Consider the following 288358-nt stretch of genomic DNA (forward strand, 5'->3'; position numbering starts at 1 on the left):
GATAAAGTAAGCAGATTTTTTGTAAATATCTGTATGATTAATAACAATATTTAAGGTTTTAATTTTGTAATATAATAATCTATATTTAGTAAGGATTACCAAATTGTCATATAATTTATGTTGTGTATTAGCTTGATTATTGATGTATATGTCAATATTTGTGGGAAATAAATTTATTTGAAAAAAAAAGTTGCACTATAAGTGGTCTCGCTTGCCGCAGATATAATGAAAAGTGAAAGTGGGGGTCCAAAAAATATGCCCGTACAAAAAAATCTTGCTGTGATGGTCATCTGCTCCCATTGTGCAGCAGATACCTTGTCCTTAATCAACTAGTATTCTATTAACATTTTTTAATATCATACTAATTTCAATGCTTGATAATACCCTAAGAGAATGGGCAAACTTTGGCCGCTTTCGCTTGCAGACGGATGATATGAGTGGCCTGGGGACGGCAAAATGTTTAGCCTTGATCCCCAGGCTGCCATTTGCACAGGGGGCGCAGCTGCATCGCAACCGCGCCGCCCTCGCGCCGCCCGCCCGTCCCCACGCCGGCATTTTCCCAGAGCGCTTGGAAACGCTCTTGTTGGGGAAATGCCGGCTGGAAGCCGCTGCCATGCGAACGGCAGCAGCTTCCCGGCACTTCCCCCCTACCCCCTCGCTTCCCTTACCTGCTCTCCGGCCCTCCGGCGCGTCGCCAGGGCCTGGGACATCGCCCCCCTGCTCTGGCGACCGGAAGCGAAGCGGCGCGCAAGAGGAGCAGGGGAGGCGTGGTCCCAAACAGAGCCCCGGCGACGCTGGCCGGAGGGCCAGTCGGAGAGCAGAGTAAAGAGCTGATCGGGCGACAGTAGCGCCCAGCGGCGCCATCTTCCCGGTTCGCGTCGTCGGGTCGGCGTCGAGTACTTCCGCATTCATGCTGTACAAACGGCCTTTGATTAAAATTTAATAGAGACATTTTAAAATTACATTTCAGCAAAACATAAGAAGAGATCTTGAATGCCAAACTTGTTCTCAGGAGTAAACTCTTGTTATTACGGCTGCCTCTCTATGGGGATGCCAAATAGTACTCTCATTGTGGGAGCAGCAGTGAACAAGGATGGACAGTATTTGCATGCTTCATTTGGGTACCCAATGCTCCTGTACCCAGGGCCAGAGTGAGGGGGAACTGCTCCTGGGGCACACTTGCATCCTACGCCCCTGCCATGCCCCTGCCCACCCCCGCCATGCCCCTGTAGATGCATGCCAGTGCATCTACCCCCTCCCCTTGGCACTACGCGTCTGACTGTACCCATCTGTACTCCCCCCCATCCTGACAATTGCACCAACCCCTTTAAATGGCTAAGTGGGAAGAGAGTATATGGAGCTTAACTCTGCCACTTTGAAGCTCCGCCCCTTCCTAGATTGAGAAGCAAGCCCCCATTAAGTGGGCCCTACTGCCTGAAAAGTTATAAATTAGCAGCCTTACTCATTGTAGCTAAAAACCTGTTTCATCAAATGGAAGAGAAAATCACAATCAACGGATGGATAAAATGTTGAAATTTCTTTTGAAGGGTTCTCAGTTTTCCTGCTTCTAATTGTTAACAAGCAATGTTTTACAATGAGAATTCTGTGACATTTGACTCTGTGGATATTTGCCAGGTGTCCATTAGTAACTAGCAATAATGGGGAAAGTTGCAGCCATCAGTAAAATATAGATGTGACTGTTGCAAGCAGGCAACAATTCGGATGCAGCAGAGCTAGCCACCAGTGTATCTTGAAGATATTCTAACTTAGATCTTAGTTGCCATCCTAACTCTTTACTTCTTATCTACTCCTACCTATTTTCACAAGCCCCTCTGCTCTTTATATTTTTCCCATGCTTGTAGAAATATTTGGAGAATCTTAGAAACATCATTTTGCTGTACCAAAAAAAAGATCCAGCCTGGCTCTTGTATTCCTTTACTTCTTTCATTTTAGATGTGTTTTGTTTCCTATTACAATTCACTGTAGGTTTAGCCTTGAAAGCTACAGGAAATTATCACTGCTTTTTCCTCATGAAAGGAAGCTGTTGCCTTATTTCGGGGGGGGGGGATAGGAAGGAGGGATAGGAAATTACAAACAATGCCTTTACAGGTTTAGGTTTCTAGAAGTAATTGGATGCTAACAAAACATCTATGCTGTACAATTTTGTGTTCCTTGTTCATAAGAAGCATTCATGTTGTAATAGCATGCAAATTTGATCCCCCGCCTAGTAGCGTGGTTTATGATAGGCAGCTGCAAAATTATGCTTTCAAATTGCTTTGATGAATGAATTAAGTGACGGTAACGGCCAGATGCTTTTTTGCTCAAGCTGATCTGGGTTGCGACAGCTGCTGTCTGACAGCGACCTGCCAGGATCAGTCATCACGTCTGATAGCAGCTGCTTGATGGAGAGAGGTCTCCACAGACCCAGGCCTGATGACCTGACAGTTCATTGTTCATCTCTAATAGTGTTAACTTCTCAACACTGATAAGAAGTGAGCATTATTAGGTTTCTGCTAGTAAGACCACTGCATGGACAGACTGTTTTTTTACCCACGTACAGCCAAGCTCCCTGTAGCTTATTGCTCCCCTAACCTACTGCCTGTGCCTTTGGCAGCAGCACAAGTCAAGATGAACATCACTTTTATATGCTTGTAGTTGTGTGTGGCATTGTTTAGCGATTGGTTTTATGGTGCCACCTTGGGACTATGTCTGTTTTGGGAATTCAAATCCCCTAAATCAAACTAAAATCAGTCAGATCTTTTCTTATAAACATGACAAATGTACAATTAGGGTTGCCAACTTCATCTTGAGGAATTCCTGGATTAACAGTGGTGCCGAGGGAGGATAGGATCGGGGAGGTGAAAGAGCTCAACAGTAGTCTACACTGTGAGCTGCCATTTCCTTAAGGGGAACCATTTTTGTAGATCAGTTGTAATTTCTAGGAGAATTCGAGGCCTCCCCTGAAGGCTGGGAACGCTAGAATATTTGTCATGATGAATGTGGCCAGGGATTCATTTTGCAAATAGCTTTGGGAAAACTTAGTAGGAAAGAAAATTCAATTGAGACAAAGTACAGCAAATGAGGCTGGTATAACTAGCCCAGCAGAAATGAAACAAGGATGCAGAAGTACAAGAAGATGAGTTGTATGTGGTTTGAAAAGAAAAACAAGAATCCTGCATTGCACACAGACTCTGACAAATTAACAGATGAGGGAGGCCGAATGTCAAGAAAGGAAAATAGTCTTGGTAATGAGTTTTCATGCCAAGAGGCAAGGAAGATGCAAGTTAGTCACTGAGGAAACTGCTCCGTTGAGTGAGAAGGGGTAAGTGTCCCAAATCAGATTTCACTCAGATCACTGGTCTCCAACATGGCACCCAGTGATTATTTTTTTGCTCATTCTCCAAAGTGTGCCCTTGCCAAAACAAACAGCCAAGCCTGGCTTTTCTCTACTTCACTGTAATGGCAGGTGCTTTGAAAGAGTTCAGGAGGCCTCCCCTTATACCTGCAGGAGACACCAATCAAAGAGAGCTGTCGTCTTCCTAGGAGGCTGCTCAGCATAAAGGTTCTCAACAGTTTCTTTCAAATATTTTGTAATTGGACTCAGTGGGTCATGTGGCTTTTATGCAAAACATGAAACGAATTCCCAAAGAATTGTGTAGTAATTTGAAGACTGAATGAGGTATAGCCAGGAGACATTCTCTAATAGCTCGATCCAAAGCTGTCATGTAGGTGGGGATGGTGCTGCTCTGAGGCCTCCTCACTCACCCAAAAAGTTTTAAAAATCTTACCTTTAACTCTCTCATAGGAGGAAGCGGAGATACACTGCGAAAATCAGGGCATATGTCCAAACCCCACTTTGCTGGAGCAAAAACTGTCAGTGGAAGCCAACCAGGGGGGAAGAATTAGGACTAATAAAAGGAAACGCTTCTTCACACAACGTGTGATTGGTGTTTGGAATATGCTTCCACAGGAGGTAATGATGGCCACTAACCTGGATAGCTTTAAAAGGGGCTTGGACAGATTTATGGAGGATAAGTCGATTTATGGCTACCAATCTTGATCCTCTTTGATCTGAGATTGCAAATGCCTTAACAGACCAGGTGCTCGGGAGCAACAGCCGCAGAAGGCCATTGCGTTCACATCCTGCATGTGAGCTCCCAAAGGCACCTGGTGGGCCACTGTGAGTAGCAGAGAGCTGGACTAGATGGACTCTGGTCTGATCCAGCTGGCTTGTTCTTATGTTCTTATGTTCTTATGTCAGTTCCACCTCCAGAAATGCCATTCCAACACAGCTCAGGGCAGTGGGGAAGTACTGGTGGAGAGCTAGGTGCAACGGCTGGGTATCACAGGGCTCCATGTCCACCAGCGAAGCCCACACTACATCCAGAGGGGGATTCGGTCTCCTCTCTGGACAAGGGTGCCCTATCATCTCCCCTCTGCCTGCACTCTTTTCAAATTATACTTTCTCAACAATCATACTCAAAGAGTAAACAAGTTAGTTTGCAGCAACAAAAATAAACACGAGTCTTGTGGTATCTTAAAGACAAACACATTTTTATTCCATTCAAAAATTATGACAGTATTTATTCCATGGAAATGTATGCTAGATTCTTGCTTATTTTATCAAGGAAAACTTTAATCAACCTAGGACTGTGTTGGCCTGTGGTGGGTCGAAGTATGCTATAATTTCAAAGGGATGAAAATCCATATTGGTAAAAAAGAAAAGGAGACATTTCTCTGCAGGCAACTGTTTGAAACAGTTGAAGAACAGCGCCTGGAATGCACGAACAAGTCCTGGGGAGAAAGCAGATGTTGCAAACATAAGAAAACACATCATTTGTTTTCTGTGTGAAATATGGCCTGATCATACTGAGTGTGACTCTCTTTATTGCCTAATGCTAAAATGAAAAACAGGACAGCCTGTAGTGTCAGACTTCTTAAGGACACAATCGCTTGAAGTTTGAAGGTGTCTTCTGTGCAAAGACAGGAACTGTAATTGTTGGAGTTCTCAGATTATAACTAACCCTTGAGACTCAATGGGATATAATTCTAAAATTGAAAAAAAGAATAGAATAGTTTGCCACTTCAAATCCATCAGCCAAGTCAGAAAAGAATAACAAGCCTTCATATCCATCACTTCATATCAATCACCTAAGTCAATAAAGGATGAACAAAGATACACATCTAAAATCCATAACATTTCTACAGCGGGGAAGCAGGGGTTCTGGCCCCAGGCACCACTTCTGCGAGATGCATTTTGTGGCCACACCCTGCCCCCTACTGTGCCCCGTCAGGATCTCCCTATTCAGGAGCGCAGTTGAAGGCCCCGTTCGCAATATCCTGGGGCCAGCTGGGCTCACCTACCTCCATCCCCATGTGGGGAGGGGATGGGATGGGATGGGAGGGACCTCAAGAGGGTATAATGTCATAGAGTCCACTTTCCAAAACAGCCATTTTCTCCAGAAGAACTGGTATCTGTAGTCGAGAGATCAATCATTATTCCAAGAGATCTTCAGCTACCACCTAGAAGTTTGCATCCTAATTTGGATTACCTGGAAGGGTTCTAAGCAAAGAAGTGTTAGCAATATACTGTACACAACGTTGAGCTATTTATAGAAGGTACTCTCTTACTGTAGCTCCATCCCACGAGGCTTTTAATCACACAGGTCCCATGGTTCCCAGCGCAGTCTTTTTGGTGATCAAAGGGGGATCCCCTCCTTCCTTTTGTATCACTAGAACAGTTCACTGGATCCAACCCATCTATTTTTGTGTAACTTCACTGTTTCTTTACTGCCTGCATGTAGACACAGCTCAGTCGTGGGACAGCATTTGGAATTTCCTTAAAATATGGTATTAAATGAAGAGTACCAATGTGGGTGTCCAGAAGGGGCCAATAATCTTATTAGAAAGTTTAGGCATGTTTGTGCTGCAAATTTGATAGGGTTTATTTAATCCGGCTCTCTTTCTTGGACTCTAATAACTTCATCAGTATATAGACCATCACAGCTTATTCTTCCTATTGGAAATGAATGAATGAATGAATGAATGAATGAATGAATGAATGAATGAATGAATGAATGAATGAATGAGCAAGTGCGTGCGTGCGTGCGTGCGTGCGTGCGTGCGTGCGTGCGTGCGTGCAAGCAACACACATGCAGATGAGCCAAAGTCTTGCAGTGCTTTAAATACTTAAAAAATTCTAGCATTAATTTCCATTCCCACCCACTTTTTCAGATTCACTGAATAAATCCTATTTCTGCGTTTATTTTAAGGAAAACACACCAGCACAATCAAGGGGTGAAAAATGCAGTAAGTACAAGGAGAAATGTATCTGCAAAATACAGAACTAATCAAGAAAAATAGAGAGTCTATTAATGACTAAAGATAAGCTGTCCTTAAAAAAATATTTTTAGAAATTAAATCTTTAATGGGTGAGAAGTTCTAAGTCTTTGTTCAAGCAAGGGTAGAAGTAGTTTGAAACCACTGCATACAATACTTAAATATAAAAAACAAGCAACCAGCCTGGAGCATGTAGAGACTGGTAAGCTCGAAGACTGAATCACCACAAGAGCTACAGGGATGTATAAAGGTCATTTACACTGCAAATGCAAAAGGAAGCCAATCACAGAGACCTCTGTTTTAATGTTATATTTGTATGCAGCCTCGGTCTGTGATGACGAATGCTGAAACCTTGACAAGGCAGGTGTCAGGCTCTTCCTGGGAAAACTATGGCCCATTTGTGAGATCTGGCTGTGTAACTTACAACTCCCTCCCATTAAATGTTGTTTCTGTGGATTAATTTCTTTTTTCAAATTCTGACATTTCTCTTAAAACACCTCCAGAGATCCCAAGTATGTTCCTTGTAGCTTTCCTGTAACATAAATGCCACATACATACGAACAAATACAATTGCACAACATTTGCATGTGTTGCATATTATTTTAACAGAGTAGCGAAGGAGTTTTACAGTGCATTCCTAAAGATGTTTACACAGAGGTAAGTCATGTTGACCTCACTTACTTCCTATAAACAGGTTTAGGATTGCAGCATTGATGCTGAAGAGATAAAGTGCTATAGTGCCTGTGCCAAAAATTACATTGGGGTGGGGGAGAAGGATAAAGATCCACCAATTTACAGGGTACTGCCTGTGCCGTTATTTTTTAAAAAATCTTATTGTTCATTTTTTTCTTTTTGCTGGGCTGTATGCTAGCTGACAAGTTGTCACAGCTGATAGAAGATCATCAGTAAGACAGCTGTGGCCAAAAGAAATTGGCAGCACTGTGTTTTGACCGAACTATGATAGAGCCAGACTTGTTCTTCCTCTCTTAATTATGTTACATGATAGTTACAAGTCAACAAGAAGAGGTTTCTGCGGTCCCTATTATCAACTGACGCTTTTCCAGAGCAAACGTTTTTCACAGAGAATGGTGCTTCTTCTGTGCAAGAATGAAACAGAAATAGCTGCATTAGGAACTAAGAATATGACTGTATGAATTGATTATGTACACCTATGCACATTATTGGACGTTGCTCTATTCGTAGCTGTTTCTTCAGTTGCTTAGATGTTATGAGAGGTTCTTACTTTAAGATGGTATAGTTAGATGTTACTGGCTAGTGGATTCATGATGACTGGGTTCTAACAGGCTGGTACCCTTTCACACAGTGCACATACAGCCTTGACACTGTTGTTGTTGTTGTTGTTGTTGTTGTTGTTGTTGTTGTTGTTGTTGTTGTTGTTGTTGTTGTTGTTGTTATACTTCATTAACCGTTCAACCCCCAGAGGGCTCTGAGCAGTGTGCAGGGCCCATAAACAAGGCTGATAAAACAATAAATACAAATATAAACTTTAACATTAAAACCCTTAAATTTCCATAGCAGCATCTATATAAAATTCAATTGAAAATACATTGTTTATTTATATTTATGGCGTCCGGTCCCAAGGTTGGGAGGGGGCCAGCAGTGCCGAAGATGATGGACTGCAGTACCGGCAATGCTGTAGATGGTACAAATACAAAGCAGGGGTGTCAAGAGGCAGCAGGCAATCCACGGCCGGCCTCTCCAAAGGCCCGGTGGAACAACTCTGTTTTGCAGGCCCTGCAGAACTCACCAAGGTCCCAAACAGCTGATGGAAGAGTGTTTCACCAGGTAGGGACCAGTGCCGTAAATGCCCTGGCCCGGGTAGAGGCCAGCCGCATCATTGAGGGGCAAGGGACCACCAGCAAATTGGCCTCTGCTGAGCACAGAGGCCTACTTGGGAGACATATGGGGTAAGACGGTCACGAAGATATGAGCTACCCACTTCATATAAATCTCCCTCCTGAGGTAACTATAGAAAAACACTAATTATGCCAGACTGGGAATCCACCTGTGTGTATAATTCCCAATTTTCTCTACCTTTTTAACCTCATGCATAATTTTACAAACCTCTGTCAAATCCGCTCTCCCTTGTTATCTTTCTGAACTGAAAAGTCCCAGACTCTTTAACCTTTGCTCATAGAAAAGATGCTCTAGCCCCTTAATCATATCGGATGTCCTCTTCTGTATTTTTTCAGTATTCTGCACACCATATTCCAAATGAGGTCACACCATAGACCTTTACAAGGGGCCCTGCAGTATTGGCTGTTTTATGTATCTATTCATGCCGGGTTTGCTTTTTCATCAGTGCCACAAACTGAGCTAACATTTCCATTGAGCTATTTGCTCCAACCCCCAAAGTTTTTTTTTTGGTTATTTCCTACAACCCCCAAAGTCTGGCCAATGCAATGCTCACCTTAAATTCCAGCTCATTTATGCAGAAATTAAATAGCGCTGGTTCCTTAATTATTCTTGTGGAACCTCACTGCTCACTTCCCTCCATTTACTCCTTCTCTTTGTTTCCTGTTGTTTAACCAATTTTTAATTCACAAAAAGTTATCCCCTTGACTATTATACTTAGGCAGAAATCTTTGATGAAGTACCTTGTCGAAAGCCTTTTGGAAGTCCATATATACATATATAAAATAGCTACAGGATCACCTTTATCCACAAGATTGAAAACCTCAAAGAACTTAAAAGTTCTTTCAGAAGCCATGTTGATTTTCCCTAAGCAGACTGTGTTTTTCCTGTGTGTGTGTGTAAAGTGTCTATGTGTGTGTGTGTAAAGTGCCGTCAAGTTGCTCCCGACTCATGGCAACCATGTGAATTAATTATCTCAAAAATGCTCTATCATTAACAGCCTTGCTCAGGTCTTGCAAACTAATAACCTCTATACATTTACCTGGGACAGGTGTTAAGCTAATTGGCCTATAATTTCCTGGATCCCTTCACACCCCCTTTTAAAAATCTTTCCAACATTTGCTATGCTAATTGGTGGAACCAGTCTGCTACACCAGCCTTTGCTACACGTCAAGAGCAGGCAGGCAGAACAGAGCTGCAGAAAAAAGATATCTGCGAGAAGGAAGAGGGAGAGTTGCAAGGTTACTCCAGCACAGAGCGGGCAACTGAGCCACAGAAGGAAAGCCTGGCTTCTTTTTAATAAGGGCAGTGGGGAAAACACAGAGGCAGTCTTGACAAAGAATCCAGCAGTGTGTGATGGAGGGACTTGAAGTGCCATTCATCCAAAACAGAGTTACAGCCTTCTAATCCAATTTGTTTCCATCAGATTAGAAGGCTGCAACTCTGTTTAGGATTGCTCTGTTAGCTGTGTTATTTTAGCTGTGTTATTTTATCTGCAGCCAAACCCAGCCCCCCCCACCACCACCTCCAAGACTCCACAGATCTCAGGAAGGCCAGGTTTTCTTCAATTATCACAGCCTCAAGAGACCTGCAAAAGCACAGTGTCAACCAATCAAACAGCAGAAGATAGATAGTAGGCTGTGTCAATGTGCGTTTTCCAGTAGTATAACCCCTGGAGGAGAACTGGTTAAACACGAATTCAATAGAATATTGTAACATTTTCTCATTTGCCTTCCTGGGTTTGTCAAATACTGGTCTGCTAATGGGAGTGGCTAATGAACTCAGGTTGTCAACAGCCTGGAGGGAAAAATGTCCTGTAAATAGTGACTTAATGCGCTGTTTACCAGGTGGTGTTATATTCCTGCCTGCCATGAAAAGCTTCAGCTGCCCATTTCCACACATTATTAAAAGGACAGTATGCTTTCCTCCTGGCCTCTTAGCAGCCCTATTGATGGACATAGACAAATACTGGCTGAAATTTTCTCTTTGAGTCCAAAATGAGGACAATCAGATCTTCAAAGGCAAACCGCAAAGAGTGTGGCTCTGTTTCATGGGAAGGAGACGGGGATGCATGTTAATCGAAACTTGCCACCACCATCAATGCTTCTGTTATTAAGGGGGGGAGGACTTGTCCATTTAAAACTCTGTCTTGTTCTGCTTTTAATTTGCTAATATAACCTTCCTTTCACACAGATTCAACTGGAATCCAGACCATTCAATCTGTCTTTTACAGACAGACATCTGTAATCTTTGTCATGTATGTTTCGGTCCTTAGAAATATTATTTTGAGAGGTGCCCCTTTGGAATCATTCCCCTTCACTCCAGAACATGACTTTCCCCAGTCACCCCAAAATAATTGACTTAATTCATTTTGGGCAGTAGTATTTATGACTCAGGAGTCTGAATGCTGAGTTGCTTGTTGTTTATCCAAGGATGCCATTAAATCCTAAGGACTGGACTAAGACACTGGAAAGTCTTGCTGCTGTACCTTACTTCTTCAGTGTGGCTGCTTAACCTACTGCATCTGTGCATGGTTCTCCAGTTGCACAGTGGCAGATAGGAAGGCGCTCCAAAGGGTGATCACTACTGCACAGAGGATTATCGGCTGCCCTCTCCCCTCCTTGGAAGAACTCTATAATTCCCGAAGCCTAAAAAAAGCCCAAAATATTCTGAGAGACCCGTCTCATCCAGCACACTCTCTTTTTGAACTGTTACCATCCGGCAGACAATACAGGTCTATCAAAACTAGGACAAAGAGGCTTAGAGACAGCTTCTACTCTAGAGCTGTGGCTATGCTAAACTCCGCGGCTTCGTGTTGATGTGTTTGGGGCTGTGTAGGGATGAGTGGAGGAAGGGGAAAGTGAGAATGGGGTATGAGTCTGAAATCGTGTGCATCGAGGAATGCTGCTGTAAATTTCGTTGTGCGTGCACAATGACAATAAAATGCTTATGCTTATGCTCAGACTTTTTGTTAATATATACATCTGATTTCCCACATGGCATGTAATTAAAATCAATCACTTTCATTTGAATTTGGGTGACACTCAGGAGACACAGCTAAAAGGATAAGACTAAAAATTCAGAAAAAAGGGCCAAATTCAATGGTACTCAAAATCCAAGTTTTGCTACCTTTAAACATGGAGAATATCTGAGCCCAAAGAAAAGTATGGATTTCAGACCTGCCTGGAAGCTATTCTGTGCCAGAAAAACCCTCTTCTCTGTCCTATGTGTATGTGTAAAGATTAAATGTGGTTGCTAGGTAGCTTTGCCAATGCTCTGAAGCTGTCTGCTGCCAGCACCCTGGGAGTCTGAAGGAGAGATAATCCTAGCCAATGAACGGCAGCAAAAAAAATATAATACCTGCTACTGAAAATAGGCTCTGAGAATTAAATTTTGGGCATTGTGTAGCTTAAGTATTATGTTATTTCAAAACTGTAGCTTTCATCTTCAAGCTGCAAGCTCAGGACTGGTTGAAGATATTTGGTTGCCTCTTAGTAAAGCGTGTCCATCACCTCCTAGGTCCGTGATGACAAACCTATGGCACGGGTACCCAAGGCGGCACTCAGAGCCCTCTCTGTGGGCACGCATGCCGTCATCTCCCCCTCCCCCTCCCCCCCTCGCCCAGCCAGAGGTGGCTGCCAGCAAAAGGGTTGGGGCTGGGACTGAGCTTCAGGGAGGTCCTCTTGAGTCAACCTGATTTGCTGTAAGTACCATCTACTGGCCCACAAGTACCCCTCTCCCCTACAAAGCTTGGGAGACTGGGGGCTGGCATGCTTTCCTTGGTGTGTAACTTTTGGGACCAAACTAAAACTTTAAGGGTAGGATTAAAAAGCAGCAGTCCGGGTGAAGGGCTTCCATTGGGAGGAGTATATGTACCATGAACAGGGCAGGCGCAGTGGTGGGATTCAGGCCCTCGCCCTGATTGTAGTGAATTGTTTGTTAAGGGCCGCCCTCCCCTGGGAGAGAGAATGATGGGGCTTTTAGTACCTGGGAGCCCAGGGCGGGGAGATCTTGCAAGGTCCCTAGGCTCACAATGCCAATCCAGTTCCCACAGGATCAAAGCAAAAGTACAAAAGACAAAAGGCATTTCACACCGATAAAGAATTGAGCTAAACCAGTCCCTGACCAACTGGCAGGAAAGGGAGAGGAGCATCCCTTCCCCACCCCCCTTGTCAGAATTAGGGCCATTCTGACACAGGCAAATGTGGGACAGAGAGGTCCATTTCAAAATATTCTCCATGCTTTTATTTTTCTGTTCCTGTTGCATTTTTATGGGAAGTCAAGTGCTGTGATGACATGTGAAGGAAAAACCGCAGTTCAGATGGCTGCTCTACAAATTTAGCTTTTCTGAAGTTATCCCACCCCTCGCACAGCATTCATGCTTAGGATTGCCTTCCTTGACTGCCTTTTTACTTCTATTTTGTGAAGGTGGAGTTATTGGGTTTCAGAAAGCGAAAGTTTTACTTCCCTCCCCCCCCACACACTCCTCCCCCGTCCCCCGCCTGGCCCCCAGTGTGATAATAGTGTAATTATTTCAGAGAGGTTATTAGCATTAAACCTCAGACCTAGTTTTGGGGAAGCAGTGTAGGTAACCCTGTTAAGCACTGTTAAACCCCACTGATTTTCATGGGAAGAACTAAAGCGCGATCTTCTACCTGGGAGTAAGCTCGGTTGCTGGCAATGGGACTTGCTTCTGAGTAAACACTCCTAGGGTCATGATTCACCCATTCAAAGCGTTGCATGGTTGCTTCAAAGCAAAGCCACCAACTACCACCAAGTTTACTACTGAGTAACGCGCTCTTTGGAGCCAACCGTTTTTTCTAAACTAAAACCTCAGTATTCGGGTTAAATTGCTGTGTTGGTACTTTGTGATAAATATGTGAGTTTTGGGTTGCAGTTTGGGCACTCAGTCTCGAAAAGGTGCCATCACACCAACACTGTCTGGGTCCAAGACAGGGACTTTCCTTGGACTCATTCAGGAGTGGCACAAACCATGGAGGGGATTCCAGTTGCATCCTGCATCATTACTGATGGCTGAAAGCAAGCCCAGACCCTGCAGAGCATCTGTGCCCTCCTCATTGTGAATAAAAGGCACAAGCAAAACAAAGGAAAAAAACCAGTGGTGCTTGAGGGAAAATATTTATTGTCTGTACACCCCTACACGTTTCACTTGAGCTTCATTAGGGGGATTTAACTCGGCATTGTGCTTTCAGAAAGGAAAGAGAGCATTACATACAGTCTTTGAAGAAGAAGAGTTTGGATTTATATCCCGCCTTTTTTCTCCTGTAAAGAGACTCAAGGTGGCTTATATATTTCTTCCTCTCCTCTCAACAGACACCTTGTGAGGTAGGTGGGGCTGAAAGAGTTCTGAGAGAGAACTGTGACTAGCTCAAGGTCACCCAACAGGCGCCGGGTGTAGGAATGGGGAAACAAATCCAGTTCACCCGATAAGAGTTTTCTATTCATGTGGAGGAGTGGGAAATCAAACCCGGTTCTCCAGATTACAGTCCGTCTGCTGTTAACTACTACACTATTTATCTATTTAGGATATTTCTGGGCCACCTCTATAGAGTCCTACTCAAGATAGCTTAAAATTAAAACATATAAACCATACAATATAAAGACAGCAAGCTATTCAAAAGCTTAAAGCTCAGAGATGAAAAGAGGACAAAACTGGCCATAAAACAGATACCCCACCCCCCACAACCAGAAGCAAATAATAAAACCCCAAATTAACAACCTGGGTAGAAGGATGTGCTTTGCCCTGGTGCTTAAAAGAAAGTAAAGTAGGTGGCCTGCAAGCCTCAAGGGGAAGGTAATTTCACAGGTGTGGTGCCACTATAGAAAAGGTCCTGTCTGCAGGTACAACCTGCTTTACCTCTGAAGGCACAGAGAGCTAGACTTTCAAGACAATCCTAACTGCATTTTGACATAAAGATCCTGATATGTTATATTTTCAGAATAACACAGAATAGCATATTTCCAGAATACCACAGAAATCATAGCTGCCATATGAGGGTTCTCCAGGCAGCCTAGCGCAGTGATGGCGAACCTTTTTTAAGACCGAGTGCCCAAATTGCAACCCAAACCCCAGTTATTTATTGCAAAGTGCCAACCCGGCAATTTAACCTGAATGCTGAGGTTTTAGTTTAGAAAAAAATGGTTGGCTCTCTCTTCCTCTGCCCCACCCGCTCGAGCAGGGGCCAGCATGCTCTTGCCTCCAGCAAGTCCCGTGCATACTGCGCTGTGCCTCTCTAGCATCTCTGCCTCCTCTGCGCCCCCCACCTCGGGCAGCAGCCACCCGGAGTACAGGCACCAGGCCTGCCAGCCGAGTCATCTCTGCTCACTGCGGTGCACGCATGTCGTGCTCAGTGGCCCAGGTCAGCCTAGATGTGTGTGTGTGTGTGTGGGGGGGGTGATTTTCCACCCCCCACATGATGAACTCTGTGTGTGTGCCCACAGAAAGGGCTCCGAGTGCCACCTCTGGCACCCATGCCATAGTTTCGCCATCACTGGCCTAGCGGGAATGTAGGATTGGTCTTTACCAATCAAAACTGAATCATTTTTAAAAGTGTAAAATTTAAGGGTTTTTAATCATCAAATCTACAGGAAGTCTTCCTGCTATGGTAACCAAATATATTTATGTCAGTAACGTTTGTCAAAGTCATACAAAATAAGAATTTGGAAGAGGAATGCATAGCTCGTGCAATAAGATTTTAATTGTTTAATTTGACCTGTGAGTTTGCTCCACATTGAGCAATTAGTTATATAGAGGAAGTATATGGTGCATGCTAAACTCGGATAGAGATTAGCACATGTGTCTTGCATTCAGCTGACTGTAAAGGTCACCGACTCTCTTATTCTGCAGTATTTTAGTATTTTGACTTAGAGATTACTTCCCTGAAAGGTTGCTCTGAATAGTGGTCCATGGCCGGAGGGTGATTCATATTGCAGCTGTAATCCCCTGCTCTTTGCTTGAATGATATTGCAGGCACTGATACTGAAATCCTTTTCAAAATCGACTCGTATATGGAGCTGTTTCAGGAAAGAGGTTCTTCTAGCTAAACCTTTTAAAAAGATAAGATCATTTGAAAATGTTTTTGTATCTGTTCTGTTTTAAAAGACAGAGACAGCTTGCTGCTATCCTGTTAGCAGATTTTGGACTGATCTTCTAGAAAGTCAAGTTTTGTGGTGTAGGACAGGAACGATAGTAGTCATCAGGTAGAACACAGCCAAAAGGTGGCTAAATTTAATCTTCAGCCCAGTCTGACTAAGGATTTTTGTTACACTAGAACAGGGGTAGGGAACCTGCGGCTCTCCAGATGTTCAGGAACTACAATTCCCATCAGCCTCTGTCAGCATGGCCAATTGGCCATGCTGGTAGAGCACTGATAGAATTGTAGTTCCTAATTTTATGGAAAACGATTCCCTACACTAGAAGAATGATAGTTTTGTTCTGCCCCCTGGGTCTTATCACATTCCAACAGTCCAATACATTACCCAAGTCCTCCAGGATACTGGGTGGTTGTTGTTGTTTACTTTCACATTGAATGTCTGACACTTCTTTTTACAGCTTACTTTTCACAATCTTTTTCATATATCACAATTGTGCATATTAGAAGCCTACCAACTGGGCATGTTGGGAGCATGAGCTACCTGCTCCTCACAATAAGTGCAGGATACAAGGCTATAGTTTTGGTGGCAACCCTATAACCTCCCCACTTCATTCAAAGAGAGGTGGAGCAACCTTGTATAACTTGATCACCAGGCAACAAGTTTGCAGTCACTCTATAAACTGAGTGTACAGTCAGAAGAGCAACCAGATGTGTTGGTGTATCTAGGGGGGGACAGAGGGGGCAGACTACCCAGGCATCATTTGCCTGGGTCATGTAGGGGGACATTTTGGCTGCCTGCTCCCACCCAAACTTCCCCACCTGGCTCATCTGGCCCACCCAGTGCTCACTGTGCTCACATGCACTTCATGCTTGTCCAGCCTGCTCTGTGTTGCTTCCCCGACACCCACATGACCTGCCTTGTGCTCACTCACCACATCGGCCTGCCCCACACTCACCCAGCATAGCCTGTGCTCACCCAACCCAGCCTGGGCCACCTGCCCACTGTTCACCCAGCCCACCCTGCGCTCACCTGGCCTGGCCTGCACCACTTCAGGCCAGAGGGAATCTGCCTGGACCTGTGAAAACTCCCCCAGAGGTGGGAGGTTGCCCAGGAAGGTTTACAGGGCAACAGGGATGGGCCTTAACCACAACAAAGAAACAGATTTTAAACCAGATCCCACATAATGGAATTGCATTTGCTGCACAAATAAGACCCCTCAAAAGAGCCCCTAAAAAGCAGGCCTTCATGCATATTAATTCCACAGATGCACTATGAAGAATCAGAAACCTGTTTTTGAGCAGAGATTGTGAGAACCTTGGTTTAATTTTTTTAAAGCAAGTTTCCAGCCCACATAATTGTGATGATGCAGTTCACAGTGTTCCATGAGTGTTGTTTTAAAGCAGTTTGCTAATCTCTGTGGTGCTTAATTACTTCCTATTTGTGCAGAGGGTCACGGCATACCTGAGCGTATTTTTAATCTGCTTCTTTTCCCTGAGGCATGGGTGGGGTGGCCTTCATTACTGCATTTCTTTTTGGCTGCAGAGTGCTCACCAATATTTTTTACAAGCTCATAATTTTGTAATGGCACAAATGTGAACATGGCAAATAAAATATATATAAATGAGGAATCCTTCTTGCTACAAAGGAAAGAGGAGTAATTAAAACCTCTTCCTCCCCACCTTAAGGAAAAGGTCTGATTAAGAATCCATACAGGAATGCCAAGATAGTGCTGCAGAATGATTAATTCATTAACATACAGTGAAGTCCTAAGCAGAATTCTTCCTTTCCAAGCCACAGGCTTCAAAGCACATAGAAGGTACAACTTTGTTTAGGATTATTCCCCTAATAAATGTAAAGGAACAACTGGATGAAGAGGATCTAATTCCAAATAAATATAATAGGATCTTGCTCCTGGAGGCAGGCATTTCCTGTCAGTGTGTATCCCATCCTTTTTGACCAACCTCTGCTTTGCACAAAACAATAACATTCATTTTTTTTGGCAGCAGCAACATCACTAAATCAAGCAATTTGAAGGCAGTGGAAAAGGGTAAGTCAAACCTTATCCTCCAAAGGTCTGACAAACTTGACTGTTTTCCTAAAGGGCCAGTGTAGGAAACCTGGATGGTTTCTCTCAGGAGGAAATTTCACAAGGAGGGATCTGTAGATCTGCATGGCTGCACAACTGTTTCCAGGCATGATTTAAAGTGATAGTTCTTACCTTTATGTCTTTGGGCTAGGCCAGGGGTAGGGAACCTGCGGCTCTCCAGATGTTCAGGAACTACAATTCCCATCAGCCTCTGTCAGCATGGCCAATTGGCCATGCTGGTAGGGGCTGAAATGGGAGAATTGAACCCTGAAGCTATCTTCGCAGGTTCTCTAACTAGCCTGTCAGTTAAGATCTGCCTCTCAAGCCCTGCTCTCTATGCCCCCACCTTCAGAAGCAAGGCAGTAGTGACTAGAGAAGGGCATTTTTAGTGGTAGCACCTCACCTTTAGAATGCCTTCCTTCTTGAAGCTTGCCTGTCGCCTGCGTTACTTTCTTTTAGATGCCAAGCTAAAACACTTCTTTCCCCCCAGGCATTTAATTAAGGGCTTATCTTATAAGCTTTTTAATGGTCTGTGCTATGATTAGTTTTTAGTCTGTTTATGTCTAACAGCTTGTGTTTTTAATGGCCTGTGTTTTATACTCTGGTTTTTAATTGCAAGTTAAAGTGGAACTCTAAATAGATGACATAAAAATATTCTAAAAAATAACAGGTGCTACAGAGGCATGGGATCCATCAAGGGTTCAAGCTGCGTACTTCGTCTTCCAGATCAGAAGTGATTTTTTTTATGGAGCAGTTATCCATATGATTCAAACTGAATTAACCATCTCAATGACAAAACTTTCCACTATTCAGATGGGTTTGCTACAGTGGGCAGCAGGTACCTTGGGGGGGCACCCAAATCAGCAGGGAATAAACCTGACAGCAGAATTACAGCAACAAGAAACATGCTAAGATGTCCTTAGCACTGGCGGAAGAACTTAATTTACAGCAGGAATGTTTCCCAGCTGCACTCTTCTTTTTCTGATGCATAATTTAACAGCCTCTTTGAATTACGGTGGCCCCTTCCGCGCATGCAGAATAATGCACTTTCAATCCACTTTCAATCCACTTTGCAGCTGGATTTTACTGTGTGGAATAGCAAAATCCACTTGCAAACAATTGCGAAAGTGGATTGAAAGTGCATTATTCTGCATGTGCGGAAGGGGCTTAAGAAAGAAGAGAGGGAGGGAAGAGGCACTTTGAAGTTCTGGATAAGCACATTATTTCTCTCTTGATAATGCTTGCAGTTTTATTATCAATTACTTTCCTAATTATCCCCAGCATAGAATTTGCCTTTTTCACAGCTGCCATGCATTGAGTTGGCATTCCCATGGAACAATCATGGAACTATCAACTAAGACACCTGATCTGTGACTGATAGCACTGACCCTATAGTGTGTATGTGAAGTTTGGATTTTTTTTGCCCCTATGTGCATCGCAGTACATTTTGCTACATTGAACTGCATTTGCCATTTCTTAGTCCACTCAATTTTGAATAGGTTAAAGAGCACTGATCCCCAAACGGATCCCTGGGGGACACCACTCCCTACATCTCTCCATTGTGAGAACTTCCCTTTGCTTCCTGTTTCTCAACCAGTTTTTAATCCATAGGAGGACTTCCCCTCTAATTCCTTGATTGCTGAGTTTTCTCAACAGTCTCTGGTGAGGAACTTTGTCAAAAGCCTTTTGGATAGTTCATGCCTGTTTACACCCTCAAAGAACTGTAGTAAGTTTGTAAGGCAGGACTTGCCTCTGCAAAAGCCATGCTGACTCTTCCTCAGCAGGTCTTGCTTTTCTACGTGTTTTATAATGATAGATTCTTCTAATTTATCAGGAACAGATGTCAAACTGACTGGCCTGTAATTTCCTGGATCCCCCCTAGATCCTTTCTTAAAAATTGGTGTGACATTGGCCATTCTCCAGTCTTCAGATGATCAGCAATTTCATGCTTGAGCTCTTTAAGAACTTTTGGGTGAATGGAAAGAGCTCTTGGAAAGAATGTACTGTGTGGCATTATATCCCATCAAGGCAGAGGTGGGATCCAGCAGGTTCTCACAGGTTCCCGAGAGTAGGTTACTAATTATTTGTGTGTGCCGAGAAGGGGTTACTAATTGGTGATTTTGCCACGTGATTTTTGCCTTAGTTACGCCCCTCCTCTCAGCAGTAGCGCGTAGAACTTGAAGCAGTCTAGCAGGAGGTGCACCGACGTGCGTGGCAGCCTGCGCCTGGATGCATTCGTTTCCCGCCCAAGGACAGGCGCAGCGGCTACGTCCTTGCCACAACGCAACCCAGGAATGCCCCACCCCTGGAATGCCCAGCCACGCCCCCATCGTGCCCCGCCCAGCCCCATTGGCACTACGCCACAGTTTGAATCCCACCACCATGGGAACCTGTTACTAAAATTTTTGGATCCCACCACTGCGTCAAGGTCCCTCTTCCCCCAAACCTCTCCCCCGCCCTAAGACTCTACCCCTCCAAATCTCTAGGAATGTCCCACCCCAGAGTTGGCAACCCTATAACCCTTCAGCAAATAGGTTTCAAAGACTCCAACCTGAAGCTGAAATTCACATGCAGATATAATGCTATTGGACTCTGGGTCAAGAAGTACTAGGAGTAAAACGTATAGAAAGTAATTGTTCCTCTTCAGGTGTTTATGTACATGCCAGTCACCTTGTTCTGCTAGTTTCTTGCCAGCTGGGAGTGGTCCACACCCACTCTGAGAAGATCCTTTACATTTCTGACTAGACCTGTTTAAAATCTGGGATCTGGGTAAAATGTAATCTCTCTTTCTCCCTTTCAATCTGTGTGTGTGGGTGAGAGAGTGAGATGCTGAGTCTTCTGGCCCCACTCCTTTGTAATAACAACCCCCCACTCTTTGTATGTGTGTTTGTAGGTATAGACAGGTACACACCCATGATACAAAATGAGCCCAGCTGTACCCATCACCACTTAAAAAATGACTATGGAAATAGGTTTAGTTATGTCGTGCATTTATATATTGCCCAAGAACAAAAGCAAAAAGACAGAAAAGGATTCCTAATGGCTTTAGAAAGGAAAGGTATCTGCAGTACCTGTCTTCTACAACCTTTGTCACTATGCAAGCTTCTATATCCTTGGCAAAGGCTGTTTACTGACTGATACTTGATTCATTCTGACGTGTGTTCTCAAAGCTTTCAATTGAGGGTGGAGACAAGAGTTAGGAATGTGTTGCATGGAAACAAAACATACAGTAGAATTCTTGGTCAAAGTTTACCCTGTGACTGAGCTGCTCACAGCGTGCAATAACAGTTAAAAATAAAGCATCGGTAAAAGCATGACAACATTCAGTGCTCGGGTATAATCTGATTTTACAAAAGGCATTTCCCTTTGATTTTGCAGCACTTGACCAGTGGCGAAGGTGGCCAGTAAAATTTCTTTTCCCTGTGTCTAAAAATGGAGCTGTTTGTCTTAATCACAAAGCTTCACAGCGCTGCCACTTCCAAGAAGTCCCCACAATCTGGCAAGTCCACTGAATGCATAGGTAGCAATGTAGCATTAATAGATGCACGATGGATAACAACTCCGGATTAGGTTTAGAATGCCACCAGGCCTCATGATTTCTTGCTGAAAACAAGCCAGCAAGACAACTGGTCTCTAGAATTTAAACAATGTAAATGGACCTCCACATCATTAGCTCTTGGTTTTGTTTCTGTCCCTGTTGGTGAAGCAAGTTTGGTTGCTAAATTGACAGGGAAAACATGTCCTGCCCCTTTAGTAGAGGTTTAATGAGCAGAAATACACAAGGGTAGCTCTTCAAGGCATGGCATTAAATAACATCACTTGGTAATGTCTTGCCAAACACAGTGATATTAAAAGGTCAGCTAGAGGGACCAATTTAAAAGCTGGCATCCCTATTTGTTTGTTTGTTTGTTTGTTTGTTTGTTTATTTCTCGCCCTTCCACAGCTGGCCCTAGGATTGCCAACTGGCCTGAATAAAATGTCCTGCCCCTTTAATACAAGAAACAGGCCAGTGGGGTAATTAACTTCACCCTGTAAAAAGCAGCCCACAAAGTCACTATTAAAGAGATAGCACATTTTTTTTCTCCAGGCAGCAGGCAACCCTAGCTGGTCCCAGATAGATTTCTTTTCAACTGTTTTGCCGTCCTATTTCGATACAAATTCATTGAAATAATAATGTATTCAAAATCTTGACATTTGTATCGTTCTTTGAAATTTGGGAGTCAAGAATAGGTCCTCAAAGGTCGTTTCTGAATGGTCAAAATATCCCAAGTTGAGCAATGGAAATATCCCGGTCTGGCCAAGAAGTTTGCAGAGTTCCCAGTCCTAAAGCGGGTTTGTCCTCATCCCAGGATTTTCAAAGGCCGTTTCCGCACGGCACAATTATACTGGGTTACAATCGGTATCTTATAATCCGGGTGTATTTTATCCTGGTTTCTCCCTTCACATGGCTGCTGGATTCTGGGAAGGAATCAAGTGAAGATCAGGAAGAAATACTCCCGTTTGTTTTGCGTGAGCCCAAGTCTTTTCTATTTACACTGCAAGTGTATCCGCACATGCATGAACAACCACACTGTCCCGGGTTCTGATGGGCTGTTATTTTGGGGCAGGAGCTAGAATGAACATCTCCGCTCTGCCTTTTGAATTGCTGGCACCCACCTTTAAACCTGCTGTGAGTTTTTTGGGAAGGAGCACGTTTTGTGAGCCAGGAGATTCTCTGTTGAACCTATTGAACATGGATCCAGATCCAGAGGTGGCACAGCTTCTGGGTGTGTTTGTGGTGCACCTCCTCAGCCTCATGCATGGTGCCCTCACTACATGTGCCCACTACCAGGAAGAGATGGCCTGGGCATCTCTTCAGTCTGCTACGCTGAGGAGGCGTCGCAGGCAGGCATGGTTTGCTCTGGTGACTGCCCCCCAGCAGTCTCGTTACTGGGTTTATTCACACAGGAGCAGGGACTGATGGTACAACTGTATTATGACTTGTTGGGACAATGAGGAATGGCTGAGAAATTTCCACATGACCAGGAAGACCTTCATGAGGATCGTGGACAGCCTTGGACCCCAACTGCAGCACAAGGAAACGAACATGCGGGCTGCATTCCTCGTGGAGATGATAGTCAGCATGGCTATCTGATATCTGGCCAGCCCAAACAGTTTCTGTGAGGTGAAACAGCTATTTGGTGTTGGCCTGGCAACTGTAGCAGAAGCCTTGCATGAATTCTACCTGGCCACAAGAGTCGTGCTCTTCAGGAGGGTGGTCCATTTCATCTCCAATCAATTAATAACATCTTTGTAACAGTTGGTGCAGGTTACATGTGAAACAGTTTACACAGATAGATATAGATAAAAGTAACATCAGGCGAGAACCAGTCCTGGAGCTCCCATCAATCACATAAATAAGAGTCAACCAGATACATGCACACACGCTGGAAGCTGTGCAGCCAGTAGCAGCAGGGTTGCAGCACATTTATTTATGTGATTGATGGGAACTTCAAGACAAGTTCAGGCCTGATTTTACTTTTATTTATATCTGGAGCCCCAGTGACGAACTGATACAAAGATCATGTAGATGTGTGTGTACACTGTATTTGGTCTTGGTAATTTTTATTGAGTGACCTAGCTATTTCATTTGTGTGTGTGTGTGTGTGTGTTTGCCTTTGGAGGTTGTGTGTGTGTGTGTGTGTTGTGTTTTTAACTCTTTTAAGGTGTAATTGCACATATATATTTGTAATAATAATTTTAATTACTGGGGCTCAACCTTTGAAGCTTTGAGCAGTAATCCATTTTTTGTCATTGAAAGCCAAGAACAAGGGGGGTTATAGGACAAAATGAGGGAGAATCATCTACACCCCTTTTTGTAGATGATTCTTTTTGCCATTCTTTTTGTTGGTGCCAATGTGGACCACAACTGCTAATCCCCCCCCCCTCCAACACTGCCTAACAGCCTATCTAGACAAAGCGTGACATCCACAACCTTCACACCAGGCAAGCAAGTCACCATGCAGTCATCACGCCTCTCACAAACCCAACTCTCTACATTCCTAATGATCGAATCACCTACTATGAAAAGCCCCCCATCTCCCCGAGGTGTATCCTCGGTGCAAGAGGATAGCTGATCACCAGCTAAGGAAGGGGTCCCATCCAGTGGTAGGATTCAAATAATTTAACAACCAGTTCCGAAAGGACTCAGTGGTGGGATTACAACCAGTTCTCTGAACTAGACAAAAAATTAGCTACCGGTTCTACCGAATAGGTGCGAATAGGCTGACTCCCACTACTGGTCCCATCTAAGGGAGCATCTTCCACCACCTCAGACTGGCACCCTCCGTCCCCCAGACCCTCATTCTCCATGACATCTGAACAGATGTCACCTTGGGAGTGGGACCCAGCTGTTAGGTCCCTGAAAGCCTTGTCTGTCATCCTCTCTGCCTCCCTCAGCTTCTCCAGGCCTGTCACCTTGGCTTCAAGAGAACCCACAAGTTCCCTGAGTGCCAGGAGCTCATTGCAGCGAGGGCACAGCAGTCTGGAAAATTCCACAAGCTCCAGGACCTACCTGGAGACTGGCAACCCTAATGTCCTGAGCAAGCAGGCCCCCACATCCCAGTCTTTATATGTGATATAGAGCAAGAAAGAGGAGAGGGAGAGAAAGCCTCTGGAAAATGCATTATTTCACCCTCAGCAGGTTTTGTCTTTTCAAGTAATACCAACATCCCTGCAGGATCCCTTATTTTCTGGCCCAGATAAATTGCCACAGCATGACACATTCCCTGAGTCGATTGCCTTGTGGGGAGAAAAATATGACACTTTAAAACTAAAACATAAAATGATAAGAGACAAATAGACTCATTCGTTCTCACAGATGGCTTAGATCTCTATTTGCAGCCAAAGAAATTCAGTAATAGTACAGATCATAATTTTTGGCAATATTGGCTTGAATGAGTGAGCTACTTTTTCACACAGACAGCCACTACACCATTTGCACCACTTAAGAAGCAGGATACACATAACATTGGTAAGCTTATAGACGCTAACAGGCCTGGCGAAAAAATTCCCTGTCTCTTTAATAAAGTTTTAATGTGTGGAAATGAGAAATCGAAGCTTTTCATGACACTGGAATCTGGAATTTTTGATGGAGGGGTGCAGGGGTCTGGGAAACTCCTAGAGCTGTGGTGGCGAACCTTTGGCACTCCAGATGTTATGGACTACAATTCCCATCAGCCCCTGCCAGCATGGCCAATTGACCATGCTGGCAGGGACTGATGGGGATTGTAGTCCATAACATTTGGAGTGCCAAAGGTTCGCCACCACGGTCCTAGAGTGTCATTACGACACTGTGACACCACATATGGGTACATAACTGGAAGTGACATCACAGAATTAGAATACCTCTTTCCCCTTATTTTTCCTTCTTGTGTTTCATGAACCACCACATAAAGCAAATTGAAACAGAATATTAGAAATGATACAGTGTGCAAGTGATAAATTGTTTGATTTGAAATAGATGCATGAACCTAGAATGGATTAGAATTCAACAATGAGATAGCAGGAAGTAATTATTTGGTGTTATAGTGTGTACTTTAGTTGCTTATAATAGGTTGAGTCTAGTTATTGAATGAGTTATGCTTTAATTTGTGTGTGTGTGTTTTCTTCTGTATTTCATATTTTTGCTTTGTATTAATGCAATAGTAGTATGAAAGTGTATTTTTATATTAAAATTAAAAATTACATCAAAAAATCCAAATGAGTTTGTTGTCAACAATATCAATAGGTGGCACACATTCTCCACTAGCTCCAAATCAGGAAATACCTGGAGATTTTGAGGTTGGAGACTGAAGGGGGGGGTGCGGTTTGGGGGGGGCAAACCTTCAGTGGCATATCACTCCTTAGAGTCCACCTTCCAAAGCGACCATTTTCTCCAGATGAACTGATCTCTGTTGCCTGAGGATCAGTTGTAATCCCAGGAGATCTCCAGCTACCATCTGGAAACTGACAACCCGACTCTCCAAATTCAGGATGGGTAAACCAGTTTCAGCACCAGCCCTCTTTGCTGAAGGGATGAGTGATTCAAACCATAGTCCTTCCCTCAACGGTACGTGCAAAGAACAAGCCAGTTGCCCATTCGTTTCCTTGGTCATCTCTCACCAAGAGAAAAAACTGTTTGCATAAGAAAAAAAAAGCATGATTGCATTGCAGTAAATGTGTGCATTTAAGCCAATACTGTATCAAGTTTGCACCATAAATCTAGCCTAAAGAAATCATTTTATGGCGAATGAATCATATTTTACATTCTAGCTATGTCAACTGGAACACCTAGTTTCACTCATGTTCTGCACACCAGTTGCAAACAGGGAGCTCATTTTCCAACAGACCTTTTATGCATTTGTCAGCGCATTCCTGGGTGTTCACAGGTTGCTTCTTTCTGTTCCTTTCTAACCATGTAATGCAATCCAGAGTCAGACAATCCAATCATCTTTTTGTGCTGGCCTGGTGTAGAAAATTGTCCTCCACCCTAGAAATCCCCCCAGTCATTCAAACACTGGGACTGCACCCTGTCTATGAGAAGGAACTCAGCTGCAAGATCTTAGTGAGCAAAAGGAAAACTACAAGAAATGAGTCATCTCCTTTTCCCAAGCATAGAGCTCTCCAGTTAATGTCTCCAGTGGAAGAACAAAAGGTTTAACATCTCACACCTGGCTGGAATCAGGGCCGGGTTAAGTCCTATAGATGCCATAAGCACAGGTCAACCTTGGTCCTTCCATTTGCAAGATTCATAATTTGGTTTAGTGGCAGGCCTGTCTGACCAGATTTAAAAATTTATATTGACAATATAGCCTGTTTTTTATTTCATTTATTTAACACTTTATAGCAAAAGCAATTTATTTGCTTATAACTAGGGCTGGGCAGTAGAAAAATGCCATTTTTCAATAAGTTATTTTTAAAATTGCCATAAGGAAACAATTCAAATAAAAATGTTAACACTTATCATTTCAAATGTGTCAAATTAGAACAGTTTTCCAGACCTTACAAAAGAAAAACTGCGCTACAATGTACTGTTTTTGCTGACAAGGCAATAGATAGTTGCAGGCACACAAACATACAGATATCGACCATCGTCACCGCCCGGAGCCCCTCGGGGATAGGGCGGTATAAAAATCTAATAAATAAATAAATAAATAAATAAATAAATAAATAAATAAATAATAATAACAATAACAACAACAACAACAACAACAACAACAACATAAACAAACCATTCTTTTTTCCATTGTTTTCTAAAACCTTAAAAATTCATAGCATTTTAACATTCATGGATGAAAAGATAATTGTCTGTTTATTTGTACTTTAAAAGTTTTTTTTCCTACTTTTTAAATTGCAAAATCTCTTGTCAAGTCCTCAAAATTAATCTGGCATAACAAATCTGCTTCTGTGCTAAGCAGAGAGAAGGCATTGAGCCTGTGTATATAGCCTACAGCCTACTGATAGTCTACTAGATCTAGCCGCCCTAGGTGCAGGCTTACCTATATAACTGCACTGTGATAATATGAATATACAAGTAAACTGACTTCTCCCAATGGTAGCTAGGGTATCAATACGCATGCTTATAGTCAGTAACTTTAGCTGCCAGAATTTGCATTCCCTTGGTGACAACTCTAAGATGGGATAGAAACATGTCAATCTCAGTCAATCACTGAGAGGAGATTTGGAATGGGCAGAGGGGTGTTGTTGTTGTTTTGAACTTCCAGAACCACAAGGGAATAGATTGTGGTGCATTTTAGTTAGGGATATTGGTTGTGTTTCTATCTTGACCACGTATCCTTTGGGACAGCAGGAGAAGTCCCAATTTATTTATTTTATTTATTTATTTATTTATTATTTGGGTTTATAAACCGCCCTCCCCCAAAGGGCTCAGGGCGGTGTACAACATGGATAGAGCACAATAACATTTTAAATACGATAAATATAAGTTAAAACAGCTCTAATAAGAATAAAAATAAACCCTTCCCCATTTAAAATGCAGCATTAATTAACTCAGGATGGCGGCCTCTACTAATTCCCATAACCCCAAACAAAAGGGGGGGTGCTTAGGATCTCCATGATAATAGTAATGGAGAAAAAAAAAAAGAGGGAGGAAGGAAAAAGGAGGGAAAAAAAAAAGGAGGAAGGGGGCCCCTATCAGCTTAGCTGGTCTCCCCAAAGGCCCGGTGGGAACAGCTCCAGTCTTACAGGCCCTACGGAACTCAGCAAGATCCCGCAGGGCCCGGACAGCTTGATGGAAGAAGCGTTCCACCAGGCAGGGGCCAGAGCATGTAAAGGCTCTGGCCCGGGTGGGCTCCAGCAGTATCATCGAGGGGCTGGGAATCACCAGCAGGGTGGCCTCTGCTGAGCGCAGAGGCCTATGTCCGAGCATATGGGGTAGGACGGTCCCGCTTGAGTACGAGGAGGTCCCAGACGTATAAAGGCCTTAAAGGTTAACACCAACACCTTGAAAATGATTCGGAATTCAATTGGTAACCAGTGCAAAGAGCACAGGGGTAATATGTTCTCCCCTAGCGCCCCCTGTTGAGCATCTGGCGCCGCTGCATTCTGGACCATTTTTAATTTCCGAATCAGGCGCATGAAAGGCCAGCGTAGAGCGAGGTTGCAATAGTCTAACCTGGAGGTGACCGTTGCATGGACCACAGTGAAGCCAGGAACCAGCAGGAAAGGAAGGGGAGCAACCGTCGGGCCTGGCGGTAGATGGTAGAGAGCGGAGCCGGGTTATATGGGCCACCTGGGTCTCCATAGAAAGAGACAAAATCCAGGTGGACCCCCAGATTAGCGGACAGAGGGGGCTAGTGCCAATATAGCCCCCCCCCACACCGGCGGCTGAAAAGCCCGACCTCCCCCCCCCGTCCCAGCCAGCGGATCTCCGTCTTTGCTGGATTCGGTTTCAGCCTGCTCTGTTTCAACCAACCAGCCGCGACCGCCAAACAATGTAGGCGAGCCGGGGGGGCGGCGGCGGCTCCCCCCTCCATCAACAGAATGAGCTGAGTGTCATCAGCGTATTGGTGACCGCGTCAGCCCAAAGCTCCGCACCAACTGAGCAAGGGGTGGCATATAGATGTTAAATAATGGCGGGGTGCGCTCCCTGAGGGGCACCCCACAATGAAGTGAGCACCTCCGGAGACGCTTGATCCCCACACCACACTTGCTGTGTCCGGTCCCGGAGAAGCGAGGCAATCCATTTAAGGACAGTGCCTCGCGCTTTTGAGGCGACCAGGCGGTGGGTCAAAAGGTCATGATCGACCACATCAAAGCGCTCGCGTTTGAGTCCCAGCAAAACCAGCAGCGCCGATCACTTTCTCGGTGGTCTAGTTGTAAGCGGAGCAGATCCGTGACAGCGAGGAGAGCGGTCTCCGTCCCATGCCCAGCACGGAAACCGGACTGGAAGGGATCAAAAGCCACTGTGTCCTCCAGGAAACCCCGAAGCTGCTCCAGCACCACTCTCTCAATTACCTTCCCCAGAAACGAAAGATTCGAAACAGGGCGGTAATTGGCCAGATCACCAGGATCTAACGATGGTCTTTTCAAGAGTGGGCGGACCACTGCCTCCTTCAACCCACCAGGAAAAACTCCTTGCTCAAGGGAGTTATTGATGATTCTCAATAGGTGGAATTAAGTAACTCATGCCCGGCACACTTTAACAAGCCAGGAGAATTGCACGGATCCAGAAGGACAGGTGAAGGTAAGGTCTAACAGCAGCCAGGGCCCTGTCAACAGCGGCTTCCGAGAGCAGGGAGAACTGGGTAAGGGCCAAGAAGGCGACAAGGGAGCCTCGGTTAAAACTACATTGTTGTCTCTAAGGTGGCAGGTAAATCTTGGCGGAGCGACATGACTTTGTCCGCGAAAAAGCTCATGAATGCCTCACAGCTAATAGCCAATTGACAATTTGTAGACCCCTCAGACAATGAGGTCAGGACCGAATAATGCGGGTTTTAATTGTGCCGGTGAGCTAGCAGATGCGAGGGAGGAGGAGAAGAAAACTCTCTTCGCCTCCTTAAATTAAGCCATCTCCTCGACCTTCATAAGCGTCCTATAAGATGTTCGTGTGCGCCTCATCGCGAACTTTCCTCCACACTACGCTCCTGGTCGTCTAAGTTCCCGCTTCATATGGGCGTAGCTCCTCGGTATACAAAGGGGGGCTGGCATAGCCGCAAGAGGGGGCGTAGAGCGACGCCGAAGTGCAATGTCCTCGATGGCATCGGGAGAGGCGGGAATTCCAGTCTCCCACTGGCTCATCAAGAGGTGCCGGTGGGTTCAGAGTCCCTTAAGAGCATTCAGGAAACCAGCGGGATCCATGAGTCTCCGGCGGTGACGGACAAAAAAAAATAAGCCCGTCGCCTAGACGGGGAAGTGGTTAGCGACACGTCCCATCCGAACCTTCAGGGCATAATGGTCAGACCATGGCACTCTATCTGCAAGGGACATGACCATATTAACCCCCGACCCGAAGACCAAGTCCAATGTGTGTCCGGCCTCATGAGTGGGGCCAGAATTTACCAAGGAGAGGCCCAGTGCCGCCATGGATGACACCAGGTCCGCAGCCACTGCACGTGGCCCGGTAATAGAACATGGACGTTGAAGTCCCCCAAGACAATAAGCCTGGGGAACATAGCGCCCAGTCCGCCACCACCTCCAGCAGCAGCGACAGACTATCTCCCGATTAAGCTAGTGACCGGTACACCAGGAGAACAGCCAACCTCTCCTGGGCCAACCACTCCAGGCCGACACACTCTAGACCATCGATCTCCGGGACAGGGGCTGCCCTAAAAGGGATGGCATCACGGATGAACATTGCCACGCCACCCCCCCGGCCCCGTGTTCGTGACTGGTGCAGACACGCGAAACCTGGGGGCGAGACCTCGCCAAGGGCGACGGTCTCCCCTTCACGCACCCAGGTCTCGGTGATACAAGCCAGGTCCACCTGCAGGTCCCCGAGAAAGTCCCGGAGAACTGTGGTCTTATTATTTATGGACCTGGCATTGATTAACACCAATTCTGGGAACTAAGGTAATGATTAACCTTTTAATTGCTGTAATTTCAAGATTTACTAGCCTGTTCTAATTAAACATCTTTTAAGAGAGAGAGTTTAAGGTTTAGAGGACTGTAGGTTAAGAGACCTTTATCATGGGACCCTAATTCATCTGAAGTTGAACTAACTTTTTTCGTGATGGTGGTGCCCCTTTTTCACACTCCTTTTTTTTAGCCACTGTAAAAATTTTGGTGGTGGTGCTGGTGCCCTTTGTTCACTTTCTGTGGTGCCCCCTTTCCCCTTGATACTCTAAGCATGTGATTATTATGCTTAATGGTTAATCCAGGGCTAGCTGGAAATGGAATGTTACGTCTAATGCAGGGGTAGGGAACCTGTGGCTCTCCAGATGTTCAGGAACTACAATTCCCATCAGCCTCTGTCAGCATGGCCAATTGGCCCTGCTGGCAGGGGCTGATGGGAATTGTAGTCCATGGACACCTGGAGAGCCGCAGGTTGCAGACCCATGGTCTAATGGGACCAGAGAATGGGATAGCCAAAAGGCAAGACACTAATTTTTCCCTCTCAGTTCAGGAAGACTAGAATGAACAAGGGTGGGGGGGAATCTCAAAGGGATATATTTTCAGGGCACAAGCATGAAGTTATTTTATCTTATGGGTTGACATCAGGCAGCCACAAGCCCTGGAAGTGTTCACCCAGGGACTCCACCTTGACCATGTATCCATTGGGACAGCAGGAGAAATCCCAGTTCTGAGATCTAAGGTAATGATTAACATTTCAATTGCTGCAACTTCAAGATTTACTAGCCTGTTCTAATTAAACATCATTTAAGAGAGAGAGTTTAAGGTTTAGAGGGTTGCGGATTTTTGCCTTCTCTTTATATCCTTGTTCAGCCTGGTGCTTAAATAGGTCACGTGTGCTCTTTTTATTTTTTGTTATTTTATTAATGTTTCTTATATTATGAATGCTCTAAGCTTGGTCTCTGTAAACACACTGCATCTATTTAGCCTTGCTAGTCAGTAGAGGGGAGAGGCGACAGGTGAGTTCACCATTCTCTGAAATGAGATAGCTCAGAATAGCAAAAGTGCAATCAATTGTCCCCACGCTAGCCTATGCAAGCAAAGTGGGAGATGCAGCAGTTAAGCAGCTCTTTTAAGCGGTAGCACAAATGCAGAGTGTGCCAGGTGCACAAATCTGTTTAGCAGAAGAAATTCTCAGATGCGATGGTGGCAGCAGTTACTATGCAATGAGAAGTTATGATGCTCCCTGGAAGTAATGCAAAGGGGTAGGATCACTGAGAGGAGATTTGGGATGGGCAGAGCCGGGGGGGGGGGAGGGGGGGGCTTTGAGCTTCCAGAACCACAAGGAAATAGAGCTTACAAGTCTGTTCCTTGATGCATGTTTTCGCACAGCCGTATTGAATTCCACTTCTGCCAACCTTGATGAGATGCTCAGCACAAAAAAGTTAAATCAGACATAAATCACTAAACCTTAGAGATTTAAAATAGTTAAATCTGACTCAAATCCCACAACCCTCTAAACCTTAAACCAGTTATAAATAAATGCCGGGTTTAACCAACCCCTACAATTCAGTGCTCATCAGTCCTCAGCATTGTTAATGGCTGCTAATCAATCAATCAATATTTTATTTCAGTCAAAGACCAGAAAATATAAAATATAAAATCCAGATAGTACATTTCCAAAATAAAATTGAGGTCTGGACTGGCAAACCTTGCACATGCACAGTTTTGCAAAAACCAAATGCTAGCCTGTTCAATGGGCATTCAAGTCATTCAGTCCCAAACGAAACAGACCTGGTGATTGGCTAATGCCCGGTTGTTCAAACTAAATACTATAAGTTCAACTTCAAACATGGTCAGTATGAAATTCTCCATATCCCTGTCTTGGTACTTGAAAGTTTTTGTTTCAGTGGAGTCTCATCATGACCAAGGCATGAGTTTCCCTTGGTAAGGTGGAGAAAAAGACACCTGGTTACATTCCAGTCATGTGTATACTCAGGAGAATGTCTCTTTTTAATTCGTTGGGCTCATTCTCATGTAACTGTGCAAAGGAACATGACTTTTTTCTGCATGGGGGGGGGAAGGAGCAGAAGACAGAACTGAGGCCATTTATGCACTAACAACTTCCCGCAAGTTTGTAGTGTTTCATTCTGAAGCTTTTTCCCCCGGGGTCATCAGGAAATCAATTACATACTCCTCTTTCCCCCCCTTTCCCCTTGCCTTTCCCCCAACATCTGCTGCAAGCGGCAATTACTCTCTGCAGAGGATTCAGCTTTTGATGGCCCAGGTTTTCACCTAGTCCCCATGACACCAATCATGGGGGCGTGTTTTGTTTTGTTTTTTATTTGCTTGCAGTTGAACCAACACACCTGTGTGGTTCTGAAGCTACACTTTCATGTTGATTGCTGGTGCATGCACATGAGGAGAGCTGAGTAATGCTCTCTCCTTTCTTAGTGGGGGTGCAAGTATAGCTGGCTGCTTGTGGTGGTGCCATTGTCCAGGTTTGCTGCATTTGGGCCAATGCTTCAGTGCAACAGAGACTCCCTCTCATCAATTTGCCTGGTGCTCAGCAGTTGTCTGATGATTTGCGTAATTAAGCCATTTGATTGTGTTGCTGGCCGGTGCCAGCCAGAAAGACCAGAGTCAAGGGATTCAACAAGCGAGGCATAGTCAAAAAGTCCAGAGTCAGGGCAGGCAGCAGGCAAAGGCATGGTCAAGACAGTTCAAGGTCAGGCGTCAAGCAAAGGCTTGGTCAAGCAATCCAAAGTCAAGGGACAGGCAGGAGATCAGGCAGGCTGGGAGCTGAAGGTCAGAAGGAGATCAGGCACATGGAAGTATACTAGGAAGTATACTCATTGCACTCAGGCAGGGTCAACCCCGAGGCAGAGTTTATATAGGAAGTCCTGGCAAATGAGGTTGGGATCCTGGGATAGTTCAATCCTTCTCAGATGCAGATGCCTCCATCTTGTAGAGCCTTCTGTTATGCCTTGAAGCAATGGGAGCACTTCTTTGACTCTGAAGCTGTAGCCTCTGTCTTTGCCTCCTTTGAGCAGCTGGTTTGTTACTCAGCTCTTTGGAGCTTCTTGATGGCTCTCCCAGCTGCATGGCATTAGGCTCTGCCTTGGCTTGCAAGGAAGGGCTTGGAGCTGACTCTGCTGCCTGTATCTCCTTGTGAGGAATCAGTTCTGGTTCCACAGTGTCTTCAGGCAATATGGAAAAATCCTCAGTGTCCAGAGACTGACTCATGACATTGATTCTCTCTAAGTGGTTGCTGTTGCAGTGCATGCCAATCTCTTTGCACTGAACAGGGGACAGCAGCCTCTTTTCCCATTTCTTTCTGCTTAGGAAAGGGAAACAGCACACCACTTGATTCTACTTCTCGTAAATTGAAAAGGAGGCCCCGGTGAAGTGAATGGGACTTATTTCCATAGAAGTATTCGTTTGTTATTTGTTTCTTGAGTTCATCCCCTCCATTGTTTCCCTAGGGGGACCCAAAATAGCTTACAACACTTTCCTTCACCACCACCCCCCAGTCAACCTGTAGAACAGCTCTCTGTGGGGTAGATTAAGCCTAGAGAGAGAGAAAGGGCCTTTCCCCACTTACCTTAAGCCCCACGCTGCTCTCCTCAAGTAGCGCAGGGTCCCCCTGCACTCCCCACGACAGGGGCGGCGACAGTGAAGCCACCCTGCCGTTGCCGCTGTCGCACCCCCTCAGCACATGGCATCCCTGGCGCTGGAGAAAATTGCACCTTTTGATGACCCCACACAGAGCGCGGGGTCGTGGGGACGCCCAGGCGCGCGTCAGGGATGCCACGCGCTGAGAGCAGCTCGCGGCATAGGGGGGATCCTTGTGAGTGGGGAAACGCCCAAAGACTTGCCCAAGGACATCCAGCAGGTTCTGTGGCAGAATGGGATTTGAACTTGGGTCACTCAGATCCTAGTCTGACACTTTAACCACTGTGCCACTCTGGCTTATTATGCATCCAACTGCAGTCTTTGGGCTGAACTAGATGTGATGGTATCCCCAGGTTAGATCCAGGGACTCTGCCACCATTTTAAAACCATTTAAATGCTGACCAATTTAAAATACCACAATGGCCCACAGGGATAAGACCAGGGAGATCATGTTCAAATCTCCACTCTGCCGTTAGGCAATTCATTGGTCCATTCTACACAACACAAATAAAACATTTTGAGGCTGGAATATAAAACATTTTGGGCAGGAATTCGGCAGAGCTTTTAGCCCAAAATGTTTTGAAAACCCAGTCAAAATGTTTTCTATCGAAAATGCTAACTAGCATTTCTTTTTCTCTAAGGCACCGTCAAAGCGCTTCCTGCTCTGTGGTGCAGAAAGCAGGAAACGTTTTATTTTTCCCAGCCAAGTTGAAACAGCATTTACTTTCTTTTTTGCCATTAGTGCTTGTTGTTTTCTGGATTGTGGCAGAGATCTTCCGTCCTGCTGGCCATAAAGGTTTCCCACAAGATTTCCTCTTTTTGCAGATCATCCGTGTGATTTCACCCTGTAAAGTACATGAATAAAATTAGTTTTGCCTGGTGATCTTGAGCACGTGTCGTTTTCCCTTTTTCTAATTTTGAGGGAGCTGGTTTTGATGCTATGATGGCATGATATGAGAATCTGCAATATGCACATATTTCAAGTCTCTGTAGCATCGAAGACAGATCCCTCAAAACAAAACAAAAAAGGAAAAACCACACGTGCACAGGATCGCCAGGCACAACCAACTTTATTCATGCACTTTACAGAGTGAAATCTCACACAGATGAGCTGCAAGAAGAGGAAACCTCAGAGGGAAACCTTCATCCAATGGCGGCAGCTGGCAGAATCTCTGCAGCAGCACAAAATGGCGAGCCCAACAAATGAAACGGACAAGCTTGCGAAGTTGTGGGGAGGGGTGGGGCTGTTTTGGCCTGAAAAGCTTTCTTCTGTGCTGTGTGGAAGCAAAAACCAAAACGGTTATTTTTCACACATTTCCAAGACGTTTCAAATCCTTTGTGTGCAATAGACCACTGTCTCCCATGTGCCTCCTAAAAATGTTATGAGGTTGAGGGGATGGGGCCAAGTGCTTCTTGGAAGAAGGGTAGGATTAACACATATAAGTAAACAGTTGCTTTATACATCTCAACTGAATTCTCCTATAGCGACGTGGAGATGAAATATCTTCCTCTATTCCTCTTTCAAGACAGGCTCTTCAGTTTCCTTTTCCATACATTATGAATGAACTGTGTCAAGTGCTAGAATAAGAATGAGCTCATCCATTATTCTCACCCTCCCCCAATCTGTAGCCTTCGGAATACATTCACATTCATTTCAGAGGTGTTTTCATTTCCTAAACAACCTAAAAGCTCAAGTCAGAAAAATAATGTGTCAGGGGGGGAAAAAGACTCCTTCTGGCCAGAAGTTCCTTTAGATGCCAGCTCTGCCAGATCTTCCTCATAAAATTCAAAGTGAGACTTTAAGGTACACACATGTAGCTTCAAGAAATAAGAAAACAGGAAAAGTGATCTTTTCAGGCATACGAGGTTAAAATTTTTCTTCCAGTTTTTTTATGCAGTGGCAAGGATGAAAATAACTGAACTTTCTTACTTGTACTTGGGGGGCTGGAAGCAGAAGTTACCTAGCTTAACAGTATGAATATTTTTCTTAAAGTTTCAATGTGGAAATAACTCAGCTTGGCAGAGTTCGAGGCAGGCTAGGTGGGATATTTTAGACAACTATACCAGAATTGGCTTTTGAAACATTCTACAGAGAATACAAAAGAGACCAAATTGTAGTTTTAAATATTTTTATATACATTTTGGTTACAAACAGTCATACAGTGAGACATTAAGGCACATACACACAGTTCCTAAGTATATAAACAGGGAAGAAAAGATAGGTTTTGGATGATAGAGTAGGAGGGGAAGTGGGGACCTATGTTACCTAAATTCAGCTGAAGAGGATCTAGAAGAAGGCAAGGATTTCTATGCCAGCACAGAAACCCAATGCGAAGGATGATATCGTGTCTCACACCAACGTGACCAAAAGAGGTTCAGCCTAGTATTGAGCACTGAGGCTCTGGTGTGCAGTATTTTTATACCCCTTTGAGCAGGTAAGGCGGGAAATTCAAACTTAGGTTTCATTTCTTTGCAACTGCTTGGGGCTTCCTTGCTGGACTTGCGGGATTGAGCTAATTAACAGCTCTATCTATTGTCTCTACTTCCCGGGACAATGGGGTCAATTGGTCCTAGATTACATCAGTGAAACCTTGAATAGTTTATGCAGAGATGCTTCCTAAAGTCTCTGCCTAGAGTATTCAAATTTGGCTGAGGCTTGAGTGAATCAGGAAGGGATCTTGTTGTTAGGGAGATCGTATCTAGAGGTTGAGGAAATGCATGGAAGAAGCAATTGTTTGAGGAAATGGTTTCTCAAAGGCACATCAGATATAACGTCTAGTACTCTGGGATCCATTGTATCACAACATCTTTAGTGGGGTGTGGTAATCAAGATATGCCCATGGTCAATGAGGCTTCCAGATTCTATTGCCTGGAGTAACTCATGCATTTATTTAGTTTTGCAAACAGACCTTTTGCCTTTGGCCTGTTTGTAGATGGACATTCTGCTACCTACACATACAAAGATAGAAACTGGCATTTTGTAGCACACAGTGTAAGGAATAATATTAAAATCCAATTTTTCATAGAACAGGGGGTAAAGGCCATGCTAACACAGAAGACAGGAAGGTACCACTTTGGTCTTGTTCTTTCCATTACTCTGTTCTCCATTCTCTAGAACTAGCTTATTTTTTTACCCCTCAGTTGTATAGGAGAGCCCTGATGAATAAGACCAATAGCCAGGAGGTCTGAATCAGCATCTTGCTTCACACAGTGACCAATTAGTTGACCTTGAGGGCCAACAAACAGGGCATATAGGCAAAGACCTTCCATTGATGCTGCCTCCTAGCACTGGGTTTCAGAGGTTGTGCCTCTGGGTGGACAGATTCCCTTTCGTTATTATAGCCAGTAGCCACTGATGGATCTATCCTCCATAAATCCAGCTAATTCTCCCACTCTACATGTGCCATCAAGTCACAACAGACTTATGGTGACCCCAAGCAAAGGTCTTTCAAGGCAACTGAAAAGCAGAGGTGGTTTGCCATTGCCTTCCTCTACAGAACTTCTTGGTGGTCTCCCATCTAAGTACTGCTCCTGCTTATCTTCCAAGATCTGACAGGATCGGGCTTTACCTTGCTGCTCACCCACTATACATATTATTCTGCAATAATATGATGGTGTCATAATAATTTCTCAGTGCTTCTCTGAGCCTAAGTTTGACTTCAGTTTCTCCAAAGGTTCATATATGTCAATATAAATTAATCCAATTCCTTGGGCTCTATCACACTCTTGTCTGGCCAAGGGGAGGAGGTGCAAGAAGAATTGAGCTCAAGAGACTGGTAACATGTCTGTAAGCCAGGCCAAAGTAGTTGCTTGGGCCATGGCAACATAATGACTCTGAAAGGGGATGGGTACCATTTTAATAATGCAGGTACAGCTCGGTCAAAAGTTCATGGCATTGGCCATGGTTGAAGTGCCACTTGGAAGAGGTAACGTTTCTGGGTTCCAGAAGAGCATGTAGTTCAAACAGTTCCAATCACAACAGGTTCATGCCAGCACTCTCAACTGCCTACTTGAACATGTGACCCTAGGGAAGGTCTTCAAATTAACATACTAAACTAAAATAAGGGAGTATCTTGTGAAGTCATTACAGCGATGCAATGAAGAGACGAGACGCAGCGATATCAGGAAGCCGGTGGAGAGAAGCCAGCAGCAAATCTAGCTGATCTGGCTAGTCTGCCGAGCTGGGGTCCCTGGCACCTTTATTAAGGGTTTGGGAAGGCGGGAGAGTGGGAGAAAGTTGCGCAATTCATGACTCAGCGGAGGGCTGCGTACGTGCAGGGAGAAACGTTCCTGTCTGGGTCGAATCCACATTCGGGCATCTTGTGACCCGGGTGCCTGGGGGATCTTGTGATGTGCGTACGTGTGAGCCCAGGAGGGGACAGATGGCACAGGCATTCTTGTTCACTTTCTGAAGCTCTACTAGGTTCGCTAACGCACCCCTACAATCTTGAAAGTATAAGAAGGGCAGCATAGCCTGAATCTGCCAGCAGTCTTCTGGTTCTAGAGGAGACAATCGGGGCTGCTCTGGCTGCTCATTTCTAATGGAGCCACCCATTTGGTTCCCATCTCTGAAGTGGCAAAGCCTGCTTACACTTTTCAACCAGGGAGGAAATAGGAGGACAGGGAGCCAGTGTGATGGGGTGGTATGCTGCATGCTGGCTCAGTTCTCCTTCATGCTGCCGCCAAGAATAGGACAAATCAACTAGCCACTGCTCCTATTGTGAATGCCTGTCTGGCCTCACCCCCAACATGACCTGACCAGGACAGCTAAAAATGTGAGTCACTGTGTGACTCTTTTACAGAGGAAGGAAGGGAAGGGCATACCCTTCCAAACCACTTTGCTGCAATGTCACACATATGCATTAGAATTACATGTGCTTGTCCATCCCTCCTTTGAGTCCATCCCCCTCCTTCCTCAATATCCACACGCACCAGCTTCAGGAAATTTCAGCCCTTCTCCTTGTTGCTTCATAACCTGACCATTAAAGCCCTTCGAAAGCCCTCCTGAATTTGCAGGAATCCCTGTAATTGTATTTTCTCCCATTGCAAATATAACCAGCATCCCCAGAGTGGGTGTAATTTAAAATACAGCTGCATTATTCAAAGCACAGCAGAAACTTGCCCAAGGATTTTTTTTTAAGGAATTGTTCTTTTTCCTCTCAGTTTCCTCACTGCAGAGTTCAGGCAGGCAGAGCTGATCTGGAGTGACAGCACGCTTGGTTCCCGTTGCCTTGGAAATTTGCCATGGAAGTGTACAGACTCAAAACATTCTCTCCACTAACATTTTTCCCTAGTTTTTATTTATTCTACCATTATGCCTGTATGTGCATGTGTCTAATTAAGGCTAAGACAAAGCGAGGGCTTGTACTCTTTTTTCTTTTTGCCCAGTGCGGAAAAGAGCTCCACTGAAGCCATTTTTTGAAAGGCAATGAAATGCTTTGTCTAATCAGGAAGCAGGGGTTTCACTGTGAATAGCCTTTATTTGTCCTCAGTGACTACCCAGCATGGGACATCATCATATTCATGATGTGGTCCCTGATTGGTTGGAAATGAAAGCCATGACGGGAACAATGCAGCTGCCAACGCAGGCTGCAACCGAAATAGGAAACAGATGAAGGTACACAGTAGCCAAACAAGGTGTTGTGCTCTTAAGGAAATATTTTTGATGTTTGTCCAAAAGAAGCACTATTGACCTGAAAAATCAAAACAAAATCTTCAGTGCAATATGTGTGTGTATGTGTGTGTGCGCGTGTGTGTATAATTTGATATCACTCACACTAGATTTCATGTACAGTACAGTACACATTCCTCTCTTGTAAGAAACATGTGCACATCACAAGTTCATGCCCGCTTCCTCCTTGTATCTATTCCTGGAGCTTGTCATACAGTTCTCACACTGGAACCAATGAAGCACTGAAGGTGGAGGGGGATGACACAAGGGGGAAATGGGAAGGTGTCATGCTTTGGGAGTTGGCTTTAATTCCCCTAAAGACCTCAGTAGCTTCCACTGACTTATCCTCAGGAATCTGAAGGTGATCTGCATTGCTTGATCTTGCTCTTTGGCTTTGGTACTCTGAAGCCACAGCTTTTGAGGTAGCCTCAGTATTACAATATCAAGATTTCATCCACCGTGGACCTACAGAACGGGGAGACCAGCTTCTTTCTTGATTTGACAGTGAGTACCTCACTACTGCAAGGAAACTATCGTTCCCTTTGAAAGCAAACTTGGCTGCTTTCTGCCAGCCGCCACTGAAACTGGGCCACCCACAAACAAGGCTTGGAGGACTCATATCTATGCAGAAGGAAAATAGGAAACAAACAAAAAGCTCTTTCAGTGAGGGCTGTTCAGAGCTGTAGACCAGTTAAAAGCAATAATGTAAGCCCCCCTTCAGCAAAGGGGAAAGTACATTCAACCTGGGCTGGATGTGGGAAGAAGAAAGGGGAATTCCTAGTAGAGCCTAGTGATCTCCGGGGATTACAATTGATCTCCAGGCTATAGAGATCAGTTTCCCTGAATGAAATGGCAGATTTGGAGCATGGAGTTTATGATATACTATGGGTAGGAGAAGCGGAAGTCCTAAAGTGACATCACATCCTTCTTGAGCTTCCTTCTCTCATCAAATTCCAGTCTCCCTAGGCTCCACCCCCAAATTGCCAGGAATTTCCCAACCCAGAGTTGGCAACCCTATCTCTTCCCCACTGCTCAAGTTGGGAGTTGGCTGTCCTTACAGAACTACAGCATTTGATTTCTGCCCCTGAACTCAGCATGGGATCCAGGTGAACCTCCCGGGCTTGTTCCACTTTGGTCAGGCTACCCCTGAAAATCCCCCTTTTGAATTGCTACGTTCAGGGCCAACAATTCAGGGATGAATCTACATACCTCCACCCTGCTCTTGAAATCTCCACCCCGCCCCTTGATCCCCCAGACCTGCCCCTCTTGAAGGAGTGGGCTCGTTCCTCCCCAGCTTCAGCTACCCTTCTGCCACAGCTCCCAGGATTCCCTGCTAGAGGCAGCACAGCATTGCAGGAGCCCAGAGACCAATGCTGGGCATTGACTCCTGGACACAAACGTGATTCTGTCACTCAAACCAACATGTGGCATGCATACTCACCACAGGGGCAACCAATGGAAAACATAAATATTTTCCCTTGAAGTCTGTCAGTCCTGCCTACAGTGGAGCCAGCCTGCCTGCCAGATCACTCTGCCTTGTGCCCAGACATGTACCTGCCAGAGGAATACGTGGTGTCACATGTCCCTGGGTGCACGCCATCTAGTCACGTGTTGGGGGGGGGGCACCGGCTGGGTCCTTGCGCCCGGCCTCTCTTGTGGAATTTTCAGGGTGGAGTTTGGGGAGGAGAGGTTCCTCAGTAGGGTATAAAGCCACAGACTCTACCTTCCAAAGTGGCCATTTTCTCAGGTGACCTAATCACTATTGCATGGAGATCAGTTGTAATAGTTGGCCTTTCCCCACTTACCTTAAGCCCCGCGCTACTTGAGGAGAGTAGCACGGGGTCCCCCAGCACTCCCCACGAGAGGGGCGGCGACAGTGCAGCCGCCCCGACGTTGTCGCTGTCGCGCCCCCTCAGCACGCGGCATCCCTGGCGCTCTTGCAAAGGGCACCTTTTGATGACCCCGGGTCGTGGGGATGTCCAGGCAGTGGCAGGGATGCCGTGCACTGAGAGCAGCGCGTGGCATAGGGGGGATCATGTGCAGTGGGGAAACACCCAGTGAGATATCTCCAGGTATCACATGGAGGCTGGCAATCTAACCCACATTGCCAGTTGCACACTACCAAACTGAGCCAGATGCACAGGAAGTCAAATGTTGGTTATTCTTTGGGATGCAAGTGCCAAAGTGCTGAGACAGAGATCTTGGGGTGTCAGAACAATGTCATCGCCCCCCCACACACACACACACTGCCTGTGTATTAGTCTCTGTCATTAGACACCTATTTTGTCAGTGCTGCCATTTTCTGCTCTGTTGACTGTTGCTCCTATTATTAGATGTCTTTTTCACTCAGTGTCCTCTCAGATAGAAATATTGATGAGGTATTAATCTCCCCAAGGTGTATTGTATATATTGGTATGCCCCATGGACACTTGACTAAGTTCACAGATTCAGCAGTATAGTGTCATTACAATGAGTGTAAGTCATCTGTCCTTTTCTAGGGCGGAGAATCCTTGTTAACCTGGCATGAGAAGTAAGTAATTGCCTGACTTCTTTTGCCTCTGCATAAACTGCAGTTATTCCATAAAGTGTCAATCTAGCGTTTCCAGGTTTTCCTGTAGTTAGTTGGCCTGCTGTTTGAACTCAGCCGGTTTGGTGCACTTTGCTATCCCAAGGGGCAGACATTACTTCAAAGAAGCAACAAGGGATTCGTAGTGATAGAATGGCAGAGAAGGCATCAAAAACCTTGGCAGTTGCCTTGACAACTTGCAACCTCAAGTTTCCCTTCTGAGCTCCAGTTCTGAGAAGGGATGTAACCATTTCATGACTATTTGGGTTCAGTTTGAAAGTCTAGCTTCCTTTTGTAGTTTCTACAGGCAAATGAATAAAATACAGACATTTTTTTCCTAATAATATTAATCAAAATTCAGTATAAAAATCAATAGATTCATGGTTTGGGGGTTAAAAGTAACTTCATACCACCTCCACCACCACCACCATGTTTCATCTGATAATTGCATTTCATTCACTGATGGCACGGAATGGTTGGCTAGTATTTCCCAGTGGGTGATAACTGTCTGCTTTGCTAAGTACCAATTTAGAGAAATTGACCCTTTCCTGCTCAGGTTTAATCTGGAAGCTATAGTAGAAGAGACACAGTGATTAGTGTGCATTTATATTCTATTGAATATTTGTAAATAAAACAAATCTCACAAAAACACAATAATGCCCCAGTGCTCTCTGTCTTCCTCCTCCAACAGGAATCAAAAGTAATGCCCTCAGAGACAAAACATATTTTAAAGAGTAGGAACTGATCTTGGAGCAAAGCAACAGATGAGATGATTCAGAGCTCAGATCAATAAGAGTAATCAGATAAGAACAACAGCAAATTATACATCATCTGTCACTGAGAAGTTTAACAATGGTAAAATAGATATCAAAACAGCATAAAACAGAAATTAACTGGTTGTCAAACAGCCATAAAAGAAATAATGGAATTTGGAATTTTTAAAAAAGAACATAAATGGGGAAAATGTATGGTCCGCTAATATAAAAGAACATTTTGTATAAAAACTAAAATTACATGTTTGTGCATCTCTAGATCTTAGAGGATGGCTGAACCTTCCTCTTTAACCTACTGACTTTTGCTTTATATGCAGGAGGTTCCAGGTCAGTCAACAGCATGTCAGGTTAAAAGGTAGCAGCTGATGTGAAAGATCTCTATCAGGGATCCTAGAGAGGCACTACCTGTCCAAGCTGAAGGTATTGGTCTGGACCCCGTATAAACGCCTGACTCAGTATAATAGCCAGACTCAGTGCAAAGCAGATTCATGGATTCACACATATAACCTACTCAAGAAATAACTTACTCAATAAATGGTGTGAACCTATCTAGAACCTATCAAGATCCCACTTAGAGATAAAACCATGACCTAGATGACCTAGGCTAGCCTGATACGATCAGATCTCTGAAATTAAGCAAGGATAGCCCTGGTTAATAGAAACCTTGGTTATTTATTTATTTATTTATTATTAGTATTATTAGTATTAGTATTAGTATTTATTCAATTTAATAGACCGCCCTACCCCCGAAGGTCTCAGGGCGGTTTACAAGCCATCCAAACACAATACAATTCAGCTAGAAAACAATCGAATAATCTCAGTTAAAACAATAAATACAATAAAAACAGTAGCAGCAGATTGGTACTTGGATGGAAGATCACTCATTGTCCAAGCTAGGTTGGTGATTCAGTAAAGCCAAATCACACCAAAACCCAAGGGAAAAAAGCTATGTTGGCTTTTTCCAGGTTTTTTCAGCCCAATAGCAAAACTGCAGGGAAAAGCTGTGCCAAATACTGGGAAACCCGAAAAAATAAACATTTGAATTTATTGGATTTCAGCTGTCTGAAGGCCTAATTCCCACAGTAGGCCCAAGAACCCTGCAATGAAACCAGGAACAACCGGGGGGGGGGGGGCGAACCCAAACATATCTTGGCTGCGTCTCTGGTGGGCTTCCTGGTTGGCTCTGGACTCTCTGGAGGGCTGTAAAAAAAACCCCACCCCTCCTGCACTGCTGAATGCTGCAGAAGGTCATAGCTGGATTGTCCCTGTCCTCTTCCTACCCTGTATGTGGTTTCCAGGGAAATAGCGAGGCATTCTGATTGGAAAATGGGAGACCTCGCTGAAGATTCTCTGTTAGCCAATGGTTGCCATGCATTTTTGCAGGGAGCTGCACTCCTTGCAGAGTTGGAACCTTTGGAGAGGGGAGGGGGAAGGGGGAAGAAAGCTGCCAGTGGCCATTGGGATTTCAGCATAGAGGCAACACTGCTCTTTGGCCAATCAAAGAAAAATTTTATTCCCCTGGGATAGTTTCAAAAATGTTAGGTGCCTGGTCAGAGAGTATAAATTGCTACCACTGAGCATCTCTCGTCTTGAAAACCACATGAGGGGTAACTATAAATCACCTGCAATTTGATGGCACTTTACATACCCACACAAACACCCAAAGTGGCAATAAAAGATGGATCATTGTTTGGGCCGTAGTTCAATCTATGGCGTTCGTCTGTCCAGCACCAGGGCCTAAGGTACTTTCAAATGCTTTCTGAAAGCTTGATCAAAGTTTTAGGTATAAATACTCTGTCCAAAATGGTATAGGCGGGCACTAATAGAGATGAAAATTGCCTAAAAGGGAGCAATGTTTGTGAGATGAGGTCTTAAAAAGAGATAGAACAATAGCAATTTAGACAACAGCCAACACATGTAGATCAAAACTTTATATATATTTTTTCTCAACATAAAAAAACACAAGAAGAAATGACAATAAACATAAGCACTTTCACAGCTCACCACGCCAGTACAAAGCATAATCATAAAATACCGAAAGAAGAAAAACAAAGGAAAGGAAGAAAATATTCAAATAACGACTTCCTGCTGTCTCAGAATTGAATTCTAATCCATTCTAGGTTCATGCATCTAACTAAAATCAAACATCTTATTAGTTATACTCTATATAATCTCTAATAAACTATTTCAGTCTGCTCTTCTCTTTTAAGTCTCAAATCCCGCGATTATTTCTCTTCTACCATATTTTCTCAATAGGTAGTCTGTAAAAGGTTTCTAGTTTTCTACAAATTTCTCTATGTTACTATCTTTTGTTAAAATTGTTAGTTTTGCTATTTCTGAATACTCTGTGACCTTATGTATCCAATCTTCCTTGGTTAGCACGTTTTCTTCTCTCCATTTATGGACAAACAATGTCCTTGCAGCAGCACACATGAGGAGCAATTTGGGATAGTCATGCCCCCACAGAGCCTTTGGTTATTTCCCCTTTAAGATTTAGTTTCCCCATAGTCAGTATGGTTTTGCCTTATTGTTAAGTCTTCCTTGGGAGAGTATTTTAGTTAGTCCCTGTCCCTTTAACACTTTTCCCAGTAGGCAATTTCCTCTCCTTACCCAGCATCCCCTGTTTTTAGTTAGTCAGTCAGTCTCAAAGAGGTTCTAAGGGAAGCTGGGGTCCCTTAATATTCGTGACGTTCATGTGTTCATATGGTGGTCTACAGAGGAGTCCATATGTTCATATGGTGGTCTAAAGAGAGCAAGCCACATTTATCAACAGCTAGAGCAAAGACCAAGATGAACAGAGCCTTGAGGAAGCAAGAGACGGTGATCCATCTGAAAGTAGCCAGAAAAGGACACAGTCTGCAGCTCCTATCATCCTGAAGATAAGCAAGTACTTCAGTGGTGGGATCCAAAAATTTTAGTGACAAGTTCCCGTGGTGGTGGGATTCAAACTGTGGTGTAGCACCAATGGGGCTTGGCAGGGCACGACAGGGGCGTGGCCGGGCATTCCAGGGGTGGGGCATTCCTGGGCAGGGCTGTGGCAAGGATGCAGCTGCTGCTGCAGGTCCTTGAAGTGCGGGAAAGCGAAGTGCATTGCAGGCAGGCTGCCACTTGGTACGCCCAGTGCACCTCCTTCAGGTTCTGCATGCTACTGCTGAGAGGAGGGGTGTAACTAAGGCAAAAATCACATGGCAAAATCACCAATTAGTAACCCCCTCTCACATGCACGTAGGTAAGGGGGGGTTCTTGGGTTTGAACCCCCCATTCATGTCTGAAGCTCCGCCCCTCCGTTTGTGGGTTTTTAAAACATTTTAGTGCTTTTTCCGGTTTTGGCCTGCAGGGGGCGCATTGTTTAGGCTAGCACCAGAGGTAGGGAACCTCTGGCTCTCCAGATGTTACAGGAACTACCAAGATTCCCATCCAGCCCCTACCAGCATGGCCAATTGGCCATGCTTGACAGAGAGGGGCTTTGATAGGAATTGTAGTTCCCTATTGTCAGGCTGCAGGCCCTGGGCTCTTTAACTCAAGCTGAACATCTGAGAGCCGCAGGTTCTCTACCCCTGAGCTAGCAGCACCAAACATTCAGGAATTGTTTGGGGGACTCTCCTGATGATACCTTCGCCAGGTTTGGTGAGGAGGAGTTTTTGGGCCCAGGGGGGTCCTGGGAAAGTTATGGACTCCCAAAGGGAGGGTGCCCCATCCTCCATTGTTTCCAATTGGGAGCTAATAATAGAAGATGAGGGAGCTACACTTGGAGGGTCCATAACCTTCCATACCCCCTAGAACTTCAAACTCTCACTCAAACCTGGGATGTATTATCAGGAGAGTCTCTTATTGATACCACCCAGAAGTTTTTGTAGAAGCTCTTGGTCCAGGGGTCCAAAGCTATGGACTTCCAAAGGGTGCGCCCCATCCCTTTATTGTTTTCTAATGTGGGAGCAAATAGAGAGATTGAAGGCTAAGCATCTTTGAGGGTCCATTAACTTTGAGGACATCATGAACCAAACTTCACCAAACTCTGGGATTTACTATATTAGGAGAAGTCTCTTTATTGAGCTACCACCCAGGTTTTGTGAAGTTTGGTCCTGGGAGTCCAAAGCTATGGGACTCCCAAAGAGAGTGGTGCCCCCATCCCCATTGTTTCCAATGGGAGCTAATAGAGGAGATGGGGGCTACACCTTTGAGGAGTCCATAACTTTTAGACCCCCTGAACCAAACTTCACCAAAGTCCTGGGTGAGTATCCTTAGGGAGAAAGACTCCTAAAAGATACCCCTGAAAGAAGTTTGGTGCTTCTAGCTTCTAACCATTGCACCTCCTTGACAGCAGGCACCCCCCAAATTTCCCCAGATTGCACCTCCTTTTAAATCCCACCCCCTACGGCATGGATTTCTAAAGGGGAGAATCCTTGAGATCCTCAATTTAGAAGAAGAAGAGTTTGGATTTATATGCCCCCTTTCTCTCCTGCAGGAGACTCAAAGGAAGGTTTACAATCTCCTTGCCCTTCCCCACACCAACAAACACCCTGTGAGAGGTGCTGGGTGTGGGCTGAGAGAACTCAGAAAAACTGTGTGACTAGCCTGGCAAGGTCACCCCAGCTGGCATGTCATGGGAGTGCACTGAGGCTAATTTTGAATTCCCCCCCCAGATAAGTCTCCACATTAAAGCTCAAGGCAGAGCAGGGGAGATCCAAACCCAGTTCCCTCCTAGATTTTTCTGAATGCACCTGCTCAACCCCACCTAGCTGATGCCACATTGAAAGTGATGCTGTTTCAGGGTGGGGGATTATCCACCCCAAAACAGCATCACTTTCAATGTTGTTTAACTTCCAGGGGACCCCAGATTCTCCCTTTAAGGTGGATTTAAAAGGAGAATTTGGGCTCTCTAGTTTAAACACCATTGAAAGTGATGCTGCTTGGGGGTGGATTCCAGCATCACAGCAGCTGCCCGGGGGGGGGGGGGCTCAGATTTTGCACCAGGCTCCATTTTCCCTCTATGCCTCTGCCCAGAGGGGGGGGGCAGGGCAGGGCAGGGCAGGGGAGTCTGCCATCCCTGACCTCGGAAAGCTGCTTTTATAAGTGCTAGGCCAGGGGGCTTGGCCATGCCCTAGGAGGTGAAAGATGGGGGTGTGTGCCCCACCCCGAACCCCCCCCCCATAAAAAAAAAAAAAAAAAAACAAAAAAATCTATACCTACGTCCCTGTCCTCCTGGCACACACAAATAATTAGTAACCTACTCTCGGGAACCTGTGAGAACCTGCTGGATCCCACCTCTGAAGTACTCTCTCTATTAATAAAGCCATTATTAGAACTGTTAAGACTGGCTTGTGTCTCGACCTTTCTGTCGCAGCCAAGAACAGGGCACCTCCAACAGAGTTACTTTGGGGGAGGGCAGAACAGGGATATTGTCTCCAATTAATCCCAGTAGAAAAACTTCAGGCTTTTTCTTCATTGTTACTTTCATAACTTTCTGCATTTCTTTGAGTACCATGTCCCAAAAGGATTTAGCCTCTGTAAATAGCCACAACGTATGAAAAAAAAAAAGATCCCTCATGTTTTTGGCATTTCCAACATCTATTAGATACACCTTTATACATTTTTGCCAACTTTTTGGCATCAGATGCCATCTATACTTGTAGCTCAAAACGAATCCAGGTCAGAAGCACATTGGATACAGATCACTCTAATACCCAACCAATATCTTAGATTAGGACCCTGTGGGCATAGAATCATCTTTTTAATAATTTATTGTATAGTTCCTAGTAATTTTTGACTCTGTATGAATAAAACATGATGGGGATAAATAACCATTCACTCACTGTGTTAGGACTGCTATAGAACATGGCCAATGTTATTTTGTCCTGTGACTGGGAGGCAAAGGAAGAAAGAAAACACAATTTCCCATGTGTGCAACTCCAGAGGATTTTTAAAGTAGAGAGAAAAACAAACTGTTTTCGCAACAGGGAGTGCCAGATAATTGCTTCCCAACAGGAGACCCCATTTGCATGGTGCCCTACCCTATTGCTTACGCTGCACAATTCAATCCTATCCTTTTGGATCGGCACTTGTAAAAACACACAGTGAGGGAGCCAGGTGAGATCTATAACCATGACTGCAAAGACAAAAATACTAACAGTAGGGTATTATGGTATTTAAATGGCAGAAGGAAGGAACAATCGGGAGATGTGATACAGATGGGGGCTGGGAATGAAGTAAACAATAGCAGCATTCTGAAATGTTCCAAGCAATTGGCTGGAATAATATGGCAAGTGTGGGGGGACCGGGGGAGAAAGGGTACACAACCAGAACACCAGATCTGCTGTAAGCAGTAATTGGACTTGCAGTGAGAAGGCCTGCAACATTTTAACAAGTATTGTATGTGTGCATTCGCAATAAATTGCAAAGAGAAACCTTAAAAATGATACTTCCATGTTGTTGCTGGGGAAAGAGGGTCCTTGTTGGTTAACAGTAACAGTCCTCATAGGATTTGTTGACAACTGTAAATGGAAGGATATGAAGGAGAATTGTAAAGGAGGCCAAATGCAGCAGCTCTTTCCAACTGTACCTGAAGCCCGCCCCCCTGAAAAAGTTGAAAGATGTGGACACCTGTTTTAATGGGAAACTGAGACTCAAATTAAGTTCCAGCAAGAAGTATCTGAAAAACTAATGCTTGTGTAACAACAGCCCTTTCTGCACGTAGCCTTTAAAACATTTTCAGGCAGGAAATGAAATGTTTCCTCTGTGGAGTTCCATACTGTTTTCCCCCTTTGTTTTATTTCCAGTCTGAAAAAGTTTTTTCCCCAAAACCCCTTTTATAACGATTCTTTTCAAGCCATCTTCTCCCATTGTTTGATCTATCTTTTCAATTTCCATTTTCCATATCTCTGTGCCCCAGCTCAGCTTCCTCCTCGACACCATTTTTGCCTTTGCCTCTTTATTTTCTGTCATTTTGGGCTGTTCTCTCACTGCTCTCTCCCCCTCCCATTTTCTCTTACACTTGGATAAATTTATTCACGAGTAAACCAGCGATTGCATGAAACAGTAATTTCCTTCCTGCTGTTTTTAATGTATGGGTAAATTTTCTTGTGAGTAAACCCACGGTTACTACAGAGAATCCAAGACTCTGTGAAGCGTCGTTTCTACAATTAACCCTCAAAAAGAGAAAAAACCCTCATGGCAGACAGGAAACGTTTGGAAGGATGTGTGCAAACAAGCATCATGATAAAGGTGGGAGATCAAAATGCTCTGAAAACATTTTAGAGCGTTTGTGAGGAAAGGATCAAAAGTTACAGAGGTGTAACTCTAGCTATGCAGAAACAGATTCCCTCATAGTCCTTTTCTGCTTCTTTCTGTCTTATACTACAGCTCAAAGAATATAATATCACACTTCTAGCCACATGTGTAGGCCCAACATTGGCAAGGGTTCTGATTGGCTGCTGGAGATTTGATTCACTGTGCAGTGATCTGTACCTGTGGTATGGACATCATGGTGTCTTCTATTGGGCCTCCCTGCACTCATTTCCTCTTCTTTCTTCCTTAAACCAAGGGGATAGTCTGGGTCCCTCCGCAAACCCAATCTGAGCAGGAAGCATCTTCTTTGTGCCTGAAAGAAGTATTCATTCAGAAACAGCTGCCTCCATCATAGGAGGATGATTGTCTTGTAACCTCCCAAATCAGGTCGCCAACTTTTAAACTGGCCTCTCTAGCTGTCCCTTTCATATTAGTTTAATCTGCAGCAATTATCAGGCAATGTTATTTAGCTGCATGCCACAAAAAGTTTCAACTTTCCATTTCCGTACACTCCATTAAAGGGAAAGGAATTTTTATTTCCTGGCCAGTTGGCAACAATTTGTAGGATTGCCAACTGTCTGGAAGGAAAACAAAATATTGTTCGTTTAATGGAGGCTTGATGCTATGTTATTTACCAGGTGATATTATTCATATGAAAAATTTCAGCTTTTTTTGGTGTAGTGGATAAGAGCAGGTAGACTCTTATCTGGTGAACTGGATTTGTTTCCCCACTCCGACATATGAAGCCTGCTGGGTGACCTTGGGCTAGTCACAGTTCTTCAGAACTCTCTCAGTCCCACCTACCTCACAAGGTGTCCTGTAGTGTTCATAGACATCTTTGTCTAGTAAACCTTACCCTTCCGATTAGTGTATTGAATAGTGGGTTTTAGTAACAGGGGGCAAAGACATGAGGCAGGATTGGATTTTTTGCTGTTGTTACAAACTAGTGTTGTCAATCACCAGGTCAGGGCTCGAGATTTCCCAGAACTGCAACTGATCTCCAGACTACATGAATCATGTTTTCATTATGTATGTATTTAAAACATATTTGTCGCAGAGAAACCGACATCTTTGAGTGGTTGACTGCCTGACCAGAGGCGTAGCAAGGGGGGAAAGCACCCAGTGCACCGGTGTGTCCTCCGCCCCCTGCCCCGGAACGCCCCTGTCCCATCCCGGAACGCCCCCACCCTTGGAGCTATGCCTCTGTGCATGATATTATTCCCTGCCAAGGTCCCTCCCCTCACTAACCATCTCCCCAACTCAGGCTCCATCCTCAAATCTCCAAGTATTTCCAAACTCACCCTACACAACTGCAAAAGATGCATTAGGCTGGACCTGTGCTTACATGTTTTCTAGTCTAATTCCAAAGGACAAACCAGAACTAGCTGTCTGTGCGTACCACTGGAGCTTGCTCTGCTCCTATTGATCAGGGCGCCCTCCGCTCCACCACCACTCCAAATGCGTACTTGGCTGCCGACGTCTCTGTACCAGGGAAAATGCAAGGTAAATGCAGAGCTCAGGACCAGAACATGGTGGCATCTGAGAAAACATGAGAATATTAGCTTGATAATGTTGGGGGGGGGGGAGTTTTTTGTCTCTGCTAACCCTACCCGTCTTTCTGTTTCCATTTGTGTCATAGAAACAAAGATCAGATGGCTTTGAGCAAAATAAAAAATGAAAGGTCAAGTGGCGCCATTATTTTGCAAACCGACTTCTTGAAGCCATCAAAGGAGCGCTCTCAGAAGCAGCCGTGTTTGATGTCAGCTTAACAACCACTTTCCCTTTTTTCATGGGCTTTTAATGCTTTGTGCCCGAGACCATCAATTCCATCTGCAAAATGTTTGCAGAATGTGATGGACCTCCTCTTTCTTTTTACCTCTTCTGAATCACCTCTTAGCTATTACTCTGCTCTTTTATTATGTTTCAGTAAGTTTTTGCTTTTTAGAGCCCTTGCAAAAAATAGAAAAAATAAAGAAAGCAGACAAGAAGACCCCCTCCCCTTTGAGATTCTTGTTCTGGGCAAAGTGCACCATTTCAAAAGCAATGGGTGACTCCCCTCAACATTGAGATCACAGTGAGTTTCCCTCTGCCTGCTCAGTATTGTTCTGACACTGAAACCCACATATCAGATTTATCATTAAACCTATATCTGTGCTGAAACAGAGAAATACTACTTATAACCCATCAGAGAATGAGTCTAGATTTTTCAACATTTGTCAAGCATGGATACTTCGGATATTGCAAGACACTGCAGATTAAAAGAGGGGTTATGTTAATTTTTTTTAAAGGCAGAAAATTTTAATCAAACAGGTTTTCAAACGAAAATGATTTGTTTTCAATCAAGGAAGCACAACAGCTATTTTATTAATAGTAATTACAGGTGATTGTAATATTGAAATGTATTACAATGCGAGATGTGTTATGAATGCATTATAGGGATAGAGCCAAATGGTTTGATGCATTCCAATTAAAAACTGTTTTCTGTAAAGCTTGCCAGAATTTCTCCTGGGAGCAAGATGGGATGGAAGCTGACATAGCTTTCCCCCTGCATACAGCTTCAGGGTAGAAGACTCTTTAGCAGCCGAAGCTTGTAATGGCTTTGCATCTCCTTTGAAAGATTAACACTAGGTGGACTGTTCCAGTTCCCATACTCCCCTCATTAATGGAACTTATTTATTTATTAACAATTATATCCGCAAAGGCACAATGGTGTATCTAACGTTGGCGGTATCAACAGCAAGAGGAGTCTTTCATATGTGGTGGATGTGTAAAGAGGCGAAGACTTTTTGGGATATAATAATCAGGGCAATACAAAAGATTCTGCAGATAACCATTTTGGAAAAACCTGAGGCCGTTTTGTTGGGAATCTTGGGAGAGGACTTTCCTAAGCAATATAGAACTCTGTTTATGGATACGATGACTGCAGCAAGGACTTTATAGGCACAAAAATGGAGAGATAAGAAGATATAAACAAAAATATATTTTTAAGTGTAGCATCATATCTAAAGAACATCAAGTCCATTGGATATTCTCGCTGGAAGAGAGGGGTGGAATGAATTCTTAGCACCTTGGGTGTCATGGCCAGCCTTCCGTCCTTGTTACAGCCTGCCTCCCTGGCTTCCTTGGCAGGCAGCCCATGACACTGGTAGTGGTGAAGAAAGCATCATCAAGTTGCAGCTGTCCTATAGGGTTTTCAGGCCAAGAGATGTTCAGAGGTGGGTTGCCGTTGCCTGCTTCAGGACAGCCCGGGAAATCTTTGGTGGTCTCCTGTCCAAATACTAACCAGGGCTGACCCTGCTTGGCTTCCAAGATCTGATGAAATTGGACTAGCCTGGGGCATCTAGGTCAGTGATGGTGAACCTTTTCGAGACCGAGTGCCCAAATTGCAACCCAAAACCCACTTATTTATTCCAAAGTGCCAACGCAGCAATTTAACCCTCAAGCAGGGGTCAGCCTGCTGTAGCCTCCAGCAAGTCCCACATGCACCACTCTGCACCTCTCTAGCATCTCTGCCGCCTCTGCCCCCCCTTCCCGGGCAGCAGCCACCTGGAGCACAGGCACCAGGCCTGCCAGCCGAGTCCTCCCTGCTCGCTGAGGTGCACGCACATCAAGTCCAGTGGCTCAGGCAATTCCCCCCACACACACATGACGAACTCTGTGTGCGCGTGCCCACAGAGAGGGCTCTGAGTGCCACCTCCGGCACCCATGCCATAGGTTCGCCACCACTGATCTAGGTCAAGGCAACTCCCTGCCTGGTCCCTAGCCAATGGGAGTGTTTGAGAAGGGAATTGTGTGGGTTTGGCAGCATGGTGCAGTGGCTGAAGTATGAGACTAGGATTTGGAAAACTGAGGTTAAAAACTCCACTTTGCAATGGAAACTTGCAAGGTGGCCTTGGGTCAGTCACGTATTCAGCCTCAACCCTGGCAAATGCTTGTATGGGAGACCTCCAAAGGATACCAGGGTCGTAACATGGAGACAGGCCATGGAAAATCCTATAGGGTTGCAATAAGTCAACTGTGACTTTACAGCAAAAACAAATTGCTTTGAGCATATTTAATACTACTGTGGCCTTCCATGAGATGTATCTGTGCTGAACTTCTAGGCTTCCACAGAGAAAATCTTCACAGAGGGTAGCTTGTTGTTTGCTCATTTTGGTAGCTGATAAAAACATACAGTCAGGGGAGGGATTCTTTAGAACCTGGGGCTAAAATTGTTTTGAAGACTTCTCACTGCTATCTGGCATTTGTACGGTCTAGAAATTACCATCCAAATTAACCCTGCCAGAGCAATGTAATTCTAAGCTTCTGGAAATGATAACATTCTACAGAATTCAAAGGCATTGCCTTTTCTTTTAAAAAGCACTAAGAATCTTCCTTTTGAGGCAAGATAACAAGAAAGGACAGGAGTCAAAATCTGCCTTTTTCTTCAAGGAACGAACCCCCTGCTATTCCCATTTCCTTTCTGACTAGATTAGGTAAGATTAAAGGGATATAACTGCTTGAAGGCCAACAGCAGGATTTACATGGTGAAAATTTTGGATTGAAATGTTAATTTATTGCCAATAGATTTTTTTGTTTTAAAAAATCTCCATCACAATATTGTAATATTAATGGTGAACAGTTTTTAACTGTTTGTTTGTATCTGTGACTTGAAGTCCACATGTACGCCAGGGGTGAGAAAGATAGTTTCAGAATATTTAAAAAGTTGGTTATGGTCATTTCCACACAGCAGAAATAAAACGTCTTGAGGACATTTTAAAACTGTTTTGGGGAAGAAGTTTGCACAGCTCTCTCTCCCCAACCGTTTTCAGAATGTTTTCATTCTCTCAACCCGGGTTTTCAAAAATTGCTGAACTAGTGATCCCCCCCCCCCCCCCCGAACTTAGCTTAAAGACGTTTCCTGCCTAAGTAAACAAAAGCAGACAGGAAACTTTTTATTTCTCCTGCCCAAACCCAGAGGCATAGCAAGGGAGAAAAGTGTCCAGTGCACTGGTGCATCCTCTACCCCAGTCCCACCCCTGTCCCACCCCGGAACACCCCTACCACACTCGCAGAACGCCCTCACCACACCCCCACAGGGGCGCACTCCCGGTGTGTCGCATACACACACACACACACACACACACAAACACCGCCCCCTTGGAGTTACACCTCTGCCCAAACCTCTTACTTTCATTTTCACCGTTCACACTTGCCATTTTGTGTACTACAGCAGATTCTCTATGAAGGTTCCCGACGGAGGTTTCCTTTGCTTGCAGCTCATCTGTGCATGATTTCCATGTAAAAAGTTTGCTTTGCCTGGCGATCCCACCCACGTGTTGTTTTTCCTTTTTTTGTTTTGAGGGGTATGTCTGTGAAGCTACGACATAACAATTAGAGATGCTGCAATATGCACATATGTGTGTCATAGCTTCATAGACATACCCCTCAAAACAAAAAAAGGAAAAACAACACATTCACTGGGATCACTAAGCAAAACAAACGTTATATCTACTTTTTACACAGATATCGCTTGCAGATGAGCTGCAAGTGGAGGAAACCTCTGTGGAAAACCTTCACAAAATGGCAAAGGCAGGAAAATCTCTGCAACAGCACAAAAAAGGGCAGGCAAAAATCTGAAAAAATCTGAAGAGCTCCATTGGTCAGCAGATAGGGAAAAAGTGTTGGCTGGCAACACTTGTGTTTGCCATGCTGAGGAAGACAAAAAGTCAAAATAGATTTTTTAAAAAAATGTCTGCAGGACATTTTAAGAACATAAGAACATAAGAACAAGCCAGCTGGATCAGACCAAAGTCCATCTAGTCCAGCTCTCTGCTACTCGCAGTGGCCCACCAGGTGCCTTTGGGAGCTCACATGTAGGATGTGAAAGCAATGGCCTTCTGCGGCTGTTGCTCCCGATCACCTGGTCTGTTATTCTGCTGTACAGAAAGGACCTATATTAAAGAAAAGGGGAAGGAGAGAAAACACATTAACTGCATATACATTGTGAGACTGTCTAGGATTATTAATACCACTCTTATTCCGTGCTGTTTTCCAAGTATTTGGAAATGTCCACTACACATAATAGATTTTATGAGATATATTCTTAGGGTTCTTATTTTGTTTTCCTTCTGTTTCGAGATTCTTCCCAACCCGTTTTCTAGATTAATGAAGACTGTGTCAGGATTCTGCAGTTACAAGGTTCCAGAAATTCTAGTTGATCTGCATTTTGAAGTCCTAAGAAATATAAAATTAAAACAAGAGTCTCATGCTGATCAGTGTGTGGGAGAAATCTAGTGAAGTCTCTGAAATGAAAAGAGGACTAACAGTTGGACAGGATTTCCAGTGTGCAGAGAACTGCCTTCTTCTATTTTAACCTCACAACAAGTTAGGTTAATAGGCAGTGACTGGCTAAAGCAGGGGTAGGGAACCTGCGGCTCTCCAGATGTTCAGGAACTACAATTCCCATCAGCCTCTGTCAGCATGGCCAATTGGCCATGGTGGTAGGGGCTGATGGGAATTGTAGTTCCTGAACATCTGGAGAGCCGCAGGTTCCCTACCCCTGGGCTAAAGTCATCCATCAGGTTTAATGGGTGAGAGGGTCCTAGGATAACATTGGCCTTCTCCACACAACCAAAATAAAATGTTTTGAGGCAGGAAATAAAACATTTTCTCGAAGGAGTTCCGCAACATCTTTAGCCCAAAATGTTTTATTTCCAGCCTGGAAACATTTCAAATGCATCCTCAACCTTAGCAATTCTTTTTCTGAAAATGTTTTTAAAATGTTTTCACTTGCTGTGCCATCTCTTTAAGATGTTTCCTATGCCTCTCTGCAGTCCCCGGACTTCCTCCTCAATGGAATTTTCTAAGTTCACTCCATCATCACGCCTGTTTATTTTCATCAGGGTTTTTAAAATTATTATTTTGGGGGTGATATTTTTGAAGCTTCAAGTGCACAGCCTATGAAGAATTGTAGCATGAAGCTTTGGAACGTCAGATCCATAAAGATGATTTTAAAAACTCAGAACAAGCACAAAATAGCGGCCAGGAATCATTTCGAGACGTTGACTGCAAACAAATGGGGGTTTGCAAATGTTTTGCAAATGTTTTCATTGACTTGTGCAGGAAAGGCTACTCTTGACTATTACACCATGCTGGTTCTCACCGCATAGTCAATGACAGCCCCAACAGGTGACACTCACCTTACACCACACAAGAATGTTTGTCTGTCTCTTCCTCTCCCTTGCACTGTCCTGACCAGGAAATGTTGGTTCTTCAAAATCATAGGAAGGATCCTTGTCCATTCAGTGGCAGTTATAGCAGTGAAAGGGACCCTGTGCAGGTTCAACTTGTATACTGAGTGTGCCTGTGATGGTGAATGAACTCTTGACTGGCTCCCAACTTGGTTCTACTCCTGCAGTGAAATGAGGTGGTAAGGTACTGAGTTGGTACCATTTCAAATGGTGAGGGAGGGATTACACCTTTCAAAGTTCCCCAACATTAAAAAGTTCCTGAAAATAGCAAACTAGCATAACATGTGAAGGGCTAATCTAGAACCTTTCTCCATAATGTGATGTTTTGATTGTAGGGAATTTTTCCAGAGTGGAAAGGTACTAAAATGTGAGTTACCTCTTGATTATCTTTGGAAGTGGCAGTCTATTTCATCATCTTGTTCTGTTCCATGCCCTCCATCATGAGAGCTTTCCCCAGCACAGCACAGCTAGCACCTAAGGGTTGCCAACTTTGGCCTGGGAAATTCCTGAATATTTGGAGGTGGAGCCTGCAGAGGGTGGGGTTGGGGAGGGACTTCAGTGCAGTTTAATGCCATAGAATCCATCTTCAAAACAGCCATTTTAGGGGACTGGTCCATGTAGTCTAGAGATTCAGGAGATCTCTAAACACCACCTGAAGGTCAGCAACCCTACTTTTCTCTGGCTCATTCTGCACATGCAGAATAATGCACTTTCAAACTGCTTTCAGTGCTCTTTGAAGCTGTGTGGAATAGCAAAATCCACTTGCAAACAGTTGTGAAAGTGGTTTGAAAATGCATTATTTTGCGTTTGCGGAAGGGACCTCTGAGACAGGGTTACTTTTTTCACCTTTATGCACTATACAAGAGGCTATATAGCCAAAATTCCTGCCTCCCAAGAAATTTTAAGATATATATTAACCAGTGTTGCCCACTCCAGAGTTAAATCAAAACATTTAACAACCAGTTCCGGAGGTGGGATTCAAATAATTTAACAACTGGTTGTTTACAAGCACCATTTTAACAACCGGTTCTGCCGCAGTGATGCGAACCTGCTGAATCCCACCACTGGTTAAATCCCATACTGGGCAGACTATAAAAAAGTCTGCATCTTTTAAGAGGAAGTAGAATTCTTTTCCTTCCTTCAAAATGCCTCCTATCATCCTTGTTCTTCAGCCGAGCTTTTTATAAAGAAGCTGAAGCCTGGTTCTGGTTCTGCAAGCTACCTAGATAAAAAGAAGGAAGGAGTGTGTTCATATGACCACAAAAGCAACATGAGGTGAATTTTGAGACCTGAAGACAAACAACTGATGATTTCACCAAGAGAAAATAAGATCTCTCTCTTGCCCTGTGTGCTGTTAAGGAAAGACAAAGTGAGAATCTCTCAGGAATGGATCAGACAGATCTACCTTGTCAAAACAGGGTTATGGTAGATGTCTCCTGACGTTTCTTCCAATATTGTTTCTCAGATCAAATGGCCATAATGTGAAGCACAGTACCAGAAAGTTGTAAATATCTTATAACTCAACTGGGCCAATACCTCAAATCTCTTTCCGGGGACAAAAGCAGGGTGTAATTTCTAGACAAATAAATCTATGCTATAGAATCGATTCCTAATCATGTCCTACCGAAGCAAATCTAAAACCAATTTTTTTTCTTCTATTTCTGTAGCTTTTTATGAAAATTACTCCTGGCAAAAAAACCAGAACTGAGTATCAGTGCTGAGAAGCATCAGTGTTGTCATTTTCCCTTTAAAAACAACAACCAATAAACATTAGCATCACGCTGGCCATGCAATTCAGCGTTACCCGCTTCGCAAGCACAGAGAAACCATTTGGCCTATTTGTTTCAGCTGTTGAGTGGCTAAACTGAATAGATAGCCTCTGACAGGTGCGCTCTAAGCCTGGCGCCCCAGAGTCGTCTGACCCTAACTCTAGTCATGAGGGACAGGAACATAATGCAGAATGGAGAAGTGTTTAGAGGCGGTGCAGAATTTTTATCTCCTCCTCCCTTCCAAGCCAGATGGTTCCTAGTATTGCCAAAGCTTTTGATAGCAAGCTCAAAAGATGATTTCTTATTTTGTAGCTTTTTGTTTTGACCTATCAACTGCCCTGGGAATCTCAACTGCATCACGCTGGCTTCGTTAGCTAGAGCAATAAGAGAGAAATGCCTTTTCAAGCTGAAAGCATTGTGTATCATTCCAAAACTGCTACAGGAGGAGGAGGTGGCAGCTCATTTCGTATTCAGGGCATAGCACAGGTAAGAAATCATGTGCATGATGCTCTACCGCTTCCCTCAAGCTCTGTGCAGCAGGGATCAGTTGAAGCTAGCCGTGCCTGATGGGTGATTTAGTAAGGTTGTAAGGGAAGTGAATGAGCGTGGCAATTCTCTCCTCATACAGATTAGGATTCTGAGCTCTGCCTGGCCTGCACACACATTGGCACAAAGCAGAGTTCTTCAAGCAACAGCCAATTAGAAAGTACTCTTATTCTGGGTTGCTGGGTAGCACTAACCATTCAAAGGCTGAATCATTTGACAAAAAACCCCCCACCCCAAAATGAAACTGCATCATGTTTCTGACTGGCATAAAATAAGTTCGACGGCGAAGTATTTTCTCCTTTATCCAAGATGTTAGCCACAGATAGAAGACATGTTTGTATATGGAGCGGGGATGTGTGTGTGTGTGTGTGTGTGTGTGTGTGTGTGTGTGTGTGTGTTAAAAACTAAACTAAAAAAAATACAGACAAGGAAATTTGATTTTGATGTAGATTCAAAGAATGTAAAACTGGCAATGGCAGCAAAATGATTTGGTGATATGCAGAAAGACAGGGGAACCCAAAGGCGAATGAGGGGGGGGATTGCTGACAAATATTGCATTTGGAGGATTTTTAATATCATCAGAAGAAAGCAGGTGGAAACCCCTCCCCCCCTTCACTGATTTCTCTGCTAGAAAAAGTGTTACCTGTTTGGCTTCTCTTTCATGCAGCTAGTACAGGGGTAGGGCACCTGCGGCTCTCCAGATGTTCAGGAACTACAATTCCCATCAGCCTCTGTCAGCATGGCCAATTGGCCATGCTGGTAGGGGCTGATGGGAATTGTAGTTCCTGAACATCTGGCGAGCCGCAGGTGCCCTACCCCTGAGCTAGTAGGAAATGGTGGCAGCTTTGAAAAGGAGGGGGAAACCCTGAACTTTCTATGTCAGGGTGCTTGCTCAAATAAGGAAGTGTATCTCACTTATACAGAGTGACCTTTGAGTAACTAGTTAAAGAAAAACAGACCAACCAGCTTACTGAAGTTCATATATTATCCTCTGTTGCGCCTCAGGTGAGGAAAGCTAAATTTAAGACTAGTAGCACCCTAGAGATCAACAAGATATTTTGGATATAAGGTTTCAAGAGTCAAAACTCCCTTCATCTGATATCAGTTGGACTAGAGCAGCAGTGGCATAGTGGTTAAGAGCAGGTGCAGTCTAATCTGGAGAACTGGGTTTGATTCCCCGCTCTGCCTCTTGAGCTGTGGAGGCTTATCTGGGGAACTAGATTAGCCTGTGCACTCCAACACACGCCAGTGGGTGACTTTGGGCTAGTCACAGCTCTTTGGCGCTCACTCAGCCCCACCCATCTCTCAGGGTGTTTGTTGTTGTGGGGGGAGGAGATTGTAAGCCCCTTTGAGTCTCCTACAAGAGAGAAAGGGAGTATAAATCCAAACTCCTCTTCTTCATCATCCCTATCACAGAGTGGGGGGTGTTGCACAGAATAAACTCAGGATGCAAAAGTACAATGTGCATTGTAATTGGCTTGATTAGCTAATTAATTGGCTAAATGCTCGGAGCAGAAAATTAGCATCTGTACTAACTATTTAGCCCAAGGAGGAGGGGGCCCATTGTTCTGAACTTGTGAATGAACTCACATTCAGCCATCTCACTTTGTAATCTCCCCTTGAAGTGTTTCTGTTTGAGGACTGCTACTGTTAAATCAGCAATGGAATAACCTAGAAGGTTAAAAAGTTCTACCAGTGGTTTTAGAGTGTTGTGTCTTTTAATGTTGGATTTGTATCCATTTATTATTTTGCATAAGGACTGACCTATTTCAGTCAGATGGAAATAATTTCAGTCAGACTTCATGGAACCCTGTCAGCATAATCATCATACAAGTTAATACAACTACAGATGCTGAAGAGGAATAAATGGACAGCTTTCATGTAACTGTCCAGGAAGAAATTGATCACACACTTAAACAAGATGTGCTGATAATCATAGGTGACCGGAACACAAAAGCAGGAAACAAAGTAGAATCAAATATTGCCAGAAAAGTTGTACTAGGAACACAAAATGATGTAGGAGAGTGACTCAGAATTCTGTGAAAACAAGTTGCTCATTCCAAACACGTTTCAGCCAACCGAACAGACAGTTGTATATGAGGACATTGTAGGCTGGTTAATACAGAAATCAAATAGATGACATGATCAGAAGCATTATGGAGGATGAAGAAGCTCTCTCTTTTCCTCTCCCTCCGCTCCCCACCCCCATTCTCACCTCATTTATGCAGACCCATAGCCACAGTGGTGCAAAAGGGAACTGGGCTTCATCAATCATTTGACATGCTCTTCCAATCAGCACTAGGCTTGATGTGAAACCCATCATCACTATTCTTTCAAGTGTAAATTGTCCACGTAAAAAAGGAAAGAGCTGAGGTAAAAAAAAAGGTGCGAATCTCAATGCAATTGGCTAGGACAGAATTAGCAGTTAGCAAGCTGAAGAGTCCTAAATTTAAAAGCCTGGGGGGTGGGGGTGACATAGGAAGCGCTTTTTTGTGCTTCTCTAGTTTTTGTAATACTAGATCGATTGTATTGCTTATGAGATCCCTCGTGCTATTTAGTTTTGTGGTGCTTTATACCCATATGTATATACTTTGAGTATCAAGTACAAAACTGGTAAATAATAAAACACAAATAACACACAAATGAAAGCAAGAAATGAAATAAACAGGTTTGGAGAGAAATATCCCTTTAATAGAGGCTTACAGCCCCATCCAAAGGGAAGGGGGAGAATCTGCCTAAGGAAGCAGATTTGCCCTCCCCTGGCACTTGCCCCAGCTGAGGGGTGAATCTGCTGGCATGTGGCTGCTGCACCACTCTCTGGCTGTGTGGCACTGAACTGAATGCCGCATACAGAGAGGGTGGGCCAGGGGTGTGGCCAAAGAGGAGCCAATGTTAGTCAGCCTCCCTCTGGCCATTGCCCCCCTTATGCTGGTGGTTAAGGCCGTGAACCTCCTTCACCAAAAAGGTGGCATAAGTCCATTCAGTCCAGTGGGGGCTTCTCAGCAGTGGGGAGGCGGTTTTTTCTTTTTAAACTTCCCCACACAGCTGGGAAGCCTCCCTCCTTGGGAGTGGCAGCCTGGTGCAGCCGCAGCTGAGTGCCCAACCCATAGGAGTTCACAGCATGGAAGCAAATAGCATGCCATGAAGCCTTTATTACAGGGACTGGACATCTTTTTGCTCCAGGCAGACAGATATCCTATCTGGTAGTCCTAATCATAGTATACTAATCCTAACCAAAGTCACAGCAACTGTTTGGAGGGGGCGTGGAGACTTGCATCACTAGACTTGCCTTCAACAAACAAGATCTTCCTCACCCTCAGTATGCCATGATCTGACAGGGACTGGTGTGTAGTACTTAGACTCATCATTCATTTCCAAGGAGATTAAGTGTGGATAGCTGTGCCCTGGATTGTAAACTACAGTACTGCAGTCAAAGCTCTGTTCACTACTTGAGTTCAATCCCAAGAGAAATCAGTTTCAGGTAGCCGGCTCAAGGTTGATTCAGCCTTCCATCCTTCCAAGTGAAATGAGTACCCAACTTGCTGGGGGTCAAGGGTCGTTTCCCCACTTACCTGGGTGAGTGGTCACTGCGCGCTACTCCCAGTGCGCGTCATTTCTGATGCGCGCCTGGGCTTCCCCACAACCCCTCGCTCTGTGCGAGGTCATCAAAAGGCACCATTTCAAAAGGCGCCAGGAATGTCGCACGCTGAGGGGGCACGACAGCGGCAGCATCGGGGCAGCTGCGTTGTCGCCGGCCCTGTAATAGGGAGTGCCGGGGGACCCCGCGCTACTTGGCTACAGTAGCACAGGGCAGAAGTGGGAAAACGCCCAAGGGTAGACGACTGGGAAAGGCAATGGCAAACCACAATCTGCTTAGTAAATGTCATGATGTGACATCACCCCATTGGTTAGTAATGACCCGGTGCTTGCTCAGGAACTACCTTTACCTTTTTTAATTGCAGGTTATATCATTCCAAAGGCACAGGTACAGTTAGAGGGGTCGAGTTGCAATTTTTTTTTTACCAATTCTGCCCTTGGTCTTCAAAGCAGCACCCTGGCACCCAGAAAGTATGGAAGTGAAATTTCTCTAGTGTTTATTCCCATACCAGGAACAGCTTCACTGACTACATTTCTGAGGTTATAGAGGCACATCATTTGGGTCACGAGAAAAGATTATAGTTGCAGTGCTAGTAGTAGATAGGAATTCTTGCAAAAAAACTATTCCACGTGCATATTCAGGAGGTTTGCTAAATGGGGAAACCTGTTTCCTGCCCGACAGCCTGCAGCAACTCTTGTCAGCTTCCTCATTATGTAATTATATGTCGTGTTTCAAATTCTTTTTATTGCCTAGTTTTCTAACATCGCAACACAATCTTATTACATTGTTTACTACAGGCCTTATACCGTTCCAAAGGAGGAGGAGGACTGTAAATAAAAAAGGCAAATAAATTTTATCTCTAGGAGTTCTCATGCCAGCTTTATAGCAGACAACGTGGTAATATCTCTCTGCCTTTCATCTGGCATAAACCTGCCTACAAGGAGGAGTGATAATTTAGCAGGAGGGCATGTTGTATTGCCACCCTCCCCTTCTCTAACAGGGCTTCTGTGGGTAACTGAATAGCACCCAACAGGTTGCAGAATTTATTTCCCACCAGGAAGAGACGGATGTCTGTCATGCTTCTTTTTCCAAGGTACCAAAAGTCAATCAGAAAAAAAGGTTAACATTCTAGAAGAGAGGGATAGCCTTCAACCCTTCTTGTCCACTTATTAAGTTATTGTTACAGCCAGGAAAATAGGAAAAATATTTTCCTGAACCTATCGTTGAACTACACTGGCTAAGGATCAGAGCAAAGAGACCAGTGTTGTCCAAAGGCCTCCGTAAGACCTGGAAAGGACATGTATAGGTGATTGTGCCAATGTTTTTACGTGGTTTCCCTCTTGCTTTTATCCCTCTTAGGATTTAAATGTAAGCCCCTCAGTGCTGAATTTATTGTCTGCCCCATGTTTAGGCTTATGTCTTAGCTAGGTTTTCCAGTTGAGTTAAGGTTTGTTAATGCTAGGTTAGGATATTTCGCTTATGCTCTTTTATAGTAAGTTCGTTAAATTAGGAAATGTTATTTTTGATATTTGTATCTGTTAGTAAAAGTAATAGCTTGTAGCAGCTGATATTAAGACCCAAGGAAGCTAGTCTTGGAATTCAGTTTGGGCCAACACCCGGCAAATCTCTTTAGCAAAAACAAAGACCCCTTTGGAATTACAAATTGAATCTGATGATGGCACCCCAGATATCCCAGCTGTTGAAGAACGTGCCAAGATTGCCATTGGACCATTTGAACTTTCTTTTGTTGCGGGACTGAGTCGCGGGAGCCTCAGGATGTAACTCAAGGAAGCAGCCCATCTGATAACCAGATACCTGGGTGCGTTAACAGCCTCAGCCAGTTTTATGAATGGACACTCTCCGCTCTCCGTTTCAGCACTATCGTAAAGTCTCGTGGGAAGACCCATGACAGTGAGATCTCTTGGTCCCATTCACAAAGTTGTAATTATACCTTTTCTTTTATGTGTTGATGTTTTCTTATTGTTGCAAGGTAAGGGACCTGCCCCCTTACCTGCCCCTTTTGATGTGTATGTATAAAAGTTCTTGCACTTGGCTACGAGAGCGCGATTCCCCTGCCTGAGCTGTAGCCACCACTTCTGAATAAAATACTTTGCTTTTGAAGAACACCGGCTTCCTGCGCCTCACTACGTTGCCTGAACTGAAATCACTTAATGTTACCCAAGCAGCAGCGGTAACATTATCAACAGTGAAGTCTTGGCTTTTTGCTGGTCTTTCCCCTCTGCATGTTAGGCCTTGAATTTGCCAGCAGAAACAACTGCCCTTACATGGCTATTGACAAGGAGACATCCAGTGGTGGGATTCAAATAATTTAACAACTGGTTGTTTACAAGCACCATTTTAACAACCGGTTCTGCTGAACTGGTGCGAACCTGCTGAATCCCACCACTGGGGACATCACTCTGAAGGCCCTGGTTATTCCAGGTAATTTGTAGAGTTAGGCAAGTCACATGATGTTTGGGTTGGGTTGGGTTCAGTGGTATGGCGTCTGTGGGGAGCAAGAAGAAATCTTGAGTTTTTGTGGCAATAGATCGGAGGACTATGGAGACTTTCAGGGGGACCTGACCTTCTGGCTTCTACACATCTAGTAAAAGAAAATCCTTCTAAAATTGTGGACTTTGGGAAATTATATTAGAAAAGGAAGAATGTCTTGCAAGGAAAACTCAAATTGTGGCAGCAATTATGTCTGTCTTTTCTCTGAGCTTCCTTTTGTCTGAAAGACTGCAAATATTTGCTTCCAATCAATTAATGTATAACAAGGACATTTGGGACCCTTAGTGATATTTATTATTTAGGTAGCTCTGCCCTGTTTATCTCCTCAGTGAGGACCACAAGCAGCTTATATATACTGTTTTCTCTCCTCCATTTTAACCATATAACAGCTTTATGAGGTAGGTTGGACTCATGGTGAGTCAATTAGACTGAGTCATTCATGACAAAGTGGAGATTCAGACCTTGGTCTTTCAGATCCCAATCCAACCCAATGTTGTGCTGGTTCAACTTTGCATCCACATCACACAGTTAAAGGCATCCTATCAGGCTGTTCTGCTTTTCTCTTACACTCCCACACTATGATACATGATGCTCTTGACCTATACGGACCATGCACTATTGCATAGTTCACAAACCAGTTACACTGGAGTGCTTGGCTGAAAGCCATCTTGCGTGAAGAGAATGAAATCAGTCTGAATCTAGGAATTAAGAAAATGTACTGCAGCTTAAAGTTGTTTTTCTTTAATCATAGCTATTATAGAAACCTTCCAGAATGACCCTCTTTTAAAGATGCCGATGTAATATAATTATAGTTTCTTAAATTTAAGGGTGAGTTGTGTCAAAATGGGGAAAATGTGAACTGACATTGTATTTCAAATTTCCTTTTTTTCTGAAAATAAAAATTACCTTTTGAAAAATGACTCACTCCCAGTTCTACATTAACTGGAAATGGAAATGGGTCTACCAGTGTGTCTATGGATTATCCTGTTCTTACCATGAGGTTCAGTTTCCAAATAACATCTTGTAGCGTGTATAGCTGCGGTACGGGGAAATTGTGTCCTGCTGAATATTTGTGTCAGTGTGTTACAGTGGTTAGGGGACTTGACTCAGATCTGAGAGACCTAGGTTCACATTCCTGCTCACCGTCAAATTCACTGGGAGTCATTCACTTATAGGGTTTTTCCACACAACCCGAATAAAATGTTTTGAGACAGGAAATAAAACACTTCCTCCTTGGAGTCCCGCATGGTTTTTAACCTGAAACGTTGTGTTTCCTGCCTCAAAATGTTTTTTTTTAAATTCTGTTCCCCAGTGATTCTTGTTTGAAAATGGTTTTCTCGAAGTGCTTCTTTTGTGGCACCATTTTCATTTGCTGGGCAGATCTCTTTAAAACTTTTCCCATGCTGCTTTGCAGGCCCTAGACTTCCTAGTCAGCAACATTTCATGAGCTCGTGTCGGCAGTCTCACACTGTATTTCCATTTTTTAAAAAAATTATGTTTGAGGGGTCATGTCTATGTAGCTACATAAACATGACCCCTAGAGAATCACAGCATGAGGCTTTGAAGTCTCGTAGCATCAAATCTTCAGATATGTAAAAAAAAAAAGGAACAGCAACAAAATGTTGGTCAGCAGGTGTTTTCACAGACAAACAGGAGCTCTGAAAATATTTTACAAATGCTTGCAAAAGTTTTCAGGGGTTTGTGTGGAAAGGTCCTTAGTCTAACTTACTGCACAGGCTTGTCCTAAGAACAGGATGGAGCAGGCAGAGAATCATGGATGCTGCCTTGAGCACTTTGGAAGAAGAGCCAGGTAAAAATGTGCTAAAATGAATGAAATGTTCATGCTGGTTTCAAATGTCCATCATAATGAACTACATATTTTATCACATATTACATTGCTGTACACTGAACATGTGTGTGCAGTGACGAAGGGAGGGGAAACTGCACCCCGGGGCATGAGCTGCCCGCACGCCCCCTCCTGCCCCGCCCCCAAAATGTCCCGAAACTCCCGCAACATGCCCTGGCCCCGACATGTGACAACAATGGTGGCACCCGCGACAAGCTGCTCTGGATGTCCCCATTGCTGCTACTCGTCTGTGTGTGTGTTATGGAAGGAGGGTTCCCCTGACATCTGCATTCAGCCACAGGCTTATACAAGACCTACGATAGGCAATCTGCAGGTACACAGGTTCCATTCAGACGTTCACATGAATGTGCAGCTATTTGGAGGGATGTGCACCACCACCAGTTCCTTGACCTTGTAGAAAGGACTTAAAACTACTATGATCGAAAGCCTCCTTGAGTCTTTTATCTTGTTTATCACATTAATGGCGTATTTTTCTTCCAAAGAACTCCAAGCAAATGGTCCTCTGACAGTCAATTGGGGCAACAGAGATGGCTAGAATTGCAAACTTGAGCAGTTTATCACATCCCCACACAACATACCAACATCTCCATAGGGTCAATTAAGTTGGACACAATAAAATGTTTTTGAGTATTGTGATTCTGGCATGAAACTGTCTGTGAGGAAAGCCATCTTGACAACTGGTGTCCGGGCTTGGCCGCAGCGCCCAGACTTGCCCCGCTGGGTCATGCACGGGCTGGTACCGCAGGATATGGGAAGGCTGCAGAGGAGCCTCTTGCAGGGACGGTGGAGGCCTTAGAGGCCTGGTTCAAAGAGGAAGAGAGGAGTTTTAGGCCCAGCAGGACCCACCCGCCCACAGCTGAGGCGGATGTGGGAGATGGGCTGGGGAAGCAGCTGGGACGAGGGAGAGAAATGAGAGGGCAGAAGGGATATCAGGAAGTGGGAAAGGGAGAGTCAGGAGCTGCTGCAGCAGCAGGGAATGTGGGTGGTGGTGTGACCAGACAAGGGAAAGGGACAGCTCAATGGTGGGAAGTGGGAAGGAGGGAAGAGAACCCTGGAGCCCAGACCTCCTACCAGAAGTTAGAGCACCGTTTAGGCTGGCCCCATCCCTGTGCAGTAACAGCGTGGGATTCTTTCACACAGGCTGGAAACACCTCTCCTTGTGAGGCCACAGGGGAGAGCCAAACCCCGGGAAACTCCTCCCCCTGTGAAGCAACAAGGGAGAGAGAGAGGGAGAGTGTGAACTCTCAAGTCAGCCAGGGGAAGGAAGGCGGAGAGACCTGCTAAGAGGGAGGTGTTGGCTGTGTGGGGAAGGCCAGGAGGTACACTCACACAGGCACCCTGTGGGCGAGGTTGTTTCTTGGCCCTCCAGGGCAAGGGGATGAAACACCGTCTGGGGAATCCAACCCCCAGGTCAGGGAAGGAGGGACAGCACTCGCCTGAGGACACTGGGCGGCTAGGGGAAACGCCACAACTGTGATTTATGAAAGAGTCCTGAAAAGGGGGGCAGGGGATGAAGATCAATCATTTCTACTCCCTCTGACAGACACATTACTTTTTTAAGAAATCCTAAACTGCCTTGGATCAAGTTTGCTCAGCCAGAAGTATAGAAGTGAACCCTCACCCATTTCTGTATGCTGAGCTCTTTTACAAGACTTTGTTTAAACTGATGCCAGGTGTGTGAAAGGTTTCTTTTAATGCTTACCCTTAGGGTGTTCCACCTGTCTTGAGCACAATAAGCAATCTGCAAAGTCAAGAACACAATCCAAATGACACATAACATAACAATGTGCAAGCTTTCACATTCCCCAGAACTCTTAACCAAATGTTACAAAACTTAAAAATCAGATTTTAGGCAAAATTTTCAGTCATGTATTAAGAAGAACTCCTTGTGCCAGTGTATGGTAGTGAATTTGATGGCAAACAAGGTGTGTAGTGGTTAATGTAGAGAACTGAGTTCGATTCCCCACTCCTCCACATATAGCTGCTGACTGACCTTGAGCTACTCACGGTTCTCTCTGAACTATCTCAGCACATGCATCGCAGAGGCAGGAAATCGGTAAACCACCTCTGTTTGTCTCTTGCCTTGAAAACTCTACGGGGATGCCATAAGTCAGCTGTGACTTGATGCTACTTTCCACCACCAAAAATAATTAGATTTCAGGTTGATAAAAGTAGCGGGCATAAGAGGTAATAAGGTAATAAACTCCACAACAATGGGTTGTGGTGGGTTTTCTGGGCTGTGTGGCCGTGGTCTGGTAGATCTACCAGACCACAGCCACACAGCCCAGAAAACCCACCACAACCAGTTGAATCTGGCCGTGAAAGCCTTCAACAATTCACAACAATGGTTTTCCACTTCAGTCTTCAAGAGCCCCATTCAAAAGGGGGGGGCAAATCCACTCTTGGGAGCTGTGTACTGCCACATTAGCTTATTTGCCCTCCCTAGGACACTTACCCCAGTGGAGGGACAATCCCACCGGCATGTGATTGCCGTTGCCCCCCCCCCCCGCACTGGAATACACTGCTGGAAGCCGGACAGTGTTCCAGGGTCCCTGCTGCCCCCGCCAAAACCAGAGGTGTGGCCAAGTGAGGAGCCAACCTTAGTCAGCTCCCTTCCTCAGACTTAAGCTACCCTTTGGGTAAGGTGACCAGATGGTCACCTTTGTAAATCGGGACGGGCGGGAAACGGGAGCGCCCCAGAAGGCAGTGCTCCTGCGGCCACGTGCGCAGGAGGCTGCCGCACTGCCTTGCACCCCAGAAGGCAGTGCGGCAGCCTTCCAAAAATTGGGACACTTCAGAAAACCCATGAGATGCGGGACAAATTGTCTTAAGGTGGGACTGTCCCGCCAAAAGCGAAACGTCTGGTCACCGTACCTTTGGGGTGGCATATGTTCATTGCTGCCCATTGGGAGGTTTTGGCAGTGGGAAGACTTTTGCACTTTGCAGTCCTCCCCATGCTGCTGGGAAGCCTCTGTGAGAGTGGGAGGGCGGCTGCCTCCCATTTGGATGGAGCTGCCCGTCTATTTCCGGAAGGAAGAGTAGTAGAAATCATTTGAAAGTCATTATTTTTGGAGATGAATTTTTGATGTTGCAAGGCATGCATGCTTAATCGATGCAAAACAATCATTTCCTCGTGTCACATTTTCAAATTCACACAGCTAATTCCATTCACCTCCAGATGTCTCCATACCACACTTGATCAGCTGAATTCAGCCTAATATTTCATTGACATAGGCAGAGGATCCAGTTCAACAGGGAGAACAGCTGTTAAGCAAAACTGAACAGATATATTTTCCTTACACTCACCAGTGTGATTTACACTGAGCCAAAGGCATGGAGTTAAAGATGGCATCTCCACCTGTAATGACACACATACAGACAAGATATGGCAACATGAGGAAAGGGCTGATTGTGTGGGTAATGACAGATCTTTCCTCCTGGATGTAAACTTCCTGATTCCCCAAAACTGTACCAGCTACACTCAGTAGTCCCCATGCCTGCTGGAAGTTACTGAAGATTTGAAAATTAAGCCTCAGTTTTCAAGGATTAAGCTTTGGAAAAGGCAGATTTAGGCAATTGGCTTTGTTCAGTAGAACCCAAAATCTGACATCAGCGTTTTATCAAGCAAGGAATGAGGATGTGTGCTTCACTGAAAACAAACTATTAGAAGAAGAAGAAGAAGAAGAAGAAGAAGAAGAAGAAGAAGAAGAAGAAGAAGAAGAAGAAGAAGAAGAAGAAGAAGAAGAAGAAGAAGAAGAAGAAGAAGAAGAAGAAGAAGAAGAAGAAGAAGAAGAATAGTTGAATTTATATCCCCCCCCTTTCTCTCCTGTAGGAGACTCAGGCCCCTTCCGCACATGCAGAATAATGCACTTTCAATGCATTCACTTTACTATGCGGAAGAGAAAAATACACTTGCAAATAATTGTGAAAGTGGATTGAATGTGCATTATTCTGCATGTGGGGAAGGGGCCTCAAAGGGGCTTACAAACTCCTTTCCCTTCCCCCCTAACAACAAACACCCTGTGAGGTAGGTGGGGCTGAGAGAGCTCAGAAGAACTGTGACTAGCCTAAGGTCACCCAGCTGGCGTGTGCTGGAGTGTATAGGCCCGTGGTGGCGAACCTTTGGCACTCCAGATGTTATGGACTACAATTCCCATCAGCCCCTTTCAGCATGGCCAATTGGCCATGCTGGAAGGGGCTGATGGGAATTGTAGTCTGTAACATCTGGAGTGCCAAAGGTTCGCCACCACTGGTATAGGCTAATCTGAATTTCCCAGATAAGCCTCCACAGAGGTGGCAGAGTGGGGAATCAAACCCGGTTCCTCCAGATTAGAGTACACCTGCTCTTAACCACTACGCCACTGCTGCACATTCAGTTGACATCGGAAGCCACATGCAAAATAACGTTGCCAGTTTTTCTTCGTGGCCATGTTCCTGTCCTGTTAACAACAACCTGCCACATAAAAAAATGTGTCGTAATATTTTTTTTCCCTCTGGCCTGGAACATAGTGATAGGGAACATTTGGCAGACTAAATATTTGTGAATGGGGCTGCTGTTAAAAGATATAGAAGCAGGGACAGGAAAAAAATGACCATGTGCTGCACCTTGGAAGAGCAGAGGCTTGGACAAGAAAACAGAAATCAGTCTTTAAACCTAATCAGGGTTTGAAATAATCTGTTCCGGAGGCCTCTGGAGACAGAATGCTAACATTTAGACCTAGTTTATGCTATTGCTTCAGAAACATGGACTGGGTTTTTTGTCTCCTTGTAGCCTCAGATATTAGTTAGAACTACACGAATGTAGCAGAACAACCTCAGAAATTTAAGCTTGCCAGACCAATGACCTGGAGGCAGGGACATAGGTAAGGTTTAAATCTCTCCCATTACATGTCCAGCTTGCTTGAAACAATGCATGGAATGGAACAGCCGAAAAGTCCTCAGTCACCGAACCCACCCCGTAAAAAAAATCTATACCTTCATCACTGCCTGGTGGCTAGATTCCCACATTACATTTTGGCAACCCAGATATGAGAAGTAATTCTATGCTCAAAGAACAGGAACGCTTTCAGTTTGGCTGCCTGGTCATTGCTGCCTTCTGAGGTGGAAGCTGACAGATCTTTGTGGCCCTGGGAAGCCATTTCAGGGCAGCGTTTTGTTGCTCAGAATGAGCCAGTGAGGGGATGAGGTCTATTTGAGGAGGGCTTTATTTTCTGGTATGTGGTCTGATTAAATGTTTGCTGCAATTGTTAATCAATCTGAGCTTTTAGATGAGAAGTTAAAGGAGAAAAATAAACTGCAGAACTTCAGGGACGATTAGCAACATTGAACACCCAGTGTGGATCAAGTGTTAGATTTAGTTTCCAGAGATGCCCTCAAATCAGATCTTAGATTGAAATTGGGTAAGTCTCACAGTATTGTTATGAGGATAACATTATAAAGGGTGCACTGCCCTCAATTCCCATTTTTCTTTTGATGTTTATACCCTGCTCCTCTTTCCAATTTGGACCAAAAGCATAAGGTTGCTTGCTAATTCCTACTTGGAAAATTCCTGGAGATCTAGAGACAGAGTCACTCAAACAGGTATAATGCCAGCAAATCCACTTTCTACAGTTGCCTTTTTTCCCAAGGGAACTAATCTGTGTCGTCTGGGGAGTTCTGGGAAATCTCCAACCCCCACCTGGAGGCTGGCAATCCTATTAAAGCATCACCGTTCTTACCTCCTCAATTTTATCCTCACAACAATAGCCCTGTGAGGTAATTTAGACTGAGAGTGATTAAAATAAAGCTTCCATGATAATAGAGTGGGGAGTCAAACCTGGGTCTCCAAGATGCTAGTCCTACACTCTAACCAGTACACCATGCCTCCTTAGAGGAGCAGGACCTTCAGAATCCAACGTGAGAATATTTACTCCTGCCACTGCACTAATAGTCTGGAGGGCTGCCGTTTTTCACCACAGAATGTTTCAAATGGAGTTTCCAGTGTGAAGCAGCTGAGCTAAAGCCTCTATGCAGATCTGACACCAGCACACTTGGGCAGTGGCGTATTTGCCTGGGGACATGGGGGATACGGGAGCAACTAATCTGGTCACGTGGGGGGTGCAAAATCGGCCCCTCACATGACCAGATGCCTTCCTGCTGCTGGGCCGGGAAGAGGGGCTGCCCTCGGCTCATCTTCCGGCCCAGCAGCCAGGACCCGAGAGAAACAGGGCTTACTTGCGAGTAAGTGGAGCTCCTAGCAAGGGGGCACCCCGGGGGGGTTTTGCCTCCGGGCACCATTTGGCCCCCATATGCCTCTGCACTTGGGATCAAATGAAACTGGGAATTTGTGTATTTGTTTTCTTCAGTTATATCCCTTTCTTTCCAGGGAGGACCCAAAGTGGCTGACATCATCCCCTTCTCCTACAGTTTATCCTCACAACAGCCCTGTGAAATAGGTTAGGCCAGGATAGTGTGACTACCCAAGGTGACTCAGTGAGCTTCCTTGGCATAAATGGAGATTTGAACTTGAGGCCTTCCAGATGCTAGTCCAACACTCTTAATCTCCACAAAACACTGGTTTGGGGTAATCAGTAACAGAAAGTAAAGTTCTTTAGAAGCTTATGTACACTATTTCATCTTGTTTTGCCAACTTACTAGCTGGGAACAGCTCAAATCTACTCTGACTGAATCTTTTAATCTTCATTATTGATCTCATTTTCTTTTGTGATCTGCATAGCACTGTGTAATGTCTTCCCTTTGCACTCCCCCTGTTTTATTTGCATTTATGTTTAAGACAACTAAGAGTAACACTTCATGCACCTGGTGAAGCAGGTCTGGAACACAACTTTTGTTCAGGATATAAATAAACTAAGTTGTGTGTCTTGAACAAAGAGTTAGGTTTGCAGAACTATATTATCTCAGCAATCAGCATGATGCATTTCTTAGTTGTATGTGTTTCCCCTGAAACTGCAAACTTCAATGCTTACCTTCGAAAAGAACCCTGATTCTGAATGTTAAAGAAATGGCTTGTAGCAAAAAAAATGTGCTCAATGTGAAAGTACCTCGAGCCAGTGTTAAAATATTTCCAGCCTGTATTGAATTTTACTGTACACAGAGCAGAACAACAATTCCATATTATCACCTCAGATTATGCAGAATTAGACACCTGTAAACCAATCGTAGGCAATATTTCGCAAGCTGACTGAGATAAAGTTGTCTTACTTTTGTATTTTAATATCAGTAGTCATCATATTTTAACTTGGCAATGTTATGCCACTCTTTCATCTCAGAAATAACCCCGAAAGCAGCATATGCAAGAAGATGAAGATCCTGGCCCATGAATGGGAGATCCCTGCCAAGTGAAGAGGCAACTTTTGGGGCAGGGATCCTATCCAGTCCTACCAAAAACTGCTGAACTCCAGCTGCAGGTCATCAAAATCTACCCACCCCCATCTGAGTAACACAATTTGCCATTTCAACAGTTGATGGCCCTGCCTTGCATAATTACTATCCATAATGGCTTCTGTGAAAGAACTGCCACTCTTGGCTCAGCCTCATTCTTTACAGTCTCCCTAGAGATGTTCATATGTGATCCCTAATAATGGTAACAGAAATATTTATGGGCCCAAGACCAAATAACTGCTTTTTAAAAAAATAAAATACAAATTGGCAGCTGTAGCTGTATCCTTTATTTCCTGAAGGTCCTAACCTTGTATTTTTTTCTCTCTGCCAATTTCTTCTCTTGCAATTTCATTTTCTTTCTTGGTCACACAGCGTCTTCTCTGAAGCACAGAAATTATTCACGTTGCAATCAGTCCTCTGATAAAACACCTCAGCTAGATTCCAAGAACTGAAATATAATTTTTGTCCCTTTCTCTACATAACTTCCGTCCCTCTGTTTCTATAAAGTGCCTTTGAGAAATGCAGATGTAGCATTCATTCCACTCTGTTTCTTTGCCTGTTTTGCTTCACTAAGGATCCTAGAGCCTCTTTGATCAATCACCTCTTAGTGAGACCTCCTGGACAGAACATAAATTTCAAGGGTGGTGCAAACATTTGCTCAAACACCAAGAAGTCACCAACTAGAATTACTTTTTAAAAGTAATTATTTAAAAAGTAATTGTTAACATGGGTTGGGTTCATACATACAATCTCCAGGTAAATATTTAAAGTCCTAAATTGCTAGGGAACAAAACTGATCTAAAGCAATGCATCTGTTCTGGCAAATGAACATGCAGGTGTGTTTGAACAGGTTTCTTGAAGCAAAATCTTCCTATCAACATACATGACATGATAGTACAGTGCTCACAACACAGGAGGAGGAGGAGGAGGACGAGGAGGAGGAGGAGGAGGAGGAGGAGTTTGGATTTATATTCCACCTTTCTCTCCTGTAAGGAGACTCAAGGTGGTTTGCAAGCTCCTTCCTCTCTCCACAACAGACACCTTGTGAGGTAGGTGGGGCTGAGAGAGTTCTGAAGAACTGTGACTAGCCCAAGGTCACCCACCAGGCATGTAGGAGTGCGGAAACACATGTGGTTCACCAGATAAGCCTCTGCCACTCAGGTGGAGGACTGGGGAATCACACCTGGTTCTTCAGATTAGAATTTACCTGCTCTTAACCACTACACCATGCTGGACCATGATCAGAGGGACCCTTAATGTGAATGGGGAGAATGCCTCATTGTAAGTTCTCTTGCAGAATCTTCAAGAGAATGTATTGTCGAAAGGCTTTCACGGCCAGAATCAACTGGCTGTTGTGGATTTTCTGGGCTATGTGGCTGGGATCTAGTAATTTTTGCTACTAACATTTCATCCACATCGATGGCTGGCATATGCCTCTAAAGATGCCTGGCATAGATGTGGGTGAAACGTTTGGAGCAAAAAATACCAGTCCATGGCTTCAAAGCCTGGAAAACCCACAACAGCCAATCTTCAAGATGCTTTCTCTTTAGTCAGACAGATCTTTCAGTTTAGACTGCATATATTTACTCCCTACTTTTCATCCAGCCATTGGCTTACAGCTGCAATCCCCCTACAATATAAACTTCATCCATGTGTTGTAAGCGAGAGAGAAGAAACTGTATGTGTGTTTGTTTCTTATACATCTAGCTCCATTCCACCCTCCTTGTCTTGCATTACTGTTATCTCCCTGTCCAACTTTATTATACACTTAATCAGACTTGACATTTCACTTCCTTCGTTCCGATTGGTAAGTTGCTGTATATAACATTGTGTGGAAAATTCCAAATGCTAGATAATTCATAACAATATAAAAAAGGCTATATTAGTAATGCATCAATAGCAGGGTTGAACCTTCAATGCTGATTTTTTTAAATTGATTTTCTTCAACTTTAAATGTTGCACTAGATAACCTTTTTATTAGAGGGAATGAAATGACAACCCTGTATGCTTCAAACTTAAGAGATGAATCTGGAATGGTTCTATTTTATTCCATTTATAGCCCATTTTTCTTCTACCATGGAACTCAAGAGGATTATGCATAAGGTTTGCTGGAGATCTTTCATCTAAGCCAGGGGTCCCCAAACTTTTTAAACAGGGGGCCAGTTCACTGTCCCTCAGACTGTTGGAGGGCCGGACTAAAAAAAACTATGAACAAATTCCTATGCACAAATGACTGTAAAATGTTTGATTTCACCTTTCAGCCTTTCTGTCATGGTCTATTTTTAGAACAGTGACCAAAGTATGTCAAGTACAGGATGGGCTCCAAATATTGTTGGGGAGGCTGTGGAATACCTTCCCCTGTAAAAAAAAAAGCAGAACTTTCCCTATGAAGCATTCCATCTAACCCAGGATCAGGTATCTTCCTGGGTTCTTTCCTGCCTAGCAGCCAGCGAGCGATTCGCCAGCCTGGCTGATGCCAATGGGAGTGAGGCGGAACAGAAAGCCTGAGAGCAACACATGGAGTAGCCGAGAGGGAAGGGCGAAGCAGGAATTGCCACGTGTAAGGTTTCCAACTCTGGGTCAAAAAATTCATGGAGATTTGGGGGTGCCATCATGTAATTGCAATCAACAGCCGTTGGGGCCGGTTCCTCCTCTCCCTTGAGCCCCCACTGCACATGAATGGAGCCATCGCCGCCATGCCTGGCGGGCCGGATAAATGCCTTCAGGGGGCCACATTTGGCCCCTGGGCCGTAGTTTGGGGACCCCTGATCTAAGCATTGGCTAGATCCAGGCTGGCTCAGTTTCCCCAACATTGCTGTGCCTTCATGGGACGTAAAGTCTTACTTTTCGAACACTGTTGTAGAAAACAGTTTGCGTGATCTGTTTTATTTAGGAGGGAGGAGAGATTCCAAATGTAAAACACATGATTTCAGGCCAAAAGCTATCCATGATGTAAGGAAAACAAAATGGGTCACCAACTTTGGAAATCCAAATGAACCTTGCAAACAAGGCTACAAAAGTTACCAGCTAACAAAAATTGTTAGCACAACACATACCTGTTTGTGCTTCACCCATGTTATCTTAGAGGTATAATTTAAAAGGAACAATGTGAATGAGAGTGCAACATGTACATTACCCAGGTACCACTGAAGGCTTCCTTAGCAAGCTCCATCTGATGCTACTCCCATCTGGGACATGTTGATGATTTACAGAAAGGAATAAAGGCAGTTCTCTTCAGTGTGCCTTACTGGTGGCTTAGTTGTGATTTGTGTTTGCCACAGGCATTCTTGGTGAATGAATTTACAAGCCTTTAATTTTGTCATGCTGTACTCACAAGGTATTACAGTTAGGTAATTCCCAGTTGTGCTGTCTGTGTGGAAGAGACCACCTCAGATACTAGACTGCATACCCATGGGCCTTTCTCAAATCTTTCACATTCCAAAGAAAGCTTTCTCTTTAGCTCAAACAGATTGTTTCCAATGTCAGTTCAATCAATTCCCATAGCCTTTAATGGCATAAACCGTTTCCAATCAAAAGGCCAATCCCAGGTGAAAGATGACGCTCACATTCCTACCACTTCTGGCATACATATACAATGTGAGTTAAGGGACGGATTATAGCTGTTTACTTTTTCAGGGAAGGGTAGATGAAACGGCAGTCACACACCAGTAATTCTTCTTAGTTGCTAAAGGTTGGCCAATAAACTATATAGCCTGATTCTATTTTGTGCCAAGGACTTAGCAAGGTCAGTTGGACCATATACTATTACAGTCAAACAGTACAAAGTCTTTGGTTGCCACCTCAAGTTGGCAAAGCTACAAAGATCCCAAGTTGCTTCCACACTTTTTTCTTTTGGGTGCTAGCAAGAAGTGGAACCCTCCCCCCCCCCCCACCTAGTTCTGTGCAGCATCAGGGAGCTCTTGTTCACTACTGGCTTTTCCCTGGCATGACTACTATAAAATTGGTTATTTGTCAGTTGCTGATTTTAACACCTGCCACAAAGCCTCCACTTGGAACAGTGAGGAGGGAATGGTCACACACAAAGCCGGGACAAGGAAAATGTGGAAAAATCACTACATGGGGGTCCCTTGGTCACTGTACTGAATTGGCATCTGCAGAGGCAGCATGGAACCCTCCATCATCATGTGGAAGATACCCTAGGTGCAGCACCTGGGATGGTACACTTGTGCCACACGAAACTCAGAAGCAAAACTGTGAGCACACTGCGTGAAAGTGATTCAAACATGGCATTGCCGGTTGGTATCAAGGTTGCGAACTTCGCAATCTCTCTCTGTACAATGTTGCACAAAACTCCTGGCAAAGTATAATCCCATGGGGAAAAATGTACAAGGACAAGGAGCCTGGGACGGAGCAACAGGTTCCTGTCAACCTGGCAAGGAACACAACACAACCACGCACTATGTCCTTCTTGACACACAATTACCCGTTAGGACTGCTTGCTGGCTCAGAGGAAAAAGATGTCCTGTCCCTTTAGTGTTAATGAAGTGTTAATGAAATTTTCCCAAGGGATGTTATTTACCTCCATCCCATGAGAAACTTCAGTTATTATTATTATTATTTATTAAATTTAGTATACCGCCCTATCCCCGAAGGGCTCAGGGCGGTGTACAAATAAAACATCAGCTAAAAACATACATATAATTAAAACAACAGTAGTATCTTAAAACATCGCCCGCACCCTTACAAAACCTTCCTAATGTGAAATAATGGGTCCTGGTGGTATTAGGGCCCACGGGGGTAAAGAGGAGGGAGCAGTTGTCCATTTCCATCCATTACACTTCTGTTAAAGGGAGAGGGTGTTCTTCCAAGTTGACTGACAACCCTACCCCTGGTGGCTTTGTAAAGGAAAAGGTACTGGATCCTCAAAAGAGAAATTAGTTTCATAACCTGGTGGTGCATCAACAATGGTGCAAACACATGGTCAACAAATCCTGAGCCAGTGTAAGGACTATACAAAATGAAGAACAGGACTGAGATCACTATTACACCCTTGATCCAGGCTGAGGACAAATAGTCACAGTGATAACCAGTGCTATCACAGCTATAAGAAGGCACCTATGAGCAGCAGCAGTATGGTGAGACTGGATGGCCATCTGACAGGAGTGCTTTTGATTGTGTGTTCCTGCATTGCAGAGTGTTGGACTTGATGGCCCTTGAGGTCTCTTCCAACTCCATGATTCTATCACAATGCTGTGCTACAGCATTATGCAAAACTAAAGGGAGAAGTGATACACAGAAAGCAAACTGTAAGTATGCAAGAGTACGATAGCATGGAAAATAAGGCTGCACCAATTTTCCCTGTATAGAAAGCAAGAAGTCTCTGCAGTAAATGGCATCACGGAGATGCTGTTCCCACCTATTTGCATGCCACTCACTGCTGCTGGCAGGAAATGTTTTTTTCACACTTGTCTGGGAGCAATCAGCACAGAGAGGGAAAACAACATGGAAACTGCAAAACAAAAAAAACCACAGGACTTTCACAAACGTAACCAGGGGGATTACTCTTTTAAAAGAAATTAGATGTCCCCCAGATTGCCTCCAAACCAGGGGGATTACTCTTTTAAAAGAAATTAGATGTCCCCCAGATTGCCTGCAAGTATCTGGCTTCGTGTCTTGGAAACAATGGCAGTACATCAGTTTTACAACTGCAATGAAAGGTGTGCAATCTAGGGTAGACTGGGAAGTTAAAATGGTCCTAGAGTGAGTCAAGCTGTGGGGGGAGGGTGCAGTTGATGTACACCAACCTGGCACCACAGAACCACTCACCTCAGCAGCATGAAAAACAGCCACTGACTCACCCACTGCTGCCCCGTCCTGCAAACTGGCAGTAATACTAGAGGAAGCAAATGGGATTTGACACCAAATTGTCAGGGCTACTAAAGGGTCCAAACCAAGTAGCCCCTCAGGAATGGGCCAGTCACTCCCTTCTCCTGTTCCAGTTACTTCTGACCACCAGTAGCCCCCTAAGGCAGTGGCCCACCTGCCCATTTCTCTGTGAGCCAAATGCCCAGCCTGCCCCCTTCCTACTGCACTAGTATAGTGCACAGCAAGACAGGTACTGTGTGCCCCAAAAAACAGCCATTTGTTACTCAAGAATAAGTTCATTTAAAATGTTGTCACACTGTTTGACTTTTGAGATTATGATAAAAACGTGTGTGTGTGTGTGTTTGTGTGTGTGTGTGGGCAATCTATGCGGGCTATCTATGCACTTGTGGTCTACCTCCCAATGAGTGTACATTCTATTCGGGTCAGATTCTTGGTTGTGTGCATGTTTTTCCCCTCCTGAACTCACTGCACTGCAGATCAGAGAAGCCCAGTGGCTTCCAAACCCTCTTAAAATGTGATGTTTCCTTTCTCTTTGCTGAAAAGCAAAGATCTTTGTTGAGTGTTCAGCTTGTCTCAGTTTTGCTTGCCTCTACCATCTTCTCCCATCTTTCCCCACCCAACAGCAAAGCAACCCAGAGTGTTTTCTGTGGGGTTTTTAAAGGGAGAGAGAAAGTGGCAGGCAACAAGAGGAGCAGAGGATAAGGGAAATTGCATCTGTCTTGGCTGGGGAAGCTCCACGGTGGGAGAATCTCTGGTTTGAACTGAAAACCATGGGAAAACCCATTGCAAAGAACAGAGCCATGGGCTAAGCCCTGCATGCATAATAGGCCATAGACTCCAGCATCTAGATACCCATTTATCACATTTTTATCCCACTATCTGAGGGTGGAACCCCTTTCTGATTTTATCTTCATAACAACCCTGTGAGGTAGTCTGACAGAGTAACCCAAAGTCTCCCAGCAAGTTTCCAAAGCCCAGTGCGGAGTTGAGTCAGGCTCTCCCACATCCTTATCAAACACACTGAGTGTTCTACCCCACTAGCTCTTCTTCAGGAACAAAAATCCAAAAATCACAATCTGAGTAATGCCGCTTGCAAACCTAGAGTTCAAGGCAGCAGAAGAAGCACATCTAGAATCAACCTGTTCCAGAATCAGAAAAGGCTTAGCAGAGAAATCAAATTTCAATGGAAGTTTAACATTTCAATCCAATTGAAAGCATTGACACCTCTCCCCCTCTTCAAAACTCTTCTCTTCATAGAACACCTAAAAGTGGACAATGGTGGCCAGTGAATGTTTTTATCTCTGCCGAAAATCTGAATGTTTAGGTGGTTACAGAGCTTTCCCTGAGGCACCGGGGTCCCAAATCACTTAGGACTTTAGAAACCTCTAAACCACATCCTGAATTCAACCCAGAAACAAACCAGTAATCAGTGAATGTCACAAACATCTGCAAATATATTTAGCTGTTGTCCCTAGATCAGAGCGAGCAGTAAACATAATGTGCAGAGGATAAAAAGTGTTGTGTAAATAAGTGTTGGGGGAGGAGGCCTTTAATGTGTGAGTTCCTACACTGAAAGTGAGAAAAGACACTGAAAGGGGCGGTAAGGATGATGTACTACAGGAAGTAGGCAATCACTTGCCTTTAAAAAAAACCCTGGTACAACCAGTTTATCAATAAACTTTGGACTAGAGGTGGGGGAGGTTCTTTCACTGGGCTGGTTTCCTTTACATGTGTTTGTTTGGAAGGCAGTTCCACTGAACTCAATTAGGTTTGCTTCTAAGAAGTGTGCATTGGATTGTTGCCTGAATCTACACATCAGTGGCTGAATGAATATCAGTAAGCAACTGCTGATTATTCTAGTTGCCCTCCTGAACAGGTGATCACCAAAGGATTGCAGAATTGTTTGTCTGGTATACAAATACCACCTCAGTCTTTGGAAGATATTATACAGTGAGATTCCTTTTAACTTTAATTGTGCCTGTTAGAATAAGAAGAGTTTGGATTTTTTACCCCACCTTTCTCTCTTGCAAGGCGTCTCAAAGCAGCTTACAAACCCCCTTCCTCTCCCCACAACAGACACCTTGTCTGAGAGAGTGGGGCTGAGAGAGTTCCATTTGTGGCTAGCCAAAGGTCTGTGGGTTTATGTGGAAATTGGAAAACAAATCCAGTTCACCTGATAAGAGTCCGCTGCTAAGGTGGGGAATCAACCCCCTTCCCTACTCTCCCACAACAGACACCTTGTCACCGAAGGTGGGGCTGAGGAAGTTGAATCTGTGGCTAGCCCAAGGTCACCCAATAGGTTTTATGTGGAGGAGTGGGAAAACAAATCCAGTTCACCTGATAAGAGTCCGCTGCTAATGTGGGGAATCAAACCCCTTCCCTTCCTCTCCCCACAACAGACACCTTGTCTGAGAGAGTGGGGCTGAGAGAGTTCAGAAGAACTGTGGCTAGCCCAAGGTCACCCAATAGGTTTTATGTGGAGGAGTGGGAAAACAAATCCAGTTCACCTGATAAGAGTCCGCTGCTAATGTGGGGGATTAAACCCAGTTAGAGTCCGCTGTTCTTAACCATTACACCACATAGGCCTGTTCTACTATTCTGTTTCCCCTGTTCCCCTCCCTTTATTTTGCAGTTTCATCCATAACTATATTCCCCTTGACTTTATTTAAACTCCCTTCAGTAACCAGGTAGTTTTGTGACTCACCAATAAAATAACAATAGTGTTTTTGCATTAACAGAACCCTCAGTGACTTGCTTCTTTAGACCAAGGGTCCGTAACCTTTTTGAGTGTGAGGACAACTATGAAGTTCTGACATACAAATGGCTACTGCAAGAAGCAGAACCAGCCACAAAATGTCTGCTGCAGTTTACCTTCAGTCATGCAGAGAAGATCTTGGGTTATGGTGGCAGATGTTGCCAAAATGTGTAAAGCCAATCAAATGTCCAGTGACCAATCAGAATTCTTGCTGGGCAATAGGCCAGCTGGCGCCACACTTTCTCAAAACATTGGGCAGGCACCATGTTGTTCAAGGACACCCCACTAATGACTCCTGGTTTACACTTCCAAAACAATGCTCCTAAATGTAAAAATGGGAACAGTCAGTTGTTGACTACATACAAATGTATCTCAGTATACAGCAAGCCTCATCTATATTTGTGCTTTATTGAACTACGTCTACTTCACTGAATAGGTAGAGTGCCGGACAAAGATCTGGAAGAGTCAAGTTCGAATTCCTAATTTTACCATGAAAGCTCAGCAGGTGATTCTGGCTTCATCTCTCTCTCAATCTAACAAATCTCACAGGATTACTGTAATGACAGCATGGAAATAAGAAAGAGATGTTGACCTGCTTTGGATCCCTACTGGGGAGAAAAACATGGTATAAATTAAACCTGAAAAGGCAAACGAGGTAGATTCTTTGATAGTGAATGGGGATTTGGTCTCTCCTTTGTACTCACATGTGCAGAAAGTTGCCAGAATGTAGTGCTGACAATTCTGTGAAACATGATGCAATTCTGTGAAACATGATGCAATTCTGTGAAACATGATGCACTACAAAAGGATATTCTACAATTAAGGCACATAGTTTATGAATATTTATGCTCCAATTTTTTTTGTTAAGTCAGTAAGGTGCCATCGGACTTTTCTTTGGTCTTATGGGACATTCCCCTAAACAAAAGATGTCCCATCCAAGCCCAATCAGTACACACGCCTCAAATCATAGTCTTGAATTATTTATCAGGGACTATGCCAATAAAACGTCTCTGATCCCACGATTTTTTTTTCTTTAAATCCCATATACAAGTCAATGCTAACACTTTTGGTGTGCCAATAGAAAAAGTACTTGAGATATAACATTTTTATCTAGAGTGCAGTGACAGCTGCAGAACACAATGTTACACTGGCACTGCAGTAACATTATGCTGTTTTTGTAAGTAGATGTGCTGGCAAGGATTGGAAGTAGCTGGAGACCAGTGGAAGAACACAATTGAACCTTGGCATTTTATCTTGTTTAAAAATAGAACCAGGAGACAAAATGCAACTTTGCATTGCCTGACCTTGGGCCAGTTGCTCACTTTCAGCCTTGCCTGCCCCACAGGATTGTTGTGAAAGTACAATGGGGGGGATGAGGAACCAGTATATGCTACCTCAAGCTCTTGAAGGAAAGGTGAAATAAATATGTTTTAAATCAGGGGTCTCCAATTTGATGCTTATGGTCACCACATCACCTCCCCAGTGCTTTTAGAAAATAGGCAAGATCCAGTGGGACTTTCCCCAGAAAGGCTCCTGATTGCCCGTTAGAGATTTGACACTGCTTTGGCGGCAGGTGCCATCACAGCACAAGGATCTTCATTGTGAGAGTGAAGGTAAGTTGTGGCAGCCATTTTGTGACTGACTTCACTTCTTGAGACAGCCCTTTTGAGGCAGCCATTTTGTTGCTATCCCCACCAGGCCATGTCGGAATTCCAATGGTACCTGCAGGCTCAAAAAAGTTGGAGACCCCTGTTCTAAACAAATAAATACATTTGTATCAGCAAGACAGACAGACCACAAATGAAGTAAATTAATAAAATAATTGAGGTTTAGTTATTTAGAACATTTGCTTTCATGATATGTGCCCTTCTCGTGAGTGCAACTCACAGCTTTTGTGATCTCAACACCACATCCCAGAATTTATTTTTTTTAAATGACTGGGAACATGTTGGTTCTATCTTATTTTAAATGGTTGTTCACATCACTCTAACATAAGGATTCCCAGCTTTTTTGAGCTTGTCAGCACATTTGGAATTCTGACACGGCATGGTGGTACAGCAATAAAATGGCTGCCACAAAATGGCTGCTGCAGGAGGTGGAGCCAGCTACAAAATGATTGCTGCAACTTTGTAGGGATGCACTGCTGACCCAGCAGCACCGTAAGTAGAGCGCCGGCACACCGGCGCTCCTGCGGCCTTCTGGTCGCACCGCTCCCCCACCCCTCATCCCCCGATGAGTCACAGGTCATGAACTACCTGGCTCACAACCACCGGGTGTCCCGGACAAAGGGACAATGGCCTTGCCCCCAGGTGAGGATTAGGCCCAGACGCCGATGCTCCTCTCCGCACGTAGCAGCCAGGTGAGATCATGCATCACATGATGATCTCTCAGTCCCCCGCTCTCCCGCTCTCCCGGAATTCCCCCCGTTCCGCCCTTCTACACGCCCCCGCTAGAATCATAATAAAAGGTGCCAGGAACCAGCAGACGGGAGAGTCGCTAGGAACACAGACACCCGCGCTCCCGCTGCTGGCGCTCTCCACCAGATGAAACCTCCGCGTCTCGCCTCTTCCTTAGCGACGACCCTGCGGGGATGACTACAAGCTGGTGCCGAAACCCGGGAATCCTCGAACCTCCACCCTGCTCACCGTCGCCTGGGAAAGGGCCGCGGTACCGAAGTCCGCTGGATCGGCGCATCCAGGGACCACCATTTCGGTATCGCCCGTCCGCTGGATCGGCGCATCCAGGGACTCGAGTCCTAGGACACTCTCTCGTCCGACGGAACACCGGTGAGTATGGGAGCTTGCAAAAGCAGGGCTTATGACAAGCACGTTAACGAGCTAAAAGCGTTAGCGAAACGCGGCAGGGTCCCCGTTAAGAGAGGGGAGCTGCGCAAATTGGTCGAGGAGATTGAAGCTCAATGTCCATGGTACCCGGAGGGGGGGACATTGAATCTTAAGGATTGGGAAAACATCGGGCGCACTCTTCGCACAGAGCCTCGCGCGCCGGTGTCGCTGCTACTGACGTGGAGACAATGTTATGTCGCCATCAGCCTGCAGACCTATGGCTCCCTTGCTGTAGGCCGCCCTCCTTTCGATCTTTCAACTTCAATTTCACCCCCGGAATTTTCTCTATCCTCTAAATTGGACGCCTGTCCTCCTTCTGCCCCCAGTGCTCCCCTGCCCCCTTCAAATTCTCCCGCGGCTCGGCCGCCCCCACCCCTTGCTCCGCCTTCATTTTCTGAAGCCATAGCACCTCCGTCGGCGCCACGTAATGGCGCGGGTTTCAAAACCCTCGCAGAACGTATTAACCACGACCTGCGAAAAAAGGAAACCCTGACGGAAGACGATACCGATATTCTCGCCTTATGCCCCGTTCACTTCACGGATACCGAGGGGGAGGATGGTATTGTTCGACGGGTTGTCGAGTACCGCCCTTTAAGCTATAATATCCTCACCGAACTCCGCAAAGCGATGCGGGACGTAGGAGTCACCAGCCCCTATGTGAGAGGCATGCTAGAAGCAGTCGCAAGGAATCACCTAATGGTTCCGGATGACTGGAAGACCACCTTTCGCATGCTTTTGAGCCCTGCACAATTTGTGATCTGGGAAAGTGAGTTCCGCCAGCAGTGTATCGCTAAGGGAGCCGCCTCGGGCGGCGCCTACACCGCCGCGCAGCTTTATGGCTTCGATGCGTTCGCCAACCCCAACGATCAGATTGTCCTGCCAGAGGCCACCCTTACGGTCGCCTCGGAATGCGCCTACAAGGCGTTTATCAAAGTCCCTAATGCTGGCCAACCTACCCAAAGTTTCTCCACCATCCGACAAAAACCCCAAGAGCCCTACGCCGACTTTGTGAACAGGCTCCAGGAGGCCCTTAAGAGGCAGGTAGATAGCGAGGAGGCCCAAAACGAGCTCCTCATGCGCCTCGCCAAAGAGAACGCCTCCACTGAGTGCCGTAGAGCAATCATGGGCCTAGGCAAAGATCCGGAACTGGCTGACATGCTTAAGGCTTGCCAGGACATCGGATCCTCTGCCCACCAAGCTAGCCTCCTTGCCGCAGCACTCTCCACCGCCAGGGGACAGCCCCAAGGTGATTGCTTTAATTGCGGCAGGTCAGGACACTTCCGGAGGGAGTGTAGGCAGCCCGGCGGGGGGGCCTACAACCCCGATGGAGGAGGGTCCTCCCCCAAGAGGCGAAGGCCCCCGAGGCCGCCAAGAACCCGATGCCCCCTGTGCCAGAAAGGTTTCCACTGGAGAAGCGACTGCCCGTCGGGAAACTCGCACCCGGGCATCTCCCCAGCCCAGGACCAAGGGGAAGAGTACTAGAGCAGGCCCAAACACCAAGACCCACACCCAAACCACCCCCCTCTCATGGCATCTCGCTCATGTGCACCCAGCCAATCTCCTTTAAGTTCCCCCACAAGGTCCTCGTCGCCCCAACCCAATATGGCGACCCCATCCCTACCGGGACTATTGGGCTGGTGCTGCCAAAGGCCTCCGCCGCTGAGCAGGGATTGTTCATCATCCCCGGAGTCATTGACTCCACGCACCAGGGACTCATCCATCTCCAAGTCTGGGCAAACATCCCGCAGGAGCTGCCCAGCGGGACCAGCTGCGCGCAGCTGATCCTCCTGCCCCATGCGCTGCCTGCTGCCGACACAATAAAGGCCACGAGCCCCAGCAGCCATCAGGGCGCAGCCAATGCTACCATCGCAGCGGTGGAAACACCCATCGGAAGCTCCCGCCCGTATCTGGAGCTCACCGTGGAGGGGTGTCTGTTCAAGGGCCTGGTGGACACCGGCGCTGATGTGACCGTCATCAGAGCAGCCGAGTGGCCTGACCAGTGGCCAACCGAGACCTGTCCGCACATCTGGGGGGTGGGGGAAGACAAACCGCGAGACGGAGCATCCGCCCGCTCACGGTCCACAGCCCAGGGCTCGAGCGGCAGCTCACAGTCCGCCCCATCGTTCTGGACATCCATGTCAATCTCTGGGGAAGGGACCTCATGAGCCAGGTCAAAACGACCCTAGTCTGGGATGGATAAACCCATCACACAGATCATAGGTCCTAATTGTGCCTTCCGAACTCATTCTCGAACTTCCGCAGGGAAACTACCCCCCTTTTTCTCTCTTTTCTTTTCCCTCTATCTTTCAACCAGCAGAGGCGGGAGGGCCAATTGGCTGACTGGCCCTCCCTGGATTAAAATCTGGGCCCGTCCTGGTACCGCAGCACTGCCAGGACAGGCCCCAGTTTAAAAAGGAGGCTGCCGCCACTATGCCCCTGACAAACCTGTTTGGCTTGTGGCTACCATTGCCAGGGCGCTTAGCCGAAACCGCCCCTTAAGGAGTGGTTTCGGCGGCCAGGGCAGGCCTCTAGTCAAAGGGATGCTGCCGCACCAAATTCACACACAAACCTGTGTGGGTTGTGGTTGCCAAGCGCCTGGCAACTTTATCAATACCACGTCCAAGGCCAGGCGCTTGGCCGAAGCCGCCCCTTAAGGAGCGGTTTCGGCGGGCGGCAATTCCCCAAGATAATTCGATTACAAATTCAGCACCATTCCAGCCTCTCAGCGTTAACCACCAAGGTCACGGTAAGTACATTTTCCCTGCAAAGAAAAAAACCCTCCCCTTTTGTGTGTGAAATTTACCCCTAATCGCCTGATTACTTTGTCTCCCGGATGCATCCATCACCCAAAAGCGCATCCAAGCCCTCTTTTGTGTTGCAAATTAAGCATGCATACCCACAATTCCCCCAGGGTCCGCTTGCCCCTCCTTCCTCGAGGATCGGACCCTCGCTTTGACGCACCCTGATGACGCCCTGAAGCCAGCTTCCATCAGGATCGCCTACCCTCTGCCCTTCCTGTCAAACAATTTAAAGAAAGAGGAGTGGACGGCCCCCAGTAAACTGCATTAAAAGCAACCCTTACGCAGGCTGCAAAATAAGCCTGCCGTCCTATATCAAACACTAAACCCAACAAACCTGATTTAACAAACTTGATTTTGACCTCCCGCCATCGGCTCTCCAAGCCCGGCAGGACCCGGCCCCCTCCTATAACCTGGGGAAGGGGGTGTGTTTCAGTCCCTCTTCCTACAGATCTCCGGTGGATCCCGACTCGCCATGGCAGGCCAGCCCATGGAATGGCGCCAGGAGGAAATCGACCCCATTCCGGAGATGGAACGAATCTCTCTGGAGGATCCCGCCCAGCGGCCTCGACGGGAACGCCGCCACCGACGCCCAGACGGTCCAAAGAGCCGGATGACCTGGGGGAATGTCAAAGCAACCGCCAGCCAAGCTCAAGAGCTGCTGCGCCAGCAAGGCCACCCAGAGACGCCCGAGAACCTCTGTGCTGCCCTCTTTGCAATCATCACTGCCAACTCGACGGCCACCATCCTTTGCCTGCTCTGCTGCCTCCTGCCGGTGGCAGTCGGCCACCCCCTGACGAGATTTGACCAGACCAACATCTGGGAGCAATTTGCTGCCGCTGCCAACGTTTCGTCCTTCTGCCTGGGCCAGTACCTAGGAGTCGGGAGCCTGCTAAGCTCCTGCCTGCTCCCCGTTTGCAAAGCCCCTGGAGACTTCCTAGCGGAGTCTGGCTTAAGCCCCTTTATGAATGCCTCATCCATCAAGTACTCTATGAGCGCTGACTGGGGACCCGTCGTCCAAACCCTCCCGGCCGGCGCTCTCTCCCTTGTCACCAAGACTGTCGCTAATCACAAATCCAACACCTGCGCCCGCATCTCCAGCGCGACGAGACGAGGAACCGACCCGGGCCCATTCACCGGTTCGGCCAACTGGAACTGCACGCGCACAGAGGACATTCCCCCCGTGTACGGGAACATCTTGCTCCCGAAGGGTTGGTTCTGGACTTGCGGGGAGAGAACTTTCAACTACATCCCTGCTCGGCTCTCTGCCGGGACTCTCTGTTGCCTTAGTCGCCTCACCATCGTCCTGCCTCAGGCTCCACCCCAGGAGCCCGGGCGCCGCCGCCGCCGCTCCACTCTGCCCCTCGACCCCTCTTGCCGGAGCGATGCGGTTGCCCTCTCCGAAGCGGAGTTCGTCTCCCTCGCGACTTCCCTAGTGGGAGTCCCCGGACTCGCTTCTTACAACGCTAAGACCATTGGCCGGCTGGCCTGTGCCCTTGCGAAGTCCATCAACTCTACCTCCATTGCTCTGGATGCTCTGGCCTCCGAGCAGCAGGAACTTCGTCAAGCGACCTTAGATAATCGTGCCGCTATTGATTATTTGTTGTTATTGCATCACCAAGGTTGTGAGAATGTACATAATATGTGTTGTTTTAATCTTTCTGATAATTCCCATTTGATTCATATGAAAGTGCGTGAACTGCAAGATGTTGTATCTAATCTGAAGCATGACGTTCTACCCCACTGGTGGTCAGCCCTCTGGAGCTGGCTACCGGGGGGATGGTTGAGTGCTATTGTACAGCTCTGCATTGGCTTGATTGTGTGCCTCATTGTCGGATCTTGTTTCATTCAATGTATATCTAATATTGCCTGTAACATGTGTAAGAAACCTCTTGACTTTCCCTTACATCGCAACCAAGTCTTAATGTTGCACAAGCAGCTCAGCCAGCTTGGCCAAACGGCGGAGGAGACGAGCGTCCCCCTAAATCGCCCCCTAACATTTCGGCCTCCCTTCTAAATGTAAAAAAAGGAGGAGATGTAGGGATGCACTGCTGACCCAGCAGCACCGTAAGTAGAGCGCCGGCACACCGGCGCTCCTGCGGCCTTTTGGTCGCACCGCTCCCCCACCCCTCATCCCCCGATGAGTCACAGGTCATGAACTACCTGACTCACAACCACCGGGTGTCCCGGACAAAGGGACAATGGCCTTGCCCCCAGGTGAGGATTAGGCCCAGACGCCGATGCTCCTCTCCGCACGTAGCAGCCAGGTGAGATCATGCATCACATGATGATCTCTCAGTCCCCCGCTCTCCCGCTCTCCCGGAATTCCCCCCGTTCCGCCCTTCTACACGCCCCCGCTAGAATCATAATAAAAGGTGCCAGGAACCAGCATACGGGAGAGTCGCTAGGAACACGGACACCCGCGCTCCCACTGCTGGCGCTCTCCACCAGATGAAACCTCCGCGTCTCGCCTCTTCCTTAGCGACGACCCTGCGGGGATGACTACACAACTTAACATCAGTAGCATGGTACAGATCCTTGTGCTATCATAGCAGCTGCTGACAAAGCAACGTTTTTTAAAAATCCACATGGTGAATCAAATCTCCAACTGTCAATCAGAAGCCCTGATGGGTGCCAGAAAAGGTGCCTCTGGGCCAGGGGCGGAGCGAGGGGGAACTGTGCCCAGGGCACGTGTAACCTCAGCTTGTGGGTTCTGTGGGGCAGTACTTGGAATGAGTTGCAACAACAATTTTTAAACAACAAAATGGTTTACTTTTCTTTACAATTAACACTTTTAAAACATCAACATTTAACGTTACAATTCAAGGTCCTGTTCAGGTTGCATTTCAAGTCCTTCTATTTACAGTCTACTGATATTGCCAAGTCCAAATCTTCTTTGCAAGTTGGCTGGCTCCTGAAGACTCCAAGGGCTTGATGAACAGGTTGCAACATGATGAAGGTCTCCAGGAGAACTCTCACCCATTACAACCACAAAACAAAACCCTGAAACAATAAACTCCAACATTTACAACATAGCAAAAACAACAACTACCTTCCCAGTAGTTCCCAACAATATTGAAATTACCTTAACAAGGTGTTAAGGGCTTATAGAAATCAAGGTCCGAGTCTGGTAGCCTTGTTCTTCTGCAAAAGAGCTCTTTCAGCCTCTCTGCTGCTCCGAGTCTCCACCCCTTACTGGGTCAACCCATTCTGGGCCAACCCATTCTGGGCATGGGGGTTACACACGCACATGCCCTGCACCCCTGCCACGGCGCTGCCCAACCCCGACCCCGTTGCGGCACTGCCCAGAGTGTCGTCCCCCTGCCCGCCCCATTGGCCCTATGCCACTGCTCTGAGCACTATGCTGGGGAACCCCGTTCTATAAATTACTGACTGAGGGGAGATTTAAACCTGGGTCTCTTCAGCCCAAGTTCAATGCTCTCTAACACTGTTGAACCTGAGAGAACTTCTGAATTTTTGAGATAACATAGAAGGTACCACTACAAAATGGCCATAAGAGGGGTGTGATAGCTACCGCAAAACAGCTGCCATGAGGGCTTGGAGCTGTAAAACGTCAGGATGTGATGAGCCAAACATCTTCCTATGATAGGGGCTGTATGATAGATTCTCCACCTCCACCACCAAGCACATTACATTCAGGAAGATGGAGAGCTCTGCACAGATTTGCAGTAATCTATTCATTAAATTAACACCAGAGGCAGGTTTCAAATAAAGATTTAGATGTTTATTTATTTACAAGGAAATCAGGAAGGGTTTTAAGCCAAGAATCCAATTATTAAGTACATACAAGAAGTTGGTTCAGAGAAGATATTTCTTTACAAGATGTTTCAATATTGCTGTTACTAGGATAGCTCTAGTTACTAACTCCAAGGTCTTCCATTTTGTTAGTCACTTAGAAAAAAATATTCTAATCCTTAGAAGGTGTTCTTTTTACTGTTTTGAAATCTCTAATTCGAGTGAGGACAATACTTTATTCCACACTTCAATTAAGTTTAAGCAACACAAATCCTAAACCACTAACTCCTAGACGATCTGAGATGTCAGTTTCACATGGTGCTTACCAGAGAAGGTTGTGGTTTTCATCCAGAAAAGCTAATCCTTTCTCTATTTACACTTCCACCACCCTTGGGAGATTCACTGCCTTATCTGGGGCCGTTTCCGCACGAAGGCGGAAACGGCCGGGTCGGCGTTTATGACGCCGACCCGATTAACGCTAAGGACGTCATGGGCGTGTCCACGGCGCATGTCCTGGCAGCGTTAACCACCGAGGAAGCGCCCGGTTTTGACCCGACCGGTGCCCGGCGCGACCAACATCCCGGGCGCGGTACGTTGCCGAGGCCTGGGGACCGCCCTGGCCCTGCAGCGCCTGCTCCAGCGGCGCAGGGCAGGGCGAAGCGTGTCCCCGAACCTCGGCGGCAACGCTGGAGGCGTCAGAAGAATTAAGGTGAGTGCTGGGTGGGAAGATAGCGTCCGGATTGGGGAATGAAGCGTACTGCCCGTTCGCTTCGGCAGCGGCTTCACTGCCGGCGTTCCCAAAAAAGAGCTTACTGGGAAGTGCTCTGGGAAGCTTGCCGGCTTCAACGAAGGCGGGCTTGAAGAGGCGGCGCGAGCAACTCGCGTTACAGCTGTGCAGCTGTACTTCGCGAATGGCGGCCTGGAGATGGCGTTTTTACCGTCTCCAGGTCGCCATTCATTGCCCATGCGGAAACGGCCTCTGTGAGTTCTCCTCAGAGAAACTAAACAAAGTCACCAGTGTGATCAATTAGAGTTTCCGTGTAATGGTTACCATCAGGACCTTGGAGCAGTTTCCGTCAAAGAAATCTGCCCTTATCGGTCCTTGCTCAGCTCTCACAGAACTGGCCCTCAGCCTCCAGAGCACGGATCTATATCAGAATAACCCTCTCACTCAGTTCCCAACAATTCTACCCTCAGCGCCAACTGGTGGCAGTGTACATTACAGGCTGCTCTTTCCAAGTGGGTACTGCAGATAGGTGCCTGTAGATAGAAGAAGAGTTTGGATTTATACCCCCCTTTCTCTACTGTGAGGAGACTCAAAGGGGCTTACAAACTCTGTTCCCTTCCCCTCCACTCAACAGGCACCTTGTGAGGTAGGTGGGACTGAGCAAACTGACTAGCCCAGGAGGCTCCATGGGGAGGAGAGGGAAAACAAATCGAGTTCACCAGAGTCTGTGGCTCATGTGGAGGAGTGGGGAATCAAACCCAGTTCTGCAGATTAGAGTCCACCTTCTCTTAACCACTACACCATGCTGGCTCTCTACAAAGGTGATGTTTCCTGGGATTTTCCTGTATTAGTGACACAGAAGAAAAACAGCTTTGCCTCTTTGCTTTAAGCAACATATACTTTTGGGGAAAAGAAACTGGACCCCAGGATACGTATTTGTGGATACTATGGCACCCACATCTTGCTGGTATTACTGGTATTGCTGCAACATTAATGCTGATCAAATAGGATCAAAGTTCGAATCCCCACATCACCATGGAAGTTTATGGGGGGGGGGGGGTGTCTTGTGTGAGTTATTCTCTTGTCTTCTAGCTTACCTCACAGAGTTTTTGAGAGGATAACATGGAAGGAAAAGAGAATGATACTGTAAGCTGCTTTGGGTTCCAACTTCCAACTGGAGTGAAAACAGGAGTTTAAACATCTAAACAGATGAATCCTAAGCCTGTGGTGCCAGCTCCCAAGATCCATAGGATTGCAGTCACCTTTATTTTGTGTACACATTAATTTAGTTTCTCTATCATCTGATCAAACAAGTTTTGCAAGTTTTTGAAAGCCTTTCCTGCAGAAACCTGCAAAGCCTGCTTATCAGAGATGGAGGCGAGATAAACCTGCCTAATTTCATATGCAGTTTTCATAAAATAAACCGATGCTGTAATGATTTTGGCAAGATGCGTCTATTACAGCTACTGAGCTATTAAAGAAGTATTAACAAATCCATATTAGCATGTTAATATACCAATTAAATATGTATATATGCACATGCATAAAGCTGTACTTTGTTTTTAGGTTATATATACAACCGCCGCAGTTGGCACTGTTTTGGAAGAGGCACTCCCTTCTTTGGGAGGAAAAGGAGAAATTGCCGGCTGCCACCTGCATTCTTGCAAAGAACCGTAGATAAAAATAATCTACAAGGAAGGGCCGTGGAAATGATGACAGCTTTCCGCCCCCCCCCCCCCCCTTTCATAAGGCTGCACTCTGAGGCACTGACTGCTGCCAAAGGTGACAGAAAGTCTTATTGAGCACGCTGGAACTCACTGTTTAGCAAGCACACATAGCATATGTAATGCAGAGGCGACCTTGGATCTGAAAGGTGAAACCGTACAGCTGGGGGGAAGGGGGTTGTTTTGTTTGCTTTCGCATACTTACGGCTGAGCACAGCAGCAGAGAGCTTACTTTTGAGTAGACACACATATGCTGGGGCGCATCCCTTGGGGGGGGGGGGGTAGTTTGGGAGTGGCGAGACATTAATATGCACTCCCAACGCTCGATGTAAACGGGGAGGGATTAATTCCTCGGGCCTCCCTCCTCTTCCTTCTCCTCCGGGTCCTCGCCAGGGCTTTGTGGCAACCGCCAGGATCTCCCGGGGGGACTCGTTCCTCCGCTTCCCTGCAGGGGGAGCCGGGGGGCCGCCTGGATCCTGGTTAGCTGGAGGAGGAGGAGCAGGTGCTGCGGCCGGCGTTGCTACCTTTACCTCGAGGAGAGGCGGAGAGGGGGGCGGGCGCTGGGTCAGGGGGTTGGGCTTGCAGGTTGGGAACCGGGAGGCGGCTTGGGAGAGGCGGCGGGGGCCAGAGCAGCCTCTTCCTTCCTTCCTGCGAGCCGAGCCGAGCCGAGGCGCTCCGCAGCCGCCAGCCAGCCAGCCAGCTAGCAGGGGATCAGCAGGCGGAGAAGGGAAAGCGTCGCTGCGCATCGGAGCCGGCTTCGGCTGGGCACGGCGGATGCGGCTCTTCCGCGCTTTGCGGGAAGGGGGGACCGTCCCCTGGCCGAGCCCGATGCGCGGCGCCCGGGCTTGGCGAGAGACCTCCTCCGGGAGCCGGCGGTGGGGATCCCCTCTGCGCGCTCCGGCTCCCCAGTGACCGGCCAGGGACCTTTGCGCTCCGGTCGTCCCTCGGCCGCAGCGGCTGGGCGCGGGTGGCCCGCGGAAGAGGGGCTTTCCTTTTTTCCGAGGAGGGGCTGGGGGTGCCGAGCCGGGCGAGGGGCGCGCCTTGATGTGCATCTAGGCACCGGGGAGGGAGGGAGGGAGGGAGGGAGAGAGCGCGCTTTGCAGCCAGCGCACCCCTATGCGCGCGTCGCCGGAGGATCCCGCAGGAGGACCCCCCGTCTCCTCCGCCCAGCAGCCCCCTGCCCGGCTGGCGCGCCGCCGCCCCCAGCCCCCTTTATGTGAGTCTCTCCGGCTGTCTCCTCCCGCGGCCGGATGGCGGTAGACCGGCGTCCCGAGGAGGGGGGCCAAGGCCGGCAAGCGCCCGAAGAGAACGGGTCCTTGCCTCCCGGGAAGGCGGTCCCTGCGGCGGCCGCGGCCGCACCCCCTGCGGCGGGGGGTCTGGCGGCGGAGATCCAGAGCCTGCCCCCTCCCTCTGCGCCGCCGCCGCCGCCCACCGGGTCCTGCAGCCCCCTGCTCTTGGATTACGATGGCTCCGTGCTGCCTCTGCTGGGGGGCGGGCACCAGAAGACCCTGGTCCTGCTCACCTGGATCCCGGCGCTGTTCATCGGCTTCAGCCAGTTCTCCGACAGCTTCCTCTTGGACCAGCCCAACTATTGGTGCAAGGGCACCCATGGGCGAGGGAACTGGACGGAGCACCCTCCGCTGCCCGCCGGCGCGCTGTCCGCCGGCCAGGGATACAACCACACCTACAGCAGAGGGATGCTGGCCGCCCCGGAGCTGCCCACGCCGGAGGCCAAGAATGCCAGCCAGTGCCAGTGCAGCGAGCGGCACTATTCGATCACGGCCGGCCTGCACCAGAATGTGGTCAGCAAGGTAAGGGTGCCAGCCTGCATGGGAATAATGCACTGTGTGTGGAAGGCTTTCAGGGCTGGAATCAGCTGGGGGTTGTGAGTTTTCCCGTCTGTGTGGCCCTGGTCTGGTTGTTTTTCCTCCTAACATTGGCTGGCATCTTCAGAGGCATGTCATGGTGAATCCATAACACCCATTGCATGGGAGTTCCTGAAGCCGTCTTCTACTGAGCCAAGCCATTGGCATCTCTGCCCTGGTATTGGCCACACTCTGCCCAGCAGCGGCCCTCCCTGGTAACCTGAGGTCTGTGAAGAGTGCAGTGCCAGAGATTGAAACGGGACCTTCTGCCACTTGCATGCTGCACCACTGAGGTCAGGGTGTGGGAATGTGAGCTACTTTATTGATCCGTTTCCGCTGTAAGGCTGCAAAGGGCATCTAATTTTGGGTTTCCCTGGTGGTTAGGGTTTACTTTCGGCCAGAGCTCCGTTCCCTGAACCCTGAATGCCAGGCTTGAGGACCGATTGAAATAACAGGACTGTTGAAAAGCCCCTTCCTGTCTTCACTCAGAGTAATTAAATTGTGGGATTTGCTGCCAGTGAATGTAGTTATGGCAATGGACATAGGCAGTTTGACGTAGAGGAGCGGGCCATCAATGTTTACCAGCCAGGGTGACTAAATTGAGACCTTCACACTCAGAAGTACTGGTCCTAGGAGGCAACATCAGGGGAAGGCCCTAGCACCATGGTGGCAAACCTTTGGCACTCCAGGTGTTATGGACTACAATTCCCATCAGCCCCTTCCAGCATGGCCAATTGGCGAGCGGCACTATTCTCCCGGGAATTGGCCATGCTGGCAGGGGCTGATGGAAATTGTAGTCCATCAAATTGTAGTCCATAACATCTGGAGTGTCAAAGCTGCCCTGTTTTTTGGCCCAACTGATTGGTCACTGTATGGGACATGATAATGGGCTAAATGGGGCATAGGTTTGCTTTACCTCTTATAGTGTAGAAGCCACAAGAACAAAAGATCGGTGTTTGGGTGTCAACAGGACAAGGCACATCTAATAGCTAGCACAGTACGTGGACCAGCACTGACAGGGATTTGTACCACTTTGTCATATGCTAGTGTAGTGTATGAGATAGATGACTTTTTTAAAAAGTTGTTTATTTATATCGTATACTATGGGCATTTTGGCAGTAACCATGGGGGGCCCTTATATCTAAATAGGTCCTGAATAGAACAGAATTTATTACCGTCTTTTGATGAGATAAAAAACACAGTATAAAACCCACAAAATGATAGCTGGGCCTACCAAAATTAACAAATGTCGAAACTTTGGAAAATTTTGCATAAAACCTCGAAATCAGTTTTTAAATGGTTAAACATCATCTTTAGCGTATGTGATAGAGCAAACTTTGTAAGCTCTTGCACAGAACTTAGTGACTTGACTGGACGCTTCAAGGTTCTCATCTGAGAGGAGCTTTTCAAGCTGGAATGTGGGGATACCTGAATATTTGCAGCTTCTTGTTGCTTTGTTGGGTGCCTTGAATCCAAGGCAATGAGGTGGGACATAATAAAATATTTTAAGTAACTAAATGATAGCGGAGAGAGCTCCCAAGCTAGGCACCTTTTTCTTCATTTAGATACTGTATGTGTGAATGCTGCAAAACGGTAGGACTTTGCTACCAAATGATAGGATTATAGCTAATTCTGTAAGGTTTATTCTGAAGGGTGTGTCTTATGATGTACTACAAACATAAATGTGTGCACAGGGTGAAATATATTTATTTCTGTTCCCCTGATAGCCCTTGGCATGTTTCCAGTCCATTAGAGTGCAACATCTGTTTGTGTGGCCTCTTTTCAACTCCTGATGATTCAGTTTTGGATCTTAATACAAGGGGGATGCTGAACTATGTCTCCTCTTGGTCACAGATCAGCACTACCTGATCTATGCTCAATGGATGTTTGTGGTAAAAGCTGTTTCTGCTCTCCCTCTCTGCCAGTACTGCAGGCTTCAAAACTCTTATCTGCTTGGGGTATTATTTTGGTGTTTTGGAGTTCTTGTTGTTGTGGATTCCATTGTGTGTGTTTGTCAAATAACAGATGGACCCTGTTTATTTTACATTCCTCAGTGAGAGGCAACGTGGTACGTGATGACTTTAATACGTGAATGAATTAGCATATATGTAAGCTTAAGACAGCTGTAGGGACAATCAGTGATGAAAACAGTTCTAACCTTGGTTGTGGTGGGGTTTTTGGGCTGTGTAGGCATGGTCTGGTAAACACACAGCCCGAAAAATCCACCACAACCAGTTGAATCCGGCCGTGAAAGCATTCAACAGTTCTAACCTTGTTAGCAGATTCTGAATTGATTTTTAATATTTTACTTTTTTCTTATTATTATTACCCGTATCTATTTATTTTTGTTTTATTTATTTATTTTATTGTTCAACTTATATCCCGCCCTCCTCCATAGGGCTTAGAGTGGCGAACAGCAGCAGTATAAGCAACAAACATCAATAATCATAGTCAAATCAGCAAACATCAATAAACATAGCATCATGAAATGGCAAAAAACACCAATAAGCGAATAATAGTATAAACAGCAAACATCAATAATCATAACGTTGCACATGGCAATACATCAATAAGCCTAATATGGCAACATAATAATATCATTAACAGAAAAACATCAACAATCATACCATAATAATTTAGGCCCAGTAATTCTGTCTGTCAAGTAATTTACAGTGAAATCCTAAGTACAGTGAAAATTTTCTTAAGCTATTGACTTAAGTGGAATTAGAAGGATATACCTGTACTTAGGATTGCCCTGTTGATGAGATCTCAGGTTTAGTGAGTTTTGCAGCATCTCTACCAGAGGTGTCATCTGTGAAATATCTGGATCCTCCCTTGGAGCCATTTCAACCATGACATTTTTCTTACATTCTGATTTAAATGAAATAGTCTCTCTGTTACTTTTGATGCATTGGGAAACTCATGCAGAAGCTTCCTAACTTTTGTTGGTGCATTCTCTGATTTAATGCAACTGTGTGCTCTCCCAGTATCTGTTAAATTTGTAGATATGTGACTTTTGAAATATTTGCCATGTTTTTTTTTCCTGTAGCTGTACCTTTTCCACTCTGGAAAAAATCAAATTAAAACAGGGTCGTCTTTGTATTTACAGTGTAGCTTTGCAAGCCTAGTCTTCTGTTTATTTCTTTTGGTATACTGAGACTTCCATATTTGCTATGCTATGGTAAGTCTGCAGTCTGTTGATTCAACCTTTCTATGGAGCGAAGGTGTTGTGGATTGCAGTCTCCAGCTTTCAAGAAGACAATAATTCTTAAGACATTTGAAAGAGGTGTGAGAGACAGGCACTTTCCATTACTGGCTTCATGTTTCCTTTGTCCTACTGTCTCCTCTTGGTCAAACTGGTTTTGCAAGTTGGTGGAAGGATTTAGCAGATGGGAAAGTGGGATGAATGTACACACCCTGACCTCAAAGGTAGCATTCTCTGAATTGCTACTGGTCCCGCATGTAGGGCCAGTTTGACAGGCAGAATGAGATTAGGGGTCTCAACCAACACTCGGATGAGAAAGTGGAGCTGGGAGAAAAGGTTTGGATTTGTCAGGCATGGGGGCAACTTTGTAGGACAAGATGAACATGTGCAAAAGAGACCTTCGCGGGAACCCAAAGGCTGTTGGTGCTTGATATCAAAAAGGTGGTGGAGCAGCTTTTAAATTAATCCCAGGTAGAATGCCAACAGCAAGTGAGGAGACTCTCATTTGGGACAAGGCAGTCAAAAAATGATAGTGTAAACACTGAGGAAAATATCGATCACAGCACAATAGAACTTGGGAATGCAGCTGGGATGGCGAAGGAGGGCCTTGTGAGGAGACGAAGAAGAGGAGGAGAAGGAGTTTGGATTTATATCTCCCCTTTCTCTCCTGTAAGGAGACTCAAAGGGGCTTACAATCTGCTTTCCCTTCCCCCACCCCCCCAAAACCCTGTGAGGTAGGTGGGGCTGAGAGAGCTCCAAAGAACTGTGACTAGCCCAAGGTCACCCAACAAGAATGTAGGAATGCAGAAACACATCTGGCTCACCAGATAAAGCCTCCACAGCTCAAGTGGCAGAGCTGGGAATCAAACCCAATTCTCCAGATTAAAGTGAACCTGCTCTTAACCACTATGCCACTCCTGCTCTCAAGAGTTACTTGAAAGTAGCAATGTACTATCTCCCATCTGATCAAACCCTTGAGGGGCTGAAAGAGGTTAGGGTTGTTGGAGAGGGAAGTGTGTTATAGGTGACTGTATGCCAAGGCAAGGAGTTTGCAATCCAAGATGGGGGAGATTCAGTGCTTGGTGCCAAATGGCAGATATAGTGAATATCTCAGAACTATGGCAGAATGGGGAAAATCAGTAGGATACAGTCATATAAGCAAGACAGGGAGTGACAAGCTGGGGGAGGGGTTGTGTTGTACATCAAAGAGGGCATAGAATAAAATAAGTTAGAAAATATTAGGGGAATAAACTCCCCAACAGAAGCAATATGTGTGGAAATACTGGGCCCCAATAGTTATTTGAAAGTGGCAATTTACTATCTCCCACCTGATCAAACCCTTGAGGCTCATCTTGAGAAGGAAATAAAGGAGGTGACTGAAGCAAATAATGTCGTGATACTGGGAGACTTCAGCTACCCTCACATTGACTCGGGAAACATGGGCTCAAGTCGGGCTGTAGAGAACAAGATTTTTAGGCTTCATAAATTACTGTACACATGGAGCCAGTCAGAGGAGTGGGGATCTTGGACATGGTTATGGGTGGGGCTCAACACCTCAACACAGATCAGAAGGTTGTGTTAACCATTGGGAGCAGTGTCCCCAATGCTATTGAGTTCAGCATTCATGTCAATTAATAAAAATCCAAATTGTAATACTTAATACGAGGGAAATAGTTAAAAGGAAGCTGAAAAGGAAACACAAGATAGTCAGATCCCTAGAGGATACTTGGAAGCTGTTTAAAACAGACTAATTGCATTCCAGAGTGAATGCATCCCCCTGGTTAGGAAAGGTACTGCCAGGTCTAGAGGAATGTCTGCATGGTTATCAATGCAAATCAAAGAATCTATAAAAAGTAAAGAGGCTTCTTTCAAAAAGTGGAAGGTCTGCCGCAATGAATTGTACAGAAAGGGTCACAGCCTCTGGCAAAAGGGATATAAGTTAATACTTAGGCATGCGAAAAGAGAATTTGAGGAAAAGATTTCTAAAAGCATCAACAGTAAAAACTTCTTTAAATAGTTTTTAAAGTTTTAAAACTTTAAAATAGTTTTAAAGAAAGTATCCAGAGCAGGAAACCACAGAGACGGTGGGCCTTTGGATGACTAAACAATTAAAGGATTGTTAAAGGAAGATGGGGAGATGGCAGAAAAGTGCAATGATTTTTTTTTTGCATCTGAGTTCACTGTGAAAAGTGAGGGGCTTATATCCATGCCACAGCCACTGTTGTTGAGGAGGAGGTCTGAAGGACAGAGTCAAATTGAGGCAATGAGAGATGAATAATTTTTTTTCATTTCTGGGCACATTTTCCTATGTCTCGTTTTGAAAATGTTTTCTGCTCTTTTTTGTTCATGGTTTTCCCGAGGATTTTAAAAGTGGGGTTTTTAGATCCATTTTGGAACTGACTTCTCAATGCTTGAGTGAAAATCTGCAAACAGCTTTGTTTGTCTCCATCCCTCCAAACATCTGGCCTTAATCCCTGCCCCCGTATAGTTGCTCAACCTCTCCTTTATCCATTTCCTCCTCCCCCTCTTCCTCCATTTTCCAAAGGAATTTTTTTCATTATTTACTTTTTTTTAGTCACAGCATATTGCAGATAGAATGCTGAAAAGCAGGGACAAGTGATATGTTGTGGGCTGCATGGCTGGGTAGGCTATATATTGCTGTTCTTTCAGGGGAAGGGTGTGTTGATCTGCTGCTTATACGTCTCCAAATGCATATACCTCAACAGCTAGGCAAGAGGCATATCCAGGTTACAGGTTCTCTGCTGGGAAATTGCTTCTTTTCAGCTGTTTGATGGGGTGGAAAACCAACAAGGCACTTACTGCAGAGCCTTATCTTTAAACAGACAGTTTGTATGCTGGACTTGAGCAGAAGGTGGTATTCTAACTGTGGACACAAAGAGTATCTTCACATTAATGTAACCTTGCTAATGCAACATGACAAAGAGAAAAGGATTTTCTAAAATTTTCTCTGGAAAATGGAGGGGGAGGTTGGCAACTACACAGTGGCATGGATAAGGGCCAGTGAAATTGACAAGGGAAGTTGGTTTTGCAGGAGGAAATTGACAAGGGACTGCTATAGTAATGAAGTATGTTACTTCAACCTTAATTTAGCGGGGAAATGTTTTTTTTTTGGGGGGGGGCTTCATGTTTCTGTTCCTTCAGGTAATGGCACCTGCCCCAGTCATTTGTTTGTGTTTTGTCTTCCATTTTGTGGGTGGGTCTGTTTCAGTGGTAGAAATGGAGGCGGAGAGATTTTTTGAATTGCCCTTTCCTTGTAATTGCACAGTAACCATAGAACACCTGCCCAAAAGAGAAAAAGAAGAAGAGTTTGGATTTATACGCCACCTTTCTCTCCTGTAAGAGGAAGAGAGGAAGAGTTGTCACAGGGGCTTTCTGAAATCAGCTGGAATTACTGGGAAGAGAGGAAGAAGAGGAAGAGTTTGGATTTATATCCCCCCTTTCTCTCCTGCAGGAGACTCAAAGGGGCTTACAATCTCCTTGCCCTTCCCCCCTCACAACAAACACCCTGTGAGGTAGGTGGGACTGAAAGAGCTCCGAGAAGCTGTGACTAGCCCAAGGTTACCCAGCTGGCGTGTGTGGGAGTGTACAGGCTAATCTGAATTCCTCAGATAAGCCTCCACAGCTCAGGCGGCAGATCGGAGAATCAAACCCGGTTCCTCCAGATTAGATACATGAGCTCTTAACCTCCTACGCCACTGCTGCTCACTGTTGAGTTGTTGAGAGCTAGCCTGGGGTAGTAGTTAAGAGTGGTGGACTCTAGTCTGGAGAACTGGGTTTGATTTCCCACTTCTCCGCATGAGGGGCGAACTTTTATCTGGTAAACTGGATTTGTTTCCCCACTCTTCCACATGAAGCCAGCTGGATGACCTGGGGCCAGTCACAGTTCTCTCAGAATTCTCTCAGCCCCACCTACCTCACAAGGTGTTTATTGTGGAGAGGGGGGAGAAGGAGTTTGTAAACTGCTTTGAGACACTTTCACAACTGTTTGCAAGTGGATTTTGCTATTCTGCACAGCTTCAAAGAGCACTGAAAGCAGTTTGAAAGTGCATTATTCTGCACGTGTGGAATGAGCCAAGGTTTGGGAAAATCTGTGGTAAGCTGTACATGTGGAAAAGGCCACAGAATATGCTGTGCAAAGGAAAGACACAAAGTATGACATGATGCTTCTTAAGTAAGGTCCGCTGAATTCATAGGATTGCTGTCCCAGTTTCCCCATGAATGATATTTCCTCTCAGATGAATAAACTGCCTATTACTATGTAGTTTTCACTAATAGCCAGTGCCTGCCCAAACAGGGTTGCACCCATTTAAATCTAATCACTTTGGAAGATTATAGAAGGGTGTATCTCTGTTTGCATGAGTTTGCTCATGACTTTTCAGGGTAATTTACCCTAACATTGATAGCGCTTTTTGTCTTAGAGGCCTTTTCAACATTATGCTAGTAAACAACTGTAGTGTAAAATAAAACTGTTACATCATGACTGTAGTTCCCTTAATCCCAAACCCCCAACGCTCAGCAAAGCTGGTTCCTCCTGGGAACTGTATGTTTGGATTAGCTGTGCTGCTAACTACGCAGGAAGAAACTGAGTGATTCCATTCTTGCTTTTTCTTGAAACCTACACTGACTTGTGGTGATTTATTGAAAATGTTTTTCAGCTCTTCTTTAATGTGCGTGAAGGATCCATAATTTTTTTTAAAGCAACAAGATGGTGTACAAAACAGGACATTTTGACAGCTTAACAGTCACAAGGACACCAAAACATAATGATGGCTTGATGCAGACATAACATGAACACTCTCTTAACGGCTCACAAACCCCTTGAGGGCATCTCTGTTTTTTCTCCTTCTCTCAGTAGCAAATTTCCTCCCCCTTCCTTTGTCTGTGCTAACTTGGGTACAGTGTTCTGTCTGGATGCTAATGGTTGTTAACAAGCGGTCACTTGTGAAAATCCATGGGTGAATAGTTGGGAGTTTGCCTCAATATTTCCAAGATGGCTGTCCATCCCCTATGACCCTTTAAATTGAACAGCAGGAGGTGGGGATCTTCTTTTCTGATTATTTCTTTATATGAGAGAAAATTAATATGTAAGGCTGAGCATTATCCAGAAACTACATATTCCAGCATCCAATAAATAATATCCAGTTCTTTCCAAATCTAGTATTGTGACTCTCTTTCTTTCCCTCTATCAATAAGCGAGCTTTATTGCTAATACTATGTTCCAGAAGCATCTATGGCTTTCCATCATTAAGGGTAAGGTTACAGATTTCCATTTTACAGTGATACATATTCTTGTAGGTGTTAAGACTGTAACTAATTTTATACCACCTATTCCCACGCACTTCTTGAGATAACCTAACACTGCCACGTTCAGGTCTTTTCCTATTACTTATTAATATTACATTCAGGGGATTTTGTTTGTGGCTTGACACAATAGACTTGTAAACACTGGACCCACCTTCTTTGCTCAGGCGGATATCTAGGACTCAGTCAGCTACAACTACATGACAGGAAGTTGTATGTCAGAGCCATGTGACAGCCCAGAGTTATGACTCATTGGTGAGGGAGTGGGAGCTCTGTAGTGCAAGCATTCATTCAAAATTGGGGGGACTGAATGGCAGGATGGTCTGCCCAGAGGAAGAGAAAGGAATCAAGGGACAGTTTTTGCTAAGTGGGTAGAGTGGCCATATGTAGACAAATATTAGATTTGCTTCTTGCTCTGCCTTTTGGTGGATTGCCTGCCCCAATTGCTGTTGTGTAAAAGATGCATTCAGCCATCCCATTATTTCAATCTTAAGGCAACATTGTGCGTGAGCCTGGCTTGTGACCAAGCTCTTATATCATCTACCTGACTTTTCCTTCTTTATGGTGATGGTTATTTAAGATTATCTTCAGTCATCCATGATGGACACATGCAAACGTGTCCTTGGTTGGAGTGATTTTCGTTCCACTATCTGGGATCCTAAACTAAGGCCCCTTCTGCACACGCAAAATAATGCATTTTCAAACCACTTTCACAGCTGTTTGCAAGTGGATTTTGCTATTCCGCATAGCTTCAAAGAGCACTGAAAGCAGTTTGAAAGTGCATTATTCTGCAAGTGTGGAATGAGCCTAAGATTAATAATAATCTTTAAAACTAGCTAATGCAGGTTAAGCCATGGGCTTGCATTTGTGCATCACTCGTAATCAGAGCTAATTTTAAACCACCATTCCTACTCTCACGGGTGGAATCGGGAAGGGTCAGGTGCACATGGAAACTCTCCTTTTCCTAGTATCCAGTATACTGTTATGCCAACAGAAGCTGACTGTTGCTTTATCTGTTTTGTGTTTGGGCTGGTTTATTTGGATCACACCCTCTGGAAAAATCTGTTAGTGGTGCTGACATTTTATAGCTCTTAGGCTAGTGGCACCAAAATTTCAGGCTATTGTCAGGTGACACTCCTGATGATACTAGGTGGCATCATCAGGAGAGTCTCCTGCTGACACCACCCAGGTTTGGTGAAGGTTGGCTTCGGGGAGTCCAAAGTTATGGACTCCCAAAAGGGGTGTCCCCATCCCCCATTGTTTCCAATGGAAGCTAATAGGAGATAGGGGCTACACCTTTGAGGGTCCATAACTTTGGACCCTCTGAACCAAACTTCACCAAACCTGGGTGGTATCATCAAGAGAGTTTCCTACAGATACCCTGAAAGTTTGGTTAACACTGCTAAGCTTAACAGTGCACCCTGACAGCCAGGAAAATTTTACTGAATTTCCCCAGATTCTCCTTTTGAATCAACCTTAGGCATGGATTTAAAGGAGAATCTGAAAAGGAACTCTAATTAAACACTTGAAAGTGATGCTGTTTCAGGGTGGGGGGATAATCCACCCAAAACAGCATCACTTTCAATATCGGCCCCAACTGGGGACCCCCAGATTTCCCCAGATTCTCCTTTTGAATCCAACCCCTTGACATGGATTTAAAGGGAGAATCTGAGTCCCTAATTAAACCTTGAGAGTGATGCTGTTTCAGGGTGGGGGAGAATCCACCCCAAAACAGCATCACTCAATAATCGGCTAACTGGGGACCCAGATTTCCCCAGATTCTCCTTTAGATCCAGCCCCTTCGGCATGGATTTAAAGGGAGAATCTGAAGATCAAATTAAACCTTGAAAGTGATGCTGTTTCAGGGTGGGGGATAATCCACCCCAAAACAGCATCACTTTCAATGTCATTTTAACTGGGGACCCCAGATTCTCCCTTTAAGATGGATTTAAAAGGAGAATCTGGGCACCCTAATTTAAACACCATTGAAAGTGATGCTGTTTGGGGGTGGATTTCAGCATCACAGCAGCCACCCATGGGGGGGGCGCAAACCTCAAGTTTTGCACCAGGCTCCATTTTCCCTAGCTCCCTCTCTGCCTGGAGGGGAGGGAGAAGAGAATGCCGGCTACCAGCTAGGAGCCCAGCCGGTGGGGGGGGGGGGCAGGGCAGGGGAGTCTGCCATCTCTGGCCTTGGAAAGCTGCTTTTATAAGCACTGAGGCCAGGGGCGGGGCTTGGGTAGGTGTGGCCATGCCCCCAGGAGTGGGTGGGGGGATGGCCTTGCCCCCAAACCCACACCATAAAAAAATCTATACCTACGTCACTGTTTCAAGGGCAAACATTTTCTTAGTTTTTCTATCTGATTTGGATGAAATTGTCCGGGATCGTAACCCTCATCCAAGGAGTTCTCCCTGCCAGATTTCAGACAGATAGAAAAAAAGGATCCCAGTTATATAAACAATTAAAGGCACAATAAATGGCATTTGTTTGTTTATTGTGATTCCCACTTGTTTTCACAATCTTAATGCAGTGGTTCTCCAAGTTTTCAAGGGTCGAATCCCCACTACCGTCTTAGCCAGGTTTCAGAACACAAACTAACCAGGTTTGAGGGATGACCTCCCCGGTCAAATCCCCACTACCGTCTTAGCCAGGTTTCAGAACACAAACGACCTCAAACCTGGTTTGTGTTCTGAAACCACCAACTAAACTGCAATAATGGTCGACTGGAAAACAGATCCCCTCAAACCTGGTTAGTTTGTGAAACCTTGCTAAAGAGCGGTGAGTGAGGATCGACTGAGGTAGATCCCCTCAAACCTGGTTAGTTTGTGTTCTGAAACCTGGCTAAGACGGTAGTGGGGATTCGACCAAGGGAGACCTACTTTTAAATTCACCAAACGTATAGTTGCAAAGTAATTCTACACTACTTCCTCCTCACTGGCATGCAATACATGAATCTCACACAAAACACGTTTTTATTTTGTTTTCCCCAGCTCACTCTGTTCCTCTTCTCCCTTCCTAGCCGCACAGCCCACCTGCAAGTGAGTTGCGATTCACTTTGGGTCCTGATTTACAGTTTAGAAGGTACTCGTTAATTTAATTTTTTCCAGTTTGTTTCATCCATTGGTTTGGAAACAAGGTTCCTACTTCTAATCACCATTGATACAAGTAGCACGGGCAAGATTCACGTAACATTTCTTTTCATTCATCTTTAGCACTGCTGACATGTAAGTTGGGGCTGCAATTGGTTTTGACTTTCTGTCCTGCCTCAGATCCATAAGTCACATCTCCTAATCCCAGATGTGTAGCTATAGTTTCTGAACATGAGGAAAATGTTCTATCTCCTTTTTGATTGTTTACATAGTTTGGTGGTAGGATAGCCAGCCAGGAGGTGGGCTAAGCACTGTGCCGTGTTACTTATGGTTGCATGACTGGAAGTGATATCACCTCTCTAGCAATCCTCCAAAGCTCTATGGTAAAACTATACCTTAGAGTAACACAATGGCACTTCCCCTCCACTGCAATGGCACTTCCCCTCCACAATCTCTCCCACAGCTGCACTGGGAAGCCACAGAGATGGGACAGGAAGTTTTCGGCTATTATGAGTGACCTGGTTACCCATTCACTGATTATCATCCAAACAGGTTCTGGGGCAGGCTGGGACATTAAAGTGTTTCCCGCGGGCCATTTCTCTTGTAGGTTGCTGGCAGCCAGGTAGCCAAACTAAGCCCATGAGGTGCTACAGGTGTTAGCTTATGAGACCTCCCACTCTGGCTGGCCTTTGTGCTGGTGCATTACTTCCAGGTACAACCTAGAAGTGTCAATGGTAGCTCTAGGAAACACTGGAAACTGTAGGGTTGTGCCTGGAAGAGAAATATTGACTTTATGGCATTGGTGATGTCCTTCCCCAACCATGTCCCCACACCCCAACCCTCCCATTGGTTGCCAGCCTGGTCACCCTGTGTTGGTGCCACAGAGGTCCCTTGGCTCAGATTCACCCAGCAGTGACAATGGCAACAGGTGTGCCCATCTCCTTCTCTTATGTTATGGACAGCTGGGTTGGAGCTGTCTGGGTCTACTGTTTGGGTCTACTGTTGTCTCTGCTGGTTGAATCAAAGCCAAGCAGGCCCTGAAACACTGGCAGCATTACTGGGGGTCAGCCTGACTGCTAGTGGCATACAAGGAATTTTCCCATTAAGTTAAAGATTCCACATTTTGAACTTTCCCCTCAAATTAAGCTGTGAATGGTGGCAATTAGGGACCAGAGAGGAGCATATGAAACACAAGTTGCTTTGTACGATTGAAATAAATAAACTGGAAGAAAGAGCTGACATTTTAATCTGAACTGTCCTGTGTATTCTATTTAATCACAGGTCTAGGTTAATGTCCTGACTCCAGTTGTAATTCACAGACCGAAACAGAATGATTCAGTGACTCTCTCTCTCTCTCTCTAATCTCTGCCTGCATTTCTTTAAAGAGGTATTATCTGATGATGATGTTATTTTGAAGCATAATCTTAGCCACATTTTCTTAGCAGTCGTAACATGTTGATGGGCATTTAATGAATAACGTCTGCAGGCGGAACCCCGAATGTCCACTTAACATTACACCCACTTAACATAAAAGGACAAGCTGGCCCTTTGATGGAATTTGAAAAATATATAATAACATACATTTTACAAGACAGGAAAAATTGTAGATTTCTTCGTCAAGAATGAAAATAGCTATCAAAAACATCTCAGGGGAAAAAAAGGGTATTGGGAAAAGTTAATAAAATATGAGTCCAATATATAGCGATCTTTGACTGTCTTATTTGAAAGTTCTTACTGGCTGCTGTCAAATCAGACACTCTCCCTTGTTAAAGTGATTTTTAAAAAATTCCTAAAGAGGTTTCCTGTGATTTTCAGCTGTGTGACTCATAGGGATGCCAGCCTCCACGTGTAACCCCCAGAGTTACAACTCATCTTCAGACTGCTGAGTTCAGTTCCCCCAAGAGAAAATGGATGCTTTGGAGAGTAGTCTGACGTTGTACCCGCTGAAGTTCCTTTCCTCTCCAAGCTGCAAACCTCCAGGAATTTCCCAACCTGGATCTGGCAACCCTAACCCCCCCCTCATTTTCCACTACCAGTCAGAGGGGACCTCGTTACCCTGGCGACTCTTCATAGCCAGTTTGTAGTCTTGCAGGGCCTAGTGCTTATAGCCAATTCTAGGCCCCCTGCCCATGTTATTCTGGAAGTGTGGGAGCTACTACAGTACTAGCCCATCTTCCATCATCGTATGATACCATGAAAATCTGTGGAGCAGGTAAGAGCTCACATTGCAACTCCCCCCCTCCACACACACACACACACTGTTAACTCAAATGTTTAGGGCTAAGGCTGGTATTGGGAAGTCCTAAATATGGGTTCCTCCAACAAGGAAGATGAGAAGTTTGTATTTATACCATGCCTTTCTCTCTCCTTTAAGGAGACTTGAGTCAGGCCTACAAACTCCTTTCCACTCCTCTCCCCACAACAGACATCTTGTGAGGTAGGTGGGGCTGAGAGAGTTCTGACGAACTGTAACTAGTCCAAGGTCACCCAGCAGGAATGTAGGAAAACAAATCTGGTTCAGCAGATAAGCGGTCTGCCGCTCGTGTGGAAGAATGAGGAATCAAACACGATTCTCTAGATTACAGTCCACTGCTCTTAACCACTACACCACCAAGATTCAGAGCTTTTCATGTTACCCCAATGGAGACAACATTTTGCACTGCACCGACAGTCATTTCAAGTGACTCGGTCTTCATAAATCCTGTCCGAGGCACTGATGTCAGTATAATAACCCATAATCAAATGAGCTAAGTTGAGCTTTGAATTGTCCCTTACCATAAGTACAATAGAAATAAGCACTCTTTGCCTTAAAGGATTCGGAAACTATGGCAGGAAAAAGTGGGTACGGGTCTGAATTTTCTTGCTGTAGGATTCGCTGTTAGCTGTTTGCGGATAAAAACAAGAATCGCATGATTCTTTTCCTTTCGTTCCTTTTTGAAGTGTAAAAAAAATTACAAATCATTCCATTCCAATAGTAAACTAAGGCTGCACTTTTAAGGAGACTTTCATGGGAGTGATCCTCACACGGGACTTACTTGTGAGTAGGCTTCCTTTGGATAGCTCAGGAAATGGTTTCCGTTGCCTGGAGATCAGTTGTAATTCTGAGACACCTCTAGGGCCTACCTGGAGTCAGTAAACTTACTTGCTTTGCTTCTTTCAGCGCATGCTCATGAGTGAAGTAGGAATTCTATTTTATTTCTCTGTCCACTGCTGTATAACCAGAGTTTACTCATGCTCAAATGAAGCAAGTTGTGAGTGACCATGAAGATAAGAGGTTGTTAGGTCTTGGAACCTTAAGCCAATAAATGGACTCTGAAATATTGATTAGTAGTGTTTATTGAATAGGCATTGAAGCACCACACTTGGCAAAGCCAGTTCTGATGAATCTGGCATTCACAGCCCCCTTCATCCCTTGTAGAGAAACCCCTCTCCCGTTTTCCAATGAGTTTGTGAAAAACAGTCTTTGGAGCTGAGGTGCCCCAAAGTCGGTGGCAGATTGCAAGAGGAAGCCACCTGGCTTCCTGCCCTACGAGATAACAGATGTAACACAGTTTCCATGAGACAGGAGTACCAGGGTAAGCCTAGTTGTCTACAAGCTTGTGAAGCCATAAAGTAAAAGATGAAGGAAAGAATGCACAGACGGCAATGGGTACATAGATCAGGCAGGTTACATATATCTTTCTAGCAGCAGCAATTTGTTATTTTAAGCACAATTCCGAGAATGCATTTCAATCACCTAGATAGCATCCCCCTGACAGAGGTCAACATCTTGTTGTGTTTTAAAATACATAAGCTGTTAAAAAGAACAGAGAAAATGCTAAACAAATCTCACTTCCAGGTCTCCCCGCCCACCCACCCCCCCCACCCACCCACCCCCCGGCATAAAATTTATTAGCAAGTACCAAATGTGTAAATCTGAAGAAAGTAAATTGCTACTAAATTTTCTCTGGCATGCTTGTTTTATGTCTTTCAGCTCATCTAAATCAAACTGACAGTGAAAAAATAAATCAACTTTTTCCCCCTCGAGAGTACTTACTGAACTGAACTGAAATCTTTAATGATATTAGATAACGATAATAATACATACTTTTAAAAAGGATACAAATTTATAAAGGAGCATATAGCAAAATACGGATCTATAAAAGAAATTCAGAATGAAAATTAAAAGCTAAATAAAGCGTTTCCAGGGTTACATTAATAACACTTTGCAGAGGAACCTAGCAGTCAACTCTAGGGCCGTTTCTGCATGGCAGGGGAGCAAATCGGGGCCGCTCACACGATAGTGTGCGAACAGCCTCCGAGCCTCCACCGGCACAATTCATGCCGGTGGAGCTGCGTTTCCGCCACCGTGCGGAAACAGCCTAAGACTTCTCTTGAGCCATTGTTCAGAAGGAAGAGGGTTTTCTGTTGGTCTGTAAGAATGCTGTTATCAATCAACAAAGGTGCCAGGAGCCTCCCGCTAGCTGCATTATATAAGGGACAATGGTGTAGGATATGACGAACTGACTCTTCCTAGTTCATGTTACAAATGCAAAAGCTTTCATGGCGTGGTATGAGATCTCCCCACCAGGTCTCAGGGAAGGTGGCATGATGTTACATCTCGCCAAGGAGATTGCACGTTGGAGTTTGGGTTCAGAAAGTAAATATAAATATTTGGATATATTTGTTTTCCCCAAAGAAATGCCAAGATAACAAGGCAAGCAGAATCTACTAGCCTGATCTATCAGACTCTGGTACTCTAAATCATGGAGTCTGTCTCTGATTCTGCTAAGCACTTCATTAGAGGACAGCATAACTAAGGAGTCTACCGGAAGTCCAGTCCTTTCCAGTTGGCCCTCAATATGGGTCCACCATTCCGAGGAGTGCAGTATAGTTAGAGCCTGGTATGAAGTTAACAGGTGAAACAGAGGCGTGTCCAGTATTTAAAGGTAATGCACCAAGCCCTGGTTTCAAGTAGATGCTGTCTTGTTTCCAGACACAGAGCAGCATAAGGCACCAAATGAGGCAAGCCAAGTGCTTTATAAAGGAAATTAGATTGAATACATTTGATGTCCTGGCTCTGTGCCTGGATCCAGAGTGGAATGCCATAGAGAAGCGGTGGGCACACTTGGCATTAAAAACTTAATGCCGCCAGGAGATACTTGTGTCCTTTTCTGTAAAAGAAGTGTTGAATTGCCATTGTAGTAGGTTTACTAGTTACTATGGCTTTATTCCTATGGGCAAACCATCTTGCTCTGAAATGGAAATTCAGATCTAGGTATTTAAATAGCTTAACCTGCTCTAGAGCCACACCATTGAGGGCCTATCTTGAAGGATGCCATGTGCTAGTAAAATACATGATCTTGGACTTACCGGTAGCATAATTGAGAGTCAAGTTGTTGATGCTGCAGTACTCAGCACAGCAAGAGAGGAGGACGCTTAAGACCAACTCTAGTACGAGAGAGCAAACTCACATCATCTGCGTAAAGTAAGATAGGGACTCTCATGTTCCTAATAGTAGGACAATAAGTGTCTACTTTTTGCAGGGTAGAGGACAAATCATTAAGAGGTTGAATAGCCAATACACAATAACCCCTCTTTCTGTTGGAATCTTGGGGGTGAGAAGTCCATTATTAGTGTACTTAATTGACAAAAAGTGTTGCTGTGGAGAGCCAGTGTCAGAGAAAGCAATCTTGTCCATATCTAACCCCATTAGTTTCCTTCATAAAAGATCTCTAGAAACAGAGTCAAAAGCTGCCTTAAGATCAAGAAAGGCAACGTAAAGTTTTGATTTGTTGTTTTTGTGTGTGTGTATGTTTATAGATCAGAGTGTTCAGGACTAAACAATGGTGCGGGGCAGCCTTACCTTGTATAGAGCACTTACTGAACTGGCATTAACTCTTACAGGGCTAATTACTCATTGCCCTGATTTTAAAAAGCCCCTTAAGATTGTGCTGCACATAGCACATGTTCTAACGTCCCAATCCACTACTAATTAAGCCAAAGTGCCGGCATTTAAACTAATTTACAACCTTTCTTAAATCCATTCACTTTAGGGCCCAATTTGTTAAAGCCTATTCATTTCAATCAAATATATGTCTAAATAAAAGCTGCTTAGCATGGTTATTATCCAGCTTTCTACCTCCAGAGAACCCCTTTCACATTCTGGGATGTGTTCTTTTCAGTTCATGCAGGGAACAGCCAGCCTTCATGAGCTTTACCATTGTCTTACATGAATCGCAAAGGAGTCTTTAGAGCATGCCCATGTCTGTCTGTGCACTAAGAAGTATCCTGCCACACTGGCATTCATTGGCAGATTTAGTGATCTCAAGCTTGGATTCAGAGGCACTTGGAATGATTAGCTTGTTATGAAAGTATTTGTTCCTCTTTACAGGTTTCTTTGTATTCATTGCACTTGGCCAATTCATCAGCTATTAGGAGTTGTCCACATCTGTTCTGAGTAGATGATTTACTCCTGTTAATGGCTCTCATTTTCATCTGTGGTCTGCAATCTAATGGAACACACTTTGGCCAGGGAACCTGAGCCTGCTGGCTGTCCCCTTCTGCTGTGTATAGCACTGTCTGGATTTATTTTCTGTCAGTTTTTATGTGATGTCTCATGCCTCTGATGAAGTGGGCTGTAGCTCACGAAAATTTCATCATTTGTTAGTCTGCATACAAAGGATCCTGGCTAATCTTTTAAAGGTGCATCAGTTTTTTTCTTTTTAATGTATTGTCGAAGGCTTTCACGGCCAGATTCAAACTGGTTGTGGTGGGTATTAAAAATGTGTATTAATTGTGATTATAAATTTTGAAATTGTTTAAATAAAAATTATTTAAGATCCTTGCAGACCATCCCTGATAATCCTACCCTTGCTGTTTATCTGAGGTTTTCGTTTTCATTTATTTTTGGAAGGTTGTGTTGGCTCTAACACTGGTGTGTCCATCTGTCTTGATTTCCTGTAAAGCACCCTCTTGACATACCTCTCCCTTGCTAGAGCCAGATTATTATTCAACATTAAATCTCTTCTCCCGTCCTTCACACATGCTTCATTTGGTAGAGATAGGGTGTCATGCTGTTGGCTCTGAAAGCACATTTAGGTGAAAACGGAGACAAGTGTGTTTCAAAAACTGTTGGGAAAGACTCTTTTGTTTCACTCCATTACATGTTCTGTCCTTGATGCAATTGTTCTCCTGTGTACATTTTTCCTCTATTTCTAGGCACATATTCTCTCTTCCTTTCTCATACTTTTTTCTGTGACACGCTGCCTATTTACATTTCTGATATCTCACTGCAGTGAACAAGAACCTCTTTACAGTCTGTGACTAGACAGGTATAAACATAGACCTGTAGAAGCTTTAACGTCCCTTCATTCCAATTGCACAAAGCCCTTTTCCATTAAAGGTAGAGCTGCAAGGCAGCAAATGGCAACCAGCAGGAGTCCAGGGAATGGAGACATGGGGAGGCACCATTTAGTAATGGCGGATTTGATTTCCAGGTAAAACCCGGAAATGATGTCGCACCTCTCTAGGAATCAGTGGGAAAACCAAGGAGTTTGTGGTGATTCCTTGAGTGGACTGGTGTCATTTGTGGGTTTATCCCTGGAAGTGACGTCATACCACTGCCAGATGGTGATTTTGTAATTTTTTTTCCCCTACCAGCAGTCGGAGTGGCAGTGTGAAACCAGAAGGCTTTGTTTCAGGGCTGGCCCTTGGATCATGTTCCTCCAGTGTTAGAAGCTTCTGCTCATGGAAATGAACCAAAAAGTGCCATTCTGTGGAGAGCCAACTTCACCATGAGCAAAAGAGGGACTCAAACTGAAGCAAGGCTTACAATCCTGGCTTAGGAGCAGCAGTGGCGTAGGAGGTTAAGAGCTCATGTATCTAATCTGGAGGAACCGGGTTTGATTCCCAGCTCTGCCGCCTGAGCTGTGGAGGCTTATCTGGGGAATTCAGATTAGCCTGTACACTCCCACACACGCCAGCTGGGTGACCTTGGCCTAGTCACAGCTTCTCGGAGCTCTCTCAGCCCCACCTACCTCACAGGGTGTTTGTTGTGAGGGGGGAAGGGCAAGGAGATTGTCAGCCCCTTTGAGTCTCCTGCAGGAGAGAAAGGGGGGATATAAATCCAAACTCTTCTTCTTATGATTTCTAGTTTGTCATCTTTAAGCATATTCAACAGGCCTGGGCTGAAGGGAGACCTCAGGCTGCTGGTGGGCCTTAGTATTTGCCAGTCTCCTGCAAAGCACTGCTATACTCAGTTAGGTAACCCTTGGCCTGATCCATTGTAACTAAGCAAGTACAGGTGCTTAGAGGTGAAAATGTCAGTTTAATACTGTGGCACTGACCAAGCAGTAAAATATTGTGCTTGCAGATTGCCAAATTTTTTTGAGTTGCTTGTTGGATTGCTATATTTAATTGAATGACATTCTGCTAGTCCTATCTTTCTCCTGGGTGGGAAGAGCTTATTGGGATGCCGTTTCTGGCCCAGTGCCGGAACTTGGTTCACCTCTATGCTTCCCTCATGTCTCAAGGAGGTTGGCATTTTTATTACTCAACCACCTAACACAATCATGCATACATTATAATACAAGTGTAGCTTCTTCATAAACTATTACAGTTGTTAACCCCAGACAGACCAAGAGCCAGCATGGTGTAGTGGTTAAGAGAAGGTGGATTCTAATCTGGAAAACAGAGTTTGATTCCCCACTCCTCCACATGAGCAGTGGAGTCTTATCTGGTGAATCAGATTTGTTTCCCTACTCCAATTTCCTGCTGGGTAACCTTAGTTTGTTCAGAACTCTCTCAGCCCCACTTACCACTCAAGGTGTCTGTTGTAGAGAGAGGAAGGGAAAAGAGTTTGTAAGCCACTTTGAGTCTCTTTAAAGGAGAGAAAGGCAAGGTATAAATCCAAACTCTTCTTAGAGAAGAATCAGAGGTACTAGGTAGGTCTATCTGGAATTTATTTGTTTGTTTTGTAGGCCACCCTTCCCCAATTGGGTTCAGGGTAGCATACAACATTAATTAAAATATCCATAGGTAATCAAACTCTTCAGTATATCCCCAGTGCTATAAATTCCACTAAGGGATACCATTAAAACTGAACTCTGAATTCTGAATTCATACAAATAGAAGGAAGGGGGAAAGGGACGGAGAGGGGGGAAGAAGAGAGGACGGGAGACCAGTTAGGTGGAATAAAAATTGAATAAAGTGGTGATTAGACTGTAGTGTGGCAAATGTGTACAAAAGTATTGGGAAACCAGAGAATAAGGTACAATAAATAAATATGTGTAAAAACCATAATTCTAAGAGTTTGCAGGTTAAGATTTCTCATTCCAGCCATCCGACGTCACAAAAGTTCAAGATAGGTGTGTCTTGATCAGTGAGGTTGTCAGAGCAGGATTTGGTAGCAAAAGTCCAGAGCCCCAACTCAAGGACTTGTTGTGGAAAGAGGCAGCAAAACCCAGCAATAAGATTATTTCTGAAATATATGCTCCCATCAAAAGGGGGAGTCCCATAAAATTCTCAGTTCCAGAGTCTAAAATGCCCTAATTGCCCTACTGGACTTGAGTTTCCATAATCATTTTGACTCACACACAAAAATCTTTCAATGATCCCCAGGCCCTTTTCTACATGCAGAGGATCCTAATGGTCTCGGTCCTTGCAGCATTCCATTCTTCTAGGGCGTTCTGGTTTGTTAAATCGCCTTGATGTTTCTTTATATTCCTCTTTCAGTCTTTTTCTCATGCACACCCTCAAGGGCTGCCAGGTCCCCCACTGGTGGACCTGGGGGGACCTGGCAACCCTTGAGGGTGTGCATGAGAAAAAGACTGAAAGAGGATGGGGTGGGTAAGATTGCCAGATTCAGGCTAGGAAATTCCTGTCGATTTGGGGGTAGAGCCTGGGGAAGAAGAGAAGAAGAGGAAGAGTTTGGATTTATATCCCCCCTTTCTCTCCTGCAGGAGACTCAAAGGGGATCACAATCTCCTTGCCCTTCCTCCCTCACAACAAACACCCTGTGAGGTAGGTGGGGCTGAGAGAGCTCCGAGAAGCTGTGACTAGCCCAAGGTCACCCAGCTGGCGTGTGTGGGAGTGTACAGGCTAATCTGAACTGCCCAGATAAGCCTCCACAGCTCAGGCGGTAGAGCTGGGAATCAAACCCGGTTCCTCCAGATTAGCTACACAAGCTCTTAACCTCCTACGCCACTGCTGCTCAAGGGAGGGACCTTAGTGGGGCACAGTGCCATAGAGACTTCCCTCCAAAGAAGAAGGTAGAATCGAAGGAGGAAAGAAATTAATCTTCAGAAAGGGAAGGCTGAAACTAGAAATCAGAAGTAAAACTGTTGCTGCTTCTCCCTATGAGACAGGCAAGAAACCGGGGACTGCCAAGGCACAGGAAGTTAAAGTGAGTTCCTGCCTCCCTGACTAGTTGGTGGGAATCACCCACAGATGTCCTCCTGGCTCAAAAGGAGAACATCAGTTTTCTCCAGTGGAACTGAGCTCTGTATTCTGAGCTGTAATTCCAGAAGATGCCCAGGTTCCGCCTGGAGATTGACATCTATAATACCCTCCTCCATTTCCTCAGTCACTTCTGACTCCCTTAGATATTTCTCATTGAACTTTGGCTTCAGGTGGCAACTGCTGTTCAGCTCTGTTTGTCTGTCCTAGAATCTTCAGTGCACAACACATTGTTTTCTCCCCTCTCACTAGAGGAAGTGGGTATCCTTATTGAACTCTAGTTTCCTGGCCAAATTCTCTAAAATAGCACCATTTGGTTTAAAATAGTGTATTCAGTATCAGACCAGGCACTAACCAGGGTTGTCTTTGCTTACATTCTGAGATCTAACAATATCAGGCTAGCCTAGTGATCCAGATCAGAGCATTGCCCAATATAATGTGTAAAAAAAAACCAGCCCAACAAAAACCAGTGTCATAACCAGTGGTTAAGAGCAGGTGGATTCTAATCTGGAGAACCAGGTTTGATTCCCCACTCCTCCACCTGAGTGGCAGAGACTACTTATCTGGTGAACCAGATGTATTTCCACACTCTTACATTCCTGCTGGGTGACCTTGGGCTAGTCACAGTTCTTCGGAACTCTCTCAGCCCCACCTACCTCACAAGGTGTTTGTTGTGGGGAGAAAGGGAAAAGAGCTTGTAAGCAGTGGTGGAATTCAGAGGGTTCATACCATTTCGGCAGAACCGGTTGTTAAAATGGTGCTTGTAAACAACCAATTGTTAAATTATTTTAATCCTACCACTGTAACCGATTGTTAAATTGTTTGAATCCCACCACTGCTTGTAAGCCATCCTGAGTCTCTTTATAAGAGAGAAAGGTGGGGTGTAAATCCAAACACCGCTGCTGCTGCTGCTGCTGCTTCTGCTTCAAAATTTGAACTTGGAAATTGCCTGTGCACTGCTATATGTCACAGACTAGTGAGACTAGTAACCTTGAAGACCTGTGCAACACTCCATGTCTCTTGCAAGGCTCTCAAAATCTGGTTTAAATGGGCAGTTTAAGCTCTGGACTCCGTGACCTGGAGGAAATTCTGTCAAGTGCAATGCTGTGGTCTCTCACAAGTAATATTATTAGGGATGACTGAATGCCAAGGGGGCAAGTTTTCTCATTAAATTAGTCTGCACATTTCTGTGCTGCACTAAATAAACAAGTACATTGAGAGAACAAATTACTTGATTTCTTCTGGACTTGTTTATATTCACTAGTGACTATAACAAATGAGCAAACCATTCAGTGGCGGGATTCAAATAATTTAACAACCGGTTCTGGTGGTGGGATTCCAATAATGTAACAACTGGTTGTTTACAAGCACCATTTTAACAGCCGGTTCTGCCGAAGTGGTGCGAACCGGCTGAATCCGACCACTGAAACCATGTCTAAAATATCCAAGAATGGTCCTTTCGAGGAGGGAGGAGAATGATGGAACTGGCTATGCACTTTTCTCCTCAAGAGTGTAAAATGTAGTCTGGTCCCAGTAACAAATAGCTCAAACCTCTTTGTGAATAGGATTAAACACCCTCTTAGTAACATTTTGTGATGACTGAATTGTCCTTTTGATTCTGTGTTGTGCATCACACATTTATTGCCAAGAGTTAAACACATGAAAACAGAGAGACCTTCTGCCGTCCTGATCTGATGAATATGAAGTATGTGTGAATCATGTCTACTTACACAGCGTTAGTAAATTATGCCTGCTTGCACATAGCCCTGGTCTATTTTGATTTTGTTTTATTCAGGCAGCAGATTTGCACTGGACTGTGGTACCCCTTAGGTCAATCTGTGTGGCATATTTGCTTTGGTATGGATTCTGTTGGGAAAGGTGTCTTCTTCCCACTTTTCCACAGCATTGTGATCATTTCATGCGCCACCCAAGTTTATTCCCATCTTTCCTGTGAGATTTCCCAAACCTGCCTTTCTCCACTGTATTGAGAAAGATTGCAACAGCAAAGGTGGCTGTTGGGTGGGCTGGAAAGTTAGGGTTTGTAGTTAGGAAAATGGCAGGAAAACTTCAAAGTAAGAGGGGACTAATTGCTGCCCACAAGGTTTAGTGGTGCTGTCTATTCATTTTCTGAAGAAACAGTTAGCCCAAAGGAGTGGCGGAGCAAGGAGGAACTGCGCCCAGGGCACGGGCACGGCCTGCATCCCTGTTTCGGCGCCATCTGCCCCTGCCCAAGAACGCCTCCATCATGGCGCCACCCAGGGTGTCATGCTCCCCTGCCACATAGATAGATAGATAGATAGATAGATAGATAGATAGATAGATAGATAGATAGATAGATAGATAGATAGATAGATAGATAGATAGATAGATAGATAGATAGATAGATAGATAGATAGATAGATAGATAGATATCCTAATGCACAAGCACACTAGAGCAGTAGTACACGGACTACATCAGTTCATAATATTAAAGAACATTGTCTTATATCTGTGAAACACTTTTGAACACTCTGTGTTCAACTAGCCATGAGCTAGTTATTGAAGAGTGTCTTTGATAAGGGGAAGATAATTGGGCATGTTTGCTTAAGATCTGGGATTGCAGAACACTCAGATTGCCTACTTTACTTTTCATATCAGCTTACAGGCTACAATTGCTGCATAACTAGGGTGTTTGAAGTACGCAAATATTCTTTTGGACCTGCACTCCTTACCTCCAAACTGCATACTCTGTCTGGTTGCACTGTCCAACTGCCTCCCGTCCCCAAATCTTCACCCTCCTTGTCTGTATTAAGAGGTCAAAATTTTGTGTTGTCTACAAACTTCCTTAATGCAGAAAGACAGGGTCAGGCAGCTCTTCTGTTATGAAAAGAGGATTTGTGGAAAGATCTGAGGGTTAATGTGGTTTAGCCTCTGTGCCTTGTGATGTAGACAGTGTGGGTGCCGTGCCTCCCGTGCCTCCCAGCTAAACCAGCCCTGGGAAACTTTATCCCACTTGTGTTAAGGCCACCAACAAACAGACACTCATGTCTTGTACTCCTTTCTGCCTGTGTTTTTTCATAAGTTGTCTGAAGTTGTTGTTGAGCAAGTTTGGGAAATGGGGCACAGCTTCTGCCATTTTCTTATTATGCTGGATCTGTTGAAAACCATTCTTCAGCTTGAGAGAAACTGTGGAGAAGATGTTTTAATTCGGGGACTCAGACATGCCAACTACGGCTGATAACAAATGGTGTTGAATTAATCAACATGTCATTTTACAGGGTGCACAAGTTGAAAAAATGGGACCCATTATTGATAATAGGCTAAACATGCAAGGGTTGGGAAAGAGAGTTGAGCTCAACAAAGGATGAATAAGTCTAGTTGCATGTACTTAAGCTGCAGTGAATCCTATACTCCCTTACTTGGGAGTAAACCATCGGTGTACTTGATGCAAAGCTGATATGCTGGCTAAGGATGGTAGCAATATGGGGAGGATGGATATTAGAAGGGATTTTTTAAAAAGGAATTTCAGTTCTGTGACCAAATTCTGGGAATGAGACATAGGAAGAGCAAGTGAAGGAACCATTCCAAGATTTTCCTCAGGATGTCAGATTTACCATTTCAGACATAGTTTAAACCCCCACTCTGGTTCTAGAAATCTGTACTGTGTATGTACTCACACGTACAGACATATACCACATGTGTTTGTAAATTAACGTTTTTGCCGGTACTTGTTTACTTTCAGACATATCATGAAACCATAGAGCATTTGAATTTGCTGTAGTTTGTGTGTTTGAATGCAGGCCATTCTACTAGCTGGCGTCTTTCCAATCAGGATTTAAAGACATGATCTGGATCTATTAATTATGGCTAGTCTGAGCTATGATTTCTCATAATATCTGAATATAGATATCCGGAATTTTTCTCTGGTGATCATTCCCTCCCAGATTATCCTGAGAAGGCCATGAAACCTGGATTTGTCAAGGAACTCCAGGGTCTGACTGACCGTCTGTGAGTTGGCCACTGCAACAGTACATTCATTCCTGTCTGAGTCCTGATAAAATGAATACAAGTTGTTTGGGAGCAATACCTGGTGAATTGTATCTGCTTCCCGCATCTCCCCATCTTCTTCCCTCCCAACAACAGAACTTAATAGCTTTGCTGGCAATTGAATGGAGTTGTTTGCTTTCCTGCTCTTTCCCTAACGTGAATTTTCCCAAGCCTTAGAAGAAAAAGGATTTTAAAAAGCACTGATCAATGAATCAATTTGCTTATTGCTGAGTTTAGAGTTGCCCATTCTCAGGCAGTTTCTGAAACTAATAGAACTGACGTAAATGATCTTACTGGAAAACAACGCAGTCAAGCTGATTTGTTGAAGTTAAATAGGTAGAGAAATATTGCCTTTATCAAAATGCACTCAAAAATATTGCCTTTATCAAAATCAAAACATCAAAAAAAATTGCCTTTATCAAAATGCACTCAAGTTGACTTCAGTGATCAAAAAGCAAAGTGCGGCTAATTTTAAGTCTTAGTAAATGAAATCTTTATGCAGGACTCATTCCGTTGTCTATGAAATAAGCTGGGGAAAATAATGCATTTTGTTGTGTTAGTTTGTGACAGAGAGTGTATGCAAACTTCCCACAGCTCTGAAGACCTAGAGTAAACCCAGCTTCCCTGTACTGTATGTGTTATTACAAGCAACCTGGACAGGCTCCTGCTTTTATTTTCTTGGAAGTGGAATGCAAACAAAAAAATGTATGTGTTGTATGTGTTTTGTACTCTGTTATAAGTGAGTTCTTCCAAGAAATCATCTTAAAGGCGATGGCTAGAAAATTTGATTCTTTGGCAGGGGAAGTGATTTAGTATGACAAGTACCTATTCTGAAGGTTCTAAACCAGTGGTTCTCAACCTGGGGGTCACGACCCCTTTGGGGGTTGAACAACCCTTTCACGAGGTCGCCTAAGACTCTCTGCATCAGTGTTCTCCGTCTGTAAAATGGATAAATGGGGGTCAACATGAGGAACTGTACTAAAGCGGCATTAGGAAGGTTGAGAACCGCTGTTCTAAACATAGCAGTGGAGATGGGGAAAATGTACACTGTACACCACAGGTGTCAAATTTGCGGCCCTCCAGATGTTCATGAACTACAATTCCCATCAGCCCTTGCCAATTAGCCAATGCTAATATTGGGAGTGACTGATGGGAATTGTAGTTCATGAACATCTGGAGGGCCGTGAATTTGACACCCCTGCTGTACACGATCAACAAATGGCTTGATTCAGTAGTCAGTCCGTGACAGACAGAAGGGGGTGGTATATTTAGACTGAAGGGTGACTTTGTAGAATTTCCAATCACAAGATATGGTATAGATGGGTTTTAACAAAAGATGTGGCTATCTTGGCTAATATATCTGCTAGACCAGGGGTAGGGAACCTGCGGCTCTCCAGATGTTCAGGAACTACAATTCCCATCAGCCTCTGTCAGCATGGCCAATTGGCCATGCTGGTAGGGGCTGATGGGAATTGTAGTTCCTGAACATCTGGAGAGCCGCAGGTTCCCTACCCCTGTGCTAGACCAACAGAGCCTCCCTGTTCAAACAAGATTCTCAAACATTTGCTACCGAATCTGTCAATAGCTAATGTAGTACAACTGTGAAGATGTTCATCTATGTCTGCCATAGTTCTGTTCAACCACTGAAAATGTCTATGTACATTATGATCATACCTTGTTCTTCATCTGTTTTTTCCCCTCCAGTGGGACCTTGTTTGTGATTCTGCCTGGAAAGTCCACATTGCAAAATTCTCCCTTCTCGTAGGATTAATCTTTGGCTATCTAATCACAGGATGTATAGCTGACTGGTAAGTGACAATACATTCATATCTTACAGGTGATAAATAGGTCTGTCTTAAAATTATGATTAAATTACTAACTACAAGTACTTCTTACATTTGCCCCTTCTGGTGATGTTCCTTCTTCTGTGGTGTTCAACTGCATTGCATGTGACGTGAAAACAAAATATTTCAACGTTGGCTTGTCACTGATTGTTGTTATTGTGCAAAACACGGCAACTAAGTTTTTGAAGAAGGTGCCTGAGAACCTTCTTTAACCTTCAAGCTGATTGTCGTCCAATTTTATTCAGCCGTACAAAGCTCTGCACGTTCATGTTTTTTAAACTCTCCAAATTACGTTGTGTGCTCTGTGAGCTTCTGTTCTCCTCATGATATGATGATACAGCTGAAAAATCTTTTTTGCTGAATCCGCTTCCATGGAGAACAAACTTCATAACAGAAGCAAAATAGCAATATTTTCTGTATTCAGAAAGATCACCTGACCTTCACGTAGACACTCCCTTCCCCATTTTTCAGTGGTTAAAAAGTAGCTACTTTGTTGGTGGGGGTGGGGGATAGTCTTCTAGTTTACTAAATATTTATTGCTTACATTTTAAGTAGAATGGATGAGGAAAAATGATCCCCGATAGGAGCAAACTATGCCTCTTATTGCTGTTTGGTGACAGTCACAGATTTGAGATTCTGGCATATTAAGCATATCAGGCATTTGAGACTAGATTAGATGTTGGGACTTTGATCTTATCTCAGTAATGGCCCCAGTCTGTCACACAAGTGTTATCAAGGCCTTCTCCATGTTCTACGCTGATTCACCAGCTTGGATCGGACCACTCCCTCCATGGCAGAAAATTTTGCAAACCGGATAAGCACATAGGCCCAGAACAAAGTCAGCATTGTGAGAGAGATGCATTGTGAGATGTGGTTAAAGGAAGTTTTCTGGGGACACTCATGTCTGCAGAAAGCAATACTGGACACGTGGAACACTGCATGTTTTTGTGGGCTCATGTCTTTTGGGGTCATATTCGCAAGGATGGCCCATTAAAATGTGGCCCATGTCTAATTCCTACTTTTTTTTAGCACTGTTGCTCTATAACTACATTCTTATGTATTTCTGTGGTAAAACATGTCTGGGTTTATTCTGACAACATGGTTCTGAAACAGCTCATCTGACATGTACTCACAAGCCCATAGCATGCAAGGCAATAATGAGTCAAGTCAGCTTTATCAAAACTTTCTCTTTCGATTTCATTAACTGCTTGGCCCAAGGTTTCCAAGTATTGCTTGAAATATATTAGAGTTGTGAACTCCAGATTGAGAATTCCAAGACATTTTGGGGTAGAACCTGGGAGTACAGAGTTGGTGGAGAGAAGGGCTCTCCACAGGATATAATACTATAGGAGGAGGAGTAGTTTGGATTTATATCCCCCCTTTCTCTCCTGTAGGAGACTCAAAGGGGCTTACAATCTCCTTGCCCTTCCCCCCTCACAACAAACACCCTGTGAGGTAGGTGGGGCTGAGAGAGCTCCGAGAAGCTGTGACTAGCCCAAGGTCACCCAGCTGGCATGTGTGGGAGTGCACAGGCTAATCTGAATTCCCCAGATAAGCCTCCACAGCTCAGGCGGCAGAGCGGAGAATCAAACCCGGTTCCTCCAGATTAGATATACGAGCTCTTAACCTCCTACGCCACTGCTGCTCCTACAGTGTCCACTCTCCACTTTCTCCAAAGGAAGTGATCTAATGGCCCAATCCAAAGGGAGGGGCAAATTCACCTATGGAAGCAACACAGGGCTACGCCAGTTCACTTGCCCCAGCAGAGGAGCAAATCGCTGGAGGGCAACCATTGCACCCCTCCATGGTGGCTCGACGGTGTGCAGAGCATCCCTGCCATCTCCACCAGCATAGCGGGGATGGTCCAGAGTTGAGGCCAGGGATGGAGGCAACATTAGTTGGCTTCCACCTGACCTTTGCCTGCCAGAATGGCAGCACTCATGGACTCAATAGAGGGCTTTTCAGCACAAAGGAGACTTTTTTCTGTTTTTTACTTCCCTGTGTTGCTGAGAAATCCTGCCAGGGGCCCTGGCTTGGGCTGTAAAACTACCAGGCCACAGCCAATCAGCCTGGAAAAGAACAGCAGCCAGTTAATTCCAGCCATGAAAGCCTTTGGCAATATATTGGACTGATCTTTGTCATCTGGAGATATTCTGTAATTCTGGGTGATCTCTTGGCCCCAACTGGGAGATTAACAACCCTAGAGTAGAACAGACAATGACACCCATACAAATTACAGGGGGACCAAGTAGGGCTTCCCCGCCTTGGGTAACCCCCTCAGTTTTATTTAAGAACTATATGGAATTACTGCCTGTATCTTTCTCCCATGCCTGTTTTGTGGCCATTTGACTAGTTGAAGATAGCAATCTGGTTTCAACTCTGCATTGTTTATTTTATCCCAGCCAAATTCACCATATTATGGCCCCAGATACACTTGATTTTGTCAGATACCCCTCCCTGTTCATCAGAGTCTTTTAGAATCATGGAATCATAGAGCTGGAAGAGACCACAAGGGCCATCAAGTCCAACCCCCTGCAATGCAGGAACACACAATCAAAGCGCTCCTGACATATGATCATCCAGCCGCTGTTTAAAATCTTCCAAAGAAGGAAAGTCCACTATTCTCCGAGGCAGCAAATTCCACTGTCAAACAGCTCTGACAGTCAGAAAGTTCTATCTAATGTTTGGGTGGAACCTCTTTTCCTGCACCTTGAATCCATTACTCCGTGTCCTAGTTTCTGAGACAGCAGAAAACAAGCTTGCTTCCTCTTGACATGATATCCCTTCAAATATTTAAACATAGCTATCATGTCCCCACTTAACCTTCACTTCTCCAGACTAAACATCCCCAGCTCTCTTAGTCTCTCTTCATAGGGCATGGATTCCAGATTTTTTTACCATTTGGGTTGCCCTCCTCTGGACACATTCTAGTTTGTCAATATCCTTCTTAAATTGTGGTGCCCAGAACTGAACACAGTACTCTAAGTGAGGTCTGACCAATGCAGAGTAGAGTGGTACAATTACTTCCCTTGATCTAGACACTATACTCTTATTGATGCATAGCAGAATTGCATTGGCTTTCTTGGCTGCCATATCACACTGCTGACTCATGTTCAGTTTGTGGTCTACTAAGACTCCCAGATCCCTTTCATATGTAGTGTTGTCAAGCCAGGTGTCACCCATCCTATAACTGTGCATTTCATTTTTTTCTGCCTAAGAGTAGAATCTTATATTTATCTCCGTTGAAATTCGTTTTGTTAGTTTTGGCCCAGCTCTCTATTCTGTCCAGATCATTTTGAATCCTGTCCCTGTCCAGGGTATTACTTTCTCCTCCTAATTTGGTATCATCTGCAAAGTTGATTAACATGCCCTCTATTTCATTATCCAAATCATTGATAAAAATATTGAATAGTACTGAGCCCAGGAAAGATCCCTGTGGCACTCCACATTTTCTCCAAGATGAAAATGAACCCTCTTTGTGTTTGGCCAGTCAACCAATTACAAATCCACCTAACAGCTGCTTTGTCTAGTCTACATCTTTCCATCTTACTTGCAAGAATATCAAGGGGCACCTTGTCAAAGGTCTTACTAGAATCAAGGTATGCTACATCCACAGCATTCCCTTCATCTACCAAGTTTGTCACTCTGTCAAAAAAAGAGATAAGGTTAGTCTGGCATTACTTGTTTTTGAGAAACCCATGTTTATTTTCAGTGATCACATTATTCCCTTCCAAGTGCTTACAGACTGTCTCCTTAGTGATCTTATCTAGAATCTTTCCTGCTATTGATTTCAGGCTGACTGGGCGGTAGTTGTTCAGGTCCTCTTTTAGCTCTCCTCCAGTCCTCTGGAACTTCTCCTGTTTTCCAGGAGTTTTCAAAGACTATAGCAAGCAGTTCTGACATTACTTCTGCCAGTTCTTTTAATACCCTGGGATGTTGTTTATCAGGCCCTGGAGATTTGAATTCATTTAAAGTATTCAGATATTCCTGTACTAGTTCTTTGTTTATTTTGTGCTGAATTTCCCCTACTGTAGCTTCTGATCCATTTCCCCCCAGGTTACACACTGTTTTTCTTTTGGCAAAGAAGGTGTTGAGTAGTTCTGCCTTTTCTCTGTCCCCTGTTAGAATTTCACCATCTTCTTTATGCAGTGACCCTATCATATCCTTTTTCTTCCTTTTGCTACGAACATAACCAAAAAAGCCCTTTTTATTGTTTTTAACATATCTCGCAAGTCTGAGCTCATTGCGAGCTTTAGCTTTTCTGACTTTCTCCCTACATGTCTTGGCTATTTGTTTGAATTTCTCTTTAGTAATCCCCCCCCTTTCCATTTCTTGTACATGTTCCTTTTATATCTTAGCTCACTTGAGAGTTCTTTAGACATCCATCCTGGTTTCTTTAGACACCTCCCTTTTTTTTCTCCTCATTGGAACTGTTTGAAATTTTGCCATCAAGATCTCACTTTTAAGAAACTCCCATGGTCCAAGAAGCCAAAACGTTCCTGGTGGCAACACCTGTGAAGCCAGTTATTCACCTCCGCAGTTCTTCTCTCCCACCTGGGCCCTTGTTCTTCAACTGGAAGCAGAGATGAAATGACAACCTGTGCATCCAGTTCCTTCAGCTTCCTTTCAAGAACCTCAAAAAAATTTCTGATGTCCCAAAAGCTACGTCTAGCAGTGTCATTTCTTCCAATGTGAATTAAAAGGAAGGGTTAACTGTTAATGGGCTTGACAAGTCTTCTCAGCCTCCCTGTGACGTCATAGATTTTTTGCCCCAGGGAGACAGCACGTCTCTTGATGCATCTTGTCAGACCTGCAAATTGCTGCTTTTGTCCCCCTTAGCAGGGAGTCCCCCACCACCACCACACGTCTCCTCTGGCATTTTTCAGGTAACATTTCATAGGTTGAACCCTCTGTCACTTGTGCATTCTCCAAGAACTGAGTCCATTCCTCCTGTGCCTGTTCCTTAACCTCAAAACGATTCTGTAGTTTCAAATTCACAGAATGCTCCCTGGTCCTTCTGCTACTATGGGTTACATTTCTCCAGTTGCCCACCTCCTCTGTATGAGAGCTGTCATCCTCCTCAGAGATGTTGCCGGTGTGTTCCCCACCCAGTACCGTCTGCTCCATTCTGTCCAAGAAAGACTCCTTCTTAATGTGCTGAAGAGCAGATAGTTGTGTTTCAAAGTGCTATACCTTTTCTTCTAACAAAGTAACCAACTTGCACTCGCTGCAGGTGTAGCTACCCATATCCTCCTACAGAAAAACAAACATTCCACAGCTGTTGCTGGTGGCGGCAGCAACTCATTGATGATCCACCCCAAGAGTTTCAGCAGCCTCTGAGTACAGCATACGCTTGCTGAGGCACTTCCCAGTCAAACTGGAAGTGATTTAGCAACTACTTTAAATCTTCCCTTCTCTCGAAAGACAGTGTCAGTATCCAAAACAACTTGAGCCCAAGGGAAACTGTGTATATTCTTGAACTCCATCAAGAGAAGGAGCAAATGGTGTTCTTGGGAGTTCAACTCAAATGGCTATACGAGACCATGCAAAGCAGGACTGAATCCTGGCCTTGTTCTCCTACTGGAATGTTGTTAATTGTTAAGGTGACGCTAGACTTCTTGCTCATATAAAGAGGGGCAGACCCTGAGCCTCAGAAGAAATCCTGAGGTCATCCAGTCTCTGTGCTTTGTGAAGATCCAGAATGGGGAAAGGAGGCAACCAAAGTATTCATGAAAATTCCTTTCTCGCATTAAAGGAGTGAAAGGAGGGTTGGTTCCAGATGAGGCCCCCGTGAATGTTATTTGTAGGGGAAAGGCTGGTGCAGAGACTTTGCTGGCCAAGAGAATTTTAAAAATTATTATTAAAAGGGCCAGTCCACTGTGCCTCATTGCTAACCTGTGACTTTCACCCCATATCTCCCAGAATGCGACAGGGGGAGTGTTTGAGCATGATCCCAGCATGGGGGTGGTACTGGTGGCAAGCACAGTAAGAAGACAAGAAACAGTGTTTATTGTTGAAGGCTGTGTTTTGTTTTTGTTAACCAAAACTTTAAAAAATAACAATGCACATGGCACTCTCCCACTGAGTATGGAATAAAACTGATTTGGTTTTCATCCCTTTTTCTGTCTCTAGGGTTGGTCGCCGGCCAGTGCTCCTCTTCTCTGTCCTATTCATTTTGATATTTGGACTATCTGTGGCCCTCTCCGTGAATGTGACAATGTTCAGCACTCTCAGGTTTTTTGAAGGGTTTTGCCTGGCTGGAATAATCCTTTCGCTGTACGTACTGCGTGAGTATTGCCTTCAAACAAATATTCTAGCTATACTTATCCAGCAAAAAAAAGAAGCAGCATATGCTGTGATTTGTTATTGAATATATTTTGGTATATGATGCAAACAAACAAACTCCTAATTGCTAGTTAATCTTGTATGTGCTTTATTGCGTGTGTTTCTTGTGTCATATTATTGAAAAACCAGTTAGACTTGTCTGTCCAGGACCTATATTATCTTGTCTCAAATCGATTCTGAAAAGGAAATAGAATTGATGCAGGCTTTTGTGCTTGCGGTCTCTTTTTGATGTTCTCCTCTAGGTTTGTTTGTTTTTTAATGTCAGTTGGGAGCCTTACAATCAATTTTCAGAGAGTGTGGAGGGAAGAGAACTTTAACCCTTTTGTTCACCATTTTCCTGATGCAAATTATCCCTGCCTAGAGCTATTATTTTCCTGCAAAGGGAAGTGTGGACTACGGTTACCAGCTTCCAGGTTGGACCTGGAGTTCCATAGTCAAAGCTGATGCCCACATTACAGGGATCAATTCCTTGGGAGCAGAGGGCAGCTTTGTGACGGGGGAAGGGTAAATTCTATGATGACATATCCCTGCCACACTCCCTCCTTTCCTCAAACTCTTCCCTCCCAAGGCACTCATGCACACTCACACACAGTATGTGCAACCAGTATTTGCAACCCTAAAGCATACAGATGCTGGACACTTATATATTCTCCTCTACATGACAGATCGCATCTGTGGGAAGAGATGCAGGGATGTGATTTACATCAGGAAGATGGTGCAGAGAGAAAAAGATCCTTACTTCCTGGGCTCAGATGCTTTCTTCTGCCCTTGACTGCAGCCTTTTGAAGTCCAGAGACCTATTGCACATTTCAACCAAAAAAACCCTCTGCATTTTTAACAGAGTGCTAGGAGCCAAATAGACTGGGTTGTGTGCGAAGCGGTGAAAAAAAATTATTTCTGTTCTATCCTGCCCTAAATTTGGAGTGGCAGAAGACAATGTAGAAATGAAAGGCAATGGAACTGAGTTCACTAAGGTTGGGGGAGATTCCTGAAAAGTTTGAGAAATCCCATTCTAGAACATTGGTTGGTTACCCCACTCGGTTACATACGTGTGCTCACACATCATCCTGGTTATCAAGAAACAAGGGAGAGGCAGGTAGGACACTCAGCAGCCCCACAGAAATGACCATATCTGTCACTCCTTTTTGCCTGTATTTGGGGGTGGGGGAGTGTGGTATCCTGGAGGTCCCAGGTTTAATCTCCTGTTAAAAGGATAAGGCAGTGGGTGATGTGAAAGTCCTCTGCCTGAGACACTGGAGAGTTGCTGCCAGTCTGAGTAGGCAATGCTACCTTAGATAGATAGTCTGATTCAGTTTCATGTGTATTCATGCTGAGACGTATCTAGGGAAAATGTAGCCCGGTGCAAAATCTGAGTTTTCCGTGCCCCCCCCCCCCGCCCCCCGTATGGGTGGTCACGCTCCTCCATCATGACCAAACAACTTTTTTGCACTAGGTCTTGAAGGCAGTGTATGGACCCAGAGGGAAGGAGGAGGAGTGTGGGGGTGATTTTCTACCCACCATGTGACTAAATGGTTGCACCCCGGGGACATTTGATCCCATATGTCCCCCTGGGCAGTACGCCCCTGTATTCATGTGTATTCCTATGGCTGCATACCCAGAGAAGGGTAGACTGCTTAAACAGGCACGAAAAATGTTGCGTGAATCAGTTATAACAATTTTGCAGTCAAACACTCAGAGCGTAATTAATTGTATAATCTAAAAGATCATCACAAGGTTGATACAATTTGGCATAATAAGCTGAAAACATGGCAACCGCTCTGAACCGATTAAACGTATTTAGCTTTCCAAGTTAAAAATGGATTTGCAAGCCACGATGCAAAATATTAATACTTGATTCTCTCCCCTTTGGCAGTTAATGACTTGATTCTCCAACACAGACGTGCAAAATGCATTTGCCCTTTTAGCAAATCTAGCAATTTATGGGTTACAAATATATCAGAAATACCCAACAAAAACTGAAATAGAAATCTCATGGGACGCGTCCACAACCTCATTAAACCAGTGCCATGAAATCATTTCTAAGCATATTGCATAAAAATAGATAATAACCACAAATATTGGGTCGCATCTTCAGTCTCTGTTGAACCACAAATAAGGGTTGGCCGGGATCCAAAGTGCTGAGCAACTGGTTCCCCTTGCCTGAGGCTTTGCGCTTATGTTTCTTGAATGCTAGCACATGGCAATCTTTTTGTGTGTGAGGGAAAAATAAGTTTCAAAATGCCTGCTGAAGTGACATGGAGATTTCAAAAAAATCCCACTGAGCCTATTTTAGCCCTTTGGCATCTCTAAAGCAGGTCTTTGGAACCCGACAGTTCTCTGCTTACCCAGTGTTCTTCCTTCCATGAATACAATTTCATAATCTGAAAATATTCCTGTGAAGAAACTCTCCGGATTTCGGGATCCTCAAGTTCAGCCAGATAATTCTTAATCTCAGACTTCTTTTTCCAGGTCCAGAAAATACTCTGTGAAGTATGATATTGATGAGCTGGCTTGTACTTCTGTGTCTGTAATACTCTGAAGGAGGAATGTTGTAGCAGCAGCTGGGTTTCTGCTCAGCAGCTCTGACTGAGACATACCATGGTGTTGTTGTGGCTCGTATATTAACATTCATTAGTGTGTTTTTTATTGACAGTTTTAGACATTACACAACAGCAGTCCCGTGTTTGTTAGCAAGGGTGTCGCTGACAGGTCACCTGAGCCAGTCTCAGGTCCCTAATGAGGGTGTCTTTGTGATGGATGTCTTGCTTGCATTCACAATGTACAATTTTACTGGGCTCTATGGGGGTGGGAGGGAGGCAATGTGTACAGCTGCCCCAAGAAACTTCACAACTTTGCCAAAACTACTTGCAAAAATATTCTAAATATTCTAAATATTCTAGCTGGTGATCCCTGGCCCCTCAATGATGCGGCTGGCCTCCACCCAGGCCAGAGTCTTTACAGCCCTGGCCCCTGCCTGGTGGAACGCTCTACCTCCAGCTGTGCAGGCCCTGCAGGATCTTAATGAGTTCCGCAGGGCCTGCAAAACTGAGCTGTTCCACCGGGCCTTTGGGGAGGCCGGCCGCTGATGCTCCCCCCCTTTATAACATCTGTGGATCCTGCCGTCCCCCTCTCTCTTAAGGGATTTGTTAGTAGGCGCCATCTGTTGTACTTTGGTATTAGTACGCTGCATTTTAATGGGGTTTGGTTTTAATATGTATAGAGCCATTTATCTAATGATTTATTTAATTAACTCTGATATTTATTGATTTTATTTTGTGCTCTATTTATATGTTCTGTTGTTCACCGCCCTGAGCCCTCCGGGGGAGGGCGGTATACAAGTATAATAAATAAATAAATTAAATAAAGAAGAGAGGTGGTGTGATGCAGTGTTTAGAACAGGGGACCACCATGTTGTTGAGCTTGCAGGCACATTTGAGTGGTAAGAGTGGAGAGTGGGCACTGCCACAAAATGGCTGCCTTGGGGCACTAGAACCAATCATAAAACGTTGGGAGGTTGCAAGCCAAACATCTTGCTATGATGAGATAGCTACCACATTTCTGAATGGGTTGCTGACATAGTGCAGCTGAAGGGCACTATATGGACAATCACTTGATTAGAGTGTCTGGTTTAAACCAAATTCTCCTCAGCTAAGAAGTTCATTGGGTGGCCCTGAGTCAGTTTTTCTCTTTCAGACCTTGCAAGGTTCTTGTGAGGATAAAAAAAAGAGTAGGAAGCGATCATGTGCTCTCCTCTGAGCTCCCTGGGCAGTATTTAAACAAAATTATCATTCTGAAGGAAGCAACAAAATCAGTTACTTGTCAAAAACAACAAAGCCTACTCAACCGTTCCAATCTCCTCTAACAGAAATGATGCCCACTTGAGCAAGCCAAAGCAATGCGGGTCAGGAGGATTTATTACTAAGCATGCATGGAGTTGGTTTTAAATGTATTGATTGATAATGCATTGGTGTCAGAATGGGAGAAAATACAAAGTGGGAAGCTATGGGGCTTGGTCCTAGGTCAAGTCTTTCCTCATCTGTTCTTCTTTCCTCTAGCTAAATTATGCGAACTTTTTAAAGTGGCCAAATTGGAGTAGCTAAGATGCTATTCGTATCTTAGGCTCATTCCACACATGCAGAATAATGCACTTTCAAACTGCTTTCAGTGCTCTTTGAAGCTGTGCGGAATAGCAAAATCCACTTGCAAACAGTTGTGAAAGTGGTTTGAAAACGCATTATTTTGCGTGTGCGGAAGGGGCCATAGCCTTTGGTGCACATAACAAAATAGAGAACAGAACATCTTTCCCATTTATTAACCTAACCGTAACATCCTTTCCAAACAGTAATCCAGTCTGGATGCTTTGAATCTCTGCTGACCTCAGGTTCTTTCTACCCATTCCCGTTTTCAACAGTTAGGAGCATCCGTTCAAACTTGCCTTTGTGAATTTCAGTAAACTGTCACAGTTGCTGTGAATACATTCTGTGCTTTCCTCAGTCATAGAAACTGAAGCATGCTCAACAAAAAACACCTAGCCAGCATGAAATGGGTGACAAGAATATTTGATTTATATTTAATGCGAACAAAAGTGTTACCCTCTTCATAAGCCTACAGGCCGTTTTTGTTACTGTATATTCTCACACGCAACAGTTTTAAAAATCTTTGGGTGTCTTTCTTTGAGATTTATAGTGACGTGGGATGGCAGAACACTGCTCTCATTCTGAGTTTGTCATTGTTGAGTCTAAACAGAGCCTCACACTGTTGTGGTCCATAGTTGAGTTCAACGGCTTCCTGTATAGTTACAAGGTCCCTAATAGTCCCTCATAGAACACAGTTTTGGTTTCAGCTGTTTTCAGATTTCTGCAATTCAGACTCATTCCATTGTTTACGGATGCCCCATTTGTGTTGCTTTGACTGGCTCAAGCTGTGTGACCAGTGGTGGGATCCAAAAATGTTAGTAACAGGTTCCCATTGTGGTGGGATTCAAACTGTGGTGTAGCGCCAATGGGGCTGGGTGGGGCACGACGGGGGCGTGGCTGGGCATTCCAGGGGCAGGGCATTCCTGGGCAGGGCTGTAGCAAGGACGCAGCTGCTGCGCCAGTCCTTGGGCGGGAAACGAATGCACGCAGGTGTAGGCTGCCACGCACGCGGGTGCACCTCCTGCTAGACTGCTTCAAGTTCTGCGTGCTACTGCTGAGAGGAGAGGCGTAACTAAGGCAAAAATCACGTGACAAAATCACCAATTAGTAACCCCCTCTCGGCACACACAAATAATTAGTAACCTACTCTTGGGAACCTGTGAGAACCTGCTGGATCCCACCTCTGTGTGTGACCCTCCTTGAGTCCCAGGGAGAAAGGTAGGCTGTAAATGACATAAACAAATAAATCTTACATTCCTTAAAGCATTCCTTATATGGAAGAAGAGAAGAATTTGGATTTATTCCCTGCTTTTCTCTCCTGGAAGGAGTTTCAAAGCAGCTTACAAATCGCTTCCTCTCCCCACACCTTGTGAGGTAGGTAGGGCCGGGAGAGTTCTGAGAGAACTGTGTCTAGCCCAAGGTCACGCAGCAGGCTTCGTGTGGAAGAGTGGGGAAACAAATCCAGTTCACCAGATAAGGGCCTGCTACTCATGTGGAGGAGGGGACACAAACTGGTTCTCCAGATCAAACTGGTTCTTCCCTACTCTTAACCACTCCCCCATGCTGACTGAGCCCAACCCCTAGTCTGTTTAGGTCAGTACAATCTGCTCTGCTGGGCAGCAACTCTCCAAGGTCTCAGGTTTCCTGTTTCTTTTATCTGGAGGTACTAGGCATTGAACATGGGACCACCTCCATGCACAGCAGATATTCTTCTGTTCAGTCACAAACCAACTCCAGTGTAACATAACGTAAAAAGAACATGTCATATGGAAATCCTCTAAGAGGCTTACAGTTCCCTTCCCTATTTCCTTTGCTGTTTTTATGATCTCTTAATAGGATGATGTGACATTTACCCCCATAGGCCATGACCCTGTGCTTGCACGCGGGGCTACTTTCCCCTTTAATAGAATAAGCTGAAGGTGGCAGTAGTGAAGAGGTTTAATACAGACCTGTGCAAGAGGAAAGAATTTTCCCTTTTTTCAGACAGGTGCTGCTGCCAGCGTTCAACGCCCACCCTGCTAATATGCTGTCTTCCATCTCTGTAATGGTGTTAACATTTCCATCACAGGAGCCATACAAGCAACGGTCCAGATTTGCACAAAATTGCAGTGTGAAGTAATTGTACAGGTGGCTGAGCTAACAATTACCTTGCAAAATTAGCAATCATAAATTGGAAATGTGGGTGACTGGGTTCCGAAAATAGTTTCACTGGAGGGATGCTGCTGTATCTTTTTGTGTAAGGAAGCTGGCATCTTTGCCCTTGGAAATGTAGTTCTCTGGGGATAGGGTGGTATAGAAAACTAAACAATAAATACATAAAATAAATAGTTAAAGGAAGAACATTAGGTCAGAATAAACCTCTGTTTCGACTGCTCTCCTGTTATGCAAAGCAATTCACTGATCTGGCATGTGAAGGGAAGGCTTACTGTAATTTAGGAACTCCCCATATTTATTTATTTATTCAGAGAATTCATTTGCCATCTCTTCAGAGGCTTGTTTGGGGCATCTCATAAGGTAAAAAAAATACACTACAAATCATAAAAACAATCACAGAATTTATCCAAACCAAGCAAGGAAAGGTCCTGCTAGAAGTGTAACCGTAATATAAAACAATATTCAACAGCTTAAAATATTATTCCTAAAACAGCCCACTTGCTTTTAACATAGCTGGTGTGGATTTTCCAGGCTATGTGGCCCTGGTCTGGTAGTTTTTGCTCCTAACATTTCACCCGCATCTATGACTAGTGTCTTCGGAGGTCAGTTATAGATGCGGGTGAAACATTTGGTGCCAAAACTACAAGACGGTGGCCACACAGCCTGAAAAACCCACCATAGCCAGTTGATTCTGGCCGTGAAAACCTTTGGCAATGCTTTCAGCATGTCATAAAAAGCCACACTTGAATGAATTGAACCCTTCAGATAAAATCCCCTGGGTAAAAAGAAGCAGCATCTAAAGAAGATGTTAGGAGATGAAGAAAGGCTTTCTGGATGCAAGGCGGCACCATCCTCCACGTTTCTGCAAACAACACACAGGGAACAAGGCACAGGAGGATCCTAACTGGTCTGCTGGGCAGTATGGAAGGAGCCAGTCCTTAAAGTGCCTTGCCCCCAGTCATTTGGGATGTAAAAGGTCCGAGTGAGTGTAACATCTATCTGTGGGTTCTGTGGGGCAGAACTTGGAATGAGTTTGCAACAACAAATAAAAAAAAAACAAAATGGTTTACTTTCTTAACATATAACATCAACATTTAACATCACACTTCAAGGTCCTGTTCAGGTTGCATTTTCAAGTCCTTATATTTACAGTCTACTGATACTGCCAAGTCCAATTCTTCTTTGCAAGTGGGTTGGCTCCTGAAGACTCCAAGGGCTTGATGAACAGGATTCAACATGATGAAGGTTTCCAGGAGAACTCTCACCCATTACAAACATAAAAAACCCCGAAACAATAAACTCCAACATTTACAACATAGCAAAAATAAACAACTACCTTCCCACTAGTTCCCAACAACATTGCAGTTACCTTAACAAGGTGTTAAGGGCTTATACAAATCAAGGTCCGAGTCTGGTAGCCTTGTCTCCTCCAAACTACATGAGCTCTGTCGCCTTCTGCTGCTTTGAGTCTCCACTCCTTTCTGGGTCAATCCATTCTGAGCATGGGGGTTACATAAGCACTTTGAATGGTGCCAGTGCAGCTCTTTCAACACAGGGGCGAAACAGCCCCAATATCCATTGGATAGTGGAGCAACTCAGCACCCACAAAAAAAAATGCTATGGCAAAGGGAAGGGGTCAGAGTCCTGAACTGATACAAAGTAATCTTTGTGAAAGGATTCTGTCCCATTTTGAGCCTCAGTTCATCTGCAAGGGATCAAAGGCAGAGCTGATTTGTAAACATTTAAAAAACATTTGTAAACATTTAAAAAACATTTAAAAACTTTAGGGCTCATAAAGGTGGCTTTTTGCACCTTTTAGCATTTTGGTCTCCCAGCTGAGAATCCCAGACCTGGCCCTGGTCCTCTCCCCAGCGTGGTGCTGTGGTTAAGAGCAGGTGGCTTCTAATCTGGAGAACCAGGTTTGATTCCCCACTCCTCCACCCGAGTGGCAGAAGCTTATCTGGTGACCCAGATGTGTTTCTGCATCCTACATTCCTGCTGGGTGACCTTGGGCTAGTCCAGAGGTAGGGAACCTGCGGCTCTCCAGATGTTCAGGAACTACAATTCCCATCAGCCTCTGTCAGCATGGCCAATTGGCCATGCTGGTAGGGGCTGATGGGAATTGTAGTTCCTGAACATCTGGAGAGCCGCAGGTTCCCTACCCCTGGGCTAGTCACTGTTCTGAAGAACTCTCTCAGCCCCACCTACCTCACAAGGTGTCTGTTGCAGGGAGAAGAAGAGAAAGGAACTTGTAAGTCACCTTGAGTCTCCTTACAGGAGAGAAAAGTGGAATATAAATCCAAACTCCTCTTCCTCCTCCTCCTCCTCCTCCATATTGACAGTGGGGAGGGCAGAGAGGGAAAAGAAGACAAACTCATCACCCCATTCATTTCACTGGGCCTTGCCTTTGCCTTGGGCTTATTGAGCTATCTTCTGTGTCTGATCAGTAAGGTGTATAAGGGAAAGGTCTCCAAGTCCCCTTCCCTCCCTGCTGCATCACCTGCCAAACCTGTTTGGCCTTGAATTAGCCTGGAGTAAGAACACAGGCTCCATTGAAACAGAACTACCTTGCGGTCTACAGTTTTCAGACTTGCATTTCCTCTGCACTGTTGATCTCCGCCTTCTGCCAATTCCCCTGAGACTTAGTGTTGCTGTAGGGAAAATAAATGTTGACAGTCATTTTGAAGAACTCTTTTAATGTCTCCAAAGCATTCAGCTATAAGAAGCGGCATATTTCCAGAGCAGAGTCTTTTTATGGTAAAGAAGAGAAGATAGCCCTCTGAGTAATTTTTATACTCCTCTCTGCATTTTTAAAAGTATTATAAACGTTCTCCAGATTAGGAAAGTTTCTCCAAGGAAGGCAAAGTTAGTTGCAGAATTAGAGGCATGACCAACAAACATTTGACCTCTAAATTTACTAGAACAAAAGTCACAAAAAGCTTTCCCTTGAATCAGCCTTGTATCTGAAAATGTTCTAGTGAACTAAGGCATAGAATTCACTCTGTGATGTAAGCTGTTCTTGTAACATACAAAAACTGAAAGAGCTGAGAAAGTGATATTTTGGGGAATAAAATAAAAGAGAAACAGTCCAGTTTTATACTTGATAATACCTGTCTTCAAATACTGGAAGCCAAGTGTCCGTCCGTCCGTCTGTCTGTCCCTGATCACTGCTCTGTAGGATTGGATCACCATGAAGCCCTAGTTGGATGAAGCCAAGGAACAAGTGGAGATTCTTTCCCTTTCAAAGTGTTTAAACCCTTTTTCAGGGTGTTTAACACCTTGTTTCAGGGGTGTCAAACTCTGGCCCTCCAGATGTTCATAGACTATGATTCTCATCAGCCCCTGCCAGCATGGGCAATTGTCCAGGCTAGATAGTCATAGGGTCTATCAGTTCATAGGGACTAGTATATCCCTACAATAAACTTGGATGTAGTAAACTCCAGCCTGTGACCTGGACATTAGTGCTGTCCCAAAGGATGGACCACAACTTCCAGCTGCCATGTGGATCCCTGCTCTGGAAGAGTCCATAGCCAACTCAAGGATTTACCTGCTAAGACAGAAGACTGGGGCCTCGTCATCTTACCAATAACAAAGGAGGTAGAGAAGCCGTCCTCGTCCCAGATCTCTGGACTAATCTTAGCAGGCTACAACCAGTGACTGGTTCATTTAGGATATACCTGTGCTCCCCATTCTAAATAATGGTTCCTAGGTACTTTTGAAATGCCTGAGAGAAAACAAGAATATACAGTTCATCAATGAGTAGTATCTGCTAGCAGGAACTCTGTTGTCCTTGGAACTACAAGGCACAAACTTTTGAAAGTCAAAGCTTCCTTCATGTATCTGTAATTTGGTTGGTCTAATAAAAGGTATTACATGGATTTTGTTCTTCTTCAAGAAAAGCTTAGTATACCAATTGGCTTTTGTGGATTTTCTGAGCTGTGTGGCTGTGATCTGTCAGTTTTAGCGCCCAATATTTTGCCCACATCTCTGGCTGGCATCTTCAGAGGCATGTCACAGTAAGATCTGTTTCTACGGGTTCTACAGAGAACCCACTACAACCACTTGATACCAGCCATGAAAGCCTTCAACAATACAGTACAGAAATCTTTTGGAAATCTGCATTTTTGCAGCTCCAGCAATGTCCTTTACAGAATGTTGGGCTCTGAATGCATCAAAGTCGCAGTATTGAATGCACCGATGGCTTTATTCCATATATGTAACAGAACAAATTCTTAATGTCATCAGATCTCTCGCCTATCAGTCACAGCATCTTTCTGAAGAAAGCTGTAGATGTCTTGTTTCCCTTCTGAGCGCCCTGCTGGTTCCCCGGATAAAAAACTTGGAGGGGACACATTAATTCTTCATGTCTCAGGAAGTGTGAAATCATCTCTCCTGGAGCTTTAGCAAAGGACTCCAGTGTCATTTTTGTGAACAAAAGGAAGCCTTGTGAAGGTTTTAGTAGATTCTGGAAATGGTTAAATTGCCAACTTGTCAAAATTTGTATTTTTCAACTGGTTTATTCTTGCCTGAACCCCAAGGCAGGACAAGTCTCTTCTGGTTTATCTGAATTCAACTTACTGTCCTATTTATCTGCATGGCTAGTTACCCAGCAGTTTTGCAGGTTTACCAAGTCGCCTGGGAATGAATTTATATTGAACGTAGCTTTTAAAATCTGTGTATGCTTTCCGTCTCCCGAGCAACAGAATAAGGCAACTGTTTAATATAGTCATAGGGGGGAAAGTTTAATGCAGAGGTGTGGTTTTCATTCAGGTGAATGGCATCCATATGACTTCAGTATTGATCATCTCCAAGGCATCGAGAAGACTTTCATATGCGTCAGAGATCCATGGATCTACTCTCCCTGTAGGTTACATCATAAGCTCCAGACTTCTTATGAGATCATGGGAATTGCAGTATGAGTAACCATCATATATGGAGGGCAAAGAATTGCTGTCTGGTACTGCAGAAGAGAAGCCTGGATCTAATGGGCATTAAGTTAATGGAAGGCAGCTAGATTTCAGTTGAATATAAAGGAAAACCTCCTAATAGTATGAATAGTTTAACAGTTGGGTTAATTTATCTAGGAGACTGGGCAAGCGCTCCTTCCCCAGAGTTCCTCTGTCAGAGTCTAAACCACTTTGTTGTTGCTGTTGTTGTTGTTGTTGCTGCTGCTGCTGCTGTTGTTGTTTTTGTTGTTGGGGGGTGGGGGGAGCTTTGGCTTTGGATTTCCTGCACTGAACAGAGGGTTAGACTAGATGAACTATGATTTGGATTTCCTACCCTGCTTTCCTGCTTTGGATTTTCTGCACTGAGTAGGGCAGTGGTGACGAACCTATGGCACTCCAGATGTTCATGGACTACAATTCCCATCAATTGGCCTTGCTGGCAGTGGCTGATGGGAATTGTAGTCCATGAACATCTGGAGTGCCATAGGTTCGCCACCACGGGAGTAGGGGATTAAATTAGATGAGACCCTTCCCAGCTATGTGGTTCTGTGGTCTCTGAACCCAGCATACACAAACTGGCCTATAGATATTAGAGTGTGCTGCCTTCTTATAATTTGTATTAAAACCTTGAAGATACAAGTATGCAATAATCACTCATGTCCTGAAGGGAGACATGAATGTCTAGTATTATAACTATTTTTACAAATACTCATCATCTGACAAATAAAAAACTTGTTTGGAAACTAGGGAATATGAAGTTGTTTTAGCTTTTCTCGCATGCAACAACTACAGCTAATATCTATCATTAGGTCCATGGAAGTTTGTTTTCATAAATATAAGCCTGACTTGGCTCCACATATTTTCAAAGTGGAAGTTCAGCCATGATGTTCCCAGGACTTCTAGATGAGTATCAGCGGATCAGTAGCCAGATGGAACTCTTAAACCTCCTAAACCTCTGAACTCCTCTGAACTTCCTAAACCTTGCAAGCAGCTTCACATCTGAAACAGTAATGGCCAATGTTCTGTAGAACTTTATCCATGCAGCAGTCACAAGTATACAAATTACATTTTAAAATATCATTCAAAGAGGACTCCTGCTTTCCACTCTCCTTTAATTTTCTTTATCTCTTTGGGGGAAAAATCCTCCATTACGAATTTACAATTATTTCCTATCACTTCAACAATCACAGGATATAGTGGAATCCACGGAGGTTTGATGAAGGGCTGGGAATTCTTTGTTTAAAATCTTACCCTCAAAGAACTACAGGCCATAGTATGCCGGAAATCTGCTATTAAATTAGTTTAAGCCTGTAACGTAACTTTTGCCTTTGTAATTGTTTCTCATAAACCCCTTTATTTCTTTACCTTTCACTGGGGAGGGCTTAGAATGCTTTACTTACAGGAAGTCTCTGGCTCAGCCCTGAGTTATTTCTGGTTTAAAGTATCTCTGGTGGACCTTTTTCTCAGAACATATAGAGAATGAGACTAGGGACCAGAGTTCTGGTTTATGACATGGTAACTTCCTGTATCCATAAACTACACATAATATTCACTTTGCTTTCCTTGTGTGTGTGTCGGGGCGGGGGGGGGGGTGACTGGAAAAGTTTTGTATGTGTTATACTCCAAGGTCAGTACTTGGGGTGTTGAGTTAAAAAGGATCTCTGATAGCAAGACAGAGCACTGGGCTATACTGATCAGTAGGGTAGATGGGTCAGTGGGCTGATTCATTATAAGACTCTTCCATACTCCACTGTCTTTGTTCAGGCTTCCCAGGAATGAACAAGAGCTATGTGCAACCTTGTTATTTCTTTTAACTGAAAGCTGGCATTTTTAGATTCTTTATGGTCACAGAAATAAATTTGCAAATGGTATCCACACAGTTTCGATGTGGTCATTGTTGTGCCATAGACATGATTTGAGATTCACCCTAGTACAGTGGTGGCGAACCTAGGGCACGCGTGCCAGAGGTGGCACTCAGAGCCCTCTCTGTGGCCACGCATGCACAGAGTTCGTCATGTGATAATAGTGTAATTATTTCAGGGAGATTATTAGCATTAAACCTAAGATCTGGTTTTGGGGAAGCAGTGTAGGTAACCCCATTAAGCACTGTTAAACCCTATTGATTTTCATGGGAAGAACGAAAGCGTGATCCTTTACCTGGGAGTAAGCTCGGTTGCTGGCAATGGGGTTTGCTTCTGAGTAAACCCTCCTAGGGTCGTGATTCACCCGTTGGAAGAGTTGCATGGTTGCTTCAAAGCAAAGCCACCAACTACCACTAAGCTTACTCCCAAGTAATGCATGCCTCGGAGCCAACCATTTTTTCTAAACTAAAACCTCAGTATTCAGGTTAAATTGCCGTGTTGGCACTTTGCGATAAATAAGTGGGTTTTGGGTTGCAGTTTGGGCACTCGGTCTCAAAAAGGTTTGCCATCACTGCCCTAGTAGCAATCCATGATATTTTAGGCCTTGGGGTTGAGTCATGTACACTTTGGGTTCTCATTTTACCATCCTCAGAAGGATGGAAGGTCTGAGTCAACCTTGAGTCGGTTACCTGAAACTGACTTACGTCAGGATCAAACTTAACGTCATGAGCGGAGATTTGATTGCAGTACTGTATCTTACCACTCTGCATCACAGGACTTGATGGTAGGAGGAACTGAAGTACTTTGCTGAAGTACTTAAACACAAGACTGGCTTGCATATCTTGTGCTGCTGCTGCTGATCTCTTACTAGCTTGGATGATCTCCATAGCTCCTGTATTTCCCAGAGCTGCCCAAATGATTGATTGCTGAAGCAATTCTAGATGGATGTGGCTAACCTTCTTTAACCCCAGTTTCCTTAGCTGCGAAATGTGATCGTGCGTGGCTCAAATTGGAGGTGTGAGGGGGTTAGCATTAGTGTAATGTTCCAAGACCTTTGAGGTGACTACAGTTCTACAGCAGAGTTAAAGTAATTCATGTTTGCCAATTCCACCCAATAATCTCTATGCAGATTTGATGGACGTAGAAGGTGAAATTCAGTAAATCTAATGGATCTAATCGCTACTGTTTGGTCAAGCTCAATTGAACTGGAATGGAGGTTTCATCAATCAGATATACTAAACATGTTTTCCACTCCCTCGGATATACCAGGCAGGTAGGCTTGACCAACGTGGTGTTTTTGACAAGTATGTTCCTTTCAATCCGGGCCAGTGTTTTCCCCTGCAGTAGTCCACTCCAGGGCTTAGTGTGGGCAGGAACAAGAAGAAAGGAATTTGTCATCGTCACAGCTGCTCTGCACAGAGAGAGAACCTTACTTATTAAGTTGTGCTCCTGTTTGAAACTATACTATCTCCTTATACTTATGCCTGGCATCAAGGACACAACAGCTAGTATGGGGATGTAATATCCAAATGTTATCCTCCATGTTTAAATGAAGAGAAGACCAAATGTTAGTCTAGTTAGTCACAGTTAAAATCCCATTAAAAGCAGCAAGCATGGAAGCGACCTTGGGCCAGTCACACCCTGTCAGCCCTGATCCTGTCTAGTATTTGGATGGGATATCTCGAGGTACATTAGCATCCTGACACAGAGACGGGCAATGGCAAGCCATCTCCCAGCATCTCTTGCCTTGAAAGCCCTACATAAGACATAAGTCCACAAGGCTTGTGATTAACTTGCTCCATCAGAGCACTGTGGAGTGCATTAACGTCCGTATATTTTGTGAGAGCATTCAAAAAGAGAAGAAAAGAAGAGTTTGGATGTATATCCCACTTTTCTCAGCTGTAAGAAGCCTCCAAGCGGCTTCCAAATTCCTTCCCTTCCTCTTCCCGCAACAGACACCTTGTGAGGTAGGTGGGGCCGAGAGAGTTCTGAGAGAACTGCCACTGGCCCAAAGTTACCTAGTGTAAAGGATTCAATGGTGTTGATGGTGAAGTAACCTTGAGTGCATTCCACAGCCCGGGCGATGGGCCAGATGCATCGGCGGAGACTTTATCTTTGCGCGGGAGATGAAGTCTCCGTTCCCATGGGAAGCAGGAAGGGGGGATGGGGTGAATGGCATTATAACCTGTGCTTCTGGCGGGAAGTGTCATTCCTGCCACTGCGTGTACTTGAGCTTTCTAAGATGTCTTAATAAATGGACTTTTACTACCAAAGCCTTTTATTTCTGCGTCTATGGAATTCCTTACACCTAGCAGGTTTCGTGCGTAGAAGCGCGGAATCAAATCTGGTTCTCCACGTTAGAATCTGCTGCTCATGTGGAGAAAATGCAAGCAAATCTGGAGAATCAAACAATAGACGCTTGTGAGGTAGATGGGGCTGAGATAGTTCTAAGAAAACTGTGACTGGCCCCCAAGTCACCCAGCAGGCTTCATGTGGAAGCGCGGTGAAACGAACCTGGTTCATCAGATTGGAGTCTGATGCCCACTGGGGGGGGGGGGGGGGGTAGGCAATCGAACCTGGTTCTGCAGATATACAGCTCTTAACCCCTACACCACACTAGCAGTTGTTAACAGATTACTTTTGGGAGTAACAATATAGTAGTAGTAAAGCCTTTATTGGCATTGTAAATTACAGTAAAACATTTATCAATTTAAAAAACAACTAGAATGCATCAAATATATACACATACAAGTTGTTCCCATGAGTTGTGTTTGTAATTCCAGCTCTTATCAATATAAAGCCCATACGTGATCACCAAAAGCTACAATCCACAAGTGCTTACTTTTTTACAGTTCATATAAAAAGTGACACCTGATAATGAGACTGCAACATCTTTCTATAAGTCCTCCACACTTGCTGGGTAACAATATAGATTGTTGCTTTGACTTTTAAAAAATTGTGAGGGCATTACAAGATTTAGAATGGTCGTATTATCTAATCAAGGAAACACGGCACATTGCTGATGCTCAAAGTTTTTGCAAATTGCACAATTTGTCTCTTATTACTTTAGCTTAAAAGGCAAAAATGCCTTGTCTGTTTATTGGGTTTTTAAATCCAAAAGCGAGTGTTCCCATATTGATCAATATATGGTCAAAACTGCATTGTACTAGAGATGGATAGTAATAGTAATAAATCTCTTAGAGCAATCTAATATAGCCCAGTTTATTTTTAGGACATTCGTGTCCAATCATTCCTGTAAGGATCTCAGGGCAGTATACATTGGTCACCACTCTTCCATTTTACTCTTACAACAACCCTGTGAGGCAGGTTAGATTGAGAGAACCCAAGATCACATGGGAAGCTTTTTGACAGTGGAGATTTGAACCAGGGTCTGCCAGATCCCAGCCCAACATTTTAAGCACTGCGTTGTGCTGACTTGCAGTTTATATAAAACCAGTCAACTTGTGAGGTGAATCCTGATTGCGTAAACCATCACTGAAATTCTGATTTAGCTCTACAGATGCTGGCTTCATTGCCTCACTGTCCTTCAAGGGAAACATTTCAGGAGTAAACCGGGATGTCTGTATTCGTACATTCGCTCAAAATGACAGTCACAGTCAATTGAGATAAATCAACTGCAGTTCCTGGTTTCCAAAACTGGTTTGATGAACCCTAACGAACCACAGTGGAATGGCCTGAATTTCAGAAATCAACTCAACATTGTTAGTTTAATTAGTCCATGGTTTGGCATGCTGCCTGAACAAAGCCATCACACTGCATAATTGGTGAAATCCTACATTGCACTTTGGTGTGATTTCCAATTGGCTGAGTCAAGAGTTCATTACCGGAAATGGTACTGTTACCATACTACCCTTACATGGGGAATGAGTGTTCACAGGTATCCCTGCCCTCAGTCCAGCCTAAAGGGTGATGCTGGCATTGCAGAGATGCGAAGCCCATTCTCAGGCAATAGCCTGGTCTACCTACAACGAGGATGATTGAGGGCAACAAGGATGATTGTTGGATTGGAGCACCTTCCTTATGAGGAGAGGCTGCAGCGTTTGGGACTCTTTAGTTTGGAGAGGAGGCATCTGAGGGGGCATATGATTGAAGTCTATAAAATTATGCATGGGTAGAAAATGTTGACAGAGAGAAATTTTTCTCTCTTTCTCACAATACTAAAACTAGGGGCATGCATTGAAAATGCTGGGGGGAAGAATTGGGACTAATAAAAGGAAACACTTCTTCACGCAACATGTGATTGGTGTTTGGAATATGCTGCCACAGGAGGTGGTGATGGCCACTAACCTGGATAGCTTTAAAAGGGGCTTGGACAGATTTATGGAGGAGAAGTCAATCTATGGCTACCAATCTTGATCCTTCTTGATCTGAGATTGCAAATGCCTTAGCAGACCAGGTGCTCGGGAGCAGCAGAAGGCCATTGCTTTCACATCCTGCATGTGCGCTCCCAAAGGCATCTGGTGGGCCACTGTGAGTAGCAGAGTTCTGGACTAGATGGACTCTGGTCTGATCCAGCAGGCTCTTTCTTATGTTCTCATGTTCTTACAAGGAACTTCTAAGATTTTTTTCCTCTTTCTGTTCTCATGCTCTCAGCTTGCTTGCCATATCAGCACATTTTCAGCTCCATAGCCAAGGAAGAATGTGTCCTCAACACGATACAGTAACCCTGCTGAATGGATACTCATTTTCAGTCACAAGAAGACCTCTGATGCCATTGCCTCCCCTGATTATCTTAACCCAGATACTCCCTTCTGTAACTAACTTCTTCTGACCACCTTACAATGCACTTTATTGTTTCTCAAAACAATCCATCCGGACACCTCCCAGAAGTTGTCCTAACATCCCCCAAAGGTTGTCCTGACACCCCCAGAGATAGTTCTTCACCCTATAAATATCCTACCCTCCATCCTGGGTAACAATACATTCCTGCCTTATGTGTCTGCCATCCCTGTTTTTCACATTACAGCATAGGTGTCAAACTTGCAGCCCTCCAGATATGGACTAGAGTTCCTATCATCCCCTGCGAGCATGATGCTGGCAGGGGTGATGGGAACTGTAGTCCATAACATCTGGAGGGCGGCGAGTTTGACACCTGTGCATTATACTGTTGGCTGAAAAGCAGGCTGGTGCAAAACATAGGCGTTTCATACGACCAAAGCAGCTGACAGCGATGGCGTGCATAAGTGCGGCATCCCAAAAAAGCGTTCACACAGACGGGGCGGGCTGCGGTGATCCGCGGCCCGCAGAAATGACGGTTACTTGCGAGCTGCTTGAGCTGGCGTCTCTTCGCGGCGTTAGCCTGCGCGCACTAGCAACCCGTGCAGGCCAGCGCCATTTTGGCAACAGCTCGGTGGCGGCTGTTGCATACGAGATGCTTGGCGTCGATAAATCACATGGGGAAAAGAGTGGTTTAAGCGTTTTCTACAGATACACCGTCTTAGCGCCCGGTTTAGCGTTTTAGCGGCAGCGACTCTTTCTCATGCGCTAACGAAACGCTCATCTGGCGCTTCTTTTTCCGTTGCGACGACGTCATATTTTGCCCGTGCGGAAACGGCCATAATGAAGTTTTTGAAAGTAACTGTGCTAGTAAGTATTTGGTTTGGGATAGTTTTAAATGGGCAACTTCCCACGCGAAAACTGACATGCTTTGATTCTGTAAGTACAGTGAATATCTTTTTGTAAGACTGTCAGTTGAGCACACTAAAGTTTCTGGAATGAGGAGATGCTACCTCCTCATCTCCTCCCCCACTTGGATGTCCATTAAAAAAACCAATATTACCAGTTCTCAGTTACTGGTCTGTAGACTCACTTTGCCAGAGCAAGCTTTTTGTTAACAGCATTTGAAGGGAACTCAGCTGAAAATAAATAGGAACCTGCAGTGAGCAGATGCCAGTAAGTAATTTGTCCCTTGGAGCAAAGCATTTTGTCCAGAGATCTGGCAAGCCTCAAGAAGCGAAACACAAACCATCCAATCAGCATTGCAGCACTGAAGAGATGCTGTATTGAGTGAAAGTTTCAAGTGTGGCTTCGTTGAGCTACCGTTTCGTGTCAGAGGGTTTGTACTTATGAGGGATTTGTGTAAATAATTACTGGGTAAAAGCCATACAAAATATTCCTAATTATACATGTGTAGGAAGACCAAGACAGATCCATGCCAGAGTGAGGGGGAGGGCAGTTTACAAATTAAATAAATAGATAAATAAAATCTCCTCAGAGTGATCCAGAGTGATGGCATAGTGGTATACAGAAATTGACTACTAACATGCTCCTCTTGCTTGTGGTAATGTCCTTGTGTAGAACTTTTAGCTATGTAGATAAAGAGTGTGTGTGTGAGAGAAGCAATTCTCAGCAATGTAAAAACATCAAGAAGAAGAGGAAGAGGAGGAGGAGGAGGAGAGTTGGATTGATATCCCCCCTTTCTCTCCTGCAAGGAGACTCAAAGGGGCTTACAAACTCCTTTTCCTTCCCCCTCCCAACAAGCACCTTGTGAGGTGGGTGGGGCTGATAGAGCTCCGAAGAACTGAGTCTAGCCCAAGGTCACCCAGCTGGCATGTGTTGGAGTGCACAGGCTAATCTGAATTCCCCAGATAAGCCTTCACAACAGCAGAGCGGGGAATCAAACCCAGTTCCTCCAGATGTGAGGGGACAATATGATGAGAAGCATTTTGGGAAGAGATGAGATGATCAGCCTTGTCTGTGTTTATGAATATAGTTGTTTATGGATAGATGGATTTGTCTGCTGATCATAAACCTATGTAGGCTTAAACATGAGGGAAGGTCTTCAATGTTTGGATATTAGAAACATGAGCTGTTCTTATTGGTGCACGTATTTTGGTGGGTTTCTAATTTTTGTTTGACCTCAGGGTTTAAGTATTGTTAGTTTGATGCCAATGAAGGCTTATGCATGGATTTAAGTATTGTCAATACCTTCTGAATAAATTAGTGAACACTTTTTAAAAATCCTTCAATTTTATTGTCCTATCATTTGGTTTAAATAGATTGGCCCTCAGGTAACAGCTGTACTCTGTAACCAAGTTGTCTGTTATCATTCACAGGCCCACAGAAATACTGTATATTAAATGTGGTAGGTATGGTTAAGACCTGCCTCCCCCTGCCTGAGTTTCTGACATGATGTGCTAGCTTGAGACAGTCAACAGACCTAGTAAATCAAACATTTGGATTTCAGAACTTTAGTAATGTGGTTAAGCAGAGTTTCCATCACATGTTCAGACTTTTGGCCTGCATTCTGAAATGCCTTAAAGCGATGCTGCTTTTAATTTTCCATGAAAGCATTTTTGACCTCTGCCAAATTGAGTACTATATAAAAGTAATTTGCCCCTCCAGATTGTATTTGTTCAACAGCAATTTGTCCTACCTTGCAACTGCCTCTCTCTCTTTGACATTGTTCTTTGCCAAATACAACAGTCATGGTTCATAAATCCAAGTGCTTATGGCAATGTGTAAATATACAAAGTCATTGCAACATCGTGATAAACGAAATAAAGGTGCATTACTTGAGAAACTTGTCAGTTTATGTTCTGCTTCTCCAGAACTGCAGGCTCACAGTTAAAACAATAAGAACAAGTAAGTCAAAACAAAACAAAACAATGGAAACAACCCAAGAGAATAAACTAAATAGAACTATCTGAAGTGAGTTTGATAAACTGCTCCTTAGACTCAGAGCAGACTATAAAATGGCTCAAAAATGTGGATCCTCTTAGCCAAAAGTCTGAGTAGTAAGAAATATTTTGGCCTGACTCCTTAAGGAAAGTCACCTAGGAGAGCATTACAAAGGTGACGGACTGCCACTGAAAAGCACGCTTTCATGGACTGATGGAGGAACTATGATAATTAGTTTTTGTCATTTTCTCAGCTGAAGTCTAGATATGACTTGTCAACTTTTGTTGAATCATGGTATCTGCAATTGTAACATCTGTTGGTGTCTAAATATGGCCCTGTGCATTAAGTGAGTCCCCTTAGCTCCTGGAAACTCTAATTGAATTTAAGGTTTCTGTTGATGTAGAGGGGTTTTTCTGTTGATGTAAAGGGGTTTGCAGTAGAGTTCAGAGGATTATTCCTGAACATATTAAAATAAAATTACAAAATTTATTATCCTTTATGAATATTGCAATAGTGACAGAAAGAAATCAATATTTTTTCAGATCTGGGTTCCAGGAAGTGTGTAATTATCAGTATTCTGAGTTATTGGGGCCCCAAATATCAGCTTGGTATCTGGCTTTAGGTTGGGGACAAATTACAATATTATTCTAACCCCTGATTTCCTATGGGGAATCTTTCTGGGGGGCTGGTATGGCCGTTTTTCAAGCAAATGACACCAAAATTGCAACAGAGCTAATGCTGCCTGTCCACTAAAAACTCCTGTGAAAATTACATGAGAGGTCAAATGGGCTCCTGAATGTGCCCCCCCCCCCCCACTATCCACCATTGTTTCATATAGGAGGAAAATTCCTTTGCTTCCTCCAGGGCAAAAAATAGCCACACCCATAAGATCAAGCAAAGTAACCACTGACCCAAACAGAACCAATGCAGAACCAAGGAATTGCAGCAGAACCACAGGCCAAAGCTAACACAACCAATGTCAAACTAGAGAATCCATGCAAGTGCCAAGTAGAGAATCCAGCCAAGCCAGCTTAATCAAGGAATATTGTTGCAAGCCCAACAGCTGTCAAACTACAGTATCCCTACCACAGCTAACCAGAAAATTCAAGGCAAACCAAGTTAAACAAAGGACACTGTTGCAAGACTAATACAACCCAATTCAAATTACAGAGTTCAAGCCAAACAAACCTGGTAAGTCAGTACCAACACCTGACAAGAAGATACTGACACAGACACACTATAAAATTGAAGAAAACCAGTCCTGAGAGCCTTAAAATCTGATCCCCAATATTCTCAAATGCTCCTGAATGTTTCCAACCTTTTGGGGGGCACATTTCTTGGTATTCCGGAAGATCCCTAATACTATCCAGACACCTGAATATATCTGGAAAAAAAATACCAATAAGGCATTTTTTCAGATATATTTTTCAGGTATTTTAAAAGAAGTTTTTCAGATATATTTCCACACAGGAAATATCTGAACAATCATCCCTAGTGGTGACTCTGCACAAATAGGGAACATTGGTATTTTTGAGAAATAAAACCAGAAGGTATGGCAAATTACTCCTCTACTCCTTCCACTGATATCACCGTTGTTAAATAGATTCAAGTTTGTAATACCAACAGTTCCAGTTAAGTGCATCATACTATATTTTTCAGTTGTGCTCAAGATAACTTCCATGGTCCCTTTTTGAAAGGGCAAGTTTTGTGTTAAAGGAATAATAAGAAGCATCAGTAGAGCGCATGTTCCAGTTGGAGAAAACGGGAAATGTGGGTTGTGAAACAGACATCTGGAACTCTGCAATACTGCAAATCAAGGCTTAGATCTGTTTGGTCCAATCATGCAATCAAAAGGTGTTGGTTCTTCTGTCAACCCTCTCTTCATAACCGAAACTGTTCTACTTAAAATTACATCCTATAAGTGCAGGTATTTAGTATTTAGCATTCTTGATTAATGAAAGGTCCTAGAGCCTTAGTTGAAGAGCAACATCTTGTGATGATTCCAGTACTGTGAGTCATGCTTCTGTTTGCCTTAGGCCACGTCTGGATATGATATGACCTACTAGGTGTGTGTGAACTGTGTCCCATGCAAAGAGGAAAAGTTACAGGGCTGGTAAGTTCCAGATGGGCTGCATTTGGCATGTTAGATACAACACAGCTTTTGAAAGTCAGTTGCTTAGGTCTTGTTTTAGCAATTACTGATTGTCTAAATAGTAGTTCGGTAGGAAAAATGTATTGTGTGAAGCCAAAGGCCAAAACAATATAACAAAAACAGCTGTCCAGGTAATAATAAATGCAACAATAAAAGAAAACACAGCAGGATTTGTAAAAGTTTTAAAATTGTCAGAACAAGGGCATAATATAGATTGTAGTATGTTAAACATCAGGACACAAGTTCAGTGTGAATCTTCTTGACTGCTAATGCATACAGTGACGTCATATAGCTGACATAATGATCCTCATCAAATAAATGATAAATGATTTTATTTTCCACTGGATACAGGGCTAAATTAGCTAAAATGACTGTAGCAAACTTGGCCCTGGAAATCAAATTAAAGTCCAGGACAAGAAATAGTGAGGATGGTCCTCCAATTCCAGGGCTCCACAGATACGTACTCATTGAGCAACTGGTATATAATGATAGCAGCCATGGGGAATAGCTGGTGATTTATCTTCTAGTTGATTTTGCTGTGGTGGTATCTGTGTGTGCACATTGCACTACTGACTTTAAAATTTCATCTCTGAGATTTCTGGGGGAAAGATCCAAAATAGTTACTTTTTTGCATCAAGTTGCCGTCAATTTATGGTAACCCTGTAGGGTTTTCAAGGCAAGAGATGTTCGGAGGTGGTTTGCCATTTCCTGCCTCTGCATAACAACCCTTTACTTCCTCATTTAAAAAAATAATTTATTTAAATTTGTTAATACAATGTGAAGAAATATCATGAGATGTGACAATTTATAAAAAGATAGTTTGACAATTTATAGAGAAATAATAACAAATAAAGATACATATATTGTATCAGTTGCCTAATAGGGAGGGTCTAACATTCCCCCTCTGTTCCTAATTACCTGTTAAATACATAATTTATATTACAGAATTTTTTTTAAGTGAGGAAGAAGAAAAGAGCCCTTGATCACCTTAACGCCCTACTGTGATGACTTTCCCTTGATCTCTTACAATGTAGCTACAGTATCTAATAATTAATAATACTCATTGAGTAACTGGGGTGCTGTGTGGTTTCCGGGCTGTATGGCCATGTTTTAGCAGCATTCTCTCCTGATGTTTCACCTGCATCTGTGGCTGGCATCTCTCTGAAGATCCTCTGAAGATGCCAGCCACAGATGCAGGCGAAACGTCAGGAGAGAATGCTGCTAGAACACGGCCATGCAGCCCGGAAACCACACAGCACCCCAGTGATTCCAGCCGTGAAAGCCTTCGACAATACTCATTGAGTAAGCTTATTATAAATAGCTTATCCTAGAAAAAGAAAATGATTCTATAATGTTTTGGTTTTGTCGAACCCTCTACTTCCCTCACTGGTCTCCCATCCAAGTTCTAACTAGGGCTAATCCTGCTTGGCCTCCAAGATCTCATGAAATTAGACTAGCCTGGGTTATCAGGTCAGGGCAGTAGTTACTCGTGAATCTTTTTTTTAATACATTGGCTGTGATTTATGGATGGTGTGTGTGTGTTGGTGTAAAGTGCTGCCAATTCACAGCCAACTTATGAAAACTCAGTAGAGTTTTCAAGGCAAGGTACTAATAGAGGTGGTTTGTCATTGCCTTCCTGTGCATAATGACCCTGGTATTGCTTGGTGGTTTCCCATCCAAGTACTAACCAGCGCCAACCCTGCCTAGCTTCTGAGACCTGACGAGATCAGGCTAGGCCATCCAGACTAGGGCAATGACATTCAGATATTTCATAGAGTTGGAAGAGATGGGAAAGATGTAACCGTCCACTCCTTGCCAGACTGCAGGTCTCTGCCCTCATCAGCCTGTGCAATTCAGACCCCAAGTGGAGAACAGGTGCACAAAGTCAGAGGTGTGACGAACAGACGCTTGGCCTGCCCCAGAAGGAGAGAACAGCAGCTCAGTTGCTCTTATGGGAGTGCTACTCCAGCATCCAGTCACCTTTCAGAAGGGAATCTTGTACCATTTAATCTAACTCTTGGCAAAAGGCAAGCTGGTGTGAGTGGAACTGTATGTGTGTGAGAGGCTCTAACCTAATGGCCAATCAGCAAAAGCCTGTTTCTGTCTTCAAGTGTTGAAGAAAATTTAAACAACCCTCTGAACTCATAAGTAGCTTTAGTTTATGTGCCTCTTCCAGGCTTTTCCTCTGACTATCTGGAGCTATGTGCTGCCGATCTGTTCTTTGGAACTAACCTGTAAATAAACAAATCTTCTTTGTTGTTTGTATACTAATCTTGCCCCATTGATCTTTGTAGCCTACTTGCGTACCACAGAACATACCTCACAGCGGTGAACCCATTTCTGTGCACTTGCTACCTTAGGAACAACTAGTGTCTGAGGTGATGGTTTATGGTTGAAACAAACCTGGTTCCCTAAATATCATGAGGCTAAGTGAGCCCCCTCGATGAGTCGAAAAGGCCTGTCACAGGAGCCTGTAGGATGGATACTTCCACAGGCAATCGTTCCAGGGGGCTCTGCCCTAAAAATACTCCATTCCCTTGAAGAACGCCATATCTGTGAATAAACTTACATTGCTTCACCACAGTCCTTTGAATGGAGACTGTGTCATTAGCACAGCTCTCCTGCTTTCTGCCAAGTTTGTTTGTTTGTTGCCATAATTATCTAATAAAAAATGCAGTGGATCATTGGTTATTTGTCAGCATGTCTGGCAGATGTACAGCCAAGAACTAATGGTACTTCAGGCTGGGGGGCGGGGGGGGGGGAAGGGGGGAATCTAATTCAAGTGGCAGAAAATAAAGCAGGAGCACCTGGCATTCCATCAAGATGAACGCTCAACATTTCCGCTCATGTTTACTCCCTATTTCCTGGGGGAACATTTTTTTGCATAAAGAGATCATTTAAGGTGATGAGTATTGCAGATTCACGGTAGAAGTTCAGATATATCAAGTGTGAATTCAGGTGTCTTTTTGACCTCATTTCACAAACCAAGCCAGGCACATTTACTAGAGGGTACGCCTCCTTGCTGTAGACTGTGCTTTTCGGGGTAATAATGATGCTTCTAGGATTTTTCCATCTACAGCAGTATAGGTGGTGTCAGGACATATTTACTCTGCTCTTCAGGGTAATGTATTTCTGAGGAAGTATGGGTGAGAAAGGGAACTCTGCATGACGTCTCCCCACTGTCTCTTATATTGTCCATTATATGACACTATACATTTTAAACGGCTTCAAATCATGGTAAATTCCCCTGGTACTAAAGAAGATTACATTAGGTTTCTCTCGGCATATGCTGCTCTTCTAGTTCCTTTTAAAGTTGCTACTTGTGCCATGTTATCACTTACCATAAGGGAAAAAATCATTTCTCAATTATCTTGACAAAATTTTTGAAAATATATGTCAGGAGTGCTTTGATTGTGTGTTCCTGCATGGCAGGGATTGGACTTGATGGCCCTTGTGGTCTCTAACAGCTCTATGATTCTATGAAAAGTCTATTTAAATAGGATTTTCAGACTATGTCTAGTTTTATGGACTATTGTCTACTGGCTTATTTGATTTGCCTTGTGCATTCTTTGCAATTGTTGGTATTATTGTCTGTTGTGGGTTTTCTGGACTGTGTGGCCATGTTCTCATAGTCTGTGCTCCTAATATTTTGCCTGCATCTATGACTGGCATCTTCAGAGTCAGCGTTAGTATTTAGTGTTATTGTATTGTTGAATTTCATCTTGTTATATTTTGTCATATGCTATGTTATATGTGATCTGTTGCTTTATGTTGTTATGATCTATGGCCACAACACTAAATAAATACATTCATTCATTCATTCATTCAGGACAGTGGCTGCATCCAACATATTTGTTCAGGAGTGGATGGACCATGTAACATATTGGGAAAGTACCCCGAGGGTCACAGGCACCCAGGAACAAGCAGAGCCAAAACTCAGCAGTTCCACCAGCACTGCAAGAACAACTTGTCTCAGGCACTTCAGCAGCTACAACTGGTGTCCGATCATCCTTGATAATGATGCAGAGGAAAGTGTAGACTGGGACCAGTTGTTGTAGCTGCTGAAGGGACTGGACTGGGGGTGGGGGGCTGTGTTACTGTCTCACAGCGCTAAAAATTATTTGCTTCTTCCTAGACCATTAAAGTCTTCTCAGTCTGCCCCAGATACCGCTTAATTTTTGGAGACATGCCGCCTCCTCTGGAATGCCAGTATCTCCTGGCCCTTGGCATGTACTTGGAGGATCATTGCTCTAGGGGGGTGCCTCTGTGCACCTTGTTTGACAAATTGGATAGAATCCCATCTTGTGTGGCTCTGGCGTTTGCCTCGGCATATTTTGTCAACCTCTTTAGAATGGAGCCGTGACACCGCCAAGCTTTTGTTATGCCTGAGTGGTGCTTATTCATTCTGACATGCGGAACAGCTGCTGTGGCTAAATTGGAGACCCTGTAATCATTGTGTCATGTTCTACCTGGAACGGTGTTGGCCCAGCTCTCAAGTTTTCTGGACAGGGTGTCCCTAAATTACTAAACAAGCAGCTCATTAATTTTGTAATATTATCTGAGTAAAACACTTTGGAGGGTTCTTATAAATAAGTAACAGTTGGCACCATGTAATTGATTGCAGCAGGACAGAAAGAGAGAATCTTCCACAGAATTGGGGGGGGGGTGTTGCGGACAGGAGTACAACATAAGGATTCCTGTGTTTGGTTAATTCTTCTTACTTGGAAATGGTTTGTATCTTTAGCAAGCCTTTATTGGCATAGACAACAGTACAACAATAATAAAAAACGGATTAAAAAGCAGATACAATACAGGAAATGAATGTTAGGTCGAAGGAAATCTACTGGCGTTTAGTAATTTCCAGGAGAAAGTCTGCCACTATCATACAGAGAGAAGGATCAGGATTGTCCAACAAGTAGTGTAATCTAATTAAATCAGGGAGATGGGGTAAATGTAAAGGAGTAAGATTCACATACTTGGATCTGATTTCCTTTGAATCTTGTATGTGCACCATAGTGGTGGGCCAGAGATTCAACTGAGCCATCGTTACATGGGCACAATCTTTTAGCCTTTTCTTGCTTATTAAATCTGCCATGTAACAAGGCAGAAGGCATAACATCAAACCTGGCGAGCATTATGGCTCTCCTTTGAGCAGGGTTTATTAAACAATACAGGTAGTGTGCCAAGTTCAAATGGGAGAGAAAAATACAGAGGGGAGCACGTTTTCTTGGCTGCGGTGATTAGGGTAGAGAACTCTCTATCCAATAGTTGACCTTTTAATTTTCCATAAGCTTCTGAATAGGACAAAGAGCAAAGTGAATCCACTGACAGTCCAATAGAGGCCATTTTTTCTTCAGAAATGGTTTATATCTGTGCTACTCTGACTAGAGATGAGAAAGCCTAGAAAGAAATGTTTAAAAAATATGTTGAATAATACAATTTGATATGGTAACTTATAAAAGATGCATTTTGTGTTGCTAAGAACAATGAATCAATTTTAAGTTGCATAAGAAACTTTTACATATATTTTGATTGTTCCCCAAATTTCTATTTGTTCTCAGGGAAAAAACTTCTTCCATCTGGTTTCAGAATTTCCTGAAACGTTACATCTTTAAATGTGCAATCATACGCAAAATTACTGCAGTCAGTTAGCGTAGACTAAAATATCTTTGCACAGTGTTTCCCTTCTCCCACCTTCTGTCATTGGCTGTACAATGCAGGGAACAATATAGCTTCGTGACATATTTTTGCTTGATGCTGCCAAGCAAAGGAGAGGAGAGGGCAGGGCTCACAGGTGAAGAGCCGGTGGCAGGAGTTCTATTTCTGTTCTAACATTTTAATTCTGCCTGCAGACAAGCTATTTTGAAAAGTCTGACTTTATACCATGACTATTTCTTTTTTTTTTTTTAAAAAAGATCCCAGTGACAAACCAGCCTGCAGTTGTATTCCAATGTCAAGCACGCACCAGGTGCATATAACCATCCTCCAGGAATAAGAATAGTCTGTACTCTGAGCTCTTCCAACTTAGATATGCAGGGAGCTAAAAGGACCTGAATCAAGAGCATTGCTTTACCTTGCATTTTTACAGTAGTAAAATATTTTGGATTTTTTTTTTGCAGTTACAGAACAGAAAGGTTCGAAGGAAACCAAAAAGAGTTTATAAACTGTACTAGGTTATTTATCAGCCTGTTAAAGGAGAAGAAATACAAAAAGTGTATCTGGAGCTTCCTCTAGTGGTTTGTAATGATCTAAAAATAGGCCTCCAGTTGCTGGGAAAGACCGGAGAATGTTAATTAGCTCATTATTTTGAGTGGGTTCAATGTATGTCAGCCGTTCTCTGCAGAGGTGTTTCCAGCCGCTCTCTAGTGTCACGCTTCTTATTGAGGCAGTAAAAATGCAAGAAAAGGATTGTACCCCAATTACAGGACGTCAGAGTCTACCTTTGAGCCTGGAATCTTGTGGATGCATTTGCAGTGGGGATGAAAGGGATGCCTGAAGGCCCAGTGAAGCTAGAATCATCCTTCCTGAATTCATTTTTTTCTACCTTCAGTGCAGTTCTGCATTGTAAATACTAAAAGTATAAGCTAGGCTAAGCAGATCAAACAGGCAGGAGCTGTGACTTCTTGGTTGGCTGTGATTTGCCGCCCTTTTCAGCTGAATTTTTTTTAAAGACAGCTCCTCATGAATGCAAACTTTTAAAACTGTGAGGATGAGGAAAGCATTTTCTTATGAGTTCTTTCTGAGATCATCAACCCACCAACCTGGTATGCATTTCTATTTCACCCTACTATCTAATTCTTCTGTATTTGTCCCCCCCCCCCCCACACCATCTTGCAACCTCTTTTTTTATTCTCCTGAAAGGTACAAGGCACATAGTTGTCCTATCCTTATTTTTTCAGGGGATTTTAATAACATTATTCAGTGATCTCACTGCTTCCTCTTCATCTTCATTCTGTGCATACTCAGAAGTATTTTTTGCAAACTCATCCTGTGCTGAAAGCAAATTCTTAGGCTAAATCCTAGTGAGATCTTTGCAGAAATCAAGTAACTAGTAAACGACAAATTATAAAGAAGTTAATCTGCCACGGCAAAACCAAAAAGGAATCTTGTGCCGCCATGGAAGATAATGGATATTGTAGTTGCAGCTTTCACAGTGAGAATCTTTTGTCAGATACATGAAGTGAATTCACAGTCTGCAAATATAGCTACATGCATGCAAAAATGTTTGTCCAGAAGCCCTTGTAATTCCCATTAAAATATATGCTATGGAACTATGAGAACTGGAGAACCAGGTTTGATTCCCCACTCCTTCACCTGAGTGGCAGAAGGCTATCTGGTAAACCAGATGTGTTTCTGCACTCCTACATTCCTGCTGGGTGACCTTGGGCTAGTCACAGTTCTTCGGAACTCTCTCAGCCCCACCTACCTCACAAGGTGTCTGTGGTGGGGAGAGGAAGAGAAAGGAGCTTGAAAGCCACCTTAAGAGAAAGGTGGGGTATAAATCCAAACTCTTGTTCTTCTTTCTCTTCCTCCTCCTCCTCCTTCTATGATACCTTGTAATTAATTAATATTACATGTTAACTTTTTAGAAGCTCATATTCTTGGTAGTTCAGGTGTTGGACTAGAACTGGGAAATTGGTCCAAATCCCCACTCACTCCATGGAAACTTTGTGGGTGACCTTGGACCAGTCACGTACTGTCAACTTTGACCCTGGCTAGTATTTGGATGGGAGATCTCCAAGGAATACCAGGGGCATGACATGGAGGCAGGCAATGGCAAACCACCTCTGAACCTCTCTTGCCTTGAAAACCCAATGGGGTTGCCATGAGTCATAGAATCATAGAGTTGGAAGAGACCACAAGGGCCATCAAGTCCAACCCCCTGCCATGCAGGACACACAATCAAATCACCCCCGACATATGTTCATCCACCCTCTGTTTAAAAGCCTTCAAAGAAGGAGACTCCACCACTCTCCAAGGCAGTGAATTCCACTGTCAAACATCCCTGACAAGTCAGAAAGTTCTTCCTAATGTTTAGGTGGAATCACTTTTCCTTGAATCCATTACTCCGTGTCCTAGTCTCTGGGGCAGCAGAAAACAAGCTTGCTCCCTCTTCGACATGACATCCCTTCAAATATTTAAACATAGCTATCAAGCCCCCCCCACCCCCACCCCACCTTAACCTTCACTTCTCCAGACGAAACAGTCAGATGTGACTTGATGGCAAAAAAAAAGCAAGGAAAATAGAAAATTGGGATAAACCCCATTGAATAAGATGGGACTTGCTTCAAAAGATACCTACTCAGGATTACTATCAAAAGATCTAGTCCATTCTATATTTATGATCGACTAAGAACCTGTACCTTCAATGTGATCAGGAACATGGATCGGTCCACTCTGGAAATTATTTGAAGGGTAATTCCAGTTGCCCAATCTTCCCCTGCTCTCCAGCTTTCTGTTTTTCTCTCTCTGTGTTCAAGGAGGTAGAATTAGGATGAGATGGGAAGAGAGAGCTGGAACTAGTTGTATTTTAGCATCCAGGGACTAAGAATCACTTTCTAGGGTTCCTGTAGGTTCCAGAAGGCAAAACCATCTGGAGACTTGGCTCACCTGCCTCCTCTCCCTGGACAATGAAACTGACTTCTCACATCTTCCCAACTTCCCTTCCCCCATGAACCATCCTATGAGTCTGCTTTTTTTGTATGTTTCAGCTGAATATATATAAAACCTTTTTGCAGTTTAGAACTGTTTGACAGAGACTGTGGGGCCTATTCCCAGGTAACAATTATTATTCTGTTCACAGAAATGGAAAGCAAAGTGATTTGTTTTGTTTGGGGTATTTATTTTGGATCAACATCAGTTAGGGAGGGGGGGGGATGGAAATTTTATCCTGGGGCGCATTGTGGCTCATAGCAGCCCTGGCTCTTGAAAAGACTGGCATGCCCAAAATACTTCATTTGCAGTGTGGATGCAGAAGAAGGCAAATTGTAGCAAATTTAATCTTGTAATAGAGATCATGATTTAGTAGTCTTATTTTACTGTGCTGGAGTGTGGCAGGGTTGATGGAGTCTAAGAAGCTAAAATGAATGAATAAGTACAAGGCTTCAATTGTAAGCAGCGGAACAAAGTTCCCACACTTCGGTTTCCAGAATTTCTAACTAATGGAGGGCCAGCATCATCATTCAAGTGAGCTGATCAGCAGCCAAGGGCTGGAGGAACAAATCTCAGATTGCTTTAGGCCTGTGTTCGCTCTGTCTTCTTTCTTCTCATCTTTAGGGGCTAACAGAACCATTTGCAAGCCATAACAGAACCAAAGAACAACAATAGTATGTTGGGCTGAGCTGAAAGGAGTGTGTGAGTTTTGAGTCTATAGCTGTGGTGGCGAACCTTTGGCACTCCAGATGTTATGGACTACAATTCCCATCAGCCCCTGCCAGCATGGCCAATTGGCCATGCTGGCAATGGTTGATGGGAATTGTAGTCCATAATATCTGGAGTGCCAATGGTTCGCCACCACTGGTCTATAGAGATTTCAAGGGGGGGGGTGTCTGAGGTAGCTTTGTTTTTTGTTTGTTTGTTAAGAGACTGTATATACTTCCTCTCTGCAGACCTATTTTGAAGTGTCTCACTATGTAAGCAAATGCGATAAAATTATAAAAGCAACCACTATAGAAGAAGAGTTTGGATTGATATCCCACCTTTCTCTCCTGTAAGGAGACTCAAGGTGGCTTACAAACTCTCCCCTCCCCTCCCCTCCCCTCCCCACAACAGACACCTTGTGAAGTAGGTGGGGCTGAGGGAGTTCCAAAGAACTGTGACTAGCCCAAGGCCACCCAGCAGGAATGTCGGAGTGTGGAAACACATCTGGTTCACCAGATAAGCCTCTGCCACTCAGGTGGAGGAGTGGGGAATCAAACCAGGCTCTCCAGATTAGAATCCACCTGCTCTTAACCACTACACCACGCTGGCTATAACATTACCCATATTAAACAAAGTACAAAGACAATAATAAGTTGCCTAAAATTAGATCCATAAAACAGCCATCAGGCTTGAAGCAAGCCAGTAAAAACAGCTTAACAAAACAAGACACGCTAAGGTAAAGAAAAGTGCCCGCTAGTTGTTAAGGTAGGCATCAGATGAGCCTCAGAGGGCAGTCTGTTCAAAAGGGGAAGTGTTTACAACTGAGAAACCTCTAGCTGCCATCCCTGAGTTGGAAAATTCCTGGAGATTTCGGGGTAGAGTCTGACAAGGATGCGGTTTGGGGATGGAGAGAGACCTCAGTGAAGTATAATGCAATAGAGCCCATCCTCCAAAGCATCTGGATGCTCCTGGTGAACAGGTCTGTGTAGTGTGGACAGGAGTTCTAGTTCTGGGAGTTACGGAACCTGGAAGTCGACTAACTTACACCCACTTCATCACTGCAGCTGCGACTCAGAGGAGATCTTGAGAAGAGGAGCTAGAAAATGCAGAAGGATACAGTCCTTCAAGTATCCTAACCCTAATTCATTTACAGCCTTAAAGGTAAAAATCATCACTTTGAATTGCGCTCAGAAACAAACAGGCAGGCAGCCCTGATCTTCCAGTACATGCATAATACAGTCCTCGTATCCAGTGCCCAACAATTACCCAACTGCTGCATTTTGGACCAATTTCAGGTTTCTGAAGAGGTTTTCAAAGATCCTACTTTGAGGAAGTAATCGTCATGTCTAATATTTGACATGTCCACAGCTTTGGATCCTTAAACCTAGTATTTGGGGCTAGGAAGTCATTTCCACAAATCTAAAAGAAACAGAGCAGGTAGCAGCTAGAAAATAGTGGTTCTAGGTGGTTGGAGGAAAAGAGGAGGAGGTGTGACAGAGTAGGGTAGGACCCAGATGAATGGGGAGTTGCCATGTGAGGCAACAGGCAGTGGGGGAAGCAATGCAGGTAGGCTGGCTGTTGAGTGAGCAGGTGAGTAGCCCATTACTTGCTCAAATAACATCTTGCTCAAATAACATTGGGTGTTAGCAGCCCATTACTTGCTCAAATAACATTGGGTGGTCCAGTGAGGAAGCAAGTGGGTGGGCAAGGTAGTGAGGAAAGCGAGAGGCAACAGACTGGCTGACTGGTGTGGGGTTGAAGCAGAGGACAAGGCACCAAAGTCCAGTGAGAAAGGTTTGGAGGGCCAAGGAAGCAACAGAAACAGTTGGGATGCAAAAGGAGTAAAGCAAAAGGACAGGAGAAGTGAGGGAAGGCAATGATGGGCCCAAAGGGGTGGGTCTTACCTCTGCAGTGCTTGAAGGTCTCCCATTTGTCTAAGTTCGAGAATTTTATTTGAGCAAGTAATCAAGTCTTGCAGTCAGAGCGTGGGCGTTATTTTCTGCCCTTGCTCTGATTTGACTTCGTGATGATCTCACGTAAGCAAACGTATTTTGCTAAAAGGTTTTGTGACATTGCCATATTATCTGCTTGGTTGGCTGAGATTTCAGTTCCCAGAACAATAAGAGGCACAGTGGGAAGAAGGATGATGCTGAAGCAGCTGCTGAGAGCAGCATGTTTCCTACCGTGGGGTGGAGGAAGTCTTCAAACTTTGCTCAGCGGAATGATGGGATCCAGACTAGTTAACAAACAGAAAAAAGGTAAAGTGGAAGAATATTGGAGAGGGGGGACACTCAGAACACTCCTTTTGTATTGAAAATGTTTGTTGGAGAATACCTGGTGCAGCCCTGTTGGTATACAATTAAACCTTGCTGGATCACAGCGTAGTATTATGGGATGTAGTGCCAAAGTGGCCCTGAGTGTTAATAAGTAGTCATTATGCTTGGAGATTTGAGACCCATCTAGAATTGCTTTTCCAGACGCTTTGTTTATTTATACCACAATTTTCTCTACCTGTAAGGAGTCTCAAAGCTGCTTACAATCACCTTGCCTTCCCCTCCCCACAACAGACACCTTGTGAGGTAGGTAGGGCTGAGGGAGTTCTGAGGAAACTGTGACTGGCCCAAGGTCACCTAGCAGGCTTCATGTGAAGGAGTAGGAAATCAAACCCAGTTCTCCGGATTAAAGTCTGCCACTCTTAACCACTAAACCACACTGGCTCTGCCTTTCTCACTGAGATTCACGTCCATATAATCATTATGAAGAGACATCCAGGAAGCAGTGTACTAGGGCTAGGATTACAGAAATCTTAATAAAGGTAGCCTCTTAGACATGATCCAGAGTACAGATGCAACACACACAAAAATGGTGTGTCAGTAGAAAACAATGCCACGGCAACAAGGCAATACATGCAGCAAACAGATATACAAGGGTTGCCTGAATCTGTGTTTCCAGATACCAGGGTCCACACCCTATCAGTTTCGTCAGCATGGCCAATTGGCCATGCTGGTAGGGGCTGATGGGAATTGTAGTTCCTGAACATCTGGAGAGCCGCAGGTTCCCTACCCCTGGTATAGCCTGTGGTCCATTTCCTTCCTTGAAATGCCCTCTTGAACCATTCTGTTACTGCATATTCCTACTCCCTTTATAGAAGAACTTTCCTGAACAAGTCTGTTTAACATTGATTGCAGAATGGCAGAAGCTTAGGAACTTCCCGGCCTCCTCAGGCAGGCTATTCCACAAGGCGGGGGCCACAACAGAGAAAGCACGTATGCAGACAGTTGTTGACATTGGCCGTTTGCGTGGTGGCACTGCAGAAGGCCCTGAATAGATTAGCAGAACTGTTGTGAAACGCAGGAGGAAAGCTGGTCTTGCAGATATGATGTGCCAAAGTCATGCAGGGATGCGATAGTCAGTACTTTAAAGTGAACCTGGTAACTGATTGCCAGCCAGTGCTGTGGTTGCAGAATGGGTCCTTATGTAGTTTGGAACTGTTTATTTTTTGGATCTGTTTAGATTTTCATTGGAACCTTCCATTGCACCACCCTTTTAACCAGTGACAACTGTTGGTAGTTTGGCCTGCAATATGTGGCTTTGTCATGCATGGTGTTCTTTCCTTTTTCCACAGAAGCACTGGGATTGCTTATCAGCTTTGGCCAGTCCTTATCAGCGTTTGCAACACCTCTATCTGAATAACGTGCCTTCCCATTGTATTGCGTGCTTTGGTAACTTCTCAATTTGACTGCTACATTGCATTGTTCAAGGAGCTGCCCTGAAAGATAGTTTGGATTCTTCAGCTAGTCCAAGGAATGTGGTCACACCCATTTTTGTCTGCTGAGAATGTGTATCACTGATTTTGCAACAGTTCGCCTGGCTCCCTGTTACATTTCGGGCTAAATTCAAGGTGCTAGTTTTGACCTTAAGTGTTTTTTTCCCCTTGTGCTTTCAGGTCACAACTGATTTATGGTGACCCCATTAGGTTTTCAAGGCAAGAGAGGTTGAGAGGTGGTTTGCCATTGCCTGACTCCATGCCATGACCCCTGGTATTCCCTGTAGGTTGCCCATCCAAAAACTAACCAGGGCTAATCCTGCTTAGCTTCTGAGAGCTGACGAGATCAGGCTAGCTGTAGTCTATTGTTGGTGTCACAGCCATTAAAGATGCAAGATTGTCATCCACTAGAAAAAGAGCTTTTTCATTGATGGCCTTTATTTTGTGGCATTTCCTCCCAAACAAAGCTTGTCCGTTCCATGACACTGGCATTTTAGGAGGGCAGCCAAGACTGTTTTTCTTTTTGCCTGGCCTTTGAATGGTTGTATATTACTATCTGCTGGTTCTCGTAGTTTTTATTGTTGGATGTTTATTTGGGATTTTTTTTCTCTGAGGTTGTTTTCATTGATATGCTATCTTGGGAATCTGAGACGAATGCTTATGCTGCAGTTTCCTGAAGCAGTCCCTATGCGTTTATCTGCATGCACATGCCAGAAGGGGGGGGGGTTCAGCTTGGTTAGTGTCAGATTAGGATCTGAGAGACCCAAGTCCGAAGCCCCACTCTGCCTTCATTGCTTGGTTGGTCACCTTGGGCCAGTCTCATACTCTCAGCTTAACCTACCTAATATGGATGCTCTGTGGATTTTATTTTTTAAGAGACAAGAACAATGCAAGATGCCATGGGACCCCAGTGGGGAGAAAGACAAGAGCATAAATAAAATAAATGAATGAACAAAGATGAACAAACTAACATTACTGCTCCTCCTTCTCTAATAGGCTGAACTGAAACCATAATGTTTAGTTGTATTTTCAAGAGGCTTCCAAACAAACCAGATGATTCATCTGTTTTAACAGAAGCATTTCAGACTTTTGGTCCTACAGCGAGGTTAAAGGCAGTGGCGTAGCACCCAGGGGGAAGGGAGGGGCGTCTTGTATAGGGCACGCACGGGTGCAGGTGCGGGCCGTTCCAGGGCAGGGGCGTGGCAGAGGTGCACGGCACACATGTGCCCCAGGCATAATTTCCCTTTGCTACGACTCTGGTTAAAGGTATCTGGATGTTTACAAAAACAGCAAGGAGGTTTTGAAATACAAAGGAAGAGTTGCCATTTCTAGAGGGATATTAAAATGAACAACAGGGTAAGAGGAGATTTCAGAAAGGAGGAGGAATTTGGATTTATACCCTGCTTTTCTCAAGGAGTCTCAAAGTGGCTTACAAACTCCATTCCTTCCTCTCCCCAAAACAGACACTTTGTGAGGTAGGTGGGGCTGAGAGAGTTCTGAGAGAACTTTGACTGGCCCAAGGTCACCCAGCAAGCTTCTTCACCTGTAGGAGTGAGAAAACAAATCCAGTTCACCAGATAAGAGCCCACAACTCATGTAAACTTTTGGCGCATGCCTTGAGGTGCCTTAGTTTGCTGTGACTAAACATTCTGGTGACCAGTAGGCTATCCTGGCTATCCTGAGGAACATGAAGATTCATCAGCACAAGCTAAAGAGAACAAGGCCTTTCCCACAAAGGACAAGATGCTAGATACAGCACCCCTGGCTGGGGCTTTCCTGAAACTAGTTGTGTTGTTTCTGATTGTCTGAACACAGGCTGCTTATCTGTGGACTGTCTCACCAGAATTCGAGACTGGTTTATTAAACACTGGTTTAAATGTGGTTTCAAGCATCCTGTCTTAATCCTGGGTTGTTTCCCCAGTGATGCTCTTCCAGACTGCAACACTACATAAAACCAACACTTGTTGAGGTGAAACAGGAATTGAGGAAGTGCCTGTGAGCTGATCCCTGATTTCACAAACTGTGGTCCTAAATCTCCTTCCTCACAGACCATGAGGAGCCTTTTCCATGGCTAGGAAATGACCTTGAACTCTAAATGTAGGACTTTCTGGAACATTGTCTCTAGGGCAGCGCCATCTTGTGGTGTAGCCTCATTCTCAGAACCAACGCTCATTTCAATGAAGCTCAGAGCCTTTCCAGATAATTTGATAAATGTTAGGTTTGTTCATGGGGTCTTATTCAAGTACAGGCAATCCACTATATTGCACCCTTTCCTATTGTGAATGAGAAGATAGCCTGTCTATTGGCCTAGCAGTTGTGCTACTGTACACATCTAGTTGTGGCCAGATGACATCTGTTTTTCCACCAGATTGTTCTGTTTTTGGAGGTTTATCTTCTGAACTGTCCAGACTGTGCTTCTGTCCAGTAAAATTGGCTGAAGTAGGCTGTTGTTGTTGTTGCTGCTGAAGCTTTTTGTAAACATTTGAGTGACAGCTGAGTTCTGCTTGCTGGCAATATAAGTTATCTTGATGTTTGAATTATCGTAATGATGTAAAACTTTGTGTTTATGAAGGTATATTAAAGTATGTAAATTTATGCAAGTGTTATCCTCTTTCTTCTGTTTTCGTTGTTTTGAGACTCTCCTTCCCCTTTCTAGCCACCGCTGTTGATGGTTCTGCTCTGGGTTTGTTTGTATTTTTCCTTATAAAAAGAGTTAGATTGGTGGAAGCAAATGTTCTATCAGTGGGAACCAACACTAAATGGTAGGACTGAGACTGTTTTTTGAAGCCATTTTTGTCCTGATGGAAATAGATTTTTTTCCTTCTGCTAATATTGAAAGGTTACGCCGTTTTGCCCCCGCTTGAGCGTTGCCACATCGCTGCAGCGATGGTGCTGCGGCGACGGCCATACGAACTCTCCACCTATAACGCTGCTTTTACCGTCCTTTTAGTGTATTTTTGGGGCCATGCAGAAACAGCCAAAGAGAAGGGTGAATTTTTACTAGTTTTTCTTTACAGCAAGTAAAATGTAGATGACTGGGGGAGGCAATGGCAAACCACCCTGTAAACATGGTCTTCCTACAAAATGTTGTGATGTGATGTCACCCCATGGGTCAGTAATGGGTCAGTGCTTGCACAGTGGACCGTGGTGCAGCATGGTAAGCTGCAGTAATACAATCGAACTGTTCAGTCCAGACAAAATTAGGTTTTAGGTAGCTAGTTCAAGGTTGGCACAGCCTTCCACCTTTTCAGGATCAGTAAAATGGGTACCTAGCTCGCTGGGGATACGGTGTAGATGACTGGGGAAAGCAGTGGGCAGCCACACCGTTAACATAGTCTGCCTAGTAAACGTTGGATATGACATTGCCCCATGGTTCAGTAATGGCCCAGCTTTTCCTTTAATATTGAGTGGTGATTTGTGTTTAGGAAATGAATTGCATTTCTTTATTATCCTCAAAATAATGAGGTTTGATGATGTGTAATTGTGTTTCAGGTTTAATCAGTTAATTGTTTAAGAGGCAAATGGCAGGCCTGTCTTGAAGGCATTGAGCAGATTCTGGAAATATTCACGTATCCAGTTCAGATACCAAATTCAAATCAAATGCAAATGTCATGACCTTTCTCTTCAAAATACTTGTCAGTGGGGTCCTATATTTTTCTTCTTGATGCTTGTGAATATTTTGAAGGGGGAAGTTGTGTTTTGTACACTTTTGTGTGTGTGTGTTCTGTGTGCTAATGCAAAATTATTTGTGACTAACAGTGCTGTATACTCACTCCCACTCTCTCGTTTTTAATTTGGCAGAGTGGGTTGTATTGGCTGTACATTATTGTATAACATTCTTTAGTCTTTGACCCCCAGTATTTATTTGAAAGCAAAGTCCATTGACTTACAAATGTTTTTTAATGGAAAGGCTGGTTTGCTCTATTTAATAATTGTAGCAATGAATAGCATAACAATGGCCATTCATCCCAAATAAGCTGTAGACATGTTGATTCCACTTTGGTGGTGTTCATTTCTGATTTTCCCACTCTAATCTGGAGAACTGGGTTTGATTCCCTGCTCTGCCACATGAGCCGTGGAGGCTTATCTGGTGAATCATATTAGCTTGTGTACTCCAACACATGCCAGCTGAGTGACCATGGGCTAGCTAGCTAGCCACAGCTCTTTGGAGCTCTCTCAGTTCCACCCACCTCAGAGGTATTTGTTGTGAGGGGGAAAGGGAAAGGAGATTGTAAGACCACTTGAGTCTCCTACAGGAGAGAAAGGGAGGATATGAATCTAAACTCTTCTTCTTCTTCTTCTTCTTCTTCTTCTTCTTCTTCTTCTTCTTCTTCTTCTTCTTCTTCTTCTTCTTCTTCTTCTTCTTCTTCTTCTTCTTCTTCTTCTTCTTCTTCTTCTTCTTCTTCTTGCTGGGAATTCAAGTATCAGGTGTAAGCTGGGCCCCAGCCCATTCCTGTTGTGATTCAAGATGTATACATTAATAGCAGTTGAGTGAGAGCTTCAACAGATTGGATGTAATTGTACACCAGATGGTATGAAAGGCACTAAACTGACAGCTCAGATCTCAGGGAGTCAGCAGTCAAAATGACTGTAGAACGGCAACAAAAGACTGCTGGTTCCTCAGAGACTGCTTCCATCAGAGCCCCTTTGTAGGTCCTCCAGCATCACACATCTGAAGAGCATTTGATTTTGGTGTGTGGGGAGTTTCTTTCCAGCAGTGGCGTATTTGGTAGCTGTCGTGGGAATTAGGTACCATATCACAAAGCTGTTTCAGTTTCATTGCTGTCCTTTGCACATGCACTCTCTATAAACAGTTACCAAAAGGTTCCATCGTTGGAACGATCAAAACACATTGCGAGCTTTCTACAAGCATTTTTGTCAAGTCATTCAACAGCAAAACACAACTGCACAAAATTTCCCCGGGGAGCAAAAGTTAGGGGTCCAACTGGAAAAGATACTATAACTGTGGAAGAGCATTTTGAACAAAAATTTCGCTTAGATGCCTCTGTCACAATTAATATACAGGAGCATTTCTGCTGTGCTGTTCTTTAAATTGCTCTGACCTGAATGGCACAGGCTAGCCTGATCTTGTCAGATCTCAGGAGCTTAGCAGTGTTGGTGCTTAGAGCATGGAAGACCACCAAGGAAGTCAAGGGTTCCTACAAAGAGCCAGCCAATGGCAAGCCACTTTGTTCTAGCAGTGGATAGCACGATGGGGTCCCTGGATCAAATGAATACTCAGCAGAAGCAAGGTTGCTGTGGAGTGTTACTTTAAGATAGCTGAGGATGGAGAGGAATCCTGCACAGATGGGACCCAAAAATCAAATTGACTTTGTAAGAGAGAGAGAAACTAAACAGGGAACCAGATGGCTTTGTTTCTCATCATAACTTATTAATATGCATAGAACATCACATCTTTATTTGTAGATTCTGCTGTAGGTTCCTTATGCCCTGATCCACAGATTCCGCTGTTGTTTTTCCTGGTTAGGTGCCTAAGATATACTTGCTATATTAAGTTTCCATTTTTAAAGAGGGATATTCTGATGAGTTCAACCAGTTAAATTCAGGCTACTTTCCTATGCATGCTTGCTTGAGACTAAATCCCATGACACTCAGTGAAGCTTGGGGGTGGAAAGTACCATCAAATTGCAGCTGACATGGCAGCCTTGTAGGTTTTCAAAGATACATTAGAAGGTGGTTTGCCATTGCCTGCCTCCACATGGGCTGAGAGAGTTCTGAGAGAACTGCGACTGGCCCAAGGTCACCCAGCAGGTTTCAAATGGAAGAGTGAGACATTGAACCTGGTTCTCCAGATAAGAAACTGCCACTCTTAACCACTACACCACCCTGGCTCTCATCCCAAGAAGCAGCATTTTGCTTTCACTGTACCCAAAAGCGAGCCAGTGTGATGTAATGGTTAAGAATAGCAAACTTTAATCTGGAGAACTCCTCCACATGATTTGATTTGATTTGATTTATTAGCCATAGGTCACTTCATCCCTCGGCTGGGCCTCGAGAAGCGGGCTCACAACAAGACTGTTACCCGAACAGTAAATCAATATAACATAAAAAAAATCTAACTCATTAAAATCTCAGCTAAGCAATTAAAACAATAGATACAAATTAAACAACAAGGTTGTGTAAAAACACACACACAGGAGCCCGGTCTAAAGGCCAAAAGAGAAGGGGGGAGAAGGCAGGGCCCAGGATGGAATCAGGTCCCTACCCAGATGGGAAAGGCATCTTAGTTCCGGTTTCAATGGGGGGGGGCAATAGAGCCGCGGCCAGCCCCTCCAAAAGCCCGGTGGAATAGCTCCGTCTTACAGGCCCTGTGGAATTCACCGATGTCCCGCAGGGCCCGGACAGCAGACTCTAATCTGTTGAACCAGGTTTGCTTCCCCACTCCTCCACATGAAGCCTGCCGGGTGTCCTGGAGGCAGCCATAGCTCTCTGAACTTTCTCAGATCCACCTACCTCACCAGGTGCTTGTGGGGGATGGGAGCCTCTGAGACTCCTTATGGTAGAGAAAAGCAGGGCATAAAAACCAACCGTTCTTCATATTATCAGAAAAGAAAAGGTGCACAGCTTATGACTCAGCGGGCCGCAGCTATTGCTGTTGCTATCCGGCAATTAGCTAACTAATAAATAAAGCTTCACTGCAATTCAGTTAAACCTTGCCCCTTTGTACATTGTTATTTTCCCCAAACCAGTGATTTGTATTGCCACGGGGCTTCTAACTCATGCTGTGGAAATACTTCAGGGTGACCTCTACACCACTTTGGCATTTTAGTCTTTAGTACACAACTGCCTATTAGTGCCCAGTCAGCCTGTCAGTGGCAGAGCAAAGATGAATGCACACAGTAGACAACAAGCGATGTTTAGGCTGTCAAGATCCTCCATGAAGACGCTTCCTCGCCTTTTGAAGCATGCTTATTCTGACTCATTCTGGGAGTTGGTTGGAAACACTTGCGCCTGAGAAGTGGTCAGATGGAATCTTCCACATTGGGACTTTGTTTGCTAAATGTGTGTTTCATCATTTGATGAAATGAGCTGGACCACCTCGGTCACGTTGGAGGGGAAAGCCAGTTTTGGAAAGCTTTGCAGGAAGTCTTTGCTGTAAAGCAGAGGTCTTCAAACTATGGCCCTCCAGATGTTCATGGACTACAATTCCCATCAGCCTCTGCCAGCATGGCCAAGTGGCAGGGCTGATGGGAATTGTAGTTCCTCAACATCTGGAGGGCCATAGTTTGAAGACCCCTGCTGTAAAGTAAGCCGTGTAATCGTGCCATCAGAGATGCTTTTCAACTTCATCTTCAGAGGACACAGGCCAGGACCCTTTCTTCATTCCAGTTACTCTGCTCATTGTCCATTGCCAAGGCAGATCTCTATGGGTGAATACACTTCCTTAGGCACCAGGTGCTTCCATTTGCCAGTGTTTTTGAAGGACTCCCAGAGTACCTAGCAGGAGAGGTGTGTGCTCTGCAGTGGACGAAGAGGAATGCAAACAGAAGGCAGGTTTATGATCCAAGCCACAGTATGGTGCCCAGGTGTATCTTTAAATTCTTTTTGGTGAGTGATAGTATTTCAAATACTAGAAGAGAAGAAGAATTCGGATTTATACCTCCCCCCCTTTCTGTTTTGTAAGGAGACTCAAAGGGACTTACAAACTCCTTTCCCTTCCTCTGTCCACAACAGACACTTGGCTAAGCAGGTGGGGCAGAGAGATAACTGCGTCTAGCCCAAGGTCACCCAGCAAGTTTCATGTGTAGGACCAGAGAAACAAATCCAGTTCACCAGATAAGAGTCTGCCTCTCATGGGAAGTTTAGTACCATTCAGTTTACTAGAGTTTAGTACCATTCCGTGGAAAATGTTGCCAGTTTTGACTGCTGCCTATTTGACGCAGCGGGTTTGGTCTTATGAGCACTATTCTTCAGCTAGAGATGCTATAAAATTGATCAAAGGCTCACTTAGGTGCATGTCACACTGTCTGGTCTGAGGGAGCAAGCAAGAGCAAATGCAAAGAAGTCAGCTGACGGTACCAACCTGTAGTGATCTTGATAGAAATCTCTGGTCTTCCCATGTTCCATTGCAAATTGGTGCCCAAACCCTCTTCTAACGTGCCCAATAGTTTCTATGCAATATCAAAGTGGTTTCACCCACCTCCAGTTGAGCAAATACCTTACATTTTAATTCTCAGCAAGTTGAGTCTGTTGGAAGAACCAGGGGGCATACATTGAAAATGCTGGGGGGGAAGAATTAGGACTAATAAAAGGAAACACTTCTTCACACAACGTGTGATTGGTGTTTGGAATATGCTGCCACAGGAGGTGGTGATGGCCACAAACTTGGATAGCTTTAAAAGGGGCTTTGACAGATTTGTGGAGGAGAAGTCGATTTATGGCTACGAATCTTGATCCTCTTTGATCTGAGATTGCAAATGCCTTAACAGACCAGGTGCTCGGGAGCAACAGCTGCAGAAGGCCATTGCTTTCACATCCTGCATGTGAGCTCCCAATGGCACCTGGTGGGCCACTGCGAGTAGTGGAGAGCTGGACTAGATGGACTCTGGTCTGATCCAGCTGGTTTGTTCTTATGGAAGCATACAGAAGTTTACTTTCCTGCTGCTGACTCAAAAAGAAGATTATTATTATTAGGATAACTCCATCCTAATCCATTATTACAGGTGGTGTATTTTCTCTGTGAAAGTTGACATAATCCATAGAATAGTTGTGGTGGGTTTTCCAGGCTGTATGGCTGTGGTCTGGTAGATCTTGTTCCTAACATTTCACCTGCATCCATAGAATGTTTGCATTTAGAGAAAACCTGAACTGAAAATCTGGATGGCATGTACCGGTAAGTGTCAATTATGCTCATTTTGAGAAAGAGATGCTGTTTGGTTTCAGTTTCCAACGAACAGGAAGGTTTTTGCTTGCTCCCTTGTCATGGGGAGTGATTTCCAAGCCCAGAAGTGTAAAAAATTCCTGTGGCCAAGTTGAGAACTCATGGCTGTGACGTGTCTACCCACGTCAAGCTCAGTGTTTTGTTAATTCATCGGGAGAAACCTGCAGTTCTGCTTTTGTGGGGGAGGGTTCCCTCTGTTTCCCTGTTTTGTTCAAGACTTATCCCCAAGACTCAAGAAATATACAGGAACCAACCTTCATGAGCTCTGTGGCAACTATAGATGCCTCAATGGAGATCACTGGTTCAATCTCTCCAATGTAAACTTAGATAGTGAAATTGTTTAATATTTTTGAACTGTTATCTAATTTACTCTTAAAGCTAAATGAGCGTAAACCTTCTTTTAAATATTGAGTTTCTAAAAGGAAACATCCTTTAAGAGCCTGTGCAGGAATATTATTAAAGGATGTTATTACAGAATACCCAGAATATTTTATTCTGTTATTACAGAATATTTTATTATTATTATTTATTAAATTTAGTGTACCGCCCACCCCTGAAGGGTAAACTATGCCTGAGCAGCACGAAACCAGAGGAGACTCTGGTGGAGATCCGTAGCACTCCTGACATGCAAATTGGTCATCTGACCTGACCTGAGGAGATCTTGAGAAGACGAGCTAGACCAGTGGTGGCGAACCTTTGGCACTCCAGATGTTATGGACTACAATTCCCATCAGCCCCTGCCAGCATGGCCAATTGGCCATGCTGGCAGGGGCTGATGGGAATTGTAGTCCATAACATCTGGAGTGCCAAAGGTTCGCCACCACGGATCTAGTAGCTGGTTGCCTCCAAAGTTTCCCTCAGGATAGCTGGCGCTCATGGACGTGCAGAAAACTCGCCATCTTGAGGGGCAAAGTGCTTTTTTCTTTACATTGTTATCATGTGAAGGTGGTTTGTTACACTTCTGAGTGATTTTTTTCGATGCAGCTGTTTTCTTTGCTGAATTGCAGACAGTGTGAGATGTTTGCATTTTTCCCACTTAGATTGTGAGGTGCAGTCAGCGCCAAGGTGTTTGAAAGGATGTGGGAATCTTTTAGTTCCATTTCTTTAAATGTTTAGTGCCAGAGATGAGAATATATTGTTTGCCAAGTACGCCATTCATTCTGAGTTTTGTTTATAATATATCTCACACTAGTGTTTGTTTTTTTCATACATAAAGTCAATGGACTGGGAAGTCCCATAGGTGTAGTATTTGCCACTAAAAATTTCCGTGGAGAGGAACATTTAGCTTGACCACCATTCAGTAGGGCAGCACAGGGAGATATTGAGAGAAAATAGGTGTCATACTGATTCTGGGACATCACCTCTGGCATGAACCCAGAGTGGTATCATCACGTTCTGGGTTTGCATCGTAAGTGACGTTGTTGCATGATAAGCATGACACCTTTTGCATGTTCTTGTCTCTCTGAAGTTCCCACTGGGTGCCAGCACTGGGCTGGCCACCCTTCATGCCCCTGTTAAAAACAATTTATGTTAATCAAAGGACTGCCTTCTCCCATACTGTCCAGCCTATCTTCTAAGATCCTTCTCCCAAATCCTGTCTTCTATTATGCCTTCAATAATATCCAAACCTGCAAGTAAGGCTAAATAGCCATGTGCCATGTGAGAATCTAAGCTGGAGGCAAACACTTGAGTGTCGCTAAAGCTTGGTGCAAAATCATGAATAAAAGTCTAAAGAATGTACATCAGAGTCCAAAAAACAGAATCCAAGAACGAGTTTGCCAGTAATTTCTTTTCCCGTTTCGTGGAAGCCAGTCCACATCTTCAGCTTTTTATAGTATGTTGCTTGCCTTTGATTAGTCTGGAACAATGTTGAATTAAAGCTTGTGTTTTTCCATGCCGGGCTAAGTTCCGCATTCCTTGCCCTACAGCGCTCAGTGTTGGCCTCCAGCTTGGTCTGGTTAGATTCTCACTACCTTTATAGGATTGGCACTCTGTGCAGTATTTGAATAGCACTTGTATTATTTGCTTCATGTATTAATTCTGGTTCATTGCTTGACTGTTCTGTTATATTTACCTTGACTGCACTTTACCATTGCCTATTATTGGATTTTGAGGTGGTGATCAAAGACAGGGAATTTTTGGTAGTGGCACCTTACCTTTGGAATGTTCCACCACCTTGCAGCTCATTTGGTACCCACTTTCATTTAGATGCCAAATCAAAACATTTTTCTCCACCTAGGAACTTAACTAAGGGGTTAATTTCTTTTTTCAAACAGTTTTTTTTTTGTGGTCTGTTTCTATCCTGAGAGCTATTTTATCATTATCATTGTGGACTTCTCAGGCTGGTGTGCTTTTGTGCCCTAGATTGCTTTTACTGAGTAGGTTTGATTTGTGTTATTGACTTGCATTGGTATTATTGCTTTTTATTGTCTACTTGCTAGGTTTCGTTTTGCTTTTATGAGCTACCTAAAGACGGGACATATACTTTTAAAAAAATAATTAATTAAAATTCCTTCAATCTGGTTCCAGTCTTCTTCTGTTATTCTGGCCAGTAATCTTTGTTTCCAGTGAAGGGTAAAATTGTTTGAACCAGAAAGCTGCTGAAACACTGTTTAGCTGAATGACTATGGATTGTGAAAAACAATTTTGCCTCTTAAGTGCACTTATTGCATGGACCTAGTGCTCAGAAATACCATCTGCCTTGTCTTTGGAGACAGTGATGAGCGGGAAGCCTATCTATGATCCAAGCTCTGATTCTTTGCTATCTTGGAAATGCTCAACAGACCTGAAACAGGATGATGAGACGGCCAGAAAAAAAAGGCTCTTACCTTCAGAAGGCACCCGTGTCTCTTTCTCTTTTCTTTCTTGTGTGGTTCACTGGAGTGGAAGATGACAGTAATTGGAATGCTCAGAAGACTGGTGCATTTATTGTTGAAGAGATCAAAAATTACCATGCCCATTTCATAGTTTGGTGTGACCTCAGCTTCTTCCTTGACTTTAAGTGATTACTAAATTGACCATGCTGCTATATGAAAAGGACAATTTAGTTCTATTAACATTGTTGCTCCTAGAGCCAACATTTTGAATAATCTCAGAGTTTGTCGTAACAGGCTTGTTACTGCCTGCCACTGATAAATAAGAATTGCCTTTGGGTGACAAAAAAAGAGGAAGTATTGCGCATGTATGCAGCCACACTCACTAGTTAAAGCACGATTGTGATCTTGTGTAGTCTTAGGGCTGCTTCACAGATGCTTTATTTATTTATCTTTGCAACGTATTTCCATAAAATGCTTTGGGTGTGCAGCTAAAATCACAAGCAGGTGTACCACATAGATTTGTTCATTTTTCTGTGTTTTGTACAGATTCAAGTAATGTAGTAAAAACTGGACCTGGACAATTCAGCATCATTGTAAAAGCACTCTGTGCAGAGTTGTGGCATATATGGAAAACTAAAATATGTTAGAACCAAAAGCCTGTGCTGGATATTTTAAAGATAAATTTTGGCAAGAACATAGGGCAGTGGTGGTGAACCTATGGCACAGGTGCCAGAGGTGGCACTCAGAGCCCTCTCTGTGGGCACGCACACACAGAGTTCATCGTGGGGGGAAATCACTCCCCCACACACACACATCTAGACTGGCCTGGGCCGCTGGACTTGATGTGTGTGCACTTCAACAAGCAGGGAGGACTCGGCTGCCAGGCCTAGTGCCTGTGCTCCGGGGGGGGGGGGGGGGGGGCAGAGATGCTACAGAGGCCCAGAGCGGTGCATGTGGGACTTGCTGGAGGTTACAACAGGCTGGGCCCTGCTTGAAGGGATCATTCAGGTTAAATTGCCGCATTGGCACTTTGCGATAAAGTGGGTTTTGGGTTGCAATTTGGGCACTCAATCTCAAAAAGGTTCGCCATCACTGACATAGGGGCAGGGAGCAGCCTTAGACACATGGCATAGGGGTCCCATCAGGAATAGCATAGGACAGTAAACCACCCAGATGTCTGGATCCTGCATCAAACATCCAAAAAGTGGCACCTAGTGTGAGTTCTAAATGCTTCACCTTCCATCACTCTACAATTATAATTCCCTCCCCAGAGAAGCATATTCGACTGATTTTGTGTGCTTGAAGAGCAAAAACAAGATCTTTTTAAGGAATTTTTTAAATTGCTGGATTAGTTGATGAGATTAGCTTTAATTTGCTCAAATGTTGAATGGTTTTATTTGGGGATTTGAACACTTCTCCTCAGAGCCGGAGGACATCTTGTGTGTGTTTCCCACCAACCGTATTTACAACATCACCTGACTGGCCAGGAGGAAGATAGACCCCATTTCTCCTGGGGTAGCATCTCTCCTGAGCTTTCTGTAAGACTGGCTGGATTCACGGTTCTGTTCCTCTACCCTGAGGTGCCAAGTTGCTGCCGTATCCATGGCAATTCCTTGGTTGGGAAAATGGCAGACTACCAGTCATCCGTACTGTCCGAAACAGAGTTATTTTAGTGGGTTTAGAAGGTTGTAATTCCATTTAAGATTACAGTGTTAAACTGAAACTTTGAGCTCAAAATACTGGCTTTTTATTTGTTTGTTTGTTTGTTTGTTTGTTTGTTTGTTTACTTATTCCACTTTTATACCGCCCTCCCCCAAAGGGCTCAGGGCGGTTTACAACATAATTACAGGCAAGTGGATAAACAGGATAAAATGCTAAAAATTAATACCAGTTAAAATGCAGCGCTCCAAATCCATAAATATTTAAAACAGATGGCGTTCAACCATTAACTCCTCTAACTCTGAGAGGGGAACAGCGGATCTCAGTTGTTAATGGGCACCTTTCAGCAGCCGGCCTCCCCAAAAGCCCGGCGGAATAACTCGGTCTTACAGGCCCTGTGGAATTCATTTAGGTCCCGCAGGGCCCGGACAGCTGGAGGAAGAGCATTCCACCAGGCAGGGGCCAGGGCCATAAAAGCCCTGGCCCTAGTGGAGGCCAGCCGCATCATAGAGGGGGTGGGGATCTCCAGTAGATTGGCCTCTGCCGAGCGCAGAGACCGACGTGGGACATACAAAATTCAAACCACATGTTTTAGGTTTTGTGCCTATAAGTTAAATGTCTCAAAAGAGAAATTTACTGCCACAAGCAGGAATAGTACCACCTTTGAGTTTTGTAAAATTGGTACCTCACAGCTTAAGGAGCATTTCCTCTTAAAATGAGCCACCTCCAGAAGGACTGAAGTGTTTTAGATAATTAATTTGTTCCTTTTCTTTTTTTAGAAGAGCTTGTTTCTGGTACGGTTATGGTATAAATGAAAGAGAGGCTAGAAGTATATCATGGAATATTAAAGGGAATATTGCAATGAGGAACAATAATACTTGTGGGGGTGGGCTGTTCCATTATGAAATGTTCTTTATTATAACTGCCTCACAGAGTTGCTTAATTGGTATCACACTAATCTCCCTGTCAATTATTCTGTGGCCTGTGTTGATTTCATTTCTTGTATTTGTGTTTTATACATAAACCTAGTCAAACTAAACCAGAATTTTGCACCCACTCCCTAGCAAATAGAGCTGGAAAACAAGATCCCAAGCGGCTGTTGTGATGCAGGCAACAACCAAATGTGCTGCTAGCTGTGAGTTGACATAGTTTATTTGTTTGAAAGGTGGCAAGTGAAAAGAAGACTTCCACCCATGCTGGGCATGTTACAACTGCATTATAAAAAATGTGTTGTACCAAAAGCCGTGGTCCCACCCACTTTTCAAAGTGAGCCCCAACCATGTTGGTTGTGTCAGACATTGCTGCTTGAGCCAGTGGTGGGATTCTAATGATTTAACCACCAGTTTGGCCCCCCACCATGCCCCCCTGCTGCCCTCCACTTACCTGGCTGTTGCACCCCCCTTTTCGATGTTAAGCCAGGGGGAGACAAGGGGAAGCGGTGGCTGTGGCTTGGCTGCTGGGCCAGTCGCCCGGCCACCAAAGGGACTGGGCTTCTTTAACTGGCCAGCTGCATGCCTGGGAGCCGGCTGCAAAGCCCAGGCAGTCTTTCTCTGGCATTGGCCAGAAGACCCGGGTGGGCAACCACAGATCAGGCCACATGCCTGGGCTGGCTGTACAGCCTGCCGGGGTGGCCTTCCCAGGCTAGGAAAGCAACCAGGAGGCCTGGGTGGGTTCCAGCTGGACTGCAGCCACCAGAGGCCTCCATGGGGGAGCTGGCTGCCAATCGGGCTGCACGCCTCTGGCCCAGCAGCGCAGCCTTCAGGGGGGGCCTGCTCATGCCCAGCTGCTCCAGGATTCTAAAAGCCCCCTTGCCCCCCCTTCCCTGGGAAAAGGGGCGACAGGGCTCTTCATGCCTCCGAGTAGCCTGGCAGCAAGGCACCTTGCTGCGCCAAGGTTCTGAAACCCCCCTCGCTCCCCCCCCCCCCCCCGGTGTTTGGGGAGATTCGTTCAGCTGGTTTGCCGAATTATGCAAAAAATTAGCTACCGGTTCTTCTGAACCGGTGTGAACTGGCTGAATCCCGCCACTGGTGATCCCACTAGGAGGCCCATTAGAATGGCTTGAGACAGGGAAGGAATACATCTTGTACTCACTTGGAATTGGCTTTGTGGCATCATCAAAAACCAGTTAAAAGTGAGGCAGGATGAATGGCTCTCGCTCTGAATGGTTGTGTGGAAGCATAGTCATGAAGTGATCTCTGATGGGCTGAGGTCAGACTTCTTGCCAAATAAATGACATAGCTTTTAAAAAAACAGTGTTAAAGAGTAATTTGGCATATAATACTTGCAATTCTAATGTATATGTGTGCCCTCATCTATATTTGGGGGGTGACCACTATAAAAACCAAGAAAGGACTATTCCCCATTTTAAAGTGTGAGCTCTATTGCATACACACACACACACACACACATGATTGCATCTGTACACCACATTAATATTGTACTGGAGCAAATAATTAGAAGTTAAACAAATTCCTGTTACTTCCTCAATAGTGTTCAGTTTATGTTTGAGGCATTTGTTTTTCTCTTGGGGTTTGATAGGATGGTTTTCTTGGCAGGCAGATATTATTCCTTGACGTTGCATTTCTTTGTTCAGACAATCCAGTAGGTTGTGCATTTAGCCTGAATGAGTCACCTTTTCCACAAGTTAATTTATTTCCTTCTGTAAAAAACAGAATGGACATGCATGCAGCACTTCCTTTTTGGCCTCTTCTAGTAGCAGAGATTATTCCCCCCACCCCAGCCTGGGATAAATGCAGCTCAGCTGAATCAGAGAAACTCACTGAAAGCCAACAATGTTAAGAACTGGAATTGAGGTTCTATGGAGTCCATTGTCGCCTTTCTTCAGTACAGTCTGGGACCTGGGTGATATGATCAAGAGTAATTGCTGTACTTTATATCTGTCCACAACCAGCTGTGTAGTGCTCTGGTTTTATGGCTCCCTTATTAATAGATTTGACACCTTTTAACTCAGCAATTTACAGGCAGCCCAGCCACGCATTATGGGAAGGGGGGGAACCAAAGCAGAACAAAGGAAGAACCTTGCTGTGAAGACAATACTGGGGTACTCAATTATTTTATTAGCCTGATAAAAGCTGGAAAATTGGTCAGCATTGTCCATTATAACTATTGTTATTTTGCGCTGCAGTTCTAAGAGAGTACATCCAACCCAAAAATGGTGAAATATTGTTCTATAAAATGTTTTTTTGTCTCCAAAAGTTTGACTGTTGCTTTCTGCTGTCTCCAGATACTCTTATTTTCAAATACACCTTATAACAGTGATGGCGAACCTTTTTGAGACAGAGTGCCCAAATTGCAACCCAAACCCCACTTATTTATCGCAAAGTGCTAACCTGGCAATTCAACCTGAATGCTGAGGTTTAGTTTAGAAAAAAACGGTTGGCTCCCCCTTCCTCCGCCAGCCTGTTCTAGCCTCCAGCAAGTCCTACGCCCATCGCTCTGTGTCTCTCCAGCATCTCAGCCTCCTCTGCGCCCACCCCCCCTCCCCCAGGCAGCAGCCACCCAGAGCACAGGCACCAGGCCCACCAGCCAAGTCCTCCCTGCTCACCACGGTGCGCGCACGTCGTGCTCAGCGGCCCAGGCCAGCCTAGATGTGTGTGTGCGGGGGTGGGGGTGATTTTCCACTCCCCATATGACAAACTCTGCGTATGCCCACAGAAAAGGCACCGAGTGCCACCTCTGGTACCCGTGCCATAGGTTCGCCATTACTGCCTTATAACAATATTTATTTACTAGCAGCAAAGCCCATTGTGGGGGAGATGGGATGGTGGTGGGGTGCGGGAAGGCTTTGCTAGGCCCATGGAGCAGTTGCTGCACAAGCCCGGTTGGCGTTGCGGGTGAGAGGGGGAGGTGGGAAGACTTTGCCGGGGCTGTGGATCAGCTGTTCTGCAGCCCATGCTGGCTGTTGGGGGTAGGGGGAGGCAGGAGGGCTTCTGAGGTCCACAGAACAGCGGTGCCAAGGAGCCGCTGCTCTATGGGCAGGAGAGAATCAAATGTTATCCGCCAATGTTGACATTTGTGAGACCTGCTCCCCCATTGGTGGAGGGTTTGTCTTCGCGACATTCAACTCCTTAGCCCATTATTGTTTAAAATTAGTAACATTGCTTTCTGCAAACTATGCAAAACTGAATTATTCAAGAGTAAGGTGACCACATGGTCACCTTTGTGAACCGGGACGGGGGGAGGCGGCCACACACGCAGCCGCAGGAGCGCACTGCCATGCTCCTGCGGCCACAACACAAACACAAACATGTATTTATTTTCATTATTTATAGTCTGCCTTTCTTACTGGGAGTCAAGGCAGACAACACAGAAGGCCATGCTCCTGCGGCCGCGCGTGCGGGAGGCTGCCGCACTGCCTTGCGCCCCAGAAGGCAGTGCGGCAGCCTCCCAAAAATCGGGACAATTGAAATAACCCGCGGGACGCGGGGCAAATTGTTTGAAGGTGGGACTCTCCCGCCAAAAGCGGGACGTCTGGTCAGCCTATTCAAGAGGGCTTTTCTACTCAGGCAATAGGATAGCACTATTAACAAAGACTTCACAAAGTTAATTGAATAAATGATTGGAGTTTGTGGTCTGTAGTACTGTGTAGAGTTTGCTGTGGGCTGTCTAATTCTGTGTCATTTAATGAGTCATGTTAACACTTATGCTTTGCTTCAATTATTTTTTAAAGACTTGTTTATTTAATATCCTATCTTGTTGATTGTATCAACTTACTCTGTGTTGTCTGCCTTGACTCCCAGTAAGAAAGGCAGACTATAAATAATGAAAATAAATACATGTTTGTGTTTGTGTTGTTTACTGATGCTGAAGCAGCTAAACAAATCTCCACACCAACTTGTGCTCAAAAAGATTTTTGTGCTAAAGAGACATTTCCTAGCTGTCAAGCTATATTTTCATAATCTCTAAAAAAATCTGACTCTTAGAATGCAAGAAACGTTTGTTTTGTATTATATTTTAGGTTATATCCCACCACTCTAGCATAGAACTCAAGACAATGTATATGGGGTACCCAGGAGAGGGGGTCTTCAATCTAGGAATTGACCACTTTCAGTAAGGTTCTTCAATCTAGTACCAGACTGAAAACCCCAGGTCAAATTGGGTTTCTTTTTGAGGAATTCAGAGACCTTGAGCAGCCAGATTGTCACAACATGTGTGGATTCTGCACAGCGTATTTGTAAGGAGTTGCTATCATTATAAATGAACTCATTTTCCCTTTTTATAAATGGGAAATGAATTCATTTATAATGATTGCAAATCGTTATAAATATGCTGTGTGGAATCTACTATACAGAAGTTTTTGAACCATTTGCTTTGAAAAATGAATGGAGAGACAAAGCTGGATGCTAAAAACTCCCATTTTCTACTGTAGGTGGGGGACATCTTAGATGGGTGTCTTCTCCACCAATAGCAAGGAGGCAGGAAGTCGTCATAAATTAACCGTGTCACTTCCCGTCTGGGGGTCCAAGGCCATTTTCAATCAGTATTTTTTCCTGCCTAGCAGGGAGTGCATGTGTGTGTGTGAGGCTCTTGGGAGAACTCTCAGTGTGTGTGAACTTTAGAGTACTGCCTTGCCCCGGGCTCGGGGCAACCCTTCTCTACTCTCCCCGACTAGTTAGACGAGGAGGGAGAGGACAAAAACGGCTGCGAGAGGAAAGCTCACTTTCCCGCCTTTTTTGGAACCCAAGATGGCGTCGGGCTCTTTCACCCCGCCACGCCAGGAATTCGCCAGATCAGCCGCGGAGCAAACTAGAGCGAAGAAAGGGGGGCGCAAACAAGCCCCCGCAAGAGAGCTTCAGCCGGAGAAACCGGCAGGAAGCAGCGAAGAAAGGTCGAGGCAGCAGGACGCCAGGAGGCTCCTCCAGCCGTCCAAGAAGACGAAGCTCCGAAAGTGCTGCCAGGGAGCTCAGCGCCTTCCCAGGGCGCCCAGCCCGGCTCCGGCGGCTCCCCGACCAGTTCCTCCTGCCCTAATAGGGATTTGGAGTGCTGCGTCATCCCACTGACTAATCCCACCGCGGAGGCGGCGGAAGAAGCGTCCATCAACCCAGGGCAAGTACAGGGGCCCCGGGGAAGCAGTGGGAGAGGAGCGACTCAGACGGCCAAGATAATCCGCCCCCTATGATCTCGGTCTGGCAAAACGCGCCGCCAGAGGCTTTTGCGCAATTGCTCACGGCCCAAATTGAGAAGGTCCTAGACGCAAGGGAACAAAGAGCCAGGTCCAGCGGCTCGTTAGTACAACCCCCCAGAGCTACGCGAGCCCGGCTGCTCAGGAGTGGCTACTGTCGCAACATACCGCGACCCCCTTGCCTTGCAGGAGGAAGAAGAGGAGGATTTAGAGGGGGAGCAGGAGGAAGAAGGGGCCAGGTTCTCGGATACAGAGGAACCTGTTACAGAGAAAGTCGAACAGTCTCCCCAGTTCTTTAAGCAAGAGGATATCCAGCTGCTAATTAATAAAACGGTCTCGGCGCTGGAACTCTTTGACCTAGCAGACGCTGAAGAACCACCTTCACTAGATAAAACCGACAGCTCTGCCAAAACTATCAAGGGTTACCCTAAGGGAACAGCTGCCTACTTCCCCCAAGATGCGGAAGGGCAAAAATTCTTCCCGGTACCAGAGTACTTTGTAAAACGCATACAAAGAGAATGGCTTAACCCCACCAGCCGCAAAGGGCTCCCACCAGCTTATAAAAAGACATATCTTTTACCTCAACAATTCCATACCATGCTTAAGGTACCAGCTATTGATGCCCCGGTGGCGGTCCTGCACTCAGGAGCCTTAGTAGCTAAGGAGGGAGAGAGCAACATTAAAGACCCGTTAGATAGAAGAACCGAAGCAGCCTTGCGTAGGTCCCATGATTGGCTGGCGGCAGCAGTCAAAGCGCTTACGCCCTCTTCCACAGTAGCCAGGGCAGCCATGGTTTGGTTAAAAAGAATTCTAGATATGGTTCCAGCAGAGAGCACTGCCCTTAGAGAGGGGATAGAACGGGTGCTCTAATGCTGAAAATGCTTTTATAGCAGACGCAACGCTGGATGCCATTGCCATGGTGGCTAGAACTATGGCTTCCAATATGGTGGCCAGGCGCAATTCGTGGATTAGACCATGGCAAGCGGACATGCAGTCCAAAAACGCAGTGGCAGCTTATTCTTATTACGGAGAACAAGTCGCGGTGGAAAGAGACCTGGAACAAGTTACCTCCTAATCCAAACAAAGGACCAGAAGAAGGCCATGCCAAAAACTGTAAGACAGGACAGGCCACAGAGCTTCCAGGGGGGGCAACCGCTCCACATTCAGAACACATAAAACCTTGCCCAGATTCAATAGAAATTGATTTCTCCAATCGCTCTTTGCCCGGCAGAACCAGAACTCCTTTCGGGTAAAAATTCCTTTACGACCTCTTCCAGGAAACAAGGAAAGGGTTTCAAAAATGACAAAAACAAACAATGACTATCACGAGCTGCCGGTGGGGGGACGCCTGGCCCATTTCAACACGGCCTGGCAGGAGCAACATATAGACAGCTGGACAAAAGAAGTCATTACGTCGGGCTATGTAATAGAGTTCACCACAATGCCCAGACGACTGTTTGTCCCATCACCCCTTTCCACAAAACCGGAAAAGGCACAAAGGTGCATAGCTGCAGTCTCTCATCTGATCCAAATTCGAGCGGTAGAACCGGTCCCTCCACAGGAGAGGTGCTCAGGGACCTATTCGCACTTCTTTACAGTCCCCAAGCGAAACGGGGACTGCAGAGCAGTGTTGAATCTCCGCTATGTCAACAAATTTATCCGGCTACCAAAATTCAAGATGGAATCCTTAAGATCCATCACACTAGCCTTGAGACACAGGGAATTCCTCACCTCCCTGGACCTCCAAGAGGCTTACCTACACATCCCCATCAATCCGGCTCACAAAAAATTTCTCAGATTCACAGTAGGAGAGGCACACTTCCAGTTCCGAGCGTTACCGTTCGGGCTGGCCACTGCTCCAAGAACCTTCTCAAAGGTACTCTTGGGCCCCATCATACACCTCAGGGAACTGGGATGCACATATTCATCCCTACTTAGGACTGCACCTGCTGGTGAGGTCCTCTTACCAGGCAGAGCAGGCCTGAGGAGACATAGCAAAAGTCCAACAAACACTACAAGGAACTACTGTGGTTTTCACTGGTGAACACGCAAAAAAAGCTCCCTCATTCCAGCCCAACGACTGGAACACCTGGGGGCAATCATAGATACCACCAGGAATGCCCTCTTTATTCCAACGGACAAAATCAGCAAGATCCAAAAAGCGACTACAGCTATTCTATCCGTGCCACGTCCGTCCCTCCTACAACTAGCAAGCCTACTGGGCTTATTCATTTCAGTAATAGACCTGAACCAGTGGGCGCGGCTTCATGCCAGACCGCTCCAACTGTTTCTAAGACCTTTCCAATTAGATATTATCAAAAAAAGAGACAAACGACTACTCCTGACCCCACTAGTACGTCACAGCCTTACATGGTGGCTCTCCAAGAGCAACCTCAAACGGGGCAGGTGTTACCTTCACAACTCCAGACCTCAGATCTTCACGGACTCGAGCTTGTCGGGGTGGGGGGCAACCCTAAACCAAAAATTTGTCCAAGGCAAATGGACAAACTGCGAGTCATCACTCCCCATCAATCTATTGGAGACAAGGGCAGTGTTCCTAGCCCTCCAGCATTTTCACAGCAACATCAGGGCACAGCACGTAATCATAAGAACGGACAATGTGACCACCAAAATGTACATAAACAATCAGGGGGGATCGAGATCCCCGAGAGTATACAAAGAAGCCCTCAAGGTTCTCAATTGGTCAGAGAAGCATCTGCTGTCAATCGGGCTGCTTAATACATTAAATTGTGGAAAGCACAACGACCAAGCGGACTGGCTGAGCCGGCAACAGGTGCAAGAAAACGAGTGGTCCCTGAACAGGAAAATCTTCCAGATGATCTGTCATCACTTCGGGGAACCACAAATGGATCTGTTCGCGTCGGCAGAAAATGCGCAGACTCCTCTATTCATGTCCAGGTTCCGACATCCACGGGCAGCTCACGTGGACGCGCTGCTAGCTCCTTGGCCCCGAGAACTCCTGTACGCATTTCCGCCGATCCCAATGATACCACGTCTTCTGAGGAAAATACGATCGGAAAGAGCACAAGTCATCTTGATAGCACCAAAATGGCCCAGGAGACCGTGGTACTCCTCAATTCTAGAAATGTCCGTCAAACAACCTCTCATACTTCCGGTACTTCCGGAAATGCTGTCTCAGGGCCCAATCTTCCATTCCAACCCCGGCTGGCTCAAGCTGACCGCGTGGCTTGTGAACGGAGAAAACTGAGGCAGAGAGGTTATTCCGATAAGGTGACTAACACCATCCTGGCGGCACGTAAACGATCTACGGTCAACATATATAATGCTTCGTGGAGAACCTTTGCACGCTGGTGCCAGGCCCGGAGCCTGGATCCGGAAATTCCTTCCGTGCGCAGCATCTTGGAATTCCTGCAGCAAGGTTTTGATCATGGGCTCAGATGTGCAACACTGAGGAGACAGATTTCGGCGTTGTCTACGGTCTGCCACCTGGCAGAGGGCACCACTATTGCTAGTCATCCAGATGTAGTTACCTTTCTAAGAGGCAGTAAAACTCTCACAACCACCAGTAGTACATCGCTTTCCCTCTTGGCGACTACATGCGGTGCTTACGGCCCTTACCAAACACCCCTTCGAACCCATTCAGACTATACCGCTAAAATGGGTAAGAATGAAAACCTTATTTCTCATAGCCATTACATCGGCACGTAGAGTTTCAGAATTAAGGGCCTTGTCTGTAAATACCAAACTATGCATTTTCTACAAAGACAGAGTCATACTACGCCTAGACCCTACCTTCATTCCTAAGGTGTGCTCTAAGTTTCACCTGAAACAAGAAATTGTAGTACCAAACTTCATGCCCAACCCTTCCCATCCTAAAGAGAGGGAATGGCACACCTTAGACGTCCGCAGAGCGTTAAAAGCTTTCATAATAAGAACAGAGCCGATTCGCAAATCGGAAAACCTATTCATCAACGTCTCCCCTCCCAATATAGGGGCGCCTATGTCAACGGCTGCTATAAGCACCACGCTGAAAGCTACAATCATTGAGGCCTATAAGGCGGCTGCCCTCCCTGTACCAACGGGCATCACGGCTCATTCCATCAGGAGCGCAGCAACCAATGCCGCCTTCCGCAATCAGGTCTCAGTCGAAGACATTTGTAGGGCAGCCACATGGTCATCCATCTCCTCATTTATTAGACATTACAAACTCAACTCCCTTGCTGCTGCCGAAACGGCATTTGGCCGGAGGGTGTTGGAGAACATCATCGGGGAATAATGAGACCCACCCTAATTGGGGACACTGCTCGGGGAGGTCCCATCTAAGATGTCCCCCACCTACAGTAGAAGGATCCATTGAATACTTACTGTGAAGGGTCTTTCTACTGTAGGTAAGGGGGACATCTTGACCCTCCCTGGTCCTCATTTTAACCCGATGACAGTCTTCAAGGATTGTATGGTTGTTTAGGTCTCCGTTTGAGCCTCATATGTTAGTGTTACGTTAAATGTTTGGTTATGTGTGAAAGTTGTTGCCGGTCACTTCCAAAAGAAGGACTACTAGGTCAAGAGAATACTGATTGAAAATGGCCTTGGACCCCCAGACGGGAAGTGACACGGTTAATTTATGACGACTTCCTGCCTCCTTGCTATTGGTGGAGAAGACACCCATCTAAGATGTCCCCCTTACCTACAGTAGAAAGACCCTTCACAGTAAGTATTCAATGGATCCTTCTGCATTCTATTATAGAATCCTTTTGTAATTTGCAAAATGTTGACTAATGGGGAATATCTGTTACAAATATAACTGTGCTGGGTGGACTCATTCCCACTCAGTTATTTCAGAATCTGATTTTATAAGTATACTAGCAGGGCACCCGTGCTTCGCTACGCATACTTCATCACAGGCTCTCTATGAATTTCAGGGTGACATTCGACATACTTCTTTACAGCCTGTTTGTGGACTTTGGGGTGGCATGCAGCATATTTCCTCACAGCCTGTCTGTGGACTGATGGATTTGTTTTCGCATATTTTGCAGCAGCTTCCTGTAGTTGTCTTTTTATAATGTAATGTGTTATTGCTCTCTTTCACCTGGTGGGCTCCAAAAGACGTCATGTGGAAGCAGCCGTTGTATTTTTGGGATGCAGAAAGGAAGTGTTCTGTCATTGGATGCTGATGAGTGAGAAGGCTGTGAAGAGGTTCAGGGTAGGGTTGAAGGGCAGGGAGCTGGACTGTACCACCACTGCAGCACATTCCTGGGGACTCATCCCGCCACTTCAGAGCACGACACCAAGCACAGGGTGATCGGAGGCCGAGAGCAGTAAACTTGTCTCCACAGTAATAAATCTGATGTCCATATGCAAAACCCAACAAATGTTTAGTAGTCCAAGGTGATAGTGTGGTTTGTAATGTATGTTGATAGTATTTGGCTGTAGCGGTGTTGTCAACATGAGGGTGGATGGAGGAGTACTTTTCACAGCCTGTCTATTAACGTTGGGGTGACATTCAGCATACTTCTTTGCAGCCTGTTTGTGAACTTTGGGGTGGCATGCAGCATATTTCCTCACAGCCTGTCTGTGGACTGATGGGTTTGTTTTCGCATATTTTGCAGCAGCTTCCTGTAGTTGTCTTTTTATAATGCAGTGTGTAAAGCACTTTCTGTATTTAATTCCTCTTCTCCCTGTAGCGGTTTCATCAGAAGGGATAGGTTTGCATGCATTGTGGAGGGCAGTGTTAGAGTGCATTTGGCACACCTTGATGAGAGGCATGAAGCTGGTAGTGTTGAACTGTCACCCTTAGAATGTTCGTGCAGCATGTCTGTGGACTGAGTGGTTGGTTTGCCCTTAGAATGTTCATGCAGATGGCCAGAGATGAGCAGTGAAAACAGTAAATGTGTAATAACTCGAGTAAAACTGAATATTTTGAGAAATCCTTTCTTAGTGAGCACCTGGCACACGTAAGGAACAGGTGTGCCAGATTTCATGTGTGTGGCTTCAGTGGTTTTTGAGTTCTTTGTTCTCCCTTGAGTACTTTGTTCTCCCTCCTATCATAACCTTTTCCCCTTGATCTTTTCAGGGATAGAGCTGTGTCCTCCCAGTCACCGTTTCATGATCACCATGGTGGCAAACTTCGTGGCAATGGTAGGGCAGTTCCTCATGCCAGGCTTGGCTGCCCTCTGCAGGGACTGGCAAGTTCTCCAAGCAGTCATCATCTGCCCTTTCCTGCTGATGTTACTTTACTGGTTGTAAGTATCTACAGTTTGCTGTTTTCAAATATGCTTAGGAGCAAACTTGATGTTTAAAAAAAAGACATTAGATTCCCAACGCCATGTTTCCTTTGTACCTAAATGGCAGAAGTTGGAGGCATTTGCACGAACAAAAGGATGAACAAGAGGGAGTGCCTAACCCTCCTTCCCCATCCACTGATTCTCTTCTGCCTTTCCAACCTGATCCAACTGGTTTTTAATTTTTTCCCCTCCCTTATAGTGTTTATTTTCAGATTCCAAGCTAGACGGGGCGGGGGGGAGTAAAATACTGGGCTTTCCTCAGAGGTGTATCTAGGGAAAATGTAGCCCAGTGCAAAATCTGAGTTTTCCACCCCCCACCTCACCCCATATGGGCGGCCACCCTCCCCACCACGACCAAACAGGGTTTTTTTGCACCAGATCTTGAAGTCAGTGTATGGACCCGGGGATAAGCAGGAGGGAGGTGGGGGCAATTTTCCACCTCCCACTTGACTAAATGGCTGCAGCCTGGGGTCATTTGACCCCATATGTCCCGCTGGATGGTACGCCCCTGGCTTTCCTAAGCAGAAGTATACCTCTATGGCTTCAATGGACTTGGAGGATGTAACTCTGTTTAGTATTGTGCTGCTAGAGGGCCATTTGCAAGGGACAATGGATAAAGTGCCATTTTCCTTACTGACTGATTTTTCCCAGTAAGTTCCTTCCTAATCTCTCGTTGCCCTGTTATCAGCGAACAAGAAACTAGGATAGTGGCTATATTGGCCAGAATCTGGGCATGCCACCCAACACCTGTTTGGCACAGATTTCTTTTTTCTTTCTTTCATCCTTCTTGTGTTTCCAAATTATTCTCCAAAAGCTACAATAATCTCTCTCTAAAAAAAAAGACAGGGCATTGTTGACCAATTCCTTCCCCATCTTTTTCAATATGATTGAGAGCAACAGAAAACTAAAGTGTTCAAAACTGTCAAATAATGTTAGATGGTGCACTAGCAAGTCAAGAGGAGCCAAACTGGGTGTTATTACCTAGTAAATGGAGGGCTGTAATTTTATCCAATCTCTCAGATGCCTTTGGAAACTGTGGACATTTCACTTATCTAAAAATGTAAACAACAGTGTCTGGTTTGTAATTATTTTCTTTTTACAGAGACCCATTTCAAACATTTTTCCCAGTATCATTTTGTATCTTCATTAAAATGTTGAGGTTGCGACTCTGTACACAGGTGGACTCTCTTCCTTGTAAAGGTAAAGGTAGCTCCCTGTGCAAGCACCAGGTCATTACTGACCCATGAGGTGATATCACATTACAACATTTACTAGACATGCTATGTTTTATGGGTAGTTTGCCATTGCCTTCCCCAGTCCACTACACTTTATTCCCAGCAAGCTGGGGACTCATTTTACCGACCTCAGAAGGATAGAAGGCTGAGTCAACCTTGAACCAGCTACATGAAACCGATTTCCGTCAGGATCGAACTCAGGTCGTGAACAGAACTTTGACTGCAATACAACAGCTTACCATTTTGTGGCACAGGGTTCCTTCTCTTCCTCATACCATGTTTCCCCGAATATAAGACAGTGTCTTATATTAATTTTTGCTCCCAAAGATGTGCTATGTCTTATTTTCAGGGATGTCTTATTTTTCTGTGTTCTGTTCGTCGGGCATGCTTCCAAACAAAAACTTTGCTATGTCTTACTTTCGGGGGATGCCTTATATTTCGCACTTCAGCAAAACCTCTACTGTGTCTTATTTTTCGGGGATGTCTTATATTAGGGGAAACAGAGTAGTTATATATCAAATACTCTAAAGCACAGGTGTCAAACTCGCGGCCCTCCAGATGTTATGGACTACAGTTCCCATCATCCCCTGCCAGCATCATCCCCTGCCAGGGGGTGATGGGAACTGTAGTCCATAACATCTGGAGGGCCGCGAGTTTGACACCTATGCTCTAAAGAGACAGATTTGTTCCTGCTAATTATGCACCACATACTGATTGTCAGCAGGTGCTTTGATTGAATATGCCAATTAAAAAAAACAATCTATCTCCTTCAACCTGAGCTGGCGTGGCAGCATCGTCTTCAGTTGACAAAGAGATTGAGACAGCCTCTTCTTAGGGTTCAGTTAATTGAGGTTATGAAATATTTTATCTGAAGCTTTGTCGTCAGTTTCTTAATTACTGATGCAGAGAAACTCTTACTCAATATTACGGCATGTTATTAGGAGGTGTTTAAAAACCGTAAGGCTGCGATACTGTGCACACTTGTTCGAAAGACAGCCCCATCTAAATGGAGACGATCTACTTCTGAGTAAGTTAGAATTGAAGGCTGTGATCCTGTTCACATTTCACTTGACAGTAAGTTTCAAGAACACCCTTGAAATCACGCAACGTGTGATTGGTGTTTGGAATATGCTGCCACAGGAGGTGGTGATGGCCACTAACCTGGATAGCTTTAAAAGGGGCTTGGACAGATTTATGGAGGAGAAGTCAATTTATGGCTACCAATCTTGATCCTCTTTGATCTGAGATTGCAAATGCCTTAACAGACCAGGTGATCGGGAGCAACAGCCGCAGAAGGCCATTGCTTTCACATCTTGCATGTGAGCTCCCAAAGGCACCTGGTGGGCCACTGCGAGTAGCGGAGAGCTGGACTAAATGGACTCTGGTCTGATCCAGCTGGCTTGTTCTTATGTTCTTATGTTCTTACGTTCAATAGGTGGGAGGTATGCACGTAATAGTAGTCTGACTGTGACGATTTCCATTTCCACTCGCAGACTAACTGCTACAATCTCAAGTGCTTGTTTTTGATATTTAATTGTTAGGGTGCTAAACCTGGAAGCAACACAAGCAGGAATCTCCTACTCAGAAACTGTTCTTTGCATAGTACCTGCAAAAATCTTGTTAGGGTTGCCAGTTCTGAGGTTAGGAAATACTTGGAGATTTTGAGGGTGGAGCCCGGAGGAGGCAGAGTTCAGGGAAGGGAAAGACTTCAATGGAGTATACAAGCATGAGTCCATCTTCCAAAGCGGCCATTTCCAGGGGAATTGATCTTTGAAACCTGGAAACCAGTTGTAATTCCAGGAGATCTCCAGCCATCACCTGGAGACTGGCAACCCCAGTACTTACAGAGTCGTGTGCTGCTGGCAGGACAGAATCAGAGATGAGAGAACACACCGCTTTCCTCCCACACAGGATTCTGGCATAAGCAAAGAGTCAAGTAAAAAGTCATATTCTAGAACCCTCCCCAAATTGGGGGAGGAAGCTGCTAGGAGCAGATGCAAAGCAACTGGTAGATAACACAGCAACTTAATGTGTTTGATTTGCATAGTCAGTATACATTTGTATAATATGATACTTAGGTCACCTGGATTCAGGGAATTTTTATATGGCACCCTTTTATTGGGACCTTATAATGATTGCACTTTACACACACAAACGAGGGATTTTATTGGCCTCGTAATGTTCTTGTATATTCTCCGCTAAATTAATCTCTAAACACCACATTGTTTTTACAAGCTTACACCAGCTGAGATGAAAACGGTTTTTGCCCTACCTAAAAAATTCAGGTCCAGTAACTTGACTTTTGCTGTATTAATTTTGTAGCCAGAAAAGGCTTCGTGGCATGAAATAGATATCACAGAACAATTCAATGTCAAGGCAATGTCATTTGCGTAGAGTGAGATTTTAAAATTGCCCTCTCCCGCTGATAGTCCTGACTCCCGATATATTCTGCATTGCCCAGGATTTGCCAAGGATTCAATAACAGCAGCAAACATTAAAGTGGATAGTTAATCCCGTCTTATTCCTGGCTGCAAAAAGATACAGTTGGTTTAGCTGTGGCATTGAATGCATTCATGCAATGTCCTCTAGAACTCTGTCTATCAAATTAGCCCTAATGAGAGAACAGGATGAATTTCTTCTGCATTGACTTCCATAGCAGCAATCGAAAGCACAATTTTAGCTTATTTCAGGCCTTTTCATTGTAGCTGCTGTTTTCTTTTCCCCAAGCAGAAAATACCATTATATTTAACACCATAGTTAAATATATTTTGTAGGGTCACAATCACCCCGTCAAATAAAAATAGGGCTTTATAAAATCCTTGTAGGAGAGCAGATAGAGCCTTCTTCCTCTGTCTGTATAGAACCACAAACACCCATAAAGTTGACTGGAAGTTGGTTTAGGTCCAACAAAAATAGGGGAAGCAAAAGATGACTACGTAATTTGATGACTTTGAAAATGATTAAATGAAACCTTGGTTAGAGCCAGTGACGTAGGTGTAGATTTTTTATGGGGGGGTTCAGGGGCAAGGCAACCTGCCTCTGGGGGCGTGGCCACACTTCCCCAAGCCCCACCCCCAGCCTAAGTGCTTATAAAAGCAGCTCTCTGAGGCAAGGGATGGCAGACTCCCGTGACCCACCCGCCCCGCCTCCCCCACCGGCTGGGCTCCCACCTGGCAGCCGGCAGTCCCTTCTCTCTCCCCTCCAGGCAGAGGGGTAGCTAGGGAAAATGGAGCTCAGTGCAAAATGTGAGGTTTGCACACACACCCCCATGGGCGAATACTGTGATGCTGGAATCCACCCCCAAACAGCATCACTGCCCAGGGCACCACCTTGCGGGGGGCATCAAAATGCAGGGTTCGTTTTTGGTTTTCCATTTTTGGCCTGCAGGGGGTGCAGTTTTTAGGTTAGTGGCACCAAAATTTCAGCGTATCATCAGGAGACTGTCCTTATGCTACCTCCCAAGTTTGGTGACGTTTGGTTCAGGGAGTCCAAAGTTATGGACTCCCAAAGGAGGTGCCCCCATCCCCCATTGTTTCCAATGGGAGCTAATAGGAGAAGGGGGCTACAGTTTTGAGGGTCCATAACTTTGGCCCCCCTGAACCAAACTGCACCAAACCTGGGGGTATCACTAGGGCAGTCTCCTGATGAGACCATGAAAGTTTTGAGATTGTGCCTTCAGAAATGTGCCCCTCCCAGCCTGCAACCCCCATTGACAGCAATGCAGAAAACTCAATGCAGAACAAAGATTCTTGGGCAAATTTCTGGGATGTTCCTGCAGGGAACATTTTTGGACTTATCAGCACCAAAATTTCAGGATATCATCTGGAGACTGTCCTGATAGGACCCCCCAATTTTGGTGCAGTTTGGTTCAGGGGGTCCAAAGTTATGGACCCTCAAAAGGGTAGCCCCCATCTCCTTTGCATTTTTTTTGTTTCATTTCTAGGCTGTGAAAACTTCTGCTGAAATAAAACATCGTTAGTCTTCAAGGTGCCAAAGACATGAGTTTTATTTTATTGCACCATACCAATGAAAAGCACCGGACAGATACCCTTTCTCTTCTCTTCCCTGCGCCTCTCGACCAATTTCTACTTCCTACTCCTTATTCTCTTTTTCCCAATGCTGAAGTGAAGGCATCCTTCTCTTCCCTTTTTGCTTTATATTATCCTCCCTTAGTCCTACTGAGGACAAGGTTTTTAACTGTCTTGGGCACCCCCAGAGCCTCTTGAGAAATGTAGTTTGGGGCAGGTTAAGGAGTCTTGAATTTTTGCTGAAAAAACCTATACAGATTATCTCTTTTTCTTATGTAGAGTTGCCATTTACATTCTTCCATGTCCATTATATAGAATGAGGCCCATACCGCTCGGTGTTGAAACTTACTCTTGATGTTATACTTCATAAGAACATAAGAACATAAGAACATAAGAACAAGCCAGCTGGATCAGACCAGAGTCCATCTAGTCCAGCTCTCTGCTACTCGCAGTGGCCCACCAGGTGCCTTTGGGAGTTCACATGTAGGATGTGAAAGCAATGGCCTTCTGCGGCTGTTGCTCCCGAGCACCTGGACTGTTAAGGCATTTGCAATCTCAGATCAAAGAGGATCAAGATTGGTAGCCATAAATTGACTTCTCCTCCATAAATCTGTCCAAGCCCCTTTTAAAGCTATCCAGGTTAGTGGCCATCACCACCTCCTGTGGCAGCATATTCCAAACACCAATCACACGTTGCATGAAGAAGTGTTTCCTTTTATTAGTTCTAATTCTTCCCCCCAGCATTTTCAATGAATGCCCCCTGGTTCTAGTATTGTGAGAAAGAGAGAAAAATTTCTCTCTGTCAACATTTTCTACCCCATGCATAATTTTATAGACTTCAATCATATCCCCTCTCAGACGTCTCCTCTCCAAACTAAAGAGTCCCAAACGCTGCAGCCTTTCCTCATAAGGAAGGTGCTCCAGTCCCTCAATCATCCTTGTTGCCCTTCTCTGCACTTTTTCTATCTCTTCAATATCCTTTTTGAGATGTGGTGACCAGAACTGAACACAGTACTCCAAGTGTGGTCGCACCACGGCTTTATATAAGGGCATGACAATCTTTGCAGTTTTATTATCAATTCCTTTCCTGATTATCCCCAGCATAGAGTTTGCCTTTTTCACAGCTGCCATACATTGAGTTGACATTCCCATGGAACTATCAACTAAGACGCCCAAATCCCTTTCCTGGTCTGTGACTGATAGCACTGACCCCTGTAGCATGTATGTGAAGTTTGGATTTTTTGCCCCTATGTGCATCACTTTGCATTTTGCTACATTGAACTGCATTTGCCATTTCTTAGCCCACTCACCTAATTTATCAAGGTCCGCTTGGAGCTCCTCGCAATCCTTTGTGGTTCTCACCACCCTACATAATTTGGTATCATCTGCAAACTTGGCCACCACGCTACCCACCCCTACTTCCAGGTCATTTATGAATAGGTTAAAGAGCACTGGTCCCAATACGGATCCTTGGGGGACACCACTCCCCACATCTCTCCATTGTGAGAATTTCCCATTTATACCCACCCTTTGTTTACTGTTCCTCAACCAGTTTTTAATCCACAGGAGGACTTCCCCTCTTATTCCTTCATTGCTGAGTTTTCTCAATAGTCTCTGGTGAGGAACTTTGTCAAAAGCCTTTTGGAAATCCAAGTAGACAATGTCCACTGGTTCCCCCTTATCCACATGCCTATTTACATCCTCAAAGAACTCTAGTAAGTTTGTAAGACAGGATTTGCCTCTGCAAAAGCCATGCTGACTCTTTCTCAGCAGGTTTTGCTTTTGTACATGTTTTATAATTTTATCTTTAATGACAGATTCTACTAATTTACCAGGAACAGATGTCAAACTGACTGGCCTGTAATTTCCCGGGTCCCCCCTAGATCCTTTCTTAAAGATTGGTGTGACATTGGCCATCTTCCAGTCTTCAGGGATGGAGCCTGAAGACCCAGCTGTCATGGTATAGATTTGTCTGTCCAGGTGGCCCAGACTACATGCTGTTTTTTTGAGAAACTTGCTTGATTAGCACATTCATCTACAGCCAGGAGCCTGGCATTTTTGGCTTTTGTTCTGATGTTCTGGAACAGCTTGCATGTCTGCCAGGATCACTCTTTAATAGCTTTTAGGATGATCTGCAAGACCTTCCTTTTTCAAAGGACATTCCTTTTACTGTTACTACTAGTGTTGACATTGATTAGACGGGCTTTACTTCTCCTGAACGGTGTTCAATTATGTATTAGAGGTTTTTTGCAAACAGTTTCTTTCTGGCTTAACTGTATAAATGTAGACCTTAAAAAAAAATAATAATGGCTCCTTGACATTAAATGCAAAGTAATAAGCTGGGTTCAATGTCCACATCAACTTTGTTTCTGTGCTATTTGAAACTATAGATGTTATACATCCAAGACAGCAGTTCCTATTGACAGCTTTTTGGAAGACTCCACTAATGTATTCTTCATCTTTGAAGTATTTTCCCAGAATCCCTTCGGTGGCTGATGGCCACACAGCAATTTGAAGCAGCGAAGAAGCTCATCCTTCACTTAACTCACAAGAACAGAACAAACACAGAATGCGATATCAAAGGAGTGATGCCTGGTAAGTGGTTGGGACTGTTACTATGATACACTGTGATAACACAGGAAAATGAATTGTTTTTATGCCGTACAAATGTCCTCCTAGAAAACTGCAGTAATCACCTGAGCAAAAACTACATTCTGTGCTTCATTCTCTGTAGCTTATTGCTATGTTTTCATGATTTTGTTGTAAATGTAGGTTTGTTTCTAACTTGTTTTCACAATGTTTTCATAAAAATCTACAAGATATAAGGAAGATGTTAGTTTGCATCCCCTCACTGAAGATTTGCTTAAGCATAAGAACTCATTTCTGCATAACGGTTATGTGTATCATTCTATACCTCAGATTGCAGAAGTAACACTTGGTTGAATTTTAAAAAGTCAGGCATGTAAACTTCAAAAACCAGTGGAATGAACAATAGCCCATTTTTCAATTTTATGTGAGTAATTTATCTCTGTAGCAATATACAAATTAGTAAATGCAAATTGCCGCCTTCCGACGAACCCCCCACCAATGGGCGTTTAGAACTCAATCTTGCACACCCATTGGTGGGATGTCTGTCCCTCACCCACTTTCCCCCCCAACCAGTGGTGGGATCCAAAAATTTTAGTAACAGGTTCCCTCACCAGCCGTCTCTCAGCAAAGGGGGCAGAGGCGTACCTAGGCAAACCTGAGCCCTGGGCAAAACCTGAGTTGGATGCCCCCCCATGGGCAGCCACCCCACAACGACCCCAAAAATTTTTTTGCACCAGGTCATTTCTAAATCATCATCACATTATAGAAAATGCCCCAACTCACAAATCTGAACACAGCAATGGTGAAACACACAGGTTCTTTGATAGAAACTGGTGAGATAAAAGGTACGAAAGGCTGAGAATCAATGAACTGCAGTACCTGAAAGGGATTAACCCAGTTCAGGGAGTTACATTATTAGTCGCGATTGCTATATGGAACCTTCACATTCAAAGGCAGTATGCCTCTCGGGGAGGCAAGGGCGTGGAGATGGAAAAGCGGACCCAATTAGTAACCCCCTCTTGGCACACACAAATAATTAGTAACCCACTCTCGGGAACTGGTGAGAACCTGCTGGATCCCACTCTGCCCCTAGCCCAGCAGCAAGTCCACTCTTCCTGCCCGTGACAACCCTCCAACCTCGCCCCCCTCCCACCACCGCCACAAGCCACCTCAGTCTGCCCAGCAGAAGTGGCATGGAGTGGCAGCTGAGCACACAGCCACAGGCAACTCCGAGAGATTGCCACCAGTCCAGGCAACCCCCACCTCCCTTCCCCAACTGCCAGAAAAGTTCATTCCTGTTTATTTGCCAGAGCAGTCAGGCAGACCGTGAGCAAGAGGGTCAGCGACAGGGCAAGCAAACTTCTGAGGGAGGGGGGAGGGCACAGGGAAAGGCCATTGTGAGGGAAGGGGTTTCCTTACCCCACATCCCCACCTAGAGTCCATTTCATTTCCACATGAAATGGGCTTTGCTGCTACTTCTGTAATAATGTCAGTTGCAGAGTTTGATCCATTACTAGTGGGAAAAGGGACATACCTGCTGTTTGACAATCCCATATTACTTTCTTTTCCGCACTGCTTTAGGAAAATGTCAGAAAATGGCATGATGGGAGAATATGAACCACTTGCCACACATTTTATGGAGAACATTTCCCCCTCTCTAATTTTGTCAAAGCAAAATTAGCAACAAACATGGGCAACAAAATGAAATCACTGGAACCGCCTCCTAATTTACATGGAGATAGTAGTACATGCCCTAGAAAGCGGGAAAGAAAATAGTTACACGTCACAGAAATAAAATAATAATATAGCGGAAGAGAGATTGTTTGCTATCAAGTGATGGTCAAGAAACAAATATTTCAATTTAGGAAATATTTGCATAGTTTCTAGTTGCAGATTTGTTTGTTTTGACACTGGAGAATTGTAACACGCAGTTGCTTAAATCAAGAGACGATGTTCCTCTTAATAGTGTTTCTACATTCCTGAGTGTTAAAAGAAATCTAACAGGGACCATTCAGTCTACAAAGACCCTTAACATATTACCAATTGATACTGACCATAGAATGTGGTGAAATGTCAATTGACTTGAACTGCTCTGATGCTTGCCAGTCAAAGGAGACTGTACTGATTTGGAGTATAGTCTCATTTAGTAGAACATAAAATAAGAACATAAGAAAAGTCCTGCTGGATCAGACTAGTCCATTATGCTCCAGCAATTTGCCGGGGGAGGGGGTGGGGGGCACAGAAAGGGCACAGACACAAAGACCTTCCCCTGATATTGCCTATTACCACTGGTGTTCAGAAGTTTACTTCCTCTCATTGATGGCCTCTCCCCCATGAATCTAATCCCCTTTTAAAGCCATCCATACATCTTCTGGCAGTGAATTCCATAGTTCAACTATTTGTTGAGTGAAGAGGTACTTCCTTTTGTTTGTTCTGAGGAAGGTAGTTCATACATTTAAGCTTTCATGCAGATTGCAAATTGAGGACTACCTAAATTTATCAGAGATGCCTCATGGATCTCCTGTGGGAGGGACTGTCACATTTAGGTTTTTCAAGACATGTGGGCATTCCATAATCAGGAGTTGCTTCTAGTGGGCTGAGGCAGATTGTGAGTTACGTCTAGTGGAGCATGCCGCTACCCTTTCCTCTCTTTCAGTCAATCCAACAAGCTTCATTTACCTGTTGGGTTGGCTCCTTCTCACAGGCGACAGGTGGCCCCCCACAGCTCTGCCAGGAAGTGAGGAAAACAACAACCCATCACGGAGCTCTAGTGGGCTTGCTGTCAGGGAACTCCAGATGGGGGATGTAGGAAGCAGCCAGACTGAAGGTAATGTATAAACACACTTCTCCAGGCTGCAGTATGCACAGGTTCCATCAAGGCCATAGACATGTTCACTGAAAGCTGAGCTCGGTGTCCAACAGCCTTACAGGTTAATAAGCAGTACTGCTCCACTCTGCACAGAAAGTGAGAGCCAAAATCTTAGAATGGTCCCCCATGTTTAAAGAACTCCCTGCACAGACCAAACTGGTGTGTCCGGAATAACGTCAAGCTGGAATGTTTTCCCTAGCATGTTAGTTTTTTATAGAGAGGAAGGGGGGTGAAATATGAACGTGTACGAGAATTAGTACACAGTGGGTTCATTAAGCTGCAATATGTAGATTCTAAGTTGAATGTAGCTGACGCCTTAACCAAGCCTACTGCAAAAGAAACTTATAAGCTTTTGTGTAAGCAGCTGAATGTGATGTCTGTAACAAATGTAAATATGTAAAGTCTGTCATACCGATTTTGGAAGGGGTGTCAGAACATGTGTTTAGATAGACAATATCTAGATGATAGGTGGACCCTCCTTCCAGCAGGTGCCGTGTGCATAATTAGGGCTGTGTGCACAACTGTCTACCATGTGCAAAGACAGATAAGACATGGGCACCTGATTGGTACCTCATTTGTATATAGTAAGCACAGACACCAGGGTGATGTGTGCCTGGAAACACCAGTGGTCTGGCGGAGCACTTTGACAGTAGTTAGCAATAAACAGAACTGCACTGGTGACTGTGTATCTTTCAGTTCTTGTTTGCATTGCATCCTGCAAGGTGGTCTACTCACGAGTAAGCTGCTACTTCAACAGGTTTTATCTGGATGAGACCATTCAACCAATCACCTGCAGTTCTGAAAGAGATATGATCGAGCAATAAATAAATGAAAGGAGACAACTAGTCATGTAGCTCACTCGGCCTTTAGATGCAAACAGGGATGGTACACTGAAGCAATTGCTATGATGACTCCTCTCCTTGGGTAGGTGCAGCATCTGGTATGCTGAGATGCACATAAACAAAGAGGTTTGGGAAAAGCCCACCATATAAACAAACTACTTTCTTAGCAACTTTGCCTTTCGTGGAATTCGTCTTGAAAAAATGCATTGTATTTGCAGTTGCCTGAGTTTCAGTCCTATTAATGCACTAGGAAACTTTCCGTGTGTGTTGTGTTGTTTGTTAATAGTAACAGAGACACTGTGTAAATTCCTTGCTGTGCCAGTTCTTTGTTATCTACCAACAGGAATTTGATCTGGCAAACCACCCATAACATTCTGGAGGCAGACTTGAAATATTTAAAAGATGAGATAATAGAGTAGAAGCAACCTTTTGAAAGACCTTTTTTGATCGTGTACTGAAAAAAAAATTGTAGATGGAACTAGGGTAGGCATCTTAGTGTGTGCGTGTGTGCTAGCATCAATTTAATAGCTCTAAAATGCTGGATCTAGACTTTTGGAGAAAACCTTGGTTTAAATTCTGGTCCAGTAATTTAGCAGTTCTTGTGACATTATTTTTAAGACTCACAACATAAGACTCACAGTATCTCAAAAACTGACAAACTGTCATATTGGATCATTTACTTGAATGTCCTTTTAACAGTGAAGATGTACCCTAGAGCCATGCATTATTTGGAGCTCTGATGATGTTACGTCTTTTGTTGTGAAATGGATCTGAGATGGAGAAACCATCTCATTTGACTGCTGTAGTGAACTTAAGATATGGATAGAGGGTGCATTTCTTCTTTCCTCTTAACGGTCTTGGACAGGGAATAATAAACCGCCCCCATCTCTAAAATGAAAAGAATAGTTAAATTGTGCTATGGCAGAATAACAGCCTGACAGAGTGGAAATTCTAAATATATAGGAAATCATACTGCAGTATCACGAGGAGCCAAACCATTAAAACAGTCTTCTTTATATTTTGTAAGGATTACTTTGGTATGCCAAATCATATGCAATTTTCCCAGAGTTTTATGTAAGGGAATCCTGTTTCTTTACTCAGCAGAAGGGGACATAATGGGATGTGCATTTCCTGTTCACATGTATACATTTATGCAGTTTATTTTTGGAATTCATAGAAGGCTATATTCTGTCTCTCAAAAAGATGTTAGTAGATTGTATATTCTTCCACCACAGAACTCAATGTACCAGACCTTTTTTGTTGTAGAAGGCTCCGCCAACCTAGCCCTACTCCGCCCCCCCCCCATCCTTTTGAAAGTTTGATGATGATTGTTCAATGAACTGTAAATGCTCTTGTATCAAGGTACCATGTTCAATAATGCACAAAATAATAGTTTTGACAAAGGCAGCATGTAAAATTGAATGATCTGGGACTATGTTCTAATGGGGAAGCATACAATTTGTTCATCCACTGCACCTCAACTGACCATACTAACATCTTTATCTGAGATGGGGTATAGTAATATTTTCCAATATTTTGTCCCAAGCTTTCTTCTGAAAAGGTTTGCAAGGCAGCTTGCAATTAATAAGATACTAATAAATAGTAAACAGACAATAAAATGAAAACCAGCATAATAAAACAATATCCTAACAGTTAACAACCAACATAAAATTAAAATTTTGTTGCAGCAGTGTTCAAGGTTTGAACCCAATTGCTTTAGGGAATAATCATATGCAGGTCTACTCAGAAGGCAAGTAGCAGGAACTCATAGGAAAGTAATCTTAAGATTATAGGGTTAATTCTCTCTACAAATTCATTTCCCCTAAAAGCAACTTTAAGGACAGTAGAAAAGGTTGCCAACGTACACAGGAAGTTAATTACACTAAAATATATGAAGAATAGACATGCATCTATTTGGTATATGGCTGCTGATCTACTGTATTACGTGGGCAATCTCATTTCTTAACAAATGCAATGGAATCTTTAGGTCCATACTTGTTTTTCTGTAATGTCCTTGAATTTCAAAGGTTACAAATAACGATGCCTGTTGTGTACAGGAAAGGATGTAATAAATTCTGCCGGAATGTGAGTAAAACATCATTTCCCCTTTTGGACTTTCCCTCCAATCACTGCACGAAACATCATAAAAGGAAATTTCCTGTATATATGTGTATGGAAAAGGAGAAATCCTGTTAATTCCAAGTTTCTACATTAAACTCGTGCAAAATTCAGCTTTACAAACAAGCATAAAAGTTACTAGCACATTTATCTATACCAGTTCTACATCTCCTATTGAGAGCCTTTAAAAAAGTATTTTCCTGGATTGTCACTTGGAGGCAATTCTTTGTACAGACAACGAGATCAATATATATTTGATGTCTATTACAGCCTATTTTCTTCTCTGAAAACAACATAGCTATCTGAAATGAAGATGCACAACCTTTAAACCTCAAATTTTGTGGGAATTTGGTCAAAGAGAAGACAGCAAGAAGGGAATCATCTAAGGAGGAATGCATATAGGCATCAAGTGGGAGAAGGCATACTGTACTGGCATACAGGGGTTCAAAGGGGCTCAGCCTGGGCAATTACTATGATATACTCTATTTATGACATTTCAGAACTAAAATAAAATATTACTTTCATGGCTCATAATATTCTATGTATGGCATAGAATCTGGGAAGGGCAGTAATTTACAAGTTTGTCCTCAAAACAAACAAATGGTGTTTGAGAATAGGATTACAGAAGATATAAACAAGCAGGAGACCTACAGTGATTTGCATTATGGGAAAATCTTATCGTCCTCTCAGTTGTGGTCCTCTCCATGCTACCTCCACTTTGTTCTTCCTCTTCACAGCCCTCCAGATTCTCTACTTTCTCTGCTAGCTCCTTTCCTTCCTTCCCATCTGCTTTTCTCTGTTCCCCCATAGGCTGCTTTCTTTTTGGGCAATTCTTCCTTCCCACTTGCAGCTTCTTCCCCTTCTCTATTTCCTTTCATCACTGCAACTGCATCTCCCTCCTTTTGTTCAGTTTTTCTTTCTTCCCTCTCTGCACTCTGGCTTTCCCCGCCGCCACCACCTTCATCTTCCTTCTTGTCTTTTCTACCTGTCCAGTGTTCACTCCCCCTTGCCTCACTCCAGGTTCCAAAATGAAACTGCAGTAGCCATTTTAGGTTATCTAGGCAACTACAGACTGATGTCTGCAGTTGCCTTGGCAATCCAGAATGGCTGTTGAGATCTCACTAGCTAACATTGCAAGATGTTGGCATTTAAAAACTTAATTTTATCTGTTCTTTATTTTAAAAAAAAGATTTCAAAAATCTGCCTGCCAGAGGCATGGAAACATCTGCCCATTTTGTACTTGTATTCATTTTTTGATCTATATTCTGGAGCTTAGTATTTAGGTTTATAGAAGCCGAATTCTTTCTCTTTGCAGTAAATAAATCTGAGATGTCTGTAGCAAGCATGTACCAAAAACTGAGATATTCTATCTATGTTATGGACTCTTGAAGGAAGGAGCAGAAAAGTCTCTGTCTCTAATTAGAACAGCCATATATTGCTGCTTGCCTATTATGTTTGTAAAATTGTAGCTGAGGAGAGCCAGCATGGTGTAGTAGTTGTTAAGAGCGGTGGACTCTAATCTAGTGAACCGGATTTGATTCCCAACTCCTCCACATGAAGCCTGCTAAGTGACCTTGGGCCAGTTACCGTTCTCTCAGAATTCTCTCAACCGCATCTACCTCACAAATGCTTTGAGATTCCTTATAAAGAGAGAGAAAAGCAGGGATATAAAAACCAGCTCTCCTCAGCTTTTTCAAATGTGATATTTTGCTTTCATTTCAGAACTAGAGAAAGAGCTTGGCAGGAGGTCAAAGAAAGTCTGCATCATTAAAGTGGTAGAAACAAGAAAACTCTGGAAAAACATTGTTGTGCTATGCATCAACTCGTAAGTACACCAAGGCCTCCTGTCCGATGTGTTGTATTAGTGGCCCTAGGCAATGATAATGAGATGTAGCATGTTCTGTCTTAGCATTGGGAATACAGAATCATAGGTGTGTGTGCTCTGTGAACAGTAAAAGATCTGGCTGTTCTCCAATGTGGACATTAGCTCTTGGATCAGACTGAAGGGAGAACTATGCTTTCTGCCCACAGCGTGTCTGAGGAGACCTTTCCCATTGCCTCTTTGCTGTAAAGTGGAAAGGGTATTGTTGCAGTAGGACTGGAGATGGCTCAGTTCAAATCTCCCACTCAGCCATAAAGCTCGCTTGATGACCTTGGTTCTGATCACTCTTTCTCATCTCATAGCAGGGCTGCCATTGGCCTGCTGGGTTAGCACTATCCTCCTGCCACTCAGCTGGCCAGTGGTAGGGGGAATGATGGGAAACAAGCAGGAATGTCAGCAGTGTCATAAGGGAAGACCCCCTACAACAGTGGTGGCAAACCTATGGCACGAGTGCCAGAGGTGGCACTCAGAGCCCTCTCTGTGGGCACTCGCGCACAGAGTTCATCATGTGGGAGGGGGTGGAAAATCACTCCCCTACCCCCACCCCCCACACACATCTAGGCTGGCCTGAGCATGATCCTTTACCTGGGAGTAAGCTCGGTTGCTGGCAATGGGGCTTGCTTCTGAGTAAACCCTCCTAGGATCGTGATTCACCCATTTGAAGTGTTGCACGGTTGCTTCACTAAGCTTACTCCTGAGTAATGCGTGCCTCGGAGCCAACTGTTTTTCCTAAACTGAAACCTCAGTATTCAGGTTAAATTGCTGTGTCGGCACTTTGCGATAAATAAGTGGGTTTTGGGTTGCAATTTGAGCACTCGGTCTCGAAAAGGTTCGCCATCACTGCCCTACAACCAAGAGAGAAGCAGGAAATGGCAGAGGGATTTTGAACCCTTCTTCTTTCTGCTGCTTGTTCAAGTTACTTGTCCCTGTTGAGGAGATAAGTCATGGGAGAAGGGTCAAGCATCTCACTACCAGCTGACCACTTTCTTCCTTTTGTTTCCTTTTTAAAAAGTAAGTCTTTATGCTTTTGAAGATTGGTTTTTTGTAGCATATGAGCAGTATCCTCTGCTAAGGGGCAACTCATTCAAGATTTCCACCGGCACGGAGGGCATTTTTCAGTGTCCTTCATAGTTCCTCCTCTCAAGATTACTGTATTATAGTCAACCTTGCACACTGACCATAGCTTGTTCAGGTAATAGAATTTTGATCTCTGTAGTGCAGGGTCTACATAGCCTTGATTGTCACTGTAGCAGCAATTTGCTAGAGTCAGTGTAATGTAGTGGTTAAGAGCAATAGATTTTAATCTGGAGAACACAGATCCATTCCTCGCTGCTCTACAAGAACTTGGGCCAGTCAGAATCCTCTCAGCCCCACTAAACAAGCAAACCACTTCTGAATGTCTCGTGCCTTGAAAACCCTAGGGTTCTGTGAACTAACATCACATATACACCCCTCAAAAAAATGAAATAATCCCAGCTACCATGTTTCCCTGAAAATAAGACAGGGTCTTATATTGATTTTTGCACCCAAAGATGCATTAGGGCTTATTTTCGGGGTAGGGCTTATTTTCGGGGAAATACGGTACCTTCACAATTAATTAAGGCGAGCTCTCGGCAACCCGTTGCTTCCCCGTCACGTGTGACACAAGCTGCATCCTCATTGGCAGGGAGCACAGGGCATTGTCCGCGATTCGTGATCTGTAACTACCGGTAGGGCTTATTTTTGGAGGAGGGCCAAAAGCATCCTCCAAAGCATCCTGAAAAATCATGATTGGGCTTATTTTCGGGGTAGGGCTTATTTTCGGGGAAACACGGTATCATCAATATTTGCAATCTACAGCTTTCCCTTCCCACCTGTACTTGTTTGCACCAAGTCAGGAGGACTATTGCTACACTGGAATGTAATCCAATCTTAAGAGCTCTTCCCTGCTTATGCATAGTCCAGAGAAAGTGGCAATGGCTCTGCCAACTTTTTGCTTTAACCTTGCGGCAAATTTCTTTGACATAGCAAGCCACCTCTCCCCACAGTCATGTCCAGAGTGACTCAACTCTTGGACCCTTCTGATTTCATTGGAAAGTTCTTTTGTCAGTCCATGCCAGATGTTCGCAAACGCATCTTCTGTTCTTGGCTTGGACGGTCTGGGCACATCCCGTGCCAGGCCGTGCTGGATATTGTGGCAGAACAATGAGAGGTGCTGCCCAGAGGCAGCCTGCCCCCTGGCTATTTTGATGTGTAGTGTGTGTATGTGCGTGCCCTCAAGTCACAGCTGATTATGGCGACTCCGTAGGGCAGGGGTGGCCAACCTATGGTGTTCCAGATGTTCATGGGCTACAATTCCCATCAGTCCTTGCCACCTGGAGCACCATAGATTGGCCACCCCTGCAGTAGGGTTTTCAAGGTGAGAGATATTCAGAGGTGGTTTGCCGCTGCCTGCCTCCACTTCACAACCATCGTGGTCTTCAAAGGTCTCTCGTACAAATTTTAACTAGGGCTGACTATACTTAGCTTCTGAGATCTGACAAGATCAGGCTGTCCTGGAGCTATCCAGCTCAGGGCACATGTCCTAAAATGCAAAATGAGGGTGAAAGAGACATTGATGTGGAACCAGTGGCAGAGTTACAAGGGGGCGGGGGGTGCACCGTGCACCGGGCGCACGCCTGGGGGCGCAGAAAATCGCCCTCAAGCCCCTTCCCCTTTCCCCTGCCCCCCACAGTGCCCCACTCCCCTTCCCACTCTTACCTTAGTTCCTTTCCTTTTTCTTGAACTTTTTCAGGCTGCAAAAGGCCTGTTTGCAGTAAAAACGGCCTGAGGAACTACAGAAGTATAGTTCCCATCAGGCTGTTTTTACTGTGAACAGGCCTTTTGCAGCCTGAAAAAGTTCAAGGAAAAGGAAAGGAACTAAGGGGGGCACCATGGGGGGGCGGAAAATATAGAATGCACACCGGGCGCAGTTTGGCCCAGCTACGCCTCTGTGTGGAATCTTTTTCCCTTCTCTTTTCTAGGTGTGAACCTTTTGGGTTATGTCATTTTGGTTTGTTTGCATTCTCATTTCGGGTTCTATTTTGTGGCCTACTTGGCTGTTCATTGACAGGACCCTGTTATCATTCATTCTCTCCCACAGGCTGACCGGGTATGGGATACACCACTGTTTTGCAAAGAGCCTGATGGGTCACGAAGTTCAACAGTCACTCACTGACAATTTCTATGCGGACTACTATACCATGGCAGGGATTACACTGGCATCCTGCCTGGCCATGTGTCCAGTGGTTGGATTCCTTGGGCGAAGAGGGGGACTACTGCTTTTCATGATCCTCACAGCTCTGGCGTCACTTCTACAACTAGGCCTTCTCAACTGTGAGTGGGGATGTCAGATTGCTATGTGCCTTGATGCAGTTCGACCGAGCACTGTCCTTCTCCGTTGCACAAGGAGCTTAAGCTGCTGCTAGCTTTGTTTGTTTGTGCCATCAAGTCACAGCTGACTTATGGCAACCTCGTAGGGTTTTCAAGGCAAGAGATAGTCGGAGGTGGTTTCCCATTGGTGCCTCCGCCTCACAACCCTGGTTGCTCATCCCAATACTAACCAGAACTGCTCCTGCTCAGCTTCTGAGATCTCGCAATATCAGGCTAGCCTGGAACTAGCTACTGATGGAAAAAATACACTGGGGATCAATGTTAAGAAAGAGCTCCTCCATCTAGTCCAGCATCCTGTTTCACACAGTGGCCAAACAGTTGCCCTGGTGGGGTGGCAAAGGCTTTCCCCTGACATTGCCACACATTTTACTGTTTCTGAATATGACCCTCCCTCTTTAATGGCCCGTCGCCATCAATAGGACCGCTGCTCTATGAATCTGTCTAATCTCCTTTTACAGCCATCTGTGGTGATGGCCATTGTAGCATCCGTTGGCAGTGCATCCCACAATTTAGTGACTTATTGAGTAAACAAGTACTTCCTTTTGCCCATCCTAAAGCTATTACCCATTCCTCAGGCAGAGCCAATGTAGAGGGACAGTGTCCAATAATCTCAATAGATAATTTGTTCTTTTCGTTCTTACGTTCTTACGGCCAACTCTGCAAATCACCTCATCCCAACCGCTTCATTGTGGCTAATTTTTAACTGGCAGCAAATTTCATAGGGGGAAGGGGAACCATTTGCTCATCTAGGATATAGCTGACATAGTTTTTACAGCAATATAAATTGTTCCTCTTTGTATTCTCCCTATTTCCTTTGCTTGCTTCTTGTAAAAGCCTGTTTTCAATAGCTAAACCCAGAGTTCTATTATTCATTCTGAACAAAACAGCAAACCTACCATCAGGCAAACGATATGTACCAATTAACAACAGCACAGGCTTCTTTCGATGCAAATTTCCCTCGATTTAAGGCCAGTAGACACTCTCCATTTGAAATGGGCAACTTTATATGCAGTAGACAAGACGTCATCAGAATCTGGATTTATGTAGGATTTATTTTCCCTTCAGCAACAGTCTGGGCTTCCCAATTTCAGAGTGGGATAGGATTCCTGTGCCTTAAATAGTTGCATTCAAAAGACAATTTTGGCTAATGCATTTTCTTCCACCACTGCAAATAGAACTCCCCTGAATCCCGGAAGTCCTGCAGAAACAGCAGTGGGAGTATGGCCAATCTGTTCTCAAATAGGAGAGTTTATGCTAATTGAGAAGGAGTTGTTGCTGGAGATATGTTTGTGTCTACATGGGGTGAAGCAGCAAAAGTCAGACTATCATCAGCCTAAGACCACCATAAGATCTACGCAGCAGTGGCGTAGTTGGTTTAGAGCAGCTGCATTCTAATCTGGAGGAATCCAGTTTGATTCTCCGCTCTGCCGCCTGAGCTGTGGAGGCTTATCTGGGGAATTCAGATTAGTCTGTGCACTCCCACACATGCCAGCTGGGTGACCTTGGGCTAGTCACAGCTTTTCGGAGCTCTCTTAGCCCCACCCACCTCACAGGGTGTTTGTTGTAGGAGGGAAGGAAAAGGAGATTGTCAGCCCCGTTGAGTCTCCTACAGGAGAGAAAGGGGGGATATAAATCCAAACTCTTCTTCTTCTTTTGGTAATTGGTAATTTTATTTATATGCCGCCCTCCCCCAAAAGACTCAGGGCAGTGCACAACAACATAATATAGCATCAATAAACATCACAACAGCAATAATCATTATATCAAGTAGCAACAGCAATATTTCAAATATCAAAAACCTCAGCAATCATGATACAACAAAAAGAAGCATCAATAAATATAGCAACAACAATCAAATATCAAGCAGCAACAACGATAACATGGCATTATAAAACAACATTATAAAAGCAACAATAAACATAACGTAACATTATAAACAACAAACATCAGTAGCAAGATATAAGAAATAAAACAATACAGCAATGAATAAACAATAAACACTTTACTCCGTAAAAACAAATCATTAGTACATACTTCATTTTTAGTTTGCACAAAGCATATGCATTTGAAGGTATTTCTGTGAAATGACCCTTTAACTATCTGTTTTAAATATAAACATTATATCAACATGTGATGCAGATATGCAAAGATAGTCCGCCTTGGAAAGCCGCTGGGTGACCTTGGGCCGGTCATGCATTCTTAGCCTAACCTACGTCACTGAGTTGTTGTGAGGGTAAAATGGAAAAAGGGAGGATGTTATAAACCACTCTGGTTCCCCATGGGAAGAGAAACAAAGTAAAAAAAGAAAGATACGGGGACAAATCTGACGAGTTAAGATCCTATGTTATGGCCATCACTAACCGATGAATCCTGACTTCTCCTGACACATCCTGAATTTGTCCAGTAAACAAAGACGATGTAACCCGCATTTCTGGGCACCAGATTTTGTGCAAGAATGAATGCTCCTTTCATTGGGCACTCTGATCACTTTTATAAAATGCATGGGCCATAAGCAGCTTGTGAATGATTTTTCAGGCTGCACGTTGAAGTTTGAGTTTTGGCAGACAGCCCAGCTGAGCAACAGAAGGGTAAAAAAAGAAGAACAACAAGAAGGGTTTTGCTTTCTAACAAACCCCCTGTTGGCTGTGCCCTCTGGGTATTACTGCAAATCATGACTCTGTTTTTTATTCTCCCTTCATTACCAACATGAAGGCCTTTGTTTAGTCTCTGCACTAATTCTAGGTCTAGAATGCTTCACCAGTATGTATTTGATTGTTGTCATCTCATTAGAATTCTATCCTTCCATTGAGAATAAGGCAGGAAATTGCATGCCCCGTAAGGCAGTTTGGAAAGAAAAAAATGTTTCCACTATGCCGTAACATTGAAAGGAAAATGTTTTGGGAAGGGGAAAGAAGCTATTTTAAAGTGCTGCTTAATTTTCTTTACTTTTTAATTGCTGGCATTGAATTGTATCGCTTCCTGTGCTATATTCTTATTTGTATGTTTGTTTCCTCTCTGCCGCATTTTCATCCGCTTATGATCTGGAATCCAGTGATCGGAAAATACAGTCAACTTCCAGACTCAGGTACAGTTTACATAACTTTATGATGGTTTTTGTGAGCTGTGCAGTGTTTATTCCTTTAATAGGTTTGTTGGTTTCTTTGCAACTTAAAAGAAACAGAAATAGAATTACAAAATGGAATCACAGGTTAATCTCATACTTTCCAAATAATCAGCTATTTCATCAGAAGCTATTAAGCAGTCAGAGAAACTGTCCTCCTGACACTCCTGGAAGATATTCTGACTTCACTTCCTCCTCCAAAATACTGGATTCAGGTGTAGAATCCCTTACCCTTTCCTCCCACCTACAAAAATTAATGCTTCAAGCATTTGATCCAGTTGCAATTGGCCATGCCAGCAGGGGCTGGTGGGAATTGTAATCCATAAACATCTGAAGCAACCGAGTTGGACACCCCTGTGATAGGGGCTATTTTGCCAGCCGTAGAGCAAATTTTTCTTAGCTTTCACCTCCACAAATATTGGGGACCTTAAATTTGACAGGTGGACTTGAAGGGTCTGGATTTTAGACCTGCTGAAAAAATCCAGAATCAGCAATGTGAGTGAGCCATTGAACCCTTGGAAACAGCTCTCCCTTTTCTTTGTTTTTCTCCTTAATTAGTCTTTTTTTCTTATCTCTTCACTTTTTTATACATACTTTTATTTTTTTAACCTGTCTTTTCTTTTCCTGTCATTCTTTGTTGATAAAATTAAAAACAATATTTCGAAAAAGGAACACCAGTGGGAATCGATGCTTCAGTTTCTTGTTCCTAGGAGCACCAGCAGTTAAAACTGACCCATTCCTCTCTGAAGAGCATGAATTTAATCAGTAGGGCAAAATCCATCCTTTTATGCAGTCTTCACCACACTGCTTAAGGTAGTTACAATGTGTTAAGAGATGACTCGTGTGGTTGGATGGGAATAAACCCTTTGTGCATGTGTCCTAATAGGTATGAGTGACACCGTCAAGGACAAATTCTCCACAGCCTTTTCCATCGTGGGCATGTTTTCGTCACATGCAGTTGGAAGTCTCAGTGTTTTCTTCTGTGCTGAAATCACACCAACAGTGATAAGGTAGGATCCATGAAAAGCTCACTTTGGTAATCTGAGTAATTGTGAAGTCATTCACTTTTGCACAAGGTGATCCACAGCATCCTGGGCAAGAGCTACTTTTCAGGAGAGAACACAGAATGATGAGTTAACTGCCCCTCCCCCATTCCATGAGGTCTGTGGCCACACCCACCACATGTATTTATTTATTTTGTTTCTTTGTTTCCGTTTTATCCCCATCTTTCCTCCAAATAGTTTATAGCAGCATATTCTGCCCTCACAACAACCCTGCCAAGCAGGTCAGCTTGAGAAAGAACAACTGGTCCAAGTGAACCTAGTGATTTCAACAGCCAAGTAGAAGTTACAATCTAGATCTTTCCCATCCTTATTTAACACTCTAGCCAGGGGTCTGCAACCTGCGGCTCTCCAAATGTTCATGGACTACAATTCCCATTAGCCCCTGCCACCATGGCCAATTGGCCCTGGTGGCAGGGGCTGATGGAAATTGTAGTCCATGAACATCTGGAGAGCCGCAGGTTCCAGACCCCTGCTCTAGCCATAACATTCTAGCCATAACATTCTAACTCTCACCACACGTACCTATTAGGTTCCCAGAGTAAGTAAGACATCCACATTTATCCTTTGCACTGACATGCCATGGCTCTTGTCTTTTAACCCAATCAAGACACCTATTTGGCAGGTCTTGACTGTCCATACCTCCTTAATATGACCTTACCACTTTAATGCTTTTCCTTAGCACTCTATTGTATTGAAGACCAGCATTCAGCTTATATTGCTAGACAGCTGGTTGTGAATCTTACTATTTACCATTAGAATTTTTCACCTACAAAGATGAATTTGCATAATTGTATGGAGACTTAGCTGGTGGAGCCAGCCGCTGAACAGTGTGTGTTCTGTTTCTGCATCTGCTCATTCAATTCCTCATGGGTTTCCCCCACCAGACATGGCAGGAAGCTTGAGATTTTGTATAATGTAGCAGCTAACAGGCTTGGGAGATTCAAGGAAAGGTGCTTGGCAGAGGAAAGGTAGGCAGAAGCCAAGTGGAAAATCCCATCAGTAAATTCAGAGAGAGCTGAACACAATGGAACGAGGCTGCATCTAATTATCATGACCGAAGCTGGGGTTCACAAATAGGAGGCAAGCAAGCGTGTGCAGTTTGCCACTGGGAAGGGAGCTCAGTTATAGGGAAGAAGTACAAGAGAAAACAAAAGCTGAATGTTCCTGTGCTTGGCAGAAGATAGTAATGTAAAAATCAGAATTACACCTTCTGATTGGTGTAGGAGGGAGTGTACGAAACAATAGAAGCTGCTCCTCCAACCAGAGAAGGAGGGGAGGCAGAGGTGGGATCCAGCAGGTTCTCACCAGTTCCCAAGAGTGGGTTACTAATTATTTGTGTGTGCCGAGAGGGGTTACTAATTGGGTCTGCTTTTCCGTTAGAAATTCCATTAGGTCCAAAAATCATAAAGTCCTGTTGTTTCCTATGTGGTTGGTTAGCGAAGGTAGAAAACAGGATAATTCTCCCTGTTGGGCTGTTTTAAAAACATGTTTTAGTAATATGGTAAAGTTCCTTGTTTAAGGAAAGGATCCTTCTTTTGATTTCTAGAAACAAAATTAAGTATTTGAAAGTATTAAGTATTTGACAGGCAGTCAATTAGAGGAGAAGTAGTTGTTTCTGTTGGCAATAGATTATAGGACTTGCTATAATGAGTTTAAATTATGGACAGAAAGATACCAGCTGGAAATTAGGAACTTTTTTTTTTACAATAAGAGTTTTTTACAGTAACAGAGAAATTATTAATGCCCCACCCCTGGAATGCCTGGTCACACCCCTGGCGTGCCCCGCCCAGCCCCATTGGCGCTACGCCACTGTTTGAATCCCACCCCATGGGAACCTGTTACTAAAATTTTTGGATCCCACCACTGAGGGGAGGGTTTAAAAGTGGAAAAGAGACGAGTATCTTTGAAAGACAGCTGGTCCTGTGGAATCTGATTGACTGGTTTGAATAGAATAGACTGTAGTTTTAGATACTTGATTGGATCCAAATATACAACATTATAGTCATTGTGCTTATGCTGTGCTGTGTTATATTTGAGGATTCCTGTAAAGGAGCTCCTCCCTTGATGAGCTATTCACCGGCTCAAGGGACTCAGATTTATCAACCAAAGTGGCTAGTGCCAATTCCACATTCATTTAGTCAGTCCTCCTCCATCCTTGCCTAGAGTATTTTGTAAAACCTAACAGACTGTTCCATATCTGGGCAAAGATAATCAGACCAAGTGCAGGCTAAAATGGTAGTGAATGGCACCAAGAAAATGGAATCACATCAACCTTGGTGACATATAAGATGGTAATACTGCCATACTTACAGGATTGTTGTATCAAGCACTGACATATTGTATGTAAATATTTATTGAAAATAACAAGCACTGCAATATGGTATGTAAATATTGTATGCTGTGTAAATTCCTGGCAATATTACTATTTACAGTTGTGACGTACCCCCTCATCTTCCTAACTTGCTGAGGCAGGCTGACCACTTTCTGACTTGGTTTGTCAGATTTCCCGCCTTTTTCCAAAGACTGAGCTGCTTAGGATGGTAGTGTGTGGTAATCTGATAGCACTATTGCTCAGCCCTATGACTCCCCTAGAAGATAAAAGGAGCCTGGTTATGTTGTTTTTTGACAAACCCCCTTCTCAAGGCACAGATACTATTGAGGCAGGTTCAATCAAACAGAAAGAAATTTATTTAACACAGGAGATGGGAATAGAAGAAACTTAGAATGGAAGGAAAATAAGTAGGGGAAATAAATATACAAGAGCTTTTGACTAGAGTTCTTAGTTTTAGACGCTGGCACAGATCTTATTTCAAGTTTATTAAGTTTACATTTCAGTAGCTTAGATGTTCTTTAGATTTTTTTTAGATGGTACAGCTACTTAAGATGGTACTGGTTTAAGGATATACACAGGGTCCTAACAGGCTGGTACTTATCCACATTATCCTCACACAGTTAGAAACCCAAATCAAGCATAACTCTCTCTCTGGAGGTAAAACAAAGCAAACCCTCCAGTTAGCCAGACTAACTGGTCCCTGGAATTCTTCTTGCCTTTCAGAAGATCTATTCCTATCTGGTTTGTATATGTGGCCCTTCCTGTGGTAAGAGTCTGCTCTTCCACCTTCAGCTTGGACCCCTCAATAAACCAACACTTTTCTCTGGGTATAATTTTGCTTTCTCACAGCTAAGGCTATTACCATAGAATCAGTCAGATTTTCCACACTGACTGAACTACTCTCTCAGAGAAGATAGGCTAAGACGGTTAGCTGTTCACACATAGGAATCCAAATCCAAAAACCTCTCAAACTTGTCTGCTCAGAGAGATATCCTCCTCCCTCTCTATGTCATCCAGTCACTACATGAATTAGAGTGCAGGTTAGCACATCTAGTCAGATGGCATCCCTGTCCCTAAGGACTTTATTCCTCACTCTGAAATGTAAACAATCTGGCCTTAGACAGACCTGCACTCACTAATACTGTGCAGTCTATCACAACAATATATTGTTCTTATTGGATGTAATAGGAAATACAATATTTCTTTCTGATTACTTTTTGAGCATAAAACTCAATGGACTAAAAGTGTCACAACTGAAGTTTGAGTTATTTCAGTCTTCCTTTTTGTACCGGCACAAATAAAAGCAACAACACACAACAGTGTTTCCTGTTACAGTAACAGAAAAAGCAGCCAGTAGCATTCATTGAAGTTTGCCCTTTCTCTTTCACAAGCAAAAGTGTGGTTCTGACCAGATCAAATTTCAACCTGATACTTTCACTTCCAGAAATTACAGCATCTACTAGAGATGTAGAGTGGAAGCTTTTTGGCACATCAGCGGCTGAGATCTTTAGTATGCTGACCCCTTAGCTGTGGGCAGACCCATTCCAGTCTGCCAAGAGCTTAGGCATCATTGAAGAATTCTGATTCCTTGTGCCAAGGAGTGCATTATGAACCTGCTTTCAGACATTTAACAGAATGAAACTCATAATCCTCCTGCAGTAAATATTGACAGAACAACTCTGTGTGTGTCCATATTGGTTTGCTGCTGCCAAAAATTAGTGTGATATTTTTATAGAACAAGTTTATTGGGGAAGAAGGGGAGAGACAGTGAACGATGAAAGGTTCACTCTGTACTGTTTGAGGCACCTCTCGCCTTCTGTACCTGCAGGAGATTAGTAGCAATTAATCCAGGATATTATAACTACTTCAGGAGCCTAGCTCCTGTGAGCCCTTCTGAAAATTGCTTCAACTTATGCTTTGCTAGTGGCCAGAGGTGTAGCTGGGCCAAACTACGCCCGGTGCGCAATCTATATTTTCTGGGCCCCCACAGCGCCCTGCCCCTCCCATTGGAGCTTTCCTCCATTTTCATTTTAGTCTTTTTTCTATCAGGCTGAAAAAAAGGCCTATTCAGGCTTAAAAACGGCCTGATGGGAACTATACTTCCCAGGAGACCTTGTGAGCCCCAAGGTCTCCTGGGAACTTTGGTTCCTCAGGCCGTTTTTAGCCTGTACTGTGAACAGGCCTTTTTTTTCAGCCTGAAAAAGTTCTAGGAAAAGGAAAGGAACTAAGGTAAGTGTGAGAAAGGGGGTAGAAGGGTGCCGTGAGGGGCGCCACGGGGGGTGGGGGGAACGGGGAAGTGCCTGGGGAAGGGGAGGGATCAGGGGGAATTTTGCACCCCCCATGTGACCCAGAACCGTGTGCCCGGTGCATGGCGTGTGCACACACACACCCCACCCCTGGTAGCCCTGCCTCTGCTAGTGGCTCAGAAGGTGAATTGGAAGTGCTGAAGAAAGGAAGTGGAAGAAGAATCGGCAGTCCACTGCCAATATGAAAACCTTTTGACTCAGTTCTCTTGTCCTCTGGGATCCGTGAAAACAATAGAAAATGGATTGCTTCTAGTGGAGACCATTCACATCTGTGGAAAATTCAGGCAGAATGAGTAAATGCAAGCAAAAGGTGGTTTTTAGAAATTCAGAGGAAGAGCTGGAACCATGGAGTCCGGAAGGGCGGGGTTTCAGTGCTTGCTCTAGATCAGGGGTCTGCAACCTGCGGCTCTCCAGATGTACATGGACTACAATTCCCATCAGCCCCTGCCACTAGGGCCAATTGGCCATGGTGGCAGGGGCTGATAGGAATTGTAGTCCATGAACATCTGGAGAGCCGCAGGTTGCAGACCCCTTTTCTAGATGCCATTTTCTGTAGCTACACCCCTACACCCCCTGCCCCAATCTAGATTGTGGTCATTCTCAACTCATAGATGGTAGGCAACACTGCAAAAGGGTCTCAGCCAACCAAGCTTGGTTGAGGCTGATCCCTGAAGCTGGTCTTGCATGTGGGTCTCAACCCCCAAGTCAGACAGTAGAGGTGGAGACAGTTCTTCAAGTACTGAAGACCCAAGCTGTTTAAAGGTCAAACCCCTTGTGACTCATTGGTGATGAATGTTTGGGTCACAGGGCTTCTTCCTTTCATCAGTGCATGCTCAATTAAGTCAACCTCATATATTCCACTTAATTTGTAAATTAGTCTAGTATTCACTATTCCCATATTACAAATGGAATTGGGACAGAGGAAATGAGAGAATGACTTCCCCTAAGGACATCTTGCTACATCGACAAGCCAAATCAGTTTCAAAATATTTCTACAGTGTAACAGTAGTGCAATATCCAGCAGTGTGAATGAGCCTTAGTTCACATAGCAGTGGAAATATGCAAACCCAAGACTTCCTGCTTTGTATCTTAGGCTACACCGGCAACTCTAAACACTGTTATTTACAAAATCTATCAGTGGCCAATGCCATATTCCCCATTTGTGTTGCATGTAGGAAGGAGTGGCTTCTCTAAAATCACACATACATGCGTTCTCTCCTAACAACAGGCAAGCAAGAATATATTATTCTGTTTTCATTCATGTTTGCCAACTTTAGCAGGTCAACCACAACAATTAACCAGCTAAGATTTCTTTAACTGAATGAAAGCCCTCCTAACTAAATGCCTTGTTCTAATTATTGAAGACGAGAAAAATCAGTGAGGAGTGATGATGTTCAAATAAGTTGAATCAGTCTCAGATACCTTTTGGACACTTGTTGCTCTAAAACAGTTCTGTGTGGTTGTGAAATAAATCTGGGGAAAGCCTGCTCCCTAGTGCTAACAGAGAGAATTTCACACATAAAGCTTTCCAAGCAATTTGGGGATAGAAGAGCACTTTTTAACCAAAGGCACTGCTATAAATGCAACGTTAGGGAGAATAAGGTGCAATTATCATTACTTGTCCAAGTTCCCACAGTGAGATGTTTTTTCTCTTCCCAATAATTGATGTGGTCGCTGAGTTTTACTCTATGAAGGGATCTAAATTTAAAGTAGACTTTATAAATCAGGAGTCTTCTAAATATATGTCCCCTCTTTTCTTGGTAGTTGGGCTCAGCTGTAAGGGGATGATTTTCATTCATACTAGATAATATTTGGATTGCCATGGATATTTTATTCAATTAAATGTTAAAGTATAGTTTCAATGTGGGCTGTTAGGATGAGGCAGATTAGAAATCTGAATAAATACTGTATATATTGAGGTAAGCTCCAACTCTTAAAAACTTATGCTGCAATAAATGTTGTTGGTTTTAAGGTGCCACTGCGTTTCTGTTTACTTTTGCTGCAACATACTAACACAACTATTCCCCTAGAATTCTGAAATGGGATATAGTTGACCAAAAAGCCAGCATTGTATAGTGGTTAAGAGCAGTGGACTCTAACCTGGAGAACCGGGTTTGAGTCCCCACTCCTCAAGAATGGCTGGCTCTTATCTGGTGAACTGGATGTGTTTCTTTGCTCCTACTCATGAAGCCTGCTGGGTGACCTTGGGCTAATCTCAGTTCTCACAGAACTCTCTCAGTCTCACCTACCTCGCAAGGTGTCTGTTGTAGGGGAAAGAAGGGAAAGGGGTTTGTAAGCTGCTTAGAGACTCCTTACAGGAGAGAAAGGTGAGGTATACATCCAAATTATTTTCTCAGAAGATCTGTGCCTTAGTAATCTGCCTCCATTTTCCTCACAAGTGAGTATACTCTCCACTTTACCACATTCGCTCAGGTGTATGATTTAACAGCTGGCCGAGAACTCCTCTTGCACATATAGGCCCTTTTGTTTCTAGGAGTGGCCACTGTTTGTTATCCTGCTAGTTTGTTTATTTCCTGTAGGCTTATTTCCTGCCCATCACCAAAGCTGCTAATAGAGCACAGCTCCAGGAGTGGTCCGTTTGTTATTTATTTATTATTTATTTAAGAGTCCTGCTCTATTGATCATAGGAAAAACAGTCCCGATCTCTGAAGCTGAAACAGGGACTGGGGAGAATGCAGAGCATGTGGCAGATAGCCTAGATTACTTATTCCAAACTGATGCTTGAAGAATTTGTCTTTGGTTACAAATTGCCATCTTTTTTACATAGTTTAGTGGTCATTTTAGCAAGGTGCCTCTCAGACCCAGGAGGATAAATATGGTTAAGGTTTTGATGGGACATGGCCCTCTGTAGCGGTAGAGAAGATGAATTACATGACAGCGTAAAGAATTTCTCTGGTATCCATGATAGCAGACAAGGATAAGGCAATCCAAGAATGGTAGAACTTATCTGGAGTAGTAAGACTGGTAGAGTTCTGCCTTGTCTGTGGTTCCACTTTTGAGATGCAGGTTTTTCAGAGTGTTCAGCAGAAAGTATTTTGCTGATAATTTTATTAACTGGAATGTTACGATGCAAACTTTACTTTTTCTTACTAAAAGAAATGCAATATCCAAGTTCATTCATAAGTACGTTTTGAAGATGATGCATTTCCATGGACAACAGATGTGCGCCCATACATTTCTGACTGCTCTGCATATTTACCCATAATGCTACTGAATATTATTTACTAAATATTATATACTGGTCAGTTGGTTTGTGGTCCTTGTTAAGAATGCTTGTTTTTGACAGGGGCGGTGGGCTCGGCCTGGTCCAGGCTAGCGCAGGCTTCGGTATGCTGACGGCACCAATCATGGAGCTCCATAATCAGAAAGGCTATTTCCTGCACCACGTGATCTTTGCCTGCTGTACTCTCATTTGCATCATCTGCATTCTGCTCTTGCCTGAGAGCAAAAACCAGAACCTGCCAGAGAACATTCCAGACGGTGAACATTACACCAGGCAGCCTCTCCTGCCACACAAGAAGGGGGAGCAGCCGTTGCTGCTGACGAACTCTGAGCTCAAGCACTACGATTCAGGAGCCGTGAGCGACGGCGTGACCGAGAGCGTCACTGCCAATGGGATGAAGGCTCTGTAGCTCGCTGGTGGAAGAGCATATTTTGGCCTGGAAAGTGCTTTCCACACAAAGTTTACAGACCAGTGAAAGAAGGGATGGATACACAGGGGAAATGGACTCTGCTGCTAATGCCACTTATTGTAGGGATTGTTGATTTGGGGTGCAAATGGCTTTGGAAACAGTTATGGGGGGAAACACATCTTCGAAGCAAACTGGCTGGAGTTAATCACCCATTAACTTTTTTTTTCCTGCCATGAATTGTTTCTATTTATTTTAATGTTGGGGGGGGGGGTCCAAGAAGCACTTTATACCCTTTTCCTCTTGTTGACCACAAACATAAAGCCATGTCGTTGTTCCTAAGAAGCGCAGCCATTCCAAGAAAGAAATCATGGGTTTTTTTAAATATATCTACTATTGTTTCTGTGTTTTGTTGGAGGAATGAGACCTCTGTTGCTGCGACATTGAATTAATTAACTGACATTTTAAGTTAGGTGCATTTTCTTTGTCTCTCCAGATAGTCTGCTATCCTACCTAACCACCCCTCTCCAGGTAAACCTACTGTATAAGTGTGCATCCAAAGCTCTGCCTTGAAATTTCAACTACACTGTAGGCAGCAAAAGTAAGAGCCCTGGTGTATTTTTTGTAAAAGCTCTTTTCAAAATTAAAGCTAGAAAAGTCCTGGTATTGCAGTTCAAAGTCAAAAACAAACCACTCTCAAAACAGGCTAGATTTTTCAAACTTGGATCAGACGTGTGGATTTAAATGAGGAAGGTGGCTGTATATCAAGACTTCTTGCAAGCGATGATTAATAATTTTAAATATAAGCAATTTCAAATGCATTGTGTGGTGGTAAAGTCGAGGCTTCACCGAGAGTGGTTTTCGTCTAACCAGTGGTCTAGAAACTGACAACGGTAACATTTTGTAGCAGAATATTTCCAAGTTGGGAGGGGGACGTGAAGGCTCAAGGGATTGGGACACGAAAACATTTGTTCCCAAAATCATCTAAGCTGGAATTGCAATTATCCCATCATTGGCATTGCTTTGTGCCCTCACTGTCCTGAAGACTGTTCAATTCTGATGGGTGGAATATTGAAGTGAACAAACCTAATGTAAATGGAATGCTAAAATAAGTAAAGGTTTAAGATTAGGAGAAAAAAGAGGAAGGAATCTACAATTGTCTCAAGGAATCTGCAAAGGGGTCGTCTGATGTTTCCGTAGAGACAGTGGCCTTCCTGCGAGTTTGGCTTGCAATTGTCAAACCATTGTTCAAGGGTAACTGGAGCTACTGCCTCCACTTTGAAAACCTATAGGAAATGGCCACCATAAGTGCACCAAAACCAAATCCCAAGTGCTCTTGTAGGATTTCCTCTGCTCCTCCAATATATAAATCGGTCCCATTGTTTCAGGTGACTGTCAGTAGAGGCTGACACCCTGACCTTTAAAGATATTTGGAAGTATGCTCCACTGAAATCCATGAGTGCTTGCTCCTCTACTTTGGGCTGGAGTGTCAGTGAAAAAACAAAAACAAATTATCACCCTCCCCCTTTCCTAAAAGGTCAGCAATAATCTGTGCTATTTAAACCATAGTTCTGGTGCACGCGCTGGCCATTTTCTACCCTCAGCTGATAACACTGGAGCAAGCTTAGCACGAGTACCTTCTAAACAGGTTGCTGTTTTGCATCTAGTTAACCGTCCCACTTCCCACCCCTCCACTCAGACGATGTGTTCACAATTGCCCCCATAGTACAGCCATTCAAACTAAATGCAACAGTCAGATGTGTGGTGATGTGTATGGCCATCTGTTTAACTGTCACTTTGGTGTACATCATGGGCAAAGGACTTTTTTTTTTGTCCTTTCCTCCCTGCTATGTCCCTTCTTTGCTCTCTCTATATTGTCTGTCAACTGACTTATCTGTATTTCTACTGGCTTCCTCCGTCAGGTGGCTTTTTTTGCATTCTGATGACCAGCGCAAAGCCAACAGTGTTGCTTGGCATGTAGCAAGCAGAGCAGCCTTCCACACTAGCCGACTGAGCAAAACTGGGCCTGCACACGAGGACAGGCATCTGTGTACTTGAGCAGAATAACAATGTTGTTAAGCTGCAGATTTTCAAACTGAGGATGAGACATTTGGGGGAATGTTTCTCAAATCTTACTAGGGAAAACAAAAAACACTGGCTCGGTCAATGGTCAATTGATTTGTTCCCCCCCCCCCCCCGAAGTGCCACTTCTGTGTTCATCTCAGTGGAACTCGCTGAACCAGCGCCAGCCAACTACTTCTTACACTCTCTAGTGAACCCTCTGGCTTTAAACAACAGAAAAACAGCTGCTTCTCCCCCATCTTTCTTTACATCTGGATGATTATCTTACATTTGCAGAGGGGGAAAAAAAACACAAGGCCTTTTTGAAATTGTGCAGTATTCATGTGCCAAATCTGTGTGATGCCTATTGCTTTTTTATACAGTGCTTGTAACAGCTGCGTCTCAAGAACAGCAGGTTTCTAGTGAAATGTATGAAGTATAAATTTTAATTATTTTTAAATGGAGTGGGGCCTTTGGAAAACATTGGGAGGGGAAGAGAGAGAAGAGAATTCATTCGTGGCCCTGCACTGACTCCAAGCGAACGCACAGCACTTTTTGCAATTGATGTTGTATGGAAGAGCTTTTTAATTCCCCTGTCTCTGCATATATATTCTTAAGGTAGAGTTCAAATCATGTTGACCATTCACCAGCCTATGGACGCAATCACATTTTAACACTATTAAGTCCTTCTTTTTTTTTTTGGTATTTGTTGTCTGCTTTTATCCCTGCTCTGATATGATGCTCCTAAACTTTACAGATAGGAACAGAAGAACAAAGAGCTCAAGGCGGCAGGGGAGAATTTCAACATTAAGGAAGTTGACGGGAGCAGTCCCTCCTTTATTTTTTATGAGAAATGTGACAATTGGACTTGTAGTTTGTTCCTCGTATCTCATAGATTCTGCAGGATTCAAAGGCACAAAGTCGTTTCCCATCCCAGTATTGTTGTTGCTGATGAGACTGAAGCACTGAATGCGTGGAGCTGCTGGATACTGAGTCAGACCATTTTTCGATCAGTGTCGGCCCCTTCCGGACATGCAGAAAAATGCACTTTCAATCCACTTTTAATGCACTTTGCAGCTGGATTTTACTGTGTGAAATAACAAAGTCCACTTGGAAACCATTGTGAAAGTGCATTATTCTGACTGAGAGCAGCTCTCCAGCATCTCAGCTTGAGGTCTTGCACATTGCTTACTGCCTGCTCCTTTTAATTGGATATGCCAGGGATTGAACCCAGGGCCTTCTGCACGCAAATCAAATGCTCTGCCACTGAGCCATGACCCCGTCTGCTGCATCAGTACTTGTAGAGTACTTCTTGTTGTATACTTGATTCAGGATGGTTTTAGAAAAGAAGGCAGTGCTGAATGATCCACCTCACCAAGAGAAGGCTGCCAAACGTGTGCTACAGGGCAGGCTTGTGTTTTTCCAGTACTATGGTCTGTTTCACATAAAGATGCTAGTAGTTTGAATATTCCTCCACCACAGAACAAAGCAGGCTGGACCTTCTTTGTTATAGAATGCTCTGTCTGGGTCCTAATGCCTACCTAGCCCTTCTCCCCCATCGGTTTGAAAGTAAACATACATTTTGGCATAAATGCTATTGTATTGAAGAACCATATTCAATAATGCACAAAATAATGGTTTGACAAAGGCAGTGTGTAAAAATGAATAATTCTCATACTCGTTCAGGACTACATTCTAATGTGGAGGCACATAATTTTCTCAACCACTGCACCTCAACTGACTGAACTAACATCTTTATGTGAAACAGGGTATACTATAGACTGTATTCTGACAGTCACTGAACAGCCTTCCTGCCTCTACAATCCCAAAAGGTTATTTTCCCGTCCCTAGCAAGCCACCATACATGGCTAGTGAGCCGCATTTGACATGGTGAGTTCCAAGTTCCACAGATGCTGATACAACGTTTTGACAATATTGTCCACTTCACTGTATGAATTAGGGTTTCTCAGTGATTTTGTCAAATTCTGAGCAATTAAGACACCTCTGTCAGATGGCAATTAAGACACCTCTGTCAGATCTGTAGCCTTTTAGGTCCTTTGTGGTATGTCAGCTACATTTAGCAAGTTATCAAGTGTTGGGTTGTATCTTTTGTTTTTGTATCTCCAGGTGCTCTGCAGTTCTAGAAGGTCAAGGAGGCGAGTTCATTGTGCTGGGTATCAGGGAAACACTCAGGACTTGTTTGCATTACTTTACAGGGTTTCTTCAAAGTCTAAGAGTAGAAGCAGAAGTGAGCAGATAAAACAAGCAGGGAGTGGAAAGAACCTCCCTTGTCAGAATGTAGAAGGGATATCACTGACTATGGTGTCTGAAGCCACTGAACGAAGACATGGAAAGGCCACACTGAACACCAAAGAAGACAAACACACATACCCAAAAAAAGACCTGTTTAAAGTGTAACATGAAATTACCACAACAAATAATTTCCTGCTACATTTCGAGAAGACAGACACAGCTACTCTGTTTCTAGGAGAAGTTGCATGTGTCCATTTTGAAAAATCCCCCTGAGGAAGTTCAAGACCTTCAAAATTGCTAGGGATTTTTGTAACATACTGCTACCAGAAAAGGGGAATTTCATTTTTCTAATCACATCTGTTTTGGTCTTTAACTTTTTCTGTGATGTACACATATAGCCTGCTTTGGTTTCTGATGAACAGGTTTTTGTTGTGCTCGAAAAACCAGCAAAGCCTTTTTGTCAGAGATAATAGCGATACCGAAGACATGAAGGTATACATCCCAGCAATAGGTTTCAGCTGACTTCCTGGAGGGAATTGACTTCTAGGAGGAGTCAGCATGGTGTCAAAGTTAAGAGTGGTGGACTCTAATCTGGAGAACCGGGTTTGATTCCCCACTCCTCCACATGAGTAGCAGACTCCTTATCTGGTGAACTGGATTTGTTTCCCTACTCCTACACATGAAGTCTGCTGGGTGACCTTGGGCTAGTCACAGTTCTTTCCAAACTCTCTCAGCCCCACTTACCTCACAAGGTGCCTGTTGAGGGGAGAAGGAGTTTGTAAGCCACTTTGAGACTCCTTACAGGAGAGAAAGGTGGGGTATAAATCCAAACTCTTCTTCTTCTGTATGCCAAAGCCATGTGCCAGTTTGGTTCTGACATGCACCCATATGCCATCCTAAACTTGTGGGCGAGTGTGGCACAATGTTGAAAGCCAACAGTTCACCACAATGCAATAACCAAGCTGACTTGACATAGGCTGGCCCAAGGCCATGAGAACTACAGGCTGAGGAAAACAGAATCATCTTGAGCCTTTGCTCACTGCCAGGTGAACAGTCAAGCCAGGTGGCATATAACATTTGGCATACTTAATTTTAAATCTGTGTCAAGAGATGAGGGCCAGACTACACATTAGAGCAGCCATAACTTTGACTCATGGCTGCCGATGCCACTTTACAGAAGAATCTGACCATGAGAGAATGGGGGCAGGCAGCCTTGCTCCCCATTCCCATGTACCTTTTCAAGTGCCAAAACAGCCTGTTTCCATACTTGAAAAGACACGGGGGAAGGGACAAAATCACTTAATTTTTCCACATCAGCTTTTTCCTGGAAATTTTGTCAGCAGCCGCAAGTCAAACTCGTGACCACCAGAACATGCGGTTTGACTCTCTAAGATAGCCAATAATTATTGTCAGGAAACACAAGATAATTCCCAAGCTTGAAGAAATGACATGAACTCCATTAAATGTAATGTTATAAACAAGTGGTCAGATCCATTCAAACGGCAGACGCGCCATCTATGTTTATCTTCTGTTTTCTGTAAGCCGAGATCAGTCAATAAGTTTTACTGGCTTATTTTAGTATGCATTGAAAACATTTTATTTACCTATTTTTTAACAGTATGTAAGTTGAGTGGAAGTCAGTTTTCGAAGATGTTTGCTGTTAATCTCTGTTACTGAATACAATCAAGAAGGAACACAGTTTGGTTGAAGCTTGGTAGGGGTATGTTCATGGGCTGTTGAAGGCGACCTGCTTGTTTGTTTTTCAATGGTACTATTTCATTTATGTTGCCACTTTCTAAAGCCAAACAACAAAAATCACAACTCAACATCAGAAGTGCCATTAAATGAATTCTTGAAGGTCCTATCAAGTTTTATCAGTAGCTGGTACGAAAAGACAACCACTAAAGCGTGGCCAGCTCTTTCATACTTAATTGAAAAAAAAGAAAGAAACAAAACCTCATTTTTAAATGTATTTGTGTGAAAACATTTTTGGGAAAGAAGTAGTGTGCTTTGTCCGTAGTGGGTGAGATCCCCCCCCCCCCCAGTTTCTGATGAAGTTTTATTGACTAATTGTTGTTACTGTATGGTTTTTTGATCATGAGTAGTTTGGTGCTTCTCTGTAGCACAAGCTTAAAAAAATCAACTACTGAAGAACAGTCTTTAAAAAAGCTAAATGTCTGCATGATGTTACATCTGTTGTACCTACTGAACAACTTTGTATGTAAATGTACAGGAATAAAAAAGACGTTGCCCCATTAGCACACCAGCCCTTGTGTGTCTCTTTGGCCTCTGGCACACACACCGACTGTCATCTGAAGCGTGGTCCATCGAGTCTGGTCATCGGTACTCTGACCATAAGCAGCTCCACAGGGTCTCAAGCACAGAAAGGTTCCCCCCCAGTCTATCTTGCCTGAGTTCCTGAGTATTCACCCTTGCTTTATGTACAGAAAACACACTGTTGTACCATGGGGAGTCTAGTAAAAAAACCACACACACACACACACACAAGACCGATGTTAACTCACCCCTGGACTAGGAACTGAAAGAGGGAGATAATCTGATCCTCCTTTGGAGAACCAAGACACACCAGTATTGGTTGGAGAACCAACACACCCAACCACAAGGCTGTGTCAACCCAAGCCGTCTTCACTACTGGTGGTATGACCCCTATGATTTGTTTTCTCATCTTTCAGTCTTACATAAAGGAAGTGTGATGCTTATCAAGGCACACTTGCTAGGAGACGCTGAATTCTGCTACCCAGTTGTTTTTGTGAAGTAGTAACAGTTATAAATTAGGTCCTTTTTAATCCACACTCTGTGTGTCACATGTTCCGTCCAAATATGCTTGTACTGGTTTACTAAAATTGGAAAGGCCTCAAGGAAAAAAGTTCTAGAGACATCATCAGTTTTGTTGTGGGGTTTCCAGGTTGTATGGCCATGTTCCAGTAGTATTTTTTCCTAACATTTCACTTGCATCTGTGGCTTGCCAAAATGTCAGGAGAAAATACTACTGGAACACAGGCATACAACCCAGAAAACCCACAACATCCTAGTGATTCTGGCCATGAAAGCCTTCAACAATCATCAGTGTTGTTAACATGTTCATATTGTGAAAGCTGAAACATTACTGTCCCTTTTAGAAACTATGTATATACATCCCTCCACCCAGTTTTTAGAAATGTGTCTTTAAAAGGCCAGTGTTCTATCTAGACAGAAGCAAGGAACTAAACATTTTTAATTGGACATAACAGTTTGTAAACATGGCTAAAGTTCTCCTCGGGTAAATAAGAGGCTACAGCAGCAATCCTAAGCAGCTGTTAGCAAATACCTTTGAGTTCAATTGGACCTCCTCCCAAGAACATGTGCATAGGATTCTGGTCTCTAAATGATACTACAGTGGGCTGGAGGAAGTAGAAGGCAGCTTCAAGAGAAGCTGAGGCCCCTTCCGCACATGCAAAATAATGCGTTTTCAAACCACTTTCACAACTGTTTGCAAATGGATTTTGCTATTCCGCACAACTACAAAGAGCACTGAAAGCCATTTGAAAGTGCATTATTCTGCATGTACCGAATGAGCCTGAGAGAGAAAAAGAAAAACGATTTAATTGTGAAAGCCGCTAAAAAATTAATTTTATTTGACGAATTTTCTACTCGGCCTTTCTGCCCTCACACGACCATCAAAGCTGGCAACAAATTAAAGCATACCTAATAAAATCACATTTTAAAACTGCGAACCAATTAAAATAAAAACTCCAACCCATCATTAAAACTTAAAAACTAAAATACAGACAGAAACATAAAAGGGCAGGAAAAAGGGATCACTGAGAGAAACTAAGCAAAAGTGAACAAAAAAAACTTGCTGGCGGAAGATGGCAACAGCTGAATCTCCCAGGGGGCGCAAGAATCCAGAGATTTGGTGCTGCTATCAAGAAAGCCCCCAACAACACTCTATCTAAACTACTAGGGATATACTGTAGAAAACCAAACGAAGGGCTGATGAGGGAGCACTAGTTAAAGGCATTGCAGTGATAAGGCTTACAAGTTAGCTAATTTACACCCAAACTCCCTAGGAAACAAACCATGCTTGTTTGAAATATTCTGTGAAAATGGATTTTATCAGCGATATATATTATTAGGACTCACTCACTAGCATGTGTGGGAAAACAGTGGGATGCTCCGGAGTGAGAGAGAGGCTGGGTGGGGGAGCGGGCTGCAGAGGGTACAGAAAAAAATTCTGCAAAGGCCTCATTGGCATGAATAACACTTTTAGGTCAAGCCCATCCATTTTGGTGGAATGCATGTAAGACAACTCCCAGAGGCATTTTACTCAAGGTATACTGCTTTTAGGGTTACTTTGGCAACCTTATGGCCTTCATCATTTAAAGTCATTCACTCCCCCTCAAAAAAGACCTCCAAAACAAACCATTTTAATATACTTTACCTTGCAAGCTACAGGGGGAAGAAGCTTCGATAGCTGTCTGTTCAGTCTCATTTGTATTTTATGGTATGAAGCTACTTAATTCTGAATGTGATCGTTAGTCCACGTACTGTCCATTATTAACTGGTACAAACAAGGGATATTCTAGCTTGGCTACCAAAGATTCCTTTCAAGTGAAACCAGTCAGGAGCATCAAAAGTCTGTGAATATTTTGATTCATTATTCTGACTGGCAACAATCCCTCCCCCAAACTCATTTTTAACCATAGGGCCATCTGTTCTAATCTAGACTTTTCCTTTGTCAGTTTTTTATGTGTGCAGAACCTCTTTGAAAGGGGAGCATTCAATAAGGCAAACCTCTCAACTGCACTCTTACATGATATGGTACCTGCTGTACCAGATTTGCAATACAAGTTTTCTAATTATGTTTGATAAACCTTATATCCTCTAGGTGGCGATCTTAGGCAACTATTGCTTCCTTCAGGAACTACAGGACAGAATACTTTTAAACTCAATCTTCATTTCACAAAACATGTTTGGTCCCCTAAAGTTAGATCAAAGAATATAAAATAATCAATGTTTTTGTTCAGACAACAAAATATTTTCCAGTCAATAAACATCATTCAATTACAGGAGAAACATCCATTTTTATTTTTAAAAATACACAGGAAGCAGACATTACTATAGTGGTTCCAAGCTAAACTTTTCTGGAAACGCTGTCATTTCTTCCTTGATTCGGTTTTCTACAAGCAGTGTGAAGCTGCTGTCTGTATTTTTAATATTATAGCTGACAAAAATCTGTTTTTTAGTCTTGCTGGCTATAAAAACAAACAAGAAAGATGCCCATCACTCACTAGGGAAAACGTGACAAAAATTTAAATATCATGCATAGCACAAATTAAAAATATATTCCTTGCCTACAATGATTAACAGAAACTGATCTCTGAGAGTGGTGTAAAAATAATAAAATAAAAGCAAAGCTGTATACATACCTAATCTTTGAGCTAAAGAGTTTGAGGTGCTGTCAGATGCATCACCAAGTAGCGATGTAGATACTGGAATGGAGTCCTGGTGATAAAGAGAAAGTCTTGTGAAATTTCCCTCCCTTATTATTCCACTAAAAGTAACTTGTATTCCATGAAGTTCTCAAAAAAGGTAGCATATTCCTGGACCAGGAATACATTCCTATTCCTAAACTTTAAAACCATCTGATCTGCCACTACCCCGCACACCTCCACTACACAATGAATGCATTACCTCCCCATGAAGATTGTTCCAGATAGGTAGCAGCACTGCAGCAAAATTACAATGTCTCAGATGTTTTAGAGTCAGTTTCCAATCCTACAAAAGACTGGAATTTTCCAGAGGAAAGATTTCTTCTGTTGGACCTATCTCTGATTATAGGACAGTGGTTCTCAACCTTCCTAATGCTGCGACCATTTAATACAGTTCCTCATGTTGTGGTGACCCCCAACCCTAATATTTATCCATTTTACAGATGGAGAACACTGATGCAGAGAGTCTTAGGCGACCCCTGTGAAAGGGTTGTTCGACCCCCAAAGGGATCCCAACTCACAGGTTGAGAACCACTGTTATAGGAGGATAACTGGAATTACCTTCTGTCCAGACCCTGATGGCCTAGACTAACCAAGTTTTATTAGATCTTAGAAGGTAAGCAGGATCACCCCTGGTTAGTACTGGGATGAGAGACTACCAGAGAAGTCTGGGGCTGCTATGAAGAGGTAGGACAAACCAACTCCATTTGTCCCTTGCCTTGAAAACAGGTAAGTCAGCTACTACTAAATGATGCCTTCCATCATTCAAAGCTAATAACTTCCTCAATATCAAGGGCTCTGTTTTCAATGTAGTTTTTAGGTGGCTGTTGCAAGGAAATAAGAACAGGAGTCCAGAGGTAATCAAGATTTATTCCAGCATCTGAAGAAGTGGGGTATGCCGGGATAAATCTTTACAGTGCTACTAGACTTCTGTTTTATTTTTCTGCGAACAGAAAAATATTGACTTCATAGGCCCCAGTCATTTGTATGGGAAAGCCCAGCACCACAGTCCTGCCTGATCAGTGCTTTGGATGGAAGCCTGTTGGGAGGTCCAGGGATGCATGAATACAAAACACTGAATCATACACACTTTCAGACAACAGTGGGGCAGTTCAGATCCTGAATGGTCCAGGAGTTTTTGCACAGTGGATCAGCAGGTGCAATAATATCATCCTCCAATGCAAATGCTCAACAGTGCAGGTCTTCCCCGTCCCCTTGTGAGGGAGAGATTGTGCATGGATGCCCCACATCACAACCGAAGGGACTGTTCTTCACTACTGCAGCACAAGGTCTTCACCAAGCATATAGAAAAATGTGGTTGCAACCAGATTTGGTCAGATAAGCAAGGGATGCCTGCTAGAACCTGTGTGAATATGTATGCATTGGGGGTCCTGCCCAGGGCTTCCAACTCATGCCGATCCTATGAACCAATGTCCTCCAAAACACAGCCTTGTTTAAGTCTTGCAAACTGGATGCTTGTCCTGGAATAAGGACCCTTATCCTGGAATAAAACCTCATAAGTCATTCAGCAGCCCAAAAGACCTTTTCATCTTTACAGGAAAGCAAACTCCAGTAAACTCAATGCAGCCTACTTCTGAGAAAACGTGGACAAATCAGGGCTGTGCATTAAATCCCCCCAGCATTTCACTCCTAGAGTGATTCCACACTGCATATTTATAACGAGTTGCAACTCACCTGATTGCAACTCATTATAAATATGCAGAGCGGCATCCACCCCAGGCTGCCATTCTCTCCCTTTTTAAAAAACACATTGAAACGCTTAAGACCCTTTCCGAGAATTCTCCCTTCTAGCACATTCAAAGTGGCCTCTCTCTTCCCTCCTAAACCCCCAGGTCAGTTGGCGGTACTTACGCGGGGGGTGCACATGGCCACGGCCAAGTTGCTGAGCTGGGGGGGCTCCTCCCCGACCCACAGGAAGAGCGAGTCCTGCAGGCCCATGGCGTGGAAGTGCACCACTTGCTCGGCGAGGCGCCCGCGGAAATTGTGCAGCGAGATCCGAGCTCCGGCAGCCGGCCCCGCGGAGCCCGAGCCCGGCTGGGAAGCGTCCCCGTCGCCCTCCATTGCCGCGGCCTTCACTCCCCGCACCAAGAGGAGAGCAAACGATGCCCGAGCACATCGAGCGCGCCCGGCGGCTTTTCACTTTCAGTTTGGGAAGGGGCGGGGCGCGCTCAGCTGCTGGCCTCTGGGTGTGGAGCAAGAGAGAGCGGCTTCGTGGAGGCTTTATCATCTTTTTTATGTTATTTTGTTTTTACAAAAATAATGCATTATTTTAATTTAAACTATTTTTTCTCGACCTGACCTTTGGGTGTGCAAGAAGAGATAGCGTTTTCATGGATGCTTGCTTGCTTGCTTGCTTGCTTGCTTGATTTATTTATTTATTTATTTATTTATTTATTTATTTATTTATTTAAAAAATTAATATATTTTCGTTTAAATTGTTTCATTTTGTAAACATTAATTTAATTTCAACTTCTGGTTGAAGTTAGCCGGCTCTACTTCTGATTAATGCTTAACGGCGAGATGCGTGAGAGGTGCATGGCAAGCAAAGAAAAAAATACATAAACGAGTCCAATTGGCTTTTCAAAGCGGTCCATTAATATGGTGCCTCTGGTCATGTGCTGGTATAGGTGTTGCAAGTATGAGAATGTAAAACGGACTACAGTGGTCTCTGTTTTTAATCGATAGGAGAGCATTTCAGCAGCGATGGCCTCTGCCCTTTCCACATGATTCTTACAGTTCCAAAAATCTTCCTTTGGAATGACACATTCATCCACTACTCACTTTGAAGACTAGGTTCCTTGGAGAGAGAGACCACAACCAGGGAGGAGATACACAAAAGGAAAATAATAACAAAGCAAAGTCCTAATACTTAATTGTTTTTATTGGTGTAGTGGTTAAGAGCAGGTGGACTCCAATCTGGAGGACCAGGTTTGATTCCCCACTCCTCCACATGAGTGGCGGACTCTTATCCGGTGAATCGGATTTGTTTCCCCACTTCTGCATTCCTGATGTAGTTAAAGTTATCTCAGAACTCGCTCAGCCCAACCTACCTCATAAGTGTCTGTTGCAGGGAGAGGACAGCAAAGGAGTCTGTAAGCCTTACAGGAAAGAAAGGCAGGGTATAAATCCGAACTCTTCTTCTAATTCTGCTCTGTTTTAAACATCAATGGTCTTCAGGAAAAATTGGTAACAGTCATACACAAAATTGTTCTCCAACCCAAAGCCCCTTCCGCACACGCAAAATAATGCATTTTCAAACCACTTTCACAACTGTTTGCAAGTGGATTTTGCCATTCCGCACAGCTTCAAAGAGCACTGAAAGCAGTTTGAAAGTGCAGTATTTTGCATGTGCAGAATGAGCCAAAGGTAGCAAAAGTGCTTTTTTTTCTTTCTATAACTAAATGTACAGTTTACCTTGAGGAATAGTCCAAAAGTAAGCAGGTTGCACATACACATTTTGGGGATCTGCAGCCAGAGCTCGTTCTCTCTCTCTCTCTCTCTCTCTCTCTCTCTCACACACACACACACACACACACACACTTTGGTAAGAATCATTATAGCTCTAGCTGTGATGCTGTAGTACCCAAATTGAGTGTGTTTGTTTTGCTGCCAAGTCACAATTATGGCAACCCTAGAGGGTTTTCAAGGCAAGAGATGTCCAGAGGTGGTTTGTCATAGCCTGCCTTCACCACTGGCGTAATGCCCATTGGGCAAGGTGGGCAGCTGCCCAGGGCATCACCTTGTGGAGGGCATCAAAATGCTGGGTTCGTTTTTGGGTATTTTAGGGGTTTTCCATTTTTGGCCTGCAGGGGGGCGCCGCTTTTAGGCTAGCAGCACCGACATTTCAGTGTATCATCAGGAGACTGTTCTTATGCTACCTCCCAAGTTTGGTGAGGTTTGGTTCAGGGAGTCCAAAGTTATGGACTCCCAAAGAGGGTGCCCCTATCCCTCATTGTTTCCAATGAGAGCTAATAGGAGATGGGGGCTACAGTTTTGAGGGTCCATAACTTTGGGCCCCCTGAACCAAACTGCACCAAACTTGGGGGGTATCATTAGGGCAGTCTCCTGATGAGACCCTGAAAGTTTTGAGACTGTGCCTTCAGAAATGTGCCCCTCACAGCCTGCAAACCCCATTGACAGCAATGCAGAAAACTCAATGCAGAACAAAGATTCTTGGGCAAATTTCTAGGATGTTCCTGTAGGGCGTGCATTTTTGGATGTATCGGCACCAAAATTTCAGGGAATCATCTGGAGATGATGGCACCCCCCAAGCTTGGTGCAGTTTGGTGTGTTCTATGAACACAGCGACTGTATGCAGACATAAGTCATTAAGACTAGGAGTACATTACTTTTGTTTCCCATTTCAAGGGAGGGCATATGCCATTAAAATTTTGGTTCAACATTTTCAGATTGCCGAATGTTAAAATGAAAGTCATCAAAGGCTCACGAGAGGCAGGTACTTTTTGCACATGTTTATCCAGGTGTTAGGCAGTGTGATCTAGTGGTTAGAGTGTCAGTCTATGATCTGGGGGACCCAGGTTCAAATGTCCAGTCTGCCATGAAAGTTTGTTGAATGACCTTAGGCCAGTCTGTCTTGCTCCTGCTCTTAACTATCTTCAGGACTGTTGTAAAGATAAAATGCAGAATGGAAGAACAGTGTCGTAAGCTTTTGGGGAGCAAATTGGGCCATGAATTTCTAAATAAACAGGCTGGGCTCACGCATCAGTTAATGTTAGTTCCTATGCAAGTAAAGCAAAATAATGAGCAGATGAACCACATGTGAGCATTTCAACAAGAGAATGAAACTGTGATTCGGGTTGCCAGTTTACGAACTGGTCATAGAGCATTTCTTCCAGCACCCCTTTGATCTGCAGCAATTCCCTGGTGACCGTGATTAGTTATGTGACATGAAAAGCATCATCTGTTACGTTCTGCAACATCTCAGATTTTCTGTTAAAAGGATCTTACTGGAACAATTTCATTCTGGCTAGCTGGCAATATTTATGGGCTGCCTCTGTTCACTTCATCGTTTCCAGAAATGAGTGTTGAGTTTGAATGTGTGCAATCCTGAACATTACTCTAGTCATGTCACAGGTAAAGATAAGCGTGACAGAAAATCAGCCCATAGCTTATACTGCAGGGAGGGTTTGAGCTTAGTGCTGTTGCTCCCATGCAAGAATTAACACTAAGCCTCTGCCTTTGATAAATCAATTGTTGCTAGGAAGCATCTTCCAGTATAAGTGCCAGGCAGACCTGGAGGAGTGGTGTCTTGTCCACAAGATGGAGAGTCTGGTGGGAGTTGCCAGTGGCTATAAATATGAATGAGGCTGTCCTGTCCATTCCTGCAAGTTGCTGATCCAGCTGTTCCTCAATTCTTGTGTGCCGCATTCAAGGAGAAAATGCAAACATTCAAACTCGACACTCATTTCTGGAAACGATTAAGTGAACAGAGGCAGCCTATAAATATTTTTGCAATTGCTGCTGAACTTTCTAGTGGGCATGATCCTGGGAACTCCCATAATCCAGTTACTCTGAACTTCACGCTAACCATTCTTCATGAGGTCATGTATCTGCATGTACGTTTGCATGGAGACAATGTGCTATACTCTGTCTCAGAAAAAGATGTTAGTAGGGTTGTATTGCTCCACCACAGAACTCAACATGCCATACCTTGTTTGTTGTAGAATGCTCTGCCTGGGTTCTAGTACCTACCTGACACTGCTTCCCCCCCCTCCCCCCACAACTATTTGAAAATAAAAATACATTTTGGCATAAATGCTCTTGTATCAAAGTAATATGTTCAACAATGCACAAAATAATGGTTTTTGCAAAGGCAGCACATAAAAATGAATGACAATTCTCATATTTGTTCAGGACTATAGTCTAATGCAGAAGCATACAATTTTCTTGACAGCTATACCTGAACTGTCCATACTAACATCTTTTTCTGAGACCAAGTATAGCATGTGTGGACTGTTCCATAGATTGCAGGGAATCTTTGTCTTCCTGGAACTTGGTACAACCTTCCAAGTTGACAGCTGCCAGTCAAATCAGGTAACTAAAATATGAAACGTAGCCTTTTTCACACACACACCCTCCCCTTGGGATAGCATGCTTTTGTGCTGGAGGTGAAGATTCTTTTGCACTACTGGAAAAACCCTGATTTTTGCCAGGTACTTGATCCATGCACTCATCCCCCTCTGTGCCAAATACTCCTGCTTCCTACAAAAAAACCCAAACACTTCCCACATATGAAAAATTACTGCCGATTTTTAAAATGTGAAGGGTGCTGACTGACCATCTCTTTTGAAAAGCTGTTTTAATTGTGATGATCATGAGTAGGAGCTAATAATGTGATATCATCTTCTGTTGGGCGAGAATGTCTCTCAAGCTTTTGGAATGAGATGCCATCAGAGTTTGGAAAAGTTGGTAACTTGATTCAGCAAGAAGCAGAATGCCGGACTGTACTTCCCAAGGAACCGTTTCCAATGTGAATGGAGAGAGGTAGAGAAAACTGTTTTAAAGTGGAATTAGCTGCAGATTTACCTGGGGCAGAGGGGAGATACATGTCACTCTCCAGGTACCTTCTGCTTGCCAAAGGAATGCCTTTTCCCCCCTTCTTTTTATGCTAGGCCCATTTGTTTGTAAATAAACCACATTGTGCAAAGATACCCAAAGTATCTCTCACATGCTCTTTTGTGCAAAGAAAACTCGACTCAGCAGCACTGCTGCTAAAACTTCTTACTGTGGGAGAGCATCATGCACTCCAAGTCCCTGGAAAGAAAGTTTGTAAAAACAGCCAAGTCTCCTTTGTTGGCTACAGAGAGTCAAGATCGATTATGATCCGAGACTAATTCTGCCTCTTCTTGCTGCTGAATTCTTCTAATGCTTCTCTGTAAGTACAGAGTTGTACAAAGAGGTCATTGTTGACTCTGGAAATCAGGAGAATGCACCCCTGTTGCTGCTCCGGCAGAGCTGCCCCACAACACATGACCCACGTTGTCATCTCTGATATGTCGTTCATCTGTTCTGTGGTCAGGAGAAGGGACAGACGGGATGCTGAGTCTGAATTCGGCATATGCTTCCTTCTCCCACCATCTAACAGGTGATCCATGCTGACAGAACTGATAATCCACCACATGGTTCATATATCGTATTTCAGTATACAAATGGATGCTGATTATGTCTTTTTGTGCAAGAACAAATGTGCTATTTGGACTCTCTCTGCTCTGGTCTTACACAAGGGAAAAGAAATGAAACTTTGCAGCAACTGAATTCATAGCCTAGGGAATGCATACAGTGACCCTGACCTCCAGAGAAACAAATGAAGCGGAAAATGAATTCCCACACTATAGATTACTTAACAGTAATAGATAAGAGGTTGGGACATTTACAAGTTTCAGAGAGCACAAACATGCGAAATTAGGTGCCTGTGAGTTTCCACGAATTTAAGTTCACTTAAATTTGTTTTCAATTGCGTACAAGACCAATGGAAAACATTCCCTTCCCACATCTGGCCTTCCAAAGTATGTCTGAAACAAATTGTCCACGAAAAAACTATTTTCCTCAAGGACATCCACTTCCTTTTATATTATAGACTCTATTGCTACAGAAGGAACCATGTGGTTATAATTGTCGATAAGCAATTAGCAGTCATTAAACGCAATGAGGAGGAAGAGGAAGAGGAAGAGGAAGAGGAAGAGGAAGAGGAAGAGGAAGAGGAAGAGGAAGAAGAAGAGGAAGAAGAAGAAGAAGAGGAAGAAGAAGAAGAAGAAGAAGAAGAAGAAGAAGAAGAAGAAGAAGAAGAAGAAGAAGAAGAAGAAGAAGAAGAAGAAGAAGAAGAAGAAGAAGAAGAAGAAGAAGAAGAAGAAGAAGAAGAAGAAGAAGAAGAAGAAGAAGAAGAAGAAGAAGAAGAAGAAGAAGAACCACTACGCCACTGCTGCTCCCATGGTCTTCAATGCATGAATGCTTTGCCACTGAAGTATGATTTTACAGCGCTTCACTTTTCACAAATCTAATCTTTGCTAGCGAGCCAGCACTGTGGTTAAGTCAACTGAAACAGCTCAGTAACAAGACAAGCAGGAGCTGCGCCAAGCAACAAGCAAAAAATGAGGAACGGGGCAGTGGGATAATTAATTTTAATTCAACTCTGAGATCCCTACGTGTTTCACATAGACTTCATCAAGGAGATCTGTAAAATACACTTGTCTTCTCAAACTGCTTGACCTGTGATAGTTTCCAGATCTCCCTGGTGAAGCAGTGTGTGAAATGCTCAGGAGCATCAGGTTGAATTTAAATTAATTTTAATTCACTGCGCCAACCATTTCTTGCTTTTTTGCAAACTCAGCTGAGCCATGAATTCTCTGGGTGGCCTTGGCCTACTCAGTTGTACTCTCTGTTGGGAAATACCAGTAATAGTGGCTTATAATACAAGGTGGTTGCAAAGGTAAGGAAAGGTTTGTGCACTTCGGAAAGACAGTATTTAAATCTGAAATGCAACTAAGGTAAAGAAGCCAAAGGTTGTGAGTTTCATTGGAAACTGATGAAACAGACATTTGTTACATCAACTGCAAAACAAAGACAGTCTTGAATGTAAGAAAGGAGAAAGGATGGGAAAAAATATAAAGGAAAAACCTACTATGTCTGTCTACAGACTACAAACTACAAAAGTTCCAGTCTGCACTAGATCAGAACATAACAGTGCTCAATACTGGTTGACGTTTTTGAAGTTTGTAGCCAGAATGTAGTAGGTTTTCCCCTTATATAATCCTGATTATAGGCAATCCTTGTTAAAGACTCTTTTTTTGTTATCAAATCACATCCGACTGATGACAACCCCATATCAAGGCAAGAGACATTCAGAAATGGTTGCCTACCTCTGCATCACAATCTTGACATTCCTTGGAAGTAAATAGTTTATACATAAAAGATCTTTTTTGTTCCTGCACATTATTAAAACTTATATAATAATTTAAGTTGGCAGATGTGGGAAAAATTTCGTTTTCCTTTCAAGTAAAGGTATTTGAAAACACTATCCCAACCAATGAATAGCCAGGGGGAGGAGTAATTTGGGTTTCTCTGTGTGTGTGTGTGTGTGTGTGTGTGTGTGTGTGTGTGTGTGTGTGTGTGTGTGTGTGTGTGTGTGTGTGTGTGCGTGCGTGTGTGTGTGTGTGTGTGTGTGTGTGTGTGTGTGTGTGTGTGTGTGTGTGTGTGTGTGTGTGTGTGTGTGGTTGTGTGTGTGTGTGTGTGTGTGTGTGGTTGTGTGTGTGTGTGTGTGTGTGTGTGTGTGTGTTCCCTTTCAAAATATATTAGCAACTAGAGATACGATGCTATTATTTTAAACGTGTTTCTGGATGGGAATGTTAATGTAGTTTCCCTGTTTCTGGATGGGAATGTTAATGTAGAAACTGGAAATAGTATAGGAAGGTGGGGAGGGCAACCCTCTTTTTTATCCCTCCGGTTTCTAAGGCTAGATGGTTGCCTAGGAAACGGCAGGAGCTGGAATCGGATTGCCTGTTCGGCCAGACCGGCTCAAGCATCAGGGTTATGGGCAGAGTCAGAATGAATGAATGAAGGAGGGAGGGAGGGAGGGAGGGAAGGTGGAGTGAAAATGGGGCTCTCTGAGGAGGAACAAATTAAGAACATTCAAAATGAAGTATACTCAGCATTAGCAAAGCCATGCATGTCTTAAATCTGTTTTAAGAATCAGTTGTAGTTCCCGTAGTGTCTGACTGTCTCACTGAGAACAACAGGGAAACTGCTGTTTAGCATGCAGGATTCTCTTCTACTTATACAGAGAAAGTAGCTGTGAATGGTGCTGAATCTATTTAAGATTCATTTCCCTGCACCATTCCCCATACATTACAACAACTTCCCACCTCTCAACCAGTATTTACTGTAAAAGAAGAAACTGCATTGTTATTTTACAGAGCAAACCATCTCCCTGTGACAGCGCGGTTCTTTTTCAAGGCCCAGTGGCATTCAGGGAAATAAATAAGTTCTCTTTTGAATCAGGAAATCAAGCAAATCTTTCTAGGTTTAGTTTAGATTCAGGTTCAGTAAATATGAAACAATGCAGATGCCTTTCTGGCTCTTGTAAAAAAATAACACCTGATACTCTTTGCTGTATATACTTCCTCTTTTTAATTTACTATGTAATATTTTGGGTTTTTTTCTGAAGTTGTGCAACCTTAAAAATTAAAACTGATCTGCAGTGGAACTGCACCCATGTTCTTCCTAATTCTGTCAGTCCTGTGCAATAGCCTCTATCCAGCAACAGTCACACCTAGGGGCAAGCAAGGAGAAGATTCCTCAATCAGCCATCCTAAAGACATATGGGTGCCTTTGTGCAATAGCTGGGTGCATGGCATTTGGTGATAACTAGAGATGGACATATGGGTGCCTTTGTGCAATAGCTGGGTGCATGGCATTTGGTGATAACTAGAGATGGAACATTTGTTAAAGTCTTCTAACTGACTGAAAGGGTCCTCTTTTTAATTCTATGGCAGTTTTAAAAAAAATATTGTTATACAAAAACGTATCATGTAGAACTCCCTTATACTGAGAGCCTCATCCAAAGGGGAGGAGCCAAATCTGCTTCAGGGAGCAGGGCACCATTGTGCCAGCGGATTTGCCCTTCCCAAAGCACTCGCCCCGGCAGAGGGGTGATCCTGTTGGCACACAGCTACCGCACCCCCCTCCCCCCAAAAAAGTGCTGGAATGCAGAGTTGAATGCTGCAGCATCGCCCCAGCTGGCAGATTAGCAAGGGCAGGTCAGGGCTGAGGGAGGAGCCAACATTAGTCAGCTCCCTCCTGGCTTTTAGCGCATTACAACACCAGCAGGCTTTGGGCTGGCATAAGTCTGGTAAGGCCCATTGAGGCTTTTCAGAGGCAGGGAAGTTCACCCAGCAAGGTTCCATGGCACAATGGGAATTTAAACCTGGATCTCCCAAATCCTAGCCCAACACTCTAATCATTCTCTCTATACCAGCATGGCATAGTGGTTAAGAGCAGGGGCACTCTAATCTGGAGAACCAGGTTTGATTCCCCGCTCTGTCACTTGAGGTATGGAGGCTTATCTGATGAACCAGATTAGTTTGTGCACTCCAACACATGCCAGCTGGGTGACCTTGGGCTAGTCACAGTTCTTCTGAGCTCTCTCAGCCCCACCTACCTCTCAGGGTGTTTGTTGGGGGGGGGGGGAGGGAAAGGAGATTGCAAGCCCCTTTGAGTCTCCTTACAGGAGAGAAAGGGGGATATAAATCCACTTTTCTTCTCTCTCTCTCTTTCCAAGTACATAATGTCACTATTGCAGTACAAGTATGGTATCCAATATTTCTTTATCAAATATTAAGCCAACAGAATAAAGTTTTAAGTAGTTTTATTTGAAAAGAAAGTGGAGCCATTCCCACATGGGCAGACCCTGCCAAAACAGTATATCCACAGCATCTTTATTCCCTTCTCCCTAATTCGCCACACCCTCTCTGTTCCCCCATTGGCTAAGGGTACTTAGAGTCACAACTTTCCAGGCTTCCTATTTACATATTACTCTTTAATATGTGCCCCCCCTCCCATATTCTCCCTGTATGTTCATTATGATACAGTTTGTCGTCAGAGCAGGAGGAGAACTTAATATGCATTAGCCTATTAAGCATGCTCAATACATACAGTCTGATACAAGCCTTGCCCTTCAGCCTAGCCACAAGCATCCTCACTCCTAGCAGAAAACACATTTCTCATTTGTCACACAAGCACAACTATCCCTTCCATATTGCTGGGGTTAGAGGCTCTGTGCCCCTGTGATCTGGAAATCTACATAAAACGGTGAGCCCTTCCCTTGGTCCCAGAGAAAATGTTTAATTTTTTCTTATTCTTTCATTTTAATGCTAAAAAGAAATTGTGTATATTTATGGAACTAAAAGATAAAAGACACATTTATATTATACAATACATTATGTATTTCTTATGCATTTCTGAGTTTCTAAACTTTTTCTGTGTCGTCGGCTGGCCTTCATGTGTCTGCAAAAAAAAAACCCAACCCAAAATTCCCATGTAATTTCTTATGCCAACCTGTGATATATCTAAACTGCATTGGAGAAATTCACAATGTGGAAGGGATAACTGTAAAAACTATTCTGGGTTCCATCTTGGCAGAGTTTTGTGTTTGCTCTGCCAAGAGTGAGGATGGTATCCAGCCAGCTACTGAGGAAATACTGAGGACAAGTATGAGTGGCACTATTCTCAATGACACAACTGGGCTAAAGCCCAAAGCACATTCAGTTATTCATGTGAATGGATGCAAAAGGAAAGTCCACAGCTGCTTGACACATATAATGGGAATGAAATGTGCGAAGAATGAATCATAGTAAACTTGATATCATAAAATTAAAAATGGAATGTTTAAACACTTCAATCCTCAGAGCGAGTGAACAAAAGTGGACTGGATTAGGACATTTTCAATCAGAAAATTACAGGGTTTCATTCTGGAAATGACGAACTCAGAAGAAATACTTCCAGAAGTTAGCTGTGTAGGTCTACTGTAAAACAACTGGCTTATAGTCCACTAGCGCAATAGAAACTTGACAACATTTTGGGATTCAAAACTCCCTTCTTGGAGATCTCTGAGTCCCTTTATCTTAGAAGATTATGTCTCCATTCACCGCTTGTGTTACTTATTCCGGAATAAAGCGTGGGGGGGTCTTGTTTGCACAAGTAACGGGTGTCTTTAGTTTCCTCGCCTTTTCCATCCCCAAGCATAAATTAATGATCACTATGACCCATTCCTAGAATTCTTCTTGTGTTTTAAATTACCAACGTGAATGACCCCCCCCCCCCTTTCCCTCCATCAGCAACCGAGTTAACCCCGAACAATCATTAATCTGACCTAGATCGGTCTGTTAATTTAACAACCTGGTAGCGGGGGTTGCAATTTCTTAGCCGTTCCCCCAGGCCTGGTGCAAGCCGGTGGGTTAAGGCGGCTCCCGGTTGTCACAAGGTGCGATGCGTTGCAAACGGTGGGCTTTGCTTCCGTGCGCCCATGCACGGGGGAGGGGGAGGAAGGAAGCCCCTGGCACGTGGAGAAAAAAGAGCTGCTGCGGCGAGGGCCACGCCCGCCATGCGGCCACCTTGCAGGGCTGGCGGCTGCTGCTGCTGCAGAAAGGGGCGGCGGCTCCTTTGAAGGAACAAAAGAAGGGGGGGGTGGAGGGCGCGGCTGGATGCAGCCGATGCTGGGGGATGCTCGACCCCAATGCAGCAGATTCTCTTTATTCTCCCCTCCCCCCCTTTAAATAACTATCTTATTGACTTTTCCTTGTAGCAGTCAGGAACAAAGAGACCCCTCCTCCCCTGGAGGGACATGATCCCATTGTGTCTTCGGGAGAGAGTTATTGTGACCTAAAGATCACTTCGACGTTTCGACTTTGGCGTGTGCCCAGTCGCCTTCCGCTCACCCCTTCCGCAACCGGGAGCATTAACAGTTCACATTTTAAAGAGGCTAGCTAGTGACTAGTCCTTATTATTTCGCAGGAAGTCTTCCAAAGCGCGCTCCCTTCCCATATGAGTGTGACAATTGGTTGTGAACGAGGCATCTCTTTCACCTGGTCGACCTGCCCACCCTTTACAGCGGACTCGTCAAAGGCCAGGCTCGTGGCATCTGCACATTTTAGCAGGTGTGTCGTTTCCCTGGTATTAAATTGAATGTCAGGATGATCCTCTTAGCTTTGCAGGAGCGCAACCATGAAAAAGAAGTGGGCACCCTAAGAGGGCAAAGCGCCTGGCAGGGGTAAAGGGGAGGGCGTTGGCAAACCGTCGGCTCGGCTGTCCTGCCTCCCCGTCCCAAGGCACGTCTAGGTTTGCTCTGAGGAGCCTTTGCCTGCATTACATCACTCGAGGAGAGGAGGCGGGACGTGCGGGCAAAGGGGCGGGGTTTGGGAGGCAAAAAGGCGGGGCTTCCCGCATCCTTCAAAAGAGGCGCGCGGAGGCGCGGCCGGGATCTTGCTGCCGGGGCCGGCGCGCGGTTGCTCGGGAGGGGCGGAGGAGGAGGTCAAGGGGGCCAGCTGGTGGGTGGGTGCGTGCCCGGAGCCAAGGCGAAGCCATGCGTGAGATTGTGCACATCCAGGCCGGCCAGTGCGGGAACCAGATCGGCGCCAAGGTATTTGGGGGGGACGGGGGGGGGGTGGTAAAAGGCGTGGGGTACCTCTGTGGTTGCACAGGAGGTGCTTTTGTGGCTGATTCTCTTTTGTGCAAAGCTGTAGAGAAGCCTCCCTTATCCTTTCTGTTTCTTCCTTGTGCTGCTTTGTTTGGGGAAGGGGGTGTGGGGGATACCAGCCGGCTCAGCCTTTTCCTTTGTTCCGCGGTCCCTGCAGGGCTGGTGTCCGCACGAGAAGCGCAGTCGAAGCGATCAGGGCGGTGACCATGACCGCTGCCCCTGCCGGACGGGAGACGATGACCCACCGGCAGTTTATGCCCCCCCACCCAGAATACCCGACTGCCTCCTCGCGATAAAGTAGTGGGGCGCTCTTATATCCCGACCACGCCCTCCTGCATGTTCCCGGTACAAAGGGAGAGAGTCTCTTGTGATGCTCCTTTAAACCCTGAGAGGGTGGGGTTGGGCTGCAGGGACCCCCAATCTTAAACGCAGCCCTTCTGCAATGACCGTTAACTTGCAAATGCATCGTTTTGCTAATGTGAATCAATTTTGCTGCATGCAAATACCTTGCAGTGGGTGTGAGGTTTCCCAGGGCTTTCCAAATAATGCAAGGAAGTTGTCTTTTAGTCACCTTAAACATGAAGGGAAAAAAATACTATAACTGCAGTTATATATAGTATCCAATTCTTAGATACTATATAGTGGACAATTTTAGAAAAAATATATTAAAGGATTTGATGATCTTCTAAGGTCTGGTGCAAAGGAAGAGTGCTTTGGAGAAGATTCCTGCCCGGATGGATAACAGTTATACTCCTGGGACTGTTAGGTGATAATTGCACCTTTCCAAGATTTCTGTGATACACCAGGCTGTCTCTAGGTGTGAGTAGCACAGCCTTCGATCCAAGGCAAATTGAGAGTCTGTTCTCTGCACTCTCCCCAACACTGTGGGATATTTGTTTGATGAGAAACTCGTTCGGGACCCTCCTCTTGGGCTGCCTTCAGCCTGCTCTGAAAACGTTCCCCAGCTCTCCAGATGACATCGGCTCACTCTAAAGCGAGTGTCTTTTTCATAGAGGTCCGAAATACCCTCTTGAAACAAATTGGGCAGTAGGCTTCTCACTTCATTTCACTAAGGAGATGATGGGTCTCACCCAAGTTTGTGATGGAGGGCGTGGAACCAAAAGGTAGAAGACCTTGGTCATCCCGCTGAAGTGGAGAATGAGGGCAATTTCAGTGCTTCAGTTGCTCTCTTCTCCCCTCCCCACAAATGGCTGCACCTTGGGAAGGGGACGCTCTGCAGCTGTCTGAGCTCTGGTGGTGCACAAGTATTCAGAAAATATTTTTGGCATGATGGCCTGGTATTTAAGCGTGTTGATATTCCTGGGTATTATACATTCAATCTACTATATTGATTAGTAAATGGGAATAGTGGATCGTGTACCGGCATTCATGCCTATCTATTGTTCCCTGCGTGGATGTCTGCAGGGCCATTTCTTTGTGCAAAGGAGCCCCCTAGATCAGTGGAGCACTTAGGAAAGTGTGCTGTCCATGGGTTTGAACTGCAGCTTTCTGTGGGGAAACTTGCTGCATGGGCAGCGGGATTTAGACTGGCCATGTTAGCCGCAGCATGTGTCGGGTGGGTTTCTTTGGCATTTCAAAAGCAAGTTGCTAATAGCTCTCACCCTCCCATTCCAGTTCTGGGAGGTCATCAGCGACGAACACGGCATCGACCCTACAGGCAGCTACCACGGAGACAGCGATTTGCAGCTAGAGAGAATCAACGTTTACTACAATGAAGCAACTGGTAACTTTAAAAAAAAGATTAAAATTCTGTAAGGGAAAAAAAGTGTGCTTGATGTTACAGGCTCAGAGCATAGCATGTTAAATCACCGACTGCGCAGCCCCTTTAAAGAGCTATGGGAAATTCTTGACATAGCATTCCTGCCTGCTTAAAATTCAGGCCCTTGTTTCATTGGCATGTCCCCTTTAAACCAGCCCCTCCCCCTTCCTTTATCTGTCTGGAGAGTAGCTGAGCATCCCCAGTGAATAGTAATGAGGTTGCCAAGACTACAGAAGCTGCCTTGTTCTTTGGAAAGAAAATCTGCTGACGGCAGGTCTGTGATGCTGCCGTTTGTTTCCACAGGTAACAAGTTTGTACCCCGTGCCATCCTGGTCGACTTGGAGCCCGGCACGATGGATTCAGTCAGGTCTGGACCTTTTGGCCAGATCTTTAGACCTGACAACTTTGTCTTTGGTATGTACTTTTTGTGTAACTGCTTTGCAGCAATCCTCACAATTAAATGCTATGCAATGGATCTATGGCTGAAGAGAGGTAATTGGCATGATCTAGTGCAGTAGCTCTTCAAACGTTTTGGTGTCATCCCTCCCTTGGGAAAGATCTTATGACCCACACCTCCCATGAATCTGGCTTTAACTTTAGGTAGGATGAAATTGCATTTTTTTAGGATCTAAACATACAAACGTTTAGGCGCTGGTGTGGACTGAAAATGCATACTCACTGAAATGAACACACACAAAAGCAATGAAACAGTGTTATGGAATATATATTTTGTGCACATAAAATACAGATAAAACAATTTACAGTTGAAAAACAATCCACACGCAATTGCAGGAAGCAAGTAAATGGGTTAAAATCCCTGGCCAACTGCTATGCAGATGCCCTCACTAATTTGATAATGGAACTTCAGTGCTACATACATATGCTAAAATGGGTGGATCCCACTTAACACATGCAAATTACTTGCAAATTGAACCCTTAACACTTTTAACCAATGCAAATTGTTCTTTCTCCCACCCTAGACATTCCACAGGTACATATACTCCACTTGCTTTACTACCATCAGATCCTCTGAAGAGGCCAGCCACAGATGCAGGCGAAACGTCAGGAGAAAATGCTACTGGAACACGGCCATACAACCCCAAAAAACCCACAACACCCTAATGGTTCCAACCACGAAAGCCTGCGACAATACAATTCACACCTCCTCCGGAGTCTGCCTATACCTCCCCAGGGAAGGCATACCCCGCAGATTAACAACCCCAGGTCTAGTGGGTGCAGTGTTCAGAAAAATCATGTGTTTGGAGCCTCACTTACCCTTCAAGTAGCCACAATGTGGCTTAGGTTTTAGTGAGAATGGGATGGGTGTATCATTCCGTTTATGTGGTTCTGAGTTCATTGGTGCAGGAAAACGAGAGGAAACAGTTCAACTCAAAATGTGGTTCTGTTTTGGGGAGGGGCTAAATACCTTCCCTGTAGTGAGGGAGTGGTCATACGGGCTACAAAACAAGGTGATATCTTTATTAGACCTCCTAAGAGAGGGAGGGGTGGGGATTTTTAATGTTGTTTTTATTGAATGTTCTAAAATGATGTTTTTATGCTGGTTTTTAATCTTATGTCTTTAGGATTGTAATGTTTTAACGGGGCTTTTAACCACGTTAGGTGAGTCACCCGAAGACTTCGGTGTAGGGTGGGGCATAAATGGAATAAATAAATAAATAAATGTGCTAGCTAGAGCTATCGAGTTAACAGTATTTGTCAGGCACAAGCATGCAGAGCATTCAACCCATTGACAGTTGCTTAGGAAAACTATCACTTGTTGAATATTCTATAGAACAAAGAGAGGCAAGTGTATTAGCTGGGGTCAGTCATTCCTATTTTTATCCTTCGGAATGAAATGTTTAAACGAGTCACCTCATTTGACAAATGGCCTTCTCACTGCGTGACTTCAGGAATGTGGCTATTTACCGAAATGCCTTCCGCACTAAAGCCCTTTTACAAGAGTGTCCTCATTTTGCTGGGCCTGTCTCAATCAAACCCTGTCAGGAAAGACGCCTGGTGATTGAGGTGTCTAATAATTGAGGGGTAATTTTAATATACATAATTATTATAAGATATATATATATATTATAATATATTAATCAAAAATCCCAAAGTCCATTTATTAACTCAAAATCCAAGCCCTAACAATCCCACATTGTGATTTTTAATTAACTGTTTCGGACACGACTCTTGTTCAGATTCTTAACAAGCTTCCGGTTGTTTCTTGCCATTTCCTGTTCTTGAAGGTTTCTGGCTGCCTCCCTTTCAACTGAGGCTCATTCCGCACATGCAGAATAATGCACTTTCAACTGCTTTCAGTGCTCTTTGAAGCTGTGCGGAATAGCAAAACCCACTTGCAAACAGTTGTGAAAGTGGTTTGAAAACGCATTATTTTGCGTGTGCGGAAGGGGCCTGAGAGTTTAGAACTGCTACCTAGCTCTTCTCTGATCGGTTCCTTTCCAACCACCCGCACACAAACAGGCGGTTGCTGAAAACCAAGAGGGGTCCACTGCCAACCACGTGGAATTATTGTGTAGAGTCTCTGCCATTATTAACTTTTACAGTAGGAATAAGATGGGCACTGAAAGCTGCTTTGTGTACAGAGAAACATGTTGCATGCCCAGGCTAACAATCGAAGGGAGAGCTCTTGCATGTCTCCTGCATTGACATGGGTGAGCTATTCCTATATCTGGAGCTTCTCTGTATCATGAAAAATGTTTCCCCGAATAAACACAGGTTAAACCAGAAAACAAATATCAACATTTGCGCAATTTGAGAAACTTCTTCATAACATGGAAAGCAAACTAGAGGATATCTTTAGATCATTTGAAGGTGTCAGAACCAGAATGTGCTGTGTTGTTTCTGCCTTTATGTTAGATAAAACATGATTCTCCAGGAGGTGAACACTTGCGAACCCCCCAATATTTATTTATTTATAGTATTTCTCCCCTGCCTTTTTATTGTCCATATTCAAGGTGGCTTGAAGGGTATAATAAAATTCAACAATAACCGATAACAACAAAAGCCAATGCAATAATATATAAATAAAATCACAATACAATTAAAAAGAAAACAATGCTGCATCAATGTATTGTCGAAGGCTTTCACGGCCGGATACAACTGATTCTGGTGGGTTTTTTGGGCTGTGTGGCCGTGGTCTGGTGGATTTTGTTCCTAACGTTTCACCTGCATCTGTGGCTAGCATCTTCAGAGGTGTATCACAGAGAAAAGTCTTTTTCACACTGTGTCTAAGTGAGAAGGGAAAGTTTAGTGGGGTATATTGTCCATGTCCCAGGGTGGGGAACTTCAGAAGCTTACTATATCAGACTGCACAGGGAGGCCATTGAAATTCAAACACCAGGACAACTTCAATAAGAAAGAAGAGACGTTAAAAATTAGCAAAGCCTGGCTCCCAGTACTTAAAAAATGGACTGATAACCCCACCCACAATACAATGCACTCAACCACACCTTTGCATAGCAAGTTCCACCCAAACACTTAATGATTGGTTCCCCACCCTGGGACATGGACAATATACCTCACTAAACTTTCCCTTCTCACTTAGACACAGTGTGAAACAGACTTTTCTCTGTGATACGCCTCTGAAGATGCCAGCCACAGATGCAGGCGAAACGTTAGGAACAAAATCCACCAGACCACGGCCACACAGCCCAGAAAACCCACCAGAACCAATGCTGCATCAGACTGATGGTCATCTAATTCAGCATCCTCCTCCTGGATTTGCTTGTCTTCAGAGATTAACTGCCCCTGGATATGGAGGTGCCCTTTAGGCATCATGGCTAATAGCCATCAATACACTTCCTCTCCATGAATCCATTGCATCCCTGAATCCCATTTTTTAAGCCATATTAAAAAGAGCAGTGCTATCTGAAGGTTTCAGAGATAGAGTTGTGCCATTAAGGTGTTCATTGTACAGTGATGCCTGCAGGGGAAGTACCATCTGACGAATCTCTGTTTTTCTCCTCCTTGCTCTAGGCCAGAGTGGTGCTGGGAACAACTGGGCCAAGGGCCACTACACGGAGGGTGCCGAGCTAGTAGACTCTGTGCTGGATGTGGTAAGGAAGGAGTCCGAGAGCTGTGACTGCCTACAGGGCTTCCAGCTGACCCACTCCTTGGGCGGCGGCACCGGCTCTGGCATGGGAACGCTCCTCATCAGCAAGATCAGGGAGGAGTACCCGGATCGGATCATGAACACATTCAGCGTCATGCCGTCTCCCAAGGTTTCAGACACGGTCGTTGAGCCATACAATGCCACCCTCTCCGTCCATCAACTGGTGGAGAACACAGATGAAACTTACTGCATTGACAACGAGGCCTTGTATGACATCTGCTTCCGCACACTGAAACTGACCACTCCCACCTACGGGGATCTCAACCATTTGGTCTCGGCCACGATGAGCGGGGTGACCACCTGCCTCCGGTTTCCTGGCCAACTGAATGCTGACCTCCGCAAACTGGCGGTCAACATGGTGCCCTTCCCTCGCCTGCACTTCTTCATGCCCGGGTTTGCTCCCCTCACTAGCCGTGGCAGCCAGCAGTATCGGGCCCTGACGGTGCCGGAGCTCACCCAGCAGATGTTCGATTCCAAGAACATGATGGCAGCCTGCGACCCACGCCACGGCCGCTATCTTACGGTGGCCGCCATTTTCCGGGGCAGAATGTCCATGAAGGAAGTCGATGAGCAGATGCTCAACGTCCAGAACAAAAACAGCAGCTACTTTGTCGAATGGATCCCCAACAACGTGAAGACGGCCGTGTGTGACATTCCACCGCGGGGCCTCAAAATGTCCGCCACGTTCATCGGCAACAGCACAGCCATCCAGGAGCTGTTCAAGAGAATCTCTGAGCAGTTCACGGCCATGTTCAGGCGCAAGGCCTTCTTGCACTGGTACACCGGCGAGGGCATGGATGAAATGGAGTTCACGGAGGCTGAGAGCAATATGAATGACTTGGTCTCTGAATACCAGCAATATCAAGATGCTACTGCAGATGAGCAAGGGGAATTTGAAGAGGAGGAAGATGAAGCTTAAGATGGAGTAGGTTTTAGTGCAATTGGACTAATTTTCAGGGTGAGATCTGTTCGACTGTACTGGTGCATGCTTTTCAATTATTCTTGGTGCTTTTCACTGTTGCTCTGTCAGCAATTTTTGTGACCTTGACTCTTTCTGTAACAGTAGTTTCAAGAGGCTTCTGAAAAGTCTTGTGTCTGAATGTCTGATCTCAAACATAAAAAGGCATTTGTGTTTCACAATGGTGTCTGGCTTCTTTTCTTCTCCCAATAATTCTACAGAGCAGCACTGAAGGGAATTCCAGGAATGCTGGCAAGCTGTTTATTAAGTTACTTCTGCCTCTGAGCAAATGTGATCAGGCTTCCTGCCAGTAAATAAATAAGCAATTGTTTGGAAGAAATCTCTAAACTTCGTGGGCTGCGTGCCTTTCTCCCTGTTCTTAGCTATCCTTTTTGTAAATGCATTCTTTAAAAAAAATTGGGTAAGTATGTGTTTTCCCCTAAATAGGTGGCACTATTGAAGATTTATTGACTTCCAGCAAACTAGGCAGGTAGGAATTGGTGGTTGAAAGCTGTAAGCTTAGGCTTACAATTACATGCTTGAAAAGTCTCCAGGGATGTAAACTTTTGGGGGGTGGGGAATAGGCTCTTTTTAAACCTTTCATTTGGTCTTTTTCAGGCCCCTTCTGCACTTCCAGAATAAGTCACTTTCGCAATTGTTCGCAAATGGATTTTGCTATTTCGCACAGTATAAACCAGCTGCAAAGTGGATTGAAAGTGCATTGTTCCACGTGTGCAGAAGAGGCCTCAGTCCATCACTGATGAACCTACTAGTTCTAGTTCAGTTTTTTCTTAGTCAGTTGGAAAACATGCTTCTGCCTGTTGCTGACTTCTGCCTGAAAGGGGGATGCAAATGTTTAGGTGGTTAAAAGGTACTGCAGTTGTTCCTTGCTAACTAGTAATGGCAATCCAAGAAATAGTGTAAAATGGCACAGTGTACAAATGGATAAATAAAATGCTGTCATGTAAGCGTCAAACAGGGGTCTGTGTATCAGCAGCGTAGGCAAGGGGAATACAGAGTCACTCCCTCATCCATATATCCCAGTGATGGCAAACCTTTTTGAGACCGAGTCCCCAAACTGCAAACCAAACCCCACTTATTTATCGCAAAGTGCCAACCCGGCAATTTAACCTGAATGCTGAGGTTTTAGTTTAGAAAAAACCAGTTGGCTTCCTCTGCCCCACCCGCTCAAGCAGGGGCCAGCCTGCTCTAGCCTCCAGCAAGTCCCGCTCTGTGCCTCTCTAGCATCTCTGCCTCCTCTGCACCCCTCACCGCCCCAGGCAGCAGCCACTCAGAGCACAGGCACCAGGCCCGCCAGCTGAGTCCTCCCCTCTCACCGCGGTGCGCGCACGCCTTGCTCAGTGGCCAAGGCCAGCCTAGATGTGTGTGGAAGGGGGATGATTTTCCGCCCCCCACATGACAAACTCTGTGTGTGCGTGCCCACAGAGAGGGCTCCGAGTGCCACCTCTGGCACCTGTGGGATAGGTTCGCCATCACTGATATATCCTATGTATCAATGCTAGTATGTGACATTTCCGACCTCTCAAAGGTAACTCTTTGTTGCAATAGCGCTGGGACCCAAACAGATACATGAGTATGTTTTGCAAGCTGGGCTCGTTCTGTGGCTGATTATATCTTGTCTGCATTTTTCAGCAAATGAAGATATTGTCTAGAAGCTGTTCAGCAAGGAAAGAATGTCATTTGCTTTTGTTTTTTTGAACAAGACCCATTTTCTCCCAGCAACCCAAGCTGAGAGGGGAAACAGTGGAATGTGAGTCAAATTAATGAAGCAGAATGGTGTCGAGATGTCAAAAGGAAAACACGATGTTGTATCCAGCCCACTGGCTTCCTTGAATCCTTACCAAGGGAGAAATATTAGTCAGCAAAACAATGGAAAACACAATTTTCACAGTTTTCCAACCCTTTTAATTGCTTAGTACCCTTCAGTAGATCAAAATACTAAATAGGAGGCTGTATCTAACTAGCTCTCTTTCTTGGGAAGCCAACAGTCTATTCTAGAGACCTATGAGGGGCTGCAGTAAAATGGTAATGCTGAGTGATACAGCTGGCCAGATGTAGCCCAGGATTTATTCAACAAGGAGTGAAGGGTAACTAAAGAAACACACACACACGAAATCTAACTTGGTCAAGAAACTGTAAGGTTCGAGCAACAGAGTATGTTTCATAATTGATCCTTCCTGAAAATTGGCTGGCTGAAAGGATGCTGCCTCTGTTTATACTGTTGAAGATATTTTGACCATTAAGCTACTGTGTTATGAGCATAAATTTCCCATCTGAGCAAGGAAACTTTTATGGCAAAAGCAAATACCAAATTATTTTATGATGACTTGTTTTTGTACAGAAAATTGCTTAACAAAGAGCATTCATTAAGAGGCACACAGGTTTTCTGGGGTTTGCATTCCAGGTCTTTGTATGCAGTGCTTTATGATCACAACTTAAAAGAAGAATTGTGCTTGGAAGCTCAGCAAGGGAGGCTGAGGGATAGCAGGAAAAGAACCCCTCTAGTCAAGAGTTTCCTGGGGAAAGAATCCCCCCTTTCTCTCCTGTAGGAGACTCAAAGGGGCTTACAATCTCCTTGCCCTTCCCCCCTCACAACAAACACCCTGTGAGGTAGGTGGGGCTGAGAGAGCTCCAAGAAGCTGTGACTAGCCCAAGGTCACCCAGCTGGCATGTGTGGGAGTGTACAGGCTAATCTGAATTCCCCAGATAACCTTCCACAGCTCAGGCGGCAGAGCTGGGAATAAAACCCGGTTCCTCCAGATTAGATACACGAACTCTTAACCTCCTACGCCACTGCTGCTCCAGGAGCATGGAAGATGGTGTGTCACATTATCCTTCCTGCTTTGGAAATCATCACAGATTAGGGAATCCTGAAACACCTTTGAATGGCCAAACCACTTGTGAAGGTAGAAAGCCAGCAAGGAGTGGGGGATATCCAGTGTTTTGCAGGGAGTGCCACATGTATGACCAGAAATTATGGGTGTGAGGTCTTGAATCTCAAACCTGTTCCCTGAGACTACAGTTGCCAACCTGGAGACATTACGGTGAAAAGATTTATGAACAAGCCCCTTAAGAAGAAGAGTTTGGATTTATACCCCACCTTTCTCTCCTGTAAGGATACTCAGGTAGCTTACAAATTCCTTTCCCTTCCTCTCCCCACAACATACACCTTGTGAGGTAGGTGGGGCTGAGCGAGTTCTGAAGAACTGTGACTACCCAAGGTCACCCAGCAGGAATGTGGAAACATCTGGTTCACCAGATAAGCCTCTGCCACTCAGGTGGAGGAGTGGGGAATCAAACCCAGTTCTCCAGATTAGAATCCACCTGCTCTTAACCACAAACACAGTTCTCCAGATTAGAATCCACCTGCTCTTAACCACTACACCATGCTGGATCCTACTAGGGTCCTACTAGAACAGTCCCACTCTTCTGCTTACAGCTCTTCTGCTGTCATGGAGACGGGGAGTTCCATGGCTGGAGGGCATCAAGCTGAGAAAGGGGGGACATGATCCCTTACAAGGGACTCCTTCAGATGATGGACCAATATCCTCTCATACTAAGGATCCCCTCAGGAGTTGGGGGAAGAGCTATGCCATATGAAATGGGCGCTTAGATGGCTAGAGCGAGTGTGGAGGAAATCTCATGACAGAGCTGCGCGAGCATCTTATAGGACGTTTATGAAAGCCTATGAAGTGGCGACGAAGGAGACGAAGAGAGCTTTCTTTTCCTCCTCTCTGGCATCTGCTAGCTCACGCCCAGCATAATTATTTCGCATTATTCGGTCTTTAACCTCCTTATCGGAAGGTTCTATAAATCATCAATTGGCTATCAGCTGTGAGGCATTTATGAGCTTCTTTGCAGACAAAGTCGCGTCGCTCCACCAGGATCTTCCCCCCACATTGACTACAATGAGCGAACTGGAGGCTCCCTTGCCATCTTCTGGCCCTTGTTTGGCCCAGTTCTCCCTGCTCTCTGAAGCCACTGTTGACAGGGCCCTGGCTGCTGTTAGACCTACTACTTGTCCTCTGGATCCATGCCCCTCCTGGCTTATCAAAACCTGCCGGGCGGAGCTATGTCCCCATCTGTTGAATATCATCAATAGCTCCCTTGAGCAAGGAGTTTTTCCAGATGGATTGAAAGAGGCAGTAGTCCACCCATTCTTGAAAAGACCATCATTAGATCCGGGGGATCTGGCCAATTACCGCCCCGTCTCGAATCTCTCATTTCTGGGGAAGGTAATTGAGAGAGTGGTGTTGGAGCAGCTTCAGGGTTTCCTGGATGACACATCAACTTTCGATCCCTTCCAGTCCGGCTTCCGTGCTGGGCATGGGACGGAGACAGTTCTTGTCGCTGTCACAGATACGCTCCATATGCAGCTTGACCAAGGCGGATCGGTGCTGCTGGTTTTGCTAGATCTCACCACAGCATTTGATGTGGTCGATCACGACCTTTTGGCCCACTGCCTGGCCGTTTCTGGGGTACGGGGCACTGTCCTTCAGTGGATTGTCTCGTTTCTCCGGGACCGACGCCAGCAAGTGTGGTGCGGGGATCAAGCCTCCCGGAAGTGCCTGCTTCATTGCGGTGTACCCCAGGGGGCATTATTATCCCCGCTATTATTTAACATCTATATGCGACCACTTGCTCAGCTGGTACGGAGCTTTGGGCTGATCTGTCACCAGTATGCTGATGACACTCAGCTCATTCTGTTGATGGAGGGGGGAGTGGTCATGGCCCCTGCAGCTCTACAGCATTGTTTGGAAGTGGTCGCTGGTTGGTTGCAGCAGAGCAGGTTGAAACTGAATCCATCGAAGACGGAGATCCTTTGGCTTGGCCGCAGGGGGGAGGTGGGGGATTTCCAGCCGCCGGAGTGGGAGGGGGCCATTTTGGCGCCGGTCTCTTCCATCCACAGTCTGGGGGTCCACCTGGATTAGTCTCTCTCAATGGAGACCCAGGTGGCCCTTGTAACCCGGACTGCGTTCTTCCATCTTTGTCAGGCCCGGCGGCTGGCCCCCTTCCTCTCTCAGGCAGACCTAGCCACTGTGATCCATGCAACAGTCACCTCCAGCTAGACTATTGTAACTCGCTCTACGCGGGCCTTCCCTTGCGTTTGATTCAGAAACTGAAACTGGTCCAACATGCAGCGGCAGGCTTGCTCACAGGGGGCGCCTTTCGTGATCATATTCAGCCTGTGTTGCGCCAGCTGCATTGGCTCCCAGTGGAATTCCAAATGATCTTCAAGGTGTGGGTTTTGACCTTTAAGGCCTTACGCAGCCTGGGACCCTCGTACCTTAGAGACCACATTTACCCCATATGCCCTTACTCGGCCTCTGCGAGGCCAATTTGCTGGTGGTTCCTGGCCCCTCAATGATGCGGCTGGCCTCCACACTCTTCCTCCAGCTGTCCAAGCCCTGCGGAACGTTAGTGAATTCCGCAGGGCCTGCAAGACTGAGTTGTTCCGCCGGGCCTTTGGAGTGTCCAGTCGCTGAGTAGGGCGCGCCCCCCTTTACTCACTTACTTTTACCATTCTTTTTGTTTACATCTACGTTACCCTCCTAAGGAGGAGTCCGGCCGTTCCCTCCTGTTGGGGAGCCTTTTTAATAAATTGGGTTATGGGACGCCTGTTATTATTGTATGGACTGCTGTTTTAATGGTTTTAATGGATTTTAGTACATGTAATAATTGTTTATTTGTTACAAACTGTATATATGTTGATGTTGTTGTGCACCGCCCAGAGCCCCTTGGGGATGGGGTGGTCTACAAACAAATATAGACAAAAGAGCCTTTGGGCTTCACCCAGGCTGTGCTGTTTTCCATATTCAAATGTTATTTTCTGAGTATGGACCAGGCATGAAGTTGTGTGGGGGGGGGGGAGCCCTTGAGGCACTCTTGCCAGACACAGTCCCAATATGGAGTTTCTGAAACAGACTCCTTTCAGGGCACTGTTATGCCGGGTCTGACAAGGCAGCATTCTGGGAGAAAGACCATTCTTTCATCCTCCGCACTGCTATAGATCAGATGGCTACAATGCATATGGTTATAGCAGCAAGTCTGGTGATTCCTCAGAAACAGAAAGGTTTGGAGTTACTAAGGAAAGAAGAATGTACTGAGAAATTGTTAGATTTGACAGAAATGGACAAATTAATGAACAGAAGAAGACAAGTCCCAGATGGATATTTGAACAGATGGAAATCATTTATGGCCTACATGATGAAATGAAAAAAAGATTTGTTAACCGTGGACTTTGTAGTGAGTAGATTAAATTGTGGTAGAAATTAGACAGTATTATAACCATATTAGTATGATAATGGCAACTGATGACATAGAATGACATTAGCCCTATCTTTGTGGGAAGTGGGAAGCGTTTGTTTGAGTTTAGAGTGGAACATTTGCTAGCATGAAAACATGAAGTTTTGACGTTGTATTTCTTTTTCAAATTGTACACAAAAAAATTGAAATTTCAAACAAAAAAGAAAATTAAAAAAATAAATGCGGAACAAGGAGCAACATTTTTGAGAGGCACTGTGTATCAAAGAGGGCATAGAAACAAGTAGAAAATATTGACACAATGAACTCCCCAACAGAAATGGTATGGGTGGGAATATGGGTCCTAAGGGTTGCTTAGAAGTGTGCATGGGAGTTCCTATCACTCACCTGATACTGAGATGGAGACGGGAATGTGACTTAAGCAGATCAGCTATCCTCATGACGACTGGGAAAGCATGTCCTTGAGTCATGCTGTAGAAATGAGTTTCCTAGACATAAATAGTGTCTGGTCAGAGAGCTGGTCACAGAGCCACTAGTGGGAGAGTGATCTTGGCCTTGGTTCTGAGCAGGGCTCCTGGTGAAAGATTTCTGCACCAGTTGGGACCAGAGATTTACAACGCTGCTAAATTCAGCATTCTTGTCAATTCTTGTCCAAAGCAGTGACATTTGATTTCCAAAGAGGGGGGATGACTGCTAAGGGGGAAATCGGCATGGATTCTGCAAAGGGAAGTTCAGCCTACTCTTTTCAACAAAAAAGAACTAAGTAGAATTATGACTTCCTCAGCCACGTGCTGGACCATCTTTGTTTTAAAATGCTCTGCTTGGATCCTAATGCCTGCCTATCTAGTTCTGTTCAAAAGGCACTAAGACCCAAGCAGAGCACTCTAAAACAAAAAGGGTATAATTCTATTAGTTCTACAAAGTAGTTATTTTTATTGAAAAGGGTATAAAGATGCATACACAAATATATCCTGTATGCTAAAAAGTTTTGCTGGACAGATTTTGTGCTCACAGTTAAGAACCATAGTGTAACACAGAGGTTAATGCTCTTCAACTTAATTGGGGTTAAGGTTCTGTTTGCAGTGTGACCTTGGTGTGTCCACAAGGGATGCTAATACTTCATTCCTACCCACATTCCTAAGATTACTTCTCATACTATTCTGTACTTGGGTCTGGATAACCTGAAAGACACGCAAGGGCTGGGATAGAAAAGACTATTTTATGTATGCCCAAAATGTTGAGCATGCTCAGTGGAATTCACTACCTTGTGTTCTTTGTGTGGTGGATCTCTATGCAACGTCATAAAATTCTTCACGCTTTCAAAATAAACCCAGTTGAGTTAATATGTTGCAGCAAAAACAAACAAGAATCTTGTGGCACTTTGAAGCCTAACAAATTCCAGCATACGCTTGCATGGCCTAAGGCTGTATTTAAAGAATGGGGTTAAGGGACCGTGACATACAGGAAGTACATGGCAAAATGTAATTATGTAAAGTTCAGATCTAATTGGGGAAAACACTATTCACTGGTTGTACTAAGCTAACGACTACCGGTAGCTAACAGTTTCAAAAGTTTCCTATAAGGCAGGGGAGTGGGCTTCTCTCTGAAAAACACTTGTCTCCTGCTTTCATGAAAATGGGGCACTAGTTGTGCAAGAATATGTTTCGAATCTTGGTCACTGTTTCTGCTTAAAATGTCCATACATCCAGGAACACTGAAGCAGCAACCCTGAAGGAACCTATTATTAATTGATTAAACAGGCCACTGACTATTTTAAAGAGACAGGCAGCCAGTTTGGAAGTCAAACCCTATGGAAAATGCCAGAGCTAAGTTTCAAGTAAACATCAGTAAGACTGGTTCTGGTGGGTTTTCCAGGCTGTGTGGCCTTCGACAATACATCATTCATTGAGGGATGTCGTAGTTTTGTTATTGATTGCTAGATGGAGTGAGTGACAACTGAAGGCTGTGGCAACCTATGGGAGTCAAATCAATTGTTTGCCCATTTCCTCGCCCCCTATCCCTTGTTCTGTGTTAGGTGCCACTCTAACAAATTCTGTGTTTTATAGTGGAGTGTTGATACTGTATGCTGTTGTGATGCCTGGGCTCTGTTGGTGGGTTTTCAGTCAGGTCTGTGGAGAGGTGTATAGGAATGGCACTTTTGATGAGTCCATTTGGACTAAACTATTGATGAGACTCTGAATGGCTGCTGTAACTATCTGTCTTTTATGGACAATTGTTTTATTGTATTTATTGTTTTATTGTATTTATTGTATTTTGGAATGCCAATAAAGGCTATCATGTTTTAAAAAAAAATACATCAGTAAGACTAACCAGCAGCAAAGTCCAGAGCTATTTTCAGCCATTGTGCCTGAATATTCTGATTTGCCCTGGGGAGTGTCATGGTTTAAGGAGCTGCCTCTGAGATGGTCAAAAGGGCTGCATCGCTTTCTGTAGACATTTCTACTCTCCTTTGAAAAACTGAGAAAGTGCAGGTGGTGGTTTCCTCCGTAGAATGTTTCCTCCCATAAAAACTCCAGGACAACAACAAGGAGAAGTTTCTAATCCCTCCCTCCTTTGATTGTTGTTTTAGTTTGCTATTTGTGGGAAGATTTTGATATGGAGGAATATTCCATAATGTTATCCTCCACTCCTTGGTTGCAGCATTTTACTACCTCATTCTCCTATATGCGTGAACCAAGTCTTTCAGCGATTCTGCAGTAGCTTGATTATTCCATACAGTAAGGACAAATTTGCCACAATCCAGCATAGGTGCATAATATAAATGTTATCTGTAACTATTCATCATGTTAAAGAGCTCACTGTAAGACCTATGAAATGATGATGAAGGCAGCAAAGAAATGCTACTTGTCTGCTACTATTACATCAGCTAGCTCATGACCATCCCAGTGGTTCAAGGTTGCATGGCAATTTTCAGCCTTCATTGCATCAGGAACACACAATTAGTTTTGAGTCATACAAAGTTTGTCACTGATAAAATACAAGATTACACACTATCAATCAATATATTTATTATGGTCATAGACCAAAAGGTATCTCATATAAAATATAAGATCCACAATATACATTTCCAGACCAAATAAAAAATAGAATTGAGGTGACCAGTTACCAGAAACTGATTGTTAAACCCTAATGTAAACTCAGATTAAAAACTGGAATAATATTTACACAAATCTAGTCTTCATACTCTTATTGCTCTACTTGCCCATGACTTTTAACAACATATGTGCTAAATTTTGCCACCACTCTGGTAATATTAGGATTAGCATCTTCTAATAGCCTTTTCATGGCGCATTCCTCAAGGCCAAGAAAAATTGTATTATTTAGATGTCGATGGTAACAAAGACCCACTGGAAGAAATGCCTAACACGCCAGCTGTTCTATTTATGAACCACTTTGACCCAGTTTCCAAGATGGCTGCTACAAGCATCTGGGACAGTGGCATAGTGCCAAAGGGGTGAGGGATGCGCAACGTACTGAATGCGTGCCCTTGTGGGGGTGTGGCGAGGGTGTTTTGGGGTTGAGGCGGGTATGTTTCAGGAAATTCCGGGGGCATTCCAGGGCAGGGCGGGGGCATGGAAGGGGCACAGGGCGCACGCGTGCCCCAAGTGCAGTTTCCCCTCGCTCCGCCCCTAGCACTCAGTCTCTAAAAGGTTCGCCATCACTGATCTGGGATCTATTAAAACAATGACTTGTGCCATGGATCCTTGCCCAATCTCGTTTCTAAAATCATGGAAAGGCCACTGACAAATCCTTCGTATCTATTAATAATCAGTCACTAGCTCCAGCACCTTGTCTCAGAGAGGCAGTTATCCATATGGTACTAAAAAAAGCCCCACCCTTACAGAAAAATTATATAGCCAATTATCGCCCTGTCTCTTATTTGTCTTTCCCAGACCAGATGATTGAGACAGCAGTGGCAGACCAACTCTAAATCTTCCAGATAACTCAGTTTGATTTCAGACCAGACTATGGAGTAAAGATGGCTCTTCTAGTTTTAGTTGACCAACTATCTCTAACTAAAACAAAGCTCAGCCCTCATTGTTTCTCCTACTAGATTTGTTTAATACCTGCTGTCTTGCTGAGGCACTTAATCGCTGCCTTGCTAATGTGGTTAGATAGCTAAGAGTGAATAAATTGACACTCTGGAAAGGGTGGTAACACTGGCTGGGAAGGTGGCAGCCTTGAAGAACATTATGCTCCCTACCTTTGATGAGGTTCAACTGAAGTTAAAGATTCTTGGGGTTATATTAGATCCAATATTACTGCTAGAGAAGCAAATAAATGTAACGACAAACAAGCCTTTCCCCAAATTAATATGGATAATCTGGCCACTTGAATTTGTATGCTGCCTCTCCAGATGTCTGGCTGGGGAAACTCATAAGTCAAACTGGTATCATAAATACCTTTATCTTTATCTTTAGCTTTATTAATCTTTAATAGGCATAGATAGATCAGGATTTACACAGACACATTCTGCAGTCTCAGGTATAGTTCAGTAGCAAGGAAATAGTCCACATAACTTGACGGTTGACTTCGAGAGATTCAAATCACTTCAGATTTTTTTTTAAGAAATAGCCAGAGCAAATGACAGTAAATACCCCTACACATCAATGTAAAAATACAGTCTAATATAAAATTGCATTAAAAATAGATCTGTTTAGCTAGTTAAAAGCAAAATAATACAGCAATAGGTATCCTACCATGCCAAATATTACACAGATTGGAGAAGATACCTATCTTTTATAAGAAGTTCTACGTTTGTTTTATATATCATATTTGATATTTAAAATTTGATTCTGTGCCAAATAATAATGAACCAATTTGGTTTAGTGTACTGGTATAATATATATATATATATTAAAAATACAGTTAAAAGTAATAAAATGGGAATAAATTAGCACTTTAAAATGGTTGTGAGGTATAGAGCTACCATACGTGTTGTATGAGCATTGTAATCTCCAAGAAGAAAACGTATGGCAACAGTAGGGTTAGAAATTTTCCTCGCCACTAATAAAGGGTGGATTAATCTGAGATGCGCATCTGCATTTATTTGGCACTCTAGGAGGACATATCATAAATACCATGAAAAAGAATAACATGGATTTGAATTTTGCCTGATTGCATTTTGCTATGCAGTTCCCTTGAATTTGACTTGCCGCCTATTGTAGATATTAATTAGTTCAGCATAACGAGTTGTTTTTCTTGATGGCACCTGAATCTTACCTGACTGCATTCCATGGCCCCTGGACCTCACCGTTGGCGGTTTTCTTTTCATACCTCCTACATAAAATGCCCACATGGAGCATCTGACAAAGCAGCAGGCTCTTGTCCAGAAAAGCTTATGCTGGAATAAAATCGTGAGTCTTTAAGGAGCCACAAAAATAGAAATGCTGGTAGAAATGGAAGACTATTTACATACCCTCCACAACTTTTTAAAGAAACGAGAAGAATTGTTACTCCAGTCCCTAGTCCTGCACAGTCCTGAAAATATATTTCAGGCTAACAGCTGCCAGCACTCATTTATAACTTTGCAGAGAGCCAGTGTGGTGTATGGTTAGAATATTGGAGTGTGAGTGAAGAAGACCTCAGTTCGAATTCCCCCTCAGGCATGAAGTTCACTGTGGACCAGTCACACAGTCTCTTTCAAACTAGCCTACCTTACAGGTTTGTTGTACGGGTCAAACAGATAAGGAAAGACCAGTGTACGTCTTCTTGAAGAATGGGTGAAGTAAAAATCGAGTAAACTACTGAGTTTTCTCCAGCTTTGATGAGGGCAATGATTTACAAAGGAATACCAAAGAAGTCCAACGGTTGGTAAATTAAGGTAAGTTCATACAGTAAGCAGAATTAAGTGATAAAGCTTTCCATAGGTTATCTTTCAAGCAGCTGGTCAGAGTGGGTTTGCAATCTGAAATGCTTCTCCACTGGGAAAAGATTCCCTGCATGTGGAAAACCATCATTTCAGGCTTTTAAAGAGTTCAAGTTGAAACAACTTCATTGCATGCTTTTTTCTGTTTTGAGGGGGAGTCTCTCTCCATTTCCTACAAGCAACCCACTAAGTGGAGAAAAACCTTTATACTTCATTCTCTTGAGGGTTTGAATTGGTCCTCTGTAGCACTGCCTCCCCCACCAAAAAAGACTTGCTGATCCACAAAGGGTTTGGTGGAAGACATTCGAGAACAGGTTTAAAAGAAAACAAAGTAGCAATTGGCATTCAGAGGTATACTACCTCTGAAAGTGGAGGTTCCATTTAGCTACAGTGGTTTTTAGCTGTTGATAGAACTCTTTCCCATGAATCTAATCCTCTTCATTACAAGGTATGTAAACCAGATGCCATCACCTCATCTGAAAGTGAATACACGTTAATTATGTAGTTTGAACTACTTTCTTTTTTGCCTGCCCTGAATCTAATGTTGGTTTTCCCCCACAAGCTACTCACTTGCAAGCAACACTTTGTAATGATCAACCAAACACCACAGCAGCTGGCACCCATGTGGTTTGTCTGGTAGGAGGCCAAGTTGGAAGCTGAAGGTAATTATTGATTTGCTTGAGTAGAGAGTGAAAAGGGAAATGAATAGAAAGAGATGGAGAGATTGTGTGCCTTAAAGCTGAAGGATATGGGATGCAGAAAGAAATCAGGTCTGTGCAGACAGCAATTAGGTGGATTGCAGGCAGGACAGAGAAAGATGTTTGCAGTAGAGGCTTTCATAAACATATGTCAGAGGGATGCTATCTGGGTGATTAGAGTGCATTCCTAATCCTATGTAACTGATTGAAATAACAAACCAATGCTGCTTTGAGATGTATGCAACCAGCCTGCTATATGAAACCACTGCCATCTGTGCATTCTTCCCTTGATCTTTACTTTATGGCTTCACACACTTTGTAGAAAACTAGGCTTCTCTTGGCACATCTGTCCCATGAGAAAAGAATTACATCCGCTATCTCATAGGAGCAGGAAGCCAGGTGGCTCTCTCACTATCTGCTGCCAACCATGGGGCATCTCGGCTCCAAAGGCTGTTTTTCACGAATTCTTGGGAAAGCGGGAGGGGGGGCTTTCATGGGGGGGGGTGTAAAAGGAACTGGGAATGCCAGCTTTGCCAGACTTCTCCAAGTATGGTGCTTGTATGCCTCATCAATAAATGCTACTGATCAACACTTCAGAGTCCAATGTATTGTCAAGGGCTTTCATGGCAGGAATCACTTGGGTGCTGTGTGGTTTCCGGGCTGTATGGTCGTGTTCTAGCAGCATTCTCTCCTGACATTTCACCTGCATCTGTGGCTGGCATCTTCAGAGGATCCTCTGAAGATGCCAGCCACAGATGCAGGCGAAACGTCAGGAGAGAATGCTGCTAGAACACGGCCATACAGCCCGGAAACCACACAGCACCCAAACTTCAGTTTATTGGCTTAAGGTTCCAAGATCTAACAGTCTGGCAGATACAGGGAGAGGGAAAGCCACCCAGGACACTGTGATAGTTGCCTAGACCCAGCTCGTCAGCTCCTGCACCGACATCTACCTCCAACAGCCATCTGTGGCTGTGGGTCTTTGCGGGAGTAGGCAAGTGTCGCAGAGCCCACAAGCACCAGAGAGTACGGAGAAGGGAGAGGGCCATGCGGCATAACTTAGAGCAGAGCAGCTACAAAGAGCAGCAGAGGGAGAATCTGACTGGTGACGGCCTGTGTTTGGCTCCCACCCTATGGCGGCTGCTGTGCCAAGTGGGGCACACAAGACCAGAACTCGGGCACATAAGATGGCCTAAACAGGCCCCTCCAGGTGAAAAGTTGCAATTTGGAGAAACTGTCAAGTCTCAGGGTGCCAACCAAAGTATGATGAGCAGGTAGCTGCTCCTGTCTGGGCCCCAAGTAAGTGCACGTTGGAGCTATTACCGGCAGAGCAAGGTCCCCCTCTCCTCTCTACATGCCACCCAGGGCAGCTGCCCCCCTTCACCCTCCCAATTCAGTCCTGTCTGGTCCCCACCTAATGGAATAGTCTGTTTTGATGAAGCCAGGAGTGTTTCTACCCTCCTAGCTTTCTGCAGAGCTGAATTATTATGGAGGGCTTTTTACACAGGAAATAGGATTACACTGTAACAATATGTTTCTGAAAGAAGCTTGCAGTAAACAGTTAGGGACTGCAGACGATACCAATGTGTATAGTTCATACTATCTGTTGCTCTTAGTAGGCTCCTGTTTTGCAGTTTTTGTTTTTGTCTAACTTGTCATGAATATTTATGCTGTGATTCACCGCTGGTTGGTTTGCAGATCCCTACAGGATAAATCTGATTGCACTGTCTTCTGGATGGCCCATTCTGTTACTTGTACTTCTTTATTTTGCCTGATCCACCTTGAGTGAAAAAGGCAGCCTATACAGAACGTAAATGAATAAATAAAACAATAAATGAAATAAAACAAATAAAATACTCAATCTTGTCTGATTCATAAACAGACATGATGTTTACAATCAGGTTCTAGTAAAGTAGAACTTTTAAGTCCGTTTTTTAAAAGTATTAAAATCAAAAATCAAAATGGCACAAAACATGTTGAAAAGGAAAGTGGTGCTGCCTGCATCAAAGGCAATACCCAGGTGGTTTCTGTGACAATGGCTCTGTTGCAATCCATTAGTTCTAACAGCAAGCAGTGGTTGTGCTATCACATGCGAGAGGTGGATTCTCTCAAACACACTATTATTCCTTGAGTGCTTGGGAAATGAGAGAGGCACAACAAAATAATTAAGGAAAGATTCAGGATCCTTGCTCAAAATAACAACATAGAATTTGTGGGTAGGATGCACACACATTCACACACCCCTTCTTAGTTTATGAAGAGGGCTTGGTGTCCCTTGTAGATTGCTATTTTTAGAGTCAAATAGAGTTCTTTCTTGGGTTAATCTACTGGCTTAAGATGGCTATTGTAGCTTTCCAGCTCTTATGCTTCACAAGCAGTGCACTGGATTACCCATAACCAGATAATGTGTGTGTGTACACCCACACGCATATGTTATTGTTTATTTGTTATAGATTAACTAGATAGGTTACCTATAACCCTAGAACTTGCAAATGGGTCTAGCCCTGTCAAATATCCATACATACTGCATTTTTTAAATTGTATTTTGGAGGTTGCGGACTCTGATAAATAACAAACTATTTAAGTGCTTGTTTAGTACTCCTTTTAATGAGCTGTTATGCTTTAATGATTTGTTAGACTTTTTGTTTGCTGAAATTGCCAGGAGATGAAATGCTCCTTTGAGGGTAGACTCAAAGTCCCCAATATTTAGATGGCAGTTTTTTTGCCCAAGGGATCCCGGCTTCAAGGCCTGCTTGTATTTTTGTGCATCTCCTTGGGGGTGTGTGAAAATTTGTTCCTTTTGTGTAAGGAACCACCGGTTTCTCTCCACCCTTTGCAAGTTAATCTACTCCACCTCTTATTCCGAGTGTTCTTTTTTTTCAGAAACAAGTAGTCTTTTTCTTTTCACAATTGTATACTGCAGTCATGTTGTGTCAAAAGATTCTCTTGCATAAGCAAGCATGTATGAAGTCTTCATTATGGCTATGCCGCAATTCTCTCCTCTTTGAAGCTCTGGCTGAATGGCATAAGGTTGTGCAAGTCATGCTGCACAGCACAAAGGCAACCAGTAATTCATTTGACTCAAGAGTTGGCATTCTGCCAGTCAGCTATGCTAGCAACACCAAATGTAGGCAGGGCAGGAAGGTGGTAGTGGGAGCATGAAGAGCTGGCCAGGTGAGCTGGCATGTTATCAAGATTAGGACTATTCCTTGTGCCAGCACAGGACCTCATACAAAGCCCACGAGTGAGTGGATCCAATGAATGAAACGGAATGTGATACACCTTGCTTTTTATTTCCATTTTCTTCAGTTTTTACCCCTCTCCTTTTGATTGATTTGCAAGAAGGGGGGTGGATGAGTACCCAAGGAAGTGAGAGGATGTTTTGCAATGTACATATGAAAATATAAGGAGAAAACAAGAATGATGCACCAATCAGGCCGCTGTGATCTGTGCACCACCCCTTAAATGTAATCTTCCAAGCCTTCAGCTAGGTGTGCTGGATTATGAGAATTGACCCAGGGGCCAACTGCAATTTGTGAAATACGTGAAGATTTTCAGGGTGGAGTCTAAGAAGGTGGGATTTGGGGAAGGAGGGACTTCAATTGAGTATTGTAAGGAATTCCATAGAGCAGAAGTAAAAGGCTTTTTGGGTTGAAAGACCGTTTATTCAGACATCTTAGAAAGCTCACGTACACGACGTGACAGGAATGAAGTCTCCCGCCAGAACCACAGGTTATAAGCTTTTCCGTCCCATCCCCCTCCCGGTTTCCCCAGTCCCATTCTCATGGGAACGGCATTCTCATCTTTTTCTGTGAGATAAGGCCTCTACCAGAGTAATAGCCGCCGCTTCTGGCCCATCGCCCGAGTCCTGGAATTCAGTCAAGGCCAAGCGGCTGTGCTGAGAATCAACACCATTGAAACCTTTACAAGTATAATGCAATAGAATCAGGGGTGGGATCCAGCAGGTTCTCACAGGTTCCCGAGAGTAGGTTACTAATTATTTGTGTGTGCCGAGAGGGGGTTACTAATTGGTGATTTTGCCATGTGATTTTTGCCTTCGTTACGCCCCTCCTCTCAGCAGTAGCGTGCAGAACTTGAAGAAGTCTAGCAGGAGGTGAACCGGTATGAGTGGCAGCCTGCACCTGCGTGCATTTGTTTCCTGCCCAAGGACCGGCGCAGCGGCTGCCACAGCCCCGCCCAGGAATGCCTGGCCACGCCCCCGTCATGCCCCATCCCCCATTGGCGCTAGGCCAGTTTGAATCCCACCACCATGGGAACCTGTTACTAAAATGTTTGGATCCCACCACTGAATAGAGTCCACCTTCCAGTCATGGCTCTGTAGTATGTTAGCCAGTGCCCTGCCATATTTCATTCGGGGTCACTCTTAGAGGGCGGCCTTGGGCATTGTTTGCTCTAATTCCAGCTTGTACCAGCCTGTCTGTTATCTTGCTTGTTAACGGTTTCTGCAGCTGGAAGCGGGGGTAGATTTTGGATGCCTTTTTCTTACTGCCAGAGGAATGTGTGTGAGTGCGTCTTCCTGCCCAAAGGTGGGGTGGGGGGTGGGGTATGGGAATGGTGTTGCCACTATAGGGGATTGTATGAGGGTTGACGTTACCCAATGAACTGTCTCCTGCAATCTTGCTCTTTGCCTAATCACACCTGAAAATGGTTATCACAGGCTTCAGTGATGGGAGGGGTGACCCATTCTTGAGCAGAGAAACTGACTTTTAAAGACAGCTGGGAAGTAAGAGGAGGCTGCATTTTAACTGAGAGCTGGTTGTTATTTTTCTTCCGCCCTAAGCCTCTGTGGCTTGGAGTGTGAATTTTGCATTAGCTATCTCTTTTAAGATTTGATATATTACATGGGGAACTGTTGATTTAACTGTGGGAATTTTTCCCAATACATCTTTGAACTTTGTTTGGACAGCGGTGTCTGGAGTTGTGATTGTGTTTGCAGAGGCCCCTGTTTACGAACCCTTTGATGAAGAAGATTAGAGGAGGAGGGATCTTCCGTTCCTCCTCAGCAATTGAGGACCACCACCCACCCACCCCCACTGAGTTTCTTAGAGTGTTGGGAATGCATAAGAAGAGGGTGAGCAAACAAGCAGTTCCGTACAAGGATATAATACTTTGCTTCATTTACTGTATTCAGTTCTGACAATAAGGAGTAATTAGCTTTTCTGTGCTTGTAATTAATAAATAAGGATTCTGCTTTCAAAGAACTGATTCATTTATTGGACGAGCCTGGGGTTGTGACACTTCCAAAATGGCCATTTTCTCCAGGTAAACTGATCTCTATCACCTGGAAATCAGTTATAATCTCAGATCTTCAGCCACTACCTGGAGACAGGCAAGTAACTCCAATCACAAGCAGAGGCGGAGCGAGGAAAAACTCCACCGGGGTGCACCCCTGCCATGGCAGCGCCCGCCCTGCCACACCCCTCCATGGCCTGGCCACGCCTCCACCGTGACTTCCCCAGGAACATCATGTCCCACCTCGCCCTGTTGGCGCTACACCTCTGATCACAAGACAGTACCAATCATGGAGGAAATGCTTAAAAAACCCATGTGATCACTGAAATACAATGGTTCTTGTGTTCATGTAAGTGCATTATGTTCCCTAGGGGTAGGGAACATATTTTGCTTCTAAACACGTGTATCAGTCTATTCCTAAATACATTAAATTAGGAATTCCAAATGACAGAAAACATTGTGATATGCTCCATGGTGAAAGGCACTATGGCATCACACAGGTGAGAGAAGTAGTTGTACATACATTTGTGATTTAAGAGTCCCTGAGACTCCTCTCCGTTTTTTCAGCAGCAAAAAAGCTGGATCTAACCCCTTGTTCTAAGTGTGAGTTTTGAAAATGCCAGTTTAGCACAAACATGGTAAGGGGAGTTGCTAGAGATATCCGGGAACATTGTGAGGAAACAGTGCCTCTCCTGGGGTCCTGCCTTAATGGTGTGTGGACTGAGGAGGCAAAAGGAGCGCGGCGGATGGATTACCTGTTCTTAGGGCCAAGGCTCAGTAGAAAAGGATGCTCTTTGCATGCAGAAGTCCCTAAGTTCAATTTCTGACACCTCCAGCTACTTGTAACATCGACCTGGAAGAAAATGCTATCTCACTCTTTGTTGGATCTCACTCTTTGTTAATATAAGGCTGCTGCTGCTGCTGCTGCTGCTGCTTCTTAAGATAGGACCCTTATCACGCATCCGGTTAAGCCAGAGCTCTTCATCCTTTCCAGATCTGGGACCCACTGACCACGAGACCCTTGGAGTTACAAGTATGGGACAAGAAGACATGTGACATCATAGTCACATCACGGAAGAAGAGCTACAGCGTCTTGATTTCACTGTGGGTCAATCCCAGGACTGTGAGCAGGAGCTCAAGAGAGGCAGGAACAGGAAATAAAACCATGAGGTGTACCATAGGGAGGGTTGCTCCAGCACTGAGCTGAGCTTCCCCTTTCTGCTTCCCCTCTAAAGTGCAAAGGAGACAGGAGATGCACGCATGTGCAATAGCAGCAGCACCACCACCCCTCTGCCAGCAATGCTACAGGTGCAAACAGCCCACTTGGCAGATAGTCCCCATTTCTGGATTGGGCTAGGCGGGTCATCCCTTCTGCCCTGTGGTCTAAGTGCAGGGAAACTTTTATTGGGTTGGCAGGCAAGAGCCTCTTTTGCAAAGATGCATGAAATTGCTGCCCTTAGACACACCATCACAGCTCAAGGCTGCCCTTTCTGCCTGGAAGCACCCCGGCTGTGCCAGGATCCCCAGAGGCAGAGACAAGAATCTTTCCAGCCACCTGTCGCTCTTTACCTGAACGCAGGCAAAGCAGGTGTACCAACCTGACCTCTCCCTCCGCCTGAAAATCCAAGAGATGCTCAGCATAGGGGCGGGGGTCCAATGACCATGCTATTTCCTCCTCTGCCTCTGCACGGGGGAGACAATGGAGGCGCAGGTCTCCTTTAGCTCCGCCCCCTCCCCGGAATGAATGAAAGGGGCGGAGCCACGCCCTTCCCTATAAGAGGAGCGAACCGCGCGTCGCGCCCAGTTTCTGGTTCCGAGGGTTCGAGGCTCGAGCGGCGTCCGTCTTGCAACAGCCATGCGTGAAATCGTGCACCTCCAAGCCGGCCAGTGCGGGAACCAGATCGGAGCCAAGGTAAGGTGGGTGGCGGGTGGCGGGTGGCGGGTGGGGTGCGTGGCCCCATTGTTGCAGGGCATGGGCTTATTATCATGGCAGCATCCTTTCGGAAAAGATGGCGAGGGCGGTGGCGGCACGCGGTAGCCGGGGCCACCTCTCGAAGGTGCAATTTATTTTTAATTTATATTTTTGCATCTGATCCTCAAAAGCCCCCTCTCGGGGGGTTTCCTCTGCTGATGTTGCCCCCCCCCCTTGAAGCTGTATCTAATCACCTCGCCCCCCCCCCCCCCCCCGCCCATCTTCTCTCTCTTCCTCCCTCCCCGACGCTCATCGTGTGGCTGACAATAAGGGCTCTCCCGTTCTCCATATTGGGAACGCGTCTGGTTGTTTTTACAAACCTCATTCCCCGTGTGCGGCTCCTTTTCCCTCCCAGTCCCTCCCTGACCAGCTGGTGCAGCAATCCGGTTATTCTCATGGCAGGCTGCGGTCGCCTCGCCCTTTTCCTTGCAAGCTGTCGTCGGAGCAGTTTTACCAGGCGGGTGGCGGGGGTGCGAGTCGTAAAAGCCCCGGCGCCTTGAAGCAATAGGGTTTTACAGGCGGATGAAGCGTCGCGTTCCCACGTGCACCGTCAGTGCCTGCTGCCCGAACAATAGTATTACCTGTTGAAGGGTGGTGTGTGTGGGGGGTGCATTTGTGCCACGGTGGAGATGCCCTACGCGCGTGGCCGTGGCCGCCCAATGCGGCTAAGGCGTGGCAGGGGCAGCCCTTTGGGCGTTTCAAGGGCGGCTGGCTCACGGCTCTCCCTTTCCAGTTCTGGGAGGTCATCAGCGACGAGCACGGCATCGACCCCACCGGCAGCTACCACGGAGACAGCGATCTGCAGCTAGAGAGGATCAACGTCTACTACAATGAGGCAGCTGGTAATTCTGCGCGTCTTTGGTTTTCCCTGGACTTCCCCTTTCCTAGAAATATGGGGAAGCTCTTTCTTGCAGAGGATCTTGTGGGGCGGGTTGCATGGCTCTCCATTCTGCATGCCCTTGCAAACCACTAGAAGAGTTTGGATTTATACAGCAGTGGTGTAGTGATTTAAGAGCAGGTGCATTCTAATCTGGAGGAACCGGGTTTGATTCCCCGCTCTGCCGCTTGAGCTGTGGAGGCTTATCTGGGGAATTCAAATTAGCCTCTTTGCTCCCACACACGCCAGCTGGGTGACCTTGGGCTAGCTAGTCACAGCTTTTCGGAGCTCTCTCAGCCCTGCCCACCTCACAGGGTGTTTGTTGTGAGGGGGGAAGGGCAAGGAAATTGCAAGCCCCTTTGAGTCTCCTACAGGAGAGAAAGGGGAGATATAAATCCAAACTCTTCTTCTATACCCCACCTTTATCTCCAGTAAGGAGACTCAAGGTGGCTTACAAATTCCTTTCCCTTCCTCTCCCCAGAACAGACACCTTGTGAGGTAGGTGGGGCTGAGAGAGTCCTGAGAGAACTGTGGCTAGCCCAAGATCACCCAGCAGGAATGTAGGAGTGTGCAAAGCTATCTGGTTTACCAGATAAGCCTCTGCCACTCAGGTGGAGGAGTGGGGAATCAAACCCTGTTCTCCAGATTAGAATCCACCTGCTCTTAACCAGTATACCATGCTGGCTCATGTAGATGACCACATTCCCCGTGTGGTCCGCCGTTCTCCCCCCCTTTTCTTTCCTTTTTATCACTTATTTCCCCCTTTTAGCCTTGGGATCGGGCGCCCGCTTTTTACTGTTTTATTGGTTCACTGTTTAAATTGTATATGATTGCTGCTGGATTTTAAATGTGTTGACTTATATTGTTGGAGCTGCTGTCTGAGAACAGCCATGTTGGAAGCCGCCTCGAGCCCCTTGGGGAAGAGGCGGCCTATAAGTTTGAAATATAAATAAAAATAAATAAATATTGGGGCTGCCTTAGAAAGATTTTCCTTCCCGGCACTCCTCTCCTGAGACAGTGCCTTTTGTACAGTTTTATGTTTGCCTGCTTAAAGACGTGTAGATTTTAAAGAAATGTAGCTGTGGAGTTGTGTGGATTTTGAAGAAACATAACTGTCCGATCAAAACCTTTCAATTAAACTTTGTCGATTAAATATTACAGCCCTTTTTCCAGGAGAGAAGCTTTGGGCTGGAAAACACTGCTGTTGTTTCCAGATACTGAAAGCAATTTTAGACCGCTAGTTTGTGAATTAGTCTTTTCTCATATTCAACATGGTGCTGTTTTGTGCTGATAAATGCTAGGTGTGTCCTTTTTTAGTAGTCTTGCTCAGCTCTTGAGTGACATCGTAGATGCGAAGGGAGAGGTTCTTTTTTGAACATATTTGCTTAGAATGTGTAGTATGTGGCATTGCTTATTCCGAGTCAGAGCATCGCTTTTCCATTATGGTGACTGGAGAGGAGATGAATAAGAAAATAAGATTGATATTTCCTCCTCCAGGTATTTCCTTAGCTTATTGAACATCCCCCAGAAGGCACATTTGCCCTTTCAATGCACGTTGCAGCTGGATTTTACTGTGCGTAATAGCAAAATCCACTTGTAGACCATTGTTAAAGTGGATTGAAATTGCATTATTCTGCAGGTGCGAAAGTGCCCAGATATTCACACAGTAGCCACCCAGAGCTAATCCAGCAGTGGTGCACGATCTGTACGCCATATTTTCCTCATACCCTTTTTCTATAGTACAAAATTGGAGACATATCTGTTACCTAAACTTGAGATCTTTCTGAGCTCTTAATTTAACAATCAAGGCCTCACCTCAAAGATTCTGGGAATGGTGATACTAAGAGAATGTTTGGAACCCTTGGAAAAACTGAAGTTGCCACAGTTTCTCACCAAAGTGCTTTTAAGCTTGTAACAACTTATCAGTTCAGTGCTTCTTAGCCTGGCCTGAATGGACCACACATATACACTGTTTTGAATGAGCAGACAGACATCAGACACTCCCCATTTAAAAGTTCTGTTTGAGGCTCTATGTGTTTTTGCAATACAGTGCAGTCATTAAAACAAATTGTACTGTTCATACATGTTTAACGCTATTCTTTCAACATCCAAGATCTAGCCTCTGTGGCTACACCTTAAAGAAAAGGTGCCAGTGTTTTAGTAATAGGTACTTGTTCCCCAGCAAGAAAATGAGTAACTGGCTCTTCCACTGAATGGCCTAGTACCATACCAAAGTGGGACAATTCCATTCTTTTTCCTGCTGTACAGTGCAGCACCAGCAGGGGGAGCATGGGGGTGCGAGGCGCACGTGTGCCCCGGGCGCAGTTCTCCCTTGCTCTGCCCCTGCTGCTGTGTCCCACCTTCTACTTCAGTCAGTTGTTTGCTTTCCTGTTACAGCTAGAAGTCTGGCAGCTAATGGCAGGGGAATCGGTGACGGTACTTGGAGAAGTGTACATGTTCACCTGCCTATGCTTGTAGAAATGCACTTCTTGGTAAAGACATTGCCGACAATCAAAAACCTCAGCTAAAGTCTGTATTCTGTAGCTGATGCTAAAAGCTTGTTTTCTGAACTGGCATGATCTTTTACAAGTTCCTTGGAATAACACTGCTCACTTGCCAGATGAGATCTGTTACGCGTGTACTATTTTTTTTTATAAATGAGAGCCAATGTAAAAAAAAATTTTTTTCATCAAGAGGAATTGAATATGCATCTCTGAATACTGTTGAGGTTGCCAGATGTTTTAACAAGGCTTCTGTGTTTGTAAAGTTAGCTTGTTTTCTTCCTTCAGGTAACAAGTATGTGCCGCGTGCAATCCTGGTTGACTTGGAACCTGGAACAATGGACTCTGTCAGGTCTGGACCTTTCGGCCAGATCTTTAGACCTGACAACTTTGTCTTTGGTATGTGATACCTTGAGTAAATGGCTGCTGCGGAAATTAAGCCTATGCATGCGGGTGCTTAGCATGAAAACAACCTCTGTTGTCCTTCTATGCACACTTGAATTCAAAACTTGACAGAATCTTGTTGTAATTGTACCTGCAAATAAGGAAGGAGTAGGCAAAGCTTTTCACCACTGATGGGAGAAATGTGCTAAGCAGCAAGAGAAGACCTTAATTTAAATTTCCAGCATCTCCTGTTAAACAGCTTCACTAGGACTCTGGAGAACTCCTGCTATTCAGAGTACACAGTTCTGACCTTGATAGAACAGTGATCTGATACAATATAAGGGAACTTCCTACTCAGTGTGAGCGGACACACAATCTCTTCTTCTGAGTCCTCTAAAATCTATCTTCATAGCAGAGGCGTAGCTAGGAAAAATGGAGTCCGGGACAAAATCTGAGTTTTGCGCCCCCCCCCCCATATGGGTGGCCACCCTCCCCCACCACAACCAAACAACGTTTTTTGCACCAGACCATCTCAAAGTCACCATCACATTATACAACATGTCTAAACACACAAATCTGAACACACCCAGGGCTCCCTAGTTAAAACAACATTGAAAGTGATGCTATTTTTGAAGGGAGGGAATCCACCCAAAAACAGCATCACTTTTAATGTTTAAACTAGAAGTTTGGTGAAGTTTGGTTCGGGGGATACAAAGTTATGGACCCTCAAAAGGGTAGCCCCATCTACTATTAGCTCCCATTGGAAACAATGGGGGATGGGGCACCCCCTTTCGGGGTCCATAACTTTGGACCCCCTGACCCAAACTTCACCAAAACTGGCTGGTATCAGGAGTATCACCTGACAATAGCCTGAAATTTTGGTGCCGCTAGCCTAAAAACTGCGCAGCCTGCTGGCCGACAACCTAAAAACACTAAAAATACCAAAAAATAGAAATGAGCCTAAATTTTTTTTGCGCCCCAAATGGTGGGCGCCCAGGACATTTGTCCGTGGATGTCCCTGTGGTAGCTACGCCTCTGCTTCATAGTTTTTAATGACCTTCATGCTTCAGATTCCTTTGGCCCATCTGACGTTCTTCCAAAGTTGGACAAATATACCATTATGCTTTAACACTTCTAAATCATGATGTAGAGACAAGTTGATTGCTAAGGGGGCAGAAAGAATAATAAGGCTGGTCTGGGAAAGATCCACGAATCACTAGTTCAACCACAGAAGTTTAGTATCATGGGTAAAAAAAGGAGAAATTTGTTGTTTTGTAGACTTCTTGTACCTGATGCATTTTTTCTCTTTTGTCTCTAGGCCAGAGTGGTGCTGGGAACAACTGGGCCAAGGGCCACTACACAGAGGGCGCTGAGCTAGTAGACTCTGTGCTGGATGTGGTAAGGAAGGAGTCCGAGAGCTGTGACTGCCTACAGGGCTTCCAGCTGACCCACTCCTTGGGCGGCGGCACTGGCTCTGGCATGGGAACGCTCCTCATCAGCAAGATCAGGGAGGAGTACCCGGATCGGATCATGAACACATTCAGCGTCATGCCGTCTCCCAAGGTTTCAGACACGGGGTCAGTTGGCCAAGCCATACAATGCCACCCTTTCCGTCCATCAGCTGGTGGAAAACACAGATGAAACATACAGCATTGACAACGAGGCCTTGTATGACATCTGTTTCCGCACACTGAAACTGACCACTCCCACCTACGGGGATCTCAACCATTTGGTCTCGGCCACGATGAGCGGGGTGACCACCTGCCTCCGGTTTCCTGGCCAACTGAATGCTGACCTCCGCAAACTGGCGGTCAACATGGTGCCCTTCCCTCGCCTGCACTTCTTCATGCCCGGGTTTGCTCCCCTCACTAGCCGTGGCAGCCAGCAGTATCGCGGGCCCTGGACCGGGTGCCAGAGCTCACCCAGCAGATGTTCGATTCCAAGAACATGATGGCAGCCTGCGACCCACGCCATGGCCGCTATCTTACGGTGGCCGCCATTTTCCGGGGCAGAATGTCCATGAAGGAAGTCGATGAGCAGATGCTCAATGTCCAGAACAAAAACAGCAGCTACTTTGTCGAATGGATCCCCAACAACGTGAAGACGGCCGTGTGTGACATTCCACCGCGGGGCCTCAAAATGTCCGCCACGTTCATCGGCAACAGCACAGCCATCCAGGAGCTGTTCAAGAGGATCTCTGAGCAGTTCACGGCCATGTTCAGGCGCAAGGCCTTCTTGCACTGGTACACCGGCGAGGGCATGGATGAAATGGAGTTCACGGAGGCTGAGAGCAATATGAATGACTTGGTCTCTGAATACCAGCAATATCAAGATGCTACTGCAGATGAGCAAGGGGAATTTGAAGAGGAAGGTGAGGAAGATGAGGCTTAGGACTGAGTAGTTACAATGCGAGTGGGCAAGTGTCTAGCAGTGATCTGACCAGATACAAGTATGCATGCTTCAGTTTTTACTTGGTGCTTTTTTTTTTTTTAACTGTTACTCTGTCAACAGTTTTGTGATCTCTGGTCTATGTTTTTACATCTTTGTAAATATTGGCTAAGAGGTTTAAAGTGGATCCCCTACAGGTAAAAATAAAACAAAAGCTGTTTTCCACCTGGGATTCTAGGGTTGTATCCTGTAAATTTATTGGGATAAATGACTGTACCGTCTGATTAATGGTCCTAATCCAAAGGCCAAACCAAAATTATTTATTTGCTTGCTTCCCTGTTTGGTTTTCCAGATAATTCCCTCTGACCATTAGATAATTTTTGCAAGTGTGATGAAAGGATAATGGTTCTCTATATACAATTTATGTAAAAATTAATTTGTTATTACCCTTTCTCTTTTTCTTGTGTTCCCACAGTGCATAGTACAGAAGTATTTATATTTGCAACCTAAATTATGTGCTAGATATCCATTTTTGATTGCAAATACTGAAGATAAAAGCAGCTGCTTGGGATTCCTCAAGTGATGCAAGTAACTCAACTTCACTTGCCTCACAAAGAGGTTTTTTTTCCTCCTTTACTGCTTCTTGTCAGGAGCAGCTCATCCCAGGTGATCTCGTTAAGCAAATGTAGGCCTTCAAATGATAAAAAAAAGTGGTTGCTACCCAGCTGAATGTTTATGGGTGTTCTTTTTTCCCCCAGTCCAATGAGTGGTTCTATTTCCAGAAGTTTTTTCTTATTTTAAATACCTAAGTGGTCTGTGTTCAAACTCGTGTCTGAATTCTCTTTAGCAGTGATCCTCCAAATGTAAAGGTGGGCCTAGTTTTGTGCAAGATGCAAAATAGCTCAAGATCTGGGGTGGGGGAGCATATTAATAGACCAGGCAAGGTTCTGATGGCTGTGACGAAGCATGCTATCTGTGGCTGTGTTTTATGTTGGCATTTTCTGTGCAGTCTCACCACAGATCTCTGTAACTGTCATAACCAATTTATTCAGATGACTTTTGTGTGATGTCAATGTGGAGGACTCTATATAAAGGCACGTGTTCTGAATAGTTCTGTTTTGCGTGTTCTTCAACATTTTTGGCCCACAAGATGTTGTCTTTGAGGTAAGGTCATTTTCAAGGACGAACTTTCAAACACAGCTTCTTTGAAGTCCATATCTGATTTTAATCCTGATTTTGTCAAAGAAACAACAGCTTCTTTCGTATACTAAGCCAGCTGACATAGGATGAATTCATTGCCCCCTGTGTCAACAAAAGCCAAAGACATTTGATTTCTCCCTTTGCCCTCCAACCCTTATTCCCTTAGGTATGAGTTACATTGGCACCTTGACTAGCAGTATGGCTAGGCTTTTGCTTAAATACCGAGCAAACATCCTAGTTAAGAAATTTTTCCACCATTCTGTTAAATTCCTCCGCGAAACGTACATGTAGATTATGTTTTCCTTCAGGCACAAAATGCAACCTGAAAAAAAAACAACAAGTGGTGAGTGAGTTCTTGGTGTACAAAATAGTAGGGTGATCTTAAATAAGACACCTGCCATTGTTTCTCGAGTGCAGTCCAGAATTAATCGGAAATTGACAACAACAAGCTAATGAAGATCTTGCTTGTAATCTGTTGCAACAATGAAAATCTGTCAAGGCTGCTGTTCAGCTACTTGAAATTCTATGCCACTATTGTTAAAGGCCTGGCTTGATTTAGCCTAAAACATTTTTAAGTACAAGCTTATACTTGGCAAAAAGGCACGTGAATGTATCAAGGCCTTTGAAGTGAAGGAGGGGGGGGGGGACAAAGCTGACAAGAGAACACTATTCAGAGCCTATGAGCTGCACACGTCTTTTGCTGAGAAGCTTGAGTGTTTCATAAGGCTTTTTCTCAGACCCACAAACAGTTCTTTGAGGTGGATCCAGTAATGACTGAGCAGAAAGAACTCCATTTCCTCAAGCAACAGCACAACAGCTGCAGCGATACTGAGCACACAAATTCGATTTTTAACAAAATAATGCAGAAGTGTAGTAAGGAGGAGCATGAGGAGGGAGGGTGAAAAAGCTGGCTGAATCCAGCCCACTGTATCACAGCAAAATCACTGAAACGTTCTTTAACACAGCTCATTTTTTATTCCTTAACTTTTATCTCTGACTTTCACATGAACAGTAGTAAAATTTTGAAATGAAAATCGGTAAGACTTATTCTTGTACTTCCTAATACTTTTGCCCAGAGCAGAAAAAGATACTTGTGAGTGTTCCTTGTTACCATTACCTAGACCAGTGATGGCGAACCTATGGCACGGGTGCCAGAGGTGGCAGTCGGAGTCCTCTCTGTGGGCACGCACACACAGAGTTCATAATGCAGGGGGCGGAAAATCACCCCCCCACACACACACACATCTAGACTGGCCTGGGCCACTGAGCACGACATGCATGCACCATGGTGACCAGGGAGGACTTGGCTGGGGGGCCTGGTGCCTGAGCTCCAGGTGGCTTCTGCCTGGGGACGACGACGCAGAGATGCTAGAGAGGCACAGAGTGGTGCGCGCAGGACTTGCTGGAGGCTAGAGCAGGCTGGCCCCTGCTCTAGGGGGTGGGGCTGAGGAAGAGGGAGCCAACCAGTTTTTTTTTAACTAAAACCTCAGCATTCAGGTTAAATTGCCGGGTTGGCACTTTGCAATAAATAACTGGGGTTTGGGTTGCAATTCGGGCACTCGGTCTTAAAAAGGTTCGCCATCACTGACCTAGACTGACACTGAGAGGTCAAGCTGTTTGAAGGAAGTAAAAGGTTGGTCTGATAGTGGTAGGGAAATGCTGAACCTGGGTCCTTCTAGTTCCGTGGTGGCGAACCTTTGGCACTCCAGATGTTATGGACTACAATTCCCATCAGCCCCTGCCAGCATGGCCAATTGGAGAACTTGTAGCAAAACATGGCCAATTGGCCATGCTGGAAGGGGCTGATGGGAATTGTAGTCCATAACATCTGGAGTGCCAAAGGTTCGCCACCACTGCTCTAGATGGAGCGTGTTATGCCACAGACAGCAGCCCTAAACAGCCTTTCCGGCAGTCTCACTGTATGGGACAACACTGGATTACTCTCTCCCGACTAGAGCTACAAAGAGATCCTAAAAGCAGTCCTCAAAATGGACTCTTGGCTACATAAGAATGACTATAAAGAACATTTAGTCTCTTTGCAATGTTTTAAAAACATAATGAAATTAAGAAGAGGAGGAGTATGGATTATAACCCCCTTTCTCGCTTAAGGTGACTCAAAGGGGCTTACAAACTCCTTTCCCTTCTCACACCTTGTGAGGTAGGTGGGACTGAGTTCTGATAAAACTGGGACTACCTCAAGGTCACCCAATAGAAATGTAGGAGTGGGGAAACAAATCTGGTTCACCAGATAAGTGTCTGCTGCTCATGTGGAGGAGTGGGGAATCCAACTCGATTCTCCAGTTTAGACTCCATCTGCTCTTAACCACTACACCACACTCGTTCTCATTATTAAGTAGTTAACTCACTGCGACCCTTCGATATGTTTGTGTAGGTACTCGGCATGAAAGCGTGGCACCAGGGGGTCTTTGTCTCCATGGATTATTAATGTTGGGCACTTGATATGAGGCAGTAAAGGCTGGCAGATACTACCTGTAGGCGAGAAAGGGGGGAAAAAGTTAATTTTCTAAACAATAACCAGGGCATATTGGCTAATACAAATCATAGGCTACGGTATGCAAATAAAGTGATAATAAGTAACATCCAAGGTGTTCATTTTAAAATCTAAATGTTATCTATGCATATGGAGTAGAATAAGAATAACTCTGCTAGGTCAGACCTGTTCCCTCTTACAGCCCCATCCAAAGGGCTGAGGCAGCTGGAGTCGGCATCGCTACCACGTTGCCTCCAGAGGACTTGTAGCCAGCATGGGTTGGAGGCAGCAAATGCCAAATGTCCCTGACTGCCTTCAAGCCCTCTGTAGGCCAAAATGGATGCTGGGACATCCCCCCTAAGCCTTTGCAATTTGGATAGGCTATACATCTAAATCAGGGGTCTGCAACCTGCGGCTCTCCAGATGTTCATGAACTACAATTCCCATCATCCCTTGCCAGCATGGCCAACTGACCATGCTGACAGGGGCTCATGGGAATTGTAGTTCATGAACATCTGGAGAGCCGCAGGTTGCAGACCTCTGATCTAAATGTATAAAATACTAGCTAATGTTAACATGGTGGCTCAATAAGGTAAACCTAATCCAAGGATATTGTAACCCGTATCAAAGCAGAACGATTACAAAATCTGGCTAGGTTTTAAAAGAAATGTGTTGTTAATACAGCGCAAAACTTTTGGCAATGCTATACTTTTTATAATTCAAAATCACGGCAGATTAATGTCTGAGGAGCTTCTGGAGGGCTACAAACCCAACGGGTTTTTAGGAAGGGAAAATTGAGCCATTAAAACAGGGGTCTTCAAACTATGGCCCTCCAGATGTTCATGGACTACAATTCCCATCATCCCCTGCCAGCATGGCTAAGTGGCAGGGCTGATGGAAATTGTAGTTCATGAACATCTGGGGGGCCATAGTTTGAAGACCCCTGCATTAAAACATGGCGATAATGTCTGCCATGTGCACTCCTCAACAGATTTTCACCCTTTCTCAGCCCACTGAAGTCAATGGGCTAAAAAGGATATAACTCTGCTTGGAAGTACATTGTTAGCCTCCATGTCCTTGAACCATGGAAAGCTGTTGCCACTGAGAAGGCACCTTGGATGGAAAGCCCGTCTGAGGCAGAAACTAGTCTTGAATCTTGATTGCTTTTTAACTAAAACTGGCAATGATTGACTTACGAGCTGGAGAAACATAGGTAGGCAACCTTCATTTGTACTTAAGGAGGTAATACTGAACTGGAAAACAGAAGCGCTTCAGTACAGTTTGGTAGCATGCCACTTCCCTCTGAGACCATTCAGCAAGCTCTTAGAGAAAGGTATGGGCCTAGATGGGCCTAAGATTATTTTAGGGTCAAGACTTTTTCAAATTCCAGTTCCCGGTTGGACTATAACAGCGATGGCGAACCTATGGCACGGGTGCCAGAGGTGGCACTCGGAGCCCTCTCTGTGGGCACGCACACACAGAGTTTGTCAGTTGGGGGGGGGAATCATCCCCCCCCACACACACATCTAGGCTGGCCTTGGCCACTGAGCAAGGTGTGCGCGCACCGCGGTGAGTAGGGAGGACTCGGCTGGCGGGCCTGGTGCCTGTGCTCCGAGTGGCTGCTGCCCAGGGGGGAGGGGTGCAGAGGAGGCAGAGATGCTAGAGAGGCACAGAGCGGGACTTGCTGGAGGCTAGAGCAGGCTGGCCCCTGCTTGAGCGGGTGGGGCAGAGGAAGCCAACCGGTTTTTTCTAAACTAAAACCTCAGCATTCAGGTTAAATTGCCGGGTTGGCACTTTGCGATAAATAAGTGGGGTTTGGGTTGCAGTTTGGGCACTCGGTCTCAAAAAGGTTCGCCATCACTGGACTATAATATTAAGAACACCCTGTTGACAGCACTCTCGCCTGATTCCTAAGGTTGAGCTTCTAAGCCTAAGAGATGAGGTCTGATCCCACAGGCTTTTACGTTCTTATGATATCATTTAGACTGTTGCTTGTAATTTGAATGGTTTTATATTTATTACAGGTAAATTGGATATTACTGGTAAATATCAGCTTTCAGATCAAGATACAAGTAATCCATTCCCATCTCACGCGGTCCTTTCAGCTTAATACAGCTAGGCCTGCATGAAGTGGTTGGGACCAGAGAGATGCTCCTTTCCTGATCAATTCCTATTCCCAGGGCTTAAACGCCTTGCCTCTCAGGGGTGGCATGTAATGTTTTAAACTGCCTTTCAGTCCAAGATTCCTATTATAGTGGGATTAGCAGCAAGAAGCAGCTGGTGGGGGAGAAAAAGATACGGAGCAAGACTGAGCAATGGGTGGGGAATGCTTTCCCACCCATGCTGTTCCC

General features: G+C 44.5%; 4 protein-coding genes and 1 pseudogene across 5 annotated transcripts in view; 3 read left to right on the forward strand and 2 right to left on the reverse strand.

Moving 5' to 3' along the window:
* The first annotated feature begins 96397 nt into the window (after positions 1–96397).
* SLC22A23 (solute carrier family 22 member 23) lies at positions 96398–230161 on the forward strand. 2 transcript variants are annotated; one of them, XM_048507827.1, is made up of 11 exons: positions 96398–97599; positions 125435–125538; positions 131707–131861; positions 193508–193676; positions 201449–201576; positions 204275–204397; positions 209122–209224; positions 212403–212635; positions 215745–215777; positions 216700–216823; positions 224823–230161. In XM_048507827.1, the coding sequence occupies exons 1-11, from the start codon at positions 97039–97041 to the stop codon at positions 225166–225168; spliced, it is 2079 nt and encodes a 692-aa protein (XP_048363784.1). In that variant the 5' UTR covers positions 96398–97038; the 3' UTR covers positions 225169–230161. The 2 variants fall into 2 exon arrangements, with proteins under 2 accessions (XP_048363784.1, XP_048363785.1); XM_048507828.1 differs by lacking the exon at positions 204275–204397.
* A 4382-nt stretch (positions 230162–234543) lies between these two features.
* On the reverse strand, positions 234544–237119 carry PSMG4 (proteasome assembly chaperone 4). The gene is made up of 3 exons (XM_048507274.1): positions 236844–237119; positions 234909–234984; positions 234544–234734 (listed from the first exon to the last, which is right to left on the reverse strand). Exons 1-3 carry the CDS (start codon positions 237051–237053, stop codon positions 234598–234600), a joined length of 423 nt encoding a protein of 140 aa, XP_048363231.1. The 5' UTR covers positions 237054–237119; the 3' UTR covers positions 234544–234597.
* Positions 237120–248983: 11864 nt separating this feature from the next.
* Positions 248984–256247, forward strand: LOC125438835 (tubulin beta-2 chain). The gene is made up of 4 exons (XM_048507428.1): positions 248984–249141; positions 250834–250942; positions 251282–251392; positions 254975–256247. Exons 1-4 carry the CDS (start codon positions 249085–249087, stop codon positions 256027–256029), a joined length of 1332 nt encoding a protein of 443 aa, XP_048363385.1. The 5' UTR covers positions 248984–249084; the 3' UTR covers positions 256030–256247.
* Positions 256248–275956: 19709 nt separating this feature from the next.
* LOC125439121 lies at positions 275957–283426 on the forward strand (annotated as a pseudogene).
* Positions 283427–283524: 98 nt separating this feature from the next.
* The window catches only part of BPHL (biphenyl hydrolase like), a 15070-nt gene continuing 10236 nt past the window's right edge, over positions 283525–288358 (reverse strand). Inside the window, exons 6-7 of the mRNA XM_048508042.1 lie at positions 285883–286006; positions 283525–283838 (exon numbers count right to left, since the gene is read on the reverse strand). Coding sequence (XP_048363999.1) covers positions 283751–283838; positions 285883–286006 — 212 coding nt within the window. The 3' untranslated portion in view covers positions 283525–283750. The remainder of the gene's footprint in view (positions 283839–285882; positions 286007–288358) is intronic.

The sequence above is a fragment of the Sphaerodactylus townsendi genome, linkage group LG09 (genome assembly GCF_021028975.2).
Source record: "Sphaerodactylus townsendi isolate TG3544 linkage group LG09, MPM_Stown_v2.3, whole genome shotgun sequence".
NCBI lineage: Eukaryota > Metazoa > Chordata > Lepidosauria > Squamata > Sphaerodactylidae > Sphaerodactylus > Sphaerodactylus townsendi.

Bases quoted from the DNA above. Each gene is read 5' to 3' on its own strand.
- SLC22A23 (XM_048507827.1), top strand. From the start codon at position 97,039: ATGGCGGTAGACCGGCGTCCCGAGGAGGGGGGCCAAGGCCGGCAAGCG. The intron at 212,636-215,744 runs GTGAGTGGGGAT...TCTGGAATCCAG, and splicing joins ACAACTAGGCCTTCTCAACT to TGATCGGAAAATACAGTCAA. The intron at 215,778-216,699 runs GTACAGTTTACA...GTGTCCTAATAG, and splicing joins CAGTCAACTTCCAGACTCAG to GTATGAGTGACACCGTCAAG.
- PSMG4 (XM_048507274.1), bottom strand. From the start codon at position 237,053: ATGGAGGGCGACGGGGACGCTTCCCAGCCGGGCTCGGGCTCCGCGGGG. The intron at 234,985-236,843 runs GTAAGTACCGCC...CTTTATCACCAG, and splicing joins TGGCCATGTGCACCCCCCGC to GACTCCATTCCAGTATCTAC. The intron at 234,735-234,908 runs GTATGTATACAG...TTGTTTTTATAG, and splicing joins CTCTTTAGCTCAAAGATTAG to CCAGCAAGACTAAAAAACAG.
- LOC125438835 (XM_048507428.1), top strand. From the start codon at position 249,085: ATGCGTGAGATTGTGCACATCCAGGCCGGCCAGTGCGGGAACCAGATC. The intron at 250,943-251,281 runs GTAACTTTAAAA...TTGTTTCCACAG, and splicing joins TTACTACAATGAAGCAACTG to GTAACAAGTTTGTACCCCGT. The intron at 251,393-254,974 runs GTATGTACTTTT...TCCTTGCTCTAG, and splicing joins ACCTGACAACTTTGTCTTTG to GCCAGAGTGGTGCTGGGAAC.